The sequence below is a fragment of the Phacochoerus africanus genome, chromosome 2 (assembly GCF_016906955.1).
Source record: "Phacochoerus africanus isolate WHEZ1 chromosome 2, ROS_Pafr_v1, whole genome shotgun sequence".
NCBI lineage: Eukaryota > Metazoa > Chordata > Mammalia > Artiodactyla > Suidae > Phacochoerus > Phacochoerus africanus.
The window spans coordinates 218,168,515-218,448,313 of NC_062545.1; the positions used below are offsets into that span (position 1 = coordinate 218,168,515).

Sequence of the window (279,799 nt, forward strand, 5' to 3'; positions counted from 1 at the left end):
AAAGATTTCTGAGGTAGTTCATAAAGTCAGCCTCTGTAATCACCAGCAGCATTGTGGGGGGTGAAGAGTGGGCCTAGAGAGGCACATGGGAGGCATACAGCCCAAATGCCAGAGGCCCCTGTCTCTAGGGATCTGCCCTGGGCAGACATTATTGTCTGAGAGCCAGGGGTTTAGCCTGAGGTAGAGCTGGCAGTAGGATCCCTGGGTCACTGGGTATCTTCCCAGGCTGACAGACCCTCCTAGTTGAAATTTCTAATGGTGCCTCATTCTTCTTTGTATCCTAAGTGCCCAATACCTGCTCGTGGAGACATAATAAAGACATAGGTGTTGGGTATGCACAGAGCCACTTATTTCTACCACACTAGCTTCAGAGGATCATATTACTCAAGATCTTCTGAATAATCTCTTAAAAATTAATCAGAAAGGTTTTTTTCCCATTGTCAAAATGTTGAGCAGAATATGGTATGACTTGAACAATGTGCTTGCTCAAACAGTTATGTGCTTCCTCATAAATCTTTAGCCCTTAGCTCTTATTCTTCCTCAATTTCACAGAAACCAGGATTGTTGAAATGTTTGATTTCTATTGTAGTTAAACAATAGAATCCAAAAGTCTTGAGGTCAGTCAGGAAAGAAAGATCTAAAGTTTTCTAAACTTTAGAAAAATCTAGTTACATCTCTGAAATGATGTATCAGGTATCGCTAATTCTCCTCTCCAATTTTCTCTTGATTTAAAAGCTCTTATTGGATAATCTGACTCTGCACAGATGCTGAAAGATGAAATTGAGGGAGTGGAAAATGCAAAGACTCAAAATCCTGTCCTTCGCAATAGACATTTTAGTAAATAAGAGTTGTGGCTAGAATTTCCTGTGGTCATTGTGGTTGGGTACTTCTGGCCTACATCAAAGCACACTGTCCTTCAAAAAAAAAGTGCACTGTTCTCAGTTTTATCCAAATGGCTTCCCTCATAATCCCTACAAATTTGAACTTGTATTTAAAGCACAAATGCTTACTTTAATAAGTATTTTTGGGGTGCATAAGTGAAGGAGTGGATGATTTTCTGAATTCTTTTAATAAAACCTTTTGCTTCCATGCCCTATTGCTTACTTTGAGCCTTGCTAAACACTTAACATGTACTATCTCCTTTTATCCCATGATTACTCTGTAAGATAGATACTATTTATCCTAATTTTACTGATTCATGACTAATGTTCAGAGATGTTAAGTGACTTGCCCAGGTCAGCCTTCATAACATACAGAATTCCAATCATTTGTCACTGCTTCCATTGCTCTTACCTAATTCAAGGCACCAAGACCTCTCACTGAAGTTAATGCTAAAATCTCTTCTCAGGTCTTCCTGCTTTGACCCTAGTCCTCTTATAGTCTATACAGATAACACCACTCCTTTGCTAAATGCATGTACTGGCTCCCCATCTCTCTCTCTCTCTCTCTATTTTATGATCACAATCATAGCATATGGAAGTTCATGGGCCAGGGATTGAATCTGAGGCACAGCTGCTGCAATGCCAGATCCTTTAACCCACTGTACTACCTGGGGATCAAACCCGTGCCTCTGCAGCAACCCAAGCCACTGATGTGGAATTCTTAAGCCATTTTGCAACAGTGGGAACTCCCCCACTTTTCCATAAATATAAGTCTTTTCCTTGAGCTTAAGGCCCCATCTAACATGCCACAGTTATTCCTTTATACCCACTGCAGCTCCCTCTACTCTCTTTCTTGCTCCAAATGGAATACTTGGTATTTCTCAATGCTAACTGTGTCTCTGTAGCCTTGTGGTCCTTGTCCCAGCTGTTTCCTTTGCTCAGATACCTGTATGACTAACTCTTCACCTCCTTCAAAAATATGCTTAAATGACAAATTTTCAATGAGGTCTACCCTCTCTTCCTTTCCTATGTTAAAATGGAACCTACCCACTTTATCCCTCTGTATTCATCTCTTTGGGAGATAAAACTCCCTCAGGTCAGTCTGGATTTGAGGTGCATTTTTTTTTTTGCTTACTATAGGCGGCTGTGCAACTGTCATCATTTTCTATGTGTGTGATGCAAAATTTTGACAAACACTGTTTTAAGCAATCATGCAGATAATTTAACTTCTCAGGGTTTTTTTTACTCAAGACAGGTACACAAGAGAGAAGTTACAAATGAAAAGGATATTTTTAAAGTCTTAGAGATATATATTCTTAGATATAAAATAGAATGAATATTCAATTACATATGTTGCAAAAAACCAACAAAGCTATAGTAATTAAAACAATGTGGTATTGTTACAAAAATAACAAGATCAGACTCTCTCTATCCATCCTTTTTTTAATTAGCAAATTTCAAGTTCACAATACATTATTTTAACTATAGTATCCATGCCATATTATATTTCCAGGACTCAGTCATTTTTTTGTTTTGTTTTGTTTTCTTTCTGTCTTTTGTCTTTTTAGGGCCACACCTGCAACATATCGAGTTTCCCAGGCTAGGGGTCTAATTGGAGCTGCAGCTGCCAGCCTACACCACAGCCACAGCAATGCCAGATCTGAGCTGCACCTGTGACCTACACCACAGCTCACAGCAATGCCAGATCCTTAACCCACTGATCAAACCCACAACCTCATGTCCCTCATTTCCACTGCACCATGATGAGAACACCTCACTTGTTTTATAACTGCAAGTTTGTACCCTTTGAGCAATATCTCCTCATTTCTACTATCCTCCAGCTCCTAATAACCACCATACTACACTCTGCTTCTGTGAGTTAATTTTTTTTTTAAGATTTCACATATAAGCAAGATCATGCAGTATTTGTCTTTCTGTGTCTGGTTTATTTCACTAAGCATAATGTCTCCTAGGTTCATTCACATTGTCACAAATTTCTTCTTTTTAATGGCTGAATAATATTCCTCTGTGTGTATATGTGTGCCAGTGTGTGTGTATACATACCACATTATCTACATTAATTCATCCACTGATAGATACATAGGTCTGTTCCATGCCTTGGCCATTGTGAATAATGCTGCAATGAACATGCACATACAAATACCTCTTAAAGTCCAACTTCATTTTCTTTGAAAATATACCCAGAAGTGGGATTGCTGGATGGTATGGTATTTCATTTCTAATTTTTTGAGGAGCTGTTGTATTGTTTTCCATAATGGCTGTATTAATTTACAGTCCCACCGACAGTGTACAAGGGTTCCATTTTCTCCATAACCTCACCAACATTTGCTACTTTGTATTTCCCTGTATTTTAGTGATGATATTGAACACATTTTCATATACATGTTGGCCACCTGTGTGTCTTCTTTAGAAAAGTGTCTATTCATATCATTTTCCCATTTTTTAAAACTGGGTTTTTTGGTTTGTTTGTTTTTGTCTTCTGGGAGTTTTGTGTTTTCAGCTCTTATACTTAAGTCTTTAAATGCATTTTGAGTTTAATTCTGTGCACAGTGTAACATATAGGTCCAATTTCATTATTTTCAAATATTTTCATATTTTGCATGTGGCTATATAATTTTCCCAGGACCACTTACTGAAGAGACTATATTTTTACACTGTGTGTTCTTATTGCCTTTGTTGAAAACTAGTTGCTGTATATGTTTGGGTTTATTTCTGGCCTCTTTTTTGTTCCATTTGTCTATGAATCTATTTTTATACCAGATCAGATTGTTCCTGGTTGGAGTAGGAAAGGATATATTCACCAAATTGTCAGCTATATACTATTTACCAATGGCCTTATCCATCTTCTCTAGTGATGATACCATGCCTGGCACAGCAGCTGCTATTAGGCTACTACTTGTTTGATCTTGCAATAGCTATAATCATCCAGGACCTAGATAGTTTCTGCAGGAGGCAGAATGATAAATTAACAGGACAATTAGAGATGGCAGAAGAAAGAGATAGTGAACTTGAAGACAGATTGATAAATTATTCAATCTGAAGAAAAGAAATATGAATAAAGAAGAAAAATCTCTTGTAACTGTGGGACAATATCAAATGATCTGTGTCTGATTAGTCTTAGAAGGGGAAGAGACACAGGGCAGATAAAATTTTTTAACAAATTATGCCCAAAAATCTTAAATTTGAAATTCAACAAAATATCAAAATCCAAAATTCAAATCCAAACTCCTAGTAGAATAAAACACATAAGTGTGCATATGCACAAACACACACACACTCCTAAGCATGTCACAAAGTGCTAAAAACCAAAAGTAAAACAAAAAAAATTAAGTAGCCATGGAAAAGAGATGCATTAACATACATAAGAATAACATTAAAAAAAAATTGGCATCCAAAGACAATGGAATGAAATCTTTAAGACACTGAAAGGAAAAAAAAAAATCTACCACCTATTGAATTCTATAGTCAGCATAAATATCCTTCATAAAATATTCTTCTGGACTTACACCATATATGAAAATTAACTCAAAATGGATCAAATCCATAAATGTAAGAGCAAAACTATAAAACTCTTAGATGAAAACATGGAGAAGGCTTCATGACATTGGATTTGGTAGCAACTTCTTGAATATGACACCAAAATCAAAGATAATAAAAGAAAAAAATAGTTAAGCTTCATCAAAAATATAAACTTCTGTGCATGAAAAGACACTGTCAAGAGAGTGAAAAGACAACCCACACAATGAGAGAAAATATTTGTAAATCTTATCTCACAAGGGATTAATATCTAGACTATATAAAGGACTCCTATATTCAACAGCAAAATTCAATTCAAAAATGTGCTAGGAACTTGAATATACATTTCTCAAAAAATATACATATATATACAAATGGCTAATAGGCTCTTGAAAAGATGCTCAACATCACAAGTCATTAGGAAAATGCAAAACAAAACCACTGTGAGAGACCACTTCACACCATTGGGATGGCTATTATGCAAAAAAAAAGAGGGGGGGACCTAAGTATTGGCAAGTTTATGGAGATACTGGGACCTTGGTGTATAGCTGGGGGGAATGTAAAATGGTATCGTGCTGAGACCAGCTCAGCAGGATGGGGCTGAAGAATGGGTGCTATGGAACTTAAGGAAAGAAAGTTAACATAAAACAAGACACAGAGACATTTATCTTAAGTAAAGGTGGGAACCTGGGGACTCAAGGTCTCAGGGACCAAGAGCCCTGCCTCAAGAAACCACACTGCTTTTATTGTGCTCTTGAGGATTACATCAAATGAAAAGGGGGGTGTAGGTGTAGGATATAGGTTTTTTTTATTATTTTATAAGTTCTTTTATTATTTTAAAAGTCACTTAGCTGGTAGATGGTTAAACTTTTACTCTAAACTGTAGACATTTAAGAATCATTATCATTTGAGTTAGCTATCTATGCATAGCATTTCAGAGGATCCCCAAGTCATTTACCATCACCATGACTGTTTCTCAAGCAGGAAGACGGGACAAAGTAAAGAAGGACAAGATGGAATTTTCACCAAAGAGGCTAAGAAAATATTATAAAAACATGTCTCGTAACAGTATAGCTAGCTATGCTGTGGAAAACAATATAGTGGTACCTCAAAAGATTCAACATAGAATTATCATATGATCCAGAAATTTCATTCTGAGGCATATATCACCCCAAAACTGAAAGCAGAAATTCAAACAGCTATTTACACACCAAAGTTCACAACAGTATTATTCACAGTAGCCAAAATGTGAAGACAATCCAAATATCCATCAACAGATGAAATGCTAAATGAAATGTATGTATACATACAATGAAATACTATTTAAAATTATTTAAAAAGAAATTAAATTCTAACACACATGACAACATAGGTTAACCTTGAAAACATGTGAAATTTAATAAACCAGACAAATATCACATGATTTCATTTATATGAGATACATAGACTAGGCAAAATTGTAAAGACAAGAAGTGTAATAGAAGTTATCAGAGGCTGGAGGCAGGGCAAAATAAGAGTTGTTACTGGGTACAAACTTTTTATTTGGGATTCTGAAAAAGTCCTGGAAATGGACTGTGGAGATGGATGCAGAAAATTGTGAATGTATTATTGAAATGTACACTTAAAACTGGTAAAAATAGTAAATTTTGTATTTTGTATATTTTACAAATGAACTTTTAAAAAAGGTAAAAATTTAAGAAAGAGTAAAATAAACATACTAAGATAAATAAAAACTCCAAGAATTTATCATGCACTGTGGTTGAAGCTTTACCTGTATTATTATTATTTTTTTTAGGGCAACACCCTCAGCATATGGAGGTTGCCAGGCTAGGGGTCTAATCAGAGCTGCAGCTGCTGGCCTACACCATAGCCACAGCAACGCTGGATCTGAGCTGCATCTGTGACCTACACCACAACTCACAGCAAAGTAGGATCCTTAACCCACTGAGTGATGCAAGGGATCAAACCTGTGTCCTCACGGATGCTAGTCGGGTTTGTTAACCACTGAGCCATGACAGGAACTCCTATCTGTATTGTTATATAAACAAACTAACTTTACAAAGGAGATAAAATGTTCTGTTGGACAGATGAGGAAACAAAGACTTAAAAAATTCACTTGCCTAAGATCAGAGAGCCAGTAAGTAGGAAAACAGTGGTTTAAATCCATGCCTACATATTTCTAAACATGTAAATTTTCTACTATATTATTTTTTTAATTAGGCTGCAAATTCCTAAAGGTCTTCCATGATCCTTTTATTTTCTCTGATTTTATAACTTCCTTCCTTTGCCTTCTAATCACCTCCACTAGCCCATAGTGATCTTGATTGAAAATCTTATGACAATTTTTTATTCTTAATAGAAATGTCAAATACCCAGAAGATTCTGGGTAATACATAAATTATGGATAAGTAATTCATCATTTTATATCTAAAATTTGACTATTTCTCATTTTAAACATTTTTATTTCAAAAGGTAAATCTATTTTATTAAAAAAAATTGATGTTGATTTTTTGAAATGATTTAAAAAGTGCAGACAAGTAAATAAAAGTGTCTCCTTATAATTTTATTCCCCAGTGATAATTCCCTAAAGCATCATTTTAAAAATTTGATTATTTCGATTTTATTTTAACTTTATATAGTTTTGTGAATTTTAAAATATTTTTTATCTTTTTGTCTTTTTCTAGGGCCACACCCATGGCATATGTATGTTCCCAGGCTAGGGGTCTAATCAGAGCTGTAGCCACCGATCTACACAAGAGCCACAGCAATGCGGGTTCTGAGCCATGTCTGAGACCTACACCACAGCTCACGGCAATGACGGATTCCTAACCCACTGAGTGAGGCCAGGGATCGAACCTGCAACCTCATGGTTCCCTAGTTGGATTCATTAACCACTGAGTGACGACTGGGACTCTTAGTTTTGTGAATTATTTTTTTAATTTTTTTATTTTCCCACTGTACAGCAAGGGGGTCAGGTTATCCTTACATGTATACATTACAATCACAATTTTTCCCCCACCCTTTCTTCTGTTGCAACATGAGTATCTAGACAAAGTTCTCAATGCTATTCAGCAGGATCTCCTTGTAAATCTATTCTAAGTTGTGTCTGATAAGCCCAAGCTCCCGATCCCTCCCACTCCCTCCCCCTCCCATCAGGCAGCCACAAGTCTCTTCTCCAAGTCCATGATTTTCTTCTCTAAGGAGATGTTCATTTGTGCTGGATTTTAGATTCCAGTTATAAGTGATATCATATGGTATTTGTCTTTGTCTTTCTGGCTCATTTCACTCAGTACGAGATTCTCTAGCTCCATCCATGTTGCTGCAAATGGCATTATGTCCTTCTTTTTTATGGCTGAGTAGTATTCCATTGTGTATATATACCACTTCTTACCAATCCAACCCTCTGTTGATGGACATTTGGGTTGTTTCCATGTCCTGGCTATTGTGAATAGTGCTGCAATGAACATGCGGGTGCACGTGTCTCTTTTAAGTAGAGTTTTGTCCAGATAGATGCCCAAGAGTGGGATTGCGGGGTCATATGGAAGTTCTATGTATAGATTTCTAAGGCATCTCCAAACTGTTCTCCATAGTGGCTGTACCAGTTGACATTCCCACCAACAGTGCAGGAGGGTTCCCTTTTCTCCACACCCCCTCCAGCACTTGTTATTTGTGGATTTATTAATGATGGCCATTCTGACTGGTGTGAGGTGGTAGCTCATGGTAGTTTTGATTTGCATTTCTCTTATAATCGGCGATGTTGAGCATTTTTTCATGTGCTTGTTGGCCATCTGTATATCTTCCTTGGAGAAATGTTTATTCAGGTCTTTTGCCCATTTTTCCATTGATTGATTGGCTTTTTTGCTGTTGGGTTGTATAAGTTGTTTCTATATTCTAGAGATTAAGCCCTTGTCAGCTGCATCATTTGAAACTATTTTCTCCCATTCTGAAAGTTGTCTTTTTGTTTTCTTTTGGGTTTCCTTTGCTGTGCAAAAGCTTGTCAGTTTTTGAGGTCCCATGGGTTTATTTTTGCTCTAATTTCTATTGCTTTGGGAGACTGACCCGAGAAAATATTCATGAGGTTGATGTCAGAGAGTGTTTTGCCTATGTTCTCTTCTAGGAGTTTGATGGTGTCCTGTCGTATATTTAAGTCTTTCAGCCGTTTTGAGTTTATTTTTGTGCATGGTGTGAGGGTGTGTTCTAACTTCATTGCTTTGCAGGCAGCTGTCCAGGTTTCCCAGCAATGCTTGCTGAATAGACTTTCTTTTTCCCATTTTATGCTCTTGCCTCCCTTGTCAAAGATTAATTGACCATAGGTGTCAGGGTTTATTTCTGGGTTCTCTATTCTGTTCCATTGGTCTGTCTGTTTTGATACCAGTACCACACTGTTTTGATGACTGTGGCTTTGTAGGATTTCTTGAAGTCTGGGAGAGTTATGCCTCCTGCTTGGTTTGTGTTCCTCAGGATTGCTTTGGCGATTCTGGGTCTTTTGTGGTTCCATATAAATGTTTGGATTGTTTGTTCTAGTTCTGTGAAAAATGTCCTGGGTAATTGGATAGGGATTGCATTGAATCTGTAGATTGCTTTGGGTAGTATGGCCATTTTTACAATATTGATTTTCCCAATCCAGGAACATGGAATATCTTTCCATTTCTTTACATCTTCTTTGATTTCTTTGATTAAAGTTTTATAGTTCTCGGCATATAGGTCCTTTGCCTCCTTGGTCAGGTGTATTCTGAGGTATTTGATTTTGTGAGGTGCAATTTTAAAAGGTAGTATATTTTTGTATTCCTTTTCTAATATTTCATTGCTGGTATACAGAAATGCCACTGACTTCTGAATGTTAATCTTATATCCTGCTACTTTGCTGAATTTATGAATCAGGTCAAGTAGTTTTGGGGTTGAGTCCTTAGGGTTTTCTATGTATAGTATCATGTCATCTGCATACAGTGACAGTTTGATCTCTTCTCTTCCTATATGGATGCCTTTTATTTCTTTGGTTTGTCTAATTGCTGTGGCTAGGACTTCCAAACCTATGTGGAATAGCAGTGGTGAGAGTGGGCATCCCTGTCTTGTTCCAGATTTGAGGGAGAAGGCTTTCCGTTTTTCCCCATTGAGTATCATATTTGCTGTGGGTTTATCATAAATGGCTTTGATTATATTCAGGAATGTTCCCTCTACACCCACTTTGGCGAGGGTCTTGATCATGAATGGATGTTGGACTTTGTCAAATGCTTTTTCTGCATCTATTGAGATGATCATGTGATTTTTGACTTTTCTTTTGTTAATGTGGTGTATGATGCTGATTGATTTGCGTATGTTGAACCATCCTTGTGAACCTGGGATGAACCCAACCTGGTCATGGTGTATAATTTTTTTGGTATGTTGTTGGATTCGGTTGGCTAAGATGTTGTTGAGAATTTTTGCATCTATATTCATCAAAGATATTGGCCGATAGTTTTCTTTTTTGGTGGTATCTCTGTCTGGTTTTGGAATGAGGGTGATGGTGGCATCATAGAATGTCTTTGGGAGTATTCCTTCTTCTTCAACCTTTTGAAAGAGTTTCAGGAGGATGGGCACCAATTCCTCTTTATATGTTTGATAGAATTCACCTGTGAAGCCATCTGGTCCTGGACTTTTATTTGTAGGGAGTGATTTTATGACCTCTTCCATTTCCTTTCTAGTGATCGGTCTGTTCAGTTGGTCTGTTTCTACTTGATTCAGTTTTGGCAGGCTGTAAGATTCTAGAAAATTGTCCATTTCTTCCAGATTGTCAAACTTGTTGCCATAGAGTTGTTCATAGTATTCTCTTATGGTTTTTGGTATTTCTGCTGTATCCGTTGTGATTTCTCCTTTTTCATTTATAATTTTGGTTATTTGGGTTCTTTCTCTCCTCTTTTTAGTGAGTCTGGCCAGGGGTTTGTCAATTTTGTTCACCTTTTCAAAGAACCAGCTCTTGGTTTTATTAATTTTCTCTATTGTTTTTTGAGTCTCTATTTTATTGATTTCTTCTTTGATCTTTATAATTTCCTTCCTTCTGCTGACTTTAGGCCTTTTTTGCTCTTCTTTTTCTAATTCATTTAGGTGGAGGGTTAAGTTGTCCATTGGGGATCTTTCTTCTTTTTTGAGAAAGGCCTGTATTGCTATAAATTTCCCTCTGAGCACTGCTTTCGCAGCATCCCATAGATTTTGGGCGGTTGTGTCTTCATTATCATTTGTTTCAAGGTAGTTTTTAATTTCCTTCTTGATTTCCTCATTGACCCATTGGTTTTTTAGTAGCATGTTGTTTAGTCCCCATGCAGTAGGTTTTTTCTCTTTCCTTTTCCCATGGTTGATTTCTAATTTCATGGCGTTGTGGTCAGAGAAGATACTTGAGATAATTTCTATGCTCCTAAATTTATTGAGATTAGCTTTGTGTCCCAATATGTGGTCGATTCTTGAGAATGTTCCATGAGCATTTGAGAAGAATGTGTATTCTGCGTTTTTTGGATGCAGTGTCCTGAAGATATCAATGAAGTCTAACTTTTCTATTGTTTCCTTTAGGATCTCTGTTGCTTTATTGGTTTTCTGTCTAGAGGATGTGTCCATTGATGTGAGGGGGGTATTAAGGTCTCCTACTATGATTGTATTCTCATCAATATCTCCCTTTATGTGTGTTAATATTTGTTGTATGTATCTGGGTGCTCCTGTATTTGGGACATATATGTTGATGATAGTAACATCCTCTCCTTGGATGGATCCCTTAATCATTAAGTAGTGTCCTTCTTTGTCTTTCTTCATGTCTTTTGTTTTAAAGTCTATTTTGTCTGATATGAGCGTTGCAACTCCTGCTTTTCTGTCATGTCTATTGCTGCCGGGGCCAGCTCAGCAGGATGGGGCTGAAGAATGGGTGCTGTGGAACTTAAGGAAAAATAGTTACTATTTAGAAAGCCACTTAGGTGGTAAAGGGTTAAGCTCTTACTCTGACCTCTAGGCACATAACAGTTCTTAAGCTTAAGTCACTTATGCCTTTAGGTCTTTGCTCTTAAACTTAAGTCATTTACCAGCACTGTGTTTTTCAAAGCAGGAAGATGGGATAAAGTAAGACAAGAAGATGGGATAAAGTAAAGAAGGACAAGATGGAGTTTTCAAGGAAACATGTCTTGCAACATCTCCCCCTTTTTGTTTTTGTGGGAAGACAAAAATAGGTCTTGCAGCTTTTTTCATTTCTTCTTGAATTATTCACTTAGACAGAACACAGTCCAAGTTAAGTCTCAGAATTCAAGTTTTAAGTCTCACGTGGAACTCCTCGGGCTTCTGCTGTGCATAGACTGACCAGCTTCCACAGGTGGCCAAAGCAGAGCTTAGCACTCTGATGATGGCAAAGGGAGTCACTGGAACTTGACCATGAAGAGATTCTCGAGGTGCTGTACAGCCTCTCCAGTGTCCATGTCAGCAGCAGATGCTTCACTCTGATGTGATGGATCCATGGGGCAATACCACAACCTTTATAGCAGTTGGGCTTGCTATGCGACCCTCAGTTTACAAATGTTAATAAATAGCCACAAAGAATGTATCAAAGCCCATATCCCTACACTGACTACCTGAGTTAAAAATCTACCTTAATTCCCCCCTTTTGAGTTGGAGACTCTAACTGTGGGAAAAGGGGTGACGACCGCTCTAACTTCTTCCTGCTGAAAAGGGGCATCGTTAGGGAAAGCAGTTAGGTCTCCACTCATGGAATGGTCAAGTGGGCTTTGATAACATTGCTTTGGATACCTCAAAGAAATATTTTCACCAGGAGGAGGAGGTCAGCTTGTTCCACAGGGCAGCTCCAAAAGCTGGAGCTGGATTGACAGCTCATGAATCTACTGATGAAGATCTAGCAGGGAATTAGACACATTCTGTGAACAATCAGGAATACAACATTTAGATTTTATAATAGCACAAGTAACTCATGATTCTTCTGATTTCTCTGGCTGGTTATGAAACATTTGTATACCTTGGTCAGCATGTAATGGAAAGCTACCTTATGTCCTTTTGAACAGTATGATTTATGGCATCACCTTCAAGTTAACTTACTCAAATATATTCTAAACAGTCCCCACCATGTTCAAAATTCTCTTCTCAGTGTCCACTTCCCACACACCTTGTATCACTTTCTGTATCCATATTAGTCTGTCCCTTATTTTCCAAGGAGAGCAATCAGCTGAAGACAGACTATCTTTCTTTTGCCTTAATAAGATGCAATTCTATTCCTCATTCCTTCTATATTGAAAACACACATATCCTACTTTTCTAAAGCAACCACGGACTGACTTTTATAATTTCTAAAACAAGTTTTGCTTATAGAGACCAGCTCAGGTGGCACTGATCATATTGTTTAATCATTCTAAAGACCTTTAGTTTCTGTTTAGTAACTGATGTTTCAGTGTCTCATTTGACTTCTGTTAAACATATGTATATTATATTATACCTAATGTTGACAACTGTAACAACGTGTATGTAGTTACCTTCCATATTTTAAGAATTTCTAAAGGAGGAGTTGGACTCTGAAACAATCAGAAAAGTATTGAGAAAAGAAAATGGATTCCCAGTCACAACTCAAAGGTTGTGTAAAGAATTTTGTAACCGGCTTGCCAGAAATATAAATGTGGCAGATTCATGAGGGAGGGGCCCAGGATTGGAGAGGAGGACTGAAAAGTGGCTCTGTATTCCTACATTTAGAGTCACCCAGGGCTGAGTGGTGATAAGGACAGGAGCCATTATGGAAATGTTCCATCAGTCTTGATCCTGGGCTTGAGGGGTCAACCACAGAGACCTTCGTCTTCAGGGGCAATCCCTCTTCCAGTGATCTGAGTCTTGGGGCATTCCCATTTAAAGGGTCCCTCTTTTTCTTAGAGGAAACAGACTCCGGGCATAAGTCTCTGCCCTAGTCCTCTCACCTTTGAGACACCCAGGTTGACTCCCTGTAGCGCCATAACTAGAGCCTCAGCCTTTTCTCAGTCTCTCTTCTTGTTCTCCTTTCATTCTTCCTGGCCCCGATTATAACATACTCTGAGGAGGTGCTCCAGATCCTGATCAGGGCCAAAAGCCAATTTTTGGAGCTTTCTCCATAAATCTGGCACCGGCTGAGCTATGAATTTATCCTTAAGAATTATTTGGCCCTCCATTGTTTCTGGGTTCCTTTGTATGTTTTCTCAATGCCCTTCTGAGTCTTGCTAAGAAAGCTGATGGGCTCTCTTGGATGGGCTCTCTTGTTAAACCTTCAATAGTTTTTAATGGGTTTTACTCATGAGGCTTTTAATCCCTGTACTATACAAGTAATAAAATGATTTCTATGCCAGTTGTGAGAATACTCACTGCGATGGAAAGCTAGTTTCAGCTTCTCAGGTTAGATGTTTGATTTGACCTCAAGTGGGAAGATGAGCCCTTATCATCCTCCTTCTGGGGTCTGGAGTCGAGGGATGCTTCACAAGCTTGCTCATGATATGGTTTGATTCTTCTATATGGCCCTTCTCTAATTGTTCTTGGACAAGATCACTTAAAACCTTTAATTTTTCTGAAGAAAAAGGCCAATGCTCAACCCAAACTGGTTTTTCTGTAGTCCATTTCAGTCGAATAGGTTCAGGAGAAACATAATTATTTTTACAAGCAGTGGCCACTAATGAAAAGGCCGGTATCCCAAACCAGATTTGTCCATTTTAACCTCAGGTTCAATAGGTTCCACTCTCCCTTGATGATGTCTTCCTATTCCCAATCCGGGAATGTAACCCTGTTTCTGCAACATTTTTTGGCTTTGATGACTATATTGACCTACTGGTGGTAAGTAAATTTCTGCATGCCACTGTTGTAATAAATCTCTCCCCCATAGATTGATAGGGAGTTGAGCAACATAAGGTTTCAATCTAGCTGGCTGCCCATCTGGTCCTTCACAATTAAGCCATTGGGCACTCTTTTTGAGACCCTCTGCTTTTCCTAACCCAGTGACTTCAACATCAGCTGGCTGAAGAGGCCACTTGTCTGGCCAGTGTAAATGGCTAATGATTGAAACATCAGCACCAGTATCAATCAATCCTCTAAAAGACTTCCCATTTATGATAACTTGACAAGTGGGTCGTTCCTCTAGGACCTTTTCTGATAAAAACACTCCTGCCCCTCCTGTGGTATTGAATCTCTTCTGTCTAAAATTATTCCTGTCTTTTTTCTTCTGGACTCTAGGTAAAATTAAGATTTGAGCAATCCAATCCCCTTTTTTAATTTTCCAAGGCATCGCAGTGGAAACCATCACTTGTACTTTATCATCCCCGATATTATCCAATATCCTGGTATGAACTCGAATTCCTTGTTCTGTTAACTCTGCCCTTCCTATTATCAATCCTCTTGTATCTGATGGTAATGGATTTTCCAATTTGGTTGTAATAGAAGTAGGAGTTTCACTAGGAAGGAGAATTAAATCCTGTACACTAGGGAGATCTACTGTGATGTCGAACTCTGGTGCAGAGCATAGTTCCAGGGAGTCTGGCTCTTGTTATGAATGGGGAATGCTTCCTTGGTTGACGGGGCTGGAAGCTTGCCCCGAGCGTAGTTTCCCAACAAGGGGGTTCCATCTTTATGAAAGATGGACCGGCACTGGTTAGCCCAGTGATTTCCTTTATTACATCTTGGACACAGTCTGGGCTGTTTATTCTTGTTACTAGAAGGTGCTGAAGCTCCGTGAAAGAAAGGTCGGGCTCGTGGAAGAGCACGACATTGTTTTTTAATATGTCCTGTCTTACTACAATTAAAACATTTTCCTGAAAATTTGTCTTTAACTTTTAAATTAGCCATTGCTTGGGCTAGCATTGAGGCCTTAAAAGACTCCGTCCCCACTCCCTGACAGGCTTTAATATATTCGCCTATGTTAGCTTTTCCTTTTAAAAATCCTATGGCCTTTTTGCAATCAGTGTTTGCGTTTTCATATGCTAACAATTGAAAAATAGTATCAGACACCTCAGAGTTAGTAACTTGTCGTTTTAATGCCTCTTGTAAACGAGCTAGAAATTCAGTATAAGGTTCCTTAGGGCCTTGTAGGATCTTTTGAAAAGAAATATTTATTTGACCTGTAGATTCAATTTTATCCCATGCCGTTAAGCAACATTGTCTAATCTGTTCAATAGCCAAATCATTCATTCTTAATTGATCTTGAAGATTACTCCAAGGACCAATCCCTAACAATTGTTCCATTGTAATTGGAAGATTTCAAACCTGATTACGATTAGCAGTAATTTGGGCATGATCTTGCCACCAAGACTTAAATTGTAAATATTCACTAGGTGATAGCACAGCACGGGTTAAGCTATGCCAATCAGCAGGAATCATACGATTTCCTTCAGCTACTCCCTGCATGATTCCTTTTGTAAAGGGAGAATTAACACCATAGTTTTGAACCGCCTGTTTTAATTCTTTAAGTATTTTAAAAGGAAAGGGCTCATGAATGAACTCGTAAACTCCATCAGGGTTGGCGGGATCAATGCCTGGAGCCACTGTCTCCCTGACAGTTACTGGAAAGGCTAAGTGTATGGCATCCAAATCGCCTTCCCTTTGAGCCTGTAAAATTCCCTGTTGAATGGATGATAGGTGGTATTCACGGATAGCACTCATTTTCTTTACAACCCTGGAAGTAGAGGCTTGATGAGTCCTCGTCACCTTACTCCTAATAGGAGGCGATTGAGGAATATCAGAATCAACAATTGGAGCCGAAGGCTCAGGAGCCAGATATTCTCTATGATAATTTTGTTTGGGGACTGCATATTTAGATTCTTCCAACAAAGGTGTAAACTCCCCTTCTTCCTCTAAGTCCTCTGTGGTCTCTGGAAGTTCTAAAACTGATTTAATTAAGTTCCAAGTACTCCAAATGGACACAGGAATTTGAATGCCCTCATCATGCAATATCCTAAGTTCCATTCCTATCGTTTCCCATATCTTTAAATATAATGTTTCTGATGTAAAAAGCCAATCACAATGTTTCTCAATAGTCTGAAAAAGTTTCAAAAGCTTACTTTCACTTGTTTTTGCACCCCCCTTTTTAAGGAGTTGTCCAAACAAACAAATGTAAGGATTATAGTTTCCCATTTTACCCCGTAAATACCTGAGAGAGGGAACTTATCTGCAAGATTTCTTTAGCGTGGCCACACAAAATTCCTCCCTTCTTCTCAGGGCTCCACAGCACTTCAGTGAATAAAATTTCCGCTGTAGTCTCGATCCTTCGTTCCTCGTGCCTGCCTGTTTGTGAGCCTGCCCCACGTTGGGCGCCACTTGCCGGGGCCAGCTCAGCAGGATGGGGCTGAAGAATGGGTGCTGTGGAACTTAAGGAAAAATAGTTACTATTTAGAAAGCCACTTAGGTGGTAAAGGGTTAAGCTCTTACTCTGACCTCTAGGCACATAACAGTTCTTAAGCTTAAGTCACTTATGCCTTTAGGTCTTTGCTCTTAAACTTAAGTCATTTACCAGCACTGTGTTTTTCAAAGCAGGAAGATGGGATAAAGTAAGACAAGAAGATGGGATAAAGTAAAGAAGGACAAGATGGAGTTTTCAAGGAAACATGTCTTGCAACATATTGGCGTGAAATATTTTTCCCCACCCTTTCACTTTCAATCTGTATGTATCTTTTATCCTAAGGTGAGTGTCTTGTAGGCTGCATATTGAAGGTTAGTTTTGTGAATTTTTAATAATAATTGCACAATTTTATTTTTTCCCATCACTCTGATTCAAGTTAGCAAACAATACTAAGATTTTTTTTAAGTTATTACTCAAAGTGTACAAAACTATGTAAATATAAAACTATTGTATGTAGTTTTGCCAGCTTTTAGCCTTTATACTTCTAAGGTTATCAAAGCTTGAAAACTTCACTAAGTCAATATTATAACTTTGACTTATCTTAAATACAGCAGTGTCTTTTGAATGAACATGCTACAATCCAAGGTCTCAGTGGGGGATGGGGGGCTCACTATGTTTTCTGTCTTTATGAACCCTCAAATTGCTCCTTTTATTTCTTCTTTAATTGGGGAAAGGGGTTTGGCCACGCTGGGACATGCTTTTTGGAGATGCAAGTATCTGGAAAAGTAGAGTGGCATTTAAGTATATCCATGCTGCTATGCAAACACCACCTCCATCTAGTGCCCAAACATTTTCAACATTTCAAAGGGAAACCCCATATCCATTAAGGGGTATCCCCCTTTTCCTCAGCTTCTGTCAACCACCAACCTGCTTTCTGTCTCTAGATTTGCCTATTCTGGCTATTTCATGTAAATGGAATCATACAATATGCAGCCCTTTGTGTCTAGCTGCTTTTCCTTAACATAATGCTTTCATGAGGCCCATCTGCACCATAACATGTTTCAGTATTTCATTCCTTTCTATAGCTGAATAACATTCCAATGTATGTCAATAACATAGTTTGTTTATCCATTCATCCATTGATGGACATTTGGGTTAATTTCCACCTTTTGGCTACACAGAATCATGATGCTATGAACAGTGCATACATGTATTTCATAACTTTTTAATTCTTTATGCCTAGAATTCTAGATCATATGATAATTTTATGTTTAATTTTTTGAGAACTGCTATACGGTTTCCACAGCAAAAATGTGATAGTTGATTGAATCACAGCCTTCTTTGGTTGATAGTCATCAACATCTTGAGAGGCCAGGCCACCACCTGCATCAATTTCCCTCTAGCCCAAGGGTTCCCAGAATTCTTCTATCCTCCTTTAGTCAGAGCTGGAGATCACGGCTGTTATTTTCCAGCAAGTGTCTAAGTTTCTGTTTGCTTCCTGGAAGTAGCCTCGGAACATGGTGCTTCTGCTACCCTCTTTCCATTCTCTCCACCCTGCCCTCCTGGGATTGATTCTTGGCCCTGCTCCTTCAGGGTACATCTCACTGTAAATCTTGACCTGTCATACACTTCTTCACCCTTCATGATCTTTTTAATGTTTTTATTGGTAAATACATACACAGAAAAAAAGCTAAATCAAATGTAACATTTAATGAATTATTATAAGTCAAACATTCCTGCTACTTTATTAGTGATGTTAGTGTGTCTTCAGTCAAGTTTCTGTTCTGTCACAGCAATGAGGTTTGGAAAAGGGAGCCATTTTCTAAAGATCTGGGAGGCCAGTGACAGAAGCAATGCCCAAATCAGAAGAACCAACCTGCCAACCCACAGGCTTAAAATAAATGGTTGTCATGAGTTTCAGGGTGGTTTGTTATATAGCATTATTGTGCCATTAGATAAGTGTTCCAATGGGGTACCCTCAGTATCTTACAAGTTTCCTAGTTTAGGGATATTATCTCTCTCTAAAGCTCATCTACACCAGTACCTTGTTTCAAATTCTTAAAACACTGAGTTAGAGATTAGCAGAAATGTAAGAACCAGTTCCCTGGAAGCTCCTTTTGTGCTAGGAGTGGGGAGCAACTTATCTATCTGAAATATTGCAAAACATTGCCCACCTTTCCTTAAATCTTTGGGACTATAATAATTCATTTCTGCTCTTTTCTCTTTGAGAAAAGTGAAGCAGTATGTCTTGGTTCTAACAGAAACACCAAAGTAGATGCTGGAAGGACAGACCCTAGTTTGAAGGTCACTTTATAAAAATCTAGTGTTGTCTGTCTTTCATGTCCCTACTAAATTTGGCACTCTTCAAGAGCCAAGACCATCAATCTGTGTATCCAGTACTCAGAACAAAACCTGAATGTTAAAAGATTAATGAAATCAATGAATTAAGAATGTGATGATGGGAGTTCCCGTCGTGGCGCAGTGGTTAACGAATCCGACTAGGAACCATGAGGTTGCTGGTTCGATCCCTGGCCTTGCTCAGTGGGTTAATGATCCGGCGTTGCCATGAGCTGTGGTGTAGGTCGCAGACGCGGCTTGGATCCCGCATTGCTGTGGCTCTGGCATAGGCCAGTGGCTACAGCTCCTATTCGACCCCTAGCCTGGGAACCTGCCATATGCCGTGGGAGCGGCCCAAGAAATGGCAAAAAGACAAAGAATGTGATGACATTCAAATCTAAGGAAAGGTGTTTAGAGGAGAGGGTGTGGATATCAGGGATGGCAGACACTGGGACTAGCTCATAAGAGAACTGGACTATCTAGGATGAAGCTGGTAGGGTAGGATGTGGTCAGGAATAATCAGCAGGCCTGGCTAGTGAAGTCAGGCACAGAATGTATGAATGACATGGAACTGGTTATTGCTGGTATGGCCCAGGTTCCTTTGAGGTCGAGGATAAAAGCTATAATTTTTTCTCCTGGAAAATGAGTTGCTTTTTTTAAGTGTGAAAGTCGTATTGGCTTTCATCAATAATTCATGAATCTGGCAGCATTCCATGGGACAACTAGAGGACCCTCTGAGAGGTTATACAAAATGGAACATTTTTATAGGAATAAGGGTGGGGAAGGGAGCTATAGCAAAAGAAAAGAAAGGACTGTTTTTAGGCCAGGACTTCTTTTATGGGAAGAAAGGAATGGCAAAGGCTTTACCATGTTGGAAAACTAGTTGTTTTGAAGAGGTCTATGAATTGGTCCCTTTGACATTTCTTTCCCTCAGACTACCTAAGGACAAGGTCCTCTTTATCTTCAAGAGTCCTGTCCCTAGGGCAGGTGAAACTACAATGTATTCTTTCTGCCACAATGCAGGAAGAAATCTTGAGGCCCAATGGCACTCTCCCTGGATGTCACAATAATAAACACATACTAATAATGAATAATAGATACATTTGTTGCATTTCTGGGTTTTGCAGAGGTATAACTTTTATTGTTGTAAAAAAGTCTGAAGGACTGAAAAGAGTTGCAAACATATATATATATATATATATATATATATATATATATATATATATTTTTTTTGGTCTTTTTGCCTTTTCTAGGCTTCCATGGCATATGGAGATTCCCAGGCTAGGGGTCCAATCAGAGCTGTAGCCACCCGCCTACGCCAGAGCCACAGCAATGCTGGATCCGAGCTGTGTCTGCAACCTACACCATAGCTCATGGCAACGCCGGATCCTCAACCCACTGAACAAGGCCAGGGATTGAACCCGCAACCTCATGGTTCCTAGTCGGATTCATTAACCACTGCTCCACGCCAGGAACTATGCAAACATATTCTTTACTGATCAAGTATGTGTGGAATAATATAATAAAAGTCAATATTGTCCAAAAGGGCACCTTATATTCATGTATGTCTTACATGGCCCTAATTTTTCTCATTTTGTCCTAGACCAGTGACGGTATCACACTGAATCTGTGCAATTCCATGGATTGGAACCTGTTTGGTATAAAGAATGGACAATTGTATCTAGGGACCAACAATAAATGTTAAGGATTTAGTGGACTATAACAATGAACCATGAAAGAAATCAGTCCGCTCATAAAATTATTTTTTATATTATTTATTTATTTATTTAGGGCCTCACCTGCAGCCTATGGAAGTTTCCAGGTTAGGGACTGAATCGGAGCTGCAGCTGCCAGCATATGCTGCAGCCACAGCAATAAAGGATCCGAGCTTTGTATGCAAACTATGCAACAGTTCATGGCAATGCTGAATCCTTAACCCACTGAGCAAGGCCAGGGGTTGAACCCTGCAACTTCATGGATACTAGTTGGTTTCGTTACCACTGAGCCACAACAGGAAATCCTCCCTCCTAAAATTATAATGCTTCTATAATAAGGAAAGTGACTTTCTTATTGAAGTCCAGCTGCTAATATATACCTTTAGTACTTTGATAAGGAGCTCTTTGTCAAACCTGAGCAACCTCCAAAACTAACCCTTATGATAATGAGAGGATTTGAAATCACATTAAGTGATGTTGTTTGCACATACGGCATGTGGAAGTTCCCTACACCAGAGCTGTGGCAACACTGGGCTTGAACCTGTGCCTTCACACAGATAAGCTGGATCATTTATTTATCCACTGTGCCTCAATGGGAACTCCTAAACTTGGACTTCTGAGCTGAGAGAAGATTTGGATATACTTTAAGGGTATAGGGAATAGTGATTAAAGGGTATAACTTCTATCTGCCCGGTGAATAAGATGATGACTTTGCCCAGAAAATTGTGTTCTTGCTTCCCTAGGTATGGTAGACCAAAGCTAAACCAATCAATCTGCTACCAGAGTTTGGAATTGGGATTGAGAAACTCTGAGTATGTTTTTGGCTGAGTATCAGGAACTCCTAGCAGAAAGAGCTCTTCAAAATCAAGAAGGCATCTTAGAGAACAAGCATGTGTGCCTTACCTAAATCAAGTCTATTTACTCCCCCTTCTACCTCTTAAATAGAGAAACTAAGCAGTCATTTGCCAGGGTTCTAACTGTAAGTATTAATACATCAAAAAATTATTTAGATCAGATAAGCCCCTAAAGAACCTACAAACTCTTAAGAGGCTGTAGTACATTGAGATCATTTTAGGTGATTCCATTGATGGATATTTTTATTTTAGTACTTATGCTGATTTGTTTATCTTCATGCATTTCAGTATTTTAAAAAAATTCTAGGACCTCAACTCAAATTCAGGAATATTGTTTATGCTTCATATTATTAAGTAAAAAAAGATGGGTTCAAAGAATATTACAGGACTTCCCATCATTATGCAGCAAAAACGAATCTGGCCTTGCTCAGTGGGTTAAGGATCCAGCATTGCCATGAGCCGTGGGATTGAGAAACTCCGAGTATGTTTTTGGCTGAGGTGTAGGTTGCAGATATGGGTCAGATCTGGCATTGCTGTGGCTGTGGTGTAGGCCAGCAGCTACAGCTCTGATTAGACCCCTAGCCTGGGAACTTCCATATGCTGCAAGTGGGGCCCTAAATAAATAAATAAAATGAAGAAGAATATTACATAAATAATATAGTCAGAAAATAAGGAAAAAATCATTAAAGAACTTCATAAAGAAGGCTTGCCACTCCCAAAGTTTTCAACAAAAGCCACTAAAATGTTAATGATCTTTGACCTTATTAATAATGTAAATCTGCGTTGCTGTGGCTCTGGCGTAGGCCGGTGGCTACAGCTCCGATTCAACCCCTAGCCTGGGAACCTCCATATGCCGTGGGAGCGGCCCAAGAAATAGCAACAACAACAACAACAGACAAAAGACAAAAGACAAAAAAAAATAATGCAAATCTGAGATACAATGACTTGTGACATATATAATAAACCCAACAATGAAACCCACTGAAGCATCAGGTTTTAAGAAGCTGGCTTGGATGATTCAGAGAAGGAATAGCTAACATTTTCTGAGTGGTTAAGTCTTTTCAGACATCATTTTAAATACTTTATAGAGGGAGAAGGATCAAGATGGTGGAAGAGTAACACCTGGCACTCACCTTTTCCCACAAATACCATCACATGTAGAACAATTCCCACAGAACGTCTATTGAACACTGGCAGAAGACCTTAAACCTCCAAAAAGGGCAAGAAACCCTCCACATAATTGGATAGAACAAAAGGGGAAGAAAGAGAGAGAGAGAAAAGGAATCAGGATGGAACTAGCACTCCTGAGAGGGAGCTGTTAAAGAGGAATGGAACCTACACTCTGGGAAGCCACCTAATTGATGGGGAGATCAGCTGAGATGGAGGGACCTCAAAGTCACAGAGAAAAGTGCAGCAGATGGACTGAGGAGGGCAAAAGAGAATGAGAGCTGCACAGACCATCACTACCACCGCCCAGGACACAAGATCCTGAGAAGCTTGGGTGGGGGCTGAGCACCGAGACTCAAGTTCCAGAGGTCAGTTCCAGGGAGAAGACTAGGGTTGGCTGTGTGGAGATAGCCCGAGGGGCTAGGGAGCAGTGTGCCATGGGCTGGGGAGCCAAGCATTATAGCTGAGGGAACCTGGGAAGAGGTCTGGGACTGCAGGAGAAGCAAGGTACTGTTGTTGGGGAGGGCAAGAGGAGAAGGGGCAGACCATCACAAGTATCTTTCCCTGTGCATGTGTGGACTTTCAGAGGGAGGCATGCCTCTGGTGCAGGCTATGGCGGCAAGTCACCACTTGCATGGGTGACAGGACACCTCCTTGTGAGCTATGGATGGCCAGGCACCTCTTGTGTGGACTAAGGGCAGTGGAGGGGGCTAAGCACCATGCAGTGCCTCCTGTGTGGCCTATTGGCAGTGGGAGCAAACCATAGCAGCCATCTTGGACCAGAGGTGGGCATGGCCCACCACCACTACAGTTCTGTGAATAGGCACCACCTATGGCCCCAGGCCCCTCAGAGGTTAGCAAAGAAGAGGGTGCTGCAAGCTAGCACCACCTGTTGTTGCTCTCACTCCCCTGAGAACATACCCGCCCTGATGCTGCTAATGCCAAATGTTTCAGGCACCACCTACACCTGCCTGATCACTCACTTCCCAGGGCCCTGCAACTAGGAGCAGCCTGTGCACCTTCCTGTGGGTCCTTGCTACTGTCAAGGGACCAACAAACAGGCACTAGCTACTAGCCCTAACCATTGCCTACATCTCCCTATAAGCATGCACAGCACCATAAAAATAAAAAGTGAGCTCTCACAAAATAACCCAGGGGGTGCTCATGCTATAAATAGTCATCCAAGAGTACAGTAGTTTCCCCTAAACTCACAGAATATAAAAAATATAAGCAATCCTGTGAAATCAGATTGTTATGATCATTATACAACTACAGATGTGATAAATTCATTTGAGTAATAAAAAAATTTAAAAAAAGAAAAAAAATAAGCAAAATGAAGAAGCTCAGGAACAATTCCCAGATGAAAGAACAGGAGAATTCACATGAAATAAACCTCTGGATTCTATAACCACTGATATTAAAAAGGAGAAAGTGAAAATATTGAGGGAATTAAGAGCAAATATGAAGGAACTAAGAGCAGATATGAACAGTAATGCAGATTACTTTAGAAAGGAACAAGAAAACCTAAGAAGGAAGCAAAAAAAATATAGAAAATTCATTGGCAGAAACACAAGCTAAATTAAAGGAAATGAAGAGCAGAATGAATAATGCAGAGGAACAAATTAGTGACTTGGAAGATAGAATAATGGAAATCACCCAATCAGGACAGCAGACAGAAAACCAAATGAAAAAACATGAAAGTAATGTAAGAAATCTATGGGATAATATAAAGTCGGCCAATCTATGCATAATAGGGCTTCCAGAAGGAGAAAAAAAAAGAGAAGGGGATTGAAAAAATATTTAAAGAAATTATGGCTGAAAACTTTCCAAATCTAAAGGAAAAAGATATCAAGATATAGGAAGCAGAGGGCCCCAAACAAGCTGAACCCAAACAAACCCACACCAAGACATATTATAATAAAAATGGCAAAAGTTAAAGATAAAGAGAGGATTATAAAGGCAGCAAGAGAAACACAAAGCGTTAATTATAAGGGAAACTCCATAAGGCTATTAGCTGATTTCTCTACAGAAACACTACAGGCCAGAAGAGAGTGGCAAGATATATTCAAAGTTCTACAAGGGAAAAATCTGCAGCCTAGAATACACTACACAGCAACAATATCATTTAATATAGAAGGAGAAATAAAGATTTTCTCCAAAACAGTACAGCAATACTACACCATTCTAAACGAAATACTGAAAGGGCTTCTCTAAATAAAAAAGTAAGAGGGCAACCACAAATCAAAACCAAACATTATATTCACAAAAACTAAATAGAAGAGGACACATGCATAAAATAGAAGGAAATCATACAACCAAAAAAAGAAAGAAACAAAGGAGAAACATAGAATTGACTAGAAAACAAGGTTTAAAATGGCAGTAAATACATATTTATCAATAATTACCTTAAATGTCAATGGAATGAATGCTCCAATCAAAATACATAGAATGGCAGATTATGTATATATATATATATATAAAACAAGAGCCTACAATCTGCTGTCTACAAGAGACTCACCTTAGGGCAAAGGACACATATAGATTGAAAGTGAGGGGATGGGAAAAGATTTCATTCCAATGGACAAGACAGGAAATCAGGAGTTGCAATACTCATATCAGACAAAATAGACTTTAAAATGAAGGCCCTAAAGAAAGACAAAGAAGGACACAATTTAATGATAAAAGGATCCATTCAAGAAGAGGACATTACACTTGTCAATATATATGCCCTAACATAGGAGCACCTAAATATAGACAACAAACACTAACTTACATAAAAGGAGAAAGTGATGGGAATCAATAACAGTAGGAGATTTTAACACCCCTCTCACATCAATGGACAGATCTTCTAGACAGAAATCAATAAGGCAACAGAGATCCTAAATGACACAGTAGAAATTTAGACTTAATTGACATTTTCAGGACATTGCAACCAAAAAAATCAAAATGTACCATCTTTTCAAGTGCACAAAGAAGATTCTCAAGGATTGACCACATACTGGGGCACAAAACTAACCTCAACAAATAAAAGAGTATAGAAATTATTTCAAGTATCTTCTCTGACCATAGTGACATGAAACTATAAATCAACCACAGAAAAAGAAATGAGAAAAAACTGATTACATGGAGACTAAACAACATGCTACTAAAAACCAATGGGTCAATGAGGAAATCAAAAGAGAAATTAAAATACCTCTAGACAAACACAACCATTGAAAATTAATGGGATACCACAAAAGCAGTGTTTAGAGGGAAGTTCATAGCAATACAGGCCTTCCTCAAAAAAGAAGAAAAATTTCAAGTAAACAAATTAAGCTACACCCTAAAAGAAATGGATAAAGAACAAACAAAACCTAAAGTCAGCAAAAGGAAAGAAATCATAAAGATCAGAGAGGAAATCAATAAAATAGAGATTCAAAAACCAATAGAAAAATCAATTAAACAAAAATCTGGATCTTTGAAAGGGTAAACAAAATTGACAAGCCTCTGGCCAGACTCACCAAGAATAGGAAAGAAAGAATTCGAATAAACAAAATAGGAAATGAAAAAGGAGAAATCTCAGCAGATACTGTAGACATACAAAAAACCGTAAGAGAATACTATGAAAAATTATATGCCAACAAATTTGACAATCTTGAAGAAATAGACAACTTTCTAGAGAAATACCTTGCCAAAACTGAATCAAGAACAAACATATCAATTGAGCAGACCAACCACTAGAAATGAAGTTGAATATGTAATCAAAACACTCCCTACAAGCCAAAGTCCAGGACCAGAGACTTCACAGGTGAATTCTACCAAACATGCAAAGAAGAACTTAAACCCATCCTTCTTGAACTTTACCAAAATACTTAAGAAGGAATAATCCCAAAGATATTTTATGAGGCTGCCATCACCCTAATACCAAAGCAAAGACAACAACAAAAAAGAAAAGCATAGGCTTATAACTTTCAAATATATAAACACAAAAATTATTAGCAAAATTTAGCCAACCGAATCCAACAACATATAAAAAAGATCATACACCATGACCAAGTGGAATTCATCCCAAGTTCACAAGGATGGTTCAACATATACAAATCAATCAAGGCCATAAACCACATCAATGAAAGAAAAGTCAAAACCACATGATCATCTCAATAGATGCAGAAAATCATTTGACAAACCAACTTCCATTCATGATAAAAACTCTTACTAAAATAGGTACAGAGGGAACATACCTTAACATAATAAAAGCTATTCATGACAAACCCACTGCCAATATCATGCTCAAAGGAGAAAAGTTGAAAGTCTTCCCCCTAAAGTCTAGATTAGGGCAAAGGATGCCCACTCTCACCATTTTTATTCAACATAGTATTGGAAGTCCTAGCCACAGCAATTAGACAAACAAAAGAAATAAAAAATATCCAAATTGGAAGAGAAGAGGTAAAACTGTCACTCTAAGCAGATGACATGATACTGTGTATAGAAAACCCTAAGGACTCCACACAAACTACTCGAATTGATCAACAAATTCAGCAAAGTAGCAGGATACAAGATTAACATTCAGAAATCAGTTGCATTTCTATATACTAAGAGTGAAATATTTAAAAAGGAGTATAAAAATACATTTTAAAATTGTACTACAAAAAAATTAAATACCTGGGAATAAACCTGATCAAGGAGGTGAAAGACTTATATGCTACGAACTACAAAACATTAATCAAGGAAATTAAAGAGGACTCAAAGAAATGGAAAGATATTCCCCAGTCCTGTATTGGAAGAATTAATATCACTAAAATGGCCATTCTACCCTAAGCAACCCACAGATTTAATGCAATCCCTATCAAATTGCCCATGATATTTTTCACAAAACTAGAACAAACAATCCAAAAATGTATATGGAACCATAAAAGACCAAGAATTTCCAAAGCAATCATAAGGGGAAAAAAAAAAAAAAAGCAGGAGACATAACTTTCACAGACTTCAGACAATATTACAAAGCTACAGTAATCAAGACAGTGTGATACAAAAACAGGCATACAGACCAATGGAACAGAACAGAAAACCCAGAAATAAACCCAGACACCTATTGTCAATTAATCTTCAACAAAGGAGCTAAAAATATAAATGGGAAAAAACAGTCTCTTCAACAACTGGTCATGAGAAAACTGGGTAGCTGTGTGTAAGTCAATGAAACTAGAACATACCCTCACACCACGCACAAAAATAAACTCAAAATGGCTTAAAGAAATGTTTAAACATATAAATGCTTAAAACATACAAATGTTTTCTTAGTCTCCCAAAGCAACAGAAATAAAAACAAAAATAAAACGATGGGAGCTAATCAAACTGACAAGCTTTTGTACAGTAAAGGAAAGCATTAAAAGAGAGAGAGATAGAGAACCAATGGAATGGGAGAAAATAGTTTCAAATGATGCAACTGATAAGGGCTTAATCTCCAAAATATACAAACAACTCATTCAACCCAAGAGCAAAAAAACAAACAACTGAATTGAAAAACAGGCAGAAGACCTGAATAGACATTTCTCCAGTGAAGACATACAGATCGCCAACAGGCACATGAAAAAAATGTTCAACATCACTAATTATTAGAGAAATGCAAATCAAAACTGCAGTGGGGCACCACTTCACACTGGCCAGAATGGCCATCATTAGTAAGTCTACAAATAACAGATGCTGGAGAGGGTATGGAGAAAAGGGTACCCTCCTCCATTGTTTGTGGGAATGTAAATTTGTACTGTGGAAAACAGTATGGAGATACTTCAGAGAACTAAACATAGAACTACCATATGATTCAGCAGTCCCACTTCTGGACATATATCCAGACAAAACTTTCACTGAAAAAGATACATGCACCCCTATGTTCATTGCAGCACTATTCACAATAGCCAAGCTTGGAAACAACCTAAATGTCCATTGACAGATGGATGGATTAAGATGTGGTACACAGACACAGTGGAATACTACTCAGCCATAAAAAGAATGAAATAATGCCATTTGAAGCAACATGGATGGAACTAGAGACTCACATATGAAGTGAAGTAAGTCAGAAAGAGAAAGACAAATACCATGTGATATCACTTACATCTGGAATCTAATATATGGCACAAGTGAACCTATCTATAGAAAAAAAATCAAACTCATGGACATGGAGAATAGATTTCTGGTTGCCAATGGGGAGGGGGGAGGAGTGGGATGGACTGGTAGTTTGGGGTTAGTAGATACAAACTATTGCATTTGGAATGAATAAGCAATGAGATCCTGCTATATAACACAGGAAATTATATCTGATTACTTGTGATGGAAGAGGATGGAGGCTAACATGAGAAAAGGAATGTGTATATATATTAATGGGCACTTTGCTTTACAGCAGAAATTGACAGAAAATTGTAAATCAACTATAATAAAATTTTTTTTGAATCTTAAAAAAAAAAGAAAATGCGCAGCAGTAAAGGCATAGTAGTCTGAATGACCATGAAAATTCTTCCATGTTTGGCATGTTTGGCTATTTTCCATTTAAAACATAGGATCTAGGCAACTCAGTCAATACACTGAATGAAGTCTCTAGTCAAAGGCATCCTGCCTCTTGTAGACTGAGATGTGGTTACAGCTAGACCTTGCCAAACTCTCAATTTAGCTGCTTAACTAACACTACATAGTCTGAGGGTTTGAGTTACCTCCTATGCCTTCAAAATTTCACTTTACCCACTGATAATCTATGGCCCTTTCAATTTGACTAATCTATTGGCAGCCATGGTTCTCTTGTTCCATCATTTGCCCCTTCATTAAGAATACTCCCAAGACCTAGAAATCTTCTTGCAAATAACTCTTCCACCAAGTGGAAGTGTTTTAGTTAAATAGTGCTGCCTGGTATCCTTGAGAAAGGATATAGAAAGGGGAGTAGGAAAGTGGTCCCTGAACTCTGTCTTGTACATGCCAGGTATATCCTCTGTGACTTCAAGGACCATGGTTCTCAGGTTTGTGCTCTTACCTATAACAGGAGTACAGTATTTCCTGTTTGCTAAATTGTTTACTATTCTTCACAGCCCATTGGTGCACAGGCTTTTAATCCATAATATGACTTTTTATCCTCCTAAAAAGTGAGTTTAAGCCTCATTTATCTACCTTGCCTAAATTGTATATAAATTGTGTCTGACTAGCAGGCAGGTCATTTCTTGCTTTCATAATTTGTGGCTCTTCTTGGCAATTATTAAATCTATATAACATTCAGGATGAATATGAACTTTCATCTCTTTGGCAGAAAAAGACAAGACTTCATAATGAGGTCAGAAATTCTGGCCATGTTAAAGCCTTATTCATCCACAGAAAAAAATAAACTTTCATGATACATCATATTGTTTTCTACTACCTGGTAACTACTCATGGTCAGGAATATAGGAAAAAACAGACACATGTCCAGAATCTTTTTATGACTTTTCCGGTCTCTTCAAATTCATTTTTTCACTCATTTGTTTATTCACTCAAAAAATGGTAACTATTTCCTATGGCTTATATTTATTTGGTCCTAGCTGGGCCTGATTCCAAGATGAAGGTTGATCCTGTCGGGTCCAGCCCACATTTTTTCTCATGATATTTGCAGAATCACAAGAGTAAGGCCAGTGGCATAAATACATTTCTGGTCTAAGCTTGTGTCAAGTCTGCTAACATAATATTGGTCAAAGCAAGTTATACAGCCAAGCTCAAAGTCAAAGAATAGGTAAGTATACTCTGTCTTTCATAACAGGAAGAATGGAAAGATACTGGGAAAAATATTTAGATACGGGCAGGAACAAATAATTGGAACAACTGTACAATCAGTCGCACTGACAAAAGACATTATGATACAATTTCAGAAAGGATACGATCCCTAAGCATTATAGAATACTGAAAAAAAAAACATAGGTCATAATAAAATTTTGGAATAATAAATGCAAATGTTTTAGAACATGGGTTTTATTATTATTCTGGTATAGTGAGGCCAAGAGATCAGGAGACAACTGTTATTGAAAAGATAGTTTGTTACTCAGCTCCCAAGAGGAAAGGACTGGCCACGCCATGTAGAGTCACAGAGGTAAGCATCAGGGTCAGTCAGGAGGCAGGAGTAAGAGGAAAATATGAGTGAGAATTCCTATTGTGGTTTATGTGGGAAGGAATGGCCAGGTTGGGCCTGGTTAGTTTGAATAATTTCAGTGGAATCTGAGGTTTAAAGACTGTTTCTACTTGTCTAATACATGGCCCTAGAGGTAGCAGCTTGCCATTTTGAGAGCCTGATAAATGAGGTGGTTGGAATATGGGTGCTGGATTGGCTAGTTTGCATATGAAACACATTCCTAGGCAAGTCATTTACTGTCTCCAGTAATAGGATAGCCCTTGGGGTCTCTCCAGGGTCAGCAAGGACTCAGATGGAGCATTAGAAACACAGAAAAATAAAAAGGCCTGATGAATACCCTAAGAAATATCTTAAAAGCAATCAGTAGGAAAAAAAAGGCAGGTTTCCTTCAAAGAGGAAATAAACTGACAGATGACTTCTCAGCTGAAAAAAATCAGAGCACAATGCAAAGACATCTTTAGTGAAAGAGAAAAAAATGCCAATCTAAACATTATACATCTAAAGAAAATATTTTTCAAAAAGGAAGTCTAATAAAGATATTTTCAGACCAACATAAACCATGAGAAATTGCCACTGCTAAAGGAAATACTAAAACATGTCCTTCAGGGAAAAAGAAAAAAAAAAAAAAAAAAGAACCCACATAGATAGATGTACAGAGATGCAGAAAAAATAAACAATAACTTAGAGGGCAGAGACGGGATTAAGATGGTAGAATAGAAGGACTGGAGCTCAATTTCTCTCCTAAAAACAACAAAATTACAACTAAATGCTGAGAAACATTCAACCATATAGATACATGAGATTGTTGTAAGTTGTTAGTCTTGTAATTGCAAGTGCATCTCCAGTGTCCTGCATTTGTACCCTCCTCTTTTCACGATTTCTGACTTTGGTGGCATAATTGTGCATGGATGATTTTGTAGCTTTACTGTATATATGCCTTTACTGGTGAGCCTTGTCACTTGTGGTATTTTTGCTTCCTGTTGCGGCCTTTTCTTTTCTGTCTAGAGAAGTTCCTTTAGTATTTGTTGTAAGGCTGGTTTAGTGTTGCTGAATTCTCTTAGCTTTGGCTTATCTGTGATGCTTTTGATCTCTCCTTCAAATCTGAATGAGAGCCTTGCTGGGTAAAGTAATCTTGGTTGGAGGCTTTTTCCTTTCATCACATTAAGTATATCATGCCACTCCCTTCTGGTGTACAGAGTTTCTGATGAAAAATCTGCTGATACCCTTATTGGGGTTCCTGTGTATGTTACTTGTTGCATTTCCCTAGCTGCTTTCAATATTGTCTCTTTGTCTTTAATTTGGTCAGTTTGATTAATATGTTTCTTGGGATGTTCCTCCTTGGGTTTATTTTATATGGTACTTGTTGTGCTTCCTGGATTTGAGTGAGTGCTTCCTTTCCCATGTTAGGTAAGTTTTCAGTTATTATCTCTTCAAATAGTTTTTCTGTCCCCTTCTCTCTCTCGTCTCCTTCTGGCACTCCTATAACACGAATGTTGGAACATTTAACATTGTCCCAGAGTTCCCTGAGACTCTCTTCATTTGTTTTGAATCATTTTTCTCTTTTCTGTTCCACATCCATAATTTCCACTAATCTGTCCTCCACCTTGCTTATTCATTCTTCTGCCTCCTGTATTCTGCTGTTGGCTGCTTCTAATGAATTTTTTATTTCAGTTATTGTATTTTGCATCTCTTCTTGCTAGAGCTTTACGTCTTGTATTTCTTTGCTCAGTGTTTCCTATAAGTTATCCATCTTTGCCTCCAGTTTATGTCCAATGTCTTGCATCATCGACAGCATCAACAGTCTAAAGTCTTTTTCCCGGAGCCTGAGAATCTCCTGATCACTTAGCTGATTTTCTGGGGGTTTTTCTTTCTCCCTCATCTGAGTTATAGTTCTCTGTCTTTTCATTTTTTATAGATTTTTGGTGTGGTGACCTTTTCGCAGATAATAGAGTTGTAGCCTCTCTTACTTCTGGTGTCTGGCCCCCTTGTGGCTGAAGTTGGTACGGGGGCTTGCTGTAGGCTTCCTGATGGGAGGGACTCATGCCTGCCCACTGGAAGGTGGAGTTGATTCCTACCCCTTTGGTGGTGGGGCTTTGTCTCTGGATGGGATTAAAGGAGGCTGTGTGCCTGAGGGGTCTTTAGGCAGCCTGTTTGCTGAGGGGTGGAGCTGTGATTCCACCTGGATTGTTGTTTGCCCTGGGGCTTCTCAGCACTGGCTCATGGGTGGGGCCAGATTTTCCCAAAATGGCCACCTCCTAAGAAAGGCACACTAATGAATATCCCCAAAAGCTGTGCTTCCAATGCCTTTCTCTCAAAATAAGCCACATTCATCCCCTGTTTTCCCAGAAGGTCCTCCAAGAACTGCAGGCAGGTCCGACCTAGTTTCCTATGGAGACTTTGCTTTGCCTTGGGACCCAGTGCATGTGAAAGTCTGTGTGCACCTTTTAAGAATGGGGTCTTCATTTCCCCCAGTCCTGTGGAGCTCCTGTGCACAAGCCCCACTGGCCTTCAATGCCACATGCTCCAGAAGCTCTTTCTCCCAGTGCCAGATCTCCACATGTGGGAGTTTGATGTGGGGCTCAGAACTCTCACCCCTGTAGTTGAGTCTCTGTGAACCAGTTAGTTTCCAGTCTGTGGGGCTTCCCACCCAAGAGGTACTGGGTTGCTTTTAACATGTCATCGGCCATCCTACTTCTTGATGTGGCTTCCTCTTTGTCTTCTAGAGTGGGATATCTTTTTTGAAAGTTTCTGTTCCATTTGGTTGAAGATTGCTCAGCCTTTAGTCGTGAATTTTGTTGTTTTTAGGAGAGGAGTTGAGCTCCAGTCCTTCTATTCTGCCATCTTAATCCCATCTCTCCTGAAATAATACTTGTGAAAATTTGCAAACAACCATACAGCCCCAAATTGGAAAATATTATGTAAAGTACAATAATTAAATATAATATTAAGATATAGAACAGTCTGTTATGAAACTTTGAAAGTAACTATTGTACATGGAATACATTAAAGTAACTGGGTTAGACGGAAAAAGAATGACACAAAAATATACATAACCTGAGTTATAACTTTGAGAAAATATATATGTGAAAAAGGGAAAAGGGAACATGTTCTCTTTCAGGCATTCTTTCTTGTCCTCTTGCTTGCACTTTGTGATAAAGTCAGGGAGTATGCTGGGAGAGACTCTATAGAAACACCCATATGGTAAGGAGCTTTTGTTATAGTAATCATATGAAATTGAATTTACCAGATCCCTGAGTTTGTAGGCATAAATCTATAAAAATCTTACAAGCAAGCTGAAAGAAACTTGATAAGGATTTCTTTAAAATTTCCTACAAAAATACAGAGGGAAATGTATTATAGAGGTGTTTCAGGCAATTAATAAAAAAATATGTTTTCTGGAGAAAAAAGTAAAACAGGACGCAAAAAATAGGAATAATTTTACTAGGTGTGTGTGGGATTAAGGATGTATAATTTTCCTTTAAAATTTGTTTTAATATCATCATAACTTAAAAACAAATGAAATAAAAACTAGTATGTTGGGTCAAAAAGGAGAAAGCATGACCCTCAAATAATATTTGATGTAGGTAAAGAAAAGAATATAAAAGTCTTCCTTATTTCTGAAGGAGGGAATGTTAACTACAAAGCAATTGGATAGATGATTTCCAACTTATTTTCATACTTATTTTATTTACTTTTCAACTTTATCAGTCATCTGATATTTTTAATGAGTTGCGTGAAGTGTTTTAATCATTTGGCAAAGAAAAGATATGTATTTTACTGGGTTATGCCACTCAATCAATCCATAAGCATTGTGCTCCAAGCTAATGCAATCTCAAAGAGTTTTCATTGACAATTGTAATTCCAAATACATTTTTATGTATCTATTATATTTCTTGGAAACCACAGGAAGTAGCAGAATGACCCATTCCCATGGAGTTTTTGAGCACACTTGGAGGATGTGGGATCTGAGTGGGATTTTTTCTGTAGAGTCGGGTAGGTAGAGCTGGGCATAGCTGGACACAACCAGAAGTACGGGTAGTAGGTAGGGACTAGGAAGACTAGATTTGACAGTAATGGTTCGAGTACATAGGTGTCATAGAAGTTTACACACAAGTAGAGAGCACACGGTCCAGGACAAGGCGGGAACACCTTGTAAAACTGCCCAGATGAATGCCAGAAGGAAATGGTTTCTTGAAAACATACTAAGTGAAAGCACCCCAATCCAAAGGCCATATAGTGTATGATTCCATTTTTATTAGATGTCCAGAATATGCACATCCAAAGAGACAAAACATATATTCATGGTTCCCAGATCTGTGGGGGTGGGTTGGGAGGGAGAATGGGTAATGACTGCTAATGAGTATGAGGTTTCTTTCAGGGTGATGAAAATGTTCTGGAATTAGTGAAGAATGCATAACTGTGAATATACCCAAAAAAACCCCACTGAATCGTATACTTTAAAAGGGTTGGTTTTAGGATATATGCATTATACCTCAATAAAGCTGTTATTTAAAACAAGAGAGAGGGAGATCCCTTGTGGCGCAGCAGGTTAATGATCTGGCATTGTCACCACTGTGGCTCAGGCTCAATCCCTGGCCCAAGAACTTCTGCATGCTGCAGGTGCTGCCAATAAATTAATAAATAAATAAACAATAGGAGAAAGAAATGATTATTTGGATGCCAAGTTTGGGTTTTAAAGAACCTTTTAAGTTGAAGCAGCATCCCCAAAAGGACACTATTGATTTTTAAAAGTTAGACACAGTATCATCTTCACAATGTACAAACCTCTCTACAGGACATCCCCACTCTGCCATGTTACAGTTAACATATAACCCATGACTTCCAAGCTAATTTGCATCTCCCTATAGAGAACCAGCTTGTCTAAATTAGGTGGACACAGCATTACAATTTCTCTGGAGATAAAATAATGACTTATCAAGAAATCAGTTCAAATTTAAGGAGCAGTGTTTAACAAAAAAATACAGTTATAATTCATACCTCACACCAATTTAAATATTTCTTGGCTCTAATAAAGTATATCAATTTAAGTTTTAAGCTCAAGAAAGTGTTTTAATGGCTCTTTGGAGTTTTAGCGTCTTGTGGACATGCCATCATTCTTTTTTTCAGAGGAAACATGGCCTTTTTTAATACATTTTGGATATAATTCTTTCTTTCCATGATACGTGCAGGTTTTAATGTCACTGGATTAATTATCTCATTATTTTGTCTTACTTCAAACCATAAGTATGACCACTTATGGTTTTTTATCTCCAGGGGTTTTTTTTTTTACTCATTGTCTTCCTCTAATTTCACAGGAGGCTGGTGATCACACTGTCAGGAAACTAGTGACTATTTCTTCGGAGATGATAGTTTTGTTTGCTTAACTACAAGTCATTGTTGGATAAGTTCAGCCGTTTTAGTAGTTCAGACTCGTGATCACAGTGATTAACTTGTTATGGTAGTTCCTAAACTCAGATATTTAACTCCTTTTTCTTTACTTCAGAGTCAATCCAATGTCACAGAAGCCTTGGTAAGTAGAGAAGACTAATGGAAGATCTCATAAGGGATGCTGTCCTGGTCCTTGCATTTTCAACTGCCTTCTTTACCTCCATGGAAGTCTTATCCAATGAAGTCTTACACATAACAAGACTATTTAAATAGAGAAACACTCTATGCAGATATCAAAAATACTGACTCTGAAGACTTTAGATGAAGAGATCTTGATAGACATTTCTTGACTGAGTGAGAAACTGATTATGAAAAAAAAATTACACAAAATTGTTCACAATGTTAACAGACCCTAAGAATGGCCCTAAATCTGGAAATAAAGAAGGTATGAGGAGTGGACAGAGTCCAGAGAGACATGGATGAGAATTCTAGCTTCTCACTTACCTGGATCTATGATTTTGGGCAAGTCATTAACCTCTCTATGCTTCAGTTTCCTTTCCCTGTAATTTGAATTTAATGCTAATTATCTTTCAAGATTAGACTAGTATCTGGCATTTAATAAGACACAACAAATGGCAGGTGGTAGTAGCTCAGTCTTTTTTTTTTCTAGTTTTAGACTGAAAGTATTAATATTGACAGAAACTTTTGCATGTATAGGTAAATAATCCTGTTCTTTAGGCTACAGTACAGCCAAATGTTTAGTTTGGACACCTGCCATGAAATAGTCTGTAATGATGAATTATTTAAAAGATGTTTTAAGATTTTTACCAAAAGTTCATAATACAAAAAATTGTTTTAAAGAAATAGTAGCATTATCTCTAGCCAGAGATTCATTGGTGTTTTGTAATGTTATTTGCAAAATAGAACAAAACACTTTAATGACTACAATCCTCATCTATAAGAACTAAAAAGAATTGTTTCCCTGATAATAATGCTAATTTCCTCCACTCAAAGACAGCCTAATAATTTCTTCCTGGCTAGGTGTTTTGAATATTGTACATATGTATTGGAACCTACAAATATTTAAAAAGAGCTGTCCACATGTTGTGAGAAATTAGTCCACTTGATCCAGATCAAAAAAAAATTTTTTTTGTCTTTTTGCCTTTTCTACGTCCACTCCCATGGCATATGAAGGCTCCCAGGCTAGGGGTCTAATCAGAGCTACAGCTGCCGGCCTACACCACAGCCACAGCAACTCGGGATCCAAGCCTCATCTGCGACCTACACCCCAGCTCCTGGCAATGCTGGATCCTTAACCCACTGAGCAAGGCCAGGGACTGAACCCACAACCTCATGGTTCCTAGTTGGATTCGTTAACCACTAAGCCACGACCGGAACTCCGAGATCAAAATTTTTTTTTAACTAACTGAGATTTTTGCTCTCTACTAGACATGATATCTACTAAGACATAACTAGATATGCAAAACTGAAAAAGTGGTTTCCAGTGTAATGTTTCTAATGATGCAAAACTATTCTCAAAGAGAGTGAAAAAATTTTTAACTCTAAATTGTGAAAGTGAAAATTAAAACTTAAGAAAATTTTATTTGTACAAAGACTTTAGAATTCCAATGAAAAATTAGTGTCTTTAGAAAGATAAAAGCAGATATGACACTCATAAAATGAGTACAGGATGCTGTTTAAAAACCTTGGAAACCAGGAAAAGTTTTCAAAAGTGTAAAATAGGAAAGCCAAAGTATAAAAAATTCAATAAAAAGGTTGTAAGATTGTGTTTAAAATGGAAAATAACTTCCAATTTTCAGCTCTATCATGTATAGAATTTAGAAGTTATTATTCCTGTTCTTACAAGAAAAGCCTAGATAAATTGAAAATCAACAACTGTCCATGGACCCACCAAAGAACTAAGGTCTCAGGACAAACAACCACTCTGAAATCTGGAGATACAGATATATCCAGAGAAAAAAACCCTGAGATATGCTTACCTGAAGCAGAAGTTGATGGAGTCATAACTGGTAGGAACACTTAACTGGTAATTTTTATGAATTACTGGAGGCTATGTGGACCAATGGACTAGTGTGTGAGAAACTCTTGGAGGCCACTACAATTTTGTGGCTTTTGCCTCCAGGAGCCCCACCAGGTTCTCATAGTAAAAAAATCCAAGAAAGAGTTCTTTGTGGCTCTGCCAGGGAAAGATGAAGAGTGGCCATTGTAAAATATGCCTGGGATCTCCCCCATAACAAAGATCCACTCTCCAGGTTAAAGTACATTGTCAGAGCCTTATCACAACTGGGAAATGTCATTCTTTCTACTTCAACCTCCTCTAGCTTTCTTGACTCACCTAGTAGGGAGAAAAAGCATAAACAGGTTTGAGAGCTTCAGTGAAAAATAAACTCAGAAAGCTGAAACCAGGGTAGGAAGTGGAAGGTAGGATGGAAAAGCTGTATTATTGTAGAAACACTTGAAGGTCACAGCCCGAAGACATAGACCCACTAGAAGACTGGGATGTAATTGGAAGATAGTAGAATGTTCCCTCTCTCCCACACCACACTGATGGGGCTGCAATACAACAACCATGGACTATAGTTGAAAGAGATGCAAGATGCAGATTTTCTGAGGAGGAGTACTGAGGGAAGTTCATAATCAAGAGGTGCAATAAAATAAGACACTGCAGGAGTTTGAAACCTCTGCACCAATATCTACAGAAAAGATTTTAAACAGTCCAGTTTCTAACCAGATTAATATTAATTATCTAAAGGCAAGAAATAATACAGTCTAAAGAGCAAAGCAATCAGCTGAATCAGACTCAGATGTGACCTAGATATTGGAATTATCAGAGAATTTAAATAACTATAATTATTGCTAAGTGCTATAATGGAAATGGTAGACAACATGAAAGAACGGATGGAGGATATAAGCAGAGAGATAAAAACTGTAAGAAAGAATCAAAATAAAATTATAGAAATAAAAACAATATAGTAACAAAAATGAAGAATGCCTTTGATGGACTCATCAGTAGACTCAACATGGCTGAAAAAAGAATCAATGAGTTTGAATATATGTCCATAGAAACTTCCCAATCTGAAATGCAAAGAGGAGAAAAAAGAAAGACAAGATAACCAGAATGTAATATCCAAGAACTGTGGGACAATAACAAAAGGTATAATAAGCAAACCATAAGAATACCAGAAGGAGAAGAAAGAAAAAAACAGAAGAAATATGTGAAGTAGTAATGACCAAGACTTTCCAAAATTAATGCCAGGCAAACCACAGATCCAGTAAGCTTAGTGTACACCGACCAAGATAAATAACAAAAGTAAACAATAATCCTCACATATATAACTGTGCATAATATTCAAACTACAGAAACCAAAGACAAAAAAAGATAATCTTAAAATAATCTTTGGGAAAAAAGAATATACTACCTATAGGGCAATAAGTGTAAGAATTACAATAGACTTCTTATCAGAAGCCATTCAGGAAAGAAGAAAGTGTAGGGAAGTATTTAAATTGTTGGAAAAAAAAATCCCCACCAACCTATAATTCTATATCCAGTGAAATTACTCTCCAAAAGTAAAGAATAAATAAAGACTTTCTCATACAAAAACCAATAACAGGGATCTCATCACCAGAAGAAATCTTAAAAGTTCTATAGACAGAAGAAAAATAATACAGCTCAGAAACATGATGTATGAGAAAAGGGAAGGCATCAGTGATGGAATAAGTGATGAAAGTGAAATAAAACTTTTATTTTTCTTAATCTTATTTAGATTTAAGATATAAATGTTTAAAGCAATAATAGGAAGAATGTATTGGGTCATTATAGCATGTGGATAAATGAAATGAATGACAACAATGTCACAAGGGATGAGGGGGAGGAATTAGAAATACTGTTTTGGAGTTTCCACTGTGCTGCACAGGGTAAAGGATCCAGCATTGCTGAAGCTGTAGTGTAGATTGCAGCTTTGGCTCCATGGTCTGGGAATTTCCATATGCCATGGTTGTGGCCAAAAAAAAAAAAAAAGAGGAGTTCCCTTCATGGCCCCTAGCCTGGGAACTTCCATATGCCTCATGTGCAGCCCTAAAAAGCAAAAAAGGAAGAAAGAAAGAAAAAAGAAAAACAGAAAAAAAGAAAAATACTCTGTTTTAAGTTATCTTCACATGTGAAGGAGCATAATGGATATTTGTCTTCCCCTGTCTGAGTTCCCATCGTGGCTCAGCAGAAATGAATCTGACTAGTATCCATGAGGATGCAGGTTCAATCCCTGGCCTTGCTTAGTGGGCTAAGGATCTGGGATTGCCATGAGCTGTGGTGCAGGTCACAGATGGGGTTCAGATCTGGCATTGCTGTGGCTGTGGCATAGGCCAGAACCTACAGCTCTGATTTGACTCCTAGCCTGGGAAACTCATGTGCTTCAGGTGTGGCCCTAAAAAGACAAAAAAAAAAAAAAAACGAGAGAGAGGAAAAAAAGGCAAAAAAGAGAGGGGCAAAGAAGAAACAAAAACAAATGCAATGAATAGAAAACTATTTTAAAACATAATCCAACTATACCAATAATCACTTTAAAGTGAATGGTCTAAATATGCCAATTAAAAGACAGAAATTATCAGCATGAAAAAAAAAACAACTTAACTGTATATTGTTTACTAGAAACCCACTTTGTAAAATTCTGGAAAGCACCATCCTAAACCTGGACATGCTTACAATGAAGGTAGATGAACCCAGAGGCTATCTTCCTGAAGACATCTTTAGTCTAGTGAGAAAGATGGTCCTGGTCACTGTCAAAGAAGATGACACCAACATGGAGCAATCTGTAGAGAATCATTGAAGAAAATCAAGTCTTAAAGTACCATTCCCTTAAGGAAATAAAACAAAACAAACAAACAGAAAAACCCACTTTAAAGATAAAGACTTCATTAAGTTAAAAGCAAAGGGACAGAACAACACTAACTAAAAGAAAGCTGGACTGGGAGTTCCCACTGTGGCTCAGCAGGTTAAGAACCCAACTAGCATCCACAGAATGTAAGTTAGATCCCCTGGCCTTGCTCAGTGAGTTAAGGATCCGAAATTGCCATGAACTGTGGTGTAGATTGCAGATGCAGCATGGATTCCGCGTTGCTGTGGCTGTGGTGTATGTCAGCAGCTGCAGCTCCAATTCAACCCCCAGACTGAGTTTCATCTCTGCAAGTCTCCTTCCTTAAATTTCTAAGTTTTAATTCTCCAAGTACTACCCATACTACCCTTTGCTTCTTCAGTCCCAGAAGTGGTAGCTCCTTCCTGCAATTGCTACATCCATGATGTTTTCTTTTTATCTTGTCATTTACCTATTTACCAATCCTTCCTTAAATTCTGTTTTAGTGACTGGTGTGGTTTCTGTCTCCTGTCTGGACTTTGACCAATACAGTACATGTAAATCTATTTTCAATAAAGCTTAAAACTTTTAATTTTCTTACTCAAGGGTTTCCTCTTAGACTTGTAGCAACAGTCATAGATGCATGTTTCAGATATAAATAAAGATATAAAGAAATCTTCCAGATATAAATAAAGAACTGATAAAAGAAAAGATAACCATTTTCAGGCAACAGTTCCTCTACCCTTTTTTAAATTGGATTGTTTGGATTTTTGCAATTGAATTATATGAATTCTTAATTTTAGATATAAAGCACTTATCACTTATATTATTTGCAGGTGTATTTAATCCATACAAGTTAATTTTTGCGAGTGTGTAAAATAGGAATCCAAAGTTGAGATCTTTCTTTTTCCTTAATGTAAGCATTGGTTACTATAACTTTCCTTAGTCCTTCTTTTGTTGCATCCCATATATTCTGTTATGAGGTATTTACATTTTCATTTGATTCACGATTTTTTAATTTCCCTTTTGATATCTTTTATTGATTAGTTGTTCAGGATTGTATTAATTTCCACATTTTCTGAATTTTCCAGATTTTCTTCTGTTATTGATTTCTAGTTTCCTACCATTGTGTTCAGAAAAGATACTTGGTATGATTTCAGTTGGTTAGACTTGTTTTGTGGAGAATGTTATCCTGGAGAATGTTCTGTGTGCACTTGAGAAGAATGTGTATTATGTTCCCTTTATTCCCTTCTCTGTATATTTTGTCAATTTACTGTAGGTTTGTTTTCTTGTTTATGGTTACCATGATGCTTACATAAAACATCTTACAGGCATAACATTCTCTTTTAAGGTTATAACAACTTAGGAGTTCCTGTTGTGGCTCAGTGGCTTAAGAACTCAACATAGTGTCTGCGAGAATGAGGGTTTGATCCCTGGTCTCATTCGGTGGGTTAAGGATCCAGCATTTCTGCAAACTGTAGTGTAGGTCACAAATGTGGCTTAGATCCAGTGTTATTGTGGCTGTGGTGTAGACTGCAGCTACAGCTCTGATTAAATCCCAAGCCCAGGAACTTCTATATGCCACAAGTGCAGCCTAAAAAGAAGAAAAAAGATTATATCAACTTAACTTTGATCACGTACAAAAACTACCATTTTACTATCCCTCTTTTGTGTTTTCATGTCACAACTTACTTCTTTCTATATTGTGTATTTATTATCAAATTATTTTAGTTATAATAATTTTTAATACTTTTGTCTTTTAACCTTTATACTAGAATTAAGTGGTTAACACTCTACCACATTAAAGTATTAGAATATTCTAAATTTGTCTATGTACTTACCTTTACTAGAGTTCTTTGTATTTTCATATGTTTTTACATTACTAATGTGTCCTTTCACTTCTGCTTGAAGAAATCCTTTCAGCATTTTTTTGTAAGATAGGTCTAGTGGTGATGAATTCCCTCAACTTTTGTTTGTTGAGAGTCTTTATTTCTCATTCATTTATGACAGACAGCTTCACCAGGTAAAGTATTTTTGTATGGGAGCCCATTTTCTTTCAGCACTGAATATATCATTCCACTTCCTCTGGCTGCGGAGAAATCTTCTGATAGCCTTAGGAGGTTCACTTGTAAGTTACAAGTTCTTTTTTTTTTTTTTTGCTGCTTTTAAAATCCTTTGTTTTTGAAATTTGAAAGTTTTATTATAGTGTACCTTGGAGAGGACCTCTTTAAGTTAATTTTGTTTGATGACCTATGAGTTTCGTGAATTTAAATATCCAACTTTCTCCCTAGATTTGGGAAGTTATTGGCTATTATTTCCTTATATAAGCTTTCTGCCACTTTCCCCACCTCTTTCCTTCTAGAACTCCAATAATTCACAAATTTGTTCTTTTAATGGTATCCCAGAGATTATGTATGCTTTCTTCATTCTTTTTTATTCATTTTCTTTTGTTCTCTTCTGACTGGATAATTTCAAAGTTCCTATCTCCTATCTCCCATATTCTTTCTTTGGCTTGCCCTATTCTTCTACCGACAATGTTCTATATTTCTATTGTATTGTATTTTTTATTTCATTCATTATATTCTTCAGCTCTAGTATTTCTCTTTGGTTCTACTTAATGATTTTTGTCTCCATTAAATTTCTCATTTTTTCATATAGTTTTCCTAATTTTATTGAATTGTCTTTCTGTTTCCTTGTCACTCATGGAGTTTCCTTAAACAGCAGTTTTAAATTATTTAAATTGTGGACCTCCATGTCATTGGGTTTAGTTACTAGAATAGTATTGTGATCCTTGATGATGTTATGTTTACTTAATTTTTCACATTCCTTGAAGTTGTGCATTGCTGTCTTTATATGTGAAGTAGCACTCACCTCATCCAGTCTTTACTAACTGCCTTCAGCAAGATGAACCTTCCTTCAGCCATGCTAAAGATTCTGAGGCTTTCTCAGACCTTTTATGAATACATCTGCTCCATGCTTCTTGCTTCCTTCTATTACACAATTTTTAAGTTTATATGTCTTCTCTCAATCCTATAACATATGAGGCCAAGTGCTAACAGCCTCCCTTTTGTTTTTCTAAAGATGGAACTAAGACTCAGGTTTGTGGTCTCTACCTGGCCCTCAGATTCAGTTTGGCTTTCTGTGCACGCTAACTAGCTGTTTGCCAAAGCTCATTCTCAGCATGGGAGCACACTGAGGGAGTCAGTGTCTGGGTAGAATCAGGTGTGAGTGAGGCTCATGGGATGATGTGGGCCAGTTGAGGACATTTATGAAGTGTGACATTCTCATTGGCTCATGGCTGTGCTTCTTTTTTTTTTTTTTTTTTGTCTTTTTGCCATTTCTTGGGCCACTCCCACGGCATATGGAGGTTCTCAGGCTAGGGGTCTAATCGGAGCTGTAGCTGCCAGCCTACGCCAGAGCCACAGCAACGCGGGATCCGAGCCGCGTCTGCCACCTACACCACAGCTCACGGCAACGCCGGATCGTTAACCCACAGAGCAAGGGCAGGGATCGAACCCGCAACCTCATGGTTCCTAGTCGGATTCGTTAACCACTGCACCACGACGGGAACTCCTGGTTGTGCTTCTTGATGGAATCCACAATCAGTTATGGATATCTTCCAAGAGTCCTATCTGCTACTCTCCCAGCCTTCTCCCATCCACCAGTCTTACAGCTCATGATTCAATATTCTGGTTGGGGTAGGAGAGAAATGAGCCTCTCTGGCAGTATCCCACACAGCTGGGGAAGCTGGGTGCTCACTCACACACTCTCTCTTTTGCATGCAGGATAAATCACAGTCTAAGAAAGATCTTTTTTGGCCTTGAGCTCTGCAACTTTGGAGAAGGAATGACGTGGGAAAGTCCAGCTGTTATTCTTACCCATCATTCCACACTCAGTTTTTTTCTTTTCCTGCAACATTGTGATGGAACTTCTCCTCTGGAAACCTGGGCTTCCACAAAGGCTTTTGCCTCTGTGGAAGGTTGTCTAAGACAGCGATTTTTAGGGTTTCCCAGACTGAGGCTGAAAGGTGTTGGAGCCAGTTCATGGCCAACATGCACTTGACATATACTCATTGGAGGCATAATGTGCACTAGCCAGGACCTAAGTTTGTGCCTATTACATGATGCAAAGTTGTGTGATATTCCTCCTGGGTCTTTCGGTGTATAGTACTGGATTCACAGCTCTCACAAAGGCACATTCATTTGTGGATAAATGCCAAATTATCATTGATGGTAGGGGGATGGGACAAAAATAAGTGATGAATTATTCTATCATGATGCTGACATCACTCTCCTTGAGCCATCTTTTCATTTTGTTTTCTAGTACTTCTATTATGCTACTTAGCATACAACAAAACCCTTTCTAGGAACAGTTCTACTGAGAAAGAAGGAAATAAATATTTGGACATATATATTAATATAGATAAAAATTTCTCTCACAATTTTTGGAGGAGAAAACAGATGGGTTGATGAAAAATGTCAGTGCTAGAAACCTTGTGAATGAGGATGAAAGAGATACAGAGACAACCAGAACTAAGTGAGAAAAAGTTTGTCAGTTCCCTACCCACACAGTTGCCTGAGGGAAATTGATCTTTTCTAAAGGGAGAAAAGAGATTGAAGAAAAAAACACAATTTTTTAATCTATGATTTATTTCACATCTTGAGTTTGCCTAGATCAGTGATTCTCAGTAAATCTGATTTTATGACTAATTTTACACTAATATAGATGGGACAGAGTGGAGATAGTGCTTGCGTCAATACCATGATGCAAGCAATAATTTCTTCATAGTTCCCAGAAAAGATTATCTGTTGCCAATTTAATTTGTCTTAAGCACAATCTCTGCCTGAGGGGCCAGCCTAAGAGTATTGAAATACGCAACACTGGTTCCTGTGGTTTCTGTGCTCCTCCCCTTTCAAGTAGCCATCGTTCTCAGGCTGCCTCCTGACTTTGAGATCACCAGGTTCAAGCATTGCCTCCCATCCCTGAGGTAGAATAAGTCTTTCCTACCTCAACTTCCAAATGCAGTTAACACATACTCAATGAGGGCATGATGCATAAAGTCACCGAGAAGTTCCTGAGGATACAGGAGGATGTGGAGGAAAAGGTCTTGTTGCTGACTTATGGAGAGCTGCAATGTTCTGTGTTCCAATGTAATCCACTGCTCTCTGTTATAAATAACACTATATCGTACCCTATGAGGAGTATCTGAATTTTTAAGAGGATCTCTAGAGATGTAAAACTCATCGTAAAAGGATGATTTCCCTAATGGTGGAAATTTTGGTTGGCATCAGACTCATGAGTAAGATATGCTGGGGCCAGAAGATGTATTTCAAACCAAACCATGAAGAGAATTTGTTTATGCCAAGTCAAACTGTCAAGTGGTCTCCACAAAATATGTAAAGTCTTAATAAAAATATACTGACTAGCTAAATAAAAAGGTAAACAGAGAAGCAGATGGCTAATAAATACACAGATGGTCTGGGAAATTTACTGATAGTGACTTATACATGACATTTTGTCACCAGTTTAATATAAAGAACTATATTGTTAAAAGGCATTGAAGAACTGACAAGGTAAACAGAGAACATTGAAGGTACTATGGAAATGAATATTGAAGAAAGTGGTTATCACAGCTAGGGCTGAGGGAATTAAGAAAAGAGTTAGGAAATTAAATATTAGAAGCTTGAAGGAGGGATCTTTTGGGGCTGAGACTCAGGCCTCTGAGAGGTGTTGCTTGCAGTTAGTGGGGCTCCAGATATTTGGATGAGGGACCACAGAGCTGGATGGAGACCTCTGAGGAAGGAACATGAGCAAGATGGGCTGGTGTCTCTGGAGGGGTGCAATGGCACTAGTTCTAGGAGTGTTGGGAAAGTTGCAAACTAGAATCAGCTGTGGTTAATGAAAGGCATGACGCTCAAGGTGAAGAGCCTTTGGTGGGTAATGGGATAGGGATGAGAAGACAGGAGGAGGCAAATTCTCCAGTCTTCCAGTCTCCCTCCAGCATCCCCTGTTGATGGAGCCTAATAGGGTACATCTGGCAAAGTAGTAATAGGGTTTGCAGAATTCCATCCCCAGCCTCATAGAGGCCAACAGAGAGGATGGATTTGAAGCTGAAGGACATTAGCTTTAAAACACAATCGTAGCTTAGATTTTAGTGTTTTTTACTAACTTTTGTTTTTCAGAAATTGTCTTTTCTTTCAAATAAGTGATTTAAAATTTAAAATTATCTTTTAATTATATTTTATAAGTTACTTCTGACTGGTATAACTTTCATTTCATCAGTCACTATCTTTCTATATGAAAATTGAACCTTCATTGAAAAAATGTTTATTGAAAATAATTTATTGAAAAAATATATCCACTTAGTATGAGATGTTGTTCCATCAGACAAGTAAATATGTCTAGGGAGTTGTCACTTCATCATAAGGTTTGGAAGACTTTTTTGCCCATAAGGGTATGATCAGGATTTGAACTGCATAATAAAAATATGGAGATTTCTCAAAAATAGACAAATGAAACACTCAGAACATATCAAAGTGAAGTCACTGTGTCAGAGACTTTGCAGGGCTCCTGTGTACAAGCTCAGTGGTCTTTGGGATATACTTATTGCAACAGGGGGTAAAATACGCTTTCAACAGTGTAAATCATAGCGTCGACAAACCTTACTGAGGGGTTACCACATGACAAGCATTATTCTAAGTATTTAGCATGATTTAACATATTTAATCCTTAAAATGATTTAGAAAGGATCTCTATTTTACAAACTAATTAACTTTCCCAGAATCACACAGCTAGTTAGTGGCACAGATAGGATTCAAACCCTGCAGTCTGGTTCTAGAACTAATATATTTAACTTCCACTTCATCAATCTTTATTGTGATATACTCATAGAAATTTTACAACTGCTCAAGATCAGATATATATTTCTAGAAAATGTTTTCCTAAATCTAAAGCTATCAAATATTTTTCCTGAAAACAGAGTTATAAAAATAAGGAAAACCTGTCAAGGAACAACGTTGCCACGATTAAGTGAAAGGAACATATTCAACCCCCCTTTCAGCCATACAGACTTAACTAATGGACACAGAGGCATGGGCTTGGACTCGAAACTCTGTAGTAGGCTCTGTTTAGTGAGCTGGTTTCATCATCTGGTTCCCAAAGTAACACTGAGCACAGGAACATCCAGTGCAGGCCTAAAGTATGGTAGAAATACAAGTCATACCATTACATAGAGATGACAAAAAACTTACTATAAATCATTATTTCTAAAACATTATGCAGAGCAAAAGAAGTCAAGTCTCAAAAGAGTATATATATTATGTGATCCCTATCTGAAACTCTAGAAAAGACAAATCTAATCTGTACTGACGTCACATCAGTGGTTGCCTGGGCCTGGGTTATTGACCAAGAAGGAGTACAAGGGATCCTTTTGAAGGGATGGAATTATTCTGTACCTTGATTATCATGGTGGTTACGTGGGTACAAAACTCATGAAATAGTACACTTAAAATAAATACATTTTACTGTATATAAGTTATATACCTCAATAAAGTTAATAAGAAAATATTACTGCACATTATTTCTTGAGAAGGGAGTTGTTGTTTTTTTTTAACCAACAAATATTTATTGAGTACCTGCTGTTTTCCAACTCTCTCCTGTAAGTTTTATATCTGTGAACAAAACAAATAAAGCCCCTACGGAGCTTACATTCTAGCAAGGGGAAAGAGAAAATAAAGAACAAATAGGGAAAATAAGAAAATTATAAGACTGAATGGTTCAAAACTCAGCATTTGGCAATACTAACTCCAACATAAAATTGTTGAGTTTTGACTTCAGATTATATACCTAACTCATTCACTCAATTAATATTTAATAAGCACCTATCATGTGTCACACATTTCTTTTCTTTTTTTTTTTTCATCTTTTTGCCATTTCTTGGGCGACTCCCGCAGCATATGGAGGTTCCCAGGCTAAGGGTCTAATTGGAGCTGTAGCTGCCAGCCTACACCAGAGCCACAGCAACGCAGGATCCGAGCCGCGTCTGCAACCTACACCACAGCTCACAGCAATGCCGGATTGTTAACCCACTGAAAAAGGCCAGGGATCGAACCTGCAATCTCATGGTTCCTAGTCAGATTCATTAACCACTGCACCACGACAGGAACTCCTGTCACACATTTCTAATAGCAACCACAGTTACAAAAATATTTAAGAAATAATCCCTACTCAGAAAGTTTCCAGAGAACTGTATAAGAACAGGCAATTGAATGACAGTGTGATAAAGATTGTGATGGGGGTAAGCACAGAGAAAATTTAAGACCTATCTTTTTTTTTTATAATTTTTTTTTATTTTCCCACTGTACAGCAAGGGGGTCAGGTTATCCTTACATGTATACATTACAATCACAATTTTTCCCCCACCCTTTCTTCTGTTGCAACATGAGTATCTAGACAAAGTTCTCAATGCTATTCAGCAGGATCTCCTTGTAAATCTATTCTAAGTTGTGTCTGATAAGCCCAAGCTCCCGATCCCTCCCACTCCCTCCCCCTCCCATCAGGCAGCCACAAGTCTCTTCTCCAAGTCCATGATTTTCTTCTCTAAGGAGATGTTCATTTGTGCTGGATTTTAGATTCCAGTTATAAGTGATATCATATGGTATTTGTCTTTGTCTTTCTGGCTCATTTCACTCAGTACGAGATTCTCTAGCTCCATCCATGTTGCTGCAAATGGCATTATGTCCTTCTTTTTTATGGCTGAGTAGTATTCCATTGTGTATATATACCACTTCTTACCAATCCAACCCTCTGTTGATGGACATTTGGGTTGTTTCCATGTCCTGGCTATTGTGAATAGTGCTGCAATGAACATGCGGGTGCACGTGTCTCTTTTAAGTAGAGTTTTGTCCAGATAGATGCCCAAGAGTGGGATTGCGGGGTCATATGGAAGTTCTATGTATAGATTTCTAAGGTATCTCCAAACTGTTCTCCATAGTGGCTGTACCAGTTGACATTCCCACCAACAGTGCAGGAGGGTTCCCTTTTCTCCACACCCCCTCCAGCACTTGTTATTTGTGGATTTATTAATGATGGCCATTCTGACTGGTGTGAGGTGGTAGCTCATGGTAGTTTTGATTTGCATTTCTCTTATAATCGGCGATGTTGAGCATTTTTTCATGTGCTTGTTGGCCATCTGTATATCTTCCTTGGAGAAATGTTTATTCAGGTCTTTTGCCCATTTTTCCATTGATTGATTGGCTTTTTTGCTGTTGGGTTGTATAAGTTGTTTCTATATTCTAGAGATTAAGCCCTTGTCAGCTGCATCATTTGAAACTATTTTCTCCCATTCTGAAAGTTGTCTTTTTGTTTTCTTTTGGGTTTCCTTTGCTGTGCAAAAGCTTGTCAGTTTTTGAGGTCCCATGGGTTTATTTTTGCTCTAATTTCTATTGCTTGGGAGACTGACCCGAGAAAATATTCATGAGGTTGATGTCAGAGAGTGTTTTGCCTATGTTCTCTTCTAGGAGTTTGATGGTGTCCTGTCGTATATTTAAGTCTTTCAGCCGTTTTGAGTTTATTTGTTGTGCATGGTGTGAGGGTGTGTTCTAACTTCATTGCTTTGCAGGCAGCTGTCCAGGTTTCCCAGCAATGCTTGCTGAATAGACTTTCTTTTTCCCATTTTATGCTCTTGCCTCCCTTGTCAAAGATTAATTGACCATAGGTGTCAGGGTTTATTTCTGGGTTCTCTATTCTGTTCCATTGGTCTGTCTGTTTTGATACCAGTACCACACTGTTTTGATGACTGTGGCTTTGTAGGATTTCTTGAAGTCTGGGAGAGTTATGCCTCCTGCTTGGTTTGTGTTCCTCAGGATTGCTTTGGCGATTCTGGGTCTTTTGTGGTTCCATATAATGTTTGGATTGTTTGTTCTAGTTCTGTGAAAAATGTCCTGGGTAATTGGATAGGGATTGCATTGAATCTGTAGATTGCTTTGGGTAGTATGGCCATTTTTACAATATTGATTTTCCCAATCCAGGAACATGGAATATCTTTCCATTTCTTTACATCTTCTTTGATTTCTTTGATTAAAGTTTTATAGTTCTCGGCATATAGGTCCTTTGCCTCCTTGGTCAGGTGTATTCTGAGGTATTTGATTTTGTGAGGTGCAATTTTAAAAAGTAGTATATTTTTGTATTCCTTTTCTAATATTTCATTGCTGGTATACAGAAATGCCACTGACTTCTGAATGTTAATCTTATATCCTGCTACTTTGCTGAATTTATGAATCAGGTCAAGTAGTTTTGGGGTTGAGTCCTTAGGGTTTTCTATGTATAGTATCATGTCATCTGCATACAGTGACAGTTTGATCTCTTCTCTTCCTATATGGATGCCTTTTATTTCTTTGGTTTGTCTAATTGCTGTGGCTAGGACTTCCAAACCTATGTGGAATAGCAGTGGTGAGAGTGGGCATCCCTGTCTTGTTCCAGATTTGAGGGAGAAGGCTTTCCGTTTTTCCCCATTGAGTATCATATTTGCTGTGGGTTTATCATAAATGGCTTTGATTATATTCAGGAATGTTCCCTCTACACCCACTTTGGCGAGGGTCTTGATCATGAATGGATGTTGGACTTTGTCAAATGCTTTTTTCTGCATCTATTGAGATGATCATGTGATTTTTGACTTTTCTTTTGTTAATGTGGTGTATGATGCTGATTGATTTGCGTATGTTGAACCATCCTTGTGAACCTGGGATGAACCCAACCTGGTCATGGTGTATAATTTTTTTGGTATGTTATTGGATTCGGTTGGCTAAGATGTTGTTGAGAATTTTTGCATCTATATTCATCAAAGATATTGGCCGATAGTTTTCTTTTTGGTGGTATCTCGTCTGGTTTTGGAATGAGGGGTGATGGTGGCATCATAGAATGTCTTTGGGAGTATTCCTTCTTCTTCAAACCTTTTGAAAGAGTTTCAGGAGGATGGGCACCAATTCCTCTTTATATGTTTGATAGAATTCACCTGTGAAGCCATCTGGTCCTGGACTTTTATTTGTAGGGAGTGATTTTATGACCTCTTCCATTTCCTTTCTAGTGATCGGTCTGTTCAGTTGGTCTGTTTCTACTTGATTCAGTTTTGGCAGGCTGTAAGATTCTAGAAAATTGTCCATTTCTTCCAGATTGTCAAACTTGTTGCCATAGAGTTGTTCATAGTATTCTCTTATGGTTTTTGGTATTTCTGCTGTATCCGTTGTGATTTCTCCTTTTTCATTTATAATTTTGGTTATTTGGGTTCTTTCTCTCCTCTTTTTAGTGAGTCTGGCCAGGGGTTTGTCAATTTTGTTCACCTTTTCAAAGAACCAGCTCTTGGTTTTATTAATTTTTCTCTATTGTTTTTTGAGTCTCTATTTTATTGATTTCTTCTTTGATCTTTATAATTTCCTTCCTTCTGCTGACTTTAGGCCTTTTTTGCTCTTCTTTTTCTAATTCATTTAGGTGGAGGGTTAAGTTGTCCATTGGGGATCTTTCTTCTTTTTTGAGAAAGGCCTGTATTGCTATAAATTTCCTCTGAGCACTGCTTTCGCAGCATCCCATAGATTTTGGGGCGGTTGTGTCTTCATTATCATTTGTTTCAAAGGTAGTTTTTAATTTCCTTCTTGATTTCCTCATTGACCCATTGGTTTTTTAGTAGCATGTTGTTTAGTCCCCATGCAGTAGGTTTTTTCTCTTTCCTTTTCCCATGGTTGATTTCTAATTTCATGGCGTTGTGGTCAGAGAAGATACTTGAGATAATTTCTATGCTCCTAAATTTATTGAGATTAGCTTTGTGTCCCAATATGTGGTCGATTCTTGAGAATGTTCCATGAGCATTTGAGAAGAATGTGTATTCTGCGTTTTTTGGATGCAGTGTCCTGAAGATATCAATGAAGTCTAACTTTTCTATTGTTTCCTTTAGGATCTCTGTTGCTTTATTGGTTTTCTGTCTAGAGGATGTGTCCATTGATGTGAGGGGGGGTATTAGGTCTCCTACTATGATTGTATTCTCATCAATATCTCCCTTATGTGTGTTAATATTTGTTGTATGTATCTGGGTGCTCCTGTATTTGGGACATATATGTTGATGATAGTAACATCCCTCATCTTGGATGGATCCCTTAATCATTAAGTAGTGTCCTTCTTTGTCTTTCTTTATGTCTTTTGTTTTAAAGTCTATTTTGTCTGATATGAGCGTTGCGACTCCTGCTTTTCTGTCATGTCTATTGGCGTGAAGTATTTTTCCCCACCCTTTCACTTTCAATCTGTATGTATCTTTTGTCCTAAGGTGAGTTTCTTGTAGGCAGCATATTGAAGGTTTTTGCCTTTTTATCCACTCAGCCACTCTGTGTCTTTTGATTGGGGCGTTCAGTCCATTGACATTTAAGGTGATAATTGATAGATGATTATGTATTGCCATTTGAACCTCGTGTTCCAGTCGATTCTATGGTTCTCCATTCTTCCTTTCTTTTTTTTTCTTTTTTTTTTTTTTTTTGGTTGGATGGTCTCCTGTTATTATCTGCTTGAGTGTATTTTTTTTTCATTTTTTGCAAATGTAATATTTGGTTTTGGCTTGTGGTTGCCCTGTTTTTTAAGTATGCTAATCCCTTCCCATAATTGTGTGTTTTAGCCTGATGGTCCTGTAAGTTCAAACACTTCATTACTATATTAAAATTAAGAAGAGAAACATACAAACAAACAAAAAGGGTTATTTACTTCCTAACATCCCTTGCCCACATTTTATGGTTTTGATGACTCTTTTTTATTTTTTTCTTTTTAATTTTATTTTGTTTGAGGCCTGTTCATGATTAAATCTTTATGCTGGCTTATTTGAGTGACTGCTCTCTGATTGCGGTTTCCTCAGTCCTAGTTCTTCCTCCTCTTCTTCTTTTTTTTTCTTTTCTTTTCTTTTTTCTTCCCTTTCCTTCCTTTCTTTTTGGTTTAGAGAAGCCCTTTCAATATTTCCTTTAACCTGGGTTTTGTGTTGCTGTATTCTTTAAGTTTTTGTTTGTTGGAAAAAATTTTTTATTTCCCCTTCTATTTTAAATGATATTCTTGCTGGATAGAGTATTCTAGGTTGCATATTTTTTCCTTTGAGCACTTTAAATATCTCTTGCCATTCCCTCCTGGCCTGTAGTGTTTCTATAGAGAAGTCAGTTGATATTCTTATGGGGGTTCCCTTGTAGGTAACATTCTGTTTTTCTCTTGCGGCCTTTAGGATCCTCTCTTTATCACTAACTTTTGCCATTTTTATTATGATGTGTCTTGCTGTGGGTCTATTTGGGTTCAGTTTGTTTGGGGCCCTCTGTGCGTCTTGTATCTTGAACCCAGCATCCTTTAGATTTGGGAAGTTTCCAGCGATAATTTCTTCAAATATATTTTCCATCCCTTATCTTTTCTACTCCTTCTGGAATTCCTATTATGCGTAGATTGGCCCGCTTTATATTATCCCATAGGTCTCTTATATTGCTTTCCAGTTTTTTGATTCGGTTTTCTGTCTGTTGACCAGATGGAGTGATTTCCATTATTCTATCTTCCATATCACTGATTCGTTCTTCTGCATTATTCATTCTGGTTTTTACTGCCCTTAGTTCCGTTTGCATCTCTGCAAATGAATGTTCTAGTTTTTCTTGGCTCCTCCTTATATTTTCTAGTTCCTTTCTGAGGGTATCTGCATTACTGTTCGTATCTTCTCTTAGTTCCTTCAGTATTTTCACTATTTCTCTTTTGAACTCCAGGTCTGTCAGACTGCAGAGATCTGTTTCATTGTTGACTGTTTTAGGTGAGTTCTCCTGTTGGTTTGACTGGGGGTGGTTTCTCAGCTTCTTCATCTTGCTTGTTGTTTTCTTTCTCCTGAGGGAGTTGTACTCTCCGTTATCGGGCAGTGTTTGCCTTATCACTGCCGTGGAATATTTCCTGAGGGCTGGTGTTGTTGGTCAATCTTTTTTGAGGCAGTGTGGCTTTTCTGGAGTGTTGATGGGGCTAACAGTGTTTCTTTGAAGCAAAGGAGGACTTCCTGAGGGCAGACAGGACTGGGAGGTCCACACCACGATGGTAGCAGATTTCACTTGGTCATGCAGATCTTGCTCTGGTGTTTTTAGGCTGTGGGGTTCTTGCAGGGGGCTGGTGGTGTTGGGCAGCTGTTCCTCAGGAGTGCAGCACCCCCTGGGGGCTGGTGCAGCTATCTGGGCCACTGAGAACCTAAGAGGCTCTTCCCTAGGGCAGCCCAACCCAGAAGGCTTGCCTGAGAATGTAGGCAGATCTTTTCACAGTCTGGCCAAGCTTGTTGCAGCTTTTCTGGGCTGCAGGGGCTCTTCTAGGGGGCTGGTGGTGCTGAGCAGCTATTCCACGGGAGTGGGGCACCCCCTAGGAGCTTGGGCGGGTAGCAGGGCCACTGGAAACCCAAGAGGCTCCTCCCTGGGGCAGCCCGACTCAGAAAGACCATCTGAGATCTTTTCCTGGCTTGGCCAGGCTTGTTGCAGCTTTTCTGGGCTGCAGGGGTTCCTGCCTGGAGCTGGCAGTCCTATGCAGCTGATCCACTAGGGCACCCCCTGGGGGCTTGGGCGAGTAGCAGGGCCGTTGGAAACTGATGAGGCTCCTCCCCGGGGCAGCCCAACTCAGAAAAACCACCCGGGAATTAGGCAGATCTATTCACTGCCTGGCTAGGCTTGTTCTAGCTTTTCTGGGCTGCAGGCCTTTTCTCAGGGGCTGGTGGTGTTTGGTGCTACTCTGCAGAAGTGTAGCCCCTCCAAAGGGCAAGCAGGCCTGTGCAGGGACAGCCCCTGTAGTGGTAGGCTTCAGGCAATTGTCAGCCCTCCTGGATGGCAGGCAGACCCAGGTTGGGCGAGAGCTTAGGAGGTGGCAGGGGTGGGGGGAGGGGATGCACTGGGAAGCACAGCTTTCAGCTAGCTAGCGGGCCTGTAAGCTTGCTGTGGCATGGAGGGTATTCTATGGGGACCCACCCCTTCTTCTCTCCCCTCCCCAGCACGGGCGCAGACCAGGCTCTTTTCCCAGGTTCCCTCTGATGCGGCTTTCCACTTCCCCGCCCCTAGAGTATTGCTCCCTTTCTCTGTAACAGCTTTGTTTTCTAGTCTCCCAGGCAGTCTCTGCCCCGTCAAATGGTTTCTAGACCTCCCAAGCAGTTTCCACTCCACCCCGCCTCCCCAGCCCGGGGACTAACCTCTGGAGCCTAGGTCTCGGTGCCCAGCCCCCACCCAGATGTCCCCCAGCCCTTTCTCAGGGACCAACCTTTGGAGGCGAGGTCCGGGTGCCCAGCCCCCACCCAGGCGTCCCCCAGCCCTTTCCCAGGGACTAACCTCTGGAGCCTAGGTCTCGGTCCCCAGCCCCCACCCAGGCATCCCCCAGGCCCTTTCTCAGGGACTAACCTTCGGAGGCGAGGTCCCGATGCCCAGCCCCCACCCAGGCGACCCCCGGCCCTTTCCCGGGGACTAACCTCTGGAGCCGAGGACTCGGTGCCCAGCCCCCACCCAGGCATCTCAATTTTTGGTGACTGTGCCCGTAGTTCAGATGGTCCGTTCGGTTCTTGATCGGCTTTTCCGTACTCCAACTTACTGCTACACTCTTCTCTGCATCTGGAGACTCCTCCGGTTCATTTGATCTTTCCCCCATGTAGGTGCCTTTCCAGGGCGCGGGATCCCTTTCTCCTCCGCAGTTCCCTTTCGGGAGCGCCCGTCCCGCTCGGATTCACCTTCTCTCACTCTCCTCTTTTCTCCCATTCTGCCCAGTAATGTCACGAACTTCTTGCCATTATTGGAGTTTAGGTTCTTCTGCCAGCGATTTGTTGCTGTTCTGTGCGAGTCATTTATTCTGTAGATGTGCTTTTTTTTGTTGTGTTTGTGGGAGAGGGTGAGCGTGTCCCCCTACTCCTCCACCATCTTGTCCTCTCTCCAATATTTTTATATTTTGAACTCTTTTTTTTTCTTTTCTTTCTTTTTTTTTTTTGTCTTTTGTGTTTTTAAGACCACACCTGTGGCATATGGAGGTTCCCAAGGTAGGGTTTGAATCAGAGCTGTAGCTACTGGCCTATACAACAGCCACAGCAACGCCAGATCCTTAACCCACTGGGTGAGTCCAGGGATTGAACCCGCAACTTCATGGTTCCTAGTCGGATTCGTTAACCACCGAGCCATGATGAGAACTCCAATAATATTTTTATATTTTAAAAAATATTAAACTAACTTTATAATACTTGGTTTATTCATTTCTGATTTTTAAAAATTCTTCATTATAGTTTATTTACAATACTCTGTCAATTTCTGCTGTACAACAAAGTGACCCAGTTAAACATATACATTCTTTTTTTATGATGAGAAATGTATGTTTTATATATCTTCTTTTCTTTTCTTTTCTTTCTATTCTTTTTTTTTTTTGGCTTTTTGTATTTTCCAGGGCCCCACCCTTGGTATATTGAGGTTCCCAGTCCATTCAGAGCTACAGCCGCCAGCCTACGCCACAGCCACAGCAACTCAGGATCCGAGCTGCATCTGCAGCCTACACCAAAGCTCATGACAACACCAGATCCTTAATCCACTGAGCGAGGCCAGGGATCCAACCTACAACCTCATGGTTGCTAGTTGGATTTGTGAACTACTGAGCCACAATGGGAACTCCCATATATACATTATTTTTCTCACATTATCCTCCATCATGTTCCATCACAAGTGAGTAAATATAGTTCCCTGGGCTATACAGCAGGATCTCATTGCTTATCCATCCAAATACAATAGTTTACATCTACCAATCTGAAACTCCCAGTCCATTCCACTCCTTCCTCCTCCCTCTTGGCAACCACAAGTCTATTCTCCACGTCCATGAGTTTGTTTCTTTTCTAGGTTCATTTGTTCCGTATATTAGATTCCACATCATGTGGTGTTTGTCTTTTTCTTTCTGACTTACTTCACTCAGTATGAGAGCCTCTAGTTCATCCACATTGCTGCAAATGGCAGTGTTCTGTTCTTTATGGCTGAACAGTATTCCATTCCACATCTTCCTTATCCATTCATCCGTTAATGGACATTTAGGTTGTTTTCAAGTCTTGGATAGGGAATAGTGCTGCAATGAACATAGGGGTGCATGTATCTTTTTCAATGAATGCCTTGTCTGGATATATGCCCAGGAGTGAGATTGCTGGATCATATGGTAGTTCTATATTTAGTTTTATGAGGTATCTCCATACTGTTTTCCATAATGGTCACACCAATTTGCATTCCCACCAACAGTGTAGGAGGGTTCCCTTTTCTCCACACTCTCTCTGGCATTTGTTATTTGTAGATTTATTAAATATAGTGATTCTGACTGGTATGGCATGGTACCCCACTTTAGTTTTGATTTGCATTTCTCAAATAATTAGTGATGTTGAGCATTTTTTCATGTACATGTTGGTCATCCGTTTATCTTCTATGGAGAAATGTCTATTCAGGTCTTCTGCCCATTTTTAAATTGGTTTTTTTTGTGTGTGGTTTTTTTGTTTTTGCTATTGAGTTGTATGAGTTGTTTGTGTATTTTGGAGATTATGCCCTTGTCAGTTGCATCATTTGAAACTATTTTCTTCCATTCCATAGGTTGTCTTCTTCTTTTTTTTTTTATGGTTTCCTTTGCTGTGCAAAACTTGTCAGTTTGATTAGGTCCCATTGGTTTATGTTTGCTTTTATTTCTATTGCCTTGGGAGAGTGACCTAAGAAAGCATTTGTAGGGTTGATGTCAGAGAATATTTTGCCTGTGTTCTCTTCTAGGAGGTATTTTATGTTTAAGTCTTTAAGGCATTTTGAGTTTATTTTTGTGCATGATGTGAGGGTACGTTCTAGTTTCAGTGACTTACATGCAGTTATCCAGTTTTCCCATGACCAGTTGTTGAAGAAACTGTTTTATCCCATTGTATATTCTTGCCTCCTTGTTGAAGATTAATTGATGATAGGTGTCTGGGTTTATTTCTGGGTTCTCTATTCTGTTCCATTGGTCTGTATGCCTGTTTTTGTACCAGTTTCACACATCTTGATTACTGCAGCTTTGTGGTATTGTTTGGAGCCTGGGAAAGTTATGTCTCCTGCTTGGTTTTTGTTCCTCAGGATTGCTTTGGAAATTCTGGGTCTTTTATGTTTCATATAAATTTTTGGATTGTTTGTTCTAGTTCTGTGAAAAATGTCCTGGGTAATTTGATAGGGATTGCTTTAAATCTGTGGGTTGCTTAGGGTAGAATGGCCATTTTAACTATATTAATTCTTCCAATACAGGACCAGGGGATATTTTTCCATTTCTTTGAATCCTCTTTAATTTCCTTGATATTAATGTTTGTAGTTCGTAGCATATAAGTCTTTCACCTCCTTGGTCAGGTTTATCCCCAGGTATTTAAATTTTTGTAGTGTGATTTTTAAAAGTAATTGTATTTTTATACTTCTTTTCTAATATTTCACTGTTAGTATACAGAAATGCAACTGATTTCTGAATGTTAATCTTGTATCCTGCTACTTTTATGAATTTGTTGATCAGTTCAAGTAGTTTTGTGTGAGGTCCTTAGGGTGTTCTATACACAGTGTCATGTCATCTGCATACAGTGACAATTTTACCTCTTCTCTTCCAATTTGAGCACCTTTTATTCCTTTTGTTTGTCTGATTGCTATGAATAGGACTTCCAATATTATGTTGAATAAAAGTGGTGAGAGTGGGCATTCTTGTCTTGTTCCAGATTTTAGCAGGAAGGCTTTCAGCTTTTCTCCATTGAGTATTATATTTGCTGTAGGTTTGTCATGAATAGGTTTTATTATGTTAAGGTATGTTCCCTCTGTACCTATTTTGGTAAGAGTTTTTATCATGAATGGATGTTGGATTTCATCAAATGATTTTCTTCATCTATTGAGATGATTATATGGTTTTGACCTTTATTTCATTAATGTGGTTTATGACCTTGATTGATTTGTGTATGTTGAACCATCCTTGTGAACTTGGAATGAATCCCATTAGTTGTGGTGTATGATCTTTTTTTATGTGTTGTTGGATTTGGTTGGCTAAAACTTTGTTGAGAATTTTTATGTCTATATTCATCAAAGATATTGTCTTGTAATGTTCTTTTGGTAGTATCTTTGTCTCTTTTTGGTATTAGAGTGATGATGACTTCATAGACTGTCTTTGGGAGTGTTCCTTCTTCGAGCTTTTGGAAAAGTTTAAGAAGGATGGGCATAAGTTCTTCTTTGTATGTTTGGTAGAATTTACCTGTGATGCCATCTTGTCCTGGATTTTTGTTTGTAGGGAGTGTGTTTTGATTATATATTCAATTTCACTTCTAGTGATTGGTCTGTTCAATTGATCTATTTCTTCTTGATTCAATTTTGGAGGGCAGTATGTTTCTAGAAAGTTATCCATTTCTTCTAGGTTGTCAAATTTGTGGCATATAATTGTTCATAGAGTTTTCTTGTATTTTTTTTTTGTATTTCTGCAGTATCTGTTGAAATTTCTCCTTTTTTCATTTCCTATTTTGTTTATTTGAGTTCATTCTGTCCTATTCTTGGTGAGTTTTGCCAGAGGTTTTTCAATTTTGTTTACCCTTTCAAAGAACTAGCTCTTTGTTTTATTGATTTTTTTTCTATTGGTTTTTTTTTTTTGGATCTTTATTTTATTGATTTCCTCTCTGATCTTTATGATTTCCTTCCCTCTGCTGACTTTAGGTTTTGTTTGTTCTTCTTTTTCTAATTCTTTTAAGTGGTAGAATTTACTTAAGATTCTTCTCTTCTGAGTGGTAGAACTGATTTAAGATTCTTCTCTTCTGAGGAAGGCCTGTATCGCTATGAGCTTCCCTCTAAGAACTGCTTTTGCAGCATCCCAGAGATTTTTGAATGGTTGTGTTTTCATTGTCATTTGTCTCAAGGTATTTTTTTAATTTCCCTTTTGATTTCCTCTTTGACCCATTGGTTTTTTAGTAGAATGTTGTTTAGTTTCCATGTAGTCAATTTTTCCTCATTTCTTTTCCTGTCATTGTTTTCTTGTTTCATGCCATTGTGGTCAGAGCAGATGCTTGAAATAATTTCTGTACTCTTAAATTTGTTGAGGTTAGTTTTGTGCCCCAGTATGCAGTCAATCCTTGAGAATGCCCCATGTGCACTTAAAAAGAATGGTATTCTGAGTTTTTTCATTGTATTATCCTGAAAATGTCAATTAAGTCTAACTTTTCTATTTTGTCATTTAGGACCTCTCTTGCTTTATTTATTTTCTATCTAGAGGATCTGTCCATTATTGTGAGTGGGGTGTTGAAGTTTCCAACTATTACTGTATTCCCATCAATTTTCCCTGGATAACCCATGGGGAAGTGGCTCAGGCTGCTTCTGTTTGAAGGGCCCTGGAAAGTGGCAATGACCCTCAGCCAGGTGTATGGGGCACCCAGAGCCTTTGGCAGTGGCAGCAGCAGGGCGTATCCATTCACAGGGTAGTGAGAGCAACATCAGGTGGGGCTTGGTTACAGTGCCCTCATCTCTGTCAACATCTGAGGTGACACAGACCCCTCCTGGTGGCAGGCCATACCTACTTCTGGAGTCTGAAATGGCTGCAGCAATTTGCTCCCTCTGCCAGTAGCCACAGAAGAGGCACCCTGCTGCCCTTGGCCCTCACAAGAGGCACCTTGCCACCTGTAGCCTGTGCAAGAGGTGCCTTGCCACCTCAGAGCCTGTGCAAGCACAGAGAAAGGTGTTCTTATGCCAGTCCCACTCCTCCTATATACCCCCCCCCAACAATGGTGCCTTGCTTCTCCTGCGGGCCAGGCCTCCTCCCAGGTTCCTTCAGCTGTTGTGCTCTGTTCCCAGCCTATGGCACGCCTCCCCCACCCCCACCCCCCACACCAACCCCTTAGGCTATCTCCACACAGCCAATCCTAGTCCTCTTCTTGGAGCTGACCTCCAGAGTTTGAGTCTCAGCGCCCAGCCCCTGTGTGAGCATCTTAGTGGAGTCTCAGGAAGTGGAACCAATTGTTTGTGTGGTTCTCTCTCTGCTTCATCCTCCTCAGTCCAGCTGCTGCACTTTTCTCTGAGGCTTTGAGTCCCTCTGTCTCAGGTGAGCTCCCCATTAGTTAGGTGGCTTCCCAGGGTGCATGTTCCTTTAGTCTTTCACAGCTCCCTCTCAGGAGTGTTGGTCCAATCCCAATTCCTTTTTTCCCCCTTCTCTTTGTCTCTCTTTTTTTCCTTTTTGTTCTACCCAGTTATGTGGAGAGTTTCTTGCCCTTTTTGAAGGTTTAAGGTCTTCTGCCACCATTCAGTAGATGTTTTGTGTAAATTGTTCTACATATTGATGGGTTTTTTTGTTGTTGTGTTTGTGGGATAAGGTGAGCATCAGGTTTTACTATTCTGCCATCTTAGTCCCATCCTAATTTCTGATTTTTGTCTTTTAAAATTAATTGAATTTATGAGTTCTTGTCAAGATCTTGGCAGGAAACGGAAAATATATTTAGAAAGAGTTACTAAAGAGAGCATACTGGGGAGTTCAATGGTAACAAACCCAACTAGTATCCATGAGGATGTGGGTTCAATCCCTGGCCTCACTCAATGGGTTAAGGTTCCGGCATTGTGGTGAGCTGTGGTGTAGGCCACAGATACAGCTCAGATCCCACATTGCTGGGGCTTATAGGCCAGCAGCTGTAGCTCCAATTTGAGCCCTGGCCTCAGGACTTCCATATGCTGTGGGTGCGGCCTTAAAACCCTAAAAAAAAAAAAAAGAGCCAAAAAAAGCCAAAAAGAAGAGAGAGTGTGTGTACTAAAAGGATTATTTACAAAAATATGGACAAGATTAAGAGAACATAAGAAAGCACAGGCTCTAGAAACATTTATAGAGTTTTACCATATTTAGGTCTAAAGGAGATATGGGAGAAAATGAACCTAGAGAGTTTATAGCTTGGAAGAAGGGCCCCCCTTATAAGAACTCTATCTGGAAAATACAGCCTTTACCATAATTGCAGCAAGCTGAGGAAACAACGGGGTGGAGAGATGAGGACTGAATATCCTACCCCACCTCTTCTCATTCTCTTGCTGATGTCTCTCATTGATCAGTTCAGCTAGAAGACAGAGAGCAAGAAAGCCTGAGTGATGCAGTCTGTAGATGTCAGCTTCCTGGGCTACAGAAAAGAGATAAGACTGTAAGGAGGGAGGGGAGCAATGGAGAGCAACCAGGACATAGCAATACCCCTGGTCTCTTGCATTTCTGCACATCTTGTGAGAAAAGGCACTCTGTACTATTATCAAGGATGCTTGTGTAGTGAACAGCCTTGGAAGACAGAGATGTCTCCCTCCCTCTGGAGAAAAGGGCAAGCATGATTACTGCCTGGAATAAAAAGATAATTTTCCCTCTGGAGAAAAGGCAGTGAGGTTTACTGCCCATTATAAAAGATTTGAGTATCTAAGTTCAGCGTTTCTTTCCTGGAACACAATCCAAAAGGTGTACAGCTGGCACCTATCCCTCTTTGCATCATGCTATAGGAATTGGGGGTTGGGAACAGTGAAAAATGCTGATACTCTGACTCCTGCTATAATCATGAGTGACAAATTATTTTTTGTCTCTGATGCAGAGTCTCATATCTTTCACTATCAACCATGAAACTATGGTAAGCTAACTTGCTAGCTTTGAAGTAGGGTAAAATCTCAGAACTTTCACAACTCTTGATAACTCAGAAAATAGAAGCCAAACAAAACATAACAAAACAACCATATTTCTCACAATTGGAGGTGGCAATTAACTCTTTACTCAGAAAATTGATTATTTATTATCATTATTAATTACTAATTAATAATAGCCTCAGATCATGAGAGAGAGAGCCCTTCATTACAGGAAAATATCAGCTTATAAACATAGAAGAAATGATGAAATTAGAAGAATAATTACCTTTTCTGCTTTCCTGATGAAATAACTGATTTAGGCAAGGAAAATTTGCAGGTTGTATTATTACCCAAAAGATAACTTATTGGTCTCAAGGGGAAAAACAAAATGAAGTAATCAGGCAGTCACTACTTAAAACTTAGTAACAACAATTGTAGGGCAATATAAACATTATATATACTTGAGGAAATACATATGAAGTACATAGTATCACTTATAAAGGATTCTTATCAAAAGTGCCTAACTTGAATCTAATTTAACCTTTATATTTATTGACTTTTTACAAATGCTATCCTTCTAATACTTAAAAAGTGATTAAAATTGAGATAATCCTCTGTTTCTCTTTGCCTGGGACTATCCTAGAACTGAAACTCCTGCATTCCAAAACAAACCAGTCCTAGGCAAACCAGGATGGTTTGTCACCCTAGCATAAGTTTAACCAATTAGACTGTTCACAATTCTAATATATCAGATTTACACAAATCTTTTAAAAGTGGACACTCAATAATAAATTAGACAATATTAAAATGGCTGCAAAACAGATCTGTATACTAATGCCAGTTTTACACTAACAAGAGTTCTAATTCAATGGATAAATAATTTATTCTTCATTATCTTATTATTACTTCTTTCTGAACATACAGTTTTTTAGATCAATCTCTTTTATTAATAGAGATGCAACTACACTAAACAAAACTTTGATCAACTTCAGCTTTGTAACATAGATTTTATCAGAGGAATGGAATCACTTTCAGTCATTAAGCAATCTAATGTACTACTATTGTATTAAAAGTAAAGTTTTTGGTAAGAATGCTTAGTAGGAGTTCCCGTTGTGGCTCAGTGGGTTAAGAACCTGACTATTATCCATGAGGATTCGGGTTCATTCCCTGGCCTCACTCAGTGGGCTAAGGATCCAGTGTTGCTATTAGCTGCAGCATAGGTCACAGAGATGTGGCTCAGTCTGATGTTGCTGTGGCTGTGGCTGTGGTATAGGACAGCAGCTGTAGCTCCAATTCAACCCCTAGCCTGGGAACTTCCATATGCCACAGGTGCAGCCTAAAAAGAAAAAGAAAAAAAAGAAAAGAAAAGAAAAGAAAAGGTGCTTAGTAAACTCCCTTTAACTTACAAAGAATTTAAGGGAGATCCTAAAACTATACAAAACTATGCTAGGAAAACCAAAAACATTAAAAATGTTTGAAGTATTATAACTAAAAGTGGAAATAACGAAAGGCGGTACACCTTCAGCATCACTGTCGATATTTTATAGTTATATCCAATATAACACATATTGAAAACAAAATTAATTTTAGATATCAAAGAATAAGAAAAAAATTGGGGGAAATAACATGAAGAACAATCTGAAACCAACTAGAGTCAACTGAACTATATATTGGAGTAAATAAGACATAAGCAGGGTGACACAAATTCAAATGGATACAAGTGTGTTTATACTAGAAATTTAAAATATATTGGGGGAAAAAATGTCATACACACCTATACACACACACACAATTACCTGAATTTTTTTTAAGTGAAACTTTAAAACTTTACAGATAATAAATGGATCCTTAGGAAATGGTGAGATTTTCTATGTTCCCAAATATGAGGACTTTATTTTGTAAAATATATTTACCCAATGTACCTATAAAATAGATGCAATCTGAAACACAATTCTAAAGTTTGGTTTTTTAAAAAATAGAAAGTGACTAACTGATTCTAAGCTTGTCTGGAAAAGTAAATTCACAAGAGGAGACAATAACTTTGGGGTGGGGGGTGATGAGGGCAGTCTTTTGATGCTGGATGTTAAAGCCAAAATTACTAAGAGACAGTGTTGATAGTCCTTGAATGAACAAATAATTTAAGTAGAAAAGTAATTGAAGAATATACATGAATTTAAATTTAAAAAAAAATGTCTTGCAAATCAGTGGGGGAAAGAATAGACTCTTCAATTAATTTATCTGACAACCTATTTGTTCAGAAGCTAAGTAAAGGAGACTCTCTTTCCCGAATATATAGTTTCTTAATTTTTACTTAAAAAGCCAATTACCTTTCACGCCAGCTGAAAAGGTAGATAAAAATGTTTTGCCATCTTTCAAGATGATCTTACCAAGTATACTACCTAGTGGGACATGTACCTTTTATAATTTATATTTTATCTAATAACATGAAACTGTACAAAATATTATCTCCAATTAGTCAGATATATTTTCATTTTTATAACACTAATATTATTACTAGTAGTAGTAGTAGTAAGTAGCAGTATAAAAGAGACACTCTTCTGAGTGTTTTGTCTTTGTAAAATAATACGTTTAGTTTAATATATCTACTCTGTCTTTTTCCTTAAAATCACTGCTACTACAATTCATATTAATTGTTTGGATCAGGACCTATTCTGACTCCTACTTTGGTTCTTTTCCCATTCTCCACCACTTCTCCCCTGGGCATTGTTTCTATGGGGCTCGGTCTACCCTAGAAGTTGGAGCCAAACATTCTAATTTTAGAATAAAATGACATCAAATGTCTGGATGGTCGATATCCTCCATCATCATTATAACTTTCCTCTCAGTTATTTAATTTGTATTAAAATCTTTTAATTTAAACCCCATTTGTATCCTCCTTTGTTATGAAAATTAAATCAATTAATACTTGCAAGTACTAATGTAAATATTCTCAACTATCTACAACTATCTAGTGAAGAAGACAGATCAGTACTTGCATAGTCTTCTGTTCCCTACAGTTCATTGTGTTTCATTTTCTTTCTTTCTTTTTTTTGCTTTTTCAGGCCAAACTCACGGCATATGGAGGTTCCCAGGCTAGGGGTGGAATCAGAGCTACAGTCGCTGGCCTATACCACAGCCATAGCAATGCGGGATCCAAGCTATGTCTGTGACCTACATCACAGCTCACAGCAACGCCAGATCCTTAACCCACTGAGCTAGGCCAGGGATCAAATTCGCATTCTCATGGATCCCAGTCAGGTTCCTTAACCACTGAGCCATAAAGGGAACTCCAGTTCATTATGTTTTTATTTAACTTTGAATAGTCTGAATTATTGCCATGCAGTTGTTAAAGATGAAAACAGTGTGACATTCCTGCTGTAGTGCAACAGGTTAAGGATCTGGCATTGTCTCTGCAGAGGCATAGTTTCAATCTCCTGCCCCCCTGCAGTGAGCTAAGAATCCTGCCTTGCCGCAGCTGTTGCATAGGTTGCAGTTGTTCCCTGACCTGGGAACTTCCATATGCTGCAGATGTGGCCAAAAAAAAAAAAAAGATAACAGTGTTTTACTACTATGCATCTTATACACTTGGAGTTAAGAGATAATATGCTGGGAAAGAGGTAAAACCACAGGTTCAGCATGGCTGGTCTTCCTGGCATGAGCTAAGGGACTCAAAAGTCAATTGTAGACTTCATGAAGGTGAGCATTTTTGTTTTATTCACTATTGTAACCCCAATGTTCCAGCACAGTGCCTGGCACATAGTAGGTTAAATTTTTATTGAATTAATTAAATTGAATAAATGAAAAGCTTAGAAAAAAACAACTTCATATTAAAAAAAAACTTGAAAATATTAGTAATTGGAACATCATATTTACATTCAGATTTTAAGTTAAAAACATAAGCTGCTCCAAATTGTAGTCCCAGGTGTCAGAAATACCTTTCTCCTCTGCTATCCTTTTTTTGAGAAAATCTGGGTGAAAAAGTTGAGGTGTTATTCTAAATCAATAATTTTACATTGAAAACAAAGAAATTCTTTTTTCTTTTTTCTTTTGGTCGGTCATTTAAATTTTCAATATACAATGTACATAGAATGCAAAAAGTTCCTAATTATACTCAAATCCACAAATTCATATGCCCTTTAATCAGCTTAAAAATATTGTAAATTGGAGTTCCCATTGTGGATCAGCATTAACAAAACTGACTAGTATCCATGAGGATATGGGTTCAATCCATGGCCTCTCTCAGTGGATTAAGGATCCGATGTTGCCTTGAGCTGTGGTGTAGGTCACAGACTCAGCTCAGATCTGGCATTGCTGTAGCTGTGGCCTAGGCCGGCAGCTTCAGCTCTGATTTGACCCCTAGCCTGAGAACTTCCATATGCCACCGATGTGGCCCTAAAAAGACAAAAAACAAAAACAAAACCAAAACAAATTTATGGAAGGCTAGAGAGTACTTTATAAAAATTTCAGTGTTCAGTGATCTTTAGAACCACTAACTATAATTACTTTGGTTCAGGATTTATTGTAAAACTATAGTAATCTATACAGTCTGTGGCATTGGAGTAAGGATAAACATATAGATTAATAAATGGAACAGAATAGAAGGTTCAGAAATAGGACTACATGTATATGGTCAATTGATATTGAACAAAGATGTAAAAGTTATTCAGTGGAATAAAAGTAGAACAACCAAAAATTCATATGCAAGAAGAAATGAGCTGCAACCCAGACAAGAAGAGGAAAAACACTAAGGTGATTCCTCGTTTCTCTCTTTTCCATCCTCCAATCTCTAGCGGCTCCTACTGGTGGAAACTATCATAGATCCAGCTATGAAAGAAATTTTATTTCCAGAGCCTAAACTTAGCATCAGAAAACAAATTAGAGAAAGTAAGAATGTGATACCAAAAGACAACATATAAATGACATTTTTTGTTTATCCCACTTTTAATAATACTAAGATTAATCATTAACTTCAGGTGGTTTCAGCCTAATCTATTATCATGTTCTCAATGTTTCATTCCATGGTTTTATCATCCATTGGTTATTGTCACCTACATTTGTTATTCCATTTGGAGTTACAGCAATTTTCTGATTTTAGCACCTTTGTGCACTTATTATATGGAATTCTATAAAGAAGAATGTGGATTACTATTTGGTTATCCTAGAGTTTGTAAGAGAAAGGCGGGAAAAATCTTGATTATTCTTCTTTATCAATTTTCAGTTGGTGACCTAACAACCTCCAAAGATGACCAATGAGTTGGTTGCTTTTGTTAGTATTAGAAACTCAGAACTTTTGCTTATATATCTGAAGAGTTTTTTAATCCATCACAGGCATTATTCTGATATTCAGATTTGTCTCATCTTAGGTCAGTGGGAAACTTCATAGTATTGTTTTATATATTTTTATTTATTCTGGGTTATTCTTGAAAAAATGTCAAGTATGTCCAATTTAATTTTCCCCCCTCATTTGACTTTAAATCTCTCAGATCTTGGAAGAAATTTGCAAGTTATTTTTCACTTTCCCACTTAGTAAGCCGCTAATAAACACTTGAATTGTCCACTATTAAGCCACCTTATGGAAACATTCCTAAGTGGTCTCTCAACAGTGCAAACATTTTTAAAAGCCAATTTTAATTACAGAATTTAATCAAGTTATTCAACTCTAACCAAATCTTCAAGTCCAGTCTTGAAATTTTCGGTATGATGTGTGCTGCTTAGGGGAAAAATAAATAAAAAAGAAATCACAATGCAAAAAGTAAATAGAATAGAATTATGCAATTTAGAAAGGAAGAACTTTAAGATTTTAAATCCATGTGTTTTTCTAAAATAAAGGAACATAATTTTTTTTCCTAAAATGGATTCAGTTTAGACTTTACTCTTGTAACAATGACCATCACTATAGAGTAAGAGAGCACCTACGGAATAAAATATGGATTTTGGTACTCACCTTCTTAGGCAAGCCTCTTTTCCCCCAGAAAGAGTTAATAGTCCTTTGGTCTGCATTAATATTGTTGTTTATTCATATGTAGGTTAAGAAATAGGTAAATTTCAGCACCTCCAACCAGATGCCCAGGCCAGAACTTGGGGAGATTTCCCAGGCTTCTCCTTCTCCTCTGAGGTGCAATTGATATGACTTCTTAAGATCTCTCCAATCCTTGCCCTCTTTTCTTTCCATCCACTAGTGTAATTTACACTTTCAGCTTAACTGAACTCCTGTATGTCTCCAGTCTTTAACTTCAGTTTGCACATTACCATTAAAGTAATCTTTCTACAAATGGGTTATTTCACAGCCTTTTTTTTTTTTTATTTTTATTTTTAGATCTGTATCAGTGGCATATGGAGGTTCCCAGGCTAGGGGTCAAATCAGAGCTGTAGCTGCCAGCCTACACCACAGCCACAGCAAATCCAGATCCTTAACCCACTGAGCGAGGCCAGGAATCAAACCTGCAACCTCATAGATCCTAGTCAGATTCTTTTCCACTGTGCCACAACGGGAATTCCTATTTCACAGCTCTTGATTAAAATCCTTAAACAGCTCCTCTTTACCTTAAGGGAAAAAAAGCCAAATTTCTTAACCTGGACTATAAGACTTTTCATGATCTGATCTCTATATAACTTTCTGCCTTCTTCTTTCCTGGCTCCTATGTCATTCCCAGACCCCCTCACATCCCATTCTCAATGATCCAGCAATGAACAACTGGCAGAATGGACTGCACTAGGCAGTAAGGCCTTTCTGCATTTGAACATAGATCTTATTTTACTTAGAAACTTCTTCTCTTTCTTCAAATAGTTAATACAGATTCATCCTTCCAAAGTCAGCCCTGATATTACCACCTCTGGGAAGCCTTGCCTGATCTCCCTCAGCTGCCTCCATAGTCCTGTGTGGTTCCATGGTAGATGGTCCATCACCACAGTGCTCACTACACTATATGACATTTACTATCTTTCATGAGCATCTATCTATCTATCTATCTATCTATCTATATCTATCTACCTATCTATCTATATATATAGATAGTCTTTTTAGGGCCGCACCTGAGGCATATGGAAGTTCCCAGGTCAGGGGTTGAATTGGAGCTTCAGCTGCTGGCCTACACCACATCCACAGCAACACGGGATCTGAGCAACTACACCACAGCTCATGGCAACACTGGATCCTTAACTCACTGAGCAAGGCCAGGGATCAAACCCTTGTCCTCTTGGATACTAGTCAGGTTCGTTGCAACTGAGCCATGACAGGAACTCAATCCTCATATATTTAATCTTATCCCTAGCACACAGCACCATGTTTTGAGTATTCCCTCAGCGAATGCTGAGAGAATAAACAAATAATTGCACAATGTTAACCCAGCATTTTCAAAACACATTTTTTCAGAGTAATTTTACCTATTATACTACCACCAAAAATAGAGTTTCCTGTTGTTCCACATCCTTTCAAATGCTTAATATTCTTAGATACAAATTTAAAATATTGTGGAGGGTGGGTCTTTAGTGATATCTCATCCTAGTTTTCAATGTCATTAATATGCTAATAGATATAGTATTAAGGAAAGTCTCCCCCCCCCACCTCTACTTATTAATATTTCCTGAAACAGCAAATGCAAAGGCTCTGCAGTTAGACTTTTTCAAGGAATGGTAAAAAAGCCAGTGACTGTGGAGCAAGAGGCAGAACCATAGTCAAGATCTTGGAATGATCCCATCATTGGTTCTCAAGTTTTGGTATTCATGTGAAAACCCAGTGTGCTTGTTAAAATTGGACATTCTTGGACTTCCCGTGTGGCTCACAACATTACTTGGCATTGCTTCTACAGTGGCGGTGGCTGGACCTCTAGCTCGGGAACTTCTATATGCCGCAGGCCACTTGTTTAAAAAAAATTTTTTTTAAATAATAAAAAATAAAAAAATTAAATTGAACATTCTTGGGTTGCATGCCCCAGAAATTCTGATTCAGTAGTTCAGAACTCGGGCCCTAATATCTGTATTTAAAATAAGCTTGTCAAGTAATTCTGACCCAGTTTGCTTATGGTCTACAGAATAAGAAACACTGTTTAGAGAATTAGGTTTCTTCCTAAATGAGCACAGTATTACATATTACAATGTCGTTTAAGAGATTGTTTTTCCTATAATCCGGTTAAAACGTTAAAACTGTGATTTTCTCTCTTCATGGGTACATGCAGCAGCATGTTACAAAATTAAAATTAAGCCCATTTGGAGATGTTTAAGATAACCTTACAGTAAGCAAAGGCCTTTCATCATGTTGCAAACCCAAGAGTAATTATGTGGAAGTGGTATGGTGAAAGAGCATTGGTGCTGCTTTCAGAAGTGGTGGATTTGAGATTCAGGCTGTGTCATTTTAGGCAAATCCCTTAACTTCCATGAATTTCTATTCTCATCTAAAGTTAGTATAATACATATCCTACTAACCTTGAAAACCTGTATAACCATCAAAATGAAGAGTGGCAGGGCACTAATACAAAAGTAAGATCTAATCATTGTTACAGGAATGATCATTGTTTTTGATTAACACACATGAGTTAAAGAAATAACATTTAGACTCGGGGGCATTTATTTCGTAGAATAATCTCAGCAGCTTCCTACTAAAAAACTGTGAAAGCATTTTACCATTTGCAAAGAAAGTCTCAAGTGACATGACCATGGGTACAAAATCAATTTAGAGACAAGACCAGGATTCTAGTGTTCTGATTACTATCCCAGGTCACTCCCCACCATACTTTCCTCATTTGTCTTTCTCATTTTGTATTATAATCCATAGGCCAAATGACTCTGGCACACACCTGAGACTGAGAACCACTGCTTTGGGTAAAGTTCATCTATGTTTAGCATACATCTGTACTTCTTTCCATTTTATGGCTGAATAAAATTTTATTGAATGGACATACTGCATTAAAAAAAAAAAAAAGAACCACTGCTTTACTGCATTTGGTGTAGTGGTGGGGTGGTAATCATTGCCTTTATCTTTTATTACACTTATTTGATAAACAGCTTTATTGAGGTATTACTTACATACCATAAAAATCACCAATCTAAACTGTACAATTCAATGGTTTTTAATACACAGAGTTGTGCAGTTATCACCACAATCAATTCCTCATTTTCACACCCATCCACCCCCGCCACCGCCCCAGTACTCATCTATATTCTTCTTTTCCCTCAACCACTGCCAAACACTAATTTACATTCTGTATGGATTTGCCTGGTTAAGACTGTTCCTATAATTGGAATTACACAACACGTAACATTTTATGATCTTCTTTCACTTAGCAGTTTTCAAGGAGTACCTAATTGTTTTAAAATTAGCAGTGTAACAATAGATAGTTTAGAAATAAACCAGAAGGGAAAAAAATCACCCATAATTCCATCCTAATACAATCAACAGCATACTTTTTTTTTTCTCTTCTGCGGCTGCACTCTCATCTCATTGGAAAAAAGATGGAGGGTGACCCTCCCCGCCACCGGGCTCCCCACCCCCCCCCGCCCATCTCCACCCGGCGCCTTGATGACGTCACTATTTCGAGCCTCAGACCACCCCTCCCCCACCGCCCTCCCTCCCTGTCGCGGTGGCTTTGACAGAACGCGATGGCGGCGTCCGGGTCTGCGGGAGTACCGGCGACTGTGTCGGGAAAGCAAGAGTTTTACCAGCTTCTGAAAAACCTGATCAATCCAAGCTGTATGGTGCGGAGGCAGGCAGAAGAAATCTATGAAAATATCCCAGGTCTGTGTAAGACTACATTCCTCTTAGATGCCGTCAGAAATAGAAGAGCAGGTTTTGAGGTGAGACAAATGGCTGCCGCACTGCTACGACGGCTTTTGTCATCTGGGTTTGAGGAAGTCTATCCAAATCTGCCTTCTGATGTTCAGAGGGACGTCAAGATTGAACTAATACTGGCCGTTAAGTTAGAAACACATGCTAGCATGAGGAAAAAACTTTGTGATATTTTTGCAGTGCTGGCGAGGAATTTGATAGATGAGGATGGCACTAACCACTGGCCGGAAGGTCTGAAGTTCCTTATTGATTCAATCCACTCTAAAAATGTTGTTCTATGGGAAGTTGCACTTCACGTTTTTTGGCACTTTCCTGGAATTTTTGGGAACCAAGAGCGGCATGATTTGGATATCATCAAACGGTTGTTGGACCAGTGTATTCAAGATCAAGAACATCCAGCAATCAGGACATTATCTGCTAGAGCTGCAGCTGCATTTGTACTTGCTAATGAGAATAATATTGCTCTTTTCAAAGACTTTGCAGACTTGCTTCCTGGAATCTTACAGGCTGTGAATGATTCATGCTACCAGGATGATGATTCAGTGCTAGAGTCCCTTGTTGAGATTGCAGATACTGTACCTAAATATTTGGGTCCTTATTTAGAAGATACTCTTCAATTGAGTCTAAAGTTATGTGGAGACTCCAGACTTAGTAATCTGCAACGCCAGCTGGCTCTTGAAGTGATAGTGACTTTATCTGAAACTGCAACCCCAATGTTGAAAAAACATACAAATATTATTGCACAGGCAATTCCTCATATATTAGCAATGATGGTTGATCTTCAAGATGATGAGGACTGGGTAAATGCTGATGAAATGGAAGAAGATGATTTTGACAGCAATGCAGTTGCTGCTGAGAGTGCACTAGATAGACTGGCTTGTGGGCTCGGTGGAAAACTTGTTTTACCAATGACTAAGGAGCATATCATGCAGATGCTTCAGAGCCCTGACTGGAAATATCGACATGCTGGATTAATGGCCTTATCTGCTATTGGAGAAGGATGCCATCAGCAAATGGAATCAATTCTAGATGAAACAGTTAACTCTGTTTTGCTTTTTCTTCAGGATCCTCATCCAAGGGTGAGGGCTGCAGCCTGTACTACACTTGGACAGATGGCTACAGATTTTGCACCTAACTTCCAAAAGAAATTCCATGAGACGGTGATTGCTGCTCTGTTGCGTACCATGGAAAATCAAGGTAATCAGCGTGTACAGTCACATGCAGCTTCTGCACTTATTATTTTTATTGAAGACTGCCCCAAATCATTGCTTGTCCTATATTTGGATAGTATGGTGAGAAATCTACATTCCATCTTGGTGATTAAACTTCAAGAGTTGATTCGCAATGGAACTAAGTTGGCTTTGGAACAGCTTGTGACAACCATTGCCTCAGTTGCAGATACAATAGAAGAAAAATTTGTTCCATATTATGATATATTTATGCCCTCACTGAAGCATATTGTTGAGCTTGCTGTTCAAAAGGAACTCAAGCTTCTGAAAGGAAAAACTATTGAATGCATTAGCCATGTTGGTCTTGCCGTTGGGAAGGAAAAATTTATGCAAGATGCATCAAATGTGATGCAACTATTGTTGAAGACACAATCAGACTTAAATAATATGGAAGATGATGACCCTCAGACCTCTTACATGATTTCTGCATGGGCTAGAATGTGTAAAATTCTTGGAAATGATTTTCAACAGTACCTTCCACTAGTTATTGAGCCTCTTATTAAGACTGCTTCAGCTAAACCTGATGTTGCTCTCTTAGACACACAAGATGTGGAGAATATGAGTGATGATGATGGATGGCAATTTGTAAATCTTGGAGACCAGCAAAGTTTTGGAATTAAAACTTCAGGGCTTGAAGCAAAAGCAACTGCTTGCCAGATGTTGGTTTATTATGCTAAGGAGTTAAGGGAAGGATTTGTGGGATATACAGAACAAGTTGTAAAACTGATGGTTCCTTTACTGAAATTTTATTTCCATGACAACGTTCGAGTGGCAGCAGCAGAGTCCATGCCTTTTCTTCTGGAATGTGCACGAATTCGTGGCCCAGAGTATCTTTCACAGATGTGGCAGTTCATATGTGATCCCTTAATCAAGGCTATTGGGACTGAACCTGATACAGATGTACTCTCAGAAATAATGAATTCTTTTGCAAAGTCCATTGAAGTAATGGGAGATGGGTGCCTTAATGATGAACACTTGGAAGAGCTGGGAGAAATACTAAAAGCAAAACTTGAAGGGCACTTTAAAAACCAAGAATTGAGACAGGTTAAAAGACAGGAAGAAAACTACGACCAACAAGTTGAAATGTCTCTGCAAGATGAGGATGAATGTGATGTTTATATTCTGACCAAAGTATCAGATATTTTGCACTCATTATTTAGTACTTATAAAGAAAAGATTTTACCATGGTTTGAACAGCTGCTTCCATTAATTGTAAATCTAATTTGTTCTAACAGGCCATGGCCAGACAGACAGTGGGGATTGTGCATATTTGATGATATCATAGAACACTGCAGTCCAACCTCATTTAAATACGTGGAACATTTTCGGTGGCCAATGCTGCTAAATATGCGAGACAACAACCCTGAAGTCAGGCAAGCTGCTGCTTATGGCCTGGGTGTTATGGCACAGTTTGGTGGAGATGATTATCGTTCTTTATGTTCTGAAGCTGTTCCGCTGCTGGTAAAAGTTATTAAGTGTGCAAACTCCAAAACCAAAAAAAATGTCATTGCTACAGAGAACTGTATCTCAGCAGTAGGGAAGATTTTGAGGTTTAAGCCTAACTGTGTAAATGTAGATGAAGTTCTTCCACACTGGTTATCATGGCTTCCATTGCATGAGGATAAAGAGGAAGCTATTCAGACTTTGAGTTTTCTCTGTGACTTAATTGAAAGTAACCACCCGGTTGTACTTGGTCCAAATAATTCTAATCTTCCAAAAATAATCAGTATAATTGCAGAAGGGAAAATTAATGAGACTATTAACTATGAAGAGCCTTGTGCCAAACGCCTAGCTAATGTTGTGCGTCAGGTACAGACTTCTGAAGAATTATGGTTGGAATGCATTTCCCAACTTGATAATGAGCAGCAGGAGGCCTTAGAGGAGTTGCTAAATTTTGCTTGAAGCACTTTACTATTATTTGAATATTCTCTACAATAAAAGTAACTGAAAATAAGTGCTATGAGTGGATTCCATTATGATTGAGAACACTGTTCTCCCCTTGCGAAGCCACTTATGTACCTTCCTCATGTTTCTCCAGAATTAGTCAGTGTTACAGCTTCTGTTCACCTTGCATGTTTTATCTCTTAAACACAAGCCTGGGTGATAACCTGTTCTTCTGTTGTCTTAGAATGTCTGTCACATTTCATCTAGTTCATGTGAAGTATATAAATTGTTGCTGTTTTGTCTGAGTTACTGATGCTGGGCAAGCAGTATATTTGGTATCAAGATGTCATGCTGCCTATCACAAGACACTAAGAGCTCACAGATATGGGATAGGAGAACTTCCACAACAAACATCTTTGGAATTGTGTGTGAAGAATATAGTGGTGGGCTAATTCCTCCTTGATAATACTCCTAATATTCATAGTAACAGAAGGATGCTGAAATTGGAAGAGTTTTGAGATATCACAGTGGATGTGTGCAGTGTTCTCTTATATATGAACTTTGTAATAACGCCCTCCTGAGACTCAGTGAGGTGTATCCATATTCTAGTTCCCAAGGTGTCCAGAGAGTTAGAATTTTAAAATCTTAGGCTGGCCTCTCTCTCTTTTTTTAAAAGTTATCCAGGCTTCTAAGAACCATGGTTACTGAAAAGGGTGTCCTGGTATATCTAACATTGGTAGCATGTAACATACTGCAACACAGTGTTTGACAAATGGTAAATAATATTTATGGGAGTCGTCAATATTATGTGTTTGAGCAGAATATTGCATTGTATATGTATGCCATTTTCCCCCACAAAGCAGTTCAACAAGAAGAAAAGCCCTGATTGAAATTGGGGCTTAAATAGATTTCTACTTTGGAGAAGTTCTTAATAGATTGTATGGTAGCATTCTAATAGGAGTGTTCTATTGTGATAATGAAAGGGAAGCAAAATTAATTTTATCTTTAAACAGGAAAAAGAAAACAGTTTTAAGACAGTCATTTAGAAGTAGGTGTGCATTGTAAGAAAACAGTTCTATAAATCTAGGGTTAATTACATTAATTGGAATGTTGGTCTTTAATGTCAGGCTTCTTGTAGGATAGGAAAAAATCTTTCTATTCAACAAGTTATTGATCCAAAATTTAAGAACAAATACATCTGTCATGATTTACTGGGGCTACTGTGAGTACTATGTATGTAAAGTATTTAGTAAATATTTAAGACCTAATAAGTGCTTAATAAATGGTAGCTGTATTGTGTTGGTGTTTTTATCTCTGCTGTGTTCTTTTTTGTGGTTTTTGGAATTCCTTTTGCATTAGAATCTCCCTGTTTCACCTCCTTCCAGTTCATGAGCAGGCCATCTAGGCCATTGTAGACAGAGATAAGAAGTTGAGATTTTAGATGTTAATTCCTGTCCATTCCCTACAATTATTTATTGTTAATGAGGGAAAAAAGAAAAGGCCATTAGGTGCAGTATACTCACAATTTTAAGATAAATTTTTAGGAGATCCTGTCGTGGCTCAGTGGAAACGAATCTGACTAGCATCCATGAGGACGCAGGTTCGATCCCTATCCTCACTCAGTGGGTTAAGGATCATGGCATTGCCATAAGCTGTGGTGTAGGTTGCAGATGAAGCTCAGATCCCCAGTTGCTGTGGCTTCGGTGTAGCCAGCAGCTACAGCTCTGATTTGACTCCTAGCCTGGGAACCTCCATATGCTGTGGGTCTGGCCCTAAAAAAGAAAAAGAAAGAAAAAAAAAAAGATAAATTTTTAAAGTGTAGATGAATAAATAGAAAAATCCCACCACAAATTATTATAGAGTTTTTGTCTGGATTGTGGGATTAAAAGGCAGTTTTTCTTTTCATTTATGTTTTCTAATTTACCTACAACCAATATATTCTGTGTATAAGTTTTTTAAGTCCAAAAAGCTGATCATACTTTCTTTTTTTTTTTGGTCTTTTTAGGGCGGCACCTGTGGCATATGGAGTTTCCCGGCTAGTGGTCTAATCAGAGCTGTTACCGCTAGCCTATGCCATAGCCACAGCCACGGAGGATCTGAGCCTGGTCTGTGAACTACACCACAGCTCACAGCAATGCCGGATCCTTAACCCACTGATCGAGGCCAGGGATCGAACCCGCAACCTCATGGCTCCTAGTCGGTTTCGTTTCTGCTGTGCCACTACAGGAACTCCATAGTCATACTTTCATAATAGCTAAGATCATAGTCACCTTGGCCTCTCCATGACCTATAGCTGAGGTTCCTTCAACTCACCTGCACCACCTTATTTTAATTAGTATCCCTTAATTAAGAAGCCCTTCATCAACATTTTTAGCAATTCCCAACACTCTTGTGAATGAAGAATTGAAAAATCTGCCAGATGACTTGGAATTAGGAACCTGAAAAATTATGAACTATTCAGACCTAGACCTGAATTTTGGCAAACTATTTTTTTTACCTAAGCATCAGTTCTCCATCTGTGAAAAGGGCATAATACTTAGCTCATAGGAGTGTGAGAATTAAAGGAGGTAATGAATATAAAGCGCTTAGTGGCACAGGGTTCAATATATGCAAGCTAATATCTGAGTCATTAAATAGGGTTGGTAGCTAAAGAGAAGAGGGGATATTTACTGGGGTAGGATGGGTCCAGATTTCTTGGGCTTTGTCAAAGGAAATGAGGGAGGTCCAGTCAGACACATTTTTGGTTGCCATTCCAAGACTGGTTTCTGCCTTTGTTTTTAAGCTGAGGTACATTTATGGGCACTGAGAAGAGAGGATGCTATAAATGTCTAATAAATTACAAATGACTGCTAAGATGAGAGGAAAGCTTGAAAACTAGATAAGGTGTGTGTGTAGGGGAGGGTGTCAGTACCCTAAAACCTCAAAAGTGTTCCACTTAGCCATTTTACCTAAGACTGCTATTTAACTTCGGCCCCCTCCCCCCAAAAAAAACCACCTCAAGTTTTGAAGTTTGTCAGTGCCTTAAAGGCCCACATTAACGGCAAGTAAACAATCTCAAAGAGTCAGTTTATCTCTAGTTACACAGCTTTTACTTTTATTATTTTATTTTTATGTCTTTTTGCCTTTTCCAGAGCGGCATATGGAGGTTCCCAGGCTAGGGTCTAATCCGAGCTGTAGCCCTGGCCTACGCCAGAGCCAGAGCAACGCGGGATCAGAGCCGCGTCTGCGACCTACACCACAGGTCACCGCAACGCGGAATCCTTAAGCCACTGAGCAAGGCCAGGGATCGAACCTGCAATTCATAGTTCCTAGTCAGGTTCGTTAACCACTGCGCCACAACGGGAACTCTCAGCTTTTACTTTTAAAATGCTTGCTTTCTAGTTTCGATTTTGTTAATTTCAGGCTAAAAGCAGCAGCATTCTTATAAGTAATATGTGTGTCTTTAAAATAGAACACAAAAAGCCATTCATATCTGCCTTATGGAATAGTTCCTTTGTCCTCACTTGAAGGAATATATAAAATAATGGAATGATGAGTCACTTTTTAGGCAGTCCCCAAAAAGTAATTTTTAAGTGTGTAGTAAGATTGTAAGGTCATGCTAACGTCTTGCTCTTTAATGCTACACAGCTTAGATTTGAAATATCTGAAGACTGTTCTAGTCCCAAAAGTTTTTTAGAAAGAGGTTCCATTTCCTTCCTTTTCTCTTAGCAGATATCAAGAATCGAGAGGGTGGAAAAAAAATTTTTTTAACTTTAACGCAAAACGTAGTATTAATTTCCAAAATGGGGAGTTATTTTTAAGACCTGGGGACAAGAGTTTTCAGAAACTCGAGTTCTGCAGATCATCTCCTCTTCTTTTGGATGTGAGCATATATTTATATTTCAGTTAGTCGAGTCCTTGAACCTCCTTTCTAAACTTTTTTTTTTTTGTCTTTTTGCTATTTCTTTGGGCCACTCCCATGGCATATGGAGGTTCCCAGGCTAGGGGTCTAATCGGAGCTGTAGCCACTGGCCTACGCCAGAGCCACAGCAACACAGGATCCGAGCCGCGTCTGCGACCTACACCACAGCTCACGGCAACGCCGGATCCTTAACCCACTGAGCAAGGCCAGGGATGGAACCTGCAACCTCATGGTTTCTAGTTGGATTCGTTAACCACTGCGCCACGACGGGAACTCCCTCTTTTCTAAACTTTTCAAAATTCTAGTTTAAAAAACCGGCAGAGAGAACACACTCCCCCTTATCCTTTTACAGCCGGATTAGGATTTACGTTTCATGTCTTCTTACTATTCATTTTCCATCACCGAAGGTTACCTAGCAAGATCCTTCAGGATTAACTTTTTAACTTGGAGCGCTAAAAAGTTTCGCAAAAGAAATAATCCTCTCCGAACCACCTGCTTTTAAAACACTCCGGAGCTGGCGAGCAAAGCTGCGCAGGCGCTTTGCTTCCCCTTCTACTCTGCCCATTACAGTCGTCTACAAAATGATGACATCATTAGTCCGCGCAACCTACCAAGCCTCAGGCCCTATAGCTGAGACCAGTCCTCGCTTTTGCGTAGCGGGGCGGGACGGGAAATAAAGTGGGGGTGGTGGTGTTCTATTGCGCATGCTCACCATGTATGGCGACGGTGCCTCTTTCTTTTGCCTCTTTGCGTAGCTTGCCCCAACCTGGCGCGGGAGGGGGGGCCTGAGTGCCCTCCCCCTTCTCTGCCTGCCCCTCCTCTTCCCCCGCTTTCCTCCGCCCAGCAGGGCTTCTAACTGACAGTTGTCGCCGGCCCTGTCCGCGCACCGCCTCCTCCTGCCCGGGTCCCCCGCAGGTAGAAAGGGGCGGGAAGGGGTGTGAGGGAGAGGAGGAGGAGCCCCAGCCGCCGCGGCCCAGTGCTTCGGCCCCCTCCCGGGAGGCGAGAGAAAAACTCCCCTTCCTCCTCGCCCCCTCCCAGCCCCCTAGCAGGCCCGGGAGGGGGTGGGGCGCTGAGGCCGCGGAGGCCAAGCCGGGCCTGGCGGGTGAAGAGCGGCCGGGCGGGGCGCGGAGGGGTGAGGCAAGCGAGTGCCGCGCGCGCGCCGCCACCGGGGGGAGGGGAGAGGAGGGCACCTAGGCTCTCCTCTTCTCTCCCCCCCCTCCCCCGCGCGCCATGTAACCCCGCCCCGCCGGCGGCGAGCTTGAGACCCCCGCGCGCACCAAGCGGAGCCGGCGGCTGAGGAGAGCGAGACCCGATGCGGCTGAGGCTGCGCGGCGCAGCCGAGCCCTGAGGAAGCGGCCCGCGCTCACGCGTGTCCTGGCGCCTCGAGCGGCCGCTCCACACCGCCCAACCTGGGCCTGCCGGGGGCATGAGCGTGCCCGGGACGCCGGGGGAGATGGAGCCGGTCGGGGAGGAGGAGCGGCCGCCACCGACGGCGGAGGAAGAGGACGACGAGGAGAAGGAGGTGGCAGCGGCGGCCCCGGCCTCAGGGCCGGCCCGAGGGAGGAGTGACTCTTCGCGGGAGGACGCGGACGACCGAGAGGAGGAGGAGACGATGGTGGTCCGGGGAGGTGGCTGCAGGGAGCAGGAGCTGACCTACGAACTGCAGCAGGGCTACCGCATCCTGGGCGAGTTCCTGCAGGAGAAACACCGGGGCCTCACCGCCCCATTCCTGCAGCCCTTGGGGGGCGTTGCCGTCGGGGAGGAGGAGGCGGCCGAGGGGCCGCGCAGCGGGGGACGGGGCAGTCGCGCCCTCCTGCAGCAGCCTAGGCAGGGCATGTGTCTGTTGAAGATGGAGGAGAAGTTCGCCAGCGGCCAGTACGGGGGCATCACCGAGTTCGTGGCGGACTTCAGGTTGATGCTGGAGACATGCTACCGCCTTCATGGAGTGGACCACTGGATCTCCAAACAGGGCCAGAAGCTGGAGATGATGCTGGAGCAGAAGTTGGCGCTTCTCTCTCGGTGAGTGAGTTGGGTCCCCGGTGGGACTGACTGACTGACACAAACACACCCTTGCACGTGTCCGAGGATGGGTTGGGCCTGGGACCGGGGGGCGTCGCTGATAGGTGCTGAGTCGGTGCTGGAGAACCCCGGGAGGAGGAGCAGCGCTGGGCGGGGGCCTGCAGGGGTGTGGTGGGTGTGGGCTGAAAGCTCCGAAGCCCAGGCGTGAAGAAGTTGAGAAGGAAGCCGAGTTCCTGAGAGCCTAGGAGCAGGTAAAGTTCGTAGATTTAAAGTGAAATGGTGCCCATAAGGGTAGGGAGAGGAAAAGTTTTAGTGGGGTGGAAGTTGGTTGGACCTGCAACTTTTAGGCAGTTTTGGCATGAAGTTTTTAAACGTCTTTATTTGGCATGAAATATTTTAGAGTGAGATATCGTTAGATAATTTTGTCTCGTGCGAAAATGTCGTTTGAAACTATTAAAAAGTAATTGTATTGTTTTACCACTCAAATCGGCCATTGGAGATTTATGGAGTGTTTATTCTGTCAGAAGTCGTATGCAGTTCAGATAGCACCATGCTCATGGTATACTCCACTCATATCCAGAGTCAATTATTTTTTTCTGTAGGAGGAAATGCTTATTGATGGTTACTAAAATAAACACATTAATTTATAATTCTATGATAGATATGAGCCAAATTAATTTTTCTAGTAGAAATTCTCTAGGAATAGAAAACTAATTGAATGTTGTTGGAAATTGTGGTTGAAATGAACCAGTAGTTTGACTATACTAGCGGAAGCGAACTTAACAAGTCTCTTTACCTTTTGGCCTCAGTTTCCTCATCTGTAAAATGGGAATAATGACAGTATCTAATTTATGGAATTGCTTTAGGATTAAATGAATTAATAAATGTAACATCTGAAGTGCCAGTCCTGAAGTTTGCTCAATATAAGTTTTAACCATTATAATTCTTGTAGTGGTAGTTGAATATTCTCATATCTGAAACTGGGAAGTGTTCTATTGCTTTTATTGAATAGCTCCTGAAAAGCTGTGTTAATTTTTGTTCTTTGACTTATAATTGTAATTTTAAAATAATCTTGTTTGTCACTGGCTTCCCATATGCTATTTTCCAGAATATCAGTGACTTCTTTCATTGAAAACAATGGTTAACATAGAGCTTAACTCATAGGGCAGCTCTATTTAAACTAAGGAACCTGTTCTTGAATCCTTTCATCATGTGGAATTATTTGGTAATCTAATAATTTAAAAATTTGCCTTGTAAATTACTTTTAATACTTTATCTAGTGACATTATAGTTGTGTGTTTTATAGTTATTACTCACATAAGAAACAGTCCATTCACATGTCATTATTTTTAATTTATTCCAAACTGATAGCACAAGATTTTGGACCTGGAAGAAAGCCATAGAGTTCATTTAGTTCAAGCATCCAGTTTTACAGATTGGAAACAGATTTAGAGTTAAACTGGAGAATGGCTGCATGAAAGTGCTAATAATCTGAATAATTATAGGTGTTTTCCACAAGAGTTGTGTATATAATTAATATTTCTTGAGTCCTACAAAAGAGCAAGGAGCCTGTTTCTTTTATGTAAATGTAAATCTCTACATGCTTAGAATCATTCCTAGTGACACATGTTCAAAATACTATATATTCCCATATGATCTAATAACATCCATACTTAGAACTTAAAATATTCTGTTGTTTATAAACATAATATATTCCTGGCATTCGTAGTCCAAGAGAGAAAATTCTTGCAGTTTTATAACAAAAAGTAATATGATGATCTCAAACAGCTAATTATAATAAAGTTTCAAGTCCCTTGGAGTTCCCTTGGTGGTGCAGTGGTTAACGAATCCGACTAGGAACCATAAGGTTGCAGGTTTGATCCCTGGCCTCGCTCAGTGGGTTAACGATCCGGCGTTGCCGTGAACTGTGGTGTAGGTTGCAGACGTGGCTCAGATCCCACGTTGTTGTGGTGGCATAGGCCAGTGGCTACAGCTCAGATTCGACCCCTAGCCTGGGAACCTCCATATGCACCAGAGCGGCCCAAGAAATGGCCAAAAAAAAAAAAAAAGGTTTCAAGTCCCTCACTTTTTTGTACTTGATGTATACAAACATTTTGTAAATAATAGGTTTGCCAAACTACACTTGTCGACACTAGGAAGTCATTTCTTTTTCTGTACTAACCTAAAATCTGAGTCATTACTAAATAAATGCTTTGAGTGGGCACAACTTTAAGATAAAGCATAGATTATAACTCTTTGGTATGCAATTAGCATACACAGATGCTCCAGAACAATATTCTCTAAACTGTCCACATGAATATGATATTCAGAAAATAGATGAGACTCAAATACTTTATTTATAAATAAGTCATATATGGTATTTTAGTAATGAACAATCACTTAGATGATATCATTTGTTGTCTTTTGTCTTCTAGTATATTTTGTAAGATATGGAATTAACCCTTATTTTAAGATTTACTGTAAGAATTTTACAGCTGCTCTATATATGGCTGAGCCTTTTAGTGAGCAAGCAATGAAATACTAGATAGGAAACATTATCATTACAGAGCAGCCCATTGACATTAGTACCTTGGGCACATTGTGTAACTTGAATCTCAGTTTCTTTCTTTCTTTTTTTTTTTTTTTTTGAATCTCAGTTTCTTAATCTGTGCTATGAGAGTATTGATTTTACAGGTAATAATTTAATAATTGTGAGTATCTGCCAGAGCTAGACATTCATGTCCCTGATATCCAAAAAATAAGTTCTTTATTATATAGTTGAGCAGGTATATTGTTGAGTATATAGTGGTATATAGTTGAGCAGGGAAAAAGACCCAGAAAAAGATGATGTTTCTATAATGGACATATAAATAATGTTCAGGGGAGATTAAAGAGGTTGGAGGAGACCTGAATCTAAAGTGGGGCAGGTAAGCTTGGGGATGGCAAGTGAAAGGAAAGGAGAAAGGGAAAAAAGACTAGTTAAAAGGTATAGTGAAGTTTATACTTGAACTGATTCTCAAAGAAGTTGAAGACTGTTTTTGGATTTTTTTGGGAGGGATTGAGAGGGCCATTCCAGAATACAAAACTATAGTGAGTGATAGGCATGGAATAGCATAGTGTTTCTCAGAACTACTTAGACCTTCTCTGGCTACAATATGGTCTCCAGAGTAGTGTCTGCATTGCAGAAAATATGCAGAATAATCAGTTGGGGAGAGGGAATAAATTATTATAACTTTAGTATATTCTCTCTTTATCTTGTTAAAATTTCTAAATTTTTTTGTTTGCGCTTAGTGATGTTTATAATAGCATTACATGTATGTGTACTATATAAATCCTATGTCATACCTATAGATATGTATAAGTACTATTTGTATATATCTATAAGTAACAGAGTTTTATTATATAATATACATTAACATGTAACAGTATGTTTTATATATAATATTTGTGATAGAACTAGGACTGAAACTTAGCATATCTGCTCTCAAGAGAGTTACATATTTTTAAAAATTTATTAAGAAAGTTATATTTTAGGAGTTCTTGTCCTGGCTTAGCAGAAACAAATCCAACTAGGACCCATGAGGTTGCGGGTTCGATCCCTGGCCTTGCTCAGTGGGTTAAGGATCTGGCGTTGCTGTGTGCTGTGGTGTGGGTCGCAGACTTGGCTCGGACCCTGTGTTACTGTGGTTGTGGCATAGGCTGGCAGCTGTAGCTCCAGTTCGACCCCCTAGCCTGGGAACCTCCATATGCCATGGGTGTAGTCCTAAAAAAAAGCAAAAAAAAAAGGAAAGTTATATTTTATAAAGGATTCCCATTCATTTATTTGAGGCAACTGAGAGAAGTTTTAATTAGCATTAGAAATAAGGGGAAAATCATCTACTAAGTGGAAAGGAGTAGAAACTACTTAATAATTAATTAGTTATGCCTAATAAGAATATTTATCTTTTCTGAATTTTAAATTATATATATATATATTTTTTTTTTCTTTTTGCCTTTTTTAGGGCTGTTCCCGCGGCATATGGAGGTTCCCAGGCTAGGGGTCTAATCCGAGCTGTAGCCCTGGCCTACGCCAGAGCCAGAGCAACTCGGGATCTGAGCCACATCTGCGACCTCTGAGTCGCCTTGGCAATGCCGAATCCTTAACCCACTGAGCAAGGCCAGGGATCGAACCTGCAGCCTCATGGTTCCTAGTCAGATTCGTTAACCACTGCGTCACAAGAGGAACTCCTAAATTATATTTTTGAAAGCTTTTAAATTAAAAAAAAATTTTTTCTTTGGCCACACCCCTCAGCATGCAGAAGTTTCCTGGTCAGGGATCAAATACATGCCATACCTGCATCTTGAACCACAGCAGTGGCAATGCTGGATCCTTAATCCACTGTGCCACCAAGGAAACTCCTTTTTTGTTTTGTTGCTTTGTTTTTTGTTTTTTTTTAATTTTAAAATAATTTCAAAAGTTTAAAGGATATTGCTGTATAGTTTTAAAAGACTATAGTTATATAAGAGGCAATACCAATGACCCCAACAAAGCTGAAATTGAAATTTTAATTTTGGTGATTTAAAATAATATTTTGGTGAAAATAAGCTTGAATATAATATAACCTTGTTAAAGCTATAGTTAATTTCTGAATTAAGTTGCTGTAAAACATGGTAAATGTAATGGGCTCTAAAAAAAAGTTCCTAAAATATAAAGATTATGTAGTTTTATAACTTAAACAAAAAGAATATTTTTCTTGTACAAAACATCATCATGAAACCTCAAATTTCAAAATAGAGATGTACTTGTAGTACTATTTTAGAGTACAAAAACATCATCATGAAGCCTCAAACATTTCAAAGTAGAGATGTACAAGTAGTAATTGAAATACAAATGGATTTTATAGACTCAGTTAAATCTAATTTTGTTGACTTATTCTCAGTTAAAATCAAAACCAATAAATTAATTGGAAATTTTAGCAAGATGCTTCTTTCTACTTAGTAGCCCAACTCCCCCACCCCTACTGGATTCTGTAATTATTTTTTAGGTAAATCTCCAAAAATTGGGGACCAGTGGTAGTAGAATCTGGATTTGCTTCTTGTTCAGAACTCTAGAATGTCAGAGCTTGATACTCCATGTAATTCTATTATTATAATCGCCATTCTTTTAAAAAATGATATTTTAGAAGGTTCAGAAAAGGTTTAAGTACAGTGGTGAAAGGATGAAGGATTTCAATGAACAAGACAGTTATTGAGCACCTACTTTGTTCTGTGACTTAGGGCACAGTTCCAGCCCCAAAAAGTTTAAAAAATGGCGCATACACAGTAATGGTAAAAGGTAAAATGTGTAAAACTGTGATTTTCAAACTTGTTCATTGTGAGAACACCTGGAAGTCATGGGACTATTTTAGCAGAATGTCCTAAAACATTGATGTATTTAGTTTTATGATTTTTTGCTAAGACACCCAAAAGGCTTAAAACATATTATGAGAAGAAACCCCTAATTGGCAATTTTATCTGGTAGCTCAATTTTTTCCCCCTACAAACTGGGAGAACATAATCTTTTTGGGATTTTTGATGATACATCTTGGTTTAGCTCATGAAATAACTACAGTTGACCCTTGAACAATGTGAGGAATAGGATTGCTGATCCTTCTTGCAGTGGAAAATCTGCTTCTAACTTGGCCCTGCTAAGTCCCTTCATATACTTGATTACTCCCCATCCACATATGGATTCATCCAACTGAGGATCGTGTAGTGCTGTAGTATTTATACTTGAAAAATATCTGTGTGCAGTTCAAATCCCTGTTGTTCAAGGATCAACTGGATGTGCTAAGGGTGCATATTTTGAGGATTACTGCGATAAGCTTTTCTGTAGAGTGTTAGGGGAGTGTAGAAGAGGGCTAACTAACTTCGGGGAGGTGGCAAAGCTGGGATTGAAAATACTTTATTAGAGTTTATTCTAGAGGGCTGTTTTCAGGGCATGAGTAGACTATTGCTAGGTGAAGTTGAGGAGTTGATTAAACAATTATTTGACCTATCCTATGAGAAGTAGTGTGTTAAGCCCTGTAGTTAAATGATAAATATGACTTTACCCCTCACTTCAAGGTGGTAGGTAAACAGAAACAATTGTATTTGTGGAGGCAGGAGAGTACACAGTATTCCAGAGGAATGGTTTATACCCAGTGGTTAGAGTGTAGGATGATGAGGTCCTGTAGTGGTAGATGAGTCTAGAAAGATAAGCTGGGGCTAATTCGGATGACCTTGATTACTTGCTAAAGAATTTAGAATGTAGGCTTTGTAGATCCATCATAGCTTTAATAAGGGAGTGGCATGATTTTACTTGTACTTTGAGGTTTGAAGGCTGAAATGGAAGGAGAGAAGGAGTGAAGAAAGGAAACCAATTAAAAGACTCTGGAGTTAATACCATCAAGAGATAATAAGCAGTAGGGAAGTTCCCATTGTGGCTCTTTGGAAATGAATCTGACTAGTATCCATGAGCACTCAGGTTCAATCCCTGGTCTCGCTCAGTGGGTTAAGGATCCGACATTGCTGTGGGCTGTGGTGTAGGCTGGTGGCTATAGCTCTGATTTGACCCCTAGCTTGGGAACTTCCATATGACTTGGGCATGGCCCTTAAAGGACAAAAAATTTAAAAATAAAGAGATAATAAGCAGTAGGATTGAAAAATGGATAAGATTGATTACAAGAGGGGTAAACCAACAGGTAAAAGTGGTATAATGGCAAGCTTTTGGATATGGTGAAGGAGAGGTTGATGTCCAAAATAAATTTGAGCCCAGGTGATGGTGATTGCTGAGAGACTATGAGAGGAGACAGGCATTTAAAAATACTCTGCTGAGAATTATTAGAAGGCTGCATATGGAGCTCAGCACAGTGACTAGGGCTAGATTAGAGATGTTTAATTGGGAATTAACCTGTAGAAGGATGATGGTTGAAGAAGAGAATGAGATTGCTTGAACAGAGTGTAGTAAAAATTTAAGGGACCAAAGGCAGGACTTTGTGTGAGAATTGACTATCTTCAATTTAGGGAAATTAGAAAAATATGATTAAAGTGTGTATGATGTTTATTAAAAGCTGAAGTGCTTGAGAAAAGGCAGTTAATGAAGGTGGAAAGAGTTTATTCTGGAATAAGTAGAAGGTATTACTTGAAGTATTAGTCTTTAGAATTTTAGGAGATTTTGTTCCATTTGAAAATAATAATTTGAAAATGATTGAGATTCAGTGCAATAAAAATGCCCTAATAGATTGTAATGTGTTTTGCCTTAAATTTGGTATCTCATTGTATTTGTGTCCTTATATTTATTTTTATTTCTAAGGAAAAAATTAGAACAGGGAAAATAAATCATGTTTTTGGAGAGAAGAGTGAATCCTTTTCATATTTGTGTTTTAGCTTTTAAATCATCTCTATGCTCTCTCCACAGGATTAGAAATGCCTGGAACAAATAATAGCTGTTTTTGTTTCCAAGGAACTTCCATAATAATATGAATCTTTAAAATACATATTAAATTACTTGAAATAGTCATTCCTTTTTGTAATGAGAAACACTAATAAACCCCAATGGTAGTAATATCTGTAAGCAAGCTTTTTGTTATATCATCTTCTACCTGGGGCTGGTGAATGTTCCAAAAATTAATTGTGCTTAAAAGTCAGGATAGTAAGGATATATCATTGAAAAAAGATTTATTAGGAAAACCAAGTGTTAGTAGTGATTATTGCTAAGTAGAAAGATCCTGGATATTTTTCATTTTCTTCTTTTATTTATTTATTTATTTTTATTTATTTATTTTATTTTTTTGCTTTTTAGGGCTGCACCTATGGAAGTTCCTAGGCTGAGAGTCAAATTGGAGCTGTAGTCACTGGCCTACACCACAGCCACAAGCAACGTGGGATCCAAAAGGTGTCTGTGACCTACACCACAGCTCATGGCAATGCCAGATCCTTAACCCACTGAGCGAGGCCAGGGATAGAACCCTCAGCCTCATGAATACTAGTCGGATTAGTTTCTACTGAGCCATCTTCTTTTAATTTTTATATGTCCTAGATTTCCAACAATAAGCATTACTTTTATAATTAATAAATGCTTTTATTTAAAGGGGATTAATATTTAAGAATTGAGTGAAAAATACGTATCATCGAAGTTTTAAGACAGTACACTCACATTAAATATTGTAACTGGGTAGTGTAACTGTGGATGATAAATTTTCCCTTCCGCTTTCTAATATTTTCCTACTAAGTTCCCAGGCTAGAAATCGAATTGGAGCTACAGCTGCCGGAATACGCCACAGCCTTGGCAATGCCAGATCTGAGCTATGTCTGGGACCTACACCATAGCTCATAGCAACGCTGGATTCTTAATGCGCTGAGCGAGACCAGAGATCGAACCCACATCCTCAGGGATACTAATTGGGTTATTATCACTGAGCCATGATGGGAATTCCCAGTTGTTATTTTTTATAGTACCATTCAAAATATAAAATCTACACGAATTCCCTGGTGGCTTAGTGGGTTAAAGATCCGGCATTGTCACTGCTGTGGCACATGTTCAATCCCTGGCCCAGGAACTTCTGTATGCTATGGGTGTGGCATGTGTATATATATATGTGTGTGTGTGTGTATATATTTGTATATATGTGTGTGTGTGTGTCTGTGTATACATCTACAAATATATGTGTGTGTGTATATATATATAAATATATAAATTTTTTTTTGTAGGTGCAGTTTTAAAGGATTGGAATTGCTAGTACTAAGAACTCACCCCAAGCTTTCATATTTAAAGCTTTTGAGCACAGTCAGTTGGATGTACCTTTGGGCAAAAATAACTCTTCTTATAACTTCTTTTATATCTTTGGTATCTCTTTAAATGTTAGTACATCTGGGATTTAGACCTGTTCGTTTCTGTCTAGGCATCTTGCTAAAAGATAAAAAAAAGATGAGAATACAGTTTGAGATATACCAGTTTAGGGTAAAACTTAACCTCTTGCTATACTTTCTAAGTACTACTTCACTGGTATTGCTCTTTTGTGGGAGTTTAAGCTTTATAAATTAGATCAGTGATAAAACTTGCCAAGACATGATACAGAAAGTATTTCAATTTCAGTTTAGCACATGAAGTGTTTTGGAGATCTCTTTCCAAAAGATAGACCCCTTTCTCCTTCAGATACATCTCATCTGCTAGACATAGGTTTTCTTTCAAATGGTAGCAATAATAACTACAGTTTGGGTTTGCAAAAGCTTTAAGGGTAAACAGTTTCCTTTAAATTCTACAATCTATACTAGCCTAGTACATTGGCTTTTATGGTAATGGTGTACATTTTCACCTTTTTTAGATTGAGATCAGAAATAGCTCTGAGAAAATGTGCATGCAGGTGAAATATTGGGAATACCCTCCCTGTGACATTTCATATTTTATGTTTTTAAACTGCTTTCAGTGGTAGATTGCCTAACAAATATAGTAAGGAACACCAAGATTTTGCTAAATAAACAATACTGGTGAACTCAGGGTCTATTTTCATGTTTGTTCTAAATGTAAGGACAGGAGTTCCCGTCGTGGCTCAGTGGAAACGAATCCTGCTAGGAACAATGAGGTTGCGGGTTCAATCCCTGGCCTTGCTCAGTGGGTTAAGGATCCAGGGTTGCCATGAGCTGTGGTGTAAGTCGCAGATGCAGCTTGGATCTGGTGTGGCTGTGGCTGTGGCTGTGGCTGGCAGCTGTAGCTCCGATTGTACCCCTAGTCTGGGAACTTCTACTTGCCATGAGTGTGGCCCTAAAAAGCAAAAAAAAAAAAGGTAAGAACAAATCCGTTTCATTTTTGCACTGAGGACTGAAACAGATAATCTTAAAAACTTATTATGTAGAAATGTTTTCCCGTAGAAACAGTTACAGTTTTTGTGTTTGTCCACAAGCCCAATTTTTAACATCTGAATTACCAAAATTAGAAGATAAAAACATTAGAATATAATCAATAAATAAAATAGAAGACATTTTATATCTGCCTTGAATACTTGTGCTTGAGGAAAAGCAGGTTTAAATTTGACTCTCTTCCACAGATAATTCCCACAATGGGAATTACTTTCTTCTCTGATGCTGCCTTATCTGCAAGGCTTTTCTTGGGCATTTGCAATGCTTTCCCTCTGGTCAGTCTCCATCCTCCTTAACCTTGTTTTCTTTCATAGCATTTGTTGCAACCTACCATACAATATGATTTAATTATATATCTTTTTCTCCTCTCTCATGAGCATGTAAAAATGTAAGGACAAGGATTTTTTTCTTCTTGGTTTATTTTTTCTTTTTTATAAAGTATGGTTGATTTACAGTGTTATGTCCATTTCTGCTGTACAGCAAAGTGACCCAGTCATACATATATATACATTTTTATATTATTTTACATTGTGGTCTATCCCAGGGGATAAATAAATGTTAAATGATATGTAAATGTTGAATTGAAATTAAGTACTAAGTAGGTAGTTATAAGTTCTACAGGTTAGTTTCAAAGGTTTGGGCAGCATGTTTCTCAAAGGATCACCAGCATTAGGATGCCCCAGAATACAATATTCTAATAAGTTCCCTAAAAGATTTTTATGCATCATAAAGTTGAATTGAAATTAAGTACTAAGTAGGTAGTTATAAGTTCTACAGGTTAGTTTCAAAGGTTTGGGCAGCATGTTTCTCAAAGGATCACCAGCATTAGGATGGCCCCAGAATACAACATTCTAATAAGTTCCCTAAAAGATTTTTATGCATCATAAAGTTCCAGGACTGATACTTATATCTTCTCGGATATAGGAAAACACTATTTTGTGATTGATTTCACATCAGAATTACGAATTTTCTTTTCATTGAAGTATTTTTTTAATCACCGCTTTTGTTCTTGTCAGTCTTTATAGGACTGTATTTTGGGTTATAATCAGAATGAAGTGAAGATAGAAAAGAAATGAGGAGCAGTTCATATATTTATATCCTATGGAATACAGCTTGAAGAAGTAAGTGGTAACAAGTGAGGGATAGTGTGGGGGAGGAGTGAGGAGACATGATACTAGATATGTGCATTATTCCTCTGAAAAAGAGACCTTGAAAGTCATGTGTTTGTTGTAGATATTATACAAAGCAATCTGTTTTTAGATTGGTTTTTACAGTGTGTCTTTTTTGTGAGGAGGGTTGTTGTTTGTTTGTTTGTTCATTTGTTTTTACAGCTGCATCTATAGCATATGGAAGTTCCTGGGCTAGGCGTCAAATCATAGCTGCAGCTGTCAGCTCCTGCCACAGCCAAGGCAATGAGGGATCTGAGCCATATCTATGACTTATGTTGCAACTTATGGCAACTCCAGATCCTTAACCCACTGAGAGAGGCCAGGGATTGAACCTGCATTCTCATGGACATGATGTTGTGTTCTTAACCCACTGAGCCACAATGGGAATTACCATTGTTTTAAAATTTTTCATTAGAGAATTTCTAACACATAAAAATCAAAGTAGTAATTGAACTCGCATGTCCCAACAGTATTCATGACTGATTCTGCCCCATCCATACCTTCTGTATACCTACCCTTGTGTTATTCTGAATCAAATCATTGACAGCAGATTATTGTCAATGCTTCAGTTTGTAACTCTGAGATGAGGGCTCTGTCATTTAAAATGTAACTGCAATACCATATCACATGAAAAAAAATTCTTAATAGCAAATACCCAATCAGTGTTCACATTGTCAGTTGTTTGAAAAATTATTTAGGAGTTCGCTTGTGGCATAGGATCTGGTGTTGTCACTGCAGTGGCTCTGGTGTCTGCTCTGGCCCGGGAATGTCCACATCTGCGGTTGCAGTCAAAAACAACAAAAATAAAAACATCCCCCAAATAAAAAATACTTAAAAATTTTTGTAGTTTGTTTGAATCCCAATCCAGAGAAGTCCACACATTGTGATTGGTTCATAGGTCTTTTAATTTATAGATTTCCCTTTCTTTCCTTCCCTTTCTCTCTCTCTTCCCCCCCACCCCTCCTTTCTTGTAGTGATTTTGTTGGAGAAACTAAGTTGTTTGTCTGGCGTCTCCTACAGTCTTGGATTTTGCTGATCACATTCCATTCTTTTGTCCTCTGTATTTCAGTTTCTGGTTATATGTTTTAACTCAATTATGAATTATTAAGTTTAGCATGATGACAATGTAATTTTGCTGAATTTGTTAAAGTGAAAGGTAATGAGTGCTGATTTTATAGTAAAGTTTTTGCTTATTTTATCTATTTAATTTTATATGACAAGTCATTTTTTTTCTCTTTCTTCCTCCAGTGGAGTTTAGAACATGAAAGTAATTTCCAGAGCTACCTACTTTGTGATCTGAGAAAATTAATTTTTACTTAGAATTATATTAAAACATTAATTTATAAGTAATCCCTGTTACATAGGGCTAATATGTTACCAAAAAATTTAAAAGCCCAAGGTTAAAGACCCTGGATCCTATTCCCATATGCGTTTATCCTTTTAAACCTATTTGTATGGGCTTATATATCAGTTGTGGATAGTAATTCTATTTTTTGTGTTTCTCATTTGATTTGGGGGAGTAATGAAAAGCGATCCAGGGTTAGGAGTTCCCCTTTGTGGCTCAGTGGAAAGGAACCTGACTAGTATCCGTGAGGACTCGAGATCAATCCCTGGCCTCACTCAGTGGGTTAAGGATCCAGTGCCGTGAGCTGTGGTGTAGGTCGCAGACAAGGCTCAGATCTGATGTTGCTGTGGCTGTGGTGTAGGCCGACGGCTACAGCTCCGATTCAACCCCTAGCCTGGGAAACTCCATATGCCACAGGTGCAACCCTACAAAGACAAGTAAAGGGTGGGGGGGGGGGGAGGATAAAGAAAAGGAGAGATCCAAGGTTAGCTCTCATGGCGTTGCTCTGCATTATATCAGGCAAAGTAATATACTAACTGGCTCCATAGTCTTTTGGTTGGTTTTTAAATTTTGTGCTTCTCTTTTATAGTTCAGTATGAGTTTCAAGCCTTTATAAAGTTTAAAGATTTTTAACTGGCATTCTGTAACATCCCCCACCCCACACAGTTTGCAGAAGTGTGTGGAGGTGTGTGCAGGTGCCTACATTTTCATTTTTCTGGGGTTAGGATGCAAAACTTTATTAGATCAACAGAGGAACACACAGACCCCAAAAATGGTTGAGAGCTATAGTTTAAAATCATCGAATTAACAAGCATCCAGTAAGTTATGATGGTATGAAAATTCCAATTAAATGAAGAAAAAATTAGGCCTTTAACAGAAATAATAATTTGAATAGTACCTGAAGATAAATAATACATATAAATGGTTTTATGTTTTGCTCATGTTTATACTATTAGGTGTTCAAAGAGACTTGTTTAACTCTATTAAATAATGGTTTTGCTTTGCATTAAATTAATCAGAAAAATGTCTTGGAAATAGACCCCTTGGTATTCTAGAACTCTGAGTTAATATATGACTTACTGTACCACAGATGTTTAACTTTGTTTAAAGTGAGTTTAATTCTGGTTTTGCCAGTGAGGTTTGTGTTGAACTAGACAATGACTTTCTTTAGAATTCCATTTACAGTCATTGGCCATTAACTTCATCAGATTCAGAACAATTTTAAAACATCTGGAATGCTGTCTTCTTTGCTTATGTCTCTCTGTTTTTTCTGTGTCTGGTGAAATCCTAATTATTATCTGAGGCTCAGCTCACATTTTACCTCCTCTTTCGAGCCTGATACAGAATGAACTGCTTTTTTCTGTAATTCTTTGGCTTACATCTGTTTATAGCACTTAAAAAATTAAGGTAGTGATATATCTATATTGTGATATACTAGTTTGGTAATTCTTAAATTAGTGAAATAAATGAGCTTCTAAAAAATCAAATATTCAGTTATATCAAGTCAAAATTCCTGCTGTTTTTTAGGAGACCCCCGCACAGTTGTCTGAGGAAAACTTTTTTGCACATTTCTTCCTCCCCTCTTCAGCTTCATTGGGTATATGCCTCTGTTCTTACAGAACTCATCTTTTGTATTTATATGATTTGTATTGATGTTTTTGAATACCATGATATTGAAGTTATCTCTTTTCATGTCTCTTGCCCCAAATCAAAGTTTAAGATTTTCTTATGCATTTTTGTATTTCTAGAAACGAGCTCTCCGAGTACAGAGAAGCTTAGTACATACTGAGTTGAATTCAGATACCACATTCTCTCTTAAGGGATGCATATAGTATTTAAAAGCATAATAGAAGGGAGTGTATGGTTAATGTAGTAAGACAGGTACTGTTCTATATTCAGCATATATTATTTGCTTATTATTTGGTGGGTACTGCAGGGGGATTCAAGATGAATATGGAAGGATAGAAGTTGATAAACTAAGTTGATGTTGAGGTCATTCCAGGCAACAAGAATAGCATATCCAAAAGTGCAAAGGCAAAAAAGTCACTGTATGTAGCTAGGGAATGGGCAGTAGTTTAGTTTGGGTAGAGTGCTAGTTATATATAGAAAAGTAATGACAGCTGTGACTGGAGGGCCGGATCATGGAGCCAGATCATAGAGGGCTTAATATGCTGTGCTAATGAAGAGTTTTATATTCCATATAAGTGAATAACTAAATTAAAAGTTTTTAAGCCAGAGAATTACAAGGGACACATATATGAGATGAATTAGAAGAGAAAACTAATGTCAATTTGATCTTTTCCCATCCCTTATTTTTCAGCTTCTCAATTTTAGTTTTGCACTCAAGTTTCCTTTTCTTAGCAGTTTTGGTGAAGGATTATATAGAAGTTATCTAAAAAGATATGTTTTATATTAAGCAAAAATATTAGAATAATGCTAGAAAGAAGAGAGAGACAGTACTTTCTTTTGCCAAGTAATTTAGATAATATTCTAGATTTAAATATCTAAATAATTTAAGCTGGACCTAGTTGTTTTGTTCCTTTGGGTAATTTCAGTCTTCTCCCAGTTCTCAGGGGAAAAAAATTATGTTAAATACATAATTTTACCAATTTAAGTTACTCTCTCTACCAAGTTATTTTCAACAACTTTGTTTACCAGTAACCAAAAAGATGAGTAGGACAAATAGGATTAATAAATTGTAAACTCTTGTTACCTATATCAGCCAATTGTCCTTAATTTGATAGTTTGGTTTTTATAGATCAAATCTGTATTTTTAACAGATAGATATTTATAAAGAACATAGTCATAAAATAAGTAACATAACTTGTAAAATAAAGGTTGTTAGGAACGGAAATACTCAATATGTTAAATGTGACATTATTTCATGGCAATCCACAGAATACTAAACAAGTATGAGAACCATTTATACACTCCATTTTTATCTGAATCCCTGATTATGATACAAATGACAGTACATTTTTAAGTTCCTCTGCTTATTAATTCCATGATAGGGAGTTTGATTGGTAGTGAAATTGAAATCGTCTTATTTTTAAATTTCTATGGCAAGAGCATGTAAATGATAGGATGAGATCATTTTAATTTTTACTAGTAGCTTAAGTCCTTTTTTACTAATAGTTAACATTTATTCATTTCTTTCTATATGCTAAATACTCTGCTAAATATTTTTTGTGCCCTTGAAGATATGAAAAAATAGAAAATCGTCAAAAAGGTGAAATAAAAAATTACCTATCCCATCAAACAGAGGTTATCACTTGTTAGCTTTCTTTATCACATCTCTGTACATATGTGTTGCTCACAAACAAATTTCAGTACAAAATTTGAATTGTCATATATTGTTTTATATCCTTCTTACCACTTACTAGATTCGATTTTACTAATTTAATTGTTATGTATGAATATTGTTACATGTGAGACCACACACTAGTAGGATAACAACGGAAGGACCCTTTAGTGAGGGTTTTGTTTTTTTTTTGTTTGATCCTGTAGTTTTCTCTTATAAGAAATTTATTTTTTGCCATGTAGAGTAGCTGTCTTATGCTTTGTTTGGCAACCAGTAAAATGCAGACCGCTTTCACTAAAATTAGCCTAACTCATTAAGAAATAGGTTGAAGCCATCAGTCATGTCATGATGAGTTTGTGAAGAATATACCTTAAAATATTTTTAAATATTTCCAGTCACACAAATTCCTAATATTTTCATTTCTTTATAATTATCCTTTTCAACAGAACTTAATGATTAATTTGCCAATTTAGAGCAAGGACTTGAGACAGTCTATCTTGGCTGGCTTTAATACACAAAAGCCCAGTAGAAGTTTTGAAATAACATTTTATTTTTATCATAATTTTAGTAATTATTAACATTTATGCCATTCTATGTCAGTGTTTGAAAGGCCTTATGTATATTAAATTATTTAATCCCCTACATCTCTTGAATTAATTAGTGATTTACATAATACGTTTCACAAATGGTGAAATGAGACAAAAAAAATTAACTTGCCCAAACTAGTTAGTGGCAGAACCTGAATTTGAATTCAGACTCTTTGGCCCCAGAGCCTAGGTGCTAAATCACAGTGGTTTGCTGTTTATAAGCAAGAGCAGTAGTGGGTGAGAGAAAGGAGCCTTTGTACCTGAGAGAGGCTGGGGAGAAAAGAATCATTAAAGATGTCAAGGTGGAGGGAGCATTTAGATACTTGTGGTAGGAGTGACAGTTTGCACTATAAATTATTAAAAATTATGCATATAAAGTATAACTTCTGTGACAATCTAAAGGAAGTGTAACTAATATACGTGGACTTGCTTAGCAATCCAGTGATTACTGTTTGTCTTATTAATAGTTTATTAATTTAAAAAATAATGTGTACATCTTAGTGGCAAAAACTAGGCAATACAAGAAGTATTACAATAAAAAATGTCTCCTCTCCAGTTGCCTGATGCCCTACTATTATACTGTCACTAGTTTCTTGTATTCAATTGGGCATCTCAGTTTCTTTTTTTTTTTCTGTTTACGTGATGCTTTACCATTCCTTTTTTTTTTTTTTCTGTTTCTGTGAAGCTTTATCATTTTTTCTCTTTTTTTTAATTAAGGTATAGTTGATTTACAGTATTAGTTTCAGGTGTACAACATAACTGATACAAAATTTTTATAGATTGTACTCCCTTTAAAGCTGGTTATAAAATGTTGCCTATATGCCCTGTGCTATACAGTATATCCTTATATCTTTATTTATTTTACACACAGTAGTTTGTACCTCTTAACCCCCATCCCTATCTTTGCCTCTTCCCAGTTGCCTATACCTCCTGATAAGTAGTTTTTTCTCTATATCTGTGAGTGTGGTTTTGTTTTGTTATATTCATTCATTTTATTTTTTAGTCCACATAAGTGACGTCATACAGTATTTTTCTTTCTGTTTGTGAATTACTTCACTAAACGTATTACCCTCCAGATCCATCCATATTGTTGCACATGATAAAATTTCATGCTTGTTTTTCGGCTGAGTAGTATTCTATTGTCAGTATGTACACCACATGTTTTTGTTTGTTTTTCTGTTTTGGCTGCCCTGTGACATGTGGAGTTCACAGGCCAGGGATCAGATCCAAGCCATAGTTTCAGCCTAAGCTGCAGCTATGGCAACGCTGGATCCTTAAACTACTGTTCCAGGCTGGCGATTAAACCTGTGTCCCACCACTCCCAAGACACTGCTGGTTCCATAGCGCCACAGCAGGAACTCCAACACCATGTCTTTTTTTATTCATTCATCTGTTGGAGATTTAGGTTGTTTCCATATCTTGGCAACTTTAAATAATACTGCTGTTAACATTGGGATGCATGTATTTTTTTCAAATTAATGTTTTCATTTTCTTCGGATATATACCCAGGGGTGGAATTGCTAGGCCATATGGCAGTATTTAGGTTTTCAAAGAACTTTCATATTGTATTCCACAGTTGCTGCACCAGTTGACATTCCCATCAACAATGTACAAGGACTCCCTATTCTGCATATCCTTACCAACATTTGTTATTCATGGTCTTTTATTTATTTGTAAAAATTTTATGGCCATACCCACAGCACACGAAAGTTCCTGGGCAAGGGATTGAATTTGAGCCACAGTGTGACCTACACTGCTGGGGTGGCAGTGCTAGATCCTTTAACCCACTGCACCTGACTGGGAATTGAACCTGTACCTCCCCAGTGACCAGAGCTGCTGCAGTCAAATTCTTAACCTGCTGTGCAACAGCAGAAACTCCATCATGGTCTTTTTTTTTTCTTTTTTTTTTTAAATGGCTGCACCTTCAACACATAGAAGTTCCCTGGCCAGTGGTTGATCAGAGCCGCAGCCATGGCCATAGGCACAGCAACCCCAGATCTGAGCCACAACTGCAACCTACGCTGTAGCTTGAAGCAATGCCAGGTCCTTAACCCCCTGAACAAGGCCAAGGGTCAAACCTCCATCCTTACAGAGACAACTTTGGGTCCTTAACCCACTGAGCCACAATAGGAACTCCATCATGGTCTTTTTGATAATAGCCATTCAGACCAGTAGCCATTCAAACTATCTCTGTTGTTTTCATTTGCATTTCTTTAATGATTAACATTGTTGAGCATCTTTTTGTGTGCCCATTGGCCACCTGTATGTGTTCTTTGGAAAAATTTCTATTTAAGTCTTATGTGCATTTCTTTTTCTTTCTTTCTTTTTTTTTTTTTGGCTTTTAGGGCCACACCTGTGCCATATGGAGGTTCCCAGGCTAGGGGTCCATTCAGAGCTGTAGCCGCTGGCTTATGCCAGAACCACAGCAATTTGGGATCTGAGCCATGTCTGCAACCTACCCCACAGCTCATGGCAACACCAGATCCTTAACCCACTGAGTGAGGCCAGGGGTCAAACCCCTGTACTCATGGATGCTTGTCGGATTTGTTAACCATTACTAAGCCATGATGGGAACTCCATTCCCATTTCTTAATTGGGGTTTTTTGGTTTTTTTGTTTGTTTTTTTCTTTGATATTGAGTTGTGTGAACTGTTTATATTTTGGATATTAACTCTTTATCAGTCATATTATTTACATGTATTTTCTCCTATTGAAGTAGGCTTTCTTTTCATTTGGTTGGTGGTTTCCTTTGCTGTACAAAAGCTTTTAAGTTTAATTAGGTCCCGTTTTACAATTTTTGCTTTTGTTTTCTTTGCCTTAGGAAAGGAAATAATACTATAGGAAAGGAAATATTAAAAACATACTGCTAAGATTTACATCAAAGAGTGTTCTGCCTATCTTTTAGGAGTTTTTTCGTTTTCTATCTTACATTTTGTTCTTTAACCCATTTTGAGTTTATTTTTATATATGGTATAAGAAAATGTTATAATTTCATTATTTTACATGTGAGCTGTCCATTTTTCCAGCACCACTTATTGAAGAGACTGTCTTTTCCCCATTGCATTTTCTTGCCTCTGTTGTCATTGATTAATTGACCGTAAGTGTGTAAGTTTATTTCTGGGCTCTCTATTCTGTTCCATTGATCTATCTATGTGTTTGTTTTTGTGCTAGTATTGTACTATTTTGATTACTGTAGCTTTGCATTTTAGTCTAAAGTCAGGGAGCATATATCCAGCTCTCTCTTTTCTCAAGATTGCTTTGGCTCTTCAGCATCTTTTAGGTTTCCATACATAAAAAAAAAAAAAAAATTAAAAGTTTTTTTGTTCTAGCTCTGTGAAAAATGCCATTGGTATTTTTACATTAAATCTGTGTATTGCCTTGGGTAGTGTGATCATTTTAATGGTACTAATTCTTACAATCCATGAACATGGAATAACTTTATATCTCTATGTTTCCATTTTTTTGTAATTTTTTATTTCTTTCATTAGTATCTTATAGTTTTCTGAGTACAGGACTTTTCCTTAGATTTATTCCTAGATTTTTAAATTATTTTTGATGTTATGATAAACGGGATTTTTAAAAAAGAATTTCTTGGGAGTTCCCGTCGTGGCTCAGTGGTTAATGAATCTGACTAGGAACCAAGAGGTTGCGGGTTTGATCCCTCGCCTTGCTCAGTGGGTTGAGGATCCGGCGTTGCCGTGAGCTGTGGTGTGGGTCGCAGATGCGGCTCGAATCCCATGTTGCTGTGGCTCTGGTGTAGGCTGGCAACTACAGCTCTGATTAGACCCCTAGCCTGGGAACCTCCATATGCTGTAGGAGCAGCCCTGGAAAAAGGCAAAAAGACCAATAAATAAATAAATAAGAAAAAAGAATTTCTCTTTCTGATAGTTCATTGTTGGTGTATAGAAATGCAGTGGATTTCTGTGTATTTTGTATCCTACAACTTAATTCATTGATGAGTTTTAGTAGTATTTTGGTTGTGTCTTTGCAGATGTATTCATCTGCAAACAGTAAGTTTTATTTCTTTCTTTTCAATTTAGATTCCTTTTATTTATTTTTATTGTCTAGTTATTGTGGCAAGGACTTCCAGTACTACGTTGAATAAAGTTAGCCATCTCAAATTTTAACATATTCAAAATTGAACTTTTGATTTGTTCTTTTGCTTTTTCTAAGCCTCTTATTACCTTCTGAGCAAATGACTCCACTGGGAAGTTATTCTGGCCCCCGAGATGACCTTTTTTCATTGATTCTTTTCATTTACTTCTCATGTTAAGTATATCAGTCATTTCTGGGCTTTCTTCCTCTAAAATGTATTTTAAATCTTGCCCGTTTCTCTTCACTGTCATCATTTAAGTACAAACTATTACCATCTCTTGTTGTGAATACTGCTGTAGTTTCCTGACTTGTTCTCCTGCTTTTACTTTTTCCTCCTAGAGTCCATTTTCTACCCAGCAGCCAGAGTGAACTTTAAAAAAAAGTACATTGAGAAGTCAGTACCCTGCATGGAGTTCCCGTTGTGGTACAGTGGAATGAATCTGACTGGTATCCATGAGGATGTGGCTTCAATCCCTGGCCTCGCTCGCTCAGTGGGTCAGGGATCCGGCGTTGCCATGAGCTGTGATGTAGTCACAGACTCAGCTCCGATCCCATGATGCTGTGGCTGTGGCAGAGGCCGGCAGCTGAAGCTGTGATTCAGCCCCTAGCCTGGGAACTTCTATATGCCACGGGTGCAGCCCTAAAAAGCAAAATACATACATACATACATTAAAAAATTAAAAAACGTGCCCTAAAAAAGCAAAATCAATAAATCAATCAATAAAATAACATACATTGAGAAGTCAGTACCCTGCATTAAGCACTTCATTGGTACTTAGGCTATAGTAAGGAGTTTGGCTTATGGTTCTTTACAAATCCGCCAAACCATTTCTCATCTCAAGGCCTTTATACTTTCTCTTTTTTTTTTTATCTGGGACAGTTACCCCAAAGTTTTCTCTTTTTTTGTTATTTGTTTGCCTAGATTTTTGTTTTTGTCATGGCTGGCTCCTCCTTCTGTGACTTCCTGAGAGAAATTGCTCTTGACTATCTTTCACAGAACTATAGTATTTTATAGTTAGAACTTATTTATTATGTGAGTGTATGCATTTGTTTACTCACTTTTTGTATATCTTCTTACTACTGTGTAAGGGAGGACAGAAATCTTGCCTGTAAGTGTTGAAGCCAACACCTGGCCCAGTACTTTGGAGCACTTAATATTGAATAAAGAAATGAATGAACTAAGAAGTGGATCTCTTTAGAATTTGTTTTGGTCAAGGAGTGAGATTGAAGTCCAGCTCTATTTTTTTTCTTATGTCCAGCCAGTTGTCACAGCGTCATTTTTTTTTATCACCTTGATACACAGTTTTTGTAATATATGAAATTCCTGGTGCATTTGGATCTGCTTTTGGACTCTGCACTGTACTATTGGTATGTCTAACTATTCATCTTCTGGTATCGTATTTCTTTATTACTGTGACTTTAAAATCCATTTTAATATCTGATAGGGTGAGTCCTCTTTCAAATGATTTTCTATTCTGAATTTTTCAGAAATGTATTTTTTCATGTATTTATTTTTACATAATATACTTTTTATGATTTTTAATAGTATTGTGGAGTCAACATTTGCATCACCTTTTTTTGGTTATTTGGTATAAGAAATAAGTGAGAGATGGAGAGACTGGCCAAGATGGAGGAGTAGAAAGCCCTTTCCCCCCCGCCCTCCCGCCACAAGCTTACCTCCTCTCATAAGCACACCAAAATCATAACTATTTGCAGACCAACAATCAGTGAAAAAGACCAGAACCTACTAGAAGAGATTCTCTACAACTAAAAACATACAAAGAAGGAACCTTAGTTGAAATGGAGTTAAATGATTATCATCAAAGAGGAGTCTCCACAGAGGGAGAGATCTATCTTGGGTTTTGAAAAATGGAAAGGAGGCTCTCCAGATCGTTAGGGGAAGAAAGGGCAGAGAGAGACTGCAATACCAGGCAGTTTAGTACAGAGGTACAGTACCAGGCAACACATCTGGATAAGGAAATTATCTCCATTATTCCAGCCAGCATGGCTGGAAAACACAAAAGAGCAGTAAGTACCTGGAAGACGGAGAAACTGTCTTCTGAATCCCCAGAACCCAAAGCAAGAACATGGCACATAGAGATGCTCAGTAAATGTTTGTTGAATGAATGAGTGATAGAATGACAGCAATAGGACCAGATAGAGTCTTATAACTTAAAGAATGGACCTTGCAAAACCCAGAGGGCAAGGTGAAACAACTGAAGATTTTTTTTTTTAATCAGAAGAGAGATTTAATTCAGAAATGAAATTTTTAAATATTCATTTTTAGCTGTGTAACACAGTGGAGGTGTTAGTTAACCCTATAGTGGTAATCATTTTGCAAAATATATATGTAGCAAATCAACACATTGTACTTTTTAAACTTATGCAATGGTTTGTGTTAATTATATCTCATTGAAGGAGGAGAAATTTTTTTTTTTTTTTTTTTAGGGCAGCACCTGGAGATTCCCAGGCTAGGGGTTGAATTGGAGCTCTAGCTGATGGTCTATTCCACAGCCACAGCAACACCAGATCCAATCTGCATCTGTGACGTCACCACAGCTCATGGCAGTGCCGGATCCCTAACCCACGGAGTGAAGCCAGGATCATACCTGCATCCTCATGGATGCTAGTCAGATTTGTTTCCACTGAGCCAAGATGGAAACTCCTAAAATACTCATTTGTAAATTTAAAAAAATATGTGCAGTAGGAATTACTAGTTTGTGGAGAATAAGAATGATATTCTTCCCATTTTTTAGAAAATTGAAGTATAGTTTATTTACAGTGTTGTGTTATTTTCAGTATACCACAAAGTAAATCAGTTATACATATGTGTATTTCCCATTATCGAAATGGACAATAAAGAGAGAAGTTGGTAGCTTTACTGATTTCCTTTGGACACTGTAATATATCCACTTGCCATATCCTCCTAATTTCAGTTAAGTCTTCAGCTCTTGTCAGGTCCCTATATCACTTTGTTATGACATTTTGTTTCAGATAGGTAGAGGCAAGACTTGCCCAGTTTTCCCATCTTTCCTCTTCAGGTCTTTTTTGTTTTTGCTTTTTAGGGCCACACCTGGGGCATATGGAAGTTCCCAGGCTAGGGGTCTAATTGAGCTGTAGCTACTGGCCTGTGCTACAGCCACAGCAACACGGGATCTGAGCCACATCTGCGACCTACACCACAGCTCATGGTAACACCGGATTCTTAACCCAGTGAGCAAGGCCAGGGATTGAACCTGCGTCCTCAAGAATGCTAGTCTGGATCATTTCCGCTGCACCTCGATGGGAACTCCAGTGTCCTACTTTAAAGCCTCATCAATACTTTGCATATATTTAGAGGAGTTAGCCAAGAAAAGGAAACCAAGGTATGTACCTGCCCACTGCAGACTCATCACAGCTGTAGTGTCTTTTAGGGAACATGAACATAATCGGAATGTCTGAAAGACAGTGACCTAGGGAACCCTCTGTTTTACCTGTACTGAGATTGCCTGACTGCTTCTGTATGGTAAGAAATAGTTGTAGTGTGTAGTAAAATATTCAACAGAGCAACCCTAACTTACTGTTTGAGGTTGGTAAGGCACTTCTCAAGTATCTTTCCTATGTAAATAAAAACTATATTTACCTTGGTACATGACTTAAATTAGAAAAGCAAAATCAAGGAGTTCCTGTCGTGGCTCAGTGAGGTAAGAACCCCACATAGTGTCGGTGAGAATGCAGGTTTGATCCCTGGCCTTGCTCCGTGGGTTGAGGATCTGGTATTGCTGCAGGCGGCGTAGGTTGCAGATCTGGCTTGGATCTGGTGTGGCTCTGGCTGGCATCTGCAGCTCTGATTCGACTGTAGCTCCGGGAATTTCCATATGTCGCAGGTGCAGCCAGAAAGGAAGGGAGGAAGGAGAGCAAAATCAAGAAATGTAAATTTATTCTAAGGAAAATTTTGGTATTCAAAATATTAGTTATGATAGTCTTTGGCTGTTTGTGGGGGAGAATTATGTTATTTTTTTTTTTTGGTGCCATATCAAGTATGAATAAAGACTTTGAAAGATTTTTTAACTGAAGTTGCCCTGGTGAATTTTACTAATGAATGCCTTCTTGCTTAATCCTTGCCTTTTACTTAGTACTTTTTCCATTTGTCTGGAGAACTAAATACTTTCCATCACTTAGCACTTAAAACTTTTCTCCTTTGGTTGTTATTCTGCTGTTTCTTAATTTAAAATATTTCTTCTCTGTTGAGTTTTCCTCTTCTTTTGCTGCGTTTTTCTTTATAACTGTGAATAACCTGTGAAGTTATGTATGCCCTTAGATCATATCTTCCTATTTATTCCTCCATGGAGAGATTTTTTTTTATGACTTTATCACTAAGACCCTCAATATCTTGAGTCTTCCTTATTATTTTAACTTCATATTTCTGTCCATCAAACTTTCCCAGCTGTTTGTGCAACTGTTATATCAAAATATTGAAAACTGAGTGTTTTTCTATCCCAAGTCTCCTTCCCCAGTTTTCCTACTTCTTTTTTCAACTTCCACATTTTTTCAAGTGGTGTCACCATTGTTTGAACTCAAATATATACAAATTTCAGCATGTTCATTGCTGAATCTCTTTCCTCAGTAAATATTTTGAATGAATGACTTTGAATAATACGAATGGATATATTTCTTCTAATTAGTATTTCTTCTCCACTCTTTCCTATCTAACACTGTTCTTCCTGTAAAGTCCAGTTTAAGGTCTTGACAAAAGTGTAGCAGATAGTATAGAGAGGCTTGTGTGAATAAGAGAAAAAAATCATTTGACTTTCATAATTAAGAGTAGGTGCATTTTGAGGTGTGAATGAAAGGTGAAATGGATCAAGAGTTTAGAAGTGACTCTTTTAAAGAGGAATGGTTTGTTTTTAGTATAAACTTGGACATGTTTATATGCTGAAAGCAATAGCAGGCAGAGGTTGAAAATGCAGGAGATAATGAAATACGAATTCTGAAAATGTACGGCAGGATTAGTTTTTGATAAGAGGATTGGAGGCACTTTTTTCACGGAAAGTTAGAGTTGTGTTCAGTTTTGTTTGGTTTCAGATAATTTTGATTTTTGAAACACAGGATGTTAATGGAGCTCTTTCTTTAAAACTATAGTTTTCTCTCTGTAATAGATGGTAACAAAGCCAGCTGCTAAGTGGTGATGGATAGTGAGTTGAAGCTTTTAAATAATGATGGCATTTGAAATTGCTGTTACGGAGAACCGAAGAGGGAGTTGACTTCTTTCAAAGGAGTCATCATAGATGGGGTTGAGCTCAGTTGAGTTTACAATTGGTAAACTACAAGATGGTGATTTTTTTTTTTTTCCTGCAGTGTTTAGTAGTGGAGCTGTAGGAATGAAGGCGCTTTAAGCTGAGATGCAAAAAAGAGAGAGGATTCCTGAGACAGAAAGATAATTGATCAGGGGAGATGAAATAAAAGAAGATAGTCATACATAATGGGTCCCAACTAGTTAACCTATACTAATAGCTGAAAGAGGCTGAATTATGTTAGAGCAAATAAAGGAATCAAACAAGGAACTGGAGGTCTGGATGAAGTTATGTTTAAAATGCAGAGAGAAGAGGAGTAACAGTTGAGAGAATGAAAGTGAAGAAGATTAAGTAGGAAATAAGTTTAATAGTCTATGATAAATGCTTTTTTTTGGTATGGATGAAAACATCTTTGTTCTGAAAACTGTTCGAGGGTATCAGATATATAGCTGGAGAGGAGAGAGTGGTCTCCAAACATTTATGATCTGGCTTCTCAAGAAGAAAAAAATTTGAGTATGTACCCACATTGTATGCATATTTTTTTTATAAATCATATGTAGGTTCTTCTGTACTATTATGCTTTATATATTGTAAAACATTATGTTATAAAACATTAAACTAGATACTTGAGAGATTAAAGCATATTTTTAAATTTTTAAAAAAATATTATGAAAACTTATTCTTGGTGAGAGCATTTTATTTTATTTTGAAAATCTTGGTTTACTACTTGGCTGTATTAAAAGGCTTGCTTTAAGTTGGGTTTATTTTGGTACTTGATTTTAAAACTAACTGTTGTAGTTCAGAGCTCATAAAGATAAACAAGTCCCGGGAGTTGCCATCGTGGCACAGTGAGGACTAGGAACCATGAGGTTGAGGGTTCAATCCCTGGCCTTGCTCAGTGGGTTAAGGATCTGGCGTTGCCATGAGCTATGGTGTAGATGGCAGACGTGGCTCAGATCCCTCGTTGCTGTGGCTCTGGTGTAGGCCGGCGGCTACAGCTCCAATTCCGATTAGACCCTTAGCCTGGGCATCTCCACATGCCACAGGAAGCGGCCCTAGAAAAGGCAAAAAGACAAATAAATAAATAAAAAACCAAATCCAGATGGAAGAAATTCATGACAGGCTGGGGTGACCACACAATGATGCTTATCTATCACACATGCAAAAATTTTTGTTGAAATCCACCAAAAAAAGAGATGTGCTTTCCCTAATTTTAGTTAGTTGCTTTGAAAAACTAATACTAAGGTACTTCTGTGATAGATAAATTCATTTTCCCATCCAAATCTATTCTCCACCCTTGTGCACTGTGCTCTGTGCCCCAGGAAGCTGGTCTCTAAAGACTGCATCAATTGGTCTGCCTTGTTCACTGGCTTCTGATTGGGTTCAGTCACTTGGAGACACTGACTGACAGAGAGGTAGGGATACTTAGTCTAGCGACTGCAGGTTATCACTGTGTGTCATTGTTGTGGTTCTCTTCTACAATGACAGCTTCTTGGTCCCAGTAACTGTTCCCGCTCCTTGCCCTGTTGAGCCTAGAGTGATAATATCTCCCTGACTAGCCCACAAGTGTTTCATCATCCTTTCCTAGTTTCCCTTAACTTTGCCTTCATATTTGTAAATAGTTTCTTCAATAAACATCACCTTTTGAGTATTCTCTTTTTTTAAATTTTTTATAATTTTTATTTTTTCCATTATATCTGGTTTACATTGTTCTGTCAGTTTTCTACTCTACAGCAAGGTGACCCAGTCACACATACACGTATACATTCTTTTTTCTCGCATTATCGTGCTCCATCGTTAGTGACCAGACATAGTTCCCAGTGCTATACAACAGGATCTCGTTGCTTATCCATTTCAAAGGCAATAGTTTGCATGTAATAACCCCAAATTCCCAGTCCATCCCACCCCCTCCCCCTCCCTCTAGGCAACCACAAGTCTGTTCTCCATGTCCATGATTTTCTTTTCTGTGGCAAGGTTCATTTGTGCCGTATATTAGATTCCAGACAGAAGTGAAATCATGTGGTATTTGTCTTTCTCTTTCTGACTCTTTTGTTCGTTTTTGTGGCCGAGTAGTATTCCATTGTGAATATGAACCACATCTTCTTAATCCAGTCATCTGTCGATGGACATTGGGTTGTTTCCATGTCTTTGCTATTGTGACTAGGGCTGCAGTGAACATGCATGTGTCTTTTTCAAGGAAAGTTTTGTCCAGATACATGTCCAAGAGTGGGATTGCTGGGTCATATGGTAGTTCTATGTATAGTTTTCTAAGGTACCTCCATACTGCTTTCCAAAGTGGTTGTACCAGTTTACATTCCCACCAACAGTGCAGGAGGGTCCCCTTTTCTCCACACCCTCTCCAGCATTTGTTATTTGTGGACTTATTAATGACGGCCATTCTGACTGGTGTGAGGTGGTACCTCATGGTAGTTTTGACTTGCATTTCTCTAGTAATCAGGGATGTTGAGGATTTTTTCATGTGCTGGTTGGCCATCTGTTTATCTTCTTTGGAGAAGTGTCTATTCAGATCTTTTGCCCATTTTTCATTTGGGCTGTTGACTTCCTTGCTTTTGAGTTGTATAAGTTGTTTGTATATTTTAGAGATTAAGCCCTTGTCAGTTGCATTGTTTGAAACTATTTTCTCCCATTCTGTAAGTTGTCCTTTTGGTTTTTTTATGGTTTCCTTTGCAGTGCAAAAGCTTGTCAGTTTGATTAGGTCCCATTGGTTTATTTTTGTTTTTGTTTCTATTGCCTTGGGAGACTGACCTGAGAAAACATTTGTAAGGTTGATATGAGAGGATGGTCTGCCTATGTTCTCTTCTAGGAGTTTGTTGGTGTCCTGTCTTACATTTAAGTCTTTCAGCCATTTTGAGTTTATTTTTGTGCATGGTGTGAGGGTGTGTTCCAGTTTCGTTGATTTACATGCAGCTGTCCAGTTTTCCCAGAACCACTTGCTGAAAAGACTGTCTGTTTCCCATTTTATGTTCTTGCTTCCTTTGCCAAAGATTAATTGACCATAGGTGTCTGGGTTTATTTCTGGGTTCTCTACTCTGTTCCATTGGTCTCTATGTCTGTTTTGGTACCCGTACCACACTGTCTTGATGATTGTGGCTTAGTAATATTGCCTGAAGTCTGGGAGAGTTGTGCCTCCTGCTTGGTTTGTGTTCCTCAGGATTGCTTTGGCAATTCTGGGTCTTTTGTGGTTCCATATAAATTTTTGGATTGTCTGTTCTAGTTCTGTCAAAAATGTCATGGGCAATTTGGGATATTATCTCTTTTTTGCCAGGACCCTAAGGGCTGTAATTGCATTTTAATTTTTTTAAGTAAGTGGTTTTAAAAGGTGACTGAAACTCTTCATGTAGAATATTTTTAAGCAGATTAAATGATTCTGTTTCTGATTTTTAATTGTGCAGATACAATTTTTATAGGTGACATTTTTATGTTATTTTGAAATAAATAACATAAAACAATAAACATCACCTTTTGAGTATTCTCTTTTTTAAATACTCTTTTTAATTTTTTTTTTTTTGGTGGGGGTCAGTGTTAGTCCAGTACTAACTTTAAGTAAATGTTAATATCAGTTCACTTCCATCTTAATATTTATTTTAATAATTTTAAACAAAGTTGTACCTCTGAATTCCGAAATTTGGATTGTATCAACACCACAGTAAAGACCTTTCATGCTTTGGGTGCAGGGGGTTGGGAGGAAGGAATAACTAAAATTCAGTGAGTCAACTATACTTATTCATTAGCTGTGCTTATAGTTAGTTATCTGTTATTTTCAAACTACTGTCAGGCTGATTTCATGAAATAATTTTCCTAACAGGCAGGAAAATAGCTTGAATGTAGGATGGGGGAGTTATTTTAGTGTATTATTTGATCATTGACTAACAATTATTATTTGGAGGTGAAACTTATTTTCATCTTACTACATTTTATTCTCTGATAAGTGAAAACTCAAGTACTAGTTAATAACAGATGTTTAATCAGGATTCTTTTACTGTGAACAAAATAGATGACTGAAAATTTTCAACTTTATGTGTGTAAATTTAAAATTAGAAATAGGAGTTTCTGTCTTGGCATAGCAGAAACGAATACGACTAGGAACCATGAGGTTTCAGGTTCAATCCCTGACCTCGCTCAGTGGGTTAAGGATCTGGCATTGCCATGAGCTGTGGTGTAGGTTGCAGACATGGCTCAGATCTAGCATCGCTGGGCTCTGGCATAGGCCGGCAGTAACAGCTCCGATTAGACCCCTAGCCTGGGAACCTCCATGTGCCGTGGGTCTGGCCCTAAAAAGACAAAAATATATATATATATATATAAAATAAAATGAGAAATAAATAGCTTGCACAGTTTGAGGCTCTGAAGGTAACGGCCATTAGCAAAACAAAGTCTTTATCTTCTCAGACCTTTCATTCTGGTGAGGAGACAGACAATTACCAAATAAGTAGATAATTATGTAATGCAATGTATGATAAGTAACATGAAAAAAAACCTAAGTAAGGGAATAGAGGATGACAGGGAATCCTTTACTGGCTATGATGGTCATGGCAGTTCTCTCAGATATGGTGACATTTGAGTAGAGATTAGAATGAAGTGATAATACCTAGCCATACAGATACCTGGGGGAAAAGCACCTTACAGGTGAGAGATCAAGTGCAAAGCAGATGTTGGTGTGACAGATAGTAACAAGGAGACTTGTGGCCTGAACACAAAAAGCTAAGGGCAGAGCAGTAGAAAATAGAGTCTCCAGAAGTAGATGAGGACCAGGGCACACTAACTCTTGTAGGCCATCAGAACTTTGCATTGTATTTTAAGTGTAATTGCAACACCTTGAGGAGACACCTCAGAGAAATGATATGATCTGATTACCTTTTTAAAAGAATACCTGGGTTGGAGTTCTCTCAGGGTGCAGCAGATTAAAGATCTGGCTTTGAAACTGCAATGGCTTGGGTCGCTGCTATGGTGCAGGTTCCATCTCCATCCTGCAGGCATGGCCCCCCCAAAATAATAAAATAGTATTTTAAAGAAGAGGGGGTTCCCGTCACGGCGCAGCAGAAACAAATCCAAGTAGGAACCATGAGGTTGTAGGTTTGATCCCTGGCCTTGCTCAGTGGGTTAAGGATCTGGCATTGCCATTAGCTGTGGTGTGGGTCACAGATGCGGCTCGGATCCTGCGTTGCTGTGGCTGTGGTGTAGGCTGGTAGTTGTAGCCCTGATTAAACCCCTAGCCTGGGAACCTCCATATGCTGCTGGTGCGGCCTTAAAATGCAAAAAAAAATAAAAATAAAAAAATAAAAAATAAAAAAAGAGAATTACCTGGGTTGCTGCGTAAAGAAAAGACTGTAGGGGAGTTCCTGTGGTGTCTTGGCAGTAATGAACCCAACTAGTATCCATGAGGATGCGGGTTCTATCCCTGATCTCAATCAGTGGGTTAAGGATTTGGCATTGCTGTGGTGTAGGTTGCAGACACAGCTTAGATCTGGCATTGCTGTGGCTGTGGCTGGCAGCTATAGCTCTGATTCGACCCCTAGTTTGAGAACTTGCATGTGCTGCAGGCGCAGACATTAAAAAAAAACAAAAACAAAGGCAAAAAAAGAAGAGACTGTAGAGAGATCAGAATAGAAGCTAGGAGACTTGTCACAAAGTTTGCAATAATCTAAGTGAGAGTTTGAACATGTACACAAATACTACTGAATGCCGTATGTATGTTTACACACACACACACACACACACACACACACACACATATATATATATATATATACATACTTGTATATAATTCCTTTTGGGTTAAAAATGCATCTTGTCCAGAAACTTTTTTTACATTCAGCAGTGTAATATGAACATCTTTCAACAGTGAGTACATACAGCTCTTAATGGATGATGGTATTACATATTGTGGTGATTATGACTTTATTTAATTTGTCTTCTATCAAAGGTTTCCAGGTTGTTCCTTTTAAATAAGCAAACAATATTCTGTGTGTGTGTGTGTGTGTGTGTGTGTGTGTGTGTTGATGCTTACAGTTGCGGATATATGTCTGTAGAGTAAATTCATAGAAGCGTGATATGTCAAAGGATATGTGCACATTAAATCTTAATGGTTATTATCAAATTGACTTCTAAGAATGCTCTACCAATTTTACATACCCAATAATTGGGTTTTTGAATTTATTTTCCTTACACGCTTTCCAACACTGTATAATATGTCTTTTTAATCTTTACAAATTGATATGAGAGAAGCATCATAGTTTTCTTTTTTGTATTTTAATTATGAAAGATAAATATCAAAGCTTATAAATTCTTATAATCTGGTGAGTAATAAAGGATATTAATTTCTCTATGGCCCTGTTCCAAAAAAGTACTGTTTAAAAAACTAGTTTATAGTTTCATTTTCTCTATTTGTATGACTGAAGCTAAAGTGTAAAATTTAGTTTCTGACTTGTTTACAAATGGTTTAGCCATGTGACTTACTGTTTCTCTCGAATCTCCTTTTCCTCAATGCTGTACATACACTCATGTCATGTTTCAGTATAATATTATCCATTAATGTTTTCTATTAGTATTGATGAGGAAGTAATTAAAATTACAAAACTAGTTAGTTCTTTAGCATAAACACTATACTAAAATAAACGCAGGTATACCTATTCAGTATCTGTTATTGCCAATTTATTTTCCTTAGACCTTACTCCCAGCCCATTTAGCTATCGTCTAGATGTATGCTGCTGTGCATAAAAGATCACACAGCCTGAACAGTATGGATAGAGAGGCTCAAGTTCTTTAGCATTACTTGAAACCAGTTTAAAAGTTTATGCCTTGACTGAGGCTGAATTAGTTAGAATGTTATCTCCTTATAATAAAACATATGATAGTGCCACAGTTCGGCATAACCCTCCAGTCATACCATTCATGAACCTGGTTGGCCTGAGAGTAAGACTATTAGAAGGTTCTTCTGGAGTTCTGTGGTGTCTCAGCAGGTTAAGGATCCAGGATTCACACTCCTGTGATATGGATTTGATCCCTGGCCTGGGAACTTCCACATGCCATGAGTGTGGCAAATAAAAAAAGGAAGGAAGGAAAGAAGGGAGGGAGGAAAAGAAAAGAAGAGAGAGAGAAAGAAAGATTGATTGATTCTAACCTAGAGTGTTAAACCACTGTGAACATAGTCCATGATGGGCAGGAGCTTGATTATATTTCATGTCATAAAGGTTTATGTTCTGGTGAATGTTTAGCCTATTTTATATTAAAAAATAAAAATAAAAAAAGCTTATGCCTGTAGGAAGGCAGGAAAATGTTACTACAGGGTCAACTTTTAATTTATATAGATTCTTCTCCAGCATACTGAATGCTTACTTCAGGTATTGTCTTGATTTTGCTTTTGTAGAAACAACACATACAAAACCTTTAGAGGCTCTGGCTTATTTTGCAAAGGTAGAAGAGTAGATATTTTGGAAGTTCCTGCTGTGGTGCAGCAGGTTAAAGATCTGGCAAGCATTTTTTCTATGGCAGTGTGGTTTCTATCCCCAGCCCAAAGCAGTGGGTTAAAAGGGATCTAGGGGAGTTCCCGTCGTGGCGCAGTGGTTAACGAATCCAACTAGGAACCATGAGGTTGAGGGTTCGGTCCCTGCCCTTGCTCAGTGGGTTAACGATCCAGCGTTGCCGTGAGCTGTGGTGTAGGTTGCAGACACGGCTCGGATCCCGCGTTGCTGTGGCTCTGGCGTAGGCCAGTGGCTACAGCTCCGATTCAACCCCTAGCCTGGGAACCTCCATATGCCGCGGGAGCGGCCCAAGAAATGGCAACAACAACAACAACAAAAAAGACAAAAGCCAAAAAAAAAAAAAAAAAAGGGATCTAGGGTTGCTGCAGTGCAGATTTGATCCCTGATGTGGGAACTTCATATGCCACAGGTGCAGCAAAACAAACAAGCAAAAAAAACCCAGATATTTTCCCTGATGCTTTTTACAATGAACTCATTTAGATTTACAATTAACTCATAAATTCAGAAGTCAGTTTTTTAGACTTAAAACTTTATAAGATTAGTTTAAGGTTTCTTTTTCAATGTAAATGGTTTTAATTAAAATTCATTAAGACAATTTATGGATAATTAAGCAAGCTGCTGAGAAACTTTTTTATCATTTTCTTTAAGCATTAGATTAATATCTTAGTGAGTTAATAAAATATTCTAGGATAGGGAGACATTTGTGGTGAGATTGAAGAGAAAATCTACATTCCTGGGCCTTTCTTTATAGGTTAGTCAGGAGGTTTCTAAATTTGCAATTATATATTGTAATACTTACAACTTAAAATTATATATTTTAATGCCCCATTATAATTACTTAAGTGTTTATAAATCATAAATTTTCTCCCAAAGTGTTTTTATATTATTGTATATTTTCCCATACCATTGATAAGTAGTATGAAATATTTGGAGAGATTAAAGATAAGCTACATTTAATTTTGCAAACAAAATTTTTCATTAAAGAGATCCTTAATTCTCAATTTTAGTGCTTCAGTTTTATTTTTTTTAATTCAGAGAAGAGACTCTCAGACTGATTTTTATGATGTGAGTAAGGAAAATTAGAAGTTATGTAGGGAGGATAAAAATCTGAATCATAGCTAATAAGCAAGGTTTAACTAAATACTTTTTATATAGTTAGCAAAAATAATTCTTCTAAAGATGCTGGTTAAGGGGGTTTATTGCTTACCCAGAAGATTTGACCTGTGAATTGACTTATTCTTCTCCAAGGCACTTGAGAGAAAAGACAACGATAGCAGTTACATCTAGAGGCTATTATGGATTGGAGGATGAGAAGGGAACTGCATGTACTTCAACAAGGCGTCGGTCAACATCTCGAAGTTTGGCAGGCTTGACAAGTGGAGTTTTTGAATCTATAATGGTTCAAGTTTTGAGACAGGAAGAACAGCTGAGAGCAAAAGAAGAAAAAAGGTAAATGTTAAAAAAAAAAGTTTCATGTTGTTCAGATTTTCAGCAACTACATTTCAAAGAGTAGCTTTGTAACTTTTGTGTGCCCATGACAAGTATCTGGGCCCTTTTTAGTAGTATTCCAAAATGCATTCTCACCGCAGTGTGAGTTAACACTAACACATAACAATGAAATTTGTTTAAAAATACAGTTTTAAATTTTAAACCAAAATACTTTGGAGCCATACAAAAATAATTTTTATGAGAAATTTCAGAATGCTTTCAAGATTTCTGGAAGTATTCTCAAATGAATTATAAATTTTAAATTAGAGAAATTTTATATAGATTGGTATAGCTTTATAACAAAATCACAGACCTTTAAAATTAGGAGAAATGAGTTCCCATCATGGCGCAGTGGTTAACGAATCCAACTAGGAACCATGAGGTTGCGGGTTTGATCCCTGGCCTTGCTCAGTGGGTCAAGGATCCAGCGCTGCCGTGAGCTGTGGTGTAGGTTGCAGATGGAGCTGGGATCCCACGTTGCTGTTGCTGCGGCGGCTACAGCTCAGATTAGACCCCTAGCCTGGGAACTTCCATATGCCACGGGAGCGGCCCTAGAAAAGGCAAAAAGACAATAAATAAATAAATAAATAAATAAAATAAAATTAGAAGAAACTCCAGAGATTATATAGTTCAAAATGACATATAAATTCACTTCTGCCAAGCCTTCTGTTGGTACTAATTTCCTGGATAATTTCACTTACTCTGGATTTGCCAGGAAAGAATGTTGTGCTCAATTAGTGTTACCTTCTAGGGTCTGAGAGCAAATTGATGATACTTCTATAATTTTTTTTATAACAAGTGACTAGGGCCCAGAGAGGTAAGTGATTACTCAAAAAGGAATGGTGATGTTTATAGTAAATCAAATTTCAGACTTAGGAATGATTGCTGATATAATCGGGAACAACTATTGCTACCCAAAGGCAATTTATAGTATATTGTTGCTCCTCTTACAGTAATAAATTTAGCTCACTTTGGTATTTGTAGGATTAAAATTCAGACTTATAATAGGAGTGGTTAATTGGAAACTCACTGTGAAATACTTTTTTTCCTTGTACTGACCCTCACAGAACTACTTTTGCTATAGGAAATGGGGTTTTATGGAAGGGAATAAAGATGAATCTGACAGTAGTATATGCTAGTTTGGAATAGAGAGAAATTGAAGAAAAGGAAAGCTTGTAGAAAAAGGCTGTAGTAGTCTAGACCTCCACTACTGATGACCAGAAATAGAGAGAAGGTCAGATTGCTCTGGGAACAATCAATAGGATTTAGTACCTTCCTTGATACAGAAGGGACAAAGGAAGAGACAAAGAGGAGACAGGAGGTAGTAGTAATAATAGCAATAAGAAGATTAAGAAGAATGGTTAACATTTATTAAGCATGACTATTTGTCAGTTTTAGATCTAAACACTTTATATGTATTCAGCATTTATCCTGAGGTATTAAGAGATGAAGTAGCTTGTCCAAAGCTGGGCAATTTTTAAGTGGTAAAGGGCATTTGTTTATAGAGTTTGTGCTCCTAAGCAGTATGCTCTCCTTGTGACTAAAAAATGATGGAATCAGCAAAGAAAATAGAAGAGCTGGAGTCCATGGTGTGGAGAAATATCTGTGAACTTCAGTTTTTAATAAATTTTTTGAGGTGGCGAGGGAAAGTATTTTGGCATTTAAGTAGGAATGGCTAATGGGAAACTTTCTTTTCTCTAATTTTACATATATCTATATGTGTCCTGTGCTTAACATCAAAAAAACATAGTTGAATAAGACATGAGGAAAATTCCTCCGTTAAATGTCCAGTGACTATGATAATTTAATATAAATTATACTTTCTGGGTATATTGTTAACCTTTTCTTTTTAAATTAGGAATATTCTAAGCATGGGGCAAAGAATAAATTAAATTATAAAGATGTAAGTACCCACTACTTAGCAATTTTTAAACAAATTAAGCATAGATATTATCACGATTTTGTGTATTTTTCCTCTGTCTGCAGAAGAAACCACTATCCTGACTTTATCATTACCATGCAGTTTATTATTGAATTTTCAGCACCCTTTTATATTCTGGATATAAATCCTTTGTTAGATATATGTTTACTGCAAAAATTTTCTTCTAGTCTTTGGCCTGCTTTTTCATTTTTAGTGTTTTTTGGTGAGATTTTAACTTTGAAGTTCATTTTTTTTAATGTTTTGTGCTTTTCGTGACCTAAGAAATCTTGGCTTACTCACGATTATGAAGATTTTCTCCATTTCTTCCCTAGAAATATCTAAGTTTTGTTTTTTATGGTTGGGTCTGTGATCCATTTGAAGTTTATTTTTGTGTGTAGTTGTTTGAGGTAAGGATGGAAGTTTATTCTTCTTCCATTTGGATAGCTAATTCAGGTACCATTGTTTGGTAAAGCTACTTTTTCATTACTAAATTACTTTTTCATCTTTGTTGAAAATTAATTGAACGTACATTTGTGAGTCTTTCTGGACTATCTTTTCTGTCCCAAATTTTTATCCATAGGTCTGTCCTTAAGCTAATACTATATTGACTTGATAACTATGGTTTTATGATAAGCCTTAAAATTTGGTTGTATGAGTCTTACAACTGTGTGTTTTGTTTTGGGGTGTTTTTGTTTTGTTTTGTTCAAAACTATTAGGCTGTACTAGCATCTTTGCATTTCAGTTTAATTTTAGAATTATATTGTAAATCTTGTTCCCCACCAAAAAATACCTGAGGGGATTTAGAGATTGCATGGACCTTATCACTCAATTTCTGGGTAATTGTTTTATTTTTCTGAGCAGTATTTTATAGTTTTCAATATATAGTTTTCCACATATTTCATGTTTTTATATAATTATAAATCATTTTTTAAAATTCAGTTATTTTTGTTGCTAATGTATAGAAATACAATTGATTTTAATATAGTCAGTTTTGTCTATTTCTGTCCTGAGTTCTGAAAGATTTTGCTTCAGATAGTTTGAAACTCTGCTGTTGGAGGCATACATATTTATAATTCTTAGGATTTTTTTGATGAAATGACTTCTTTCTTATGAGTGTCCCTTGTATTCCCTAATAATATTTCCTATTTTTTAATATTGCATTTTATAGCCACTGTTGACTTATTAGCTGTGCATCATTGTTTGAATTTTTTTTTCTTTTTTTCTTCCATATGCATCTGCAGCATATGGAAATTCCCAGGCCAGGAGTCAGAATCGGAGCTGCACCTACGCCATAGCTACAGCAACACCAGATCTCAGCCATGGCTACGAGCTACGCCACAGCTTATGGCAACACTGGATCCTTAACGCATTGAGTGAGGCCAGGGATCTAACCCGCATCCTCACAGAGACAACATTGGGTCTTCAGCCCACTGAGCCACAACAGAAACTGCCTGGTTTTTGTGTGTTTTTTTTTTTTTTTTTTTTACTGATTTCTCTAGGGTTTACAAGATGTGTTTACCATATCACAGTTAACTTTAAATGCTAAACTCCTTCACAGTGTGTACTTCCCCAACTTTTGTGCTTTTGTTGTTATACATTTTACTTCTACATGCATTATAAATCCTAATATAGTATTATTGTATGTGCTTTAACTGGTTGTCTTTTGAAGAGATTTAAGAATGAAACAGGGAAAGGATCTTTTTTTTTTTTTTTTTGTAAAGGGCTGCACTAGCAGCATGTGGAAGTTCCCAGGCTAGGGGTCAAATTGGAGCCACCACAAGCAACAGTGTATCCCCGATGCACTGAGTGAGGCCAGGTATTGAACCCACATCCTCATGGATACTAGTCAGATTCATTTCCGCTGTGCCACAATGGGAACTCCCAGGATCTTATATTTATCCATACATTTACCCTTTCCAATATTCTGCCTTCTTTTATATTAATCCCTGATCCTGTCTGGTGTCATTTTTCTACTGTATGAAGAATTCCATTAACATTTTTCATAATGTAGATGTGCCATTGATGAAATCTGAGCTTTTATTTTTTTGATATGAAAGTTTTTATGTCACCTTGCATCTGAAGGCCCTACAGATACCAAGAGCCGATTGTGTGTGTGTGTGTGTGTGTGTGTGTGTGTGTGTGTGTGAGAGAGAGAGAGAGAGATTGATGTTTGTCTTTTTTTTTCCTACAGGCACTTAATAACATGTTCTACCATATACTGTTTTTAAAGAGAAGTCAGCTGTCTTTTTTATTTTTGTTCCTCTATACATAATGTATCTTATTTCTCTAACTACTTATAATATTTCCTCTTTATTACTAGTTTTCAGCAATTTTATTGTAATGTGCCCCTTTGGTATAGGGTTGAGTTTATGTATGTGCTCATTATCTTACATAGGGTTCATTTTGCTTCTCTGATGTATAGGCTTTCAGAGTTCTTTCTGTGGTAAAGTTTTCAAGTTCGCTAATCTTTTTTTATGCTGTATCTAATCTAGGGAACTTTTAATTTCACAGATTGTATTTTTTCAACTCTAGAAGTTATGTTTTGTTCTTGTTTCTTTTGTCTTTTTTTTATTATTATTATTCTTTTGGCTACACCCAAAGCATACTGAAGTTCCCAGGCCAGGGATTGAATCCAAGCCACAGCTACAACCTACACCATAGCTCTGTCAATGCCAGATCCATAACCCATTGCACCAGACCAGGGATCGAAACTGTACCTCTGCAGTGACTCAAGCCCCTGAAGTTGGGTTCTTAAGTCACTGTGCTGTGGTGGGAACTGCTATGTTCATGTTTTAATGTCTTTATCTGCTGCCTTCATCATCTTTGTCTTTTCTAAATCTAGTGATGACTCTTCTGCTGGTTATAAGTTATACTTTTCAGCTTCTTGGCATGTTAAGTTATTTCTTTATTGGAAATTGGACATCGTGAATGTTACCTTGTTGAATATCTGGATTTTTACTAACATTTGTTTTTTATTTTTTGGATTGGGGTGGGTTTTTTCGTTTCTTGTTTTTTTGTCTTTTTGGGGTTCTACCTGTGGCATATGGAAGTTCCCAGGCTAGGGGTCCAATCTGAGCTATAGCTGTCAGCCTGTGTCACAGCAACACAAGATTTGAGCCACATCTGGGACCTACACCACAGCTTACGGCAAAGCTGGATCCTTAACCCATTGAACAGGGCCAGAGGTTGAACCTGCATCCTCATGGATACTAGTCAGGTTCATTTCTGCTGAGCCATCAGATGGGAACTCCCTTTTTACTTACCTTTTTTAAAGAGGCCTGGGCTGTGTTCTGGCAGAAAGTTAAGTTACTTGTGGATAAGTTTCATGATCCTTTCCAGTCCAGGTTTTATGTTCTGGGGTGGATCTAGAATAACCCACTTCAGCCCTACCACTAAGTTATAACCTCTCTGGGGTCTCCACTGACAGCCCTCAAGTGATGACTGAGGCCTCCCCATTCCAGCTGGTCTCCCTACTATATGTAAACTCTGATCTTAACAATCGTTTGGTCATTCTTGTGAAACTTTGTGGAGCTTTACTCTGCAGTCATAAACTAATACTCAACACAGTCTCAAAGGGACCCGCACTCTTTTCTTTTTTTTGCTCTTTTTAGGGCTCTACCTGTGGCATATGGAGTTTCCCAGGCTTTGGGTTGAATCAGAGCTGCAGCTGCGGCCTACGCCACAGTACAGCAACACCAGATCTGCACCAAGTCTGCAACACCACAGCTCATGGCAATGCCAGATCCTTAACCCACTAAGTGAAGCCGGGGATCAAACCTGTGTCCTCGTGGATACCCCATCAGATTAGTTTCCACTGAGCCATGAGGGGAACTCCCTGAAGTTCTTTTCTGCATAGCTTCCTTCTTTTTGGAATTATCTCACAGCTTCTAGGTGCCTTATTCTCCCCTAATGCTGATTTTCATTTTCTCTGCTCACTAGACTGTTTGGGTTTCCTCTCTCTGCATTCGTGGTCTGGAAATTAATGGCTTTTAGTTAGGAAGTCAGTAGATTGTAGTGATCACCCAATTTGTTTCACTTCTTGGGGATCATAGTCCTGCACTGTTTGATACTCAGTGTCTGAAACAAAATTGTTTCATGTATGTGATAAATTCATTTGAGTAATAAAAATCCAGGTTAAAAAATTGTTTCATGTATTTTGTTCAGTTTTGTAATTGTTTAAAGTGGGAGAGTAAGTTTGGTTCAGTTATTCCATATGACCTGAAAAAGGTGGTCACTTCTGGGCATTTTTTATGTATATGTTCATGTATAATATATAGCATTGTTTTGCATCTCTTAAACCTTTATATAAATGGAATCTTTCTCTTTCAAGTCAGCATTATGTAGCTCAGATTTAACTTTGTTGAATTATTTAATTCTCATTTATTTCAGGTGCTGTTACATAGTATTACATTATCTGACTGCATTACAGTTTATCCATTTTCCTGATAAGATGCATATTTTGGATTATTTCTAGTGTTTTGTTAGTATAGAATGCTACAGTAAACATTCTTGTATGTCGTCTTCTTTAAGGATGGAGATTACAGATGTGTTTGCATTCATTCTACTCTTCTTGTTTTTGTTTCTAATTTTTTTGTTTCTAATTTTTTTTTTCCTTTTTACCTTTTGACCCCCGTAACCCATTTCTCCCATCTTCCACCCTCCTCCTCTGGCAACCACCAATCTGTTCTCTTTATCTGTGAGCTTGGTTTTTAGTTTTTGTTTTTAGATTACACATATAAGAAAGATCATACGGTTTTATCATTCTCTGTCTGACTTTTTTCACTTAGCATAATGCCGTTAAAGTCCATCCATGTTGTCACAAATTGCAATATTTTCTTCTTTTTGTGGCTGAATAATATTCCATTGTGGATATATACCACAATTTCTTTATTGATTGATGGACACTTGTATAGTTTTCATATCTTGGCTGTTGTAAACAATGCTGTAGTAAACATAGGAGTGCATATATTTTTTTCAAGTTAGTGTTTTCATTTTCTTTAGATCAATGCCCAGAAGTAGAATTGCTGGATTAGATTGTACTTCTGTTTTTAATTTTTTGAGGAACCTCCATACTGTTTTCTGTAGTGGCTGCACCAGTTTACATTCCCACCAGAGTACTCAAGAGTTCACTTTTCTTCCTATGCTCACCAACACTGGTTATTTCTTGTCTTTTTGATAATGGTTATTCTGACAGGTGTGAGGTGATATCTCATTTTGATTTTGATTTGCATTTCCCTGATAATTAATGATGTTGAGCATCTTTTCATGTCTCTGTAGGCCATCCGTATGTCTTTGGAAAAATTTATGTTCAGATTTGTCCATTTTTTAATAGAATTGTTTATTGTTTTGCTATTGGATTGTATGAGTTCTTTATATGATTTGGATTTTAGCCTCTTATAAGATACATTATTTGCAAATATTTTTCCCAGCTCAGTGGATTGCATTTTCATTTTGTTGATGGCTTCCTTTGCTATATAGAACTGTGTGTGTGTGTGTGTGTGTGTGTGTGTGTGTGTGTGTGTGTGTGTGTGTGTGTGTGTCTTTTTAGGGCCGCACCTGTGGCATATGGAGATTCCCAGGCTAGGGATCCAATTGGAGCTATAGCCACCAGCCTTCACCAGAGCCACAGCAATGCAGGATCTGAGCTGTGTCTGCAATCTACACCACAGCTCATGGCAATGCCAGATCCTTAACCCACTGGATTGAACCCATGTCCTTATGGATTCTTGGATGCTAGTCGGGTTTGTTAACCACTGAGCCACGACGGGAACTCCTGTACAGAGCTTTTTAGTATGATGTAGTTCCACTTAGTAATTTTTGCTTTTGTTGCTTTTGCTTTTGTTGTCAGATTCCAGAAAAACTACCAAGAGCCATATCAAGGAGCTTACTGCCTATTTTTTCTTCTAGGAGTGTATCATTTCAGGTCTTACATTCAATTTCTTAATTTATTTGAGTTAATTTTTGTGTATGTTGTGAGATGGTGGTCAAGTGTCATTCTTTTGTAGCTAACACCATTTATTAAAGAGATTGTCCTTTCCCTGTTGTACATTCTTGGCTCTTGGCATAAATTTATTGACCATGTATTTATGGGTTTATCTCTGGGCTTTCTATTCCTTTCCATTGATCTTTGTCTGTTTTTATGCTAGTATCCTTCTGTTTTGATTACTTTGGCTTTGTAACATCATTTGTAGTCATGAAGCATGATGTCTCCAGCATTGTTTGGTCTTTAACCGCCTAGGTGTTTTACTCATTTTGATTCACTTATATATATTGATTCTTCTTTTAGTCTTATGGTCATGGCACGTTCTTCGGTGTTTTAGGAAATGTTGCCACACTGATATGTTCTTCCAAAGTTGTTGTGAGGAGGTCGTATTGATGAAGTAGTTACCATTATATTGGCTTTGTATCAAATGTCTAATAAATTATGGCAATAAAATGTCTTATATATCTTTAACTTAAAGAGTAAACAATATACCTACTCTCCTTACTAACATCACGTGACTATTCAAAGTTTTTAATTCCAGTCACTCTCCCTCAATCTTAAGTGCCGTTTTTGTCTAGTATTGTAGTTCCTTCTGGTTCTTAACAGCCACAGCTCAAGTTTTTGTTCAAGAGTCTCTCTTTTTTTCATGTTATACTTTCTTCTTAAGTGATCTCATCCATGCCCATACCACTTACATGCATAACACTCACAGATATATGTCTCTTGCCAAGACTTCTCTAAGATTTAGACTAATTGCCTACTAAATATGTTCTCTGACTATGTATTATTGACAGTATAATTGTCTCTTATCCATCAGGAAACATGCGGCACATTCATATTGAGATAATTGAAAAAGGGATTGTTCCCAAAGAGGTTGGAATATAGCTGAACATTGATATGAGCCATTAGCCAGGGCAAGCAGGGAGTAGTTAGTTACTAGTACCCAGGAGAGAGTTGGAAAGAAGAGACTATTGAGACGATACCTCCTGTTAATGAACACAGCCTTTTTTTTTTTTTTTTTTGAAAAGTCCATTCATAAAACTTATTCCACTTAATGAACTTAATACATGTGTTCTTAACAGTTGTATTGTTGATGAAATTTAATAAGACATTAAACAAAGCTAGCTGTCATCTCTTTATTTCCCTATGAATTATATTTACAGGATATGCATGTTATACAAATATCAAAAAACCTCAGTAAGAAGGATCCAAGGGAATAAATACTTTATCCTACTTTCCTATCTTTGTCTCATTCCTGCCAGGGCTCCCTTGACTAAACCCAAGGAAAGCTAGTGGGTGAGATTGCCTACTGACACAGATAAAGTATACTACAAAGGATAGAGCATAGATCTGGAGGCAAATAAAAGACTTTTTGTGTAGATACCTTCTTCACATTAATTACATCAAAAATTAATTATGAAAGCATAATATTTACCCCTAAAATTTGGTCTTACAGTAGTTCCTATCTTGGTGAATGGCACTATTATTAGATTATTTAAGTTAGAAACCTGGGATTCATCCCAGACATCTTCCTTTTCCTTATATGCAAATCAGATTCATCCTCAAATATTGACAACTTTATTTCCTAAATCTCTTTTGAATCTCTTGTTAATTTTGTTTCCTAAATCTCTTGAATCTGCTTCCCTTTACCTTCTCTTCTTTTGATTGGTTTAACAGTGTCCATGTTTGCCCTCATTCCCTTCTATTTTTCACATTAAAGCTAGGATGAACTTTTCCAAATGTAAATTTGATCATGCTACTTACTATTCCCATTACTTACCACCTCCCCAAAACAAAGCAACGCACATAAGAATTTTAATGGCTTCATATAATTTATAAAACTCTACTTTGAACATTTGGCCTCACCCTACCTCTCTAACCTCATCTTATACCTTTTATCCCCCCATATTCTTGCTATCTTTGCCACAATGCCTTTTCTTTTTTCCCTTCAGTGCTAAGAGAGCATTAACTTCATGTGCATCCAAATTTAGAGCTCACATAAAAACATATGTAAAATGTATCAAGAATAGTGAGACTTTCTCTTTTCTTTTAACCTTTGTATTCTAAATTTTCTAAAATAAACATGCTTTTCTTTTATAATTGAAAATATATTAAGTTTTAAAATTTATAAAGTGACACTTAACTGTTGGGACAGAGTTTTTAAAATGTCTCTTGAGGAGTTCCCGTCGTGGCGCAGTGGTTAACGAATCTGACTAGGAACCATGAGGTTGCGGGTTCAGTCCCTGCCCTTGCTCAGTGGGTTAACGATCCGGCGTTGCCGTGAGCTGTGGTGTAGGTTGCAGACGCGGCTCGGATCCCGCGTTGCTGTGGCTCTGGCGTAGGCCAGTGGCTACAGCTCCGATTCAACCCCTAGCCTGGGAACCTCCATATGCTGCAGGAGCGGCCCAAGAAATAGCAAAAAAAAAAAGACAAAAAAAAGACAAAAAAAATGTCTTTTGAGCCTATCCCAATATTTCTTTTTAGTCCTCAGAAGGAAAATGTGACATTTAGTCAACAATATTGGTATGATATATAGCAGTGCTAAACAAAGCCTCCCTCCCTATGTATAATTACCCTACCATCTATGATAATTTTATCAGTCTGTCAATTTTGTCAATCTAATATCCTATCAAGAGTTAGTCAGAGATTAGCTTAGAATATAAATACTTTAAAATTTGGTCTGGAAGGGTCTACAAAAACATCATAAAGAAATGTCAGATTGGAAGACAGGGAAGTTTGCAAAGATCATGTAATTACTGTATTTGTGCTTAAAACCTGGGCATAGGCTTCTCTTTTTTTGGTTTTTCCTTTTTTTGTGGGGTTTTTTTTTGGCACAAGAAGTAAGAAAATGAAGTTTCCCTTCTTTTAAGTAGGTTTAAACAACTTTTTATCAGAGATTCAGGTTGGCAGTAAGGTGAACAATTCTAGTCCATATTATCAGATGGTAGCACTTCAGTTAACGGCGAGCATCTGATAATTTTTAAGCAATCATCTGGGCAGACATAAGCCTAGAAGTAAATTATTTTAAGAGATATTTTAAACCCACCAGTTAGGCCTTTGATTTGTGATCTATTCCAGTTAAAGGAAGGGAGTCCTTACTCTGTATTTTAATTTTTTTTTACTGTAGATTCTCTCCTTTATTTTTTTTTATAAAGTAGGCCACAAAATCTGTAGGTTCTTAAATCAGATTGCAAAAATCCAAAATCGTGGCATTTCTCTATTTACTATCTTTATTTACTTGGATCCATTGGAAACCAAGGCAAAGGAGATGGTAGATGATAGTGTTGAACAGAGAGGAGTAAACATTGAGTAAGGCTTGGTTGTCTGGCCATCTTCAGATAGATGCTGTTAGGGCAGCAGCCAATCTTGGGCTGATTAGTATACAAAGAGATTTTGGTTTAGCAGACAGCAGCAGTACAAGTCAGATCTTTGAAAATTGAGTATAAGGGCTGGTTAATGTATAGCTGCTGAAATAGTCTTTAAGCTATTCATGACCACTGCATTTTGTTCATAATGGTGACCTTGAGCCATTAAGGAAATTTTATATACCTTGTTTATTAAGCAGGAATGTATATAATACATTTTAGATATTTTAAAAATAAAATTGTTAAAATTGAAAGTTAGCTCTCAAGTAAACTTTGGTTAATCTGGAATATGACATTATTAGGTAGAAGGTTCAATCATTAAAGTCTAGTCTAGATGTATTAAAAATATTGGGCCTCTTCACCATTCTAGTTGGGATTACCAAAAATAGTGTGCATGCTTTTGTATTCATTTTATATATGCCTGTAAACTTACTGGTATTTTAGTGATTTGGAAATTACTAGAGTTAAAGTAGTGTTTTCTACATTTTTGTGAATTAAAAGTTATGACTTATTAAATGATTGATTTTCAAATTCTTTGTCACATAAAATAACAGTGACTTCATGAAGTAGACATTCATTATTTGTGACCATTCAGCATTTTTGAACAGCTCCCCTACATTTTAGTAATTTCTTATAAGTCCTGACTTCCTAAAGTAGATGCCAGAAAATTTACTTATTTATTTATTTGTATATAATGGTTTTAATTTTTTTCCATTATATCTGGTTTACATTGTTCTGTCAGTTTTCTACTCTACAGCAAGGTGACCCAGTCACACATACACGTATACATTCTTTTTTCTCGCATTATCGTGCTCCATCGTTAGTGACCAGACATAGTTCCCAGTGCTATACAACAGGATCTCGTTGCTTATCCATTTCAAAGGCAATAGTTTGCATGTAATAACCCCAAATTCCCAGTCCATCCCACCCCCTCCCCCTCCCTCTAGGCAACCACAAGTCTGTTCTCCATGTCCATGATTTTCTTTTCTGTGGCAAGGTTCATTTGTGCCGTATATTAGATTCCAGACAGAAGTGAAATCATGTGGTATTTGTCTTTCTCTTTCTGACTCTTTTGTTCGTTTTTGTGGCCGAGTAGTATTCCATTGTGAATATGAACCACATCTTCTTAATCCAGTCATCTGTCGATGGACATTGGGTTGTTTCCATGTCTTTGCTATTGTGACTAGGGCTGCAGTGAACATGCATGTGTCTTTTTCAAGGAAAGTTTTGTCCAGATACATGTCCAAGAGTGGGATTGCTGGGTCATATGGTAGTTCTATGTATAGTTTTCTAAGGTACCTCCATACTGCTTTCCAAAGTGGTTGTACCAGTTTACATTCCCACCAACAGTGCAGGAGGGTCCCCTTTTCTCCACACCCTCTCCAGCATTTGTTATTTGTGGACTTATTAATGACGGCCATTCTGACTGGTGTGAGGTGGTACCTCATGGTAGTTTTGACTTGCATTTCTCTAGTAATCAGGGATGTTGAGGATTTTTTCATGTGCTGGTTGGCCATCTGTTTATCTTCTTTGGAGAAGTGTCTATTCAGATCTTTTGCCCATTTTTCATTTGGGCTGTTGACTTCCTTGCTTTTGAGTTGTATAAGTTGTTTGTATATTTTAGAGATTAAGCCCTTGTCAGTTGCATTGTTTGAAACTATTTTCTCCCATTCTGTAAGTTGTCCTTTTGGTTTTTTTATGGTTTCCTTTGCAGTGCAAAAGCTTGTCAGTTTGATTAGGTCCCATTGGTTTATTTTTGTTTTTGTTTCTATTGCCTTGGGAGACTGACCTGAGAAAACATTTGTAAGGTTGATATGAGAGGATGGTCTGCCTATGTTCTCTTCTAGGAGTTTGTTGGTGTCCTGTCTTACATTTAAGTCTTTCAGCCATTTTGAGTTTATTTTTGTGCATGGTGTGAGGGTGTGTTCCAGTTTCGTTGATTTACATGCAGCTGTCCAGTTTTCCCAGAACCACTTGCTGAAAAGACTGTCTGTTTCCCATTTTATGTTCTTGCTTCCTTTGCCAAAGATTAATTGACCATAGGTGTCTGGGTTTATTTCTGGGTTCTCTACTCTGTTCCATTGGTCTCTATGTCTGTTTTGGTACCCGTACCACACTGTCTTGATGATTGTGGCTTAGTAATATTGCCTGAAGTCTGGGAGAGTTGTGCCTCCTGCTTGGTTTGTGTTCCTCAGGATTGCTTTGGCAATTCTGGGTCTTTTGTGGTTCCATATAAATTTTTGGATTGTCTGTTCTAGTTCTGTCAAAAATGTCATGGGTAATTTGGTAGGAATTGCATTGACTCTGTAGCCTGCTTTGGGTGGTATGGGCATTTTTACAGTATTAATTTTTCCAACCCAGGGTCATGGACTCTTTCCATTTCTTTGAATCCTCTTTAAATTTTCTTGATGAATGTTTTATAGTTCTCAGTGAAGACTTATACTTTCACTTCCTTAGTCATGTTTATTCCTAGGTGTTTGATTTTTTTGGGGGTGCAGTTTTAAAAGGCATTTTATTTGTGTATTCCTTTCCTAATATTTCACTGTTAGTATACAGAAATGTGACTGATTTCTGAATGTTAATCTTATATCCTACTACTTCACTAAATTTGTTGATCAATTGGGCGTAGTTTTGGGGTTGAGTCCTTAGGGTTTCTGTGTATAGTATTGTGTCATCTGCATACAGTGACAATTTTACCTCTCCTCTTTACCTTTTCTTTTGTTTATCTGATTGCTTTGGCTAGGACTTCCAATACTATGTTGAATAAAAGTGGTAAGGGTGGGCATTCTTCTCTTGTTCCAGATATTAGTGGGAAGGTTTTCAGCTTTTCTCCATTGAGTATTATATTTGCTGTCAGTCAGAAAATTTATATTCTCACCCACTCACAACTAAAGTAGAGAAGTGTGACTATTCATACACTTCACACTTGAAATTGCTTGGAAGCAACATAAGGTGGCAGTCTTGGGCAGGCAAGTTTATCTTTTGGCAAAGGTATTGCTGGGAACTTCTGGTTGTCCAGATTCTTAGTGTCAGTACCAAGTAGTAGTGGCAGTCTAGTTTTTCCTAGTCTTCCTACTTATGAAGTTTGTCTCTGTAACCCTTAACAGAGCCTAATTACTTTTGTACTTTTACTAGCTAGAAGACATTCTTTTGATGGTTGCTAAATAAAAACTTGACTGTACACCTGAATCGTTGGTTTTTGGAGTTTACTGGTGGCTCAGCAGGTTAAGGATCCAGCGTTGCCACCACTGTGGCTCTGGTTATTGCTCTAGCTTGCGTTTGATCCCTGGCCTGGGAACCTCCACATGCCACAGGTGAGGTAAAAAAAAAAAAGTATGAATGGTTGGTTTTCCTGAAATGTAATATTTTGTATTATTTATTTTAGAAAATGTAAATTAGATGTTTTGCTTTCCTTTTGATGCCACCATTTTTCATGGCTATATTGTTTTGTTTTTTTGGTTAATGAGTTATTTTGGATTAAAGCTCCTAAATATGTTTCTTACTAAACTGTAAACTCATTAAGAATGTGGTCCATGATTCCACTTCTTTGTATTCTCACACTTGCTAAGCGTTCAGTAAAGTTTATAAAACTAGTGAAGTTTAGGATACTTTATTTATTATTTTGTCTTTTTAGGGCCACACCTGCAGCATATGGAAGTTTCTAGGCTAGGGGTCAAATTGGAGCTCTAGCTGCCAGCCTACGCCACAGCCACAGCAACTCCAGATCCAAGCCGCATCTGTGACCTACACCACAGCTCATAGCAACACTGGATCCTTAACCCACTGAATGAGGCCAGATAATGAACCTGGGTCCTCGTGGATACTGGTCAAATTTGTTTCCACTGAGCCATGACAGGAACTCCAAGTTAGGATACTTTAAAACATAATTTTCTCACGAGGCCCTCTGTACAGCACAGAGAACTGTGTGTGATCGGGTCACTTTGCTGTACAACAGAAATTGAAGAAACATTGTAAATAAACTATACTTTAATTTTTAAAAAACCCGTCATTTTCTTTTATAAAGCTCTTCATTCATTAGCAGTGTTCCAGCCAAATTATACATGATCAAAATAACCTTCCACACAGCTTCTGTTAGTATTTTACATAGTAGCAGATAAATGTTCTCCAAACCAATAATGAGCAACATCAAAAATGAGAGCTTGTCCAGCAAAAAAAAAATTTGGAACTCTTTTCTTCATTTGGTAGTGTTTGCTTTTTCTTTCAGTTTTATTGAGAAATGATTGACATACATCACTATTGGTTTGATTTATATATGTTGTGAAATGATTACCACAGTAGGCCTAATTAATATCCATTATCTCATATAGATATGATAAAAAGGAAAGAAAAAATTCTCCTTGTGGAGTTCCCTGTTGGCTTAGCGGTTAAGGATCCAGCATTGTCACTACTGTGACATCCCTGGCCCAGGAACTTACCCGTGCTGCAGGGACAGCCTGCTCCCCACAATCCCCCAAAAAAAGTTTAAAAAGAAAAAAAGGGCATTAAAAAACATTCTCCTTATGAGGAGAATTGTTAGGAGCTACTCTCTTAAGTTCCATACAACCTTTTTTTTTTTTTTCCCCAATAATGAATGTGGTTTTTATAACTATCTTCAGGCAGTCTTACAGTGCTTCTCCAGGACTGAAGGCTTAATTTTCTGAGCTAACCTTTCTATTTTTTTGGCTGTGCCCATGGTGTGGGGAAGTTCCAGGGCTAGGGATCCAACCCACACCACAGCAGTAACCAGAGCCACAGCAGTGACAATGCCAGATCCTTAACATGCCGAGTTACCAGGCAACTCTGAGCTAACGTTTTAGAATCGTCCAGTACTGTATCTGATTTTAGCGTAGTACTTGGGAACAAATTTTTAAATTGACAATAACTTTGAAAGCTGTTTTTTATCTGTCCCTGTGAGCAAAGTGTGGTTTGCTTCAGTATTTTGTAATAGTGTTTTTTAAATGTTTTAATTACATTTTTAAGTTTCTGACAAAGTTTTTTAAAATTAGCAGATTGTAGATATTAGCTCTAGAGCTCTTTGACATGCTCCCATTCCAGATATACCATACTGCTGAGAATTAGGACAGAGACTTCTAGTTCTATTTCTAAAGGACTAGTCTGTTATGCTAGCTTTCTGCTCCTTATGCCTCTTCAGTAGTCATGGTCTGAGGCTAGAATCCATCATTCTCCCCTGAAAGGTTTAATTTATAGGGATCAGAAGTGTAAGTAGCAGCTCTTGTGTAACTTCAGGCAGTGTCCACATTTGGCAACATCATGCCCCAAGTGTGTCATGGCTTTTCTAGGCACCTGATCCAAGAGAATGTGTGTATTACACAATTGCCCAATTTTCATCTTCTTCTAAGAGTAAGCCAGTTGGTGCTAACTTTGGCCTACCAAACTGTTTTTATTGCTGGCTCTTGTACAAATGCTCTGTGTAAACCTAAGGAAGTTATCTTACTGACTTTTTATGTCCTTATTTTCCCCATCTATGTTGAATAAATATTACCTGAAGTTACCATTATCTGTAACCTTTATTATAGACAAAGGTTGCTTACACTGTTTTAGGCAAAAACAAGTCCATAAAAGTGTCTTGGTCTACTCCAGATTCTCCTTTCATTATCTTCCCTGAGCACTAGTTGTTACTCTTTCACCTCTACAGAAAAAGAACATGACAAGGTTGACCAAAATCAGTTTCAATGCCAAGCATACTAATTGAATGCACTTTTTGATAGTTGATGTTCTAACAGATAGCTTTCTATACTAAACTTTGAAACAAACTTGGAGTTACATTTCAAGCTATGAGAAATAGCTTGAAAACCTTTTACTTAGTAAACAACAGACTATTGAAGAAATGATTACTCTTCTCAGTATATAATATATAGAGAAACTCGGTTTCATGGTAAGATACACAGTATTCATAAATCTAACATGGTAAGACACACAATACCCATAAATCTTTTTGTTTTTGACTCTTTAGTATCTCCTGGCTAATACTCTTTAGCTTTTGAAAAGTTGATTTAAATTTCTTTTTTTTTTTTTTTTAATTTCACAGGCTGTATAGTTTAAAAGTCACGTAGTACTGTTAAGGCTTCTAATGAAAGATAGCAGCTTACTCTAAACTCATCTTCAAATCCATGACTCAGAAACATCCACCTTTAACTTTTAGCTATTTTTTTCTAGTAATTATTTCTAGTAGTAAGTATGTATTTTTTTCTAAATACATGCTATATTGCTATTTCTTGATTTTTCAGTTTGGTGCTATCTGTTGACATCCATCTGTGGAAGATAAAGATTTATTTCTCTTTAAACTATCTCCAGGAGTTCCCATTGTGGTTTAGTGGTTAACAAATCCGACCAGGAACCATGAGGTTGCGGGTTCGATCCCTGGCCTTGCTCAGTGGGTTAAGAATCTGGCATTGCCGTGAACTATGGTGTAGGTTGCAGACACGGCTCGGATCCAGCATTGCTGTGGCTCTGGCGTAGGTCAGCAGCAGCAGCTCTGATTCAACCCCTAGCCTGGGAACCTCCATATGCTGCGGGAGCGGCCCAAGAAATGGCAAAAAGACCAAAAAAAAAAAAGAAAAAACAAAAAAAAAACCCTATCTCCACAGATTTGGAAGTTATATGCTCTATTTCTGTTGTTAGTTTTTATCTTTTATGCCTCATCTATCTTATGTATTATTGATTGGTAATTTGGTTCTATTTCATTTTTAGCCTTAAATGAGACATTATTGTTAGTGTTTTTTGTAATGTTTATTTACCCACATGATTCACTTTTAATTTGTTCTTTAGTCCTTTCATCTTAGAAATTCTTTCAGTGGTCTTTTTTTTTTTTTTTTAGGGCCTCAACTGCAGCATATGGAAGTTCCCAGGGGTCAAATCGGAGCTGTAGCTGCCGGCCTATGCCACAGCATGCAGGATCCAAGACGCATTTGAGACCTACACCACAGCTCACAGCAATGCCACATCCTTAACCCACTGAGTGAGGCCAAGGTTCCAACCCACGTCCTCATGGATACAAGTTGGGTCCGTTACCACTGAGCCATGATGGGAACTCTATTTTTCTTCCTGAAGCATATACTATAGAAGTATTTTCCCTGTATCTTTAAATTTTTATAATTTCTATTACAGTCCTCAAGTTCATTAATCTTTTCTTTAGTTATGTCTAATTTGCCCTAGTCCCCCACTCATTATATTTTCATCTCAGATGTAATTTTCATCTCTAAAAGTTTGATTTGGGTCTATTTTATATCTTCCATGTCTCCCACTTAACTTTTTGACTATGTGTATTACAGTTTCAGTAACTACTTTAATGGTGTTCCTTGCTAAATCTAACATTTGTTCCATTTCTGGGTCAATTTTGATTGATTGTTTTTATCTCCTTGGTATGGATCATATATTTCTTTGTAGAATGCTTCCTACTTTTGTCTTGGTGTGTACTGGATGTTTTCATATTCCTGCAAATCTTCTAGAGCTTTGTTTCTGGAATGCAGTTAATTACTTGGAAACTGTTTGATTATTTTGGATCTTTTATGATTTGTTACTTAGGTCCAAAGCGATGCTCAGTCTAGGGCTAATTGGTTTTTACTACCAGGGCAGGACCTTGTTGAATATTCTATCCAACATCCCATGAATTAGGAGTTTGTGTGTCTAGTGGGAATAAACACTTTATTTTCTAATCTTTGGGATGTTTTCCCCCTATCTAGTCTTGGGTTATTTCTGTGTATGCATTCACTAATCAGTGTTCTGAATCTTTGAGTGGGGACTCTGTACATCGTTACTGTTTTCATTTTATGCACGTCTCTCCTCTTTAGTATTATGTCTTGTACACTCTAGCTGCCTTGATATCTCTGGACTCTTAGCTCCTTCTCAACTCAGGGAATCAGGCTCTACCTGGCTTCTCCCTCCTACATCATGGCCTGGAAATCCTCTTAGAGCAGTAAACTGGAACAGTTTGGGGCTCACCTTCTCAATTTCTCATTTCTCTGAGATCAGTATCTTTTGCTAATGTTTCGATTCTTTTTGTTCTTTTTTTTTTTTGGCCAGGCCTGAAGCATGTGCAAGTTCCCTGGCAAGGGATCAAACCCACGCCACAGCCATGATAACACCAGATTCTTAACTACTAGGCAACCAGGGAACTCCTGTTTAGATTCTTAAAAACCATTGTTTTCTCTGTTTGGTCAGGGTTTTTATAGTTGGTTCAGGTAGGAAAATAAATCTGATTCCTTATTACTTCATCTTAGCTGGAAGCAGAAGACACTTTCGAAGTTTTTACTTTAGTTAGAAGGAGTTCTACTTTTTGTCTACTTGAAAATGACTTTTATTTATCCTCATCCATAAATGATGGTTATTGTTTTTGGTTTATTTCGTTGCTGTTTGAGAAATCTCTCAATCATTTTGTCATTTCTCTATATGTAATCTTTTCTTTGCCCCCCCCCCCCAACTGCTTGTAAAAATTTTTTTGTCTTTGATGGTTTGTTGTGATATGCTCAAGTGTGCTTCTCTTAATTTATTTTCTTGGGATTTTTGAATTGGGAATTTGTGTCCTTCACCATTTCTAGGAAATTCTTCACTGTTATCTTTTCAGATATTGCCATCATCACCACCCTCCTACCCTTCTTCTGTATTCCTACTTTCTGGAGTCCCATATAGTTGTTTGTTAGACTTTAATCTGTCCTCCGTCAGTCTTTATATCTCTTTGTTATATTCTGTATCTTTATCTCTGCTCTGAATTCTTTGAAATTTCTTGAGTTCTACCTTTTCCTGTGTAAAATTGCTACTTTACTACTATTGAGTATTTTATTTTTGTGTTTATGTATATTTTTTATTTTTTAGAAGTTCCTTTTGTTTCTTTTTCAAATCTGTCTGGATCATTCTGATAATTTTTTGTTACTTACTGTTTTAATTCCTTCTTTTACTTTTTTTTTTGTCTTTTGTCTTTATAGGGCCACACCCTATCATATGGAGGTTCCCAGGCTAGGAGTCTAATCGGAGCTGTTGCTGCCGACCTGCACCACAGCCACAGCAATGCGGGACCTGAGCCGCGTCTGCAACCTACACCACAGCTCATGGCAGCGCCGGAGCCTTAACCCACTGAGCGAGGCCAGGGATCGAACCCGAGATCTCATGGTTCCTAGTGGAATTCATTTCCACTGCGCCAGGATGGGAACTCCGTTTTACTTTTTCAACATGCCTGTTTTATATTTTGTTGATTAGCTGAAATTTTTGAGGTAAATTCTTATCAAGGCTTTAGGACTGCAGTTTTCCTATGTGAGGAAGATTTTAAAGTGTGTAGTTTCTTTAATGGATTCGGAATTATTCAGATTTTAGTTCTTCTTATGTCAGTTTTGTTAATTTGTGTTTTTCAAAAAAATTGTTGGGAATCCAACTAGTATCCATGAGGATGCAGTTTCCATCCCTTGTCGTAGGTCAGGGATCTGGTATTGCTGTGAGCTGGGTGTAGGTCACAGACTCAGCTCTGATCCGACGCTGCTGTGGTATAGGCCGGTAACTGCAGCTCCCATTCGACCCCTAGCCTAGAAACTTCCATATGCTGCAGGCGCAGCTCTAAAAAGCTAAAAAAAAAAGTCAGTTTCATTTAAATTGTCTCCTGGCATAGAGTTGCTTATAATATCCTTAGATCATCTATATCGTTATGTCATCTATGTCTAATCTATAGGATGAGCCTATTTTCATTTCTCATACTGGTTTTGTGTATGTGTTTTCTTCATCAGTCTTCCCGAGGGTTTATTAATTTTAATAGTGTTTTCAAAGAACTGACTTTCAGATGTAATGTTTTTTCAATGTTTTATATCTCATTGATTTCTGTTTGTTTGTTTGTTTGTTTTTAAGGTCACACCCTGGGCATTTGGAAGTTCCTGGGCCAGGAACTGAATCAGTAACAGCTGCAACCTATGCTGTAGCTGCAGCAGTGCCAGATCCTTTAACTCACTGCAGTGGACCAAGACCCACACCTCTGCAGTGACCTGAGCTGCTGCAGTTGGATTCTTAATCCACTGGGCCACAAAGAGAATGCCCTGATTTCTGCTTTTTATTTCCTTCTTTCATCTTTGGGGCTTCAATTAACTGTTCTTTTTCTAGTTTTTGTTTTTTTTTCTTTTTTTTTCCTTTTTTTTTTTTTTTTTTTGGCTACAGTGGCTTGATTTCAATTCCCAGGCCATGGGTTGAACCCAGGCCACAGCAGTGAAAACAGAGTCCTGACCACTGGACAGATAACCAGGGAACTTCTTCTGGTTTTTTTCTTTTAATGAACACAAATAGATAATTTTCAACTTTTCTTTTCTAAATATACATTCTTATCTATAAATGTCCCTCAAAGTGCTGCTTTAATTATATGCATCCCACCACTTTTGATTATTATTTATTTTTCCTTCCATATTTATAACTCTACTAATTTAAATCTTTAAAGTCTGTTATTTTAATATCTTCTCTAGAAACTTTCACATGTCATAGGCTTATTAAAACCTAAAAATAATCAGTATTTTTACCATCTTCCTGATTAATCAGGGACCTGGGAACACTTTTAACTTTTTTTTTCTTTTTCTTTTTTTGCTTTTTAGGGCCATACCTGTGGCATTTGGAGGTTCCCAGGCTAAGGGTCCAATCAGAGCTATAGCTGCTGGTCATAGCCATAGGCACAGCAACTCGGGATCTGAGCCAAGTCTGCAACCTACACCACAGCTCACAGCAATGCCAGATCCTTAACCCACTGAGTGAGGCCAGGGATTAAACCTGCATCCTCATGGTTCCTAGTCAGATTCGTTTCTGCTGTGCCATGACGGGAACTCCACACTTTTAACTTTAATCATTTCTTATCCAGCTTATTTGCTATTTTGTAATGTAATTTAATTGTGTCTTGTCTTTTTAACCCCATAAAATATTTTTATCATTATTTTATGCCATTTATATATAAACTAATACATATATTACCACTCTTTTGGTCCTTTTCATCTCTTATCATCAGTCAAAGATTACTGACCTTTCTTCCATTTGAAGTAAATCCTTTAGATGAGGGTCTGTTTGTTACAAGTATGGAGTTTTTGTTGGAGATATTTCTATGTTTCTTCATTTTTGGAAGATATTTTTGCTCTGAATTTAAATTGATAGTTATTTTTTAAGTACATTAAAGAAATCCCATAGATATTCTATTGTCTGCTGGCTTCCATTATTGCTGTTGAGGAATTAACTGTAAATCTTTTATTCTTTTAATTTCTGTACTTTTCAGATCTAGAAGTTCTCCTCAGTTCTTTTTCAGAATTGCTTTGTCATTTTAAAATAATCTCCTTCAGAGTTCCTTTCGTGGCACAGTGGTTAATGAATCCAACTAGGAACCATGAGGTTGTGGGTTCGATCCCTGGCCTTGCTCAGTGGGTTAAGGATCTGGCATTGCCATGAGCTGTGGTGTAGGTTGCAGATGCGGCTTGGATCCCGTGTTGCTGTGGCTCTGGCGTAGGCTGGTGGCTATGGCTCCAATTCGACCCCTAGCCTGGGAACCTCCATGTGCTGCAGGAGCAGCCCAAGAAATGGCAAAAAGACAAATAAAAAACAAATAAATAAAAAATAAAATAATCTCCTTTTATTTATGCAAGTTTTAAATTTCTTTTCACTAGAGGTATTTCCTACCTTCTGTATTTTGTATATCTGTAGGGTTTTTTTTTTTTTTTTCAGGTCATATTTTTTTCCCTCTCCTATAGAGTAATTTATTTCCTTTTATATTTTGAGTTTTTTTTTTTTTTTGACTGTGAACTCTTTTCTTGTCACAGTATCTGTCAGAATTCCTTAATATCTAGTTATAAGGTGCACTGCTTTAGAGATTTAATTTTTTTTGTTCAAGTGCCTGACAGTAATTCTGGCATGTGACCACATTAAACTTTTCTGAGCACTCAAGAAAGGTGAATAAATCCATATGAGTCAACTTATGGTTATAAATTCTTAGGAGAGATTTTTTTTTTTTTCATCCACTACTCCTATTGTGAAGACAGTTTTCCTTTCAGTCCCTGAGTTGGGGCCAGGAGAAAGGAAGGACTGTTGTTGCTATTATATACTTCTACTGATTTTGTGGGCTTTTGGAGTCCCATCCTACCCAACCTCATTCAGTAAAAACCTAGAACTCCTCAACACTATAAGCACTTTTGAGAGAAACTGAATTTTACTAAAATTTCTAACATTGTTTCAATATTTAAGTGTAATTAATATATATGAATACCAAATCACAAATGACAGGTTCTTCATTAACTTTTTTAAATGAACCAGAACTACTTGATCAGATAATTTGTAACATCTGTAATAGCAAGATAGTCATAGTGTGACTCCTCAGCCAGAAATATAAAAGTACACTTCTTCTGGCGAGTTCCTGTCATGGCTCAGTGAAAACGAACCCAACTCGGATGCACGAGGATGCAGGTTCAATTCCTGGCCTTGCTCAGTGGGTTAGGATCCAGAGTTGCTGTGAGCTGTGGTGTAGGTCACAGATTCGGCTCGGATTCCACATTGCTGTGGCTGTGGTGTAGGGTGGTGGATGCAGCTCTTATTCAAGCCCTAGTTTGGGAACTTCCATATGCCGCAAGTACGGCCCTAAAGAAAAAAAGTACACTTCCCCTGTAGAAGAGGAAGTCCCAATATTTCTAAAATACTGTTCTTACTATGTATGTAACAGATTACAGTATGATAGTATAGAAAAATAGTCAATGTCATTATGCCTTGATTTTCTTTTAGACTCTATAAATTAGTTATATCTCTAGAAGAGCTCTCACTTTTGAAAATTCAAGACTAAGATAAATTATAATGTTTCCCTCCTTTGTTATTGTATGCTAATTTCTCTCCTAAAACTTTATATGCTTTTATTTCTTTAAATATAGCTTTATTGAAATATAATTCATACACTGCAGAATTCAAATATTTAAATATAAAATTCAGTTGTTTTTAGTATATTCACAGAGTTGTGCAACTGTCACTGCAATCAATTTTGGGACATTTCATCACCCCCCCAAGAAAGACTATTGTCACTTCTCATTTTCTCCACCTTCCTCAACCTTGGAAACAACTAATCAACTTTTGACTCTGTTTCTGGACATTTTATATAAATGAAATTGTAGAACATGTGGACTTTTCGTGGGTATCTTCTTTCACTTAGTATCATGTTTCAAGGTTTATCCATGGTGTAGCAGGTATCAGCACTTCATTTGTTTTATTACCAAATAATACTCTGTTGTAGGAATATACCACTTTTTATTTATCCATTCAACAGTTGATGGATGTTTGGTGTTTCCATTCTTTGGCTGTTATGAATAATGCTACTGTGAACATTCATGTACAATTTTTTGTGTGAACAGATATTTTCATTTGTTTTGGATATTTACCTAAGAGGAGGATTACTGGATCACATGTTTAACCTTCTGAGGAACTGCTAGATTGCTTTCCAAAGCAGCTATACCCTTTACAGTGTGTAAAGTTTCCAATTTCCCCACGTTTTTACCAATAATCATTATTATCTTAATCATCTTAGTAGACAGAAATTAGAAATTAGTATCCTGTTGTGGTTTTGATTTGCATTTCTCAAATGGATAATGATGTTGAGCATCTTTTCATGTGTTTATTGTTCATTTGTGTGTCTTTTTTGGGGAAATGTCTCTGAGATCCTTTGTCCATTCTTTAGTTATTTTATCCTTTTATTATTGAGTCATAAGTATTCTTTTGTTTTTTAGATATAGATCCATTATTATATGATTTGCAAAATTTTTCTCCCATTCTCTGATTGTCTTTTCACTTGCTGTCTTTTATTTTTTTTTCTGTTTTTTTTTACTCATATGAATTTATCACATCTGTAGTTGTATAATGATCATAACAATCCAATTTCACAGGATTTCCATCCCATAACCCAAGCACATCCCCCCACCCACTTGACATCTTTTAAAAGCACAAGTTTTCAGTTTCGATGGTGACGACTTTATTTTTTCTATTGTTACTGTGCTTTTGATGCCACATCTAAAAACACATTGCCTAATGAAAGATCATTAAGACTTCTCTTCATCTTTTTGTCTTTTTTTTTTTTTTTTTTTTTTGGTCTTTTCCAGGGCCGCACCTGCGGCATATGGAGGTTCCCAGGCCAGGGGTCTAATTGGAGCTGTTGCCACCAGCCTACACCACAGCTTCAGCAACGTGGGATCTGAGCCACATCTGCGACCTACACCACAGCCCATGGCAACACTGGGTCCTTAACCCACTGAGCAAGGCCAGGGATCGAACCCATAACCTCATGGTTCCTAGTCGGATTCGTTAACCACTGCGCCACGACGGGAACTCCTAATGTTTTTTTAATTAGGAAAATATTGAAGTAGTGCTAGTAAAGAAATTTTAAGGGGGGGAAAGCACTCAATCTCATCAACCTAGGAGTCCTTTATTTTTGGAATAGTGTCATCTCCTTGTTGAGTATTTGCATATTTTCATTATTGCTATTACTTGTTAACTTCTGTGTTGTGTTTGGATATTTTTTTGTGTTTATACATGATATTCATAATTTTAATATTTAAGGCTACATAACATAGCAAGCTTATTTCCCAGTTGTGTAATACAACTTCTTTATACTTTTATTTTTGTTATATAAAATTCCACTTAACACTGAAAAACATGTAACTTTTTGCATCTATTGAATTATCTACTTAGTATAACTTTTTAGGAATGGAATTATGGAGTCAAAAGGTATAAACATCTTTACAGCTCTTATATAACATACCACTTCTCGAAAGCACTAAACTTCTTTAGTATGTATTTGAAATAACTTTTTTGTTTACTTTGAAGTTAAAGTAAGTGACTTGAAGAATTATGAATTGAAGAGTTTTGAGTGGCAGTGCCAGTGATAATCCTCCATCAGTAAAACTCAGAATCAAGTTATATGTGTATTTCTTCATCTGAAAAAAAAATAATGATACATCTAGTGGGACACTTTATACTTAGAGTAATAACTGGAACAGCCAATTGCCGTGTTGACTGAAAGTAAACATGACATGCTTAATTTAGTATTTTATAGTATTCTCTAAGTAATAATAATATAATTTGTTAAATTTTCTTTAGGCTTCGAGAGCAGGAAAGAAAAGAAGCCGAAGAAGCTAGTCAAAAGGAAATAGAAGAATGGGAAAGAAAGCTTCTAGCTCAAGCAGCTCCAACTTGTATGGAGACCATGTGGGAAATTCCAGCTATTGGGCATTTCCTTTGTTTAGCCCAGCAAATTCTAAATTTGCCAGAAATAGTCTTTTATGAATTGGAACGTTGTCTTCTGATGCCTCAGTGTAATGCTTTTCTATCTAAAATAATGACTTCTCTATTAAGTCCTCCCCATCGCAGACCTACCTTACATCGAAGACCTACTTTGCCTTATAAAACCTGGGAAGCAGCACTGAGACAGAAAGTACAGCAGTGGTATACCGCTATAGGACAGACTGAAAATCCTGATAACTGTGCTGAAAAACTTGGGTTGTGTCCTCAGTTTTTTAAAGTTCTTGGAGAAGTTAATCCATTGGAAGAAAAACCTTTTCATGAACTACCTTTCTACCAAAAAGTGTGGTTACTTAAGGGTCTTTGTGACTTTGTGTATGAAACACAAAAAGAAGTTCAAGATGCTGTACTTGGGCAGCCTATTCATGAATGCAGGGAAGTCATCCTTGGTTACGATTATTTGGAGAATGCTTATGTACACTTTCCACAATTCTGTGGTGCAGATGTACGAATTTATAAACAGAGACCTTTTCAGGCCCCAGAATTTCCAATTCCACCCATTAAAATACAAAGAGTACCTCGGATTAAACTGGAGAAATTGAAATGTGACTACATTGGTGCAAGTAATGGAGAACATAGGTGTATTAGAGAAGGTTTGCCTTCTGCCTTCAGGAGAGAACAGGAAATTCATTTTGATCCAACTTGCTGCCCTGCTAAAATGAACTTGGATAATCATGACGTCTCTGTTGAAATGGAAGTGAAATCCAACTGTGAAATTAGAATTCGCAGGCCCTGTGAAATGCAAAAAGCTGATTGTTGTAAAGAAAATTTAGAGAAACCAGGGAGTCCAGGGGAAGTTACTGGCTTTGGAGAGCCTCTCAGTCCAGGTGAAATAAGGTTTATAGAAAATCAGCAAAAATATGGTGAGGCTTCCAGAGTAAAGCCTGAACCCAGTCCATTAAAAGAAAATGCTCTGAAATCTTGCCAAATATATGTAAATGGAAGTCACAGTGATAATCCAGAAATTAATTGCCACAAAGTTGTGAGGGATATTCTGTTAGAACAGTCACTGCAGAGCCATAAGAAACTCAAACTAACTAAAATGAGAGCAAAAAAGAAGAAAAAGAAAAAAAAGAAATTGAAAGATGTTTTGAATGAAAACTTACAGAGGAAGCGTGAAGGTCTTCATTCCCTTGCATTCAAGTCTTATAAACCTGAGATCCAGAATAAGTTATTGATCATCAAAAAGAAAGCAAAACACAAGAAGCACAAATCAGGTAAGCTAACAGAAAAGTATGAGAGTTAGATTTTAGGATACTTCAACTAGTTCTTTCAAGTAGAAATCATGGAAGGCTCTGACTGACAGAATGAAATACATGTGTGTGTGTTTAGGGTCAAGTTTTGTATTAGTCCCTATAATCAAAAGCCAGATCAGCTTCCATATCCTAATAACAACAAAATACTGGTCAATACATTTGAATTTAGTTCTCAGTTGAAAATCTTTGGGCATTATGTTTTTACATTTCTCTGGACCAGTTTCTCCATAAGTCATGCTTCCCATCATTTGTATGAAGTGTTTTTTTCCCCAGGCTAAGAGCAGTATAGTGCAGTGGAAGGAGCACTGCTTGATATCAGGAGGTATCATTCCCAGGACTAAAGTTCATAGCGACTAGCCTCTTAAAACAAGGCAGGGTCTTAGTTTTTTATTATGTATTTCTCAGCACTCTGAAAAATTCTTTTAGTACATATTTTCATATCCAGAAAAAATATGAAATGGGAAAATTTATTAGAAAAAATATGAAATATGCAGGAGAAAAATACATCAACTAGTAAGATATGAAGCTTACTTTTTTAAAGGATTTGTGAGTTGTCTTAAGCAAATTTAATTACTCACTATGTTGCCACAAGTCTGTTTAAAACTGTAACAACAGAAAGTCCTGTGAATAAAGTCTTTAATGGTTGGCTGCTCTGTTTTTCAGTTACTCAACTGTTTTTGCTTTTCCTGTTGTTTGGCATTTCATCAGTTTATGTCTCTGTTATTCACAAGGATAGGTGAGAGAAAAGCAAATGATCCACTCCATTTATTAACCCTAATAAAATGTTGCCTGATTGGGAAAAACTTGAATTGTTTACTATAATGCATTGTAGTTTATCATCATTATTTGTGGATTTAAGTTTTTTGTTCTTTCTCTCAGTAGCAAAGATAGTTAAGATTTGACAGTAACTTGATGAGTTGACTAATGAGGGATTGAATTTTGTTTAGCTTAGTAATTTAAATCATTAAGTATAATTAAATGTATTTTAAAATATTTGTGTAATGTGTAATTTATAAAGAAATAGTATAACATTTACTATTAGGGACAGGCTTAATTTATTGAATGAAAAATTGCAAAGTGGTCCACACTGACCCAGATGATAAAAAACTACGATTTTTAAAGTGATTTTCAGCAATAAATTCTTTAAATTTTATAAGCAGTCTACTAGGCTCTGTAAATTTAGCTTGACTGATTTGGCAAGTTCTCTTTGAGATATTAGCCTCTAAACTATTAAGTAATATTTTTAAAGTTGAAGATTTTTTCAATTCTGAATTATATAGTGTTTTACTAATACCATTGTTACCTAAAACTTTTTTTTTTTTTTTTCCTTAGGGCTGCGTCTATAGTCTGTAGCATATGGATGTTCCCAGGCTAGGGGTCTAATTGGAACCACAGTCACAGCCACGCTGGATCCGGATCCGAGCCGCATCTGCAACCTACACTTCAGCTCACGGCAATGCTGGATCCTTAACCCACTGAGCGAGGCCAGGGATCGAACCTGCAACCTTATGGTTCCTAATTAAATTCGTTTCCCCTGTGCCATGACAGGAACTCCCCTAAAAATACCTTTTATTAATTGTTTATTTATGACCCACTATTCATATGTTCAAAGGTAATTATGATTTATGATAGTTTATAACATAGATATTGATGTAGCTCCTATACAGACTATACCAATTACAAAATAAAGATACAAACTCCTAAAGATTGGATTAAAAGGAGTTTGTACTGTAAGCAAATAAAGTGTTGCTACCTACATTTTTGTTCAGAATGAGGATCAGAGAGAAAAATCTATGGGAGTTTCCTGTCCAGTTCTAGACAAGTGGATGAAAAAAACTCAGAAGCAAATTCAGAGTACTCATGGACGCTTTCTGAGACTCTTTGTTGGGGAGAGAAGGCTTAACAGGCATGAAGTAGAAAATAATCTATTTGCTTATATGCTTTTTTATTGTATCTCCAGAGCGAATTTTAGAAAGTCCTTTTTCAGTGACAGAAATACTTGTACCTGACTAATAACATAGTTTCCCTCTCCCATGTTAGTATTGTGTACGCCTAGGCCAATTCTTTCTCTCCAGCAGACGCTAAACTTCTTACTGTCATAACGTAATGATATAACAACAAAACATTTGTTTTACTTCGTTTCTGTACACTTATCCTTCTGAGGTTTCTCCCTGGGCCCCTTTATTAGGTATGTGACATTATGGCCTTTTATAGTTAGTTTGGGGCATATGTTTCTTTTCTTACTCTTTTTGGAAGTTAGCTTCATGGTCATAGGTTTGGTAATTGTTCCTCTTACAGATTTACAGTGTGCATTAGTACAGGTCCACAATGCATCTTATTAAATTCTTGTATCAAATATATTTTGGAATTCACAAATCTTCATCTTTGGGAAGGGTGTTTTACATATATATGTTATATTATATATATAATGTTTATTAAATAGCATCCCCAGTGGAGCTTAGGGCAGCCCCTGTAATCAAATGCATAATTTCTACAGAAAAATAATAGTTTTCTGTAGAATATGCTTTGGGATAAGCTGTGTCATGCATGCTGATTTGTGAACCTTTACTTAGGGTAGACTACATGTGGTTAATCTGGATTTATGTAGCTAATCTGGTCCCTTTTATGTTGATTACACAAGCCTTAAATTTTGGTGGAATCTCCAAATTTATTAAAGCTTTCTTATTCTGGCTAGATGATTTTTAGTAAAAGGCACAAAGACAAATTGGTTGAAAATGATTTGATAATTTTAGTTTACTGTGTGGCAGTTTTACAACTCATAAGCATTTTAATCTTTTTCAGAATCGGAGTTTTCTTTCTGCTTTTTAAAATTTGAATTCATTTTCAATTATTTAAGCCTGTTCTTTACTCTTGGAAACATTATAGAGTAGAAAAACATTGACATTTTCCCAGTTGTGCATACTTACAGCACCAGATACTTCTCCTTCATGATACCTACTTATAAAATTTATTATTATTTTTTTAAATTTCATGGGACTATAGTTGATTTACAGTGTTTGTTAGTTTCAGGTGTACAGCAAAGTAATTTAGTTGTCCATATACATCTTTTTCAGATTCTTTTCCCATGTAGGTTATTACAGAATATTGAGTTCCCTGTACTATATAGTAGGTCCTTGTTGGTTATCTATTTTACCTATAGTAGTGTGTATAGTAGTTTATTAATCCCAAACTCCTACTTTATCCCTCTCCCCCCTCCACATTTCCCCTTTGGTAACCATCAAGTTTGTATTTCAAATCTGTGAGTATGTTTCTCTTTTACAAATAAATTCATCTTAATCATTTTAAAAATTAGTTCCCACATGTAAGTGATAACATGATACTTATCTTTGTCTGACTTACCTCATATAGTATGATAATCTATCCATGTTGGTGCAAATGGCATTATTTCATTCTTTTCTGTGTCTGAGTAATATTCCATTGTATATATATACCACATTGTCTTTATCCATTCCTCTGTCAGTGGATATCTTGGTTGCTTCGATGCCTTGGCTATTGTAAATAGTGCTGCAGTGAACATTGGGTTCTTTTTTTGTTTGTTTTTGTCTTTTTGTCTTTTCAGGGCTGCACCCACAGCATATGGAGGTTCCCAGGCTAGGGGTCTAATTGGAGCTGTAGCCGCCGGCCTACGCCACAGCCACAGCAATGCCAGATCCAAGCCACATCTGTAACCTACACCACAGCTCACGGTAATGCTGGATCCTTAACCCACTGAGCGAGGCCAGGGATCGAACCCGCAACCTCATGGTTCCTAGTCGAATTTGTTTCTGTTGTGCCACAACGGGAACTCCTGGGTTCATTTTTTAATTACTCAATGAATTTATTATATTTATAGTTGTACAATGATCATCACAATCCAGTTTTATAGGATTTCCATCCCACACCCCCAGTGCATGCCCCCGCCCCCCAAACTATCTCTTTTGGAAACCATAAGTTTTTCAAAGTCTGTGAGTCAGTATCTGTTCTGCAAAGAAGTTCATTCTGTCCTTTTTTCAGATTCCACATGTCAGTGAAAGCATTTGATGTTGGTGTCTCATTGTCTGACTGACTTCACTTAGCATAATTTCTAGGTCCATCCGTGTTGCTAAAAATGCCATTATTTCATTCCTTTCAATGTCTGAGTAATATTCCATTGTGTATATGTACCACATCCTCTCAATCCACTTCTCTGTCAAAGGACATTTAGGTTGTTTCCATGTCTTGGCTATTGCAGATAGTGCTGCAATGAACATCAGAGTACATGTGTCTTTTCAAGTCATGGTTTTCTCTGGATAGATGCCCAGGAGTGGGCTTGCTGGATCAAATGGTAATTCTATTTTTAGTTTTCTGAGGCATCTCCATACTGTTTTCCACAGTGGTTGCACCAATTTACAATCCCACCAATAGTGTAATAGGGTTCCTTTTTCTCCACACCCTCTACAGAACTTATTGTTTGTAGACTTTTGGATGATGGCCATTCTGGTGGTGTAAGGTGGTACCTCAGAGTGGTTTTGATGTGCATTTCTCTAATAATGAGTGATGTTGAACATCTTTTCATGTGTTTTTTGGCTATCTGTATGTCTTCTTTGGAGAACTGTCTGTTTAGATCTTCTGCCCATTTTTGGATGGGGTTGTGGGTTTTTTTTTTTTTTTTTTTTGTATTGAGCTGCAGGAGGTGTTTATAAATTTTGGAGATGAATCCCTTGTCAGCCAATTCATTTGCAAAGATTTTTCTCCCATTCTGTGGGTTGCCTTTTTGTTTTGTCTAGGGTTTCCTTTGCTGTGCAGAAACTTTTAAGTTTGATTAAGTCCCATTTGTTTGTTTTTGTTTTTACTGTCATTACGCTAAGGAGTGGATCTGAAAAGATGTTGCTGTTATTTATGTCAGGGAGTGTTTGGCCTATGTTTTCCTCTAAGAGTTTTATAGTGTCTGGTCTTATATCTAGGTCTTTAATCCATTTGGAGTTTATTTTTGTGTATGGTGTTAGAGTTCTAATTTCATTCTTTTCCATGTGGATGTCCAGTTTTCCCAGCACCACTTATTGAAGAGGCTGTCTATTCTCCATTGTATATTCTTGCCTCCTTTGTCATAGAAGGGTTGGCTGTGGGTGTATGGCTTTAATTCTGGGCTTTCTATCCTGTTCCACTGATCTATATTTCTGTCTTTGTGCCAGTACCACATGGTTTTGATGACTCTTGCCTTGCAGTATAGTCTGAAGTCTGGGAGCCTGATTCCTCCAGCTCCATTTTTCTTTTTCAGGATGTTTTTGGTTATTTTGGGTCTTTTGTGCTTCCAAACAAACTTTAAAGTATTTTGTTCGAGTTCTGTGAAAAATGTCCTTGGTAAATTGATAGGGATTTCATTGAATCTGTAGATTGCCTTGGGTAGTGTAGTCATTGGGTTCCTGTATCTTTTCAAATTATGGTTTTCTCCGAGTACATGCCCAAGAATGAGATTGTTAGATCATATATGGTAGTTCTGTTTTTAGATTTTTAAGGAACTTCCATACTGTTTTCCATAGTGGTTGTACCAATTTACATTCTCATCAGCAGTGTAGGAGGGTTCTCTTTTCTCCACACCCTCTCCAGCATTTATTGTTTGTAAACTTTTTGATGATGGCCATTCTCTTTGGTGTGAGTTGATACCTCATTATGGTTTTGATTTGCATTTCTCTCATAACAAATGATGTTGCGCATTTTTTCATGTGCTTTTTGGCCATCTGTCTGTCTTCATTAGAGAAATGTCTCTTTAGATCTTCTGCCCATTTTTTGATTGGCAGAGAATAAATTTGTATAAAACTCATTCTTAATAGTTGCATTTATTTCTAGGTTTTTCTGGTGATTGTCTCCCCTCTATTCTGTGACATTCTTGAGAACCATAAGGATTATTTCTGGTTTTGCATCCCTAGCACCTAGCATATTATGTAGGAATCTATTGAATGAATGAATGAACACACATAATATGATTCACCCAGATGTATATTAACCACTTAATATGTATATTTCATATCCTTTTAAGACATTTATACTTTTGAGTAGGATTACACTATACATACAATTTTTCAGTCTGCTTTTTTCCCACATAACAGTATGCTGTGAACATTTTAAAATGATTCTGTTATGTGTATTTTGTAGTTCATTTAACCAACCGCCTTTTGGATATTTTGGTTGTTTTTCATAATAAACTATTATAGATTGTGTAGTGCAAGTAGAATTGACTGGAATAAATTAGAAATTTTAAAAATTAGAGGACTTTTTATAAAACCTGAAAAAATAGACAAAAATGATTCAAGATATATTAATTCCTACAAAAAAGTTTGTGCTATCTTATTTCGGCCAGTTTAATTTGGAGGATTTTTCTCTCTTTACATAGTCATTATACTCAACCACATCATTTTGGGCGTTAGCTTCTCTAAACCAGTTAAAATAAATAAGACAAGTGGTATTCTCTCATACCTGAAGAAACTAATTCAAAAACAGTAAATAGCTTCATTTAATAATTGTTAAGTATATGGTAAAAACAATACAATCAAAGGTCAGAGAGTGGCTAAATCACTGTGTACTATATAGCAAGATTTCATAGAGGATGGACTTTGAAGAATAGTGGGAGTATAAATTAAGCCTAGTGTCACTGAATAAATTAGCACAATTAGAGAAAAACTTAAGGAAAAAGTTTATAGTTGAGGGTTAAGAAGGTGTTTGATAGAAATATGCTATTTGGGGGTGATACCTTTCTGGATATGTAGTGCCTTTTTTTTTTTTTTTTTGGTCTTTTTAGGGCCACACCCACAGCATATGGAGGTTTCCAGGCTGGAGGTGGAATCAGAGCTGTAGCTCCTGGCCTACACCACAGCCACAGCAGAGATGGATCCAGACCACTTCTGTGACCATGGCTCATGGCCACACCTGCATCCTTAACCCACTGATCAAGGCCAGGGATCAAACCTGCATACTTATGGATGCTAGTCAGATTGTTTACACAGAGCCATGATGGGAACTCCCTGTAGTGCCATTTTAAATAATTGAATCAAGAGTATAGTGCAAGGAAATTAGCTTGAAATTAGATATCAACTGTGTAAAAAGTAATGAGCTACTTATAGGGAGTGATTGAGAGAGTAATGTAATCCATGGTATTTGATTACATACAAGGCCAAGGCTGCATTTGTGAAATAGTTGTATAATCCTGTGTTAATATTACTATAGAACCTAACTGTGTGTTTTTATTGGGAAAATTTTTAGAAGACCAATTCAAGAGGCCGAAATATAAGAGTGAAAAGATTGATTATACTTCATGTCCTTTTATTTTAATGCCTTGTACTTCTTCCACCCTCTGGCAAGCTAATACTCATACTCTTATTATGTGCCAGGCACTATTCTCTCTCCCTCTCTGTCTCTGTCTCTCTCTCTCTACATATATATACATATATATAGTATCATTTAATCTTCATAAAAACTCATAAGTAGATGCTATTTTTATCCCCATTATATAGCTTTTAAAGGTTAAAAAGCTGAGGCACAGAGAGGTTTATTAACATGTCCAAGTCACACAGTAGTAAGTGGCAAGATTAGAAGGAGTCTTGCAGGGTAATTAAAATGCCATTAAAGAGCTATAAAAAGAAACTGACAGTGTTTATAAAGATGAAGGGGTATTAGATAATTCCAGGAAATTCTAAATCCATATATGGAATGATTATATGACCCTTCTGTCACATTAACAGGTGAAAATAAGATTTTGTAAGAGATGTTGCAGTAAGTAGCAAAATTTGACAATTGATTCTGTATTGTAAGTTCAAAAGGAAAAAAAGAAATAGGTATTCAGGAGTTTTTTAAATTCTTTGATAGAGTTAAAAAATGCCTGCATGATGATAACTTTGCACATAGGCAAGAAGAATAGAAGGAAAATCAGCTGTTCAAGTCAAATGGCGTAGAGGTAGAACATTCCAGAAACTTGTGTATGATGTAAATAAAAATATTAGCCAAGATTTTCACATTTAATAAATAAAAGTCGTATTTAGACTCTGTTTCTGTGCCTTCAGTCTAGATAGGTACTTGCCAGATTCATCTATTTAATAATACAAATGCCATTTTTTTTTTACTTTTAATGTCTGACTTGACATTCACATTAAATTCCTAAAGTGAAAACAGTGAGAGAGTAGTGTATGTTTCAAAATAATTTTTAGGCACGGAAGGCCAAATCTAGGAGTGCTGAAGTTAGAAGTCTGAATTTTCGGGTTTTTTTTTTTTTGTCTTTTTGCCATTTCTTGGGCTGCTTCCGCAGCATGTGGAGGTTCCCAGGGTAGGGGTCGAATCGGAGCTGTAGCCACCAGCCTACGCCAGAGCCACAGCAACTCGGGATCCGAGCCACGTCTGCAGCCTACACCACAGCTCACTGCAACGCTGGATCCTTAACCCACTGAGCAAGGCCAGGGACCGAACCCGCAACCTCATGGTTCCTAGTCGGATTCATTAACCGCTGTGCCACGACGGGAACTCCCTAGAAGTCTGAATTTTCTAAGGGGCCAGGGAATTAATACAAATAGGAAATCAGCTGAAGGTAAAGATGAGTAAGACTGAGGAAAGAGGAGCTGGCTTGAGAATGACGGTCACCTTTTTTTCTAGTAAGAGGTGTATCTCTCTTTTCTAGAAGACTACAATTTTATGCCTAACCTGTAGTGTAAAATACATTTTTAGTTACATCTTTCCCTCTTAAGTTTGACTTCCTTTTAGAGCTATTCTAAGCATAGTTTTTTTTAAAAAAAAAAAAAAAAGCTTCATTAGGCTGTGCTTGCAGCATTAATTACTAGGCCATTTTAAGGTTTTCTTATCCATTTCCAGATACATATTAACACTAACTCTCTGCCCATGTCTGTGTTTCAGGCTTATGAATTGTATTGAAATGCTGTATATATCTTAAACTGCCTTCTGACAATTGTATTTTATAGGACCAGGTGACTTAGGGGAGAGGGGGTAAGTGCCCTGGGGTATGATCAAGTAAGTGATAGAGGAAGAGAAGCCTCCTGGGGGTTGGGAGGGAGGAGACTATGTTGTTGCCTTCTTTATATCTTGCTTTGGAATAAAAACTTTACCAATTAAAGGCTGTGTGGTTGTATAGTATCCCATGCTTCACTTTAAAGGTAATGTTTAGGAGTTCCCATTGTGGCACAGCAGAACCTGACATAGTGTCCGTAAGGATGCACATTTGATCCCTGGCCTTGCTAGAGGGGTTAAGGATAAAGTGTTGGGACAGGCCGCTGCGTAGCCCCATGTAGGTCGCATGTGAGGCTTGGATACAGTATATGCAGCTGAAATATGGCTGTGGCATAGGTCAGCAGGTCCGATTCAACCCCTATCCTGGGAACTTCCATACTTGGCAGGTACAACCGTATAAGGGAAAAACAAAAAGATAATATTTAATAAAAAGTAACAGTTGATTTTTATTGAAGAATGCAGGAAAATTTGTATTCACATTGTTTTGTTGAGATAGTCTGAGGTATATTAAATAATAGCAAATACGCAAATCTTATAACCCTAATCAGAAGGAATATTCTGAAGTCAATCAGAAGTAGATTACATCCCTGCAGAAAGTCTGAAAAATGCACTATTTTATCGTAAAAAGAACACAACCTGGAAGTGACACAGATCTAGTACAAATATATGCTCTGGTGCATATTAGCTGTAAGTTCTCCATCTATTTATTTACCTGTTTATAGCTTGTTTCTTTCTCTGTGAAAAATGAGGTAATACCTACATTGCTGTGTTTTTACAAAGATGAATGTAATAGCAAATGCATAGCAACTAGCATAGTGCCTTGCACATGTTAGGAATCAATAAATGGTAACTATGATTTTTTAAGAGGTTAGAATTACATAATGGAAAGAGCTTGGACTTTGGAGTTAGGGTCCCTGGCTATGGAGCTTACTTATTACAGTGTAATATGTAAGTAAGGTTTTTTTTTTTTTAATCTTCAGTAGTTATCCCACATTAAAAAGGGGATATTGCTTACTTCAGAAGGTTGTTTTGAGAATTAACTGAGGTAATTTATATGTCACCTTACTAAGTGTATGGCACATAGCAGGCTCTTAATAAATGTTGATTTCCTTACTACCTTTCTTTGGTCATGCTGTAAAACTTTTTGGTAAATTATGCAGATTATTAAAATTCATTGTCAGTGTTTTTTCCTCAGTAAAAAAATGGACTCAGATTGACCCTCAGAATTGTAAACAATTACCTGCCTCCCTTTCCTATCCCCACGCTGATGAAATTTCTGAAGTGTAGCATTCTTGTATTTAAGGATCATTTCTCTTAACTTACAGTGTGCTAAATGCTGTAAAAACAAAATAAATAATAGAGTTTTTGTTGTCAATACGTCCTAGTCCAGTAAGGAAGAGAAACAATACGTCCTAGTCCAGTAAGGAAGAGAAACGGGTAAACAGATAATTATAATAGTGTAGAGGTGTTACATTAATTGATACATGTACAAGTGGACTGTAGCACAGAGAACATAAGAGCAAGAACCAGACTGAGGAGTAAGGTGTTAAAAGAATTTGAATAAGATTAAAAGATGATAAACCTTTTCTTTAGACTCATCACAGTTCAGTTTAGGCAGATGAGAAAAACAGCTAACATTTATTGATCATTTACCATGTGCCTAGCAGTAGTCTAAGCTTCGTAACATATTTTAACTTGTTTTAATTCTCACAAAGTAGGTAATATTATCCTGTTTTACAGATGAAGAAATTGCAGAAGAAAATAAAATAATTTTGCTCAAGATCTTGTAGCTACTAGGTGGTTAAAGCTCATATTCCAGCCCATGTATTTTAGTTCCAAAACTCAAGCTTAAAACTACTGCATAATACAACTTCTAGTTACTTAATAACATTTAAGTATCTTAATGACTTGGTTAAAGACAATACCCAGTAACCACATCGGCTGCTTAATCAATTCAAATAGCACAGCCGATAGAATTAACTGAGAATTTAGTACTTAAGTTTAGTGCCTGTGTGTCAACAACATGAAATTGTTGGGAATGTCAAGGGTGACTTCTGTCATGCTTTTAAATAAATACAAAAATCAAATTATTATTTTTTTGCCTTTTGTCTTTTTAAGGCCACACCCACAGCATATGGAGGTTCCCAGGCTAGAGGTTGAATTGGAGCTGTAGCTGCTGGCCTACACCACAGCCACAGCAACTTGGGATCCGAGCCATGTCTTGCGACCTACACCACAAGCTCATGGCAACACCACATCTTTAATCTACTGAGCAAGGTCAGGGATCAGACCCACATGCTCATGGATACTAGTCAGTTTCCTAAACCACTGAGCCATTTGATGGGAACTCCCCATATTAAATTACTTTTAAAAAGCTAATTAAAGGACTCCTGAGGGGATCAGGAATAGGAATGAGGAAGGATTTCGTTCCCTTCAAATTGCTGTCTTAAGTCAGCAAGCAGTAAAATCTTTTCCCATGACTTTCAAAAATGGTAAAGTCATTCTGTTGTTCAGAGTCATCAGTGTTCTTGAGAGGTACCTATTGCACCTACTGCACCCAGTTTAGAAATCAGTTACTAACTGTATTATAGAGATACCAAGAATTAGGTTCTTTAATTAAAAGCAAATGTCAGGAGTTCCCGTTGTGGTTCAGCAGTAACGAACCCGACCACGTATCCATTGAGGACACAGATTGAGGATCCAGCATTGCAGTGAGCTGCCCTGTAGGTTGCACATGCTGTAGCTCGCAGATGTGGACTCTGATCTGTGGTGTAGCCTGGCACCTACAGCTCTGATTCCACTCCTAGCCTGGGAACTAGCATATGCCATGGGTGAGGCCCTAAAAAAAAAGACAAAAAAATGTCAAATAACAGTAGGTTGATACCTATCAGAACATGACACTGAAACTCAGCAACTGGGAGTTCCTGTCATGGCTCAGTGGTTAACAAATCCGACTAGGAACCATGAGATTTCGGGTTCAATCCCTGGCCTTGCTCAGTGGGTTAAGGATCCGGCGTTGCTGTGAGCTGCGGTGTAGGTCGCAGACGCAGCTCGGATCGCAAGTTGCTGTGGCTCTGGTGTAGGCGGGCAGCAACAGCTCCAATTAGACCCCTAGCCTAGAAACCTCCATATGCCGAGGGAGCAGCCCTAAGAAAAGACAAGAAATTTATAAATAAATAAAACTCAGCAACTGAAAATTTATTAGTATTTTGATATGATATACTTGCATGTTATTGAGTCAAAGAAATCCAAATTACAGTTCTATGATATGATTGAAAAGAATACCAAAGAAAATGCAATTATATTGTAAATTGGAATTGTATTCATGATTTCAATAAAATGTTGCAGTCGGTTTCGCAGTTTTCATGCAAGAAGACCTATGTAGGTAAATATTTAGAAAAGAACAATAGGGATTGTATAGTACAGCAAAGTTGCTTTAGCTACTTACTCATTTCCTTTTTTGAAAAAATAATCATTTTTAAGCTGATTTTAGCCTACAAACTATTGTGAACTAAAGTTAACTTTTAAGTGTTTCCGATTAGTTTTTTATTCCCTTACGGTAAATTTAGCGCAAACTCCTAGAGGACAAGTTTCCATTTTATAATTCTTTGTTGTCCCCATAAATTGTACTGTAGCTTGTGTTTGCTAAATAAGTTAACAGTTTATTAATTGATTTTGCTGATTACAAATGTGGGGAAAACATTTACTTCAACATGTTCCTTACTAAAAAACAGAGGTTTCATAAATATCTTTTGTCTAGTTAAATACATACTGCAGATATGTATACTTAAATCTGTGTTGTGAACTGGATTTCTTTAGGAATGTGGATTTATTTTTCCAGCAATTTCTGATTGCACAAATGACTGGGTGCACTTTAAAGGGAGATGTTTACTTTGTTTTAAAACTGGTTATTGAATACTCCAACCGCAGGCCATTAGGTGAGTGGAGAGCTGAAGGGATAGAAGGAAAACCTTGTTTGCTAAACTACTGAGAGGATTTTCACATTAGCTTGAATAAAGACTGTAGTCTTCAGAGTATATAGTTCTATGCAAGTTCCTGACTACAGAAGTCATTGTTAAAGGTAAGGGGTTTTTTTGTACATAATTTTAAGTTGTGAATTAGATTTTTAACTAAGCAGTAGTAAAAAACATTTTGCCAAATCTTATTGTAGTAATTCTGACAGTGTACAACACATTGGAGATTATAATAGTTTGGGTTCTAATATAAAGAAAACAACATTTGTTAATATGTCTGTTACAGGTTGTTATAGTTTGTTTCCTTTTACAGAGGCCTGGTTTGATGTATCATTTTTTATTTGACTTACTAGAAGCCATCTGTTAGTTATAATTTAACTTTCAAGTTTGTATGTAATTTTTTTTTTTTTTTTGGTTAATGAAGTGCTATAAACAGCATTATGAAGCTTTTCTCTTTTAATCTTGAAAGGAAAAAAATCCGTATCTAAAAAAGCAATCACAAAGAAGAGGAAAACTGTCCCAAAGTCACCTTCTGTACCAGAATTTCAGGTAAATGTTTTCAATTTTGTCTCAGTGTTTTTTAGTCCAATTTTTTTGTTTCAGTGTTTATATTATTCCTCAAGAGATTGGCTAAATTTAGCCATAACACATGATATTTTCAATGAAATGTGTCCAACTATGATCTTTTTGCCTGCAAGTGAAGATTTAATCTGCATAGCTTAGATTAATTTTCCCTGCATAGCTACGATTTAATCTGCTAGTATTTCAGATTTTTTTTACCTCTCTTTTTGCCTTTTGATAGTAAAAAAAATAGTTTAAAAAAAACTCTAGTTTTTATACACCATACTATTTTGTAGAAGTGATTTAACACATATATTATATATATGTATGTTTATATATATATATATGTAATGTGTGAATGGAAGTCTTCCGAGAACAAACATGGTAATATTGCCTGGGTTATCTATTTTCATTGAGCACTCTAGAAATGGTAGACTGACTACTAACTCAAACAACAAATCTTTCAACTCTTAGCTGTATATGAACTTTAGAGAGACTATTAATAAGTAAAGATTAATTGAATGGGTTTTTAAACATTTTTGCAAAAAAGAAAAAATTGTATATATTGCCATATGATTACATAAAGAATTTTCTGTTTGTAGCTGATACTAGGATAAGCAGAGAATTTCACCTTAATTAAATAATAGTTTTATTTTCTACTTATAAAAGATGAGTTTTCTGCCACAAATGATTCTTTAAACTTTCTTTGTATTATTATGTCCAGTCCATTTCTGGTTTAGATTATAAAACTAACATTTAATGGCCAAAAAATAAAAGTGATGTTAAAATGAATTTCTATGAATCTCAAGTAAAGAAGAAGATAAAAGAGTAATAACTGTAAAAAAATACTAATAATGTGTAATGTGCGTTTAACAGTTACATATATCCAAAAAGGTTGACACGTATTTTTTCAGTAAGAATTCTATTTGGGGGTTGTTGTTTTTATAGCAGTTACTAATTGGTAAAAGTTTAATACTCTCAAATGAACAGTAAATAGACATGTTTTTTTCTTAGTATTTTAGAATTTTTTAATAACATCATTAGGATGGATTACAGCCATTTTTACAGAATCCTTTTATATAAAATAACCTTGGTTCCAGCATATTTAAGTTTTTTTTTAAAGTGTATTTACTGTTTACTTAGACACCCCCAGTAGTGCTTGTAATGTTATTTAATGCTATAATAGTATATCATCATTTTTCCACTGATTTCATGCTAGCCTTTACTATTTTTTCCACTTGTTTTTTTCCTTAATCCCTCAAAGTATTCATCCTGGGAATATAGATAGATCTCAGGACAGATCTGGCCTTCTGTTGATGTTTGCCTCTATTCTTATATTAATGGATGGACTTTTTATATGTAAGTAGAACAGACAGCATAGACAGTGTTGTGGGTGTTTTAATTGCAGGTGATATTCATTATTGAGGCAGGAAATCAGTTTAATAGGTTGCAAGACCAGCATTTCTTTTTTAAGCTAACCAAGTTAAAATAGAAATTTTAAAAGTGTCAAATATAGTAAGGGTAGTAGTGTTTCATAAACTTTCGTTTCCAATGTGTGTGTTTATTGACATGCGATGTAAAATGCATTTTGACCATGGCTTGTGTGCAAAAAAGTATGAAAAACACTGTCCTAAGGGATGTTTTTAGTTAGTTACCAATCATTTGCTTACTACTCAGAAACTTAAGGTCAAAAGTACATGTTTTGCTAGATTGAAGTGTTTAAAATAAACAAATAAAGTCCTATTCCTGGTTCTTAAGGTGTCCTTGAGAGAGAGGGAGCTGGGGGTGTGTGTGTGTGTGTGTGGCTAGGAATGGGGAATAGACTTGTGAGAAAAGTTGTTCTTATGCCTTGTTTATAATATGAATACCATGATATTTTTTCAAAAAGAAAATTGACAGTTATCTCCCCCAAAATAGGTCATTTGCTTCAAATAAGTGAAGAATTAAAGTATTAGCTATTATTAAACTTTGTGTTACATGCAAAACTTAGTTTTACCTCAAAATAATTCTTTATAGTTTCATTATTTGAAAGTCTCCCACATCTAAGAAGACTGGTTATTATATAACAAAGAAGTGTATTTATTTCCTTCTCAAAAGCTCTAAGCAATATGACATTTAGCACCTCAGAAATGTATACAGGAATTAAATTGTGTAGTGTTGTTGTTTTTTTAAGTTCTGTTGAATTTTAAAAGTGAATGCCGTTTTAACCTCAACTATGTTTTAATTTGATAGTATGTGTTGACTTTTTTAAAGCTGGAAGTCAAAGTCGTCAACCTGTTTGCTTCAGCAGAATCCATGTTTATTTAAATACATAACTAATACCTAAACTTCATCCCACCTCTGTTTAAAGTGTATATGGTAGGCAAAGGCCTATTGTATTTATGTTTGAATGTTATAATAGCACTAATCATATCTGTGCCACTCTTTCCTAGAAGTTATGTCAGTGGTTCTCAAACTTTAGATGGTATAAAAAGAATCTGATGCTTTTGTTACAAATAAAAAATTCTGAGTTTCATCCTCTTAGGGTTCATCCTTGATTTGGTGGGTCTAGGTGGGTATCAGTAATTTGGATAGCACTTGAGCAGATAGATTCTGGAACCACACTACTTGAGGTCGAGTGCCATCTTAGCACTAACTCTATAACCTTGGGTAAGTTACTTAACCTGTCAGTGCTTCCAATTCCTCATCTGTACAATGGGGTCATAATAGTTCCCACTTTATAGGGTTCTTGTGAAGATTTAAATGATAGAGCTTACTGTTTTATTATTCTTATTTATTTTTTCAAATAAGCATGCCAGATGCTTCAGACAAAAAAATACTATGTTTATGAGTAGCAAAGCCCATTAAAAATTGATTTAAGAGCATCTGTTACTGACCTTAACCATTTTTTCCAGCAACTTAAGGCCTTGAAATAAGTCTCAGATTTGGTCTTATTTCATAAATCATGAATTTCATAATTAAGCCTATAAGAATTTGTAAAGTGAAAAACCAAGAAATATTACCTGCCTCATTATATTTTACTAGAGGGAAAACTTATGCTTCACCCTCCCTACTCCGTAGTCTTATGGTGGGTTATACATTTGACATCTAGGGGGTTTGTTGTGTTTTCTACTGAGCACTAGTTGCAAAAAGACAAGAAATATTTTTATTTTTAGTCTTCAGCATGTTGGTGATTTAATCTTTTATGTCAGATTTAATAGTTATTGATTAGTTTGTTAAATTGACTTATTTTTTATTTTCCTTTATCAGTTTTTTGTAATGTAAGAAAGACAGACTGAAAAGGGAATATTGATTTTTCTTAATAAAAGCTCATTTTTATCCAAAAGCCATTTATTTTAATTTGTTTAATATTTGAGAGAGAAATCTAATATGTGAATTCTCTTTTTGTACACCATCATAATAGTCATAGAAAGTATTCTTAAAACTTAATTTGTTGAGTCTCAATAAGTTTTTAATTTTTTAAAAGCCTTAGTTACCATGACTCTGCTGTTCATTGGTAACCAAAATCTTTCATGTAATGTGTACCTGCTCCTGTTTCTTGTGTGTGATTTATTCTAAAAGCTTTGCAAAGGAAATCCAGAATCCAGCTTTGACTAAGACTTACATAGTAGTTTTTTTGTGTGGGTTTGGTTTTTTTTTGGTTTTCTTTTTTTTTTTTTGGTTGTTTTTTTTTTGCTGTGCCTGTGGCATGCAGAAGTTCCCAGGCCAGGGATCAGACCCAAGCCTCTGCAGTGACAACACTAGATCCCCAACCCATTGTCACAGAAGAACTCCCATTGTGGTATTATTTTGAAACATAAGCATAAACTCACATAAACTCACTGGTCCTTCATACCTCTGAAAAAACTATTTCTCCACTTAACCAATAGAGAAACTAAGGGATAAATAAAGTACTGTCCTCAATGTGTCAAATTGGGACCAAAATTAAAGTTTAACTGCCTCCCTAAGTTAAAGACCTTTTGATTGTATTGTTATTTTGAGTTGCTACTTACAGTGAGTATTTTCTTTTTTTCTTTTTTATAATGATTTTTATTTTTTTCCATTATATTTGGAAAATGATTATTTTCAACTTCAGTTTTTCATTTCACTTTTAACACCATGGGGTTTTATTTCCCCCTTAAATTTTTTTCAGTTTTTAAATATAGTACATTGAGAGAAACATTGGTTTTAATTATTTAGTGGTATAAACATGTTTTAACTTGTTAATCAGACTTACTTGTCATGTCACATATATCTTTATTTGCAGGTGTTGAAGTAATCATTATTGCTGGTATGGTGATCACAAAAAGTGAGAAGGAATTTTCCTGTTCTCATAGTTTTAACAGATATAGTTTTAGTTTAAATATAATATGGATTTTGAATTTACATCATGTATTTAGTGTTTTGCTTATAATTTTTATAATTATATGAGTGTTTTATTAGAATGGTAGTAAATGTGATCCATTTTATTTGGACATATTCATTTTGACTTTTCTGCATTGTTTTGCCTTTGTTAGTTTACTATGTTTTACTTTTGTATACTACCTGTGTCCTTTTTGGAACTAATAAAGTAAATATCTCTCAAACCTATTGAGCTTACACCCAAAGGACATAATATCTACCTTGAAGTAGTGATAAAATAAGGATTGATTACTTTGTAATTTTTCTGAAGTGTAGTTAGGGAGTTTTTTTGATCTCTATGGGACCACTCCTCCTCCACTATATACACATTTTGTTTCTTGAATTGGAAAGAGGGCCTTTTATTTACCATTTAATAGAAATGAAAGTTTAGGTATAAATTGAATCCTAAAACTATAATACATGTTCAGTTATTGTTCATTTTTTTTCTTTTATTTAGAATGAACCCTTAAAGAATATGATAGAGTAGGAGGAGGTTGGGTCCTAGGTTCTACCAGTTCCATCTTAGGTTACTTTAGCTCTGTTAATTTTGATTAGCTTGTATATGAATTAGAGATACACCTTTTTAGCCTTGGCCAGCGTTTGGATGAAACTACATTTTTTTTAACCCCTTTTGGCTCTTAAGATTTATGATTTTGTGACTGTGTCATGGGTTGCATCAAGTTAATTTGAAGGAGAGTGTAACAGCCTAGAAGAGGTTGTTCTTGGAGGGTAAAACTCTTGTTAACCTCTGCAGTATGGCTAAACCTCCTCTCATGAGTGTTGGCAGTGTGACTGACTGTAATCTGAGCCATTCTGGAGCTTTCCTTTTCACCCCTGGAGGCTCTGAGCCTTAGCTATGTTTTTCAAATTTAAGGTAATGAGAAGGCAGTCTTAATAATGTGTTTTGCTTTGTTCAAAAAAATCCATCTGCTTTCCTTATTAAGTTGAACTTTTCTTATTGGATTGATTCTATATAAAGCACCATTTGAATCTGAGTTGAGTTTAAAAGCCACAGTTACACCTTATTTTGTAAAGAGAAGGGATAGAGTGTGTATATGACAGAATTGGCATAAATCAAATTATTTTCCCCTTAATATCAGCAACAAAATTAGAATGATAGTTTTATACAGGAATTTTATAATCTTGATTCCATGTTGAGTATCTATTAGGTATTAGATCTATATGTAAAGAGAGGTATGAGTATATAAAGAATAGAAATTGTTATGTAGATATTAAGTTATTTTAAGATAACTTCAAAGTAAATATTGCTTCAAAAAGTATTTTGACCCTTAAAATCAACAAAATATATGTTTGAGTCATGTCTTTTTTTTTTAGTCATGTCTTTTTTTTTTAACAATTTGTTGTGAATTTAATTCAGTATTCCATCCCCTATTTGGAAATTAATCTTTTTGAATTCTCATACTTATTTAGTTTCATACTACCAGAATGTTTCAGTAGCCGTGCAGGTTTGTAATCCATAACCATATCTTACCTTATTGCTCAAAAGTGTAATCTGTAGACCATACCTGGGACTTGTTACAAATGTAGAATCCTAGGTCCCACCTCAGACCTACTAAATCAAAAACTACATTTTAACATTTTAACAAGATTCCCAGGTGATTCTTACATTTAAGTTTGAGAAGCACTGATTTAGTACAGCTTCCTAACTAGGTAAAACATGTGAAAGTGTTATTTTATATGGCTCTTAAGGTATGGAAATTATCCCTGGTTTGACATCAGAGCTGTGTTATCTGTTCCCTTAAATGCAATAGAAATAATTTGCTGATCTCATGACTAACTGTTAATTAAAATATTTTACATTTTTAGGATGTATTTATGTGTTAGGGGTATGTGTTTTCATTGTTACTGTAAGTTTCTACAAATGTACCCTTATTCCTTGTATAGTGAGATAGCTGAGATGCAAGTGAAAATTCCTCTGAGCTTTGCCATATGTGCAGATGAGAAATCTGTACTGTGATCCTAGCTAAAGTACAAGTTCACTGAGAAGAGTGTAATCTCTGCAAACTCTGTGGCAAATTTGAAATGGTGGTCATATAGCAGGTTATACAATAGGAAATTTAGTTCCCATGAGTACTTACTAGAAACCTGGTGTAGGGCCAATATTGTTCTGAGGCTTTGTAGATAGAATAGAAGTTGAGGACATTATCTGAGTCTAGAGCACTTACAAGTTGGCCAGTCCACTACTTAAACATGTGCATTTCTTCCATAATTCTAGATTTGGCAAATGGTAACGTGAAGTATATAAGAAATATCACCTCTACTGTCCTGTTGCATTGTTCACATGCTGTTTAATTTGGGTTACTGAAATACATGTTTCCCTACTTTGTCAGTTCTGTGACTTTTAAATTATGTTTATGTTTCTAGTAACTATTAATACTAATTATAATCTATATTATCTGTGATAATTTTTTTCATAGTCTATTAGTTTGAACCGTAACACCATTTTTGTAGATCAGAGGAATATCAATGATGTCATATGATTCAACCTAATGATAAAGTGTTAGGGGCACCTAGTCTGTCATTTTTTTTACACAGTAGTCACTAGGAATGATTTTGTTATAACCCACTTTTGCTTTGGTTGTTTTGTTTTCTTTTAAAAGAAAATATGCCTTTTAGGAAAACAACATCCTTATGAGCAATTAATGAACATAAGAAATATGAGACTGATTTTTTAAACAATAATGGTGAATTAATAGCTTAATTAGTATTTTCCATTATTACGCAGTATAAACAATATAATAAGACTTCATTAATCTAAAACTTTTGCTCTGTGTTTTCAGCTCTGTTTTAGAAATCTTCTGTTTCACAAGGATTTTTTTAAAATATAAACTTAAATAATTTTAGGAAAAAGTTAAATATATTGAACTAAGTGGAAAAGCTCAGCATAATTTTTTAAAAACAGGAAATGTAGTTACTAATATTTTTGTTGTTACTGGCATTTCCTGTTTAGAACTTTGGTAATTAAGCCATACTAGTTTGATTAATAATTACTAGCTAAAGACCAGTTGTTTTGGCCATTCACCTTCTTAGAATATAGTCATATAGGTGAATTTCCTCTTTATTAGCAGTCCCAACAGGAATAATGCAATTTGTTAAATTGTATAGTTAGCCAAACCAAAGCAAAGGTAAAATGATAGTTCTCCGGGGGTGCGTTTATTCACCTGCTAGGACACTGCTTGATGAAGCATTTGTTAAGGTGATTTAGTAACCTGTGAAATCTAGGGTGAGTTTCCAGATCTTTGTCATTCTGGGCTGACAGTTAAGAATGTTGGAAAAAAAAAAAGTACCTGGATTATAAAGCAAACTGAAAGTTGGGAATGTGGGATGAAACCACCAATGTTGACATTTCAGCTAATTTTATACTAAGCCTGAAGTTCATACATCATAACAAGTAAATATCTTTAAAAATATCTTTTTAAAATATAAACTGTGGAGCTTTCTTTGCTTTTTGCTGTTACAAAGACAAATAGTTGTGAATTCAGTGTGTGTTGAAACAACTTCTGTTACCACATTTTGGGTGTTTTATATTATGTGTTATCAAGCTGTGTTTTTGTGTTTTATTTTAGCTTATTTGCACTAATCTTGATGAACTCAGGGAATTAATCACAAAAATCGAGAATGAACTCAAAGATCTGGAAAACAGTAGAAAAAAATCGGTAGGTGTTAATCCAAAAGTTCTGTCTATTATTGTCAGCATTAAAATTTATTCCTGCTTTTATCTAAAGCCTTTTTTTTTATCTTGTTATCCTGAACTACATAAAAATTTGTGATGAAAAATAGAAACATTGTTTCTTTTATTTCTCCTATGTGGTCTAGTTTTCATTTCTAATAGACAAAAATGGTACCGGGGCAAGTAAATTAATTTTGTTTGCCTGGTTTATATCAGTTATAGTTTTAGATATTTCCCATTATACCGGTTGGTTGTTCTCTGGTAGTTTTTTGGGTAATGCTTACCTAGCAGATATTCTTAATTAGTAATTATATGCTTTTTATGAAAGTTTATTGCTAAATAACAAAATTTTAATTAGCTGTGCCCTAAATAACATATGTAAATTGTTTCATTTTGCCCCAGATGTTTTTGATACATGCTTAAAGGTGTGTCTTAAAATTTTAAGAACCTTTATCAGCTGAAGGTCTTTTTTTAACTTTCACTATACTAAATTTACAATCTTTACCTTCACTTTTTACTGTTCGTGAGAGAATAAAGTATAAGGGCATTGTTTTTACTCATTCAATACTTGGTAAAACAATTATTTATTAAATCAGTAATAGTCCATTTAACTGATATTTATAGTTGTTATCACAGATTTGAAACACAATTACGCACCAATAAATAAATGGGGAAGGCTTGAAGCTTTGAAAAAAAATCAGTTGCCATTAAAAAAAATCCCTTGTTTTATGTCTTAGGAATGCCATAAAGCCACCTTTAGGTTTTTGCTTATAACCTGTTAATCTAGAATTAATGTGTGAGAATAAATATAGTGATATAGCAAGCTTCATATCAGCAGATTTATCAGTCATTTTATATGCTGTTCAGAAAGGACATACCAGTAGAACTCTGAAGGGAGGAAGCTAAAGTACCATAGAAGTACAGTCTTCTGAGGTCATTTAATACAGGGGTAAAACAACCTTAAGCATTTCGTAAGTCTCTCATATATGCTGCCCCTTAGAGTATCATTACAACCAAGAGATGGGATGATGTTCATATTAATAACAATCAATTAACAAGAAAACATTATGTTCAGTATACATTATGTACAATATACAATTCTGAGAATGCAGAAAACTGTGTTTTAGAAATATTTGCATTAAAATGGTTTAGATCCTAGATTTTCAAATACATATGAAATAGTGTATAATAATAATGCATTATTTAGTAGTATTTGGTATATGAACATTCCCTTGATGTAGAATGAACCCTAAGTGTTGTTTTAAAATTTATGTCTGTGCTATATTCCTCAAACTGTATATTAGAATATTTTCTCCTCAGCCAAAAGTTTTTTAAAATGTATTTTATGTGTATGCTCATAAAGAGCTAATTCTGTTCTTTAATAGGAAAGAATAATCCTTTTTGGTTTTGTTTTTGTTTTCGCTTTTTAGGGCCGCACCCGTGGCATATGGAGGTTCCCAGGCTAGGGGTCCAGTCAGAGCTATAGCTGCCGGCCTACACCACAGCCACAGCAACACTGGATCCGAGCCACATCTGCAACCTACACCACAGCTCACATTAACACCAGATCCTTAACCCACTGTGTGAGGCCAGGGATCGAACCCACAACCTCATGATTGATTCCTAGTTGGATTTGTTTCCACTGCTCCACAATGGGAACTCCAGAAAGGATAATCTTTTAATCAGGGTGTTATTTAGTTTTTTTGGCAGAAGCCATTAATTTTTAGTGAGTCGTTCCTACTTCATGATTTTTTTTTTTTGTCTTTTTGCCATTTCTTGGGCCGTCCTACAGCACACGGAGGTTCCCAGGCTAGGGGTCCAATCAGAGCTGTAGCCACTGGCCTACACCAGAGCCACAGCAAAGCGGGATCCGAGCCTCGTCTGCAACCTACACCACAGCTCACGGCAACGCTGGATCCTTAACCCACTGAGCAAGGCCAGGGATTAAACCCGCAACCTCATGGTTCCTAGTCGGATTCATTAACCACTGAGCCACGACAGGAACTCCCCTGCTTCATGATTCTAAACACATTCTGTTAAGAAAATTTCCTAATTGGTTTTTATGCTTCAGTTAATAACACATGCATCTTAATTTGTTCCCATATTATAAATTAGAGTTTTATTTGTTTTTAATGGGTAGCTTTAAGCATAACTGACTTGAATACTTACTTACGGTAAGTATTGTAAGAGAAAAAGACTTTTGCAGACATCCTAGAGTTTTTCTGTAAAGCTGTACACCTCACTTCCGTCAGTGGTATGAGGTATAAGCATAGTGCATTCTTTCTCAGGAACAGGTAAAAGAGTAGGAGAAAACATAAATTACAAATACTTGACACTATAGTCCCAGAGGCATGATTATCAGAAAATTTTAGTTTATGTGTAGGTTTTAATAGATTAGATCTTGTGTTTCTAACTTTTTAACTTGTCTATGACCCTTGGTATTTGTGTATTAGTATTAAAATATGTTTTCTGCTCTTCAAGAAAGAGAAATTCTTGGAACTATACTTACTGGGGATAATCTTATTGAGATTACCATCATACAGGCTACTTCCCCTAATTTAAACTGACTAAAACATTATTTTCATGAACAGTTTATCAATGAAAATGACCACACAGCCTCAAGGAAAAGTTAAGACTTTTAGGACAATAGAAGTTTGCATCTCATAGTTATTCCTTGTTTTTTACAAAAGCTAATTTATAGACATTAATTGTAGTAGTTAACTTTATTGAATATTTATATTAGTATTGAATATTCATTTGTCTGGCATCATTTGGGAATAAGGAGTTCCACTTAACTGATTTTTCCACAACACTGAAGCCTAAATCTTTAGTACTAAAACTCTTATTTTAATCATTTAATGAAAAAATTTCCTGCCTCCTTATACTATACTGCAATTTAACCCTTTCTTGATAACTCAAAGATCATTATTAATATTTATATTTGTACACATATTCTAAAAATCTATTGATGTCAACAACTCTAATTAGGACATTTACTGAAAGACCTTTAGGCTCTGTATTTTGAAGGTTTTTGTTTGTATCTTTTGTTCTGTCTCTTCATTGTCAGCCTGTCATTTCTTGTGTGTGTCCTGTACTTTCCCTAGCTGATATTCTGTAGATTACAAAGCAAGCAGTTATATTATTGGAGCTGGGCTTATGGTAAAGACCTGAGGAATTTTCTTAATAATGAAATATATGAGCTTGCTGATAGTGATAGGCATTTTGACTTATTACTCTCCTAGTGAGCTTCCTTCACCATTGCCAGAAAAATGAAGATTAATATTGATTTTCCCCTGTCAAAACTAAAATAGACCTTAGAGTCAAAATAATTATTCATCAGCTTTCATATCTGCAGTAATGGCTTCAATAACAAAGCCATATAAACATTTGGTTGTCATAAATGCCATTACTAAAGATAGAAATTATGTATGTGATAGAGGTTTTTAACATGAATTCATTTAAACACCATGCTGATTTTGGGGGCTTCTTCTCTGCAGAGCCTTTCCAGATAATTTTTCCTACCAAAGCAACAAGGAAGAATTATCCCATTTCCTCATCCAGGTCAACATTCCATTATAAAACTTTTCTTAATCTCTTAGAGATTTTGCCATTGAGCCTCTCATTGTATTGAAAGATGTGCAATCTTTTAAAACCTAGATTGTTTACTCATTCTTGCAAGACAACTAATTCTGCTATGTGAAGAGAGAAAATGATTTAATTTTCTTGAGTTTACTTTAGTTCACTTGATCCCATTACTTCATTTAGGCATTTATTCACAGAGGGCCCAACGTCCTTTACATCTTCCAGTGCTATGTCAGTTGTCTACCTGAGAATTGTTTAAAGGAACATATTCTGGTTGAGATAAATACAAGTCTGTAACTTGACAAAATCCTTTAATTTTGTCTATCTCATTACTATTTGGATTATAGGATTTTTGTGGTTTTAGTTAAGAGATAAAGGTTGCATTTTGCTTATTTATTTGGAAAATAAGCTTTTTAATTTAAGAAATATATTAGTTTTCTAGAAAGATAAAGATATTGATAAATTTTTCTGATCCTATTATTTTTGAAATTTATTGGACATTTTTGCTACCTAAATAAGCAAAATTGAAAGATTTTGGGTTATTACGGAAATGTTTATAATTTCTTAATTTTTCATGTGCCCTCTTTTTTCTCATATTTTTTAAATTTCCTTATGTTTTATATCATAGTTTAGATCTTCAAAGAGGCTTGTCTTTTTTCTTTGATAATGAAAAATCCGCATAGCTATCAGGTATAAGGAAAAGGAACATTTGGCAAAAAAAAAAAAACAAAAAAACCTTGTCTGAATTATAAAATGATAAATGATAGTCTTATCAATATACATAAACTAAAATTTAAAATATAAGACCCAGAATTCCTGTTGTGGCCCACCTGGTTAGGAACTCAACTAGTACCCATGAAGATATGGGTTCCATCCCTGGCCCCACTCAGTGGGTTAAGGATCTGGTGTTGCTGCAAGCTGCAGCCTAGGTGGTAGTTGAGCCTTGGATCTGGCATGACTGTGGCTTGGCCAGCAGCTGTAGTTCCAGTCTGACCCCTAGCTTGGGTACTTACATATGTAGCCCTAAAAAGACAAAATAAGTAAATAAATAAAAATAAGACCGCATCTTTCTAATTTATCTTTCAACAGTTAAGCACCTCAACACTAAGCAGGATTTAAGACAGACTTACAATATTTCTAAATTTCATATTCAGTGTGTAAGAAAGCTTTAAAACTGACTATCTGTAATAGTGGAAATTTGGAAATTTTGGCCCATTTTGGCCCATGTGTCCAAGAGTAGGGAGATGACTAACCAAACAAGATATTAAACAGTGGTATATATGTGGCTAGTAAAATAAAATATTTTGTAGATCGTTTGTTTCTACATGGAAATATTTGTGAAATGTTACATTTTAAAAACATGCAGAAAATATGTGCAGAATAATTACAATATGTCAAAAGTCAGGTTTAAAAGAATTGGAAAGGAATTTTAAGACATGAATAAAGTTGTTACTATGTCTTAAAATAATTTAAATTCATTATACACTAATAGTACTTCTCTTGCCCAACCAGAGGCCATGCATTAGCTAGATCAAACATTAGAGAAATCAGAACCTTAGAGGTGGTGACAGTACAGTTTTTGGTCACACAATTTTTAAAGGCTTGTGGTTATCATTGAGGAATGATTTTGTGCCCACCACCCTAGTGAGACTTTTTGCAATGTCTGAAGACATAGTTGAAGAGGTGATTGACATAGTTGAAGAGGTGGTACTGGCACTTAATGAACAGAAGCCAATAGTGCTACTAAAAATATTCTACATTGCAATGATTCTGCAATGCACATGACATCCCCCCACAACAAAGAATTGTCTGCCCCCAAATGTCAGTTGTACAAAAATTGCAAAACCCTGACATATGTCTTGTGTTTGCTCAGGGCCTATTCTTTTATTTTGTCTGCTGCTGCCAACTTATTATGGGGAGAAGACAAGTTGATGTTTTGAAAGTTAAGAAGAAATCAGTGAAATCATACACCAAATTTCATGATTGAGAGTATTTTATTTCTAATTATATATATCATATATTTCTAATTAAGATTTGTATTTGATGGGACTTGTAAATAGCAGTATTAACCTTTACCCTTTATGATTCTATAAGATAGTTAAAAGAATTCAGATCCATCTCAGCTATCTTCAATCCATTATGATTTGTGGCCTCTTTTAAGTATGTTCACCGTTTACCTTTTACCTTTAGTATAGGAAATGAAATTATAAATAATATGGTTGTATATGTATTTTCTTTGTCATTTTTAGAAATGTATTCTTTAAAAGTAAAGATATAGTAAGGAATGATACATAGGTAAATGGTAAAATATAGTCAGTTTATGTATGAAACTTCACTTACATGAGTTTATATGAACCCCCAAAACATACTTGCATATAGTAAAAGCTTTATATAAGGCAAAGAAATTATTATATATTAATCTTATTTTCTAACATCTGTAACAAAGAAATTTTACTCTCCTATAGTATAGGATTATGGGATTTTTCCCTCTTCTCTCCATATAGCATTTGCTTACAGTGAGGCATCAAATCAAAATTATTTTATAGCCATCTATTTAGAGTAAAAAATTCCATTTTACTACAGTGTAGGGAACTTTGGATTCATTCAGAATCTTGCAAATGCCCTAATTAACTGATGTAATGGTTTTAATTGTAAATATGGTTGCAGTAACCTCTAACTTGTCCTTAAATTAATTTTAAGTTTTTCAACAATTACATCATTATGTATCTTATTTTCTTATTCTACATATTTTGGTAAACTAATGGTTGACAAAGCTGAAAACTATCTCAGCTGTTGGAGGGGTTACTTTAAATAGTCATGTTTAAAGCTTTCAAAAAATTTAAATAACCTTTTGGAAACCCTCTACAATCAAATAAAATAAATTTCTATATATGTCGTATTCTAGTTTTATTCATAAGACTAATACTTACTCATTGTCTTCTCTGTGCTGTGCATAGTACTAGGGAACTTGGTAAAATCCAGAGACTGGGAGTTCCCATTGTGGCTCAGCAGAAATGAATCTGACTAGGAACCTTGAGATTGCAGTTTCAACCCCTGGCCTTGCTCAGTGGGTTAAAGATCTGGTGTCGCCGTGAGCTATGGAATGAGTAGGTCTCAGACGTGACTCGGATCTGATGTGGCTGTGGCTGTGGCTTAGGTGGGCACTTGTAGCTCCGATTGAACTCCTAGCCTGGAAACCTCCACATACCATGGGTGCAGCCCTAAAAAGCAAAAAAAAAAAAATTCAGAGACTGAAACATAGTCCTTATCCTCAAGGAATTCACTTACAAAGAGCTTCAGATTTTTATCCCCAACCCTGGTGAAAAAAATTTAATTTTAATCAGGATTTGGTTGGTCTAGCTCCTGTCCTTTTATAACAAACTTAATCTTTTATTTTATTTTCAAGGGTTTTTTTTTTTTTATTCACAGGTCACCAACACTCCAGACACTTCCTTCACTTCTCTTAATCACATGTTTATATATTATAGTTTGGGAGTAAAGTGGGAGGGTAGATAACACATGGACTGTATGAAGAATCAAATATTAAATGTTCAAAATAATAGGAAGAAAAGATGACAGGAAATATGAAACAGAACAATAGCTGACTTGTAAGATAAAGCTTCAGTTGACTGTTGTCACTGAATTATTGTCTGAGAATGCATTATCTTCATTTGTTTGTGGTAAGTCTTATTATGGGCATTTTTTTTTTTTTTTTTGCAATTTAATAACTACTATGCTCAACTAAGAACTAGATTTTTTTTTTTTTTTGTGCTATTTCTTGGGCCGCTCCCGCAGCATATGGAGGTTCCCAGGCTAGGGGTCAAATCGGAGCTATAGCCACCGGCCTACACCAGAGACACAGCAACGCGGGATCCGAGCCGCGTCTGCAACCTACACCACAGCTCACAGCAATGCCGGATTGTTAACCCACTGAGAAAGCAGGGATCGAACTCGCAACCTCATGGTTCCTAGTCGGATTCGTTAACCACTGCGCCACGACGGGAACTCCAGAACTAGATTTTAACCCATGTTAATAGTACTTACTAAGTTTCAGCTTACTGCAGTTTGTCATAGAATGTATCCCATCAAGGAAATTTTCATTAAAAACAATATTTGAACATCTTTCTTCCAAGGAAAGTTCCAATTAAAAGGGGAAAGTGTTGTATTTTTAAATCGGCCAGAGAATTAATGCTGCATACTCCCAGCATGGAGTGAGCTTCCAAAAATTGAACTAGGTGACAGATCCTTCTATAGTTGGAGCTTCATAGTGTGGCTTTTATAATTTGCCTTAAACTGTTCTGAATTATCACACATACTTACTCCAACCTGAGAACAATTTAAATGGAAAATATTTTTCAAGGCCCCAAGCAAATTTGCATTATTTTCTATGTAATAGTTACTTTACTGTCTTTCACTGCCAAGAATTCTGGAAAATTGAATTTAAATCCATGGAGTGCTTAAGGTCAAAAATTGAGCTCCATGTCATTTTGTTTTATTACATTACATAAGATATCAAAAGCTTTGGAAAGCCCCTAAAATTTAAAGATAGAATAGTTCAATACCTTTTGTGAACTGGGAAAAAATATCATCAAAAACTGAAAGGATTGAAACTTTCCTATCATTTTATCAAGGATTGTAGGAAAAGATAAAAATGATCCTTATATATTGAAGGTAAATTAACCCAAAGTCTATCAGAGAGTAAAAAGGAATCTAAATAGAAGGCACAGAGTCCACATTTGGATCTGTAGTTCTACCATGCCTGCAGCATGTGGAAGTTCCCAGGCCAGTGATCAAACTGATGTCACAGCAGCAGCCCAAGCCACTGCCATGATAGCACCAGATCCTCAATCCACTGTGCCACATGGGAACTCCTTAAAGCAGTTTTTGTAATGAAGATGGGATGCTGACTAGTAGCAGGTGCTTTTAATTAGGACAAGAGTACTTAAGGCAGATTTATTACAGTTGCATGAAGTATTGGTAAGCAATTGAAAAAACCTACAAAAGCATATTTTAGGAGTCCAAAGATACTAGTAATTGGTAATAACCGCTTAATATAGGATCATATAATCTGCTGTAAAATATGAAATAATAACTGGTTCATAGTGATGACCTAAGTCATCAAGAATTAGGAGTTCCCATTGTGGCTTAGCGGGTTAAGAACCCAATATAATCCCCTTGAGGATATGGGTTTCATCCTGGTCTTGCTCAGTGGGTTAAGGATCCACCGTTGCTGCAAGCTGCTGTGTAGGTTGCAGATAACAGCTCAGGTCCGGCATTGCTATGGCAATGGCTTAGGGCAGCAGCTGCAGCTCTAATTCAACCCCTAGCCTGGGAGCTTCCATATGTCACAGATGTAGCCTTAAGAAAAAAAAAAAAAAAAAGTTAAATTATTCATTGTGTGCTCAAAAAATCTTGAAGATATATATATGTGTATGTATATATGTATATATGGAACATTGCTATCAATTTTAAAAAATCTTTTGCAGCTAAGCAGAAAATCTCAGCTAAGAAATTTGCTTATGTAGTTTGAATACTTTCTTTGGGCTTTCTCTCTGCTAGGCATTATGACAAAGCTTGAGGAAGTAAAAATAAGTAGAATACTGAGCCTGCTTTTAAAATAGTCCCAGTCTTAATTTCACTTATATGGACATTTTATGCTCTAATGATACCAAATGTAATAATCCTTAGTGATTCAGATTATGTACTGGATTGCTTGAGAACCCACCTGTGATATCAGGTATTGATTTGATTAAATTTTATTAACTTCTTTGCTACCACCAATTTACTAAAAAGGATCATATTTAGATACTTACCCAGTGGTTAATTTCTAGTCCAAGATGTTTTTTTCTTTGTGAATGAAAATCAGTTACATGCATATTATTAGATTTTCTTCCCCAATAATAGTAACTACTCCACTTTACAAAGCCAAATGACACTAAAACTCCCAGTATTATCACTGATGTGTTTGTTCATCTTCATGCTTTCTAGTTCAGTGCTAATGTAGAAGTATGATGGAAATGTTGTACATGTGTGCAGTGTGGGGTTCTTCAAAAAAATACTTTCCTTTTCTATTGAATTTGTCTTGAGAGAATGAGTGAGTACCTCAAGAGAAAATACTGGTATATGATACAGTAGTTCATATTAGAATCTCTGGCAGTGTTAAAATATTTTTTACCCTTTTCCATATTAATATGCAAACATTTCACTATACTGTCAAACTAGTATTTTTTCAAGGGACTGTATACCAATAAGGTGAATGCAATGTTTTACCCCCAAAACTATGAATATACTAATATGGTAGTAGTATCTTCAGGTAAGCAATAAGAAGAAAAAGTAAATACTACCTTTTTACTTGATATTATTTGATTTAGGGAAATGCCAAATAGATTATTAAAATGCTTAATTACAGTTAATTTGAATTGTGTTGTGTTTTTATACATTTAAATTTAAATTATTTGCAACATACCTTTGGGTATTGCTAGTGGTTTTAAATGAGACATCTTTGTATACAGATCATTTGGCTTTTCTAAAAGTTATTTGAGTTTTATTTGAAAAGCATGATTATATTATTGTGTAATCCTTTTCTACCATGTGATTTATATCTGTGATAAGAACCAGGTCTATAGGAAAAAATATATTGTCATATGATCTTTGTTTCTGTGTTCTGGAACATATTTATAAGTAAAAGCATGTAGAAAAAGAGCACTGATACCTTTTAATATACATTGTGTTTTTGTGCTGTTCTTTTTAATAAAAATTATCTTTTTATTATCTTCACAATAATACCCTTTCAGTTTTGAAAAGCGTCCTTTATGTATTTATATACAATGTTAATTTTTCTTCATATAACTGTTGATACCTTTTGTTTAAATGTAATGTTACAAAAAAATCCATGTAAGTAACATAGTTATTGTGTAAACAAATTACTTTCACCTAACTTTAACATTCAGAGTATCTGAACTTATTAAAATGTGCAAAAGATCCATGGTGATGATACATTTAATAAATCTGGAGGAGTTCCCGTTGTGGCAAAGCAGAAACGAATCCTACTAGGAACCATAAGGTTGCGGGTTTGATCCCTGGCCTTGCTCAGTGGGTTAAAGATCCGGCGTTGGTGTAGCTGTTGGTGTAGGTTGCAGGTGTGGCTTGGATCTGGCTTTGCTGTGGCTTTTGGCCTAGGCCAGCAGCTACAGCTCAGATTAGACCCCTAGCCTGGGAACCTCCATATGCCATGGGTACAGCCCTAAAAGAACAAAAGACAAAAGTAAATAAATAAATCTGGAATTTATTTGTTTTCCTCTTTTCTTCCTTTTAGATGTTCAGTGTCCCCAGCATCAGTAGATTGCCAACTCCCTCTCCTTGCAACACCCCAGCCAGCATTATGCTGGTGCTGTCATACCTATCCCAGACTATTGCAGCAGAATGGAGGTGTTCTTTAGTTGTAAGGTAAGTTTCCCTCCCCACTCATTTCACACACATAAACTTAGCTTTTCATTTTACAATATTGTGCAGTTTTATAAGTTTTTTAAAAATTTCTTTTATGGTTCCTTTGGTTATTAACATATCACATTGAAAAACTTATACAACTGCATAATATAATAAAGGACTTACCTTGTGACCGTAAACCAGCTCCTCTTTGTAGTAATCCCTTTGAGGTTATAAAACATTTCTTGTTTGGCAGTTGGGGCATCTCATGGAAAGGGAGCTGGCAATCTGCAGCTGCTGTGGACATTGGATAAGAAGGTATTGGAAGGTAAGCCTTAAATTTAAACCGTTATTGTATGCCTTTGGTTTCCGTGGTATATGCTTGAATTCATACTTTATGTTAAACTTGATAGTAAATTTGTAAAAGAAAAATATTATTCTCTTTTTTTTTAAGTGACCCCAGTAAATTTCTTAATTTAAGTTCACATAACACATTGGGGTTGTTTTAGAAATAATTTTTTTGTCCCTGAAAATAGTGAGAATTCTAACATTAAAAATAGTTCATTTATCGCCATATTCAAATACCTGTTTGTAAAGAAAAGTCAAGACTAAATTTATGTAAAGTTTATTAAATACATTTTTTATTAGAGAAGCAATTATAACACTGTTCCGCAAATAACCATTTGCTTAATCTATGTCTCATTGTCACATTTGAGTCTGTATTGATCAGTGCAAATAAATAGTGTAAGAGCCTTTCTGATTTACATTATATCCATAGTCTCTGTTACATGTTTGTACGTGGGAAGCTTGCTGTTTTACTTCTTTTGTTTATTTATTTAGTCTTTTTGTCTTTTTTTAGGGCTGCACCCATGGCACTTGGAGGCCCCCAGGCTAGGGGTCCAATTGGAGCTGCAGTCACCGGCCTACACCACAGCCACAGCAACGCAGGATTGAAGCCGCATCTGTGACCTGCACCACGGCTCACAGCAACACTGGATCCTTAACCCACTGAGTGAGGCCAGGGATCTAACCCTCAACCTCATGATTCCTAGTCAGATTCCTTTCTGCTATGCCACAACAGGAATGCCTTCCTTGGTTTCTAATTCACTTTTAGACTTTATATCACCATAGTTTCAAGTACTGCTATAATTAAATTTTAGAGATTTTAATGTTTGCATTACAGAGATGGCTACATGTTAATGTGGGAACTTATACATACAGTCTCTTTCTTCTTTAGGAATTGTCTGTGTATAGACCAAGAGAGATAGCATGTTGTAGTGGAAGGAGAGTGTATTTTAGCATTTAGGAGATCTTGAATTCTAGTCTTGAGTCTTCCACCTAAAGGAACTTCCCTGTTTACATTAGATACTTTCCTTCTGTAAAATTATGTTGTCTGTGTTTCCTTTTAGCTTTAATAATTTCATCCTAGAATAAATATGATAGTTGTTAGTTTCTCCTTTATTTGTGTGTATAAATAAAAAAAAGTTTAGGAAATATTTGCTTGATTTTAAGTAGTTTTTTATATTAGATCCAAGTTAAGGGAGATTATTACTATTTGAATAACTTCATTTAAAAATTCATAACTTCTGTTCATTAGTTTCATTGTATACTGTGACACTCTTGAGACCACCACTAGGTAGAAAGAGACATGCTATTTAATTCCTTTTGGGTTGTATTGACCAAAGAAGATAATAAATGAAATAAGCAGTATGAGTTTCTCTTTTACTTTCAAGTGATTAAAGTACCTTACTACTTTAAACACCAGTAGCAGAGCAGTGATTCTGAACTCTTAAACCTGTGCCCTCTTTTGATAGACATAAAAACTGTACGTACATACCTCCTGGCAATAGAGATGCCCTTCGCTGAAGTCATTGTGTTCTTTATATGTATCTTCTAGTTAAAGTATTTTATCAGTTTTACTTCCTATAGTTTGTTATGAATAAACCTTTTGTTTTCTAAATACAGAATGATTAAGTAGGCATTTTAAATTATAAATGAGAAACCAATACCATCACTACCCCACGTTGAGAATATGATCTATAAAGAAAAGGAGGAAGGCCAAAAAATATATATAAAGTTAGAAAGCCTTAGAGATTTCCAAACAAATCAGTTGATAAGACAGCATTATCTAACTAATTTATATGACCACTTCCCTGTGTACACTCTGTTAGTTCAGTAGTATATTTGTATATTATCTGGGCACTGGATTAATTAAAATTTAATAGCAAAAATAAAACCAAAAGGTAGGATCTTACTAATATTTTTAAAACTCTTTCCTGTGAAAATTAGTGTTGTAATTTAGTAGGCGGACACAAAGCTGATAAATATCTTGAAGTAGTATAGCTACACAGTCTCCCTCTTCTGTGCCTCATCTACCTAGTCATTAAAATCCCATAATACTGATAGTTCTGCATTTCCTATCCCATCACCACTACACTAATCCAAATAGCAAGCATACTGCCCAGGTTAACTCTGCATCTGTCGTTTCCCCATATAACTCCTAGTTAATAAGGAATTCAACATACCTGGTACCCTGTGGCCTTTTATACTTTTCCAATTAATTATATACCATGAAGAGAATATTCTCCCCACCTTCATTCCTTATACTTTTCCTCTTTCTGTCCTCTTTAGCTTAGGTATAGTTAATTTCTATTCTCACTATTTCATTTTTGAGCCAAATAGAAGCTGTGATGTAGAAAAAATAATGTTGTTGATATGCCTCATTAAAGGAAAAAAATCCTCATCTACCTATTTTCTATTTTTTGTTGGGACAAAATCTTTCCTCCTTCCATAAAGGATTTAGGATGGCTATTATCTGCCTTTTCATCTTCCTTAGTTAGTTTTCCATATACGAGTGCTATTTCTTGCTCAGTTTTGTTTATCATAGTTTTGTTTTCATGGGTTAAAATAAGCACTTTACACTATCATAACATTTCTTTGAAAAAAATAAACTGGAGGTATAACTCAGTTGGGTCCTTTTAGAAAGATTTTGACAAGAGGGAAGGTCTGATCAGGTTAGTGTGTTGTATGAAATAAAAATTTTTTCTTGAAATTTTTTCACAATACTGTAATTTGTTGTACCACTCAGAATCCACAAAAATTAGAAAGCCTAGGTTCCATACTCATTATGAGCACATACACATGTAATTTTACCTCTTCCTACTCTTCTAATAAACAATTTCCCTTCTAAGGTATAAAAATCTTAGAGTTAGAAATGTAATTGTTTATTTTTATGTACATAAACATTCTGTTGGTTTAAAGCACAAAATTCTAGGGAATAGGAAATACACTGTTGTTAACCTAATTTTATATGTGTGTAAAATTTCCTTTACTGAGGAAACGTTTTAGATATATATAAAGTTGGGAAATTTATGCAGATGTAGAATATGCTTTGCTCTAGGGGGTGTTTATTTTTCTGCCCTAATGTCCTACCAATGTGCATGTTGACTCAGAGTTCCTGTGGGATGAAATCTAATTTTACACAGGTTAAATATGATCTGTAATGTATATAGTTGTTTGTCTTTTGTTATAAAAGAAGCAACGTAAGTGGACTATTATATGGTATATAAATTATGTCTCAAAGCTTTTACCAAGTAAAAAAGAAATAAAGCATGGTTATATTACTGTAAAAGGTGGTGATGGTGGTGGTGATGTTGGTATTAGATGTACATTAACATTATGGAGAAATGGAAGGTGGCTATCTAAAGATTTAGCATCTATAACCTTTTTGTTCCTATGGTACCCAATAATTTTATGGGTACTGGTGAAATGTGTCTTTACTAGAGGTTTTTATATCCTGTGTCAGATCCAATTTATGCAGTACAGTTGTGAAGAGGTAGATCACTATATCACTATAGTTCTAAAGAACTTAGACTCAACCAACAGACAGATCTGGTTCAAGTCACAGAAACTTAAACAAGTAATTTAATCTTTCTGAGCCTTGGTTTCATCATTCATTAAGACTAAAAATGCCCCACTTCAGAGGGCTTTTACAACCACTGGTATGCATGCACACTCATGATCACTCACTCTCCTTTTCTGTCTCTCCCTCCCTGTCCATCTGTCTCTCCTTGTCTCTTCTCTCCATGTATAAATAAAATACTTAGGATAATACTTAGCAAATAAAGGGGTATTAGAAATTATTAACCCTTAGTGTAGCATTATGGTATTGAAAATGATGACCACTTGTTTTTCTGTGTGGAAAAATTTTTAAATGAAATATTTGTAATATATCCTAAGAAAGTTTGTTAAGAAGACTGTTTTTGGATATGGTAACAGTTCTGGCTTTTTCCTTTTTACCCCCAAACCTTTTGGAAAAATGACAAAAACTTTACAGAAACGAACCATATTGTTTACATCTATATAAGTATTTGTATCTTTACATGTATTTTAGTGATTTGTTAAAATATTTATAATTGAGCCAATTCAAAACTTCAAAAAATTTTTTGTCTCATGGTTTGATTAAATGGGTTTTAGATTTCTCCTGTAAAATTGAAAATACTGAAAGTATATCAAAGAAGATTTATTGTAGGATATTTTCCTCCTTTCTGCAACCTTCTGAAGAAGAGATACTTACTCGATGGGTATTAGAATTTTATTTTTTTTTTTTTGCTCAGAGAATAAGGCTTGGCATTTACTTTTAGTTTGAATCTAAAGAATTTATTTTTAAAATTATGTTTTTAGGGCAAATGGTATCATCGGAGGCAAGCTGTAAAAGAATTGCATAGTACATTGATACGTCTTTTAAATGAATTGTTGCCATGGGAACCAAAGTTAATGAAAGCTTTTCAAAGAAACAGGTAAATCAAGCTTTATTATCTGTTTTACTTATTATACAGCTGTTAACTTACGATTGTGGAAAGTGTCCTGGAATCATTTAGTAATTTTTCATTGATTTGTAATTCACCATTTTTGAGCACCTACTATGGGCAAAAGCACTTCCTAAGCCCTGATAGTGTTGATCAAACAAAATCCCGACTGCATGGTTCATATTCTTTTTTTTTCCAATTTTTTTCAATGTGATAAAACACACAAATAAAATTTACCGTTATTAACTAGTTTTAAGTGTGTAGTTCAGTGGTATTAAGTACATTCATGATGTTGTGTTACTATTACCCCATCCACCTCCACAACTCTTTTATCTTGTGAAACTGAAACTCTCTAGCTATTAAACAAAAACTCTTCATTCCCTTTCTCCCCCTTGTTGCCTGGCAACCACCATTCTACTTTCTTTCTCTGTGATTTTAATTACTCTGAGTACCTCATATCATACAAAGTCTTTATCTTTTTGTGGCTGGCTTTATTTCACTTACCATAATGTTCTCAAGGTCCATCCTTGTTGAAGCATATGGCAGAATTTACTTCCTTTTAAAGGCTGAATAATATTCCATTTATGCATATACCACATTTTGTTTATCCATTCCTCTGTAATGGTCATTTGGCTGGCTTTCATGTTTTAGCTATTATGAATAATGCTGCTTTGAACATGGGTATACAGATACATCTTCAAGACCCTGCTTTCAAACTTTGGGAGTACAGACCTAGCAGCAGAATATGGTAATTCTACTTTTAACTTTTTGAGGAACTACCCTACTGTTTTCTACATTGTATACAATTTTTACATTCCCTTCAACAGTGCACAAGGGTTCTAATTTTTCCACATCTTCACCAACATTTGTTTTTTTGTTTTGTTTTTTAATAGCCATCCTAATGAGTATTAGGTGGCGTATCATTGTAGTTTGGAATCGCATTTACCTAATGATTAGTGAAATTGAGTATCTTTTCATGTGCTTGTTGGCCATTTGGAGACTTTTGTTGGTTCAGTCTCCTTACTAGTTGTAAGTCTATTCAGATTTTTTGTCTCTTCATGGTTTAGTCTTTGTAGATTTTCTGTTGCTGGGAATTTGTCCTTTTCATGTAGGTTAACAGATTTGCATACAGCTATTCACAGTACTCTTATAATCCTTTTTATTGCTGTAGAATCAGTAATGATGGTCCCACTTTTATTTCTAATTTTAGTCAGTTGAGTTGTCTGTCTCTTTTTTTTTTTTAATGTAATGTTTGAATGAGGGTAAGGACTGAACCCACATATTCATGGGTATTAGTTGCATTCTTAACCCACTGAGCCACAGTGGGGACTCTGAGTCTTCTGTCTTTAATTAGTCTGTCTAGCTAAAGGTTTGTCAATTTTGTTGATCCTTTCAAAGAACAAACTTTTTGGTGTCATTGATTTTCTCTATTACTCTATTTCATTTATCTCTGATCTAATCTTTTCTTTTGCTAGCTTTGGGTTTAATTTGTGCATCTTTTTATACTTCCCTAAAGTTTGAAGTTAGATTACTGATTTGAAATCTTTCTTATTTTTTAATATAAGCATTTACAGGTATAAATTTCCCCCTTAGCACTACTTTTCCACTGTGCCCCATAAGTTTTGATATGTTGTTTTTTCATCTTCATTCATCTGTATTTTCCATTTTCCCTTATGATTTCTTCTGTATTGGTTGTTTAAGAATGTGTTATTTAATTTCCACAAATTTGTGACTTTTCCAGTTTTCCTTCTGTTATTGATTTCTAACTTTATCTGTAGCTTACATTCTAATGGAAGAAAACAGACAAACTCAAATTTCAGATGGAGATAAGTGCTGTGAAGAAAAATAAAAAGTAGGGTAATGTGAAGAAAAATAAAAAGTAGGGTAAGGGGAATAGGAAATGCTTAGATTGGATGGGGTAATGGTTGCTGTTTTACCAGGGTGTCAAAGAAGGCTTCCCTGATGAGCTGATGTTTGAATAGAGAAAAAGAGGGAGAGGGCCATGTGGATATCTGAGGGAAAAGAAGATGCAGAAGCCCTAAGGCTGAAAGCGTGTTTGACATTTATGGGAAATGCAAAGGGGCAAGAATAACCAGAGATGAGTGAATGAGGAGGAAGTAAGAGTCAAGAGTCAGAGAAGTATAGGGAAAGGTAGCCAGATCATGTAGGTCTTTAAGGACTTTGGTTTTTCCTCGAAGATAAGCCATTGAAGTACATGATCTGACTTATGTTTTAAAATACTCTGCCTACTCTGTTGAGATTAGTGTAGTGCGGACAGAGATAAAAGCAGGAAGTTGAGTTACACAATAGCAGTAGTCCAGGCAAAAAAATGGTAGTGGTCTGGATCAGGATAATAGCAATGCATATGGCAAGGAGTGGGTGGATTCTGGATATATCTTGTATGTAGGATGGGTAGAATTTCTTTAAAGCCTGGATACATAGTGTGAAAAAAAAAATGAGAAAAAGATCACACCCATTAATTTTTACCTAAACAACTGGAATAATGGAATTGCCATTAGCTGAGATGGGGAACCAAAGAGTAGCAGGTTTTGAGAGGGGGATGGATTCAGGAGTTTGGATTTCAGCATGTGAAGTTTGATATGGCTTTTAGGCATCTAATCGGAGTCATTGAGTAGGCAGTTTAGTGTATAAATCCCAGTTCAAGAGAGTAAGATAGACTGGAGGTATAAATTCAGATATGGATTATATTTAAACTATGAGATGGTGGAAATCACGTAATATGAAAGCATAGGTAAGAGAGATTGAAACCTGGGACGTCCCAACATTGGTAGAGCTGATAGGATTCAGCGGAAGAGACTGAGAAGGAGTAATCAGCAAGATAGGAGCATAACCAAGAGTGGTGTGTTAAAAACCAGGTAAAGAAAATGTTTGAAAAAAGAGGCTGCTCATGATAGATTGAGGAAGATGAGAACTGAGCTTCATTATTAAATATGGCAACATCATTGATGACAACAATTGAACTGTGTTGATCAAGATATGGATAAAAGGAAGTTCCCATTGTGGCACAGCAGAAACAAATCTGGCTAGGAACCATGAGGTTGTGGGTTTGATCCCTGGCCTTGCTTAGTGGGTTAGGGATCCAGCTTTGCTGTGAGCTGTGGTGTAGGTCACGGACGTGGCTCAGATCTAGTGTTGCTTTGGCTGTGACGTAGGCTGGCAGCTGTAGCTCCAGTTAGACCCCTAGCCTGGGAACCTCCATTTGCTGCAGGCACAACCCTAAAAAGCGAAAAAAAAAAAAAAAAAAAAGTCTTAGGAGTCTGTCCAAAGGAATTAGAGGGGAATATTTGGAGTTTTTCTATAAGGTAGAGCAGATAAATAGGGCAGTACCTGGAAGAAAAAGTTACAGTCAAGAGAGGGTGCTTTCATTTTTGTTGTTTGTTTTTATTAATGGAAGAAATAACATGTTTTTATACTAATGGAAATGATCTAATAGGCAGAAATGCACTCAAACAAAGGAAGGGACATTTGATTGTTATTCTTGAGTAGGTAAGGGAGGATGTGTAAGTTTGAGAGTTCAGCCTTGATAGGAAGATGAAAGCTGAGTACAGATGAAGGGCTTAAATTTTAGATGAGATGTGAGCATGTGAGAGTTCCTGTCTGATTCCTTCCATTTTCCTTGAAATAAAGAGCTGAGTCATTAGGTGAGGCTGAGAAGATGACTAAGAAGGGAAGAACTTTATGCTACCCTCATATAGATATTTCTAAAAGGAAATTAACTTTACAATTATCTTTTGGTAACCCATTCTAGTATCTTAAAGCCCTCATCTGCTCTTAAAAAAAAAATTAAGCAATAATTAAAACATAAATAAATTGAGAATAATTATTAACCAACATTTGTTGAATATTTAAGTGCCACACATATCATGAGGTAAGTACTATTATTAAGCCCCATTTTACAAATAAGTAAAGTGATACTTGCCCGAAGTCTTACAAGTGTTAAGTGACATAGGTGCGATTGAAACTCCAATATTCACAGATAATTTATGCAAAAGTAAATTGGAGAATGTATTCAGATTTTTTTAAACAAAAATAAAGGGTAAAAGTAGAATGGAGAAGCTCAGTTGAAAACAAAAATGATACTAAAAGATCCCTAAAATATCATGTAATCATTTGGAAATGTTTCTGTCTCTCCATAGTTTAATAGAAACTAGATATTTTCATATTAACAGGATCTCTGAAAGATCGCATTTCAGGCTTCATTCCCCTATGCTTAGTTAAGAAAAAAACTCTTGAGACCTAAAGGTTTAGATATGATTGCTCTCAGGATTAAATGATGGATTATTTTTGTTTGTTATTCTTTGTATAATAGTTAAAAGTAATAGATACTATTTCTTAGAATTTTTTGATTAACTTTTTAAAATGACCTTTTAAACTGTATTATAATCAACAATTTTAAGACTTTCTCAAATCTATTTCCAGCAGTGTAGCTAGAAAAAAAAGTACTGTTCTCTCATTTAATAGGTCTAATGGCAGCCTTTAGAACAACAAATATGTGGTATGTTTAAGCACTTTATTCTGAAATTACAGATGTAATCTTTTAAGTTCCTTATACCTACACCAAGTGTTTTGTCTTCTTGAACAAGAGTCATTGGCATCTTAGACACACTTGAGATTAAAACATAGCTTTAGTAACTTAATTGAAAATACTAAAATATATATTTAAAATGTTAAAAGAAGAGTTCCCGTCGTGGCTCAGTGGTTAACGAATCCGACTAGGAACCATGAGGTTGCAGGTTGTATCCCTGGCCTTGCTCAGAGGGTTAAGGATTCAGCCTTGCCCGTGAGCTGTGGTGTAGGTTGCAGACGCTGCTCAGATCCCACATTGCTGTGGCTCTGGCATAGGCCGGTGGCCACAGCTCCAATTCAACCCCTAGCCTGGGAACCTCCATATGCCGCGGGAGCGGCCCAAGAAATGGCAAAAAGACAAAAAAAAAAATTAAAAAAAAATTAAATGTTAAAAGTTACTTTAGTGTCCAAGAGTTTAATACATATGTTTTGTTTGCTATGTTGGGATTTTATTTCAGGAGTCGCCTAAAGAAAGACTATGATGATTTCAGAAGACAGCCTGATCATGATAAATTTACTAGAGAACTATGGACTGCTGAAGAAGGTGAAGGAGATGCTGGAAAAGAATCTCCTAAAGTAGAAATCAGTAATAAGTCCATAGATTCCATAGAACCTCTAGACATTCTGGAAAAAGATCACTTTGATTCAGGTAGGCATTCAAACTTTATGTCAATATCTAAGTCACAAAGAAAAGTATTAGTATCTTTTGCCCAAGATAAAGGATAATCTGCTTAATGAAGTTTATTGATTAGGGAAATCTGAGGTGTTTGAAGGTGTAGTAATGTCTTATTAAAGATTCTTCGGGAGTTGCTGTCGTGGCTCAGTGGTTAACGAATCCGGCTAGAAACCATGCGGTTTCGGGTTCAATCCCTGGCCTTGCTCAGTGGATTAAGGATCCGGTGTTGCTGTGAGCTGTGGTGTAGGTCACAGATGCGACTCGGATCCTGGGTTGCTGTGGCTGTGGTATAGGCTGGCAGCTACAGCTCTGATTAGACCCCTAGCCTGAGAACCTACATATGCCACGGGAGCAGCCCTAGAAAAGGTAAGAAAACAAAAAAAAAAAAAAGTTCTTTGGAGTCATTATTAAAGTTCTAGGCATTTCTGGAACTAGTGCCTGACTCCACACTGTAGACATGTTATTGCTTATTACAGACCACACATGCTTGATGTGCATTCCCTTTGAAAAAGGTTTATCTTGGAATTCCTGTCGTGGCTCTGCAGTTAACAAACCTGACTAGGATCCATGAGGACACAGAGTCAATGTGGTATAGGTAGCAGATGTGTTTTGGATCTGATGTTGCTGTGGCTGTGATGTACGCCAGCAGATACAGCTCCAATTTGACCCTTAGCCTGGGAATCTCCATATGCCGAGAGTGCGGCTCTAAAAAGACAATAAATAAATAAATAAATAAATAAATAAATAAAATAAAAAGGTTTATCATTCTCTTTTTATTATTACTGTTTTTGAAGCACTGTGTCTGATATTTTCTTTAAATGGAGCTTGGCAAGTGGCTAGTAATTTTGAAGATTTTTTAAAATATGGATCACAAAGGTCAATAGCCTAATAAGATCAGAGTGGACACCTCATTCTAATAAGGAGGCTGGATTAGATTATCTGTAATTCATTTCAACTCATAAGATTGTATATATTATTTCATAAATAAGTCTAGTTAAATAAATTTCTTTAGTTACATAAAAAGTATGAAAATTTTGGTTAGAAATATATTAACCTATTGTTTTCCATGTCTTTGGTGAATTGAGAAAGTAACTTCTCATCAGCCCAGTTTGAGCAGATGTGAACATAATTTTTTTTACTGTAGGAATAATTAAACACCAGAAAAAACTGGACATTTTTCGTTCTTTAGAGTCTCTCTCTAAAAGTAGATAATATGAAGAACCATCTCTTTTTGATATCAAGGTTTCCCTATCTAGAAGGTGAGAACTAGACCAGATTTTTTTCCAAATCTAAATTCTGACCCCTGGTTGCTGGCTTAGAGAGAGAGCTAGCAACTCTCTTTAAAAGACGTTTCCTTTTACACTTGCATTGGCAGCAGAATTTGACCAAAAATAATTTTCTCATTAGTAATATGTTGTTCTTAGGAATGGTTACAGTATTCAGGATTACCTTGCTTAAGTCACTTAACTTTAATTTCCATCAGTGGTACTGAGACTTTTGAATCACCCTACAAGTTTCTTAATAAATTGCTGGTTCAAAGGTTGACTTTCTTTTTTATAATTGATCTTACCATTGCTATTCAGTTGCTGTTGTATATAAACAAAATGCTTGTTTTTATAATTTTCAGATGATATGAAATTGTCAGAAACAGATTTTCCTGTGGCCAGAAGCAAGTTGTTGAAAAAGGAATTGCCTTCTAAAGATGTACCGAAGACACTGCCTAAAACACTTAAACGACAGTCCAAACAAATTAGCTATTTGGACGATAGCACAAAAGAGCTTTCCCCAAGGAAGAAAGCGAAGTTAAGCACAAGTGAGACAATAGTTGAGAATGTAGAAGGTGATATGCAGATTGACTCTTTGAATCAATCAAAGCATACAGAGCCACTTTTTCCAGAGTCACTTGCCTCATTGGAGTCAACACCAGTGTCTACTCTTCAGAAAGGGACCAAACCTATTCAGGCCTTGCTTGCAAAGAATATTGGGAACAAAGTGACCTTAACAAATCAACTGCCCCCTTCCACAGGTAGAAGTGCCCCTGCTGTGGAAAAGCCAGTTATATCTCCTCCAGAAGCAAGCCCTATAAAGCCAGCATTGACCTGCCACACCAGTACGAAAGGTCCTTTACAGATGGTATACAAAATGCCCTGTGGCCAGTGGTTGCCCATAGATCTTCATAACAGCTCTGTAAAGATTCAGATGCAACCCGTGCTAGACCCTAAAACAGGAGAAAAAATGATGCAACAAGTTCTCATTCTTCCTAAGAATTTTGTCATTCAGCACAAGGAAGGGAAAGCAATTGCAAAAGAAATACCACCACCTCAACAAAAAGGTACAGAACAACATGTTTCATCTTTCCCACAGACAGCAAATGTAAATTCTTCTTTAACATCAATTCTTATCAGCGCAGCAGGAACTACCCAACTACCTAATACAGTTTTCAACAAGACAATTTCACCTTTGATGAATGTGAGTAGTTCTAGACCACAGCCTCTGTCACCTGTAACCTCCACTAGTAATTTATTAACACCGCCAGTTAAGACTAGCCAGAGTGAGGCAGGAAAAGGCAAGAATACAATTTCAGCAGCCACATTCTCCCAGCCCATTGCTTCACCTACCATTTCCTCAACAATTCAGCCTCAGTTATCAGTAACAACACTAAGTGGATCTACAAATTCCAGTAGTTCCCTCAACAGTTTTGCACAACAGACTGCTGATTCTTCTGAAGCAAAGCAAGAACTGAAAACTGTGTGTATAAGAGATTCACAGTCAATTCTTGTTAGGACACGAGGTGGGAACACTGGAGTTGTAAAAGTACAGACCAATCCAGATCAAAATTCACCCAGCAGTTTATCTTCAAGTTCGGTTTTTACTTTTGCTCCTCAGCTTCAGGCATTTCTGGTGCCAAAATCAACAACATCATCCTCTGCTTTTTCACCAGTATCTGCAACAACTACTACATCTAGTCTCCCACCTTTTGGCCAGACACCTACTTCTGTTTCCATTCCAACTGGCTTTAATCCATCCGCAGGGAAAAATCTTAAACTTAAATTAAGCCACCCTTCCTGCAGTGGTAATTTAGGGCACATGATAGATAAAACTTCACTCATGCCCTCCTCTCCCTTAAAGTCCTCTGTTTCTTCTAGCACTCTGCAACCATCAACAGTAAATTTTGGACAAACCAATGCAAATGTTACTTATACTCCAGCTAAACAGCAGCAAGTAGATTATTTCACAAAAAGTCACCCTGTTACAAGATCAGAAGCAACAGCAGGAACAAATGGAGATCTGATCAGTGGGACTCCAGTTCAGAAACTTATGCTGGTGTCAGCTCCGTCTGTTCTTCCTGGCAGTGGAACTACAGTTAATGTGACACTTGCACCAACTTCTACAGGTGTTTCTGCCCAGAAATTAGTTTTTATTAATACTGCGGTTCCCAGTGGCACTTCAACCCCAACTATTGTAGCAGAACCACTGAAGCAAACTCTTGCTCCTCCATTGAATAAAACATATGTTAAGACTTCAGAGCAGCCCCAGATAGTACTAATTCCATCTACAGTGGGAACACCAATAAAAATAAATTCATCGCCAACTGTGTCTCAGATAAAAGATGTGAAAATTGGGCTAAACATAGGCCAAGCAATTGTAAATACTTCAGGCAGTGTGCCAGCTATACCATCAATTAACATATTGCAAAATGTAACCCCAAAAGGAGAAGAAAAAAGTACCAAGGGCTATGTTTTGCCATTTTCAACAAGTGGTAATTCAATTCCAGTAAGCTCAAATTTTGTGAGTCAAAATATCACTGCTGTTAATGAATCAGTGGTTTCTGCAGCAAGAACAGTAAACATGTTTTCAGTGACAGGAGCAAATGTATCTTTGGGTTCTCTTTCAGTGACCTCAACCTCTGCCTCAGTTGGGACACGACCTCCTGTTTTAGTCAGTGGAAATGATACCTCTTCAAGAATTATGCCTATCTTGTCAAATAAACTTTGCACATCAAATCTCGGAAACACTGTGGCTATATCAACTGTGAAAACAGGACATCTTGCATCATCTGTTCTGATTTCAACTACACAACCAACAGTGTCTCCTAAATGTTTAACATCAGCTTTGCAAATCCCTGTTACTGTTGCCTTGCCTACACCTGTGACTGTATCCCCTAAAATAATCAACACAGTTCCACAAGTAGCAACAGTACCAGGAGCCACACGTTCTGTGTCTCTTTCCAAAAGACAGTCTCGGACTTCTGTCCAGGTGCAGTTTCAGTCACCAGGGGTTTCAACTACAGTGCCAACAAATATAAATACAAATAAACCTCAAACTGATTTCCCATCCCTTTCACCCAATCCAGGTAAAATAATGAACATCTCCAGTTTTGCTTCTCTGCCAAACCAGCAAATGTCCCCTGCTTTTGTAAAATCAACCCCTAGTTACAATTCTGCTCCATGTGGCCCTGCCATTCCCACTGCTACAGCACCATCAAATGTAACCAATGTGGTAGGAGGTCAGTTTGGTGAACCTTGTATTCAGCAAAAAATAGTCATCAATACCAGTACACCTTTGGCACCTGGTACTCAGATCATGATTAATGGAACCCGGTTTATTGTTCCACCACAAGGTCTTGGAGCTGGCAGCCATGTTCTCCTTATATCTACTAATCCAAAATATGGGACTCCCTTAGTTCTTAACAGTGGCCAAGGCATGCAGCCTATACCGGTAGATAACCAGGTCCAGAAGATCACGCTGGCATCAAATAATTCTTTAAGTGGGCAACCTATAAAACATTCTCTAAGAAGCTCTACAAAAATTGTAAACTCTCTTGGGAATACAGGCTCTCTACCCACAGTACATGCTGCACCACAGATCATAAACCCAACTGCTAAAGTTTCTATCCCACCTCCTGCACCAGCAGTGTCACTGACTTCAGTAATTAAGTCTCCTCCAGCTACTCTTCTGGCTAAGACATCTTTGGTTTCTGCCATTTGCTCTAGTAATCCTCCACTGCCAAGTAGCACTTCAGTATTTCATTTGGACACATCCGTCAAAAAATTGTTGGTCAGCCCAGAAGGAGCCATTTTGAATACCATTAATACTCCAGCATCTAAGGTTTCTTCACTCTCTTCATCACTCTCTCAAATCGTCGTATCTGCCAATCGAAATCCTGCCTCTGTCTTCCCTGCTTTTCGGTCACCTGGCTTAGAAAAGCCTGACACAGCTGCATCTTGAATTTAGACTAAACGAGCCAGTTTTTAAATAATGGGGCATTGTTTTGACTCCCATAAAAATTTTAACTGTTTAGTATACTGTTGGAAACATACTATACATTGTGTGTGTGTGTGTGTGTATGTGTGTTTTAATGTATCTTTTTATTAGCTTGCAACAAGGATTTGTTTTTATTGGGAAGGGAAAAATCTGTTCCATTTCACTCATTGGTATGAGTAGGTTTTCAGAAGTTATTTGTTTAAAATAAACAAACTAGTCAGGACGTACCTGTCTGTATAACATAAAAAAGTCAAGTTTGACTAGTTTGGAGTAAGCTAGCCTTTTGCACACTTGCATTGACATGTTTCTTCTTGAATTTGGACTGTTGCAGCGTGAATCTATGATATGGTATTCTGTCATTAGTGAAATCTTATTTTTGTTTCTGTAAAAAAAATATATATATATTTATGCATTGTGAAAATGCAGTCATGTGTAAAATTGTACATATTCCTAAATCCCTAACAGCCTGTACTAAACTATATGTACAAAGAACTATGCTGTCTTATTTATGTTTTGTTTACATAATGTATAGTTTTTTAAGTATTTTAGTAATTTTGGACCAGTGAACTGTTAGCAACAATGCAGAAGAATCTGCACGTAATAAACTGAGTTGCTGTATTTCTTTGTTGGAATACCATTTTTAAAGTGCGTTCTTGTTCCATTGAAAGATTACAAGCTAAAAACTGACCATTCTTTACAAAAAAGGAATTTACATTAGGAAATTTGAATTAATAATAGCATTTTAACAAAGCATTACAGTTGACAAACTTTACTTCCACATATTTCATTTTCATAGTACTCTTGAGAGGTTAAATGGTGTGTCCAAGATCACTCACCTAGTGGGTGGTACGGCCAGTATGTGATCCTGATGCTTTAAATCATTTTTCCTTAACTTTTACTTCTTTCCACCTTTTCCTGTCAGTTTTAGAAACACCTTGGATTTCAGGGGGAAGTGGGTGATACTTGAACTACATTACATTGTATATACATGGTGTACAATAAATGAATGTATTTAGTATTCAACTTTTAAAACAACCTAAGACAGTTCATCTTTTGTTTGAAAAGAATTCTCTAAGCCACTTCTAATAACTAATTTACTGAATTTCTTTTTTTTTTTTTTTTTTTTTTTTAGGGCCACACCTGAGGCATATGGAAGTTCCCAGTCTAGGGGTCGAATTGGAGCTGCAGCCACTGGCCTACACCACAGCCACAGCAACACAGGATCTGAGCCATGTCTGTGAACTACACCACAGCTCACAGCAATGCCGGATCCTTAACCCACTGAGCCAGGCCAGGGATCAAACCCGCAACCTCATTGTTACTAGTTGGATTCGTTTCTGCTGCGCCACAATGAGAACTCCTGATTTACTGAAATTCTTATGACCCGCTTTAATATCATTTATTATTAACTCATCATTGTTAATGATCATTGTAAATCAAAATTGTAATGTGACTTTCCAAGCTCTATGTGATCTGATGAACCTTTAAAGTCCCTTTTAAGTCTAAGCAGACCTAAAAGCCCTGCTTACAGCTTAGAAGCCCACTTCATTCTATTCCTGCTTACCTCTCCAGCTTCATTTCAGTTGACCTCTGCCCTTGCTTACTGTACACTGATTTTCTTTTGGTTCCTAGAAGGTTCCAGACCTCAAGATCTTCCCAGATGTTCTTGTTGACATAATGTTTCATTATAGGTTCTCATTACGTAAGCCCCTCTCCTTATCCCAGCCAGCATCATGTTGTTGCAGTCACTCAAGGGATTGAGGTCATAGAGTGAGGAATACCTAATAATCCTTTACAACTGTAATGAAATTATCCATATGCAATTATTTAATGCCTGTCATCCTTAAAAAGAGACTCTTGTCAGTCATCTTCATCGTCACTCCAGTAACTGACAAATAGTAGATACTCAACATATACTTATTTGTTGAGTTGGAAATCTAGTTAGCTTTTTTTCTTTCCAGCCACACCTGCAGCATATGGAAGTTCCCAGGCCAGGGATCAAATCTGAGCCACAGCTATGACTTAGGCCACAGTTGGAGCAACACCATATCCTTAACCCACTGAGCCAGGCCAGGTATCAAACCCACACCACCACAGAGACAATGCTGGATCCTTAACCTGCTGCACCACAGTGGGAGCTCTTCTAGTTAGTTAATTTTTTTAAAAATACCCCATTTTTTCCTAAAAATTTTACTAAATTAATGGATTTATATCATCAAAAAGTCAAATTCTTTTTCCTTTGCCTCAAGTTTGGTTAGGTCATGTGGATTTCTGGGATCTTGGCCAAAGAGTACAAAGTCAAATTCCTCAGTTCTTTGTATTCGGTGTTATCTTTAAGTATTCTTTAAAGGCCATCCATTACTACATTCACATCAAGGAAGAAAAGTCACCTCAGTCCTACCTGAAAGGCTTCATGGAACCAGAAGTGTGTGTTGCCACATTTAGTAAACAATAATTAGGCCATTTAGATGTCAGCATTCAGTATCATTTTAAATGCTAAGCTAAAACATGATGAAATAACATGCTTCCTTCTGATGTGTTAGCTGTTTTTTCTCATTACCTATGATCTTCTCTACAAAAAAAAAAAAATTCCTGTAATTTATATATATATGTGTGTGTGTGTGTGTGTGTAGATATATATATATATATATCTACATACACACATACACAATACAATACTACATGGCTATTTAGAGCCATGCTTTCATTCCAAAGTTTCAGTTTTATTGGTGTATTTAATAATTGACAGCAATTGCTTTTATGATCAAAGTGATATGTATAACATACTCTAAGATAAATGAAAATGTTTACTTGATCCAGGATATCATTGACTTAGAATTTAGAAATATTTGATGTTAAAAGCTTGAGAAGGAAGCAGGTTCTGAAAGTGATGTAAGAAATCTGATGAGTTTCAAAACTACAGTGTAGTTTTGAAAAACATAGAAATGATAGACAATTTACCTTAAGTTCCAAATTTGTTTTGCTGTTACCTGAACCTAAAGCCTCATTGTCACTATGATGCTGTCCTCTAACCCAGGTATTTTTATTCAGTTCAAAAAGCATTTGCTACTCATGCCATGGTGCTTAATATTTGCTTCTTTATTAACAAGAAAAACGAAGGGCATGGCATGGTTCATGTACTTAGAGTCTAAGTTGGGGACAAAATCTGTGAAAAAAAATTACAGTTAAAAAATAACATGGGGTTCCCATTGTGGCTCAGCAGTAACAAACCCAGCTAGATTTGATCCCTGCCCTCACTCACTGGGTTACTGTCCAGTGTTACCAGTGTGGTCACAGATGTAACTCAGATCTCATGTTGCTGTGGCTGTAGTGTAGGCCGGTAGCTATAGCTCCAATCTGACCCCTAGCTTGGGAACTTCCTGTGCCTCATGTGCGGCTCTAAATGCAAAATAATAATGTATGAAGAAGTACTGGAGAACTAAAAGTACATGTTCTTCTGTATATAATCATTCTTAATGTAGTTATCAACAAATTCAAAACAAAATTATCAACATAAAGTCAAATTCAGAAAGTTGTATATTCATTCTGCACATTTACTGAGAACCATATAGTTCAAAAGATGTTGTGGGAACAGCATAGATAAGTAAGATCCCATCCTTGTCCTCAACACAAAAATCAAAAGAATATAACAAAAGTAATTGTCAGAAGAATAAAGATAAAAGTTTCAGTAGGGAGGTGCCAGAGGTTTCTTACAGGATGTGGCATTTGTGATGGGAAGTGTATTTAGAACCAAGCCTGCAAAGACCAGTGTCAGAAAATCACAAGGAAGTTAACCATATTGTATATTTGAACGTTGCTAAGGGAGTAGATCTTAAAAGTTCTCATCAGACACAAAAAACTGTATAGCTGTGTGGTGATTAATATTAATTTAGTATCGTTATTTGTCAGTGATATCTCAATTTCTGGAACATACAGAGAACAGAGCTATTGAGTTCGAATGGAACATATTATGGATTAAGAGAACTAACGGGGAATGATTAAAAAAATAGGTTGGAAAAAAAATGGAGTTCTCGTTGTGGCTCAGGGGGTTAACCCGGCTAGTATCCTTGAGGATGTGGGTTGTGGGTTAGGGACCTGACATTGCTACAAGCTGTGGCATAGGTCACAGATGCAGCTTAGATTTGGTGTTGCTGTGGCATAGGCCAGCTGTAGCTCAGATTGACCCCGGGCCTGGGAATTTGCATATGCCACAGGGGTGGCCCGAAAAAGAAAAAAACTAAAAACAGTAGGTTGAGTTGGGGAAATGAACTGAAAATTATGCTGAAAGTAACTGGGGAGCTACTGGGCACACACGGCTATCTAGATTTGCAAAACACTATCGTAGGAATTATAATTCTATCAAACTTCAATTTGAGCAAACGTAGCATCAATTAAGTAAAAGCAGTTGAACTGAAGAGGTTTTTTTTTTTCTTTTTAAGGTCACACTTGTGACATAAGGAATTTCCTGGATCAGGGGTTGAATAGGAGGTCCAGTTGGGGCCTACACCACAGCAACACAGGATCTAAGCCACATCTGTGACCTACACCGCAGCTTGCAGCAACACTAGATCCTTAATCCACAGAGCAAGGCCAAGGAATGAACCCACATCTTCGCAGAAGCAATATCGGGTCTTTAACGCACTGAGCCGCAGCAGGAATTCCTGAAAAGATATAATTTAAATTATTTCTAAAGAGAGAAAACGCAGTCAGTTATCATGCTATGGATGTTTAGGAGTTGGCTATGTAAACCTGAATCAAACCTGCAGGTGATGTTTATCTTGAGCCCCTACAGCTTAATCCTCTCCCTTTGACGACTCAGGAAGTCTCCTGATACTCTCCCACCTCTGCTCAGGGCTGCATGTGGAAGAGTGGGGGCCACTTGGGAAAAGCTGGAATTTAAACTACTTCAGCCACTTTTTGTCTGTTTTGATTATTTTCTTATTTCAATGAAACTTCTCTCAGCCAAGCTGCCAATCGACTTTCTTTTTTTTCTCATGGGAGATAATCCAGCTTTCATAAAAGGAAAGGCTTCCTTCCAATTCTTTGTGAAAGCAAATTTTCTCTAGGGTCGTGCTTCTGACATATATGACTAAAGTTTTGTACACTTTGGGATATTTCTTCTCAATTTCTCAATTTCTACACAGTAAATTCTCTCTTCAATTTCCTGCAAATTTGCATCATGTGTTCTTGATGTAGTTCAGACAGTATTTAGCTGAAGTTTTTGAATCTCACTTTTAAACTCTTTTCAGACTGCAAAGACTTTGGCCTTTTGGAGAGCATTCACTTGAACTCTAAGTGATTTGTTCATTTAATTTTCTTCACTTAACTTTTTAAATAGTCCTTGGTTTTTCTTCTTCTGGCCTTTTTAAGGCAACATTTATTAGCATCAATGTATTTCAAGTTGGCTTCCAGGGAGTTCTCTATTTTCTGATTTTATCTAATTTCAAGTTGCCATCAACCATGTAATCTCTAGAGAAAGCAGGCAGACTTGTCTTTAGTACAGTTTCAGAGATTTTACTGGGCTCTCTTTATCATTATTTTTCTTTTTATGGCTACAACTGGGGCATGTGGAAGTTCCCAGGCTAGGGGTTAAGTCAGAGGCACAGCCACCAGCCTACACCACAGCCACAGCAATGCCCAATCCTAGCCACACTTGTGGTCTACTCTGTAGCTTGAGGCAACGCCTGATCCTTAACCCACTGAGCCACAACAGGAACTCCTCTTACAGTATTTTGTTCAATGACATATTGTTTTTGGCTGCACCTGCATCATGTGGAAGTTTTTGGGCCAGGGATTGAACCTGCACCACAGCAGTGACCTGGGTCACCGCAGTGACAACACCAGATCCTTAACACAATGTGCTAGAAGGTAACTCCAAATAACATTTTTTAAATGTATGTAAATAAGTCTCTTTATTCAGTGTTTTTTCCTCTCTGTGCAAGCTTTTTTTGTGCAAAAAAATGATGGTTATGCGACACTGGTATTTCCAATGACACAAGAGGATTTTAGGTGGTTTACTGAGTAGGCATCAAATAACAGTGAGTCACATAGTGAGAAAGTCATTTCTTTCTCTTGCAAGCCTTCTAATTACGTCAAAAACTTTTCTCTGATTCTTGCTAATCTCCTTCTTTAATAACAAGGACAAGTCTCAAGTTGACAGCCTTCTGTGACCGTCAGTATCTTACTAGTTTTCAGTAAAAGCAATTTGCTTTCATTATCTTCATTTTTATAGTTATCTTCTACTTATGGAAAATGAGACTGATGTTTCATTTAGAGTGGTGATATATAAGTTTAAGTCAAAAAACTTTTAAAATGAGCTGACTGAAAAATATTAGACAAACACTATTATGTAGATGTCACACAAAAAATTGTAATGTTGCTACACAAAAAACTGTAATGTTGCTACACAAAAAATTGTAATGTTCTTACACAAAAATTTGTAATATTGCTACACAAAAAATTATTATGTTGCTACACAAATAATGACAGCATTACAGAATCACTGATCCTTTATGATTTCTTCTATATGTTCTTTTGAGAGGGACTTGGGAGCCCAGAGCTAAATTGCTTCTGGGACATTTAAGGCAAGACATCAGCCAAACTGTAGTAGCTTTTACTTGTTTAAGTCCTTACACCACCTTATAGTTTAACAGAAAATTCTTGTCATTAATTATGAGGCTTGAAGTGAAATGTAATTAGAACTGCATGGTATGTATTACTGAAGATGCAGGATCTTTGCAGTATATTACTGTAGCATCATGGAATTTTAGAACAAAGAGACATTACTGACACTTTACTGATCAGATGAATTGGACTATAATTTGATAGGTCATTCACCTCTTGGTCTTAAACCTGTAAATGTATCTTTTGTGAGTACCCATAGCACAGACTCACTTGCAACATGTATGTTAATGTTCATGTTGGTCAAGAGGCTGCTTCTTCAAAAATCATAATAGTAGTTTGTTAGTTATTAGCCAAATTTCAACTTTAAAAGAAATGAATGGTCCCAGACACACATCTGAATTGTCTCATTCAGAAAATAACACTGTAGATTTATTATTACTGGCATCATGCATTACAATGTTTATTGACAAAGCTTTTCCCATTTTAACATTGCTCATCATTTCCTCAATCAGTATTGGTAGTTGTTGTGAAAACTTTAACACTCAGTTTATTTGTAGAAATTATGTACATTGTTTCTACAGCTTCTGGAGCATAACCCTAGGTGTCCATATCAAATTCAAGCAAAAGTGTGAGGAAAATCATTTTAGCACTTCCCAGAAGACCTGCTGGCTCTCATGGAAAATAGGGTGGTGGTGACTGCTCTGTGGAGAATTTCTCATAGGCAGGTGGAGCATTGGGAACCTGTAAGGATGAGAGAGAGCACGGGCTTGGCAACAGCGCACATAGTTCTGGAAGAGGGATTAAGTCAAAATAGCATCATGTCTATACTTTTGCTCTAGGTTAAACTTGTTTAAATTTCCATGCCTAATTTCTGCCCAATGAGGTAAAATTTAAATTGTTAAATTTCACAAGTGTGTATGTTGAAACGTTGAGGGGAATGACAGTAGAGAAAAAAAAGGCTAAGTGACTTCCCCAAAATCTCAAAAACTTATTTATACCTGGACTGTCCTTGTCAGTAGAAATCACAAGCCTACTAACTAATGAATTCTTGAATTCTGTTACAGTCACCAACACACACTGCATCTTTACCTCAAGCAAAAATCTTTATAACTGTGTCTAAAGGCTATTTTTTTCTCAACAGAGCACAAATGTGTGGGGCCTTGATTAAATGCTTACAATCCTAGAAGTATTTTCATTGTTTTCATGTTACAGGTCAGGAAACTGAGGCACAGGGAGGTTAAGTCACTTGCCCAAGGTCACACAGCTGGTAAGTGATGATGCTAAATGTTAAATACAATCATTTGGCTCTGGAGATAGTGCTTTCAACTGTATGATGTCCTGCTTCTGTATCAGCACTGCCCAGAAGGAAAGTGCACCACATGTGATTTTAAAATTTCTAGTAACTACACTTTAAAAATTTAAAGAAACAGGTAAAATTAATCTCAAAAATATTTTTTATTTTATCCCACATATCAAAATGTTATCATTTCAGCATGTAATTAAAATAAAAATTATTAATGAATTATTTACATCCTTTTCCTCTTACTAAGTTTTGAAATATAGAATGTATTCCAGCACATCTTAATTTAAACTACTGTATTTCAAGTGCTCAATAGCCACACATGACTAGTGGCTACCCTTTTGGATTGTGCAGCTCCATACAGTTAATAGTATGTACTTTTTTTCCTTTTTCTTTTCTTTTTTTTTTTTTGTCTTTTGGGGGCTGCACCCACAGTATATGGAGGTTCCCAGGCTAGGGGTCAAATCAGTGCCATAGCCACTGGCCTGCACCATAGCCACAACAATGCCAGATCCAAGCCACATCTGTGACCTACACCACAGCTCATGGAAAGAGTGTTTCTACAGCATTCTGGTGCAGAACACTAGGTGTCCCTATCAAATTCACTGAACAAGGCCAGGGATTGAACCTGCGTCCTCATGGAAACTAGTCAGATTCATTTCCACCGAGCCACAACAGAAACTCCTACTTTTTTCTCCTTTAGATAAATCTATGTTCAGGACAAAGGGAACTATACTGAAAACACAAGACAAAAGGGTATTGTATCCAGAACCAGTTTCTTCCTTTGCATCTTACATGTAGGGATCTCATTATTGACCCTGGAAAATCTAGGTATGGGAGGGCACAATTCAAGAAAATCTCTGTGATTCCCTTGTTTTTAATCTTCTATTTACGTTTTATTATGGTAAAATGTGCATAATAAAATTACCATTTTAACCATTTTTAAGTCAGTAGCATTAGGTGCATTCACATTGCCCTTGATCTTTTAAAAATATTTATTTATTTATTTATTTGCTTTTTAGGGCCACACCCGTGGCATATGGAGGTTCCCAGGCTAGGGGTCAAATCAGAGCTACAGCTGCCAGCCTACACCACACCCACAGCAACGCGGGATCCAAGCCGTATCTCGGAACTACACCACAGCTTATGGCAACGCCAGATCCTTAACCCACTGAGCAAGGCCTGGGATCAAACACACAGCCTCATGGTTCCTAGTCAGATTCGTTTCTGCTGTGCCACAAGAGGCACTCCCTGCCCTTGATTTTTATATAGTAATAATATTACTCATTTGATTTAAAAGCAGCCATACACAAAAACACCAAGATGCTGGATCTTTACCTACCACAGGTCCACAGTTGTTCTCCTGAAAAGACAGTTTGCTGTCCTGGTAACCAATCCCCTCATGGGAACATCTTCTTGTTAAGGTACTTTTTGTATCATCATGAATGCTTTTATCCTGTGATGTGAATTCATGAAGGTCAGTGGGTAAGAAAAAACAAACAAACAAAAAAATGAGTCCATTAAAGAAAAGAGAAGGAAGCCGAAGTTTAAAGAATGGGTTTAAATCTTGGTTCTGCCACTTTGCACTGTGTATCCTCAGGCTACTCACTTTATCTCTCTGAATTCCAGGTTTTTCATCTGTAACATGAAGATAATATCACCACTTCCCAGAATTTTTGTGGGAATTAACTAAAGATTAAGCACCTAGTAGAGTTCCTGACACCCATTCATTCATCAATAAATATTTTCGAAGGGAAGGAGAAAGAGTGAATCTAAAAAATGGGCCTCAGAGAATGGTTACAAGTGGAGTAGATGACAGCTGGTGAGGCAGGAGTTGTCATCACAGGACAAGCCTGTGAGCAACTTGACAGCGGGAACACTCTGTTTATTTCTGCCTGTCCATAATGACAACAAAGTATCTTAAACACTATGAATGTTTGTGTTGTGATGGACATGCTGTGGTTGTAGTGCTGAGCTTCTTCCAAGTCAAGTCAACAATGATGACAAGTCAGTCAAAGCTATTTTGCACCTTGAGTTATTAGGGGGAGGGGTGAGTCATAGCTTAGTTTGGTGCTTTGCGTAAGTTTAGGGGGCAGGGGTGATGCTCTCTGTCCCTAGAACGGGATGACAACAGTTTGTGCAAGACAGAGACTCATACCAAAGTGGGGACTGCAGGTGTGGTCCACCCTAATGAAGTAGAGTATCTTATACTGGCATTGTTTAAAATTGCTGGCACACTGTGATCATAAAAAGCAGACTTCTGGTTGCTTTTACTGTTGTTAAATTCTCCAAGGCAGTGGTTCTCAGACTTTAGAATGCATCAGCGTCACCTTGAGGGCTTGTCAAACTGCTGGCCTCACATCCAGAATTTCTGATACAGTAAGTCTAGGATGAAGGTCCAAGAATTTGCATTTCTAACAAGGTCACAGGCGATGCTGATACTGCTGGTCCAGGGCCACACAGAGAACTATGGCTCTCTAGACAATGTACTTTCTTACTTTCTGTGCCTGGGGTGACTCAGCTAAGCTCAGCCACTTAGAGGGAGGAGGAGGTCAAGTGGGTCTCGGTGGGGGCCTTAGGAAAGGAAGGTGTCTGTATTCCATCTAAAGGGACAACCACTGCATGGCTGCTGTTTTTGCCAGATCTTTTTTATTTTTTTGGAACACCCATGGCATGTGGAAGTTCCCAAACCAAAGACTGAACCTGCGCCACAGCAGTGACCCAAGCCATTGCAGTGACAACGTGGGATCTTTAACCCTCTGAGCCACAAGAGAATTCCTTTGCCAGATTTTTTTATTTAAAAAGAGAGAAATTAAGATTTTTATGTAAAATGTTACTTTTAAATGTTGGCACCTAATTCACTTTTTAAAGATACAGACCCAAATATATATGTGAATGAAATCCTCCAGAAGGGCGTAAGCATCTCTGTGTTCCTGGCTGAGAGCAGCTGGAACAGGGGGCTTAACAGGGGTTCAGTGGCTCTTCAGGCTTGTCTGTAGACTGTGGTTGATTATTGGGGTTACTAGGTTGGAAGAAAAGGCCATTAAAGCAGGTCTCAAGGAAGGAGAAGTGTTTGGAACATCAATTGGATGAGGCCATACACATTTAGGGCTGATACCTACCCAGTCTACAGACTGCAAAGAAGTAGTTTTTGTCAACTCTAGTCTGAAATTATTATTGACTCTATTCCTTGGAAGGATAAACATACGAGGACTTAAATATTGACCTGAGGACACAGAGAAGATCTGTTCTCATCCGAAAGTTCCAAGAACATACCTAAGATAAGGTGTTTAATGCATTCTCTCCCTTGACCTCAATTATTGCTTTTTTTCTTTTTATTTTTTTAAACAAATCTCTCACCTGCCATAGGATAGGGCATGGTCCACTTCCCCAATTCACTGCCACTTGTCTGCATTTGTGTTCAAACTTCAGTGTGTGTGTTAAAACGTAGGTTCCTGAGTCCCACCACCAGAGATGGTCGCAGAATATGCATTTTAGCAAGAACCCTAGGTGATTCAAGTGCAGGGGCCCCTGACCATACATTGAGAAACACAATGCCGTGAGACATGAGCATAAATTGAGCCTGTTAGTGGGGCCTTTAAATTCTTCTCCAGGAATCAAAAGTATTACATCCTAAACTTCCAAATGAAAGAGTAAAATTGGTAAATACAAAAGCAAACTTCTAATCCCTTACCAATCACTTTCCTGCAGAAACACATTACTTTTAAAAGCATTTTTTCTTTTCATGGAGTTCCCGTGGTGGCGCAGTGGTTAACGAATCCGACTAGGAATCATGAGGTTGCGGGTTCGGTCCCTGCCCTTGCTCAGTGGGTTAAGGATCCGGCGTTGCCGTGAGCTGTGGTGTAGGTTGCAGACGCGGCTCAGATCCCGCGTTGCTTTGGCTCTGGCGTAGGCCGGTGGCTACAGCTCCGATTAGACCCCTAGCCTGGGAACCTCCATATGCCGCGAGAGCCGCCCAAAGAAATAGCAAAAAGACAAAAAAATAAATAAAAATAAAAATAAATAAAAGCATTTTTTCTTTTCAAAAGATGTTTTTCAGGTTTAAGGGGAATTGTTGGCCAAGGGAAAAATTTGCGACCTTAATCCAACCAACCTTGCTACCATTCTGTCATCAAGGAAAGCAGGTAAATAAACATATTTCAAAGCTTAATGAAGGTTGCTAAAGGTGGAGTAATTCAGGTTTCCCAAACTTGCATTTATAGTCATTTAAGTTCTTCTGATTTAAAATGAAAATAGAATCACCAAAGAGAGACAGGGAGGTAAATATGTAATTAAATGCACTACTTAATGCAATATTTTGCATAATTTTGCCTAAATTTCTTAGACTGCTGATCCCCAACCTGGCTTTTCAGGAGATATGAAAATCTCAAGATAAAATTTTAATATTAATTTAAAAAATAAATGACAGAGGGCATTTTTAAACATTAGGGGAACCAGGAAATTTAAATACAGTTGTATCTCATAAAAATTCTAGAAACTCTGCAAATCACTGATCTAGCTTGGAGGAATGGAGGATGGCAAGCTGAACTTGAACCTTACCAGGTCTGAGCACACAACACTGAGATTGCCGTATTTCAATTGAATGCATTTAAGATGAATGTTGAAGCAGAAAGGGAAAAAAAAAATCATTGCATTTTTGTCCAGTAGCATCAAGCTAACAGCTATGGAAATGGGTACCAGCATACTGAGTTTGTAGAATTTTTACTCTTTGAAAGACTAAATCATTGTGGTTTTTTATATGCAAATATAGAATAATATTTTTAATTATAGAAGAAAACATATATTAAATAAAAACTAATATAGATTATGTTATATCACCTGTGTCTAGGTGAGAATAGAGCTCAGAAAAGTGAAAATCTAAAGTCACCAAGCAAGTCAGTAGCAAAATTGAGACCAAATCCTGATGCTATCCAGTTGGGTCATTGCTATGTGCCAGGCACTGTACTAGACACTGAAGATACAAAGATGAGTAAGAAATATTCTCGGAATTCCCATCGTGGCACAGTGGTTAACGAATCCGACTAGTAACCATGAGGTTGCGGGTTCGATCCCTGCCCTTGCTTAGTGGGTTAACGATCCGGCGTTGCCGTGAGTTGTGATGTAGGTCACAGACGAGGCTTGGATCCTGCGTTGCTGTGGCTGTGGCGTAGGATGGTGGCTACAGCTCCGATTAGGCCCCTAGGCTGGGAACCTGTATATGCCGTGGGAAGTGGCCCTAGAAAAGGCAAAAAGACAAAAAAAGAAAAAAAAGAAGAAAAGAAATAGTCTCTGTCCCAGCTTATAACTGGGAAGAAGGAAGAGGGTGGAAGGGGAGAAAGTAAATAACCAATAACAGGCCAATGCCATAACTCCATGCTAGAAGCACACAGGCAGTATGGCAGAGAACAGAGTTGTATCTCCAACCTCCTGACCCAAGGCTTTGCAGTGGTACCTGGGTGGCATCTTATTCAGACTCCAAAACTTCTCCTTCCTATAAATGTCACTACAGTGGGGGCCTGCGTCTCCCCAGGTTCACCCTGTCTTTCATGGTTTGTATCTGGGATACTATGGCAAGATGGACATCAGGGAAAGGAGCACATAGAACTACCTAAACTCTCTAGTAAGGAAGTCAGAGCTTGAAGCTATAGCTCTCACCTTCCCCTTCTCCTCCTCAGACTGCCAGGCCCAATCCCGCCAACCCTCTCCTCCATTGCAGAACCTCTTTCTCTGAATGAAGTGCTTGCAGAGTGAGGAATGGGACTTTCCAACATCCTTTGTAAAGATAAATTTTTTTCCATTATGTATCAACCTCTGAAGCTTTCAGATAGGTAATAACGAGAAAGACAGAGATAGACAGAGAGAGAGAGAGAGAACTGCAACTCTCTTTCCATCCTGTTGCTCATTGTGGAGAACATCTTTGGATACTTAAATACCAAAGTGCTACCTGGCTTTGAAGCAAAGATTCTGAAACCTGTAGTTTTTATAGTTTAGAGACTCTGTTGATATTTCTCCTTGGTGGAAGATACTGCTATCCCAAGATTGGACTGTGTCATTTGTTAGCTTCCTGGTCACATGGGTAAAGGAGCAAAAATTCTATTAAAACCACATTGGCTATCAAAGGAGGATGGAGCCTGTTAAAAACCTGGTGTTCCTTTGTGGTGCTGAGGAGTGGGTGGTTTCCTCACTGCAGTGATAGTTAGACAGGCTGTTGGTATGCTGGGTTGCTTGGTATAACAGAGTTAGAAGAACTTGGAATTCCCAGACAAGCTGGGGGTGAATGGGCTGCTAAGTGGTGTACAGGACCATTGGGAGTCTGCAGAAGGACTGGTAAGATCTGGAGTGTCTCATATGCTGCTCGATATGCCCCACAAACCATCAATTCTCAGCTACACACAGAGTCAAGCACTTGCATTTGCTGTAAGTGGAAACAAAAAAATAGACCAGGTCCCTGGTCAGGGTTCATGCTCGAGCAGAGGCAAAGGAAGAGTTACAAGTACAAAGTCAAGAAAGACTCATCAGAACCAGGAATCAGAGCTAGAGGTGATCATAAGAGTGTCACCCCATTCCCCAAAATTCAAAGAAAGAAGGGAAAGGGAGGTTGTGGATCTGGAGGGAGCCACAGTGGGGATTTTACCAACCTTTAAGCTTCTGTATCCACTTCGTCTTTTACAGTACCAGCAGCTGATGAGAAGTAAAATGCCCAGGATCACCGTCAGAAAGCCAATCCCTGCAGCCCTGGCCCAAGAAATAGACGAATCCGTCTTGGTACAGAAACCTTATTCCAGATTGTGGTGAAATGTGTATCACACTTCCTTCTTCACAGGGGCTTTTTGATCAGTGCAGCACCTCCCAGTCCCCAAGGAGTGTCCTACTGCATGCCACACCAAGCACCCATCAGGCTTCCATCACTCATATCCAGGAATGGGACCATCTCTAGAAGCCTCTCAGGCATATGTTAACCGGCATGGGCCCTAGCATCCAGGTTCCAGGTGCAATGGGTGCAGTTGCAACTGATCCTTATGTGGACAACATATTTACTGAGAATGAAGCATCTTTGCTTTTCATCAGAACTAGTTTAAAACATTTTCCCCAACTATCGGTCCACAAAAAAGAAGTAGAAATTACCATTGGCAATGTCTGCTGTAAGCTGGGTATCATGATAACCATTCTACATGCATCAGATTATTTAATGATCACAACAACCCTCTAAGGTAGGTAACACTTTTCATCCCTATCTCACAGATGAGGAAATAAATGCAAGGGTTAAGTGCCTTGTGAACGTCCTACAGAGTTAGCAACAAGACAGAACTAGGATTTGAACTTGAGTGTGTCTCAGTTGTGTTTGCACCCTCTCTACCCCATATTCTACCCCCTTACTCCTTATGTATCTCCTCTCTCCATTTCTGCCCTAATATACTCATGTTCCTAGACTGAGCATCACCCCTCCCAGTAAGATGGCAGCCGTGGTGGAAATCAGCAGTGTACTGTCTCTTCTAGAAAAAGAGCTCTCAGACATTTTTGGTGTTTGGTTTGTTTGTTTTTAATTTGTGTTCTGTGTCTAGAAGGGTCAGGAACATGGGTGTGTTTAAAGAAATATTTATATATATATAATGATTTTTATTTTTTTCCATTATAGCTGGTTTACAGTGATCTGTCAATTTTCTATGAGATACCCACTGCACACCAGTCAGAATGGCCATCATTAATAAGTCCACAAAGGAGTTCCTGTCATTGCTCAGTGGTTAACACGTCCGACTAGGAACCATGAGGTTGTGGGTTCGATCCCTGCTCAGTGGGTTAAGGATCCCATGTTGCTGTAGCTCCGGTGTAGGCCGGTGGCTGCACCTCCAATTTGACCCCTAGCCTGGGAACCTCCATATGCCGTGAGTGCGGCCCTAAAAAGACAAAAAGACAAAAAGACCAAAAAAAAAAAAAAAGGAAAAGTCCACAAATAACAAACGCTGGAGCTGGTGTGGAGAAAAGGGAACCCTCCTGCCCTGTTGGCAGGAATGTAAGCTGATACAACCACTATAGAGAACAGTATGGAGGTACCTTAGAAAACTATACATAGAAGTACCATATGACCCAGCAATCCCACTCTTCGGCATATATCCAGACAAAACTTTCCTTGAAAAAGGAATATTTCTTGAAGATAGTTGGATGGATGGATGGATGGATGGATTAATACACAGTTGAATGGATGGCTAAACAAATGAATTATGGGTGATTAAAAATTCACATCCTCTCCCCTATGATACCAGTCTCTGCAAAATGAATGGGCCATTTAATGTCTCCTTTAAAATAACTGTTAACAAATATGTAGGTTTGTGGCATGATATTAACCCCAACATTATCTTTTTTTCTTTTGCATTTGTATTAGAACTGAGGACCTGAAATACTGTTTTTAGAGATTCAACCCTTTGGCCTAACAGCTTAATTCTCTGTTACTTTAACCTCTTGTGGGTGGATCCGCAACTTTCCACAGAGCAGGTTTTTGCCGGGGATAGAAAGAAGGTAATAAAAACTGGCCACTGAGGACTTAGAGCTGCACATTCTGGCTGAAGGGATAGAAGTAGGACCTGTGGGGTTAGGGGTGTCCAAGGCTGTAATTATTGCACAGGAATACTGGAGGCCAGCCCAGCTGATAGGACATGTGTCCCGTTTAAGCTCATCTAGACACACTCCTGTCCAGCCTCCACTTGCTCCAGAAATCCAGTGCAAGATCACCAAGGACTGAACCAGCTGGGTCAGTGCTTGCTACTTATTCTGGTCTCACCTGGGTTATCTGGAAAGGCATTTCAGAATAGAGGTGGATGAGCCCTGGGGAAGCTGAGGCAGAACCTTGACCTCCCAAGCCTGCCCAGCTGCCAAGTTGGAGAGGCCAGATGATATTTGGAGTCAGGCACTTAGTAGGTATTCAGTAAGAACGTCTTGGCTGGCCATGCATAGATTAGTAAAAGAAACAGCATGAGGGCTCAGCCCTAGGAGAAGTATCTGAGCTGAACCTAGAGCAAAGCTGTAGGTCACCGAGAAGAGTCTGCTCCTGGGCATCTAAGCCAGCATTTGGGCCCTGTGTCCAGTGGCCTGTGGGAAACATTCATTTCCACAAAGGCCCTGGAGATGTGGCCTGAGACTGTGCTTCCCTGTGTAGCAGTGTCAGTTAGCTAACATCTGCATAGGTTTCCACATCAGCATGATCAAAGGGGAGAGTGCTGAGTCTTTTATCTGTGCCTTGCTGAAGAAAGGCTCTGCAGAGCTGTGTGATTTATAAGAGATTGAGCTGGTGAAACAAGGGCCAATGGAGGGATCTCCTGGAGAGAACTTTGCCCAGTACCACTCACCAGACCACCACCATCTCAGGGCTGCTGGGGCATCCAGCCTATCCTGCTCATCTCCAAATGGATGACAGTGCTGGATAAAAATGCTGATGTAATTATACAGCCGATCAGCCCGCTTCGTAGATCATGATGCTGAGACCTACTGAGATTCCTCATTGTCACCACCATGTAAGCGGCTGCTTTGCTATTCACTGAACACCAATTTGTGCCAAGCACTCTGGCAAGTACCCCACTATAGGCTTTGATTTCATCCTCACAATAATCCTCTGGGGTAGATATGATGCTCATTTCACATCTGACATCCCTCAGACCTGAGGCTGGTAAATGCCCAAGGTTACACACCAGAGAACGGCAGAACCAGCATTCACAGCAGCTGGCCTGGGACCACCGCCCCCCACCCCCCAGCCAGTGTCTTTTCTGCCACATCACCCTTTCCTGAAATGAAGCTGTCACAAGGAGCATTCAGTGGGCTCTCGTGACTGAGGCAGCTGATTCAATTCCCAGCATGCCTGCACTCTAATTTTACCCCCCAGGTCTGTGGTCATCCCTCAGGATGTTATGACACAGACAGAGCTCTGTTCCAGCTCTTCACACATAGTCCCAGTGCACTCATAGAGAGTCAAGAATGCTGGGATGTGTCAAATGCACCAAAAGAGCCTACTAAACACCCTGGCAGGGCTCTCAGATGTCACCCAAATACCTCCTACAATAGAGTTGCCTGAGAAGCAGTTAAAGTGCAGATCCTGGGACTCCCCACCCCAGACCTATGGAGTCAGCCTCTCCATAGATCTAGGTAGCAGCACTTGGGAAGCTGCATTTTCACAAGCTCCATAGTTGGCTTATGCCCTCTCAACTGAGAAACTCTTGACTATGGTTTCAGAGATAGAGTCTGCTGTGTCATCATAAAAAAGCTGAAATAATATCCTACCTAATACCATGTGCAGTGTTCCCCCTAAGAGGAAATTTTACTCTTGGGATTTTTTTTCAGGTGATCTCCTCCCTCACCTTTAAGACAAACACACAGGGATGTTAGAGAATCCCAAGTAGGGTCTTTCTAAGGAATTGCTCCATCCTGAATTCCTCCTTCATGACTTTGATGGGCTCTACATCTCTCTTACCCCTGCTAGTTCACTCTAGTAAAGATATTCAGCAGTTCTTCCCTGAGAATGCAGGTTTGCAGGAAGTTCTGAGCAGACCACTTAAGAGGTGGTTTAGGAGGTCCCACTGTGGCTCAGTGGGTTAGGGACCCAACCTTGTCTATGTGAAGATGTGGTTTTGATCTCCGGCCACGATCAGTAGGTTAAGGATCCAGTGTTGCTGCAACTACAGCATAACTTGCAGATGTGGCTCGAATATGGTATTACTATGACTGTGGTGTAGGCCTCAGCTGCAGATCTAATTCAACCCCTAGCTAGGGAACTTCCACATGCCACAGGTGCAGCCATAAAAAGAAAAAAAGAGGAGTTCCCATCATGGTTCAGAGGAAACAAATCCAACTTAGGAACCATGAGGTCGTGGGTTTGATCCCTGGCCTTGCTCAGTGGGTTAAGGATCTGGCATTGCTGTAAACTGTGGTGTAGGCCAGCAACCATAGTTCCAATTGGACCCCATATGCTGCAGATGTGGCCCTAAAAAGCCAAAAAAAAAAAAAAAGAAGAAGAGAAGGAAAGAAAAAGAAAAAAGAGAGAGAGAGAAATGGTTCAAATAAAAGCCAAGTTCCTTGTTTGTCCTTTTGGAGTCTCCACTAAAAGGGGGGAGCCCCCTCCCTACCCCTTGTCCACTCTAGTCCATGCAGTGTGTCCTGCAGTCTGTGTTCCCATCACAGCACTTACACTTGCTGAAATTACTCTTAGAGTTACTACCTCACCCTCCCAATAGATTGTAAGATTTTTTTCAAAGATAAGAATAGTGGTATACAATGCTGGTATACAATGCTTAGCACTTAGAAATTTTTTTTTTATTTTAAATGCTTAAATGCTTATTTTAAATTAATTCATAATATGAAACACCTTTCCTTAGGATAAAGTATTGATGAAAATCTTATGACCACCACCTTCACCCTGGAGTCAGTTAGTCATTTGCTCTTTGGCAACTTGCCTGTGTTCTATCTACAAATCACATCCAGGAACCCTAGTGAAACAGACAGGCAAGGCTTGAGGAAAAAGGCATCTTGCTCCCAGATAGATGTTTTTCAGCCTAGGAACCAAATAGCTAAGAATTCAGGCAAAAATGGCAAAATCCAAATTTTTACCTTTCCTATCTCCTTGCCTCTTTGGCCTCAGAGACATCTGAGGCCCCTCAGAGGACCACAGGGTCTCCTCACCTCATTGCCAGGGATTTTACTTTCTGGAGAAATAAACGCTAGAGGGATTTACAGACAGGCATGTGCTGGTGAAAGCCAGCAGACTGTATCAGCAAACAGCAAACTGGAAATGGCGCTGGGTCCATTGCTGAACTTACTCTTCAGCTGTGATGTGGGAGTGGCCGTGCCCCTTCTTAGAGGAACCATAGAAGAAGTGAGCCTCTTCTCTTGGCATCTTGTGGGGTCAGGTCACAGGACACCTAACAGCAAGGGTATGCAAGTATCACTTCATGCATCCAGAGTGTTCTTGCAATCTTAAATATCCACGAAGACATTTTTGCCAGATGACTGATAATAAGAGCTGAACCCCCTGGTTTCTCTCTGTGAGAGAATTTGTACCTGTTTCTTTCACTGGTAACAGGTAAAAATTGTTCAGGTTTCTAACCCCTTTCTACCAACTGAAAATTAAGCAAGGAAGAAACCACAAACAAAGGCAAAGATCTTTCAAATTGAGTTATTATTTGTGGCGTGGAAGGGGTGGGGTACAGAAACTTCAATTTGACTCTATACATAAACTTGTAGAGAAAAAAAAAACCCATTGTTATTCATTCCTTACTTTCCCTTGCTGATGGCTGTCGTTAATCTGAGGAATTGTTTCTCTCCAAAGGATTTATTTACTTATTTATTTATTTAAGACCCACACCCAGGGCATGTGGAAGTTCCCAGGGTAGGGGTCAAATCAGCTGCCAGCCTATGCCACAGCAATGCCAGAACTGAGCCGCGTCTGTGACCTACACCATAGCTCATGGCAGTGCCAGAACCTTAACCCACTGAGCAAAGCCAGGGATCAAACCTACATCCTTATGGATACTAGTCAGGTTTGTTACCACTGAGCCACAGAAGGAACTCCTACAAAGGTTTTATTTTATATCAATCCTTGGACAAATAGAAGGCTATGGTGACATAATGCATGTCACCTAGCACAGCACCCTCCAAGCCCATTTTCTAACAAAGGAACGGCCCAAAACAGCTGCCTGGGTGTGTCCACATTCACCCATCCAAGGTAAGCCCAGGAAGCCTGACTCTGTCTAACAGTTTGTTTTCCCTCCTACCAAAATCATTTTCTTCATCTCCCTGCTCAAGTCTCATGACTAGGGTTTAAAAATACATATATATATTTCTAATTGTAATACAAAATTTTAAGCAGTAATACAAAAAAATAGACAAAAAGCTCATGAACTTCAGTGGTTGTGATTAAAGTATGCTGATCAAAAACTAACAGTGGCTTCTCTTCTCTCCTTACTCTTGTGTATTTTTCTTTCCACATATTATTCTCATGAATCCCAAAGGTCTGATTTCCAGAGAGTTATATTAATGAGCCTGTTTAGAATAGCTGGAGAGACGTGGGAGATGGGACAGAGAGTTGATCCCATGAACCCTTACCACGGGGCATTTCAAGTGTAATCTGCCCTTCCCAGTTGTGAAGAAGAAACCACACTTAAACCCACTGGTCATCTCAGGTGAATAATGCAGGGGTGAACCCTCTGTTCAGAATTAGAGGCACAATGCTTGATTATTTTTGCATTCAATTATTTGTGTAGATCTCTACTTCCAGCTTTGAGCCTTGGCAAACAGTGCAGAGATAGCACATGCACCTCGCCCCAAGAAAAGTGGTCTTGAAGGGACCAGGCACAGGTGCCCTCAAGCCAGCTGCAGCCTGAATGGTGGCTTCTCCTGGCTCTCTGCTTTGCTTCAAGGCAGTCTAGAGAGAGGACCTAGGGGAGACTCTGTGAACCTTCAGAAGTTGGAGGATTATCAACGTTGAGGAGAAATTCTCCTGGCAGCCAAACATCAGGGAGGCAATGAGGGAGAGTAGAGGAGTCCACCAGAATCTCCCGAACCCAGTTCTATTTGAAATGATGGGTGAAAAGGGAATGCTCTTACCTGCCTGGTTGGGATCGACTCCGTCTGCTGTCTGGCCCTGTGTGTAAAGATTGCTTCTCTGGCTCTTAGTCTTTAAACTTTTTTTTCCTGGTCTTGAGTCCCATGTTAGTCACAAGTTTGGATTTCTGATGGGGTTGTCTGTGATTGCTTAATTGGCGTGAAAGAAACCAACTTCATTCCTCTCCTGAAAAATTATGGCTCACTGTGGCCTCTGTTTTCCCCAATCCTAAGCTTTCATCTTAGGGAAGACATCTACTTTATTATCTTATTGTATTGTATTTTATTTTTTATTTTATTTTATTTGCCTTTTTAGGGTCAAACTTGCTGCATATGGAAGTTTCCAGGCTAAAGGTACGCCACAGACACAGCAAAGCCAGATCTGAGCTATGTCTGTGACCTACACTGTAGCTCACAGCAACACTGGATCCTTAACCATTGAACAAGGCCAGGGATGGAACCCACGTCCTCATGGATACTAGGCAGATTTGTTACCACTGAGCCACAACAGAAACTCTGGAAGACATCTACTTTAAATGCTGGTCCTCTTCCATAAGGTTGTCACATAAAATATAGGATGCTCAGCTACATTTGAATTTGAGATAAACATTGAGTAATTTTTTAGTATAACTGTGTCCTGTTCAACATGTTCTAGTATAAATATGTCCCACTTACTGCATGGGACATATTTTTACTAATATATATATATATATATATATATATATATATATATATAGTCTTTATAGGGCCACAACCATGGCATATGGAGGTTCTGCAGGCTGGCCACTGACACAGCCACAGCCACAGCAATGCCAGATCTGAGCTACATCTGTGACCTACACCACAGCTCGCAGCAACACTGGATCCCTAACCCATTGAGCAAGGCCAGGGATTGAACCCATGTCCTTATTGACATTAGTCAAGTTCATTACCGCTGAGCCATGATGGGAACTCCTAAAAAATATTATTTGTTATTTACCTGAAATGTACATGTAACTGGGCCCCCTACACCCTCCCTCACCCCCACCTCAAAGAGTTGGAAAGGCTTTGGCCTCAGACCTGCAGGTCATCTAGTCCCACTCTCTCCCGATCAAGAAAAGGAAAAAGAGGATATCCAAAACTTCCTAAGCCAAGCTCCCTCTTTGTGACACCCTCAGAGATGACTGTCCTCAGAGATGGGAAAAGTGGGTTTTGCGCATTTTCAAGAGGCAGACAAAATTTTCTATTTGAAGGCAGATATGACCTACCTAGAATCTAACTGAAACCAGGGCTGGTTCAACCTGGCCTCATAGCCTATTCTGAGTCAAATGTGTACAGCCCAGAAGCATTTCAGTGGGACAGAATTGCCTTTGCTCTCCAGCTCTCTGTAACCATGTGGACAACAAAACCAAACAAAATACTCACCAGAATTAAGGAATGCCAGTGTTCTCATCAGCTGAGGACTTGACGAAATGACCACTAAGGACCCCTCTCCTATAACATCTGCAACTCCCACTCCATCCAAATTCTATGACTTTCCAGTGTCCATTCTGGACTGTCCTGTGTGAGAGCATTATCAACCTCCTGGATGCTAGATAATCATCCCTGTAAATGCAAGTAAATGCAAGGGAGATTGGTACTTATTAGGTAAAATCCTTATTCCTTTCTGAAAAGGAGAGAAGATATAAACTGAGATATAAATGTTGAGAAGGAGTCAACGATACAAAGATGGAGAAAGAGAATTTCATTCAGAGAGAAGAACAAAGGCTCTGCGAAGGCCCTGAGGCAGCGTAACAGAACACAATTTAGTCTGGGTTCCTGGAACTGAGTTCGATTCAGGGGATTTTATAAGAAAATCAGAAAGGATACAAACCTTTGGTGTCAAGGGATTTGGGGAGAGCAGCTTCAACCTGAACCTCAGGGTTATACCCCATAATTCCCAGGGAGGCCTAGTGGTGGTTGCTAGTCTAGAAAGAAGGATGAAGTTCTGAGCTGAGAAGCCAAAGGTTTGTGCTAAGCTGGACTCTGCAACTAACATGGCCCCCTGGATGATGGGCAGCAAGAGCAGAGAAGAGGGAGGTACTGACCTGGATCTCAGGGCAAGGGGAAGCTCCCAGGTCTCTCCTTGTGATGTGAGCTAATTCAGGATTAGCCGAATGCCTGAGTGTGCCTGGGCATTGTGCCAGGGTAGAAACTACAAGGCAGCCAGCATTGCCCCCTCCCCCAGAGGGGGCTGCAGGACCAGACTCAGCACACTGGGGACACTGCAATCTGTCCAGGAATCTTCTCTCCATACTGTCTGCTTTTTGGAGCTAAGTAAGGGAGCCCTGATCAGATCTTACAAGGGCATCTCTTTAAGTCTTTAAGTGGTTTGCAGCCTTTGAGGTGCCTGGTACTGTTAGAGTGAAGTGCCTAGGATGAGCCAGGATGGCTTCTTCATATAAGAGTTCCCAGTGAGCCTCAGCCTGAAAAATTCTACTACACCCTGTTTCCTGGAAATGCCCAGGAAGTTCCCCATCTTTGGACTGGCCTAGCCCTCAGGCACCACCCCAGAGACAGCTCAAGCCAGGTCCCACCTGCCCTCACCCTGCACACTTCCTTGTGAGTTCCTTTCTTCCCTGGCAGTGTAACACCCAGCTACCCACCACTACTACCACCAGGCTGACAGCAAGGGCTCTAGATCCCAAATTGCCTGAACTTCTCCTCCTCCATCTGTGTGAACTTGGGCAAATCATAAACCTCTTAGAACCTTATTGCATGCATCTAAAAAAGCAGGGCTAACGACAGTATATTAGTTGTGAGAGTTAAAGGAGATAGTGTTTACCACCTGCTTGGCACGTCTGACGCAGAATAAGTTTAGCAACAATAATATGAGCTGTCACTACAAGGTTGCCCCACGAATTACCCCTGTGGACCAGTTCAAACCTGCCTTGAGTTTGGACGTGGTGCTGCCCCTTCCAGTTCCCCAGTCCCAGGGTTAGAACTTGGACCAAGTTACACCTTGCTGGCAACTGTCTGGTTCTCTGCTGCCACCTGGAGGGCCTTGGCCCCCTTGCACCACAGGCCCACCTGACGAAGCAGCAGGGCCTGACTAAAGAGATGCCTCTTCGATCTTTTCAAAACCCTCTGGCTCACAGTGGGGGCCAGAATCCTCTTTACTCATGCTCCTTGGAGCTTAGAACCTTCTTCAATGCCTAAGATTGTGAGCTTTTGCTCTCTCACACACACCTTAACAGAAAATGCTAGAATGTTGTAAAAGGCACAGCTGTAAAAGAGGATGCTGCTGCCCTTTTGTAGAAGCTGAACAAACAGAACCTGCTTTTCAGAAGGGGGAGAAGGCAGGTAGACATGTCTGCGGTGATTGAGGCACGCAGTACTCTCTCCCTACACCCAGTGGAGTCCTGGATCCAGACAGAATGGCCTTGAATCCTAGCTCCCATTACCTGATTGACCTTGGATAAGTTACTTAACCTCTCTGAGCTCTAGCAACCTCATCTACAAAATGGGAATAAGTAATAATTATAGAATTTCTCTGAGATTTAAATGAGATAAAATATGTAAAATCGTCCAGTGCAGTGCCTGGCAAGTTATTAAGGCTTGAGAAAGGCTGATGCCTCCTGAAATTGCCGTGAATGAACAAACATCCTGGATGGAGTGGAATAGCAGGGTAAGCTTATGAACTAATGGTCAGCTGTGGCCTGTTGGCTGCTTATTGCTAATCAGCAAACAGGTAATTGCCTGCAGAATAAAAGGACATCAGATGGGGACGTTCTGAAGGTGGAGGTTGAGTTCTCAAGTGGTGAGGATGCGACTAGAGTGGCGTGAAGGTTTGTCTATGCAGGGGCCTGACAGGGAAGCCCTAGCCGCCTGGGGATCACTGGAGGACAGCAGGCCCCTCTTCCCTCAGGCCCCTAAGAACAAGTGTGGTTTCTGTTGGCCTCAGGCTGGACTCTCAGGAAGAAGTCAGGAGGACTGCACCGGCTTGCCCTTCAACAGGAGAGTTGTTCCAAGAGAACTAGCATCAGCCCTGACACAGCACAGAAGCTGGCTCAAGTGTGAGAACAATGGCCCAGTTCCTAAGGAGGGAAGAGAAGAGCAGCAATAAATCAGAAAAAGAATTGAGTAATCCCATGGCCACTTCTGACCAGTCACTACAAGAAGGATGGGATTAGAGAACTGGATCAGAATGACCTTTGAGGTGGAAAGCTATTGAGGTCAACCTCACCGCCCATCGCAATGTCAGATAATACAGGAACCACCATGGATTCCTGCCCGGAATCCATCGAGGGCATTGGTCCTACTTCGGGGCAGGAGCACATAAAGTCTTCTTAGAGGAAGATGAGCTTCCTGAGTCTGGAAAGGTAAGCAGCAGTTCCCAGGTATCAGATGGGGTGGGGGTGTTCCACGTAGAGGATGAGTAAATGTTCACTGGTCACAACTTGGAGGGAGGGTGGGAGGGTGCCCTATACATGGAGGGAGCGATAGAGGCCTGAAACAACCTGGCAGGTCTGGAGAACTGCTGGTATTTCTGCATGGCTGGTGCTCAGAGTAAAGAAAGGGCATGAGGTCTTGAATCTCAGAGCACGTGGAATACCATGCTGAGGATTTTGGCCTTAGTTTGCAGAATGTGTTGAGTTATAGCAGGGGAAAAAACAGAGGTTGACCAGACTTGGAGTCAACCTACTTTCAAGCGTCCTGAAAATACATACCTCCCAGGTGGCTGTGAGTTTAACATGTACTCTTGTCTGTGAAAAGATTTTGTAAAGTGTAAATCATCTTGACATGAAATCCAGATGCGGGCAGTCCGTTCTTAAACATCAGGGCAATGTATTGGTGACATGGAGGGATGAATAGGAGAAAGCCTGGGCTTTGGATTCTGGTTCTGAGTCAAATGCTGCCTCTGGCATGGACCAGCTGTGGCCCTCAAGGGTCTCAGCACGGTTCTTTTCATCTGAAGTATCTGTCTTTTAGAGGGGCTCTTAGGTGACTGCTCCTGTGCCTAGTGGTCTGTGAGCTCCTATGTCAGTCAGGGTTTTTTGCCAGGCAAGAGAAACTCAACTCTGTCTACTTAGAGACATAAGGAAATCAAAGAGAGGTTATAAAAGTGTCCCACAAAACTTAAAAAAAAAATATGATCAAGCCAAGTCTTAAGAAGGAGTGGAATCGAGCATTTCCATGGACACAAGTAGAAAGAATTAATTAATGGATGACCCTTCAGGTTGTTGCCATCAGAAGGAAATCAACTCTATGTTCATGCTTGCTTGCATATGAGATTTAGATTCCTTGGAGAATCTTGTTTGGGTCTCATACCAAATTCTTGTCCTGGCATGGAGTGATCTCGGGGGTGGGAAGTTGTTTAACACCCCATCAAGGCTGATGAAACAGAGAAGGAGAAATTTTCAGAGGGAATCTTTGTTGTTGTTGTTACCAAAATAAGAAGGAAGGGATGCAAGAGAGAGACAACGACATACCACCCTTGACAACATTTGACAAATGGTGACCATCGAAGGTATTCAGGGCTCCTCAAGACAGGATTTTTAACCAAGAGAAATCTCCGTACTCTTTGCTGCTTTCTAATGAGCACTGGGAAGGAAATCCTACAGAAGACTATGGAAGGCCACTAGGTGTTCCCTGTTTGTACTCCCCTCCTATCGCTTCATGATGTTGATGTACCTGTTCATCTCTGATGTGTCTGTTTGTGGGTTCCTGAGCTCCTGGGGCTGTGTTTCATATATCCCCATGTCTCTTTTTCCTGGCACAGAGCCTGGGACATTGTAGAATGTCAGTGAACTAAACTCTGGCTCCATCTCATCTCCAATAAAGTTTTTAAGTACCATCATCAGAGAATGTGGGATGGTATTTCAACATTAAAGAAAATTACCTGCTTCTATATATTTTTATCTTTCCAATTTTGAAAGAAATCCTTCTTTCCCTACTCAACTACCATCACCCAGGGCCTGATATCTTTCTTGACAGGTATTGCGCTGAAGACTTGGCAGGGGTTTCATGATGGAAAGGATTTTAATCACTGTTCACAGTCCTTCATAAGTTCCTGCCACACAGTGTTCAGAGGAGAGGAGGGCTCCAGAGTGCGCATGAATCCTAGCACATGATGAGAGATGATCATGATCTCTAAGCCTCCCTCTCCCCTTTTAGCATCAAAGAGCTAAAGGAAGTAGGAAAATTCTTCTAAGTAATAAACATTCGAAGTACCAGCTCCCATCTTTCTCTCTGTCTCTGGAGGCACTTTTTTCCAGCCTTTCTTCCATGGTCACCAAAACTACAATCCCAAGAGAAATTCTGGCTTCTAAGGGCTAACATTTGACATTTCCATAGTTTTTGTATTTCAGGGGAGTAACCATTTATGACAGCCTTCTGAACCTCTTTCAGTAAGAGAGGGGCATTTGGCTTCCCCATAAGCTCTACTCAGTTCTGCCTTCCTGATGGTCCCCAAATATGCCTGGAAATAACCCCCAGACATTAAGCAGATGAAAACAACTGTCTCCATGCAAAAGGAGCATGTGCAGTAGAAAACAGAAAACTCAGTGGGGCAGTTAGGCAGTTTCATCTATCTGGAGTTAGACCTTGGGATTTATAGAATAATGTTGGAGGAAAAGGGAAGAGATGGAAATTGGAACTGCCCAAGGTCAGAGTCATGCTTTAGAACTTCTTCCTGACCATGTTTGTGGAGATGATGGTGGGATATGTTGTCTAAGCCAAACTTTCTAAGAGGTAAAGAACTTAGCCCCACTTTATTTTTTAAAAGATATTTCTACATAGCATTTTGATTTTGCTTGTTATGTTAAAAAAAATCTGGTTGACTTATCATCTGAAGGGGTGATCTCAGCTGTGGGCTTTTTTTTTTTTTAGCATAATAGTCATGAATTGGATAAATCCATCATCTTTGACATTCTTCTGGTAAACAAGCTGAAACCTAGATAGGCTGACCTTGTGAGTCCAGTCATCTGGTTGCCTTAGCTCTGTGAGTTTTCCCTGGGCTTATTAGATTGGTCCAGCCTAGTGTCCCTTTCTCAGTTTAGGAAAGCTTCATGGGCCCAATCTCGATGGCTTGTTTTAAAGAGGCAGTGGGAGCTCCCAAGATACTGGGATGAGCATATGGGCTAATGGCTCTCAAGATTCGGGTCGAATTTAATCAAGAGAATGGTAGATTTCCTTTTGCCAGTTACTGTGTATAGAGATTTGTGTAGCCTTTTGAGCATCAAAAGAAGGCAGTTTAGCCAGTGTCTCAAGGAAACAATGCCTGAGAGCATCAGGCCATGGTGGAGAGCAGGGGCTTGCATGCCAGAGATCAGGCTCTTGTTGTGTTTCTTGATGTTTCTTTTTTAGAGGTATTCAGTGAAATCTTTTTAGTATTTCAGCCCATATCAGCTCTATCAGAAGGAAACAAAAGTTTTAATAAGGCATCAGAACAGCCCTGGAAGTCCAATGGGATGGGAACAAAATGTAAAGAGAATCCTAAGGGGAAAGGAAAGCCCAGAAGAGAAGAAAACACTCAGGGCCTGTCCAGCTCTCTCTACCCAGAGTTTCCTTCCAAGTCTAAATTTCAGGAGTTTTGAATTTTCCAAAGCATGTTACTGGTCTAGTTAAGTTGAAAAACACTGAGTTAAATAAATTTAAACAGATTTATTTTTAACTACGGCTCTTCTGACATCCTTAGTATAATAATGCACATTATGAATCTTTAAGAGAAGGCAACAGTTAACAGTTTCTCAAACCATCTTGTCATGGAGCGAGATCTAGCTGATCCTGGTGTTCTAAGAACACCCTTTGGGCTGTGTCACCACAAAAGGTCATTGTACATCCAGCTTCTCATGTGACTGGACTTTTCCTTCAAGTATTTAACAAAAAAGCCAACAATGAGTCCTTTTTCCTGAAGAGGTCAGCCCATAAATACATAGTAAATGTCTTATATTCTGTGTGCCAGGAACTGAGTGATGTGATTAATGTGGATCATTTTATTTCCTCCCTGAATCCCCACACCAGCACTGTCCAGGTGGGTGTCATTATTACCTCCACTTAACTGAGACTGAGGCTCATGAAGGTTGGGTAATTTACTCAAGGTCACTAGATAGTAATTGGCAGAGTGGAGATGGCCAGACTCCTCCACTTAAACAGGGTGCTTCCCCAAGGGAAAACTGCCCAAGAATTAAACACATTCCAGCACAAGACAATTTTAAGGCAACTTGCTCTTCCCAAGAGTCAGTTCCATATTTAAACCATGTGTCCAGGAACCTTCCACATTAATTATTCCTTGACCTTCTCAAGGGCAAGGACTGTGTCTCATTCACCTTTGCTTTATCAGTTGCTGGCACAAAGCCAGGGTTCACAGCTATTTCTTTTTTTTTTTAATTGACATATAGTTGATGTACAATGGTTATTTCTTGAAAGAATGAATAACATAATGAATGAAGAGATGGCTTTTATAATTGATCCTGGTGATATATATTTTGTATCATCAAATTCTTTCACTTAATCAATACACATGTGTTGAGCACCTATGGTACGCCAAGGGCTGAATTCAGTCATCACCAAAAAAATGTGAGTTCCCTTTTCCCTTTCTGAACCTCTTAGGTCATGTGAAAATGATGTGACATGAGAGGAATATGCCTTCAAGGACTAGGCATGGACACCAGGAGTTACACACCCATCTCTTGTAGGAATTCTTCAGTAGTGTAGATATTACTGGTTGCTTGGGGAGGGGGCTACTGTGCTTGTGGTTAAGATCTGGAAAGATGATGCCTCAAATGAAAGAATGGCATGAACCATTAACACTGAAAGGGTGGGATACACAGAAGGTATTTAATGAATGCTTATTAGAGAAATACATGCATACATGCAGGGTTGAGTCCAGTTCTGGGCCCCAAAGCCAGAGTGACCACCTTTAATCAGCCTGTCAAGGTCACTACCTGCTGGATACCCTGCCTGGGCCCATGGTGTGGCCATTTTGTGCTCTTCAGGGGACATTGACTGCAGCTCAAATAGTAAGGCTAGAATCTAACACCCCTAGAGTTCCTGCTTGGGCTTTCCCCATGAGAGACAAAGGAATATCATGGCAAAATAGAAGCCAGGGGTTCAACTCCCATCTTTACCATTTATTAGCCACATGACCTTGGATAAATTATCTGACCTTTCTTAGGCTCGGTTTGCATACCTATAAAGTGGGGACAATAATTTTTTTAAGGATTATTCTTATTCAGGTTGCAAAGAGGGAACAGTAAGTGACCTCAGGTGAGGCAGAGAAGCATATTGTCAGGAAGGACAAGATGTTTCCCAGGCAAAGCTGACAGCTACTGCATAGAGTTGCAGCAAAAGCGCCATTTTCATTAGGGAGATGACTGCAGTTGTAGTGACTTGTCAGCAGAGGGCACCTGCTGCTCCTTCTCAGGCTTATTATTATCTCCTTACTCTGGCAGTCATTACCTATGGGATCTGATGGGGCTGGTTTGTCCTTGTCCAGAGTGGAGTGCCCCGTGGGCCATGTCTTTGCACTGGCCACCTCACATCCAGAGCTGTCTCTGGCTCAAGAAGGGTTTCCTGGTCTTGCCAGTTGGAGTCATGGCACTTGAGGAGCTGTAGAGACATCTGGAGAGAACAGCTTAAGGCCAGTTTGGCTTCTAGGATGTTTTAGTTTCCTAGTGATGCTCTAAGAAAGTAACACCAGCTGGGAGGCTTAAACAACCAAAATGTATCATCTCATAGTTCTGGAGGCTGAGAGTCTGAAATCAAAGTATCAGAGGGCCATCCTCCCTCTGAACCCTGGAGAGGAGAATCTTTCCTTGCTTCTTCCAGCTTCTGGTGTTTGCTGGCAATCTTGGCATTCCTTGACTTGTAGGTGTACCACTCCTATCTCTGCTGTCGTTGTCACACACCCTATCTTCTCTGTCTCCATCTCCTTATGGTGTTCTGCCCTCTCAGTGAATCTGTGTCTTCCTACAGGGACATTAGTCATAAGAGATGAAAGGCTCACCTGCTCCAGTAAGACCTCAACTTAACTAACCACATCTACAACAAACTTATTTCCAACTGAGGTCACATTCTTGGGCCCTAGGGGTTAGGACTTCAATGTATTTTTGGGAGGAAACAATTCAACCCATAACAGATGGCCCAGCATCTACCCAGCAGTGTTGTGGTAAATGTTACATGAGCTGATATACATATAGTGTCTACCATGATGTCACTAAAATAAAATTGTTTTTCCATGGTTCTGGGGTTGTCAGACTGGATGGCAGCAACATCCCCTGGGAACTGGATAGAAAAAAATATATTCTCAAGCATCTTGCAGACATACTAAATCAGAAACTCTTGGATGGGGTCCAGCAATCTGCATTCTAACAAGCCCTCTCAGTGATTCTAACACAAGCCAAAGTTTGAGAACCACTGGCTTTATTCAGTTCTCTGGCCTGTGCAGAAGTACAGGCTGATAATGAAAAGCTCAGTGAGTGAGCCCACCCACAGCCTCCAGGAAAGCCATCTGAACATTTCTGGGCCTAGGCCTTCTATTCCTTTAGCTGCCCTTCCATGGCCTTAGGCCAGTCCATCCCACCATGGCCTGTTGACACCCTCTTGTTAGGCCACATTTTGTCCACTATGATTACGCCTTTATGGGAACATTCTCAGCCTCACAATCTGGGGGTAGAAGCTCTAAGGACAGAAGCACCCTCACCCTTCTACCAGACATATAGCCTAGCTCTCCACCTGGTCCTCCCTCTCACTGCCTTCTGGAGAAAGAGTGGGCTTGTCTAAATGATTAGAAGGTAATAAATGGTCTCTTCTTGGGGTCAGAGACCTCCATCACATAGCCTCTATTGCTTTTTTCTGTCCTCCAGTCCCAAGTGAGATGGCAGTCTGGAAAGCTAAATAGCCAGCTTCTGGCTGGATAGGATGCCATCATCTCATGGGCAGTTTTGGGCCTTCCCCTTCCCTTCTCCCCATGCAGGGGAGTGCAGTTCCCAGCCCAGGAAGCAAGCACCCTTCATCCAGACCTGGACCAGTCACCATGCCCCTGCATCCTCCTCCCAGGGAGATTCCATCCCTCCCTCTTTATTGAGGGAGTGATGTCCTTCCCCCAATGACTCTAAGTCATCCTTCCTTCCAGGCAAGATAGTCAGTTAAAACTCAAGGCCTGGGGATCGAGTGTGTGTGTGTGTGTGTGTGTGTGTGTGTGTGTGTGTGTGTGTTACTTCAGGAAGGTGAAATTTAATTTAATTTTTTAGTTTTCTAACATTCTCCCTTTCTTAGACCTGTAACATTTCCTTCTCTCTAAAGAACTTCTTTTTAACATTTCTTGCAAGGCAGTTCTCCTGGCAACAAATTCAATTTCTGTCTGACTGAGAAAATCTTTATTATCCTCTTTGAAGGGTAATTTCACTGGATATAGAATTCTAAGTTGGTGATTTTTTTCCTCTCAGTACTTTAAATACTTCACTCCACTCTCCTTTGCTTGCGTAGTTTCTGAGGAGATGGTGGATATAATTCCTATCTGGACTGCTCTGAGGGTAAAGTGTTCATTCCCTCTGGCTTCTTTTGAGAATTTTCCTTTCTCTTTCGTTTTCTGTAGTTTGAATATGACATGCCTACATGTAGTTTTTCTGTCATTTATCCTGTTTGGTATTCTCTGAGCTTCCTGTATCTGTGGTTTGATGTCTGACATTCATCTTAGGAAATTCTCTGTCATTATTTCTTCAAATATTTCTTCTGTTTCTTTCTCTTCTCCTTCTGGTGATATTAAAAAAATAATAAAATAAGAGATATTTATTCTTTAAACTTTTACACTGATGACACTCTGTGACCAGCATGGAAAAGGCTGTTGGGCTTATAAGCACTGTTTCAGCCTTATCTGCCCACACACAGATAGCATCACCACCTGGCCTCTGTATGAAAGTAGTTTGGGCATCAGATGAAAGCCCCACTGCCCTGAAGGATGTGGTTAAACTTATCTCCAAATCCACTTTCTGGCCTTGTGGGAAACTACCCTCCCCAGATTTCACTGCCCTCCCTCCTTTTTCATTTTTCTGCCCCATGCTTTCATTCATATCTGCTGCCCTGCTTCTTCCCCATGTCAGTTCAGAAGCAAAGTCAAGCATCTTCTGGGGTTTATACCAAAAAATTCACTCAAACCACTCTAGCTAATGAGATGCATGGTGAGATGTTTAGAACTGTACTGATGTCTGCCGCTTACTTTGAAATACATCAACACATAAGATAGACTGATGAATGGATAGAAGGATGTATAGATGAGTTCATATGGACTAAATGTAGTAACGTATTAGTTGGAAAATTAGTGGGTATATGGTTGGTCGCTATTTAGTTTTTTCAACTTCTCTATATAGTTGAGTTTTTTCCACAGTAAAATTCTGAAGGAAAAAATCCATGACACCCAGCATTTTTTATTTTTGCAACTTGAATGAAGAAAAAAGGGTTGAAGGAAAGGCATCATAGGCATTCAGCCTTCTGTCAACTTGCTCGTTCTGCCCCCTCACTCCCAGAAAAACCAACAAAATTCTGCCACTTTTCCAACCAGGGCATTTCCACCTACCCCTGAAAGGCCTTTGGAGCCACTCTCCAGCTATGTTAGAGTCACTAAAGAAGCAAGGCTTTGACTGAAATGCATCTAAAGACATCTTCTCTGTCTCCTGTGAAGAACTCTCAAGCCCTGTAAAGCCACCTCAACTCTGAAGTTGACCAGGGTTCCTGACTTCCCCTAAATCTTGCCTCTGCTTCTCTCCAGCATATGCCTGGGGATTTACATTTTTATCATTTTCATGGAACTGTCAGACTTAGGATAAAGTCTAAGGCACTATAGGACCTGTGACTCCAACAAGCTCTTGTATTTCAGTGGGATCCACATTACTTTCCTGGGGTTACTGTCACAAATGACCACAAATTTGACAGCTTAAAACAACAGAAACTTATTCTCTGACAGGTCTGGAAGCCAAAAGCCCAGAATCCATCTCACTGGGTCAAAATCAAGGTGTTGGCAAGGCCAACCCCCCTCTTGGAGGCTCTAGGGGAAAAGCCTTTCCTTGCTGCTTCCCACCTTGGGTGGCTTCTGGCATCCTTTGGCTTCTGGCTTCATCACTTCTCATGTCTGCCTCTGTGGTAACACCACCTTCTCTCTCCTTTCCGTAGTCAAATATCCCTTTGCCACCCTCTTATAAGGACATTTGTGATTGCATTTAGGGCCTGTGTAGTTAATCCAGGGTAATTCATCTCAAATTCCTTAATTTAATCACATCTACAAGCATCCTTTTTCCATATAAGGCAACATTCACCAATTCTAGGGATTAGGACCAGGATATCTTTTTTTGTTTGTTTTGTTTGTTTTTTTGTTTTTGTTTTACTTAATGAATTTTATTACATTTATAGGTGTACAACAATCATCACAACCAATTTTTACAGCATTTCCACCCCAAACCCTCAGTGCATTCCCCCAACCCCCAATCTGTCTCATTTGGAAACCATAAATTGTTCAGTCTGTGAGTCAGTACCTGCTCTGCAAAGTTCATTGTGCTTCTTTTAAGATTCCACATGTACGTCATAGCATTTGATGTTGGTATCTCATTGTCTGACTGACTTCACTTAGCGTGACAATTTCTATGTCCATCCATGTTGCTGCAAATGCCGTTATTTCTTTCCTTTTAATGGCTGAGTAATATTCCATTGTGTGTATGCACCACATCTTCTTTATCCACTCCTTCGTTGATGGACATTTAAGTTGTTTCCATGTCTTGGCTATTGTATATAGTGCTGCAATGAACATTGGAGTACATGCGTCTTTTCCATGTCTTGGCTATTGTATATAGTGCTGCAATGAACATTGGAGTACATGCGTCTTTTCAAATCACGGTTTTCTCTGGATAGATGCCCAGAAGTGGGATTGCTGGATCAAATGGTAATTCTAAGGACCAGGATATCTTTGGAGGGGCATTTTTTAACCTATCACAAGACTATAAACATTTAAATCCATTATCTTCTGACCTACAAGGCAAGTATTATTATCCCCACTTTAAAGATGAGAAAACTAAGTTTTGGAGAGGTCATAATCTAAGGTTACACAATTAGCAAAGAAGCATAGCATTGCACTGAACTCAGTCTGGAGACCTCAAATTTAGCAACCTTACCTTTTACAAGATGAATTTGGGAAAAGCCACCAGCAAAGGACAATCATTAACAAACACCATAATCAGAGCTGTGTTTACACTTGTAGTGAAATCTCCTTCAAGCTTCACTTCTCCTCACCACAAGCTGGAATCCTGAAATTGCAAAGTATCTGCACACAGATCTTTCCCGGCTGAATTAACTAGTCATCCTTCATGTGTATTAAAATATTTGGACATAAGCAATACAAAACTTAAATTCTTACTTAAAGGCATATTGAACTTTCACCAGAGCTCTGGTTTGGGAATCAGGTGGCTCAGACCTTTTTTTTGGCTGGTTATTCTGTGTATGTAACCATAGGAAAGCCACTTCTAGTCTGTCCCTCCATCTGTAATGTGGGTAGATTCTGGTGGGGAGGGTTGGAATAGATGGTCCCTGAGTGTACTCCCAGTTCCACCACGCTTTGATCCCATTGTGTAACTACAAACAGGGCTGGCTGTGCCAGCTAATAGCAGCCTGTGAGGTGGTGGCCTGGGTCCTTCACATGCCCTGTGGTCCACTGCCAATCACAACCCGTTCACTTAGGGAACTCATGGTAGGCAGCACTTGCAATGAGGTATCCATCCATGTCTGTCCAGTCTTCAAAAAATGGACCCCAACCCCTGAAAAAGCAGAAGGGCTGCACAGAAACACTAATGCCTGTTCTCACAGCAGGAACTTCAGTGTGAGAAAAAAGCACAGCAAAATGAAACTTTCCCAAAGAAACCTCTGAATTCTATGCCATTTGACAATAGTCCCCTAGCAATTTCTTAGCTTAAAAAAAAGAAGAGTTCCCATCGTGGCTGAGCAGAAATGAATCTGGCTAGTATCCAGGAGGACGCAGGGTCAATCCTTGGTCTTGCTAAGTAGGTTAAGGATCCAGTGTTGCTGTGAGCTGTGGTGTAGGTCACAGACGCGGCTTGGATCTCATGTGGCTGTGGCTGTAGGCCAGCAGTTACAACTCCAATTCAACCACTAGCTTGGGAATCTCCATATGCTGCAAGTGCTGCCCTAAAAAGACAAAAAAAAAAAAAAAAAAAGAAAAGAAAAGAAAAGAAAAGAAAGAAAAGAAACTATAGAAAAATTGTATGAGAATTTTACATAAAGAGAGCCAATACAATATGTAATAAAGTGGCATTGTATGACTGTGATTATATTTGATTGATTATTCTAAGGAAAACTCTATCCTCTGTAGAACATTGGGTGCTATTTGTAGTTGTTTGAGACGGCAATCCAGGATTGTCAAGAACTCCCTGGTCTGGACTCCTGTGCTCGATATCAGACAGGGTGTGAACTGGTGTAATTTTTAGGACAGTAATTTTGCAGTGCCTCAAAAGCCCTAAAAATGTGCTTCCCGTTTTTGCGGGTTGTGAAGAAATGCCAAACATTTGGCCAGGACTCCTTGTACCCATAACCTTGCCCTTCTGCTACCACAGGTATAGGAGGGAGGTGAGCCCTAGGCCACTCCACACAAAGGCTCCTCATTTGTGATTGACTAGTTTTTGGTCTCTGACCCCTGCACGGACCCTCCAGCCCTGCTAAGCTGGGCTAGAGCTTGTGGGAGCCAGACCACTAATTTTATACCGTTGAGCTGTCACCCCTGTACTGACTGCCTTCATCTTTGTCCCCAAGGCCTATCTCCTAATCTTGGTCCTAGAGGACTTACCATCTGAGAGGAGGAAGAAACAGGGAAACACATCCCCCAAAAAAGAGTATCTTTCTCCATTAAACCCTTAAGCAAAGCTGGACTAAAAATTCTTCCCCCTCCTAGACTTTCCCAGGGCCTGGCCCAGGTCCAAGTAGGAGGAGGTCCAAGGTCCATGATGTCATCTCAGCTTGAAAAAAGAGACCCCAAATGCCATTACCATTCCCTTTCTCCATGGAAGAGCATCCCCTTCTTCTGAGAAGTCCCCTCCTCACACCATGACTACATGTGAGAATTCTCATGTCCTTAAAGAGCCTGCCCTCCTGGCTTGCTTGGTTGGACCTGATGGCAGAAGGGTGACATCCCTTAACTCCCTGGTCTATGTTTCCCAAGGATCAGCAGTACCCCTGCTCTTCCCACATAGTTTACATATATACCCTCCTTTTGATAACATGAGGTATTTCAGTGCTCTTCCAATTGACTCCCTTTTTGCTTAAAGTAATTTGAGATGCATGTTGAGTAGAACAGGCCAGGAGCCTAGAAAAACAGTCCCCCCCAAAGTAGAGCCTAGACTGAGTTGTCTCCACACAGACACCAGAGTGTTGCATCTATCATCACTGACAGCCTCACCTTTTAGCACCGTGTCCTGATAAGGATTTTGCCTGCATCTATGTCCTCTGTTCCCGTTCTGTTCTTCATTCCCAAGAGGCCCTGGAAGGGAGGCTTTGCATTCTCCCTAATGATAGGAGAAGGCTGAATGTTAGTAAGTCCCTATCTAGGATTTTAACCTTGGGACATAATCAGAGATATGTAAACATATTTAACTGCATTGCTCATAGCTGTTAAAAAAAAAAAGAATTGGAGATATTCTAATAATGGTTAAAAGGATTATGGTCCAACCATCTACTAGGATGCTTTGCACCTATTAAAAAGGATATTTTGGGAGTTCCCATTATGGTGCAATAGAAATGAATTCGACTAGCATCCATGAGAATGTGGGGTCGATCTCTGGCCTTGCTCAGTGGGTTAAGGATCCAGCATTGCCATGAGCTGTGGTGTAGGTTGCAGACATGGCTTGGATCCAGCGTTGCTGTGGCTGTAGCATAGATTGGCAGCTGGAGCTCCGATTCAACCCCTAGCCTGGGAACTTCCGTATGCTGGGGGTGTGGCCCTAAAAAGCCAATACATAAATACATACATACATACATATATAAAAATGATATTTTGAAGAACGTACTTAATGACATGGAGAAGTGCTCATAATATGTGAAAATCAGGATATAAAATTTAATATATTTTATACTTTCAATTATATCATACTACATACTATTACATATACCTAACCAAATGCCAAAAAGAACCACGCAAAAATGATATTTTTATTTCTTCATTATGTTTTCTAAATTGTTTAATGATGAGTATGTCTTACTTTTTAATTCTGGTATTATACTTTAGTATATTATTTTGTAGTAAATTAGAATATTTTTCCCCATAGAAAAATCAGATCTTTCTCTCTGCCATTTGCTTTAAGCTTTTACCAGTTACATGACCAGAAGGAATAGTAAGGCCCCATTTTTGCCTTATGATTCCCTCAGAGTGCCATTCTGAGGTTACCTGGGTTCTTGGAATGCCACACCTGGCTAGATCATGGGGCTGCCACTTCACCCCCAGGACAGGATTATTTCTTCAGCATCTGGTGGCTTTTAGCTCCAGACAAGTAACCAACTTTCCCATGAGCTTATCTGCAGTCCCTAGGTAATTTGGCTGATCCTGTTACCTGCCTTGTTCCAGCCAAAGTAGGGAGCCTACAGATTCCTGGATCCCACAGAGGTGACAGCAATTAAGGAATTCATGTCTAGATCCAGGACAGACTTTTGCTTAAAATCACAAGTGTGGGGTTACACAGGGAGCGCAAAAGACCTTGTCTGACCACGCAAGCTTGGACAAGCCTCTCTTTGAAGCTGTCTGCTACCTGATGCAGGGGAATCACACAAGCTCAGACAGCTTTCCTGACCCAAACTGTCTGTTCTGTTCATTCCACAGGTGTCACTGATAATAAGAGTAAACCCTTGCCATGTGCCAGACACAATTATAAATGCTTTATATATATATATTAACTCATTTCATCTTGAAAACAACCCTGAGAAGTAGGTTCTGTTAGCATCATTATCATCATCATCTCTTTTTAACAGATGAGGATGCTGAAGTTCCAGGGAGGCCAAGTGCACACAGCTGGAGCAGAGAGGGATTCAAACCCCACTGAACACTGAATGGGACATTGAATCTGGGCCATCAACCCTTTTCTCTTTTGCCTCTTCTGTGACAAGAATTCTATTCATTCTATTATCTTTTTTGAAAAAATTTTATTGGGGTATATTTGATTTAGTGTTATATTAGCTTCAGGTTTACAGCAAAGTGAATCAGCTATACATATACATATATTCACTCTTTTTCCCCATATAAATTGTTACAGAACATTGAGCAGACCTCCCTGTGTTATGCAATAGATTTTTGTTAGTAATCTATTCCATATATAATAGTGGGTATGTGCCAGACCCATCCTCCCAGTTTATCCTCACCCCCCACAGTTTTCCCACTGGTGACTCTAAGTTTGATTTCAAGATATATGAGTTTGTTTCTGTTCCATAAATAAATTCCTTTCTATCATTTTATTAGATTCTACATATAAGTGACATCGTAAATATTTGTCTTTCTCTGACTTACTTCACTTAATATAATAATCTCTAAGTCCATCCATGTTGCTCCAAATGGCATTATTTTGTTCCTTTTTATGGCCATTGTATATATGCATCACACCTTCTTTATCCTGTCCTTTGCTAATGGATATTTGGGTAGTGTCCAAGTCTTGGTTATTGCTGTATCTGTGACCTACACCAAAGCTTGCTGCAACAGAGGATCCTTAACCTACTGAGCGAGGCCAGGGATAGAACCCACATCCTCATGGATACTAGTGGGATTCTTAACCCACTGAGCCACAATGGGAATTCCTATAGACTTTTTTTTTTTTTTCGGTCTTTTTGCCATTTCTTGGGCCACTCCTGCAGCATATGGAGGTTCCCAGGCTAGGGGTCAAATCGGAACTGTAGCCGCCGGCCTACACCAGAGCCACCGTGACGTGGGATCCGAGCCTCGTCTGCAACCTACACCACAGCTCACGGCAATGCCGCATCCTTAACCCACTGAGCAAGGCCAGGGATTGAACCAGCAACCTCATGGTTCCTAGTTGGATTCGTTAACCACTGTGCCACGACGGGAACTCTGACCTATAGACTTTTTAATGATGGCCATTCTGACCTATGTGAGGTGGTACCTCATTGTAGTTTTGATTTGCATTTCTCTAATAATGAGTGATGTTGAGCATTTTTTCATGTGCTTTTTGGCTATATTACTTGGGGAAATGTCTGTTTAGATCTTCTGCCCACTTTTTGATTGGGTTGTTTGTTTGTTTTTGATATTGAGATGCATGAGTTGTTTATATGTTTTGGAATATAATCCCTTGTCTGTTGCTTCATTTGCAAATACTTTCTCCCATTCTGTAGGTTGTCTTTTTGTTTTGTTTGTAGTTTCCTTTGCTGTGCAAAATCTTGCAAATTCAATTAGGTCCCATTTGTTTATATATATATTTTTTTTTCTCTCTTGACTTGGGCGACTAACCTAAGAAAACATTTGTACAGTTGATGTTGTAGAATGTTTTGCCTACCTTCTCTTCTAGGAGTTTTATGTTTAATTCTTTAAGCCATTGAGTTGATGTCATAGAATGTTTTGCCTACCTTCTCCTCTAGGAGTTTTATGTTTAATTCTTTAAGCCATTGAGTTTTTTTTTTTTTTTTTTTGTGCATGGTGTGAGGATGTATCAAGTTTCACTGATTTACGTGAAGCTGTCCAATTTTCCCAGCACCACTTGCTGAAGAGATTGGCTTTTTTTACCCCCATTTTAGATTCTTGCTTCTTTTGTTGAAGATCAATTGACCATAGGTATGTGAATTTATTTCTTGGTTCTCTGTTCTGTTCTATCTGTATATCTGTTCTTGTACCATTTCCACAGTGTCTTGATTAGTGTAACTTTGTAGTATTCTCTGAAGTCTGGGAGAGTTATGCCTCCTGCTTTGCTTTTTTCCTCAGGATTGATTTGGCAATTCTGGGTCTTTTGTGGTTCCATATAAATTTTTGGATTATTCTAGTTCTGTGAAAAATGTCATGGATAATTTGATAGGGATTGCATTGAATCTGTAGATTGCTTTGGGTAGTATGGCCATTTTAACAATATTAATTCTTCCAACCTAAGAGCATGTAATATCTTTCCATTTCTTTGAATCCTCTTTAATTTTATTTATTAATGTTCCATATTTCTCAGCATATAAGTCTTTGATATCTTGGTTAGGTCTATTCCTAGGTATCTAATTATTGGGGTGCAATTTTATTTATTGTTTGTTTGTCTGTTTTTGCTTTTTAGGGCCTCACCGATGGCATATGGAAGTTCCCAGGCTAGGGGTTGAATAGGAACTGCATTTGCTGGCCTATACCACAGCCACAGCAATGTGGGAACTCAGTTGCATGTGCAACTTACACCACAGCTCATGGCAATGCTGGATCCTTAACCCACTGAGCAAGGCCAGGGATCGAACCCATGCCCTCACGGATCCTAGTAGGCTTCGTTACCACTGAGCCATGATGGGAACTCCCCAGGAGTGCAATTTTAAAAGGTATTGTGTTTTTATATTCCCTTTCTGATATTTCATTGCTAGTATACAGAAATGCCACTGATTTCTGAATGTCAATCTTAATTCCTGCTACTTGGCTGGATTTGTTTATCAGATCTAGTAGTTTTGTGTGGAGTCCTTAGGGTTTTCTATATATAGTAGCATGATTTCTACATACAGTGACAATTTTACCTCCAATTTGGATACCTATTATTCCTTTTCCTTTTCTGATTGCTATGACTAGGACTTCCAATACTATATTGAATAAAAGTGTGAGAATGGGCATCCTTCTCTTGTTCTAGATTTCAGTGGGAAGGCTTTCAGCTTTTCTCTGTTGAGTATTGTATTAACTATAGGTTTGTCATAAATGGCTTTTACTATGTTGAGATATGTTCCATCTAAACCCACATTGGTAAGAGTTTTTATCATGAATGGATGTTGAATTTTGTCAAATGCTTTTTCTGCATCTATCAAGATGATTATGTGGTTTTTTGACTTTTCTTTTGTTAATGTTATGTATTACATTGATTTTGTGTATGTTAAACCATCCTTGTGAATTTGAGATGAATCCCACTTGACCATGTTGTATGATCTTTTTTATGTATTGTTGGATTCAGTTGGCTAAAATTTTGTTGAGAATTTTTGCATCTATATTCATGAAATATATTGGCCTATAATTTTATTTTTTGGTAGCATCTTTGTCTAGTTTTGGTATTAGGGTGATAGTGGCTTCATAGAACATCTTTGCAAGGTTTTCCCCCCTCTTCAATCTTTTGGAAAAGTTTAAGAAGGATAGGTACCAAAAAAAGTTCTTTTTCCTAGAATGTTTGGTAGAATTCACCTGTAAAGCTATTTGTAGGGAGTTGGTTTTTTTTTTTTTTTCTAGTTACATATTCTGTTTCACTACTAATGATCAGTCTGTTCAAATTACCTATTTCTTAACTCAATTTTGGTGGGCTGTATGCTTCTACAAATGTGTCCATTTCTTCTAGGTTGTCAGATCTGTTGGCATATAATTATTCATAATACTCTCTTATGTTTTTTTTTGTATTTCTTCAGTATAAATTGAGATTCTCCCCTCCCTCCCTTTTTTAGGGCCATACCCATGGCATATGGAGGTTCCCAGGTTAGGGGTCAAATCAGAGCTGTAGCTGCCAGCCTATGCCACAGCCACAGCAAGGCAGGATCTGATCCCAGTCGTGTCTGTGACCTACACACAACTCACAGCAATGCCGGATCCTTAACCCACTGAGCAAAGTCAGGGATCAAACCTGCATCCTCATGGATGCTAGTCAGATTCATTAACCAATGAGCCATGACAGGAACTCCTCATTTTTTATTCTGAGTTCCCTCTCTTTTCTTCTTGGTGAGCCTGGCCAGAGGATTGTCAATTTTGTTTACCTTTTCAAAGAACCAGATCTTTGTTTCATTGATTTTTTTCTGTTGTTCTTTTCACCTCTGTTTATTGATTTCCTCTCTGATCTTTATGATTTCCTTCCTTCTGCTAACTTTAGGTTTTGTTTGTTCTTCATCTTCTAATTCTTTTAAGTAGTAGTTAGTTTGGTGGTTGAGTTTTTTTTTTTTTTTTGAGGAAAGCCCATATAACTTCCTTCTAAGAACTGCTTTTGTGACATCCCATAGATTTGGTATGTTTCATTTGGTTGTGTTTTATGTCATTTATTTCTTCTCTGATCTTTATGATTTCTTTCCTTTTACTAACTTTGGGTTTCATTCGTTCCTCTTTCTCTAACTGCTTTAGGTGTAGTGCTAGGTTGTTTGAGGTTTTTCTTGTTTCCCGAGATAAGATTATATTGCTATAAACTTCCCTCTTAGACCTACTTTTGCAGTGTCACAAAGGTATTGGATCATCATGTTTTCATTGTCATTGTCTCTAGGTATTATTTTATTACTTCTTTAATTTCTTCAGTGATCTTTTGGTTATTTGGTAGCATATTGTTTAGTCTCCAGGTGTTTGTGCTTTTTTTTCCTTGTAGTTGATTCCTGGTCTTATAATGTTGTGTTATAAAATGATGTTAGATATAGTTTCAATTTTCTTAAATTTACCAAGGCTTGATTGTGGCCCAAGATGTGGTCTATCCTGGAGAATATTCCATATGCACTTGATAAGAATGTATATTCTTCTTTTCAGATGGTCATCCTATTTTCTACCTTCATTACACACTTGGCCATGGTGACTGTCTGGCAAAACAACAAAGCGGATGAAACTCACAATCTCTGCCTTCAGCTGCCTCAGGGCCCCCTACCTATCATTCTCCTTCTCTTCAATTATGCAAGTGTGGCAAAGGCCTGCCCCCTCCCTGCAGCCCAGACTCCCTAAGATCAGTAACTGGGTGGAGGGGCTCCCCCTACTTGAGCCCCCTGTTCTGAACTGAGAAAGCACTACTTTCCTGGTTTGGGGAAAAACAAGAAATACAGCACTTATTACTTAATGAACACATGGTACATATACATATATTTATAAATTAACTTGTTCAGTTTTCAAAACAACCTATTCTTATTACTAGTCCCTTTAGAGATGAAGTTTAGGGAGTTTTTTTTTTTTTTGTCTTTTTTGTTGTTGTTGTTATTGTTGTTGTTGCTATTTCTTGGGCCGATCCCGCGGCATATGGAGGTTCCCAGGCTAGGGGTCCAATCGGAGCTGTAGCCACCGGCCCACGCCAGAGCCACAGCAATGCGGGATCCGAGCCGCATCTGCAACCTACACCACAGCTCACGCAACGCCGGATCCTTAACCCACTGAGCAAGGGCAGGGACCGAACCCGCAACCTCATGGTTCCTAGTCGGATTTTTAACCACTGCGCCACACGGGAACTCCTAGGGAGCTTTTATATACAGGGCCACAACTAGAAAAGGAACAGGAAATGCCCCACAAGTACATTCACATCCTCTCTCTGCCTCTTTCCACCCTTTATTCCCACATCTGGTTAATTGTCATCTGACTCTTATCACTATTTTAATTTGTTGAGGGGGAAACTTTAATAACATTTTTAATTAAGTTAAGTATTTTAAGTTTAAGTGCCTTCTTTTCAAATTTGGTTGCCTGTTTTCTTGATTTTTCCATGTCTCCAGTTCTATGGTATTAAAAGTTAAACCATCCCTGACCTAAATCAGTGTTTTAGAGTGGTTGAGAGAGAAGTGAGGTCATACGTGAACAAATGATTTCAAAAGCATCAAGTTATCTACCAATTCCTGGCTATTATTTTGTCATCATCTTTTTTACCAGCATGTGGCAGAGTTTCCAGACCATGTGGAGGAGCAGCTCTGAGAAGCCCTAGAACAGAGCCAATAGCATTCAAACCTGATATGCTCTATTCTACCTAGAGATCACAAAGGTAACTGAGAAATGTTCTACAAATGCCATAGTCTTGACACTAACGGAAACCCAAAAAGGGTTCATCCAGAATCGAACCCCAAACTGAAGAGCTTTCATTTCCATGAAAAACTTAAGAGTCTTCTCCATATGTAATGAACATACATATGTGTAATAGCATGACTAAGATTTTTAAATCTGCTTTTATTCATTTATATTCTCCCAAATACACAATCACAAAATTATTAAAATGTTTATAATTTCTTTGATTAAAAACTTTTATGTTATTCAGAGTTCCCTTCATGGTGCAGTGGAAATGAATCTGACTACTAAGAACCATGAGTTTGCAGGTTTGATCCCTGCTTCACTCAGTGGCTTAAGGATCTGGCATTGCCGTGAGCTGTGGTGTAGGTCACAGACATGGCTCAGATCTGGCGTTGCTGTGGCTGTGGCATAGGCCAGCTGCTATAGCTCCGATTGGACCCCTAGTCTGGGAACCTCCATATGCCGTGGGTGCGACCCGAAAAGACCAAAAAAACAAAAAAAACCCAAAAAAGTTTTACATTGTTCTAAAGGTAACGCATAGTTATCACCAAGACTTAGAAAGTATAAGGTGAATAAGGAAGAAAATTTAAATCAATATTAATTTCAGAACCCAGATATAACCCCTCCTAACCCTCCATTCTCTTGACTTCTAAACTCTTTCATTTGCATATATTAATTTAAAGTATAATTAGTCATCACACTATACTACTATTTTGTATTTGTAAGTTTTTCCTTTTCCTTTATGTAAAAGAAATATTTTCTTATATCCTGATGACCATTTTTAATGATCACATAACTTATTTCCCAACTTTATTGAGATATTATTGACATACAACAGTTTTTTCTATGTTTACAGCCACACCTGCAGTATATGGACATTCCCAGGCTAGGGGTCAAATTGAAGCTGCAGGCCTGTGCCACAACCACGGCAAGAGCAGATCTGAGCCGTATCTGTAATTCTACATCACAGCTTGCGGCAACACCAGATCCTTAACCTGTTGAACATCAAACCTGTGTCCTCATGGATACTAATGTCAGGTTCTCAACCAGCTGATCCACAACAGGAACTCTGACATATAACATATTTAAGTTTAAGGTGTACAGTATGACAATGTGATACATGTACACATTACACAGTGATTGCCACAATCAGGTTAGTTAACATTTCCATCTATTCACATAATTATCATTGCGCATGTTGCTAAGACTTAAGATATACTCTCTTAACAACTTTCAAGTATATAATTACTGATATTATAGTCACTATGCTGTGCATTAGATTCCCAGATCTTATTTATCTTATAACTGGGAATTTGTACCCTTGACAAATATCTCATTTCCCTCATCCCCCAGCCCCTGGAAACCACCATTCTACTCTCTATTTTTTATGAGTTTTGCTTTTTAGATTCCACTTGTAAGTGAGAACATACAATATTTGTCTTTCTCTGATTTGTTTCATGTAGCATAATGTCCTCAAAAGTCCATTCATGTTGTTGTAAAAGGCAGGATTTCCTTCTTTTTTATGGATGAAGAATATATTATTCCATCAAATATATACCACAGTGATTACATAACTTTTACTCCAGCAGATATACCACAATTTACTATCCCATTTCTGAATGGTTGGCCAGTTATGTTGCAATAAATGTCTTCATGAATATAGGAGTTTTTTTCCCGTAGTAATTTTTTTCCCTTGAAACTGCTCCCAGGAGAAGTATTATTGGGTCAAAAATTAGGACACCATGTTATATCTGAAGCAGCCTGATTCCTTGCAGAGGAAGTTCTAGCGTATTCATTTAACATCATATTACAGTGCTGGAACTCAGCATCAACACACGTATTAGGCATCCATCTGGGACAAGGGAAAATAAAGGCAGAGAATAGGAACATGGAATAATCAAGGAAACCCTCAGTCAAATTTGAAAAGAAGGAAATCTGAAGGGCTCCTGCTTACTGAAGTTCAGAACCTAGGTTCTGGATGTATAAAGGGTTAGTACTGAAACACAAGCCTCCTATCCAATGGTCACCCACTTCTAGCAGGACAGCCCACTCCCATCCCAAATATCTCTGCCATTCCTTGGTGAAGACTGGTCATCTTGACAGCTTTCATCATTTACCTTAAGGTTTTTAAATATGTTCATTTTAAAAACCCCTGGGAAAAAATGGCTCAGCAATATTTCTATCAATCTCTTCTACACTGGTGAAAATGAGACTTCCATTTTTTTTTTTTGCCTTTTTCTAAGGCCACTTCCCACGGCATATGGAGGTTCCCAGGCTAGGGGTTTAATCAGAGCTGTAGCCACCGGCCTACGCCAGAGGCCACAGCAACGCGGGATCCGAGCCGCGTCTGCAACCTACACCACAGCTCACGGCAAACGCCGGATCGTTAACCCACTGAGCAAGGGCAGGGACCGAACCCGCAACCTAATGGTTCCTGGTCGGATTCGTTAACCACTGTGCCACAACGGGAACTCCCCATTTTTTTTCTTGACAGTGATGTTTTGATGGGTGAAACTGGAGCCTGAAGAGGGAGGATTGAATCCTAGTGAGGTGTTTTATAGTGTTTTACAGTGTTTCTCCAGGTTGGTCACCTTCCCTGCCTAACCAAGTCAACAGAAGCATCCACACATGGTTAGGAAGTGTTAGCAGAGACTAGAAGAACATACGCAATTTTCAATTGCAGATGCTATTTCCCATTGAAAATGGCCTTGAGGAGAATGTTCAACCTCATTGGTCAATGAAATATAAATTAAAACATAATCAGTCAACAATTTCCAATAATCCAACTGGCAACATGATACTCACTAGTTTCACTAGTTTTACACTAGTGAATATGTATAATGTAGTGAAAGCATATATTCTGGAGGTCACCTTCACAGTGTCTATCAAAAATTTTTTGAGCAGTCATAGTTAACAGAAATGTTTTTTGCAAGGTTGCCCACTGCAGTGTTGCTTATAAAAGGTAAAAATGGAATGATCATAACACCTGAAAGAAGATTCAAATAAATATAGCAGATCTATACTACTGGACTGCTAGTAACCAGAAACAATGTGAAGGAGTTCCCACTGTGGCTCAGCAGTAGCGAACCTGACTAGTATCTGTGAGGCTGCAGGTTTCAAATCAGTGACCCCGCTCAGTGGGTTAAGGATCTGGTGTTGCCATGAGTTCTGCTAGAGGTCACAGACATGGCTCGAACCCACGTTGCTGTAGCTGTGGTAGGCCGGCAGCTTCCAGCTTCTATTCAGTCCCTAGCCTGGGAACTTCCATATGCCATGCGTGCATTCCTAAAAAGACAAAACAACAACAAAACAAAAACAAAAACCGATGTAGATATGGATTTGTTAACATACAAAAAGTTGCCCCTATTTTATTGTGAAGTGAAAAATGCAAGTAATAGAATAATCCCATTTTTGTTAAAAAAATATAAAAATATTCACATATTAATATTGTGCATTAATATTAAGCATATAATATAAATATATAAATATACTACATTTATAATATTGTATTTAATTTTAATTATATGAATATACTATGTAAATGTGTATTATATTTATGATGTATTTATAATATATGTATGAAGATATAAGTAGTGTGTGTCCAATTTTGATGAATAAGTATGCCTTCATTGATAAGAAGTTATTTTTTAAAATTATTTTTGAAGGTTCCAAGAATCTCTGCTTGGCCTCCAAAGGTACACATGCCCTTGACTTTCCCTGATCCTTAGAGAATGTGTCAACAGTGGAGACTTGTTGGAATGCAGCTGTACCCAGCCAGGGAGGGGAATGTGGTGCCAATCCCAAAGAAGGTCATTTGGGATTTTTATCACTGCTGGTAGAGCAGGCTTTGCTCCGTGGTTCTTACCACTTCATTTTCTCACTTCAGTGAAAAAAATGCTAGTCTTGGTACAAAGGAGTGAAAATAAGAATTGGCTTTTTAATAGTTTTGTCATTTAAAAAAAAGTGGTGGTGATGGAAAGGGAATCCTAGGAATTTTCCGGGTCCCAGGTTATGGCCTAGTAATTTTTTTTGCCTTTTCTAGGGCCACTCCCATGATATACGGAGGTTCCCAGGCTAGGGATCTAATCAGAGCTGTAGCCACTGGCCTACGCCAGGGCCACAGCAACACCAGATCCGAGCCATGTCTGCAACCTACACCACAGCTCAAGGCAACGCCGGATCCTTAACCCACAACCTCATGGTTCCTAGTGGGATTCATTTCCGCTGCGCCACGATGGGAACTCCTGGCCTAGTATATTTTTAAGTCATGAATGACAACATTTTCAGAACTCCTGCTAATAAATAGTGCCTTTAGACTCCCCCTGCAGTTTCCCAGCCTCAGAAATGGGATATTTTTAACCTTATATGTCTGATGACGCCTTTAAGCTGATACTAGTCTAAGACAGCATGGTCTTGGTCCTCTTCCTAAGGAGACTGCATTTCTCACTCTCCATAACTGTAGGATACTAGTGGAATTTTTCATTGCCCCATGATCTGGGTTTTTCAAACTCATAGCAGAAATTGTCTCAAAAGTGTCTTTCTCTGAATCCACTTGCTACCAGCAACAGAAGTTTCAGTCCCCTCCTCTTGTTTCAGTCTGTTTCTCTGTATACCAACCTCTGCTCCACTAACTCTGCTACATTTAACAGAGACACTCCAATTCTGGCTTTCCTATTACATTTCACTGGATTGTCATACACTGTCTTGGTTGGAGTCCATGGGACAAGTCCCGTCGCAGGGCCCGAGATCCGTCGCATGACCCCAACAAGTACATGCCCTTTTGTAACCAAAACTTGCTTTGGTGATCAGCCCGTGCCTTGAAAGAGCAAAAGCTGATGGCCTTAAGGGTTAAGCTGGGTAATAACCCTCTATTATAAGACAGGAGTTTGGGTTTAGCCACCAATGGTATATGTGAAATGAAGAGGGAGATTGTCTTTTAACTCTCTGTTTAAAGGACTGGTGGTTGGCTTGTGTCTATAGGCAGCTCCTGAACCTCTGGCTACTGTTTAGTAACAAGAGGAACTACATTCAACTGGCCCCATAAAAAGAGAAATGACCGAGTGGAAGGGGATGAACTGTGTTCTGTCCCAGTGTTGCACCTCCCAAGATAACTGGACCTTCATCCTTTCTCCAGGGTCAACTCCCATGAGCTCTGATGCCCTGGCAGAGAGTGGACCCTTGGCTCTCTCTCTTGGCTCAGTACCTTCCTCCACCTTCTCTTGCCAGGTCTCCAGAGGCCCTGCCTTGTGAGTCTGAATCTCCTGTTAATCTTCCATTCCTTAGGGGGAAATGAACCTAAGTGGAACCAGATGAATGCGTTTTGTTTGTTTGGCCTTTTTAGGGCCACACCTGCGGCATATGAGGTTCCCAGGCTAGGGGGTCAAATGGGAGCTGTAGTCACTGGCCTATGCCACAGACACAGCAATGCCAGATCGGAGCTGCATCTGCAACCTGCACCACAGTTCATAGCAATGCCAGCTCCTTAACCCAGTAGGCGAGATCAGGGATTGAACCTGTGTCCTCATGGATACTGGGTTGATTTGTTTCTGCTGAGTCACAATGGGAACTCCTAAATGGGTCTTTAATCAAGACTGAATCACATGGCTCCTGCTTCCTCCTCCCTAAATACCTCAAGAAGTAAAAGCAAGTTGTGAAAACTCAGTCATGTACCCTAAAGACGAAGAGGTAAGAATGTTTACTTAAAATTCTTTTTTCACTCAAATTCAGCACAGCCCAAGACCAATAACAACATCTTGGCTTAATACATCATTTACTGATATTTTTTCCCATTCCTGGCAGTACATATTTCTTTGGATTTTACACACAGGTGCACACACACACACACACACACGCACACACACACACACACAGACACACAGAGGCTATTGTGTGTTTGTTGCCTCGGAAAATGCAGAGACATACTGACAGCACAGCTTCTTACCAAGCCCTTACCTTCCTGCAGATTAGAAAAGATTCTCTGACCTAAAATGGGACCAAAATGACAGAAGGAAGCTTGGTGGATTCCAGATGGGGCCCTGGACTCTGCTTCCCCATCAGGACCTCAGAGAGGGGACCACTGCAGAGCCTTTGATAACTCTCCAGGGGCACAAGAAAGCAGAGTGACTCCTGTGCCCCCAGCTTGCAGACTGGGAGTAAAAATAACCCCATATGAAGGTGAATCCAAACATCTCAGCAGAAGTTACCAAAGAACAACAGCAGGGCCCTAATGGAGCCCCCATTCACTGAGATTTATTTCCAGGACTCCTGGGAATTGGCACTTGATACAGAAATTGAATTCGGAAACCAAAAAATAAGGCAAAGGACATGCCTTCCTCCCTAAGTGTGGGCAGACGTGCCCTGCACCAAGCTGTTTCATGTTCTCCCAGGACAGCAGGCAGTCCCAGCATCACAGGGAGTTGAAGAAAGATAGGATAGGATGGAGACTAAGTTCAGGGATGTCTGGGCTTCTCACGAACGAACCTAATTTGGGGTTGTCCTCTTCCTGTTGCTCTTGTTGAGCAAGACCCATGCTTTGAAATCAGTATCTCAGAGAGAATGGTTCCCTCTTGCCCTCACCTAATACACTGGCCAGACTCAGAGCCCCTCATTCTCTCTCCCTCCCCAGGAGGCTGTTGTCACCTGTGTAACAATCAGGGGTCTGAACACTGGAAGACATCTTGATTTGGGGGCCTTGATTGTGGCTCTTTGCTCCTTAGTATTTGTAATCCCATTTCATGCAGCCACATCCTCACATACTTACAGAAAACAATCAACAGTGGCATCATCTTAGATGTCCAAAGAAAATGTGAATCAAAGGTATAGGAGATGTCCTGGCAACTTTCATGGCCACTAGAGGGAGAACATGTGACATGTCACTAGCTAAATCAGCAAATAACTCTCAGCTTCACACTGTTCATTCCCTTTAAGTGCTCAGAGTTGGCCAGACATAGGAGACATAAAAATGAATAAAACACTCCCTGTGCTCACTGGCAGTAAACTTCATGCTTAAAATACTGACAGTTGCATTTATCACGAATGTAAATGCTGACTTTATAAACTTAATTCAAATTTATTCAGTGCTTAAGAAAGATTTATTAGGTTTCTTTTAATCCAGGTATTGGTATCTGTGTACAAAAGAATGTGTTTTGGGAATTTCTCATTGTGGCTCAGCGGTAATGAGCCTGACTAGTATCCATAAGGATGAGGGGTCAATCCCTGGCCTTGCTCAGTGGGTTAAGGATCTGGCATTGACGTGAGCTGTGATGGAGGTGGCTCAGATCCTGTGTTGCTGTGGCTGTGGTGTAGACCGCTAGTTGTAACTCCAATTTGACCCCTAACATGGGAACTTCCATATGCTGCAGGTGTGGCCCTAAAAACCAAAAAAAAAAAAAAAGAATGTTTTGTACACACAAATTATGTCTAAGGCTGTGTGTGACAAATATATATTTGGTCTTTTTCTCTGGTTCCTGGCTTGTAGCTTGTAAAAACCCTTGGGATTTCCAGGGCAATAAGAATCCTTTGTATGCCAATTGTATGTTAATGAGATGACTGCTGGCTAGGGACCCCTAAATAGCTTCAGTTGGGTGCTGGTCTCCAGAAAGACCAAGACTCGATTATGGTGTTGGAACTTTGACCTCAATCCCAATCATCAGGAGGAGAGAGGGGCTGGAGACTGAATTAATCACAAATGGGCAATAATTTGTTTACTTATTGTTATTGAAGTGTGGTTGATTTACCATGTTATGTTAATTTCTACTGTACATCAAAGTGATACAGTTTTAGATATACATACACTCTTTTCTAATATTCTTTTCCAATATGGTTTATCATAGGACATTGAATATAGTTCTCTGTGCTATACAGTATAATCTTATTGATTTCCCTTTCATGTACAATAGCTTACTTCTGCTAATCCAACCTCCCCACTCTACCCTCCCCCAAACTCCTCCCCTTGGAACCACAAGTCTGTTCTTGTACATGAGTCTGTTTCTGTTTTGTAGACAGGTAGATTCTTTTGTGTTATTTTTTTAGATTCCACATATATGTGATATCATATAGCACTTGTCTTTCTCTTTCTTACTTCACTTAGTACTACTATCTTTAGTTGCATTCATGTTGTTGCAAATGGCATTATTTCATTCTTTTTTATGGCAGAGTAGTAGTCCATTGTATATATGTACCACATCTTTATCCATTCATCTGTTGATGGACATTTAGGTTATTTCCATGTCTTGGCTATTGTTAATAGTTCTGCTATGAACATAAGGGTTCTGGTATCTTTTTGAATTATAGTTTTGTCTGGATATGTGCCCAGGAATGGGATTGCTGGATCAAATAGTAACTCTATTCTTAGTTTTCTGAGGAACCTCTGTACTGTTTTACATAGTGGCCCTACAAGCTTACATTCCTACCAATAATGTAGAAGTTTCCTCTTTCTCCACATCCTCTCCATCATTTGTTATTTGTAGACTTTTTTTGAAGTGATAAGATTATTAAAATGTTAAGTGGTCATCTAGGATTTAAATCATTGCAATTAAATTGTATAACTTACTAAAACAGGAGTTATTTTCACATGCATTTTTTTTGTCTTTTGTCTTTTTTTGTTGTTGTTGTTGTTGTTGCTATTTCTTGGGCCGCTCCTGCGGCACATGGAGGTTCCCAGGCTAGGGGTTGAATCGGAGCTGTAGCCACCAGCCTACACCAGAGCCACAGCAACGCGGGATCCGAGCCGCGTCTGCAACCTACACCACAGCTGACGGCAACGCCGGATCGTTACCCCACCGAGCAAGGGCAGGGACCGAACCCACAACCTCATGGTTCCTAGTTGGATTCGTTAACCACTGCGCCACGACGGGAACTCCTCACATGCATTTTTAATGTAAAATTTTATAAAAGCATGAATGAGATATTCTACCTCAAAATTTTTGATTAAATCTAATAATCTATGATATAAAATTTATACATGAGGAAAAAATTTATGAAGTAGAGTCTTATTCAAATTAAGTGAAAATAATGATTCTATTAATAGTTATAGCAGTCATATATGCCAAAGAACACTCAATTTGAGATAGCTGCTACTGTAGTAACTTCTGAGGTACAATAGCAAACATTGTATACAGCATTTGAACAATTAATTAAAATGACTTTCCACATCTGATTTGTGGACACTTTAATGATGACCATTCTAACTGGTATAAGATGGTACCTCATGGTAATTTTGACTTGCATTTCTCTAATAATTAGTGATGTTGAGCATTTTTTCTTGTGCCTATTGGGTATTCATATTTTTTCTTTAGAACAATGTCTACTTAGGTCTTCTTCCCATTTTTAATTGGATTTTTCGTTTTTGTTGTTGTTGTTGAGTTGTATGTGTTATTTGTATATTTTGGGGCATAAGCCCTCATCAATTGCATGATTTGCAAATATTTTCAGCCATTCTGTAGGTCATCTTTTTTTGTTTGTTTATGGTTTCCTTTGCTGTACTAAAGCTTGTAAGTTTGATAAGTTCCCGTTAGTTTGGTTTTATTCTTATTTCTTTTGCCCTGGGAGACTGACATAAGAAAACAGTAAGATTTATGTCAGAGAATATTTGCCAATGGGCAATAATTTAATTAATCATGACTATGTAATGAAACCCCTGTAAGTCCCCTGAATGTTGGGATTTATAATTTAGAGAGTTTCCCAGCTGGTAAACATTCTGAGGTGCTGGGATGGTGATGCTCCCAAGAAAGTGTGGCAGCTCCATCCCTTTTCCCCATACCTTGAACCATGCATCTCTTCCATTTGGCTGTTCCTAAGTTTTGTTTTGTTTTTAAATCAGTAAATTTAAGTAGAGTGTTTTCCTGACTTCTGTGAGCCATTTGAGTGAATTACTGAACCTGAAAATGGGCCATGGGAACTTCAATCTAGAGCCAGTCAGTCAGAAGTATAGGTGGCAATCTGGGACTTGAGACCTGGTCTGAGGTGGGGGCAGTGTTGTCAGACTGAGCCCTTAACCTGTGAGGTCTCTGGGTAGTTGGTGCCAGAGTTGAACTGAATTGTTGGGCACCTAATTGTTGGGGACCCAGAGAACTGCAGAATTTGTTACTATTTGGAAAAACACCACATCTTTGGTTAGAAGTATTGTGAATAAAAATACCTCACCACATTTAAATTTAGCTGATTTAGAGTGTTTAGCCTGGGAACCCCCATATGCCACGGGTGCGGCCCTAAAAAGACCAAAAAGAAAAAAACCACCAAATAAATAAATAAAAGTAATATAAAATAAAGGGAGTTCCCAGCAGTGGAAATGAATCTGACGAGTATCCATGAGGACGTGGGTTTTATCCCTGGCCTTGCTCAGTGGGTTAAGGATCTGGCATTGCCATGAGCTTTGGTGTAGGTTACAGATGTGGCCCAGATCTGACATGGCTGTGGCTGTGGTGTAGCTCCTGTTTGACCCCTAGCCTGCGAAGTTCTATATGCCACCAGTGCAACCCTCAAAAGCAAAAAAAATAAAAATAATAATAATAGTAAAAAGTGTTTAGGATGAACTTGTATGGCTATAAATGTAGCTATGTAGCCTGGCTCAGTACCTGATAGTCACCCAGGAAATTATAGTCCCTCTCTGTACTGAGCATCAACTTTGTGCCAGGCTATGGGAATTAAAAAATTTTTTTATTAAAATGAGAAAAAAGCTCGAGACTTGAAATAGTTAGTGTGGAGTTCCCATTGTGTCTCAGTGGGTTAAGAATCTGACACAGTGTCCATGAGGACTTGGATTTGACCCCTGGCCTTGCTCAGTGAGTTAAGGTTCTGGTGTTGCTCCAAGCTGTGGTATAGGTGGCAGATGTGGCTTAGATCCTGTGTTGCTGTGGCTGTGGCATAGGCCAGCTGCTGCAGCTCCAATTGGACCCTTAGCCTGGGAACTTCCATATGCCACAGGTGTGGTCCTAAAAATAAAAAGATATAGGGCAAGTCAGGATAGCAAATTCAAAGCACCTGTGCTTCCATTTACCTCATTCCCCCTCCCATGGCAGAGATGATTGATTACATGCTAATTGATTACAGCTCTCTTTCTCAGTGAGCCTGAACATAGTCTCTGAATTTTTCTCAAAAAGAGAGAAAGATTCAGAGACCATGCCATCCCCATTCCTAGGCTAAGAGAAAGAGACTTGGAGTCTAGAGAGTCTTCCTTATTTTGTCTCAAGGTAAAGATATATGACTTCGAGATAAGTCATTAAATTCCTCTGAGTATGTGTTTACTCATCTGTAGAATGGAGACCATAACTTCCCCTAACTACCCTATATAGCACTTAGGAGATTTAAATGGTATGAGGGGTAGGAAAGTGCTTAAAATGTTAAAAAAAAAAAAAAAAAAAAAGAAGAAGAAAGAAAAGCACTCCCAAGAGGGTAGCAGGAGCTCCCAGAATTCACAAAAACAGAAATAGCATCTTTGCCATATGACAAAGCTTCAATAGGAGCTGTTTAGAACAGAAGAGATACTGTTTCAAAAGGATTTCCTTCTTGCTAACATGGAAAAAGGAAAGGAAAAGAGGAAGCAATATGGAAAAGGAACAAAGAAAGAGGATATGACTTGAAGTCAGAGGTTTCCATTCTGGTCTCAGATCTGCTTCCTGCAGGCATGAGGCTGGAACGTGTTACTGAGCTGCTCTGGGCCTCACATTCCTCACCCATTTAACGGAGGAAGCAATGTCTACCTTTCAGGTTATTGGAAGTATGAAGTGAGCCCATGTCTGTGAGAGGGCCTGGCCCAGAGCCAGGCACTTGGGAGGGACCACAGCTTGGACCCAGCCCAGTCCCACACAGTGTAGAGAATGTCAGGTTTTGCCTTGTTCCTATTCATTCATCCATTCATCATCCCCTCCTTCCTTCCTCCCACCCACTCCTCTCTTCTTTCTTTCCCTCCTGCTACTGAGTGCACCCACTTAAGGCTAAGCAAGAAAAGTCCCTGCAAAGCTATTGAAACTTTCTCTGATCTCAAGGCCACTGTGGGGACAAAGAGGGCCCTTTCGCATGATGTTATTGGAACATGTCCCCAGTATTTCAACTGCCCCACAATCTTACTCCCTTTAAGCTTTCAAGTCTCTTTTTTGGGAACTTTGTGTACAACTTTGACTTTTAAGCTCCTGGGGTGGGGGTGGGGGAGCTCCCTGGGCAATTCAAGGTGGATGCAGGTTAGAAGAATGAGCGCCATCAAGTGGTAACCTCTGGGCACCAGGTGTGGCTGGGTGAAAGGAGTACCTGCTTTTAGGAGGTTACTGTAGTGAGCCAGGAGCTCTACAATAACCTGCCTGGCGCTTCTCTACAGGCCTGAGTCCTCCTTACCCTTTTAGGGCCAGTTCAGTGTGACCTTCCCTTCCTGTGAGCTCCTCCAGAGCTTTATCTCTTCCTCTCATCGGCACTTCTCAGCATTTGGACACAGAATGTAATCACATTTGTGCACAGATATGGCTTCACCTCTCACCTTTCTTGCTTCCCCCTGCTCTGGGCTACTGGCACTGAATCAGAGTCCTTCAAGTCACTGTTTCCAGCCTCTAGAGACCTCTGACTGTCCCATGGTCACGCCTTCTGCCCTAATTAGATTTGGGGCCCCTCATTGTTCTCTGGATCAGTAGAGGCTCCTCTGATCCACTGTGCATCCTAGAGCAGGCTTCTTCACTCATTTGCCTTTCTCCTGCTTTGGTCTAAGTTCTGTCAGGGAAGGGATGCTTCTTGAGTCCTGCTCTATCCTGGGCACCTAAAACAGAATCTGGAGTGTAGGAGGTACTCAAATAGGTCAGTGAGAACTGGTCTTCATCTATCTGCCTATCTATAATTGAACTATAGTTGATTGACAATATTGTGTTTATTTCAGGTGGGGAATTGTATCTTCTAACCTTTTTAACCTTCTATTACACATATGACAGTGCATAGCCTAGTGGCAGGTGTTCAATAAATGCTTGATGAATGAGTGAGTGAATGAATGAATGAATGACCTGTAAAATACACAAATCCCTTAGGATTGCAGCCAAGTCTATAAATAATAAGGGATGATGCAGTGAGTATTTTCTAGATCCTCTCTGGATCTACTCTCCACCTCTTCCCATCCTTCTCAGTATCCTTGAATATTGACCTTTATAAGACTGTATCAATGGGTCCTTTTGCCCTGTGGTTGGGTTCAGTGGATGGGAGGCACCAAAGGATTAGCAGGAGAGAAAAGAGTGAAGTGCAGATAGAGCTGATCCTCCTTATTTACAATTGCAAATTTGCAGATCTGCAAATTGCAGATTGCAGCTGCAAATCTGCCTACTTGTTAAAATCTATTTGTAACCCCGAAATCAATGCTCATGGTGCTTTCATGGTCATTCATCGACATGCACAGAGTGGAAAAAAAAAAAATTTTTTTTTGTAGCCCAAATCGCACATTCCCAGCTGAGGTCAAACAAGGCAACTACTCTGCCTTCTTGTTTCAGCTCCTATACTTTGAACAATTGTGCCTTTCACAGTCTATTTAGCACCATGTTTTTCCCCATTTGTGCTTTTTGCTGGTTATTTCACTGCTTAAAACAGACCCCACCCCCTCGACCCTGCCCCATAGTGCTAAAGTGCTATCCAGTGTTCCTCATGGAAAAAAATACATGCTGAAAACTTTCGTCCAGGTGTTCTTGGCCATGAGTTCAAGGTTAATGAATTAACAATGTACAATAAACAAGGTGTCTTTAAACAGAAACACACATGAAATAAGGATATGCATTGATCCATTGATGAAAATGTGGCCAGAGACTCTAGAAACTTAACTATTTCCACTAGGAGCAGTGGTTTAGTATTCACTAACTCAGGAGGAGCAGTGACTTTATAGAGTGTAACTACCTTGAGTAATGAGTGTCAGCTATTATTTATTCCCCAGGCAGGCTACCTCCTCAGTTGACATGAGGTTGATTTCCTTCCATCTGACAAAAGCCATGGCTCCCATAGGGGTAACTTCTTTGGAACTATGTTATTGTCTTAGATTTATGGTAGCAGCTCCCTCTCCTGTCCCTTTAGGTGCCTGGGGTGGAAAGAGGTCCCCACTGAAGTTGGCCTCAGGGTGCTTCACCATTCCTTGCTGATTTCCCTGCATCCTGCCCACACCTTTGTAAATAGTCCCTGTATTAAAGTCCCTTCTTAGACCATTTAAGTAGGAAACCCCATCTGTTTCTGCCAGAATCCTGGATAAAACTGACAGTTTATGGAAAAAGCCCAGCTGTTTTCTTTTTAGCGCCCAGACACCCACATGGTCATGTCCTCCTCTCCTCCCTCCAATCCAAAGTGGATCTTCACCCACAGCAGCTCCTTTTTTCTCGATGTCAGCACAACTGGATAGTCCCAGCTCTAGGGCAGTGCTACTCAGTGTGGTCCCCTGACCAGCTGCAGAAGCATCCCTTGGAAGCTAGTTAGAAGCAAAAATTACTGGGCCTCATGAATTGGAGCAGAGTCCTGGAATCTGCATTTTAGTAAATCCTACAGATTATTCTTTTTTTTTTTTTTAATTTTGTTGCATTTTAAGGCTGCACTTGTGGCATATGGAAGTTCCTGTGCTAGGAGCTGAACGGAAGCTGCAGCTGTCAGCCTACACCACAGCCACAGCAACGGAGGATCTGAGCCGCTTCAGCCACCTACACTGCAGCTCTTGGCTTAACCCGGATCCTTTTTTTTTTTTTTTTTTGTCTTTTTGCTATTTCTTGGGCCGCTCCCACGGCATATGGAGGTTCCCAGGCTAGGGGTCAAATCGGAGCTGTAGCCTCCGGCCTATGCCAGAGCCACAGCAACTCAGGATCCGAGCCGTGTCTGCAACCTATACCACAGCTCACAGCAATGCCTTATCCTTAACCCACTGAGTAAGGGCAGGGATCAAACCCGCAACCTCATGGTTCCTAGTTGGATTCATTAACTACTGGGCCACGACGGGAACTCCATTAACCCAGATCCTTAACCCATTGAGCAGGGCCAGGGATCAAACCCACATCCTCATAGATACTAGTCAGGTTCATAACCTGCTAAACCACAACGGGAATTCCCCACAGATGATTCTTATGTACACCACTCAAGTTTGAGGACCACTTCCTGGAGAATTGGTTGGGATGCAGAGCAGTTATTCAGGACCCTTGCCAGGGCCTCTAACTCCCACCTACCTGGCTTTCTAAGGTTGAAGCACATTCAGAAACACACACAAGATGAAGTGCAGAATCCTTTGAACCCCCTGTGGTGACTGTTTCTTAACTGGCAGAGCTTGATTCCTTAGAGTACAAGTAGAACAATCCTTGGAACTCAACCCTGAAAGCTCAGGCATCTCTGAGCAGTCGCAGGGCAAGAGGGAAGGCAAGTGATGTGGTGAAGGGGCTCAAGATAACTCTGTGCCAATTATGCCATTTTGGCCTATTGATTATTTTGAACTGAAGGCAATTGAGAAACAGCAAATGTAAGAAGAGCTCTCTGCCCTCTTTTTTTTTTTTTCTTTTTTTTAAGTAGGGCATCATTTTTCCTTTCTGAAGATAGCAATAATTTACCCACCCCCTGTACCAGGAAGAGGAAAATAACCCTCATCACTGTAGATGGAGAGCTAGTACCAAGATGAACCTGCATAAATAGACTTTAGTAAAATAACCCTTGCAGTCTTCCTTTCACTAGCTTTGCTCAAGTGTTTCCTAGTTATTTTTACACAATGTATTGCCTCCAGAAGCCCCACCCACCTTTTCTTTTTCCAGTCACTTTGCTACTATGTATCACTTTGTTAAAATGGTATATAAGTCTATTTCTTTGTACCTCTTTTCTGTGAAGCCCCTCTGCACATAAAATTTGTATGCCTTTTCCTGCCAATCTGTCTTCTGTCAGTTTAATTCACAGGTCCCAGTGACTAAACTGAAAATAAAAGAAAAATCTCATCCTTACCTCCCTGCAGTGGCAAGAACTGACAGGTGGGATGGCCCTGTGGCATTGAAAGAGCAGATTTTCATCCCATTTATAAAAACATGTCTCAGTGTGGTGAATTGAGATATCCTCTGTGGCTGTTATTGTTCTGTAGTTTCTCTTATTTCAAAATGCAGGATTGAGGCAGCTTATTAAGACATGTATATAAAGTACAAGGTTAAAAAATAAATAGATATTATTGGGGTTTGTAAATTTTTCATTTAAAACATTCTTAAAGGGGTTGGCTTCTTTGTGATATGGTAGCAACCAAAGATTCCAGTGTTTGCGCATATGAAAGACTCTGCTAGTTACCCATCTAGAAATAGCATCTAAAGTAAAACTTGAGATAAAACCTAGTGACTTAGAAATTATCCTTAAGGTTCTGCATTCTCTCTAATGTTCTCAGTTATTAAATATTTGCATATTTGTCACAGAAACTTAGTTAACATCTTACAACTGAATATGAATGTCACATAGATACATGTAGCTGCTGTAAATGTCTGTATGATCTGGGATTTAGTTTTCATTTTGAAATAGGAGCTTTTTTGTTTTCAAGGTCATTAAAAAAACTAAAAAGTGTTTCTTTAAAGAAATGATTTTCTTAAACAACAAAAATGCCTTGTAACTCACTATGAAATCAAAATCTCTCTAATTTGTTACTAGACTGCTCATAGCCTGTTGAAAATATTCCTTAGCAAATCATTTTAGATGTTGTTATAACTTTTTATCCATCTTTTATATTTTTTATTCATTTTTTTCTTTTTAAAATTTTTATGAGTTGATTTACAGTGCTCTATCAATTTCTGCTGTACAGCAAAGTGACCCAGTTATGTACATTCTTTTTTTTTCACATTATCCTCCATCATGTTCCATCACAAGTGATTAGACATAGTTCCCTGTGCTATACAGCAGGATCTCATTGCCTATCCACTCCAAATGCAATAGTTTGCATCTGCTAACCCCAAACTCCCAATTCATCCTACTCCCTCCCACTCTCCCTTGGCAACCACAAGTCTTTTCTCCATGTCCATGAGTTTTTGTCTTTTCTATAGATAGGGTTATTTGTGCTGTATATTAGATTCCAGAAATAAGTGATATCATATGGTTTTTGTCTTTCTCTTTCTGACTTATTTCACTTAGTGTGAGTCTCTGGTTCCATCCATGTTGCTGCAAAAGGCATTATTTCGTTCTTTTTTATGGCTGAATAGTATTCCATTGTGTATATGTACCACTTCAATCCATTCATCTGTCAATGGACATTTAGACTGTTTTTATGTGTCAGCTATTGTAAATAGTGCTGCAATGAACGTAGGAGTACATGTACCTTTTTCAGTGAAAGTATTGTCTGGATATATGTCCAGGAGTGGGATTGCTGGATCATATGCTAGTTCTATATTTAGTTTTCTGAGGAAACTCCATACTGTTTTCCATAATGGTGGTACCAATTTACATTCCTGCCAACAGTGTAGAAGGTTTCCCTTTTCTCCACACCCTCTCCAGCATTTGTGATTTGTAGATTTGCTATTGATGGCCATTCTGACCAGTGTGAAGTGGTACCTCTTTGTTGTTTTGATTTGCATTTCTCTAATAATTAGTGATGTTGAGCATTTTGTCATGTGCCTGTTGGCCATCGATATATCTTCTTTGAGGAAATGTCTATTCAGGTCTTTTGCCCACTTATCAATTTGGTTGGTTGTTTTGTTTTCTTGTTTGTTTGTTTTGTCTTTTTAGGGCCACACCCTTGGCATATGGAAGTTCCCAGGCTAGGGGTTGAATTGGAGCTGTATCCACTGGCCTATGCCACAGGCACAACAACACAGGATCCAAGCTTCATCTGTGACCTACATCACAGCTCACAGCAGCACCAGATCCTTAAGCCACTGAGCAAGGCCAGGGATCAAACCTGCATCCTCACGGATACTAGTTGGGTTCATTAACCATTGAGCCATGATGGGAAATCTGGGTTGTTTGTTTTTTGTTGTTGTCGAGTTATATGAGTTGTTTGTATATTTTAAAGATTAAGCCCATGTCAGTTGCCATTTGCGACTCCCACTCCATAGACTGTCCTTTTGGGGTTTTTTTATGGTTTCCTTTGCCATGCGAAAGCTTGTAAGTTTGATTAGGTCCCATTGGTTTATTTCGGTTTTTGTTTCTATTGCCTTGGGAGACTGACCTAAGAAAACATTTGTATGGTTGATGTCAGAAAATGCTTTTTCTCTTCTAAGAGTTTCACGGTGTCTCACCTTATGTTTAAGTCTTTAAGCCATTTTGAGTTTATTTTTGTGTATGGTGTGAGGGTGTGTTCTAGTTTCATTGATTTACATGCAGCTGTCCAGGTTTCTCAGCACCACTTGCTAAAAAGACTGTTTCCCATTTTATATTCTTACCTCCTTTGTCCAAGATTAATTGACCATAGGTGTCAGGGTTTATTTCTGGGTTCTCTATTCTGTTCCATTGGTCTGTATGTCTGCTTTGGTACCAGTACCACACTGTCTTGATGACTGTGGCTTTGTAATATTGCCTGAAGTCTGGGAGAGTTATGCCTCCTGCTTGGTTTGTGTTCCTCAGGATTGCTTTGGCAATTCTGGGTCTTTTGTGGTTCCATATAAATTTTTGGATTGTTTGTTCTAGTTCTGTGAAAAATGTCATGGGTAATTTGATAGGGATTGCACTGAATCTGTAGATTGCTTGGGGTAGTATGACCGTTTTAATGATACTAATTCTTCCAATCCAGAAGCACGGAATATCTTTACATTTTTTTGAATCCTCTTTAATTTCCTTCATTAATGTTTTTTAGTTTTCAGCATATGTCTTTCATGTCCTTAGTAAGGTTTATTCCTAGGTATTTAATTATTTGGGGTGTGATTTTAAAAGGTATTGTATTTTTATATTCCTTTTCTAATATTTCATTGTTAATATGTAGAAATGCAACCAATTTCTGAATGTTAATCTTTTATCCTGCTACATTGCTGAATTCATTGATCAGTTCAAGTAGTTTTTGTGTGGAATCCTTAGGGTTTTAGGTGAGTCTGGCCAGAGGTTTGTCAATTTAATTTACCCTTCAAGGAACCAGCTGTTGGTTTTACTGATTTTTTTCCATTGTTTTTTGAATCTCTATTTTATTGATTTCCTCTCTGATCTTTATGATTTCCTTCCTTCTGCTGACATTAGATTTTTTTCCTTCTTTTTCTAATTCTTTTAGGTGGTAGATGAAGTTATTAATTTGAGATTTTTCTTCTTTTCTGAGGCAGGCCTATATCACTATGAACTTCCCTATGAGAACTGCTTTTGTGGCATCCCATCGATTTTTTAAATTTATTTTTATTTTTGTTTATTTTTTTGTCTTTTCTAGGGCCACACCAGCAGCATATGCAGGTTCCCAGGCTAGGGGTCTAATCCAAGCTTAGCCACCAGCCTGCTCCACAGCCACAGCAACATGGGACCTGAGCCTCGTCTGCAACCTATACCACAGCTCATGGCAACGTCAGATCCTTAACCCACTGAAGGAGGCCAGGGATCGAACCTGCAACCTCATGGTTCCTAGTTGGATTTGTTAACCACTGAGCCACAACGGGAACTCCCACATCGATTTTTGAATGATTGTGTTTCCACTATCATTTTTCTTGAGGTATTTTTAAATTTCCCTTTTGATTTCCTTATTGACCCATTGGTTTTTTAGTAGCGTTTTGTTTAGTCTCCATTTAGTCAGCTTTTTCTCATTTCTTTTCCTGTGGTTAATTTCTAGCTTCATGCCATTGTGATCAGAGAAGATACTTGAAATAATCTCTATACTCTTTTTTTTTTGTCTTTTTGTCTTTTCTAGGGCCACACCCACGGCATATGGAGGTTCCCAGGCTAGGGGTCTAATCAGAGCTGTAGCTGCCAGCCTACACCAGAGTCACAGCAATGCCAGATCCGAGCTGCATCTGCAACCTACCCCACAGATCATGGCAATGCCAGATCCTTACCCACTGAGCAAGGCCAGGGATCGAACCTGCAATCTCATGGTTCCTAGTTGGATTCATTAACCACTGAGCCACAATGGGAACTCCAATTTCTATACTCTTAAATTTGCTGAAGTTAGTTTTGTGTTCCAGTATGTGACCACATTCTCCATCCTTGAGAATGTTCCAGGTGCACTTGAAAAGAATGTATATTCTGTTTTTTGGATGTTATGTCCTGAAAATGTCGATTGTCTAATTCTTCTATTGTGTCATTTAGAATCCCTGTTGCCTTATTGATTTTCTGTCTAGAGGATCTGTCTATTGATGTGAGTGGGGTGTTAAAGTCTCCAACTCTTACTGTAGTTCCATAAATTTCTCATTTTATGTCTGTTAGTATTTGTTGTTTGTATTCGGGTACTCTTACATTAGGGGCATATATTGATGAGTGTAATATTCTCTTCTCGAATGGATCCTTTTATCATTAAATAGCGTTCTTCTTTTTCTTTATGATCTTCATTTTAAAGTCTATGTTATCTGATATGCAACTCCTGCTTACCTGTCTTTTCCATTCTCCTGAAATAATTTTTTCCATCCCCTCACTTGCAATCTATATGTGTCCTTTTCCCTAAAGTGAGTCTCCTGTAGACACCATATTGTAGGCTCTTGCTTTTTTATCCAGTCTGCCACTCTATGTCTTTTTATTGAAGCTTTCAGTCCATTGACATTTAAGATAATTATTGATAAATATGTATTTATTGCCATTTTAGACCTTGTTTTCCAGTTGATTCTCTGTTTCTCTCCTTTGTTCCTTTCTTTTTTGGTTGGATGGTTTCCTCTTTTTATGCTTGTGTCCTCTTCTTTTAGTTTTTGTGAATGTATTGCTTGGTTTCAATTCATGGTTACCCTGTTTTTCAAGTATGTCAGTCCCTTTCACTGTCTGCATGCTTTAGCCTGATAGTCATATAGGCTCAAACATGTTCTAAAAAAGTCTAGATTGTCTTACTTTTATTCCCCACATTTTATGGTTTTGGTGTTCTTTTTTAATATCTTCATATTTGTCCCTTTGCTATTCCTTGTGTTTATTGTCACTTTTTCAATAGGTTGGGTTTTTTTTTTTTCCTTTTAGATCTGTATACTGGCTTATTTAAGTGATTACTTTCCAATTGTGATTTCCTCCACCCTACTTTTTCTTACTTCTTTTTTATTTAGAGAAGCCCTTCCAGTGTTCCTTTTGGAATGGGTTTAGTACTCCTGTACTCTTTCAGTTTTTGTTTGAGAAATTCTTTATTTCTCTTTCTATTTTAAATGATATTCTTGCTGGGTAGAGTATTATAGGCTGCAAGTTTTTCCCTTTTAGAGCTTTGACTGTATCTTGCCACTCTCTTCTGGCCTGTAGTGTTTCTGTAGAGAAATCAGCTGGTAGCCTTATGGGGGTTCCCTTATAATTAACTCTTTGTGTTTCTCTTGCTGCCCTTAGAATCCTGTCTTTAACTTTTGCCATTTTTATTATAACATGTCTTAGTGTGGGCCTGTTTGGGTTCACCTTGTTTAGAGCCCTCTGTGTTTCCTGTATCTTGGTATCTGTTTCCTTTAGACTGAAAAGTTTTCAGCCATAACTTCTTCAAATACATTTTCAACCCCCTTTTCTTTTTCTTCTTCTTCTAGAATCCCTATTATACATAGATTGGTCCACTTTATATTATCCCATAGGTCTCTTATGTTGCTCTCATGTTTTTCCATTTGGTTTTCTGTCTGCTGTCCTGACTGAGTGATTTCCATTATTCTATCTTCAAAGTCACTAGTTTGTTCCTCTGCATTATTCATTCTGCTTTTCAGTGAATTTTGCTAAGCTTGCATTTCTGCAAATGAATTTTCTAATTTTTCTTGGCTCCTCCTTATATTTGCTAGTTCTTTTCTAAAATAATTTGTATTATTGTTCATATCCACTCTCAATTCTTTCATATTCACAATTAATTCCTTCAGTATTTTTACTCGCTTGTTTTTGAACTCAATGTCTATTAGACTGCAGATGTCTTTTTCATTGTTCTTTCCTTCAGGGGAATTCTTCTGCTTTTTTAACTTGGAATGCTTCCTGAGCTTCTTCATTTTGCTTGTATTTTTTTTTTTATTCTGTGAATTTAGGGAAACAAAAGACTGTAGTCTTGGAGGGCTATGTATATACCAGAGCACCCTGGGTATTTTGTGAGGGCTTACTATATATTTTTGAGTGCTGTGGATGTTTCCAGGGAGATGAAGGCAATAGGCAGGTCTAGTAGCCAGTGCCTGGTTTCTGGGCTCTTGACAGTGGCAATGACCCATGGGAAGGTGATGCAGGCTACTCCTAGTTGCAGGGCTCTGGGAAGTGGCAGTGACCTTGAAGCAGGTGTAGGTGGTGCCCAGAGCATTTGGCAGTGGCAGCACGTGTGCATTCCCAGGTGAGTGAGAGATACTACAGGTGGTGCTCAGTTGCATTGTCCTCCTTTGTTTTGATCTCTGAGGTGACTGGGGCTGCTGGTGGGGCCTGTTCACAGACCCCTAGTGGTGGCATGTCAAGCCCACCTCTGAAGTATGAGATGACTGAGTTTTCCCCTACTGCTTGTAGGCCATGCAAGAGGTGCCCCATCACACTTAGCCCATGCAGAAGATGCCACCACCTGTAGCCTACACAGGAGGGTCCCCTTGCCCGCACAAGAGGTGCCTCATCACCCGTAGCCTCACCCTCCTCAGAATGTGCATGTGCACAGAGAAAGATATTCCTATGGTGATCCACCCCTCCTCTTTTTGCCCTCCCCAGCAAAGGCACCTTGCTTCTCCTGCAGGCCCAGACCTTCTCCTGTGTTCTCTCACCTGTGTACCAGCCCCTGGTGTACCGCTTTCTAGCCCCTCAGGCTGTCTCCACATAGCCAACCCTAGTCCTTTCCCCAGAACTGTCCTCTGGAGCTTGAGTCTCAGTGCCCAGCCCCCTTCAGAGCATCTCAGGCTGTGGTGTCCTGGGAGGTTGTACCAGTGATCTCTGTGGCTCTCTCTCTGCTTTGCCCTCCTCAGTCCAGCTGCTGTACTTTTCTCTCAAGCTTTGAGGTCCCTCCATCTTGGCTCATCTCCCCATCAGTTAGGTGGCTTCCCAGGGTGTGGATTCCTTTCCTCTTTCATAGCTTCTCTGAGAAGTGCTAGTCCCATCCTGATTTCTTTCTCTCTCTCTCTTTTTTTTTCCTTTTGTTCTATCCAGTATGTGGAGGGTTTCTTGCCCTTTTTAAGATCTTCTGCAGCACTCAGTAGATGTTCTGTGGGGATCGTTCTACATGTATATGGGGTTTTTTTGATGTGTTTGTGGGAGAAGGTGACACTATGTCTTACTCCACCATCTTGATTTCAATTTTTTCTCTTTTTGTTTTAAAATAAACTTTGTTCAGAGTTCCCATTGTGGCTCAATGGTTAACGAATCCAACTAGGAAACATGAGGTTGCGGGTTTGATCCCTGGCCTTGCTCAGTGGGTTAAGGATCCAGTGTTGCTATGAGCTGTGGTGTAGGTTGCAGATGTGGCTTGGATCTGACATTGCTGTGACTCTGGTGTAGGCTGGCAGCTGCAGCTCCGAATGGACCCCTAACCTGGGAACCTCCATATGCCGTGGGTGTGGCCCTAGAAAAGACAAAAAATAAAATAAAAATAAACTTTGTTTTGTGTGTGTGTGTGTAGAGGAAACACATTCTTTTATTTTCTTTTTCCCCCATTATTTTTTCAGTGACTCATAGTCACAGTCACAGGCCTTGGTATTGTAACTCCTACTGTCACTGAATTAATAAGCAGACTGATTTTTTCTTTTTTTTAAGTTAATTTTTATTATAGTTTATTTACAGTGTTTGTCAATTTCTGCTGTACAGCATGGTGACCAAGTCATACATTCTTTTTCTCATACTATCTTCCATCTTGTTCTACCCCAAGAGATTGGATATAGTTCCCTGTGCTGTACAGTAGGACCTCATTGCTTATCCATCATTTTAGATGTAAGAGTTTGCATCTACCAACCCCAAATTCCCTGTCCATCCCATCCCCATCCTCCCCTGCCCCCCTTGGTAACTCTAAGTCTGTTCTCTGTGTCTGTGAGTCTGTTAGTCTTTTGTATATAGTTCATTTGTGCCATATTTTATTTTATTGTCTTTTTTTAGTGTCACATCCATGGCATATGGAGGTTCCCAGGCTAGGGGTCGAATTGGAGCTGAAGCCTACTGCCTATGCCACAGCCACAGCAATGCTGGATCCAGGCTGTATCTGAGACCTATACCACAGCTCATGGCAACGCCAAATCCTTAACCCACTGAGCGAGGCCAGGGATAAAACCCATGTCCTCATGGATGCTAGTTGGGTTTGTTAACTACTGAGTCATGATGAGAACTCCCATTTGTGCCCTATTTTAGATTCCACATATAAGTGTTATCATATGGTAAATCCATATGGAAAACTAGAAATGTCTAACAGCACCATATATATGACTCATTGACAAAACCAGACTTTTCTTTCTGATATTCTTCCTTATTGTACTGCGCTTCACTTTATTGCACTTTATAGAGTGCATTTTTTTAAATAAATTGAAGGTTTGTGGCAACTCTGCGTTGAGAAAGTCATTTTTTCCAAAAGCGTTTGCTCAGTTTTGTGTCTCTGCATCACATTTTGGTAACCATTGCTATATTTCAAACTTTTTCATTACTGTTTGTTATGGTGATCTGTGACCTGTGGTCTTTGCTTTTTTTTTTCTTCTTTTTTTTGTCTTTTTGCCTTTTTTTTCTGGGGCCGCTCCTGCGGCATGTGGAGATTCCCAGGCTAGGGTCTAATCAGAGCTGTAGCCGCTGGCCTACGCCAGAGCCACAGCAATGCCAGATCCAAGCCGCGTCTGTGACCTACACCACAGCTCATGGCAATGCTGGATCCTTAACCCACTGAGCAAGGCCAGGGATTGAACCCGCAACTTCATGGTTCCTAGTTGGATTCGTTAACCTCTGCGCCATGACGGGAACTCCATTGATCTTTGATGTTTTTATTGTAAGATCACCACTCACTGAAGGCTCAGATGATTTTTAGCAGTACTTTTATTTATTTATTTATTTTGCCATATCCATGGCATCGTAAAGTTCCCAAGCCAGGGATCAAACCCATACCACAGCTGTAACTGGAGACACAGCAGTGACAATGCCAGATCTTTAACCTACCGTGTCATAAGAAAACTCTGCAATAAAGTATTTTTAAACTGGAATTCCCTGGGATATCATCACTGTGTAATAAGTGATGATAATCAGGACAATGATTCAAATGATGCAAAATCCTAATCTGCAAAAATTAAATTGTTCAGTATATTTTCCTAATTAAGGTACTAGGTAGGAGAGTACTGTTTTAGCAAAATTTTTAGTTATAAGAATAGGAGGGGAAACCTCTATATTTTCCAGATTTAATGGTGAGTTAAACAGAAAATTCCATTTGCCAGTCTCTTCCCCCGTCTCCCCTGGGTATTCTAGGTCCTCGAGGGTTGCCTGGGGGTGCCTTGCATTGGTGCCAAGGGAATGCAGTAGGAAATGTACTGAGTCTGGTGGGAGGGGCACCCTCACACTCTCTAGCAAGCTTGAAGGAAAACGAGCCCTGTTTTCAGGAGAAGGCATCTGTAATGCATCTATGAGCCTACCTATTTGGAGTTTCCTAAAGAAACAGCCTCTAGTTCCATGTCAAACAGGAAAATCAGCTCTTCTCCCCAAGAGTATAGGTGAAATGTGAGATAGCCCAGAATAGAACAAAAGACTTTCCATCAACATAAACACTTCAGTCATCTTTTCAGAGAGAAATAATTACCCAGTAAAATAGGTACAGTGATTGATGTTGAACCAGAAGGATAGCAAAATCTCAGGACATGGACCAGTGACCATCCAGTTTCAAAGGCTTTGAAGGATGATGAAAGAGATACATATTCCTCCTTTCCACTCTCATGGGAGTAGGTGCTCACCCAGTCTCTGAGAAACACAGTCAGATTTAGCAATTGCTAATCCATGGGTGATACTTTGCAATGTTATCAACATAATCATAGATTACATTTACAAAGTACTTTGGCATTTGTAAGAGTTTCCTCATATTTATTTCAAGTAATCCTCAGGGGTAACCCTGTGAAGTGGTCAAGGTAGGTTTTATCATCTGCTTTTACAGATGAGGAAACAGAGGCACCAAGAGATAAAATGACTTCCTTAGGGCCACAGAAAAACAGTGGCTGAACCAGATTTGAACCCAGATTGGTCTGCCACTGGATGTCTTACTCTACTCTTGGCTGCCTCACTGTAAGACTTTCCATTTGTTGCCTTCTTGGCAAAGTGGTTGCAGACTGCTTTGTCTGCTCGCTCCCATCTCTGCCCCTTATCTAAGCTCACCTTCATGCTGTCCCTAGTTCCCAAAATACTCTACCATTTTGCCTCTGAAATTATTGTTAACTAGTGTGGTAAAGTAGCAGCATGGGTATTATCCAGGAGCCTGTTAGAAACACAGAATTTCCTCCCACCTTAGACCTCCAGACTCAGATTGTAGGTGTCTCCTCTGCACAGTCAAGTTCAAGAAGCCCTACTCTAACCGTATCTGCCCACCCAGGCCTACTTGATATTCCAAAATGGTTCTTGATTTTCCTTCCCTCCTGTACCAAACACTGTGAGGGCTTCAACAGTGGAATTTCACCAATTTACTCTTTGCTTCTGGAACTTCCCCCTTTACCAGTCAATGGTTTTATGGCCTCAAAAGAACTCCTGAGGCCCACTCTGTCCCCTCGTTTTTTCCCCTCGAGCCTGTCTACCTTGGAGACCTGGCTCACTGTAGAAAGAGGTTCACTCAAGGAAGTTTCCTCATAAAATGCCCAAAGAGCCCTCAGCAGGGTGTGCTCTCCTGAAAGATCAGTGATGACCCCATTGTTTGCTCTAAGAGAGGCCAAGATAAGACCTGGACCCTACCAACCTCTCTTGGGTAATCAAAGAGAACTGATTTGAGTTTTTTCTTCCTCCTTCTGCAGCAGAAACAACAAAGACCCTTGGCAGCAATGGAAGGAGAGAGATATTGTGATTAACCCACAGGCAGGGAAGAGTACAGATAATCAGGAGTTGGTTTTATGAGAGAGAAATGAGAGAAGATAGTAACTTCAACAAACTATTCTCTCACTTTCATGTTTCTCTCTTTCCCCACTCCTCTAAAGTTCAAGAACTTTTTTTTTTAAGAGCACAGATAATTGTCAGATCCTCTCAGGGTCACAGGTCAGGGACATTACAAGCTTAAAAATAAACAATGATTTTAAAAAAACAAAAAGCCAACGCAGAAAGAACACTGAAGCTTGCCTAATGAAAACAGAAGCAAGTAAAACACCAAGGTACAGGTTTAAGGTTTACCAAATAGAGTTTTAAAAGTTTCAAAAGCCTGACGCTGTTCCCAGGGTGGGGCCTGGACAATGTGGAAGAGGGTTTTTCCCCTGTTGGTGTCAGCAGGAAATCCAATTAAGCTTCCAGTGAGGCCAGGGCACATCTTGCTCTCTGGAGAAAACCACAAGGCTGACAGGCTCAAACCAGCCCTAATTTATGGTAGACCAGTTGGAAAGAATGTGGTATTTGTTGATTTTTATCTCTACAGTCAGGACGATGTCTCTGGAAGGAAGAACTGGGTTGACATAACCAGAAAGTATGAGTGTCAACTGGAAATCTATTTATGTTTTCCTGAAAGGCTGATAAAGCTGAAAAACCTGTGCAACATACACAAAATAGGGGTGAGGAGGGGTGCCTAGATTTCTTTAAGAGCCTCGCCTTTTATCTGACACAAGTGGCTCTTTGTCAGGTCTCACAAAGTGGACAGCAGAGGTTTCTCTGCAGCTCTTAGAAAACCTGAATTTAATCTCCCCTCCTGCGTCACTGTGGCTCCTTGGCCACTTATGTCGGAGCCTAGGCGGAAAGAGCTAGAAGCTGCAGGAAGTAAGTCCTGGGATTTAGGACGCCAGCACTTTCCAGGACAGAGTGTCTAATTTTAAGAAGAAAGTGTTTTCCTTAACCCTAACCAATCTGTAAGTTTGATTGCCTCTCAACGCCTGGAAATGCCCTCATCATGTACAGGGGATTACACTTCAAATTAAGAGTCTGTGCTCCTGATTCTGGCTACTGTGTGAGGGAATGCTCTTTGTTTCCCATAGTGGGCTTTATCCTGGGCCCACTCGCTCTTTGCCCCTCTCGTCCTTCCTCCCCCACGAGACACACAGGGAGAGTAAATACAGCTGCATCACTCCAGACTTGATCCACAATCTAAGAGGGTAGAACAGGGCTGTAACTAACTGCAACTCAGTTTCATGCTCAACTGTGCTCAAAGCAAAATAAAGCCTGAGGGTGGGTATGGGGGGGGGGTGTGAACAGGGGAAGTAGAAGGGAGAAGTCCTTGGCAAGACTCACCTCTCACCTGAGAAGAAAAGAAAGCGGCCTGGCTCTACTGGCTACATCTGCTCCACTCTAGCGCTGTAAACTTTCCCCTAAATTGAGAGCTAAGAATTCCATGTATAACCTGATTCTAATTAGGGGAGATAGTTTATCTTTAGCCAGTGTGCCCTTGAGGGCTTAAAGGTGAGGACTCAGAGGTTCCAATCTGGCTGCTGCTGAGCAGGATCCAGTTTGCAAACTGGTTTTGTTTGGCATATCCAATGGTCTTCTCTTTTCAAGATTAATTCCCACATTACCAGAGCAGACGTTTTCATATAAATATCTGATTTTCTGCCCTGTCTTGAAAAATGAGAAATCCTGATCACATGGAGCCCCAAATTCCACAGAGCAATAGTTACTGATTAGGTGGGGATTGTGGTCACAGTTCAGCCCAGTTCCTACCACTCCCTACAATCATAATCTGAGCTGTATTTTTCTTAGCTTATCTGTCCATATCAGAAAATGGTTTGTAAATGCTCTGTTCTGTCACTCCAAATAAGTCCACAACCACCTTGTGGACACAACAGCACAGTTCACTTGGATTTTTAATCTCTGAATCTTTCAATTTGGGCTCCCATCCTTGCAGGGGTCATTTAAAGATTAGCCTTATCTCTGGCTGTATTGGTAGCTCTTTCTGTTAAGAGAAATAAGAACCATGGAGGAATCTGGGAGGAAATGATTTAAAAACTTGACACTCTGAATTAAGCTCTTTCCTTTGCTTTCTCTAAAGAATCAGCATCTCTGTCTGTATTTATTGATTTTCTTAAAAAAAAAAAAAACTTGGAGCAGAAACCTAATTTGTGTTGTTTGGAAATAAGAAGCTATTGAAATCCAAGGACTTTATTATTATCATCACAATTTATAACAAAGCACTAGAGTAGCAAATCATTTTCTGTAACTTTGAATTTGGGCAGGCATCTGTCTCTGGAGCTAAGAATTCTTTTTAAATTCCACTTAGTATGTAGACAGCAATGAATAATTTATAGTGAATAAAACTTTAAATTATTGTTATTATATTTTGTGAAATTCACATAATATAAAATTAACCATTTAAAGTGTATCATTTAGTGGCATTTACTACATTCACAATATTGTGCAAACTGCCATCTTTAGTTCTAAAACATTTTCTTCACCCCAAAAGGAAGTCCTGTATTCATAAACCCCCCCTCCTCCGTGTCCCCGGTAATCATCAGTCTTTGTTCTGTTGGTTTGAATTTGCCTATCCTGGCTATTTTATATGAACAGAATCAGACAATATGCAACCTTTTGTGTCTGGCTTCTTTCACATGGCATAACGTTTTCCTGGTTCATCTACACTGTAACATGTATCAGTACTTCATTTCTTTTTGCTACTGTGTAAGTGTGAATGTTTTCATTATTTGAAAATAGAGTACCTATTTTTAGTACTTCTGGTTTTTCGCTTGTTGACTGCTTATGTACCTAGGCTGACCAAGACTTGAGATAAGCAAGGAAAACAGGTTTTTCATAAACACTCTCACCAAGAAGGTAGGGATAAAGAGGAATGGGCTCATAGGGGTGTGAATGTGTGTATTTCCATCAGTGGAGAGAGCAGAGCAAGTTGCCCTTTAATTAAAGATTGAAGTTTAAGTTTTCCCCAGGCTAATGTTGTAAACTACATTTCACGACTTTAAGTCCTTTAAAAGTCTCTATAAAAGAGTTTGTCCAAGAGTTCGCTAATTTCCTTTTACCCCTAAAAGACCTGCAAAAGAGTAATTCGAGGATTTGGAAACCGAGTTAGAGACCCAGAGATGTTATCCCTCTGGTCTTCCGAACATCCTGCCGGTAAGGTTCAAACCACAGGGTAGGAGCCACAGCTGTCACATGTTGAGCTCTTGCCAGGTCTCCTGGTCTAGGCCCCCACAACAGCCTTATTAGCCTTACTTCCCAGTTGAAGAAACAGAGGCACTGCAAGATTAAGTTATTCACTGGAGGTCCCACAGCAGGTTGGTGATAGCACAGACAGAAAAAGTTTGAGTGTAGAACCCTCATTCTTAACCAGTTCACCTTCTGCCACTGGCATCCCTGTTTTCTAACAAGGTGTGGCAAGGTGTTGCCCTGTTCTGGCCAGTGAGGGTGGGGGTAGGCATGACAGGGAGGGAGAAGTTATCAACACGCATGCTGACTCAGTCTTCATAAATCTGAGAGAGGGGTGATCCGGCCCAGGCTCCACTCACAGTCAGCCTCTGTGCCATCTTGGGCTTGTGGACCAGATAGTGAAGACCCTTGACTGCACCATCGTTTACCATTTTGGCCTATGAAGGAATCACAATTTCCAGGGCCCTACCTCTGGAAAGGCAGATGCAGTAGGTGGGAAGGACACAGGAAGATGGTTTTTTTAGCCTGTCCCTAAGTGATTCTCATGTCACATGGTCCTCAGGCCACACTTTGAGAGAGATTGTTATTCTTGTCCAAGATCCATTCCTGTCCCTTTTCTCCTTTGGGCATCTTGGAGAAGCAGCCTTTGAAGAGGCTATTTTTGGCCAGAAAGATCCCTACGAAGGTCACAGGCTCACAGGCCAAGTGAAAGTGGCTTGGGACACAGCATTCAAGAGAGGTTCAGGGGCTGCAGGAGGAGATAGTCCCTGAGAGATGGGGTCTCTGGGTGTGTACTCTTAGACGCTCCAAGCCTTGGCAACATACATACTCATTAATTTTTCAGTCGTCTAAAACAGCCCTCTGTTCTGGCTCACCTGCAGCCCAGAGAGGAAGGCAAACTAAGCCATAGGTCTCTGGCCCTCAAGCAAACCCCTTTTTTTCCCTCTAGTACAAGGAATGTACTATGGATGAAGGAAGAGAAATGCAAAATCCAAAACCATTTAAGAGTCTATATACCAACTCTTCTCTTGTGTCACAGGCTGAATTTAAAGAATGAGAACTAACTGAGAATTATCTAAAAAAATTTTTTAAACTAGTCCAGAATTCATTAATTGCTGAATCTTTACCCTAAAACGTTCAGTCTAGAAATGTACTTGAGGAACTCAGGCCAGAGATGAGGTTTTGATACTGCATTCCCCTGTTGGATCACATCCATGCTGGAATCAATTTAAGAACTGCTTTCCTAAGGATGAAAATGCAGCTGCTCCAAGTGTCATCCTAGGCTCAGAGCTGAGGAGCCTGAACTCATAGCCCAAGGCTCGTAAAGGGAGATCACTGTAGGAAATGTAGAGGACAAAGAAGTGAATAAAAATGCAAAAAAATCACCCGCAGATAACCACTGTCATTGCAGCAGTGTATTCCCTTTCCCATAGTTAACACTCATGAGTATATTCTTTTTCTGTTTTTTCCTTTCTCTTAATATTTCCAACATGAGTATTTCTCCCACATTATCGAATAGACTTTGTTAATGTATTTAATACTACATGACGTTCCACACTCTGGATATACTATAATTTACTTGACATTTCATTTATTTTTATATTGAAATATAAGTTATTTCCACATACTTGGTTTTTATAAATGAGCCTTATTTTGTATTATTCTTTTTTAAAGTTTATCACATCTACATATTCCTACAAATGAGAATACTACATGAAAAAATTACAAATTCTTTTAAGGCTCTTGGTACATCTTGTGAACTTGGTTTCTAGAAAGGCATTCCAATATGTATTCCAACTGTATTACATAAAAGTGCTTATCAATTAAACTTTTGCCAGCTGTACATATTAAAAACAGAACACAGAAAATTTTTTGCAATATGGTAAGTTAAAATGGTCTACATTTTCACACATATTCCTTTGATACACAGGGTAAATGGGGGAGTTTGCTCTGTGGTACAGCAGGTTTAGTGGCTCAGGTTGCTGCTGAGGCACAGGTTCCATCCCTGGCGTAGCACAGGTTGAGGATCCGACATAGTTTGCAGCTGCAGCTTGGATTTGATTTCCTTGGTTCAGGAACTCCTGTATGCTGTGGGTGTGGCCAAAAAAAAAAAAAGGTGAATGGTTCATGTATTTTTTTATAGAGGCATTTGTATTTTTCTTACTGACCTTAATATATATTAAGTTAAAGGTATCTATTCAGTTATAATAAGTTATATAATATAAATTAATATATAATAAAAATATGCATTAAATCTATCAAGACAGAGAATGAGAGACAGAGTATACATTGTATTAGTCTTTTTAAAAAATTGATTGAAAATCAAATGCTGGATAGGGTGTGGAGAAAAGGGAATCCTCCTACACCATAGGTGGGAATGTAAATTGGTACAACCACTATGGAAAACAGTATGGAGGTACCTCAGAAAACTAAATATAGAACTACCCTATGATTCAGCAATCCCACTCTTGGGCATATATCTGAACAAAACTTTCCTTGAAAAAGATACATGCACCTGTATGTTCATTGCAGCACTATTCACAATAGCCCAGACAAGGAAACAACCTAAATGTCCATAACAGATGACTGGATTAAGAAAACATGGTAGGAGTTCCCGTCGTGGCACAGTGGTTAACGAATCCGACTAGGAACCATGAGGTTGCGGGTTCGATCCCTGCCCTTACTCAGTGGGTTAATGATCCGGCGTTGCCGTGAACTGTGGTGTAGGTTGCAGACACAGCTCGGATCTTGCGTTGCTATGGCTCTGGCGTAGGCTGGTGGCTGTGGCTCCAATTCGACCCCTAGCCTGGGAACCTCCATATGCCACTGGAGTGGCCCAAGAAATGGCAAAAAGACAAAAAGACAAAAAAAAAAAGGAAATGTGGTACACACACACACACACATACACACACACACACACACACATGCATGTGCAATGGAATAGGACTCAGCCATAAAAAGAACAAAGTAATGCCATTTGCAGCAACCTGGATAGAACTAGAGACTCTCATACTAAGGGAAGTAAGTCAGAAAGAGAAAGATAAATACCATATTATATCACTTAGATGTGGAATCTAATATATGGCACAAATGAACCTTTCCACAGAAAAGAGACTCATGGACTTGGAAAACATACTCGTGGTTGCCAAGGGGGAGGGGGAGGGAGTGGGATGGACTGGGAGTTTGGAGTTAGAAGATGCAAACTATTGCATTTGGAGTGGGTAAGTGAGATCCTACTGTATAACACTAGGGAACTATATCTAGTCACGTATGATGAAACATAATGGAGGATAATGAGGGAAAAAGAATGTATATATGTGTGTGACTGGGTCACATTGCTGTACAGTATAAATTAACAGAACACTGTAAACCAACTATAATGGAAAAAATAAAAATCATTTAAAAATAAAGTAAATCCAGAAAAATGAATAAAAACATTTGTCGAAAATAATGTTTCAATTTTGTCCTTTGACTTTTCATTTTTTTGGTGATGTTTTTTGACATATGTTTTAAATTTGGGTGATCAACATGTGATTTTTTTGCTTTATGATTTCTTCTTTTTTAAAAAATTTATTTTACTGTGTATAGTTGATTTACAGTATATTAATTTCTGCTGTATAGTAAAGTGATTCAGTTATATAATACATATATATTAAATATATATACTTTTTCATTTTCTTTTCCATTATGGCTTATTACAGGGTATTGGATATAGATCCCTACTGTATACAGTAGGACTTTGTTGTTTGTCCCTTTTATATATAATAGTCTGCATCTCCTAATCCTTTACTCCTAATCTATCTCTCTCCCACCACCCCCCTTAGCAACCACAAGTCTATTCTCTATGTCTTTGAATCTATTTCTGTTCCATGAAAGTTCATTTATGTCATATTTTAGATTCTACATATAAATGATATATGATATTGTCTTTCTCTTTTCGACTAATTTTACTTGGTATGATAATCTGTAGTTTCATTCATGTTGCTACAAATTGCATTATTTCATTATTTTCTATGTTTTTATGGCTAAATAGTATTTCATTGTCTATGTGTATATACATACACCACATCTTTATCCATTTATCTGTTGATGGACATTTAGGTTACTTCCATGTCTTGGCTATTCTAAGCAGTGCTGCCATAAACATAGTAGTGCATGTATCTTTTAGAGTTATAGTTTTGTCTGGATATATGCCCAGGATATATTTCTAGATCAGATGGCAACTATTTTTAGCTTTGTTTGGTTGGGGTTTTTTTGGGGGGGTTTTGTTTGTTTGGTTGGTGTTTTTGGCTTCAGTGTGCAGCAGCTTGATATGGGATTTTAGTTCCTAGACTAGGGATTGAACCCAGGCAGCAGCAGTGAAAGCACTGAGTCCTAACCACTAGCCCACCAAGAAACTCCTATTTCTAGTTTTTTAAAGAACCTCCATGTTATTCTCCGTAGTGCCTGTGCCAATTTACTTTCCCACCAGCAATGTAGAAGGGTTCCCTTTTCTCCACACCCTCTCCAGCATTTGTTATTTGTAGACTTCTTAATGATGGCCTTTCTGACGAGTTTGAGGTGGTACCTCATTGTAGCTTTGATTCGAATTTCTCTAATAATCAGCGATGATTAGCTTCCTTTCATATGCCTATCGACCAACTGTATATCTTCTTTGGAGAAATATTTGCTTAGGTCTTCTGCCCAATTTTTTTTATTAGGTTGTTTATTTTTTTGTTGTTGTTGTATGAGCTGTTTTTATATTTTGGAAATTAATCCCTTGTTGGTCACATCATTTGTAAGTATTTTCTCCTAGTCCATAAGTTGTCTTTTCATTTTGTTTATGGTTTCCTTTGCTGTACAAAGCTTAAAAGTTTGACTAGGTCCCATTTGTTTATTTTGCTTCTATTTCTGTTGCCTTGGGAGACCTAAAAAAAAACATTGGTATGGATTTATGTCTGCCTATGTTCTCTCCTAGGAACTTTATGGTATCATGTCTTATATTTTTTGAGTATATTTTTGTGTACAGTGTGAGGACATGTTCTAACTTCATTGATTTACATGCAGCTGTCCAACTTTCCCAGTACCACTTTCTGAAGAGATTGTCTTTTCTACTTCTTTTTCCAATAAAGAATCCTTGGCCATTTTGAATTTTAGTTATTTTAATTATGTTTACCATATTTTTATCAGTTAAAAAGTTGCTTATATTTAATCCTGATTCCGACTTGATTTTGGGGGGGCATATGTAATATGGTGTAAGTTTCCAATTTAATTTTTTTCCTCCCAAAGAGCCACTTTTTTCACCCCGTTTGTTTCCAAAAGGCCTTTTTAGCCAAATATTGGTTCTTCTAAAATTAGAGGAATCTACTTTCCAATCAACCATGGAAAAAGGTAATCAAACATGGAGGCTTCAGCTAGTAATGCAACTGATCTGGTTTTTCTACCTTCGATGTGACCACCATCAACAGGTTATTAGGGACCAGGCAGGAGTAACCTGAAGTTTGAAGGGGAGGTAAGAGTGGAGCACCCTCTCCCCAGGCTCCAAAGATGGCTCAGCTCTGGGGGAAAGAAAAGCTCTGAAGAAAGAGAGGATTTATAGCTCTGGCCTCTGCTCTTTAGAAAGCCCTTTTCCACTAGCACTATCAGCTCCCAGGCTGCCTTGCTTATTGCTGGTGCTTCCTATAGCTGACCATTGGTACCAGCTCCCAAAGGTTCCATTGCAGAGCTCAGTAATTAGAAGACCAATTAGGTAGTTCCCGTTATGGCTCAGTGATAACCAACCCTACAGGTATGAGGATGCTGGTTCGATCCCTAGCCCTGCTCATGGGTTAAGGATCTGGCATTGCCATGAGCTGTGATGTAGGCAGCAGATGAGGCTCAGATCCCGAGTTGCTGTGGCTGTGGTGTAGGCCTGCAGCTGCAGCCCTGATTTGACCCCTAGCCTTGGAATTTCCATATGCTGCTGGTGAAATCCTAAAAAGACAAAAAAAAAAAAAAGACCAATTGTCCGCCAGCAGCCTGAGGGTCTTGCCTAAAGGGATCTAAACCTGTTTTCTGATTCCCCAAAAAAACAAAAACAAAAAAATAAGTGTCCCCTATACCTGACATGAGCTCCATCCCTGGCCCTTTAAACAAAGCTGGCCTCCCTCATACCACCTCAGGGAGCACATTAAACCCAGCTGTAGGCAACTGGACCCATGTGTAATATTACCTCTTTTGCATCTGGAGTTATTGTTCTTGATTTCTTAGTCTTTGACTCTTAATCTTTGACCCTGTCAGCTTCTGCTTGGTCTTTTGAAACTAGTTTGGATTCTCTTCTCACCTCTTGGCTTGGCACCTCCCTTGATTTTAATGTCACTGTAACATCACGTAACAGTCATTCTTTTGCCAGCCTCAGTCCCAGAGCACTTTCACCAAGTGGCCCCAGTAGCCCCTCTTTTAAGAAGGGAGGCACACAGGCCATGGAATGAACTCTGTGGAAGTCAGAGATTGGCAATTCACTTGAATTCTGACAGCTTGCAAACCTTTCCACTCACCTTGGAGAGTTTAACTAGGAAATACCAGAGAGATATCAAAACAAAAGGGACTTGGGACACTCAATGCCTTTCAAGTTGGTTTAGCTCTCACTGTTCCGTAAAAGGACACACAAGAAAAACATAATTATCTGCCAAGACAGATGAATTGAGTCAACCCCAATGATCGATAGCTCACCAGATGGGGTACCCGAAGACTTTCAGATCCCATTCCATCCTCATCAGTAGTTTGTTATGTGGGAACCAGAGTATACGTTTCAATTGACTGTGGTCTATTTCCCATGCAATTAAAAGTACAGATCAATGGGCTCACATACTTCAAAGACCAGATATTAGCAAAGTTTTTTATTAGCCTCTGTGATCTAGTGTGGTCATCATGCTGCTCTGCCTGGCACCGAGACACTGAGTGATCCCATAAAACATAACCTAGAGTATGCACTTTCATTGCTCAAAATCACTCCAGAGTCCTTGCTATGACCCAGGACTCTGGTACGTGAATGGTCTGTAATAGATATCAGTCAGGATATTGCAACTATGTGGGAGAAAACTGGATAGATCCACCAAAACCTTATCCATTTTTCTTTTGTTCCTCTATTACTTCTTTTTTTCCTCTCCTCAATCTTCTTTAGATTTCAACATCCAATATGCAATGTTAAGGGTGCACTGTTTCTAATAGTAAATCAATGATTTTTTTGACTTAGAATATTTAGTGAAACAGCAAACTGACTTTATTCAATTTTAATATATCCTGACTATCAATGTAAAAATGTATTTCCATTTTTTATCTTTTATTTTTTGCCTTTTTAGGGCCACACCTGCAGCATATGGAGGTTCCCAGGCTAAGGGTCAAATCGGAGCTGTAGCTGCCAGCCTATGCCACAGCCACAGCCACACCAGATCCAAGCTGCATCTGCAACCTACACCACAGCTCACAGCAACACCAGATCCTTAACCTACTGAGCGAGGCCAAGGATTGAACCTGCGTCCTCATGGATACTAGTCAGATTTGTTTCTGCTAAGCCACGATGGGAACTCCTGTACTTCCTTTTTAAAATTTAATTTTTATTTTATATTGGAGTATAGTTGATTTATAATGTGTTACTTTCAGGTGTACAGCAGAGTATACATGTATCAGTTATACATGTATCATTAATGAGATTTATATGTGAGGATCTTTCACATGGCTTAGCTGATTAATCCTCATTGAAGCCCTTTAAGGCAGGCATCATCTCCATTATCACAGATAAGGACACAGACACTGAGACCTTATCTTGCATTAATGACCTGTATATTGAGGTACATGATTCAGGAATTCAGATCTATCTGATTCCCAAGAGCCAGGCTTTTTTTCTACCACAGTACACTACCTACCATGGAATATTGTCACAGATGCTTAACATATGTTATCTGTTCAGAAAAAGAGAACTCAAATGACTTAATCAGTAACAGTTTAGCTATTGAGAGGTGCAACTTATATCTAGGTTTTTTGACACTCACTCAGCCCAGCAAGTCACAGCATAAAATAAAGTTTAAAAGACTATAAGACATTTGTGCCCTACGCCCAGGAACTATAGACCTCTGCATCTTGTTATGTTGCAGTAGGCAGAGTGATTTCTGAGGTTTTACCTTCCAAAGATGGTGGAGGTGCTTTTACCTTCCAAAGATGGCAGAAGTGCTGAGTTTTTAGAAAGAGACAAGGCAGCTGGTTCTTATAAAAGACAATATATATTCAGTTGCTCATTCAATAAATATGTATTGAGTGATGACCATGGGCTAGGCACAGAGCTAAGGACTGGGGACATAGTGATGAATAAATAAGATAGATAATATCTTTGATGTCATGGATCTTACAGACTAAAAAGGATCAAGCTAAAATTATACTGCTGCCCTAAATTGTTTTGATTTCACTTATTCGAGAGATGGGATTAAGATGGTAGGAATAGAAGGACTGGAGCTCAACTTCTCTCCTAAAAACAACAAAATTCACAACTAAAGGCTGAACACTCTTCACCCAAATGGAGTGGAAACCTTAAAAAAGATATCCTACTTCAGAAGAAAAAGAGGAGGCCACATCAAGAGGTAGGAGGGGCAATTATGTGATATAAACAACCCCGTACCTCCCTGGTGGGAAGCCCCACAGACTGGAAACTAACTAGTTCACAGAGACTCACCTACAGGAGTGAGAGTTCTGAGCCCCACATCAAACTCCCATGTGTGGGGATCTGGCACTGGGAGAAAGAGCCTCTGGAGCATCTGGCATTGAAGGCCAGTGGGGCTTGTGCACAGAAGCTCCACGGGACTGGGGGAAACAGAGACCCCATTCTTAAAAGGCACACATAGACTTTCACATGCACTGGGTCCCAGGGTAAAGCAAAGTCTCCAAGGGAATCTGGGTCAAACCCGACTGCAGTTCTTGGAGGACCTCCTGGGAAAACAGGGGTGAATGCAGCTTGTTGTGAGGGAAGGACATTGGAAGCAAAGATCTCAGGAATATTCAGCAGCTTTTGTGCCTTTCTCTGGAGGTGGCCATTTTGGGAAAATCTGGCCCCACCTGTCAGTCAGTGCTGAGAAGCCCCAGGGCAAACAACAACTCAGGTGGGATCACAGCCCCACCCATCAGTAAATAGGCTGCCTAAAACCCCCCCAGGCACACAGCCACCTCTAATCCCATCCAGAGACAAAGCCCCACCCAACAGAGGGATTAGAATCAGCTCCACCTACCAGTGGGCAGGCATCAGTCCCTCCCATCAGGAAGCCCACAGCAAGCCCCTGTACCAACTTCAGCCACAAGGAGGGCAGACACCAGAAGTAAGAGAGACTATAACTCTATTATCTGTAAAAAGGTTGCCTGCCAAAAACCTATAAAAATGAAAAGACAGAGAACTATAACTCAGATGAGGGAGAAAGGAAAAACCCAGAAAATCAGCTAAGTGATCAGGAGATTCTCAGCCTCCAAGAAAAAGACTTTAGACTGTTGATGCTGATGATGATGCAAGACATTGGACATAAACTGGAGCCAAAGAAGGATAATTTACAGGAAACACTGACCAAAGAGATACAAGATATAAAACTTCAACAAGAAGAGATGCAAAATACAATAACTGAAATAAAAAATTCACTAGAAGCAGCTAACAGCAGAATACAGGAGGCAGAAGAACAAATAAGTGAGGTGGAGGACAGATTAGTGGAAATTACGGATGCAGAACAGAAAGGAGAAAAAAGATTGAAAACAAATGAAGAGAGTCTCAGAGAACTGTGGGACAATGTTAAACGCACCAACATCTGTATTACAGGGGTGCCAAAAGGAGAAGAGAGAGAGAGAAGGAGACAGAAAAAATATTCCAAGAGATGATAGCTGAAAACTTCCCTAACATGGGAAAGGAACCACTCACTCAAATCCAGCACAACAAGTACCATATAAAATAAACCCAAGGAGGAATACACGGAGACACATATTAATCAAACTGACCAAAATGAAAGACAAAGAGAAAATATTGAAAGCAGCTAGAGAAAAGAAACAAATAACATACAAGGGAACCCCAATAAGGTTATTGGCAGATTTTTCAGCAGAAACTCTGCAGGCCAGGAGGGAGTGGCATGATATACTTAATGTGATGAAAGGAAAAAGCCTCCAACCAAGATTACTTTACCCTGCAATCCTCTCATTCAGATTTGAAGGAGAAATCAAAACCTTCACAGATAAGCAAAAGCTGAGAGAATTCAGCAACACTAAACCAGACTTACAGCAAATACTGATTTCACTTATTCACACAATCAAGAAATTTTTATTGACCACATATACTACATTTCATGTTTTGTGTTAAGAGGAGGAAATAAACCTTCTCCTTTTGGTGCGCAAAACCAGACAGGCTTCCTGCTTTCATGGAGCTTACAGTCTAGTGAGGAAGATACTAAAAAATGACATGCATACAAGGTGCTAATGAGATCCTACAAATAGGGGAAATTGGCTTTGTTAGATTAGGACATTTTTGCTTGAGGAATTTTCACTTAAAGCTGAGGCTTGAAGGATGACTAGGATTTAACTAGGCTATAAGGAGAGAGGGAAGGGTGTTCCAGACAATTCATTGTGTAAGAAGATCCATTGTAGAAGGACAAATGGTGAGCAGGAAGGACTTTGAAAGAGGTCATTGTGGCTGAAGAGTTGGGAACAAGGAGTCCCCTGGTCTCAGGTGGGTCTGAGCAGTAAGCAGGAACAGACCTGTTTCTAGGTTAATAGACACAGTACCCAGCAATTCCATGCTGTAGCCACAGGCTTTGAAGCAGAGAGCCTCATCGCCTCAGGGTAGAAAAAGGACTAGATGCTCACTAGGATCTACACTAAAACCAAGGCTCTGCCTCTTACCAACCAGGGTGACATGAAGGGAGGAATATCTTTTCCGAACCCTCCTTTCCAGAGTACCATCTTCAATATGCTCTTTTGGGAGCCCATGGAATTAAATTCAAATTCTTCATCTGTTACCTGTAAGTTCTTCGGCTATTAAGTGGGAATAAAAACACTTCTTTTTCAGAATTCTTATAAAAATCAAATGAGACGGTGGGTTAAAGCACTTAGCATAGTGCTTGGTTGGTATTCAAGAAATAATAGGTATTATTTTTCTTTGTCTGTTAAATGGAGACAATGGTTACCTCACTTGGTTATGAAGATCTGTGATTAGATCATTTATATAGAAGCATGAGGCCTCCTCTGTGCAGTTCAATTTATAATTTGAAGAGCTAAGATCTTTTTTTTTCCCAGAGCTTGTTCTAATGTCCCTTCCGAAAGCTGGGCCACTGCCTTC

At 38.4% G+C, this 279,799-nt stretch overlaps 3 protein-coding genes across 8 annotated transcripts; 2 read left to right on the forward strand and 1 right to left on the reverse strand.

The window, feature by feature from the left end:
• Window positions 1-73,325: 73,325 nt before the first annotated feature.
• On the forward strand, window positions 73,326-77,969 carry RANBP6 (RAN binding protein 6). Of its 3 annotated transcripts, XR_007133229.1 has the most exons (3): window positions 73,326-73,492; window positions 74,608-74,740; window positions 76,008-76,106. XR_007133229.1 is itself a non-coding variant. In XM_047767667.1 (2 exons), exons 1-2 carry the CDS (start codon window positions 73,357-73,359, stop codon window positions 76,672-76,674), a joined length of 2,262 nt encoding a protein of 753 aa, XP_047623623.1. In that variant the 5' UTR covers window positions 73,326-73,356; the 3' UTR covers window positions 76,675-77,969. The 3 variants fall into 3 exon arrangements, 2 of the variants coding, with proteins under 2 accessions (XP_047623623.1, XP_047623622.1); XM_047767667.1 differs by having other exon boundaries at window positions 73,326-73,551; window positions 74,608-77,969; XM_047767666.1 differs by having other exon boundaries at window positions 73,326-77,969.
• A 3,319-nt stretch (window positions 77,970-81,288) lies between these two features.
• Window positions 81,289-193,555, forward strand: KIAA2026 (KIAA2026 ortholog). Of its 3 annotated transcripts, XM_047767668.1 has the most exons (8): window positions 81,289-82,576; window positions 116,951-117,151; window positions 143,547-144,964; window positions 158,432-158,511; window positions 166,491-166,580; window positions 182,285-182,400; window positions 187,455-187,645; window positions 189,300-193,555. In XM_047767668.1, the coding sequence occupies exons 1-8, from the start codon at window positions 81,984-81,986 to the stop codon at window positions 192,899-192,901; spliced, it is 6,291 nt and encodes a 2,096-aa protein (XP_047623624.1). In that variant the 5' UTR covers window positions 81,289-81,983; the 3' UTR covers window positions 192,902-193,555. The 3 variants fall into 3 exon arrangements, with proteins under 3 accessions (XP_047623624.1, XP_047623625.1, XP_047623626.1); XM_047767669.1 differs by lacking the exon at window positions 166,491-166,580; XM_047767670.1 differs by lacking the exon at window positions 116,951-117,151 and having other exon boundaries at window positions 81,290-82,576.
• A 6,401-nt stretch (window positions 193,556-199,956) lies between these two features.
• MLANA (melan-A) lies at window positions 199,957-214,525 on the reverse strand. Of its 2 annotated transcripts, none has more exons than XM_047767672.1 (5): window positions 214,446-214,525; window positions 212,660-212,761; window positions 207,500-207,542; window positions 202,204-202,317; window positions 199,957-200,302 (listed from the first exon to the last, which is right to left on the reverse strand). In XM_047767672.1, exons 2-5 carry the CDS (start codon window positions 212,734-212,736, stop codon window positions 200,234-200,236), a joined length of 303 nt encoding a protein of 100 aa, XP_047623628.1. In that variant the 5' UTR covers window positions 212,737-212,761; window positions 214,446-214,525; the 3' UTR covers window positions 199,957-200,233. The 2 variants fall into 2 exon arrangements, with proteins under 2 accessions (XP_047623628.1, XP_047623627.1); XM_047767671.1 differs by having other exon boundaries at window positions 207,500-207,596.
• Between the last annotated feature and the right edge of the window lie 65,274 nt (window positions 214,526-279,799).

Coding starts and splice junctions, on each gene's coding strand:
- RANBP6 (XM_047767666.1), top strand. CDS start 73,357: ATGGCGGCGTCCGGGTCTGCGGGAGTACCGGCGACTGTGTCGGGAAAG.
- KIAA2026 (XM_047767668.1), top strand. CDS start 81,984: ATGAGCGTGCCCGGGACGCCGGGGGAGATGGAGCCGGTCGGGGAGGAG. Junction 158,512..166,490: donor CTTCTGTACCAGAATTTCAG/GTAAATGTTTTC, acceptor GTTTTATTTTAG/CTTATTTGCACTAATCTTGA. Junction 182,401..187,454: donor AAAGCTTTTCAAAGAAACAG/GTAAATCAAGCT, acceptor ATTTTATTTCAG/GAGTCGCCTAAAGAAAGACT.
- MLANA (XM_047767671.1), bottom strand. CDS start 212,736: ATGCCAAGAGAAGAGGCTCACTTCTTCTATGGTTCCTCTAAGAAGGGG. Junction 202,318..207,499: donor GTGGATACAGAAGCTTAAAG/GTTGGTAAAATC, acceptor TTCACATCACAG/GATAAAAGCATTCATGATGA. Junction 200,303..202,203: donor AGAACAACTGTGGACCTGTG/GTAGGTAAAGAT, acceptor TCATCCTTACAG/GTTCCCAATGCTCCACCTGC.